The following is a 288,358-nucleotide window of genomic DNA, read 5'->3' as shown; positions in this document are numbered from 1 at the left end:
AGAAGGCTCGACCAAACCTTTCCAGTGAGCCTGCAGGTTGGTAGGAGGTGGACTATACAAAGTCATGTTGGCAAGATGATCGCTCAGTTTAGAGTAGTAGGTCGTCTTTATCTCAGATACTTCAACGTCAGTCATGAGCCCAGCAGCTACTAGATGTTCTGCATACGTGTCTGGGATACTCTTACGGGATCTGTGGGCGCGGGAATCAAACCCCAGAGACATTAAGCCTGAAAAGTGTCACTACAGAACAGGGAAATACCACCCTACTACTGTCAGGTACCAAGGAAAACGAAAATAAATTATCACCTAGTGTATTATACTCATTTGGGTCAAGTTTTATTTCCTGGCACTTCCAGAAAGATAACAATTCTCTTGGATTCATACTTTACAGTCCTTTCTTTAATGAAGTGCCTACAGTTGGCAGCTGCAGGTAAAAGTCCAAAAAAAAAAATCTCTCATTCAGACTGGCTCCGTGCTATTATATATTGGTCTTTAGGCAAACTGACAGTGGGATTTCACGATTAGCTGGGAACCAAGGCACCCGATTCCATAAATGCTCCACATAAAATACCAGAATTCATTGGCCAGTATTTTTCTTTGGGGATCAAGATGGAATCTGACTATATTTAAATGCTTGTAAAGATGAGGCTCCATCGGAACCAGCTGGACCAGGCAAGGACACAACACACGCTGCACAGGCTTCCTCCACATTCTCCTACATAATCTACCCCTCTCTCTGGCACATGGTAGGCAACTTTGCCTTCCGACTACCAGTAACTGTGAATCTGAAATTCAAGGGCTATATGCAAGATTGTTCTCCAAGAGGCATCAAACCGCATATTTGAGACCCAAGACCAGTGGTTATCTTTATTCATGTGCCATTATCAGACACGGGCCTTAGTCGGGGCTGCCAACAGCGTAGCTACACTTACCTTAAGACTTGTCAGTATGGCAAAGGATCTTCATTATACAAAGACTATTGCAGTAGTGAACAAGACTGAGCTGATGTAAAAGAAAGCACGTTTGGGGTTCCCCCATCAGGTGGTGGTACCCTTACCTGATGATTTTGTACATGCTGGGGTTGGTGAAGAACGGCTCATCGAGTTCATTGTGGCCCCACTGCCTGTAGCACAGCAAGTCCACAATCACATCCCGGCGGAACTGGCGCTGGTACTCGACTGCCAGCCGCGTGGCACGGACAACTTCTTCAGGATCGTCCCCGTTTACGTGGATAACTGCACATCCAACGATTTTACCTGCCCAGGGATGCAGAACGTAGTAACAACAGTCACACCCAACCCTTTCCAAAGTAATGGAAACAGACATAATCAGCAGAAACCTACAAGCTGATAGCTTGTGTAGCGTACTTAACAAAAAGAAACCTACAAGAGATGCTTTTTGTGATGACAGCTGGGATAAGGAGTCTTCCCTGAAAGAAAGTGCAACTGGCTCAACCTGTTGTATTTGTCGCAGTTTGAACACAACTTCTTTACCAGCACTAAATTCCCATTAGATTTTCTACACAAAATCCTTAATTGTTCTTAATCTGAATGGAAGTATTCAGGAAATGGAAAAGAACTATTTGACTGCATCTTTCAAACAAGAACAGTTTCATTTCCTTGTTATCCTAAGCTATGAACTACTACTATGAACTCATACAGGTGAGACAAAATCTTTTTGCTTGTTACTGGTCATTCAAACCATTGCTACTCCAGGCACAAAGAAAACTCTCATTAAAAGGAACTCCGCAGAATTCACACACCTTAACACCCTTTCCTGTATGACATTCTGGATGCGAATATCCTCAGCAATGCTCCTCTTGTATTTTCTCTGCCCAAATTCAAGTAAATTAAGATGCTTCAGTCAATCCACCGTTTCTGACCAATATTATATTTCCTCCCTAACAAAATCCGGAATCCCAAATGGGTAAAACAGCCTTCAATGGCCAGGTAAGAAGAAAGAAAAACTAATGATGGAGGAAAAAAAAAAAAACTCTGCACAAAATCAGCCCACAGAAAAAGTCGTAATAATATATGCTGTATACCTTAACAGATTCATTGAAATCTACCTGTTCAGTTTGATGAAGCCACAAGAAAAAACAGATGATGTTAAACCTTATATACATACACTGGGATATTTTCAATTCTAAGAGACTTACACAAAGGAAATAACTACTACGTCTGTGGTTTTGCTGATTGCATTATCTGTTTATCACTAAGAAAGATCAGTCCAAAGCAAAAGGCTTTCTAAGATTAAGCTCAGAAGTGGCATGAGCCTCATCTTTCAATTAAAAGCTCAACAACTTCACTTGACAACAAACAAACCAGGAAAATGACGGAGTAGCTGACTAATATAAGTCTTGCTCAGAAAAAATCATTGGAATGGTTTTCATTATATTTAAAAGATATTGAAAATATATCTATTATACATTCCATCACAATACATTTTTAAAAGCTGTCAACAAAATGGCAGAAATGAAATGAATTACGAAGACTTCACCTAAGTTTTGAAATTATTTTATAACATCCTGTAAAAGCGTGACAGGATTTTCCCTTGATGATTAGTCTTTGCCCTTGAGTAGATGGGGGAGGGCACATTTTTAGCACTTGAATTTTTGCTAGTAGGAGGCAATAATCAATAATAATTTGAATTTATACTCTATTATCAGAAGGGACATAGATTAGTGTAATTCCCTGGGGTTGATAGCACTTGCTATGAAAAGCCCATTGCAACAGCATGCCAAGGGAACACACTGGTGTTAAAAAGCCTTCCTCACACAACAGGCAATTTTCTTTCTGATTCAACTACACATACCAATATCACTACAGTAGAGTGACGATCTTCCCCGCTCTGGAGGAGTGGTATAGCCCAGCTGGTTATTAACGATCAGATGGATGCTCCCCCCAACTCTGAAATGTGGTAGATTAGAGAGGGTCAGCGTTTCAGGCACAATCCCTTGCCCAGAGAAAGCCGCATCACCATGAACCTGCGTTAGGGAAGAAGATGGAAAAGTCTCGTTAGAGAACACCGGAGGAATAGAAAAATCAACAAACAGTAACTCATTACACAAGACCTATCAAACTGAGTAGATAGAACAGACAGTCCTAGTTGGGTCCAGTTCTCAACCCCTTTCAGACTGTCTTCATGATTGGTACATGAAATCTACTTGGAACAGATCCCCAGTTTCTTAACTTGGCCCCCCAGTGTCTAGGTGACTGCAAGTATCCCAGCTCCAGCAAAGCTGCAGCAGCAAGCAGCAAGTCACTCACCACTGAACAAAAGCCAGCCAGGCACCACAGGATTTGCTACTCTCTTTGCTAAATAGTGGTGAGCCATGACTTACACCTACTCCTGCCTTAACGAACAGAGACAGAAGCAGACACTTTAGGAAAAGAAACTGGAAAAAAAAGAGAGTAAGAACCAATTCCAGTAGGCACAAAACGACTTACTTCAATAGCACCATGATAAATCAACAAAATTCTAGATCTTCCTGTATATTTTTTGATATATTTTTTGTTAATAGCTCTTTTCCAAGCCCATTTAATTTAAAAGAAGGCTAGCAGTGGTAGTTTAAATGGAAAAGTGGTCTGTGAGGAAAGACACTCATGGCTCTCAATGCAGGGTATTAAAATCAAGGAAGGTATTTGAATCAGCTCTTTGGAAATCTAAGAAACTGAATTGTTTAAGGCCAATATTGTCATGTATGTCACCTAAAAATCTTCCTTTCTCTCCTCTTTCTTCGTAAAGAGGATCCCAGTTCTTCATATTCTACACTAATTCAGTTTTGTTTGATATTTGTATACACACCATTTCTGTTCACATGCTTGTGTAGGAAGCCTTACAAAGGTCAGTTACAAGTTGTGAGCAAAATACCTGCAGGCAAATAACTTTGTCTCCAGGCTGAGCAGAGCTCTCTGGCGAGTAATCTCCGTCAAGCAGAGACTGCTGCCTTCCTCGGGTCTTGCCCACGGCCACCGGATTGATTGCTTCTAAATGCGAGGGGTTAGGGAGCAGGGTGACATGCACAGGCCTGTGTGAACCGAAGTCAAGATCCACAGAAGACGTCAGGTGGGAGAGCACATCCCCAATGGCCGGTGAATTCTCTGGAAACTCACTCAAACCACGCATCTTACGGAACATGAGCTGCATGGAAAAAAAAAGAACAACACTTGGTTAAATCCCCTTTCCAATCCACGGATGCAATAAAAGAAAAACATTTCCAGAATCGTATGCTTTCCTACTCCTGAAACAGCACGTTTGCTTAAGATACCAGCACAAAAAAGAACTTTAATACAGTTCTTTTGCCAGTCTCTCAGGGAGATCTGGCAGAGGTACTGACAGGAGCAGAAAACCCTCTCACAAAGGTAACTTTGATTACTCCAGCATTCACAACAAGACAAATTTTTGGATTATTTATTCACTGCAAATAAACCAGGCACACAACAACTGCCAATAAATCTCTTACCTCAGGTGGAAGCTGAAGTAAGCCCGTGAGCAGGTTAAGTCTCCCGCGATGGGGCATTCCAAGGATGATGTCTGTCACACCACTGTACGCACACATCTTGAACAGCTCATGGAAGAAACCCATCATACTCTCTGCTCCTTCACCACCGTATCGCTTCACTGTGGCAAACTTCGTGGCTAAGAAGCGATCAAACTCCTGTTAAAAAGAGAAGAACTTCAGTATTATGCTATTCTAAGGAGTACTCTGTTCATAAAATTGAAATATCATTTATTTTTGTACCCGGACAAACCTAAGCATACCCCTTGGAAGTCCCAGCTCATTCTCCACCACCCCAGTCTAAGACCAGAAGCCACGATGCGTACATGTGCTTTTCTCCTTTTAGGTAGAACAAATGGTGGATTGAGGGCCGAAGTGGCTCTAACATGGAAGGAGGTGGATACAGAACTACATGAGAGCAATTTACCAATTTCTTAACAGTCTACCTGGTTTAGGTGAAAATTAAGGAATGGCAATATAAGTAATTTTATGGTAAAGTAATGGTAAAATAAGTAATTTTACCGCAGAAGCTTTTACTATCTGAGATGTCAAGTGCTAGAGAAGCAGCATTTCACTTTGATCACGTTAGACTCAATCTTTAGTACATAAGTAAAAGAAGTCTTGAAAGAAGGAAAATAAAGGAATCTATATGTACTGTATTTTCCTTTCACTCCTCCCACTTCACGATTCCTAGACAGCTCTCTTAAGTGACAAAGTTTTGGAAGCAATGGAAGTGTCTGCAGTGTTTTGCAACTGAAGACTGAAAATAAACGAAGACTGTAACTGAGAAGGGAAGACTGAGTCACAGCCAAAGATCCAAGCCAACTCCTGAACACCTTCTAGTTAAACAACATTGGATTCTAAAGAAGAACATATACAAAACTAATCACACAGAGAAATGTTTTTTCCATCAGTTAAATTCTACACTCTAAGTACATTTCTAGTCATCCTGAAGGTAATATAGGATTCCTCAAGGTCCTGATGCCACTTTTCACCCTCCAGTGTCACTAGCAAATTCTTTTAATTGCCAAAGAGGCAGGAAAAATATGCAGTGTGCCATATACTTCTGTTTAGTCATCGGTATATGTTACTTTTAACACTCCTTCCACTCAGAAAACTGGAAACAGGGACACCTTCACAGATCCTGCTCTTCCACCTTTCCATCCCTCTAGATTACATAGGGAAAGAAGGGGAAAACTGAACTTTTGCACAGTATAGAAATATTTGTCTCTGCACACTTTGCAAGTACATAAATCTTCGTTACAGAATGCATTGGTTGCATGTTCCTCTGCTGAAAGGCAGAAAACTTAGCAGAACTATGGGGCTAAACCCTCAGTCCAACTGTTTTGTTCTCCCAAACTCTTGACAAACATTGTGCTTTAAAGCTAGCAAAACAGATACGGATATGGGTGAGGGTGAAAGGAAAACACAGAGCACAAAACTTCATAGTGCTGTGCCCAACCTTGTGTTCCAACCAGTAACATGTAATATACACTGCCAGATCACTAGTTCGAGAGAGTATCACTTTTTAAGACTGATTACTCACAGGTTTGCAGGGTCATTACTTGTGTCTCCAGATGTCAAGGAATATATATTGTTTGTGAGATATATAATCACGTAACATATATTCTAGTAAGTTCTAAGAGCGTTTGGAGTTTGGATCTGGCTGGAAATGTTTTCCTCCAAATAATTTCCAAATAAATCAATGCAAGTCAAAAGGCATTGCTCTATGTTTCAATAATGGCTGCTAAGTAAATTCAGCAATGACCCCCAGTAAAGATTCCTGCATTTGCGTATTGCACTTTTTTGGGCAAAATCTTGCTCTTCTTCCTCTTGGATACTGTCAAACCTTTTTAGGGTAGTGATTCTTCTTTTCTGAGCAGATAATGTCCAGAGCAGCAGGGAATCGAAAAAAGATTCTGCAACTCTGTTAGCATCAAATAATAGTTAACAAGGTACCTGGGATTCCAACATCAGTTTGCACAAGTGCTTTTTCTCTTCGGTTGTAAACGCTTCTTGTTTTAACTCTTCAAACCTTTTAGCAAACCATTTTCTCTCCTCCGAGGTCGGAAGCTGGCTTGTTTCTATGGAAATATGCCCGCAGTATATATGGTCAAGGTAAGCCAACACATCCTCCAGGGAGGCCTCTTCCTTTCCCATGTTTAGAAGCCCTGGTCAGAAACAAATGTTATTAGTCACTTGTGGGGAGATGGGGGGAAACACTAAGAACTAAGCTGACATCTTGCAATTATATTAAGATTTTGAGAGTACAAATTCATGTCCTGATTTCCTTTCCTTCATTTAAATTAAAAATTAAAGAAAAAATTTATAAAGCACACTTGAGTGTTATTAACAGGAGGGTCTCAGGCTTATTTGCAAGGTGCTCAAAATGTCCTGAATGAGTTCAATGTGGGTGACACCGAGTAACTGTTTTTGTGACTGGTATAGCATTCGTTTGGTTGCTCAGAGAGATCAATTCCAATCCTATGTGCATCAGAAGTAATAAGTGCCTGTTTTGTAGGTGGTGAAAATATAGCATGGAGAGAGACCTTCATTTTGTCAAGGCCACAGTAAGAGTCAAAGATCCGAGAAAAGATAAATCTTGACTTCTACCCAAGTGCCATGACAGCTTCACTACAGTGTCAAAAATATGCTAAATCATAGAACGTTACAGAAATTAATGTACAACCTCAGTAGTTTTAAGTACAATTAAAAATTTTCACGGTTACTGAAGATGCTAGGAGGTAGCCATTCATTACACAATGATTTGTGCAAACGTAAGTAGGTTGAAGTCAACAGCCTTTTGTCCAACAATACATTACTGATTGAACTGCTATTCAGTATTTGGCTGGTCTGCAAAGTACGCAGCCTCTCAATAAACCAACCAGGAGAAAAATTTGCTGTGATAAGTCTGCAGACTTACCTGTAGTAATGAGAGGCCCTTGAAGAACTTCTGTCAACTCGCGGATTTCAGGTACCATGTTCATGACAGCTTGGCCAGCACACAGTGGGTTTATTTTGGCTGCTTTGTGGCCGTGTTCAGAGTACGCAGTTATTAACCGAGCAAGAGCATGGTCAACTAAACACAAAAAGAAAGCAGAATGGTATAGCACATGCTCACATTTAGTCCATTTACAGTACCACCACAGGAGCACTCTGTCCATCGATAACCATCGAGGTTTGAGCTTTCAAGATTTTTTCTAAGCAAGTTTTTAACCATATCACCCCACAAGAGCTCCTATCAAACTGCCATATCTGCTTACTCATCAAATTTTCAAGCAAGTTTACATTTCCCTCGTGGCTGCCCTTATAGTCACGCTCCTGTACACATATGCAAAGCTACTTCAATTTGCTTCAAGTCTCTTTATGGCAATGGGTACATCCAACTCGAGAAAGGTAAGGTACCAGCGTGCAAAGTCTTATTTCCTGAGCTGACTCAATCGTAACACTTGTGCTACCCTGTTCCTTGCTGGGAAGACGGGAAGATAGGGTCTTAATAATAGTTCAGTTCCTGAAACTTAAAAAGTCTGTGTCTGCAGGAACCACTAGCCAACGGCATGTGCCCATGCTGAGCCAGACATACTAGACATTCAAATATGCAAACATACTTTTCAAATATATATTCAATAAAATATATTGCAAGCAGAATCTGCTACAAATAAATTAGTTTATACTGGATTATAATTTTTTATAATGTGTTTCTAGCATGGTCTGTTTTCCCTGATAAAGACACAGTGCTGACAGGATTCAGGCGTGAAGTTTTTCATTTTCCAAAACCATGCAATTTCGGGATGGGAGTATTTCACAAAGTTGTTTCTTTGCTGTCTGTATTTCAGCTGCTGGCACTGGTTCAGCCACTCCGCTCCTGCAGTCGGGGCACTCAAACAGGTTGCTCCCTCAACACTTACGGCAAGAAAGACATTTAGATGCAATTTTAAAACGTGGCATAAAAATATATTAACGCTTTCCTTCCTTAATGAGGAGGCTTAGCGTAGGAGGGACAACGCTCCTACAGCAGCTTTCTGCTCAAAATTATTTTTCTGTGCTATAAAAGTGAGCTAAAAGCATCACAGTCAGTGCTGTAGAAGAGAATTACCTGTAGCTAGCTAGTTTAAGCCCAAAAATATATAAATATAAAAGACTAAAGGCACACGGCACCGGTACTTTTATGAGCTGGAAAATCCCTCCGGGAGCACATTTACTCGACTACAGCGATTTCAGCAGCCCGTGCAGCCCAAGCACAATTTTTTCTGCCCACGGAGTTTGGCGAGGTATCGGCACGCTTCACGTGGCACCGAAGAAAACAACTTTGCGCTAAGGACTCGAGCTGCCCGCAGACAGCTGTCGGCAGGGCAGGTAACTGAACCTCTGCCTCGGGACACGAAAAAACAGCCCAGGGCCTCCTGAAGCTGTCAGAGAGATGTGTCGGCTCGGCAAGGCCGAGAAGAATGAAACGAAATAAAAAAAATTAAAATGAAATAAAATAATAAAATAAAATTAAGTGAAAAATGATCAAATAAAATGAAAAATAACGAAATGAAGTAAAAGATGAAAAAGTGAAAAAAATGAGGTAAAAATGAAATAAAATGAGGTAAAATGGGATAAAAATTAAATAAAGTGAGGTAAAATGGGATAAAATGGGATAAAAATGAAATAAAATGAGGTAAAATGAGATAAAATAAAAATTAAAATAATAAAATGAAACAAAATGGCATAAAAATAGTGAAATTAAATGAAATAATAACATGAAACAAAATAAAAAACGAATAAAATGAAATAAAAAATGATGAAACAAAACGAAATGAAATAAAAAATAATGAAACAAAACGAAACAAACCATGCCAAGCCCGCCCCGGCCCCCCCAGCCGCGGTCCCCCCCCCCCGCACCGCCTGAGCCCCCTGCCCGCCGCCCTCCGCCCAGCCCGGTGCCGCGGGACGGCTGCGGGCTCCCCCCGGGACCTGCTCCGCCGCTCTCCCCGGCACGCCGCGGCTCCGCCGAGCTCTCCCCGGCCGCCTTCCGAGGCCTGTAGCCGTACACGCCGCGCTCCGTGCGGTACCAGCGCCGCAGCCCGGCCCGCCACGGCCATCCCCACACAGCGCTGCCCGCCCGGCCCGCCGCCGCCATGGCCTCCGCCGCCGCCGCCAGCGGGCTGCCCGCAGCCAACCGCCCGCCTCGCCGCCGCCAACGCCCCCGGGCCCGGCGGGGAGGAGCCCGGAGCCGCCCGCCCCGAGCCCTGAGGGAGCCCGGGGGCTGGGGGAGAGGCAGGGAGCGGAGGCTGGCGATCTACAGCCGGCGGAGGGGGGCGGTTTTTCGCCCTGTTTCTGCCCTGTGGGTTGGGGGACAGGCACGCTGTGGTCACCGCTGACTTCAGTGTCCACAAAGAGGGGCTTGGAGTGGAAGGTTTGAGCTGCTCAGCGTGTTGTTGCTTTTCAGGCGTGCTTGCGTCACAGAATCACAGAATCATCTAGGTTGGAAGAGACCTCCAAGATCACCCAGTCCAACCTCTGACCTAACACTTAACAAGTCCTCCACTAAACCATATCACTAAGCTCTACATCTAAACGTTTTTTAAAGACCTCCAGGGATGGTGACTCCACCACTTCCCTGGGCAGCCCATTCCAATGCCTAACAACCCTTCCAGTAAAGAAGTTCTTCCTAATATCCAACCTAAACCTCCACTGGCACAACTTTAGCCCATTCCCCCTCGTCCTTCCAGTCAGTATCCCAGGACCGTTATCGATTTCCAGATGTTAACTACGGCACTTGTAAGACCGTGTAAAGTGAAAAACGAGAAATAAAAGACCAAAATCACCCTTTACATATTTTAGGTACCGCAGGAAGCTTTTCTCCTTTGTGCGTTGTCTGATTCCTGAGGTGATCTCTGTATGTTCAGTGTGATTCCTCAGGTGATCTCCTCTGTGTATATTGTGATTCCTTAGGTCATCTCTGCGTGTTCAGTCTGATTCCTCGCGTGATCTCCTCTGTGTGTTCAGTTTGATTTTTTAGGTGATCTCCTCTGTGTGTTCAGTCTGATTCCTCAGGTGATCTCTGTGTTCAGTCCGATTCCTTAGGCTATCTCTGTGTATTCAGTCTCTTTCTGCCCCCTTAGGTGACTTCAGAAACACATCCCAGTATCCTGGAATTCCCTGTTAAAAGACCAGGACGGCTTCAGTATCAAAGTTTAACCCCATGCATTTGTTACACTGGATTGTGATTAGACTGGTAAAAGACACATTAACCTCACCGCCTCTGGAAAACCTACCAAAAAGTACAAGAGCTGAGGAGAATCGAGGTTTGAACAAAACCTAATAGCTTCGTGTAAGCTTTGTGTGAGTGCAGGCCAGAGGCAGGAGCGGCGCCGGCTTGGCTGTGCCTGTGGAAATAAGATAACCGAGCCTGCTTTGTAGATTGCCTGCGCAACGGGGAAATCAAATCGAAGAGAGCATTTCTTTCTTCAAATCAAACAGTGGCTACGTGCTGTTGGAACAGGTGGAACTGGATTTTGCAACCGAATGGGTCGTGACACCACAGCTGGCCGGGGATCTTACGCTATTTACAGTTCCTGGATGGGGGCCGCTTGTGTTCCTTGCGGGTGGGATGGTTGGTTTGGTGCGGGTTTGTAAAAGCCACTCTGGGAGGGCAAAAAAGGGAGCGAAATTTAAAGCTGCAAAGAAAGCCAAAAGCTACTGCCATAGAAAGACAGATGACACCGCAACAGAACAAAGGATAGTAAGAATATGGCTTTCAGTATTGATTTTTAGTGTACATTAGGATAAAGAAACCATCAAAATAATGCTGCTATATTACATGATTTTGTAGAGAGGCAGAAAATGCTGATGTAGTTAAATAATTTTCTGCACTAGGGAAAACCCACAAATGTTGCAGACAGATGATGAAATACTTTTCCACAGTTCTTAAGCAAATAGCAGGTATCAATGTGGTTTTGCGTCGAAGCAGATAAAGAGCTAGTTGAATATTTCTCAATTAACACCGATATGCATGGGGCTGAACATTAAAAATCTTCCAAAGCTATAAAGGACCAAATTAGGTGGTTCAGCCACACCATCTGGATCCCAGAGGAGGAATAAAATATTTGTTTATGTAAGGATTCACTTACTGCCTTAATCAAGTCTAAGTGTGAGTTTATGGAATATATATCTCATCAAGTCTATCTGTTGAGTTGTGTGTTGTTTGTTTTTTTGTTTGTGATTAAAAATTGAAATTAGAGATGTAAAGTGCTTTGCAGACTTTTGCCAGCATAACCATCTTGTCTGGGACGTGATTACCTGTGGGAAAAGTCTTGCTGTAACTATATCTAGGGTAATAAAAGAGAGGCTCTGTTGACTTTGGCTCATGTCTTAAGTGTCAGGAGATGGTACCCATGCCAACAGAAACACCACTGCTAAGTCCACGTGCTCCGGCTCCTCGACGGGACTGTCCTGGCCTGACTCTGCCAGCAGAGGCAGAGAGGCTGCCTGAGAGAAGGCTTCTGTATGAGGCTGATTCAGTTCTACCTCACGTCTTGGTTACAAAAATTAGAAATATTTCAAAACCAATGTGCTAAATACAGCTGACTACCTAGCAGATTAAACTTGCAACATTTTAAATAGAAAATCATCATCAGATGGGTGCATTTTAAAGCACTGGTAGTTCATGGCACTTTAGTACTTCTATCAACCCAAAAACTTCCCACAGAGTACACCCTGACAAGGTTTGTCAGCCGGAGTTAAGTGGTGAAGAGCGGTTATCTTGGCTCTGAATGCTAAGCTGGACTGGATGTAAGCAAATGTGATTTAACAGGATTGGACATATGTTTGTACACCTTGAAAAAGTATATGCACAAAAATGTATCTCCTTTCCAGGAAACAGTGACTATAAATAATCTCGAAAAATCACAGGAATAAAACAGATGGGTCTGAAAAAGTTATGTGAATATCAGCTCACTTGGCAAAAAAAAAGATAATTTTCTGGATTTGGCTACAAGGCAAATACTGAGCTCACCTACAGATTCTACATTAGGCCAGTACTTGGCATGAGTGCAATTACTCTCTGAACAGTGTGCATGTTTGGTGCCAGTAACTGAAGAAACCTACTGAAAAAGTTGGGAAGAGCTTCAAGAATTAAAAAACTGAATGACACACTTTACATCTGAAACTTAGGTAATGAGATCCACCTGGATTATTTTTTTTTTAGTAAATTAGTAGGAAAACCTGATCAGTATTTAAGCAGCCACAGATGAAACAGATACTTTATAAGGAAAAGCTTTCTGATCTATCAAAGGTAAAACAGCATTTGTTTACAGCGTCTTTACCAAAGAGAGTTCCAATGAAGTTGTAGCTGTGGCTGGTGGGGAATGTGGTGTAAATACAGAAAGTACTACTGTTTCAGACTTTTAGTGATGGTGCATTTTATTCATGCTAGAAAAGGTAGCAATACCATTCTGCAAAATAAAAGAAGCCAACATTTCTTGATGTAAGGCTACTGAACCTGCAATTTAGCCCTAATATAATGCTGAGTCTGCCTTTTTTAAACCATAACAGAAAAGCTGCATTCAGAGGCATCCACTCTACATTATTGGTGTTTTTCCAAAAACACCAGTATCTTTGTAGATATCCTCCCCTTTTAACCCCTCTTTTCTCTGTTTAGCACATCACATGGATCTTCCCCATTCCAGCAAATCAGTTTAAGCAACCCAGTAACCATCTTGGGAGGCAAATGATGTCTTCGTGCCACAAAGACACTTGAACAATCGATGTAAATAAGAAGCATGACTTCACCCCTTCAAATATTCATAAACTTTTCCAGACGGAGATTTTCGGATGTGTCTGCAAAATGAGGCATGAACAGCAGGAGGAGGGCTCTTTCCTGGAAAAAAACCTGTCCAGCCCCGTACCAGCTGGCAGAGTACACAAAAACCAAGTCGGTAAGCAGTCTCATATTCGGGCTGCCTCTTCCCTGTGATTAAAAGTGGGATTAACAGAGGAAAAATCCTGTTTTGGACTGCCTCTTTGCCTCTTCCCTGTGACTAAAGTGGGTTTAACAGCAGAATAATCTCATTTTGCCCCTCGAGGCTTGGCCGTGATGTTGCAGTCAGGTGTGTGTGTGCTCACCCTAAGCCTGGAGGGGCACAAATACCTCACTGTACCTAAGTGACAGCTCACAGGAGCCCGAGTGCTTGGGCCCCTCACTACCAGAAGGACATCGAGGCCCTGGAACGTGCCCAGAGAAGGGCTACGAAGCTGGTGAAGGGCCTGGAGCACAAGTCCTGTGAGGAGCAGCTGAGGGAACTGGGGTTGTTTGGTCTGGAGAAGAGGACGCTCAGGGCAGACCTTATTGCTCTCTGCAGCTACCTGAAAGGAAGCTGTGGGGAGCTGGGGTTCGGCCTCTTCTCACAGGTAACTAGTGATAGGACCAGAGGGAATGGCCTCAAGTTGTGCCAGGGGAGGTTCAGGTTGGAAATGAGGAGACATTTCTTCTCAGAAAGAGCAGTCAGGCACTGGGACGGGTTGCCCAGGGAGGTGGTGGGGTCACCGTCCCTGGGGGTGTTCAAGGAAAGGTTGGACGTGGTGCTTAGGGACAGGGTTTAGTGGGTGACATTGGTGGTAGGGGGTGGTTGGACCAGGTGACCTTGGAGGGCTTTTCCAACCCTAATGATTCTGTGATTCTATGAAAATAAACACCTGAGTGCTTAAGGAACTGGATCTTAACCCCAAAATACCCACTTATTGAGGCCGGACCGTGCCAGACCTTTCACGTGGGGCTAATTTCGGGCCGCCTCACGGCCAGCGCCGTGTGGGACGCGTGCTCTGAGGTAATTTGGGGTTTTCTGCCCCCAAAATTTGCGTCTGGCAGAGGGCAGGCGGACTCATGGCCTCGGGGAACGGCGGAGTTTAACGTCGGCCCGAGCAGCGTGACGCGACGCGAGGCTACAGGGGCGAAAAACGTCACGGCGGTGACGTCACGCGGCACCACACGGCGTCCCCCGCCCCCCCCCCTTCCCTCAGCCACTTCCGCCTCCGCACCCCGCCGGTAACCCGAGCACGGCCGCCCTCCTTCAGGACCCCCACCCGGGGCTGCCCCGCGCGCTGCCTGCCTCCCTGCCTCCACCAACCTCCCTCCGCCGGGCCTTACGGGGCGGCCACAACGGCGAGCACCGAGCCGCCTCCTCACCCTTAATTTCTCGGTTGGGCGGCGGGAGGCGAGCGGCGGGGCTCGGCCCGGGGAGCGACGCTTCGGCTCAGGCAGCGCGGAGGGCGGCCGCGGGCACGGAGAGCGGCGTGAGGGGAGAGGGGGCCTCGAGCGGCGGCGGCGGCGGCGGCCGGGCGATGCCTGCACCGGGCCGAGGTGGCGGGGGCGGGGGCGTGAGGGGAGCACCGGGACGTGAGGGGAGGGAGGGTGATGGGGGCGGGAGGGGGAGGCCGGGGACGGCGGGGGGGAACCGGAGATGGGGGGGGGGAACCGGGGACGGCGGCTGAGGGAGGCGCTGAGGGAGCCTGGGGGGGGCTGAGGGGGGCGGCGGGGCCGTGAGGTGGCACCGGGGGGGCTGAAAGGGGAAGGGGAGGAAGGGGGGGAAGCGAAGGGGTTTGGGGACGGCTGCCCTCGGGGGACGGGGAGAAGGAGGAGCCGGGGGTGTAACACCGCAGCGGTTCTGTTGTCCCACGCGCACCGATTTGCCTTCACTCCCCTTCCCCCCCCCCCCCCCAGGGCAGGGCAGCTCCGCCAACACAACGCTCCTGGGGGAGGCGTGGAAGCGAAAGTAAAAGCGGCCGGCTGGTCAACCCGCCGGCCCCTGCCCTGATTTGCACCGCAGCTCCTCAAAACTTCCATTCCCTAGCGATGGGGTTGCTAACCCTGCTCAGCTCCTTCGTTCTCTGATGCTTTTCGCGGTGTCAGAAGCGGGACTTGTTGCCTGCGTTGTGTAGCCCCCCTACCTAACAGCGTACCTAACGGAGGAATGTCTGTGATCAATTTAAATCCCGCTAGCAGCATGAAAAGCGTGTGAAAAAGCTCAGTGTTCCTCGTTAGTTTAGTAAAGTTGTGTCTTCATCCCGCTATACTTGAGAAAGATTTAAGTTTGTGGTGCTGCGGTCTTTGGCTACGGCTTTTCACCGATTTGAGAGGATCTAGAGCATCAGGCTAAGGTGTTGATGTTGCTCCTTTTATTCTGAATAGCGGCTACGTTAATAGTGCTGAATATCTCTTGTGAATCTTGTGTTTCCTTGAGGATAAGCAATTAGGTGGGCAATGTTTATGGGAAAGCATAAATGGAAAACTTTTGTTATTGTTGAACTTTTATTTATTTAAACTTCTGAGCCTGGAGTATTGTGAGCTGCTTCTGTCACTTTATCAAATACCAAGATTGGCGTGAAAAAAGCTTAAGTAGAAATTCAGCTAAAATAAAAAATACCCGCAACTCTTAAATAAGATTAGAGTGAGTTAATGTAGATCAAATAGTGAAAAAGGAGGCTTAGTAGTTTCTTCTGGGAAGATAGCATCTGTAAGTGATGGAACCAAGAAGCTAGTTCCAAAGAATTTAAATGTCATTACAGGAATGCACTGCTGAAAGCCCAAAAGCATATGGAACCCTTGTCTCCTGTCTGTCCTTTCCGTACTTTCTAATTTTCAGCTGTGAGTGCCGGTTCCTCCTATTTACTGGCTTTTGAAGCTTGTGTCATTATCTTGTCTTTCCAACAGTACGTTCACATAAGTATTAGGTACTAAATAAAAGTTTTAATCGATAAGTTTCTCTCGGAGTTGCCTTACTGTGCCTTTAATCTGGACCAAACTATGCGTGGCCTGACTTCCTGTGGCAATGAGACCTAGGCGAGCCTGCTGCCGTTTCCATTTCTCTCTGCTTCCACTAGTTTTTGAACCTTTTTTCAGCCAAACTGGGAGCTCTGGAGGTATAACCTCTCTACAGATCTTGTTAGAACCAGCGACTGAGAAAAATAATTCAGTCTAAATGAACATTCTTGCTGAGGGAAGGGCTATAGCATGCGCTCTGTGGACGCTTCTGCGCTGTGCGCTGACCAGTGAATCGGTCTGCGTATAGCTTGGAGGCAGCCGTCGCACTGCCTGCCTCCTGCAGTTAATTATCGGTAGGCTTAAATGAGGTGTCAGTACGACCAGAAGGGTTTGCAAGATAAGGAGCTGTACCTAGCAGGTAGTGAGAAGGATTGCAACGTGTGTATTGTGCGTTAGAGGACAGGAATCTATCATAAACCAACTGTTTTTTTTGTCATTGGTGTTCACCTGTGGGGGTGAAAGTGCTTCCTATCGCCTAGTGAAATCACAGCGCTCCGTCCCTTTTCTTTTCAGCCCAGCTTTTTATCTTGCTTTTATATGAGCAAACAGGACACGTGTTTTAAAACAGAATTTTGACTTCCTAAAAGTAATAGGATAAGTTCTGTAATGATTTTGGTGAGTGGACGTGATGTTGAAAACTTTTATGTGTGTCTAGCTGGATATTTGGGATCGTCTCCAAATTTTAATTTAATTACCCTACTACCAACAGATGGGAGACAAAGATAATGGAGCATTGAAGTTACAATGTGCCTTTCCAACATTTCTTTAATCAAACAACCCTTTTGTTCTCGTTTGAAACTTAGCTCGCAATTTATTATCTTGCTTTAAAAAATGTGTTACTCTTCTTGTGTGTTGTTTCGTAGTCTTCCTGGTGAAAAAGTTGAATACAATTATTGAAGAGTCTTCGTGCAATGTAGTAACGGGTGTAATCTTGCTAGTAGTATGTTACAGCAATGTTTAAATGCTGAAAACTTCCTTTTCTTTTTTTGGTGGTGGGAGAAATAGTTTAGCTGTCTTAAACTGTTGGGAACTTCCAGTGTGGATTCGTAGTGAGAAAACAGTAATGAACTCTTGTTGCTTTATGTGAGATCTGTAGAGGATTCACATCTCCCAGGTCAACCCGTGAGGAATAGCTCCCATTTCACTGGCCTACAGAGCTGGAAAATTAGTCCCGACCTTTAATATGAGGGAGTCTTGGGTGCTGCTTGGGTTTTTAAATTTTTTTTTTTGGTGGCGTTTTAAGTATTGATTTCTTAATGACACTGTTTTAAGTCAATCGGTGGTTTTTGTTTTTTTTTTTTTTGAAACCGGAGTTGTTCAGAGACGTTGAGCTGTGTAACCTCTTAGCTGTAGACAAGCATTCGGGAGCCAAATATGCTGGTACTTGTGTAAGCTGTGCTGATTTGATCGGCCCTGCTTCCATAAATCAGCCTCAGAAATGGCTCTCTGCTGCCGCTGCTGCCAATTGCTGTCAGAGAGGCCAAATCCTGAACAGGTTCTCTATTGCTGAGGTGTCGCTGCCTGCGCGTGACTATCATGTGGTTTTGCAACCAATTTTTTCTTCAGAAGACACATACAAACAGCAGAGAAAACGTAACCCACGTTTCCGTGCGGGATAGTCTGTGTATGAACCTGCTGCGTTACTGCGTTGTGTGTGTGGGGGGGGAGGGAACGTAGAAACAGAGACTTCCTTCAGTCCGGTGGCTTAGTGATAGTTATCTTTCAAAGGAGATGAAAATAATATTAGAAACACTCTTAGTTGGGTTGAAATGCAAGTGTCTTGTTATTCATTTTGTTGAGTAGATGCAGGGAATATGTGAATCCACCTTATTTCCTCTCTCCAACCTGACTGAAATGTAGAAAAGTCAAGGTAGGGCGGTAACTGGGCATTGTCCCAGCACTCCTGCCTGTGTAAGCATTTAACATGGAGGCACATGAATATATAAAAACGATGAATAAATATTTGCAGAACTGGGACCCTAGTTCTGTTAGTACACAAGTATTTTACGGCTGGTCTCACGGTGCTTCAGGACCCAAAATTATTCGAGGGTTTAGGATTTATCAACAGATTGAAGCCAGAGAGCATGAAGACGAATAAAATAAAGCCGATGATAGATTTTAGTTTGAAGACGGGAATTTAGCATGAAGTAAATCAGGCTGGCGTGGTTCTGTATTTGGTACTTGGCCTCGTATTCGGTCCTTGCGGGACCGCACCTGGGCACCACGTCCAGCTGCGGGCTCTCTGTGCCGCGAAAGACATTGAGATGCTGCAGTGAGCCACCGGAACCAGCAGGAGACCGGAGCACGTGGGGAGAACTGGGTCCGTAAGAAGAGAAGGGGAGCTCTTGTTACGGTCCGCAGCTACCTGGGGGGACAGCATGGAGAAGATGGAGCCGGGTTCTTAAAGCTGTGCAGGGATAGGATGAGAAGAAGGGGGAATGAGTTGGGGCATAGGAGAGTCAAGGATGATATTGAGAAAAGTTTTTTCAGTGTGGATGTTCAGTACGGGAACAGGGGCCCGGAGGGGCCGCTGGCGTCTCCGTTCTTGGAGATGCTCCAGACTTAACAAGGCACGTCCCTGATCTTGACCCCCTGCGAGCAGGGAGTTGAACTAGGTGACCTCCGGAGTTTCCTTCCAGTCTAAATTATTCTCTGTACTTTCTTGTTCCATGTATGTTGGGTTTTGGATACTTTGCCAAATGCAACTACAGCTTAAAGGGCAAGAAACCCCAAAGATGATAAAGCTTCTTCAGATCATTTAGGGGGAAAAAAAATGAGTAGAGAGACACAAATTTGAGCCTTTGCTAACTCCTGATAACTGTAGCCTTTCTGTTACCATTTCCTTGTGGTTTCTTGGCAGCGAGGCTCAGTCAGCAGAGCACTCTTCCAGCTGCTACTTGTGCTGTGCAGAAGCTTGCAATGAGTGGGGAAATTTTGGGAGGAGCGAGGAAGGAGGGTAATGTGATGATGCCCTCTCACCACGAGAACAGCCAAGCATTGGAGAAGGTTGTCTAGAAAGGTAGTGCGGCCTCCTCGGTGGATTGTAGGGCCGTACTGGACAGAGCCTAGAGCAGTCTTGTCTGACCTCAGAAGTGCCCCTGCTTTGAGCAGGAGGTTGGACCTCTTCAGGTCTCATCCGACCCGTGCTATCCTGTGATCCTAAATAGAGGTTTGGGATGAGAGAATGGTCTTGGGAGGCATGTGGAAATGTCAGTGAGATGCAGGTGCATGCTGCTGAATCAGGTGTTTTTATTTATAAAGTCGGGGTACTTCTCTTTCGTCAGTTTTGGATTTTTTGGGGGGATTTTTTTTTTCTTCTTATGTTCCAAGATCATGTATTTCTCAGGCTGTAGAAACTTCAAATGCTTTTACTTCACAGTTCGTCCTGAAAAAATCTTCACAGTATGTTCAGATAACCATTGTCATAATTTAGATTCAGAAATTATCATTATGCTTTCCATCTTATCTTGAGATAAGCTTTATAATTTGGAAGAGTGTAATAAAATGCTTAGTTTTTACCTTCATTAGGTGCGTTCCATAGTTCCAGAAAACTTAGGTGAAGTCTGTAATTTATTCTGATGTATTTTATTCTCACCTTTGTAAGAATTAAATGGGCATGGGCAGGCTGTGAAAGTTGCTTTACTTTATCAACAGCAAGTTAAAAGTACGTATTTTCTTTGATTCTGCAGGTTTGCCCGGGTAACACAATGCCAGCTGAGCGCAAAAAGTCAGCAAGCATGGATGAGAAAGAATCTTCGTTAAATAATAAAGAAAAAGAATTTGGTGAAAGGCGACCAGTGAGCACCAGGGAGAAGCCAAAAGAAGATGTCAAGGTTGGCGTGAAGAGAGAGACTTTAAAGGTTCCCGAAGACAAAAAGAAAAAACTGGAAGAGGATAAAAGAAAAAAAGAAGACAAGGAGCGGAAGAAGAAAGATGATGATAAAGTGAAGGCAGAAGAAGAGCAAAAGAAGAAAGAAGAGGAAGAAAAAAAGAAACTTGAAGAGGAAGAGAAAAAGAAGCAAGAGGAGGAAGTGAAACGTCAGCAAGAAGAAGCAGCTGCTCAGCTGAAGTAAGCTGTGTTTTTTTTTAATGGCTTAACTGTGCCAAATGCTGTAGTCCTGCTATGAGGTTTGGGGACAGAACTATAAAAGATGAACTGTTTGAGTTAATTACAATAAGTTGTGTGTGGTGTTATAAATTGTATGTGCCTGGGCGAGCATGCTCTGATTTTTACGTAGTTTTGAGTTTTCACCTCCTAACCTTTGTTACTTTGGTCTTTTTTATCGGTTTTTAATAGTGTTCTCCATGCAATGATCGTTTAAAAGCACCTGTGTAATAGAATAAAGAGATGGAGACATGTTAGTGTCATAAAATCCAGAATACAGGTTTTAAGAGTCCACAAACCATAATAGGAGCAAATGTGCTGTGAGTGGTGGCTGTAGTTTTTTTTACTTCATCGTAGTTGATTGATATCTGGATGGCAAACACAGAATGTAACCTAGCACTTCGACATGCAATCTTACCAAGATAATGTTTCTCAGTGTGATACCAAAAGGTATTATAGTGTTGAAGATAGCATCTTTAGGAAAAAAAAACAAGTTTCTGGACGTTCTCTTGTGTAAAATATGTCACTTTTGACGACGGCGGACAGTGTCATAGCCAAATCCTAGTTGGGGCAGATGTATTTCACCTCCTTAAAATTCTCTGTGTAATTTCAATAGTCTGGGAAGAAAACATTCCCCTTAACAATATACAATAAGCTGTTAAAAGTTTTCTGTCCTCTTCTGTAATAGCTTTAACTCAGTCTGGAGTAAATGGACTTTTATGTTTATATTTTGCAAGTCTGGTGGGATTAATGTGTTCTGCGTAGAGCTATTCCATTTTGTAACATGTGGGACTTGTTTCTTGGAGCAGTAAACATAAGCAGTGGTTCATAAAGCTAAAGCATCTGCTTCATAGGATTAACTTGTTAAATACCAAAAGGCAGTCTTAAAAGAAACTGAGTTTAGCACTACTGGAAGATTTTGAACTGGATAACCTGAAAGAAAGGCTCTGTAACAAAAGTTACTCCTTTTTCTTTCTCCTAGAGAAAAAGAGGAAGCACATCAGCTCCATCAGGAGGCTTGGGAGCGCCATCAGGCAAGAAAAGAGCTTCGCAGCAAAAACCAGAATGCACCAGACAATCGCCCCGAGGAAAACTTCTTCAGCAGACTAGACTCCAGTCTGAAGAAGAACACAGCTTTTGTTAAGAAGCTAAAAACCATTACAGAGCAACAAAGGGACTCTTTGTCCCATGATTTTAACAGCCTGAATTTAAGCAAATACATTGCAGAAGCAGTAGCTTCTATTGTGGAAGCCAAACTGAAAATCTCGGATGTGAACTGCGCTGTGCACTTGTGTTCCCTCTTCCACCAGCGCTATGCTGATTTTGCTCCCTCGTTACTTCAGGCTTGGAAAAAACATTTTGAAGCAAGGAAAGAAGAGAAGACTCCCAACATTACTAAGTTGAGAACTGATCTGCGTTTCATTGCAGAGTTGACAATAGTTGGGATTTTCACTGACAAGGAAGGTTTGTCTTTAATCTATGAGCAGCTTAAAAATATTATTAACGCTGATCGAGAGTCCCACACTCATGTTTCTGTGGTTATCAGCTTTTGTCGGCACTGTGGAGATGACATTGCTGGTTTGGTACCGAGGAAAGTAAAAACTGTTGCAGAGAAGTTTAACTTGAGCTTTCCTCCTAGTGAGATAATTAGCCCAGAGAAACAACAGCCCTTCCAGAATTTGTTGAAGGAATACTTTACGTCTTTGACCAAACACCTGAAAAGGGACCACAGGGAGCTACAGAATATTGAAAGACAAAACAGGTGACATTTACATGTTGCTTTTCATTTACGGAGGAAAATATAGTTCATTTATGAAATGCCTAGACTTGTTGTGGTATCTGTCACCAAACAAAAGTCTGTTAGTGGTGTGTAGAAGATAAGTGTATTATGCTGTATATCCTAAAGTCTGAACTTGCTCTGAATGCTTGCACCATCAAGCAAAAAAAACCAGACTCTGTCTTTAAAGATGGTAGATGTTGACCTTGAGCTTTAATTCTCTTAAATCTGTTTTTTTTGGTGATGCTCCCATAGCAGCTTGAGAGTAATGCTTATTTACCAGCTGGTACAGTCTTTTCCAGTTGGCACAGTCTGATTCCTCCCTTTCCACCCACGTGTGTTTAACGGAGCATATGCCACAAAGTCTTTGGCTTGTTTACTCTTTTTTTAGTGTACCAGTGTTGTCAATGGTAATGAGTATGGAGGAAGGATAAGGTTGGATTGACAAGGTGTCTCTTAGGCTCTGTGTGCAAATATTCTATATTAAGATGTTGAGGGCATATAGTCAATTTCATTCAAATCCTCTTAAATGTGTATATGAAATAAATATTAAATTATTTAAACATCAAAATATTTAAATATTGTTACATTAAATTATTAAACATCATTACAATTTAATATTTATATGTTATTTAAATGTTAAATATTAAATAGTGTGAGTATACATACCTTTAAGATCTGAATAATTTCTGTTACAAGCATAAATATTTTTAAAATAATTACCTGCTTTATTTTTTTTAAAGCATCATGAAATGTCATTATTGGAGCCAGCCTAAAGCCAATTGCTGGTCTTTAAACATGGTAGTAGTTACATCCTTCTGGGAGCATTCCAGGTAGAAAGAAACGAAACCTGGGTCTCCACAGGTTTCAGTTAAAATGCTGATCATCAGCACAGAGCCAAACGTCCATTTAGAATATGCTCAAACATTCCCAAATCAAAGCTTTAAACTTCGTCCCTCTGTGCTGACAGGTGTTGTGCTGCAGTCCTGTCCAGTAACAGCCCAGTGTTGTATTTCACAGGATCGTAAACTGATTTTTGAGCTAGCATTATTTCTCCAGGTTCCTTACTAGAAGGATATTATTTACTTAGCCGTTGTTATTTTTAATATAACCAGTATGAATTTTTATACTTTCACAACTATGATTGGTTTGGGTCACGTTGGTTCTGGCTAGGGTTTCAATGAATGAGCGTTGCAAAGGCTTTATGAAAGGAATTTAAGTAGGAAAAAAATGCCAAGAGGTGTTAAGACGATAAAAATGACTGGATGGAGCCCTGGGCAGGCTGGTCTGATCTCTCATTGATCCTGCTTTGAAAAGGAGGCTGGGCTAGTGGCCTCTTCGTGTGCCTTCTACCCTGAATTACCCTACAAACTTAGGTGCAAAGCTTTGCTTTGGTGAAAGAATGCAAAGAAGTATCACTTATCACTGGATGAAAATTATTTCTGTGTCTCTGAAGTTTTAAATGTTGATTTGAGCTGCTTAAAAAAAAGTTGGGGAATAAGTTTTTAAGAAATGAGACACGGAAAAAAGCTGCTGCATTTTATTCCCTTACATTGCGTATAACGTGCTCGGCATTTGCATCCTATGGATTTTTAAGGCATGAGGTCAAAGACAGAAATTTGGCTGGTAAGAATCCTGGGAATGCTATAGAAATCTTCATAAATTGGATTTTTGAAAAATGATTGTTTCTTTTTTTAAAGAGGCAATAATCCTATTGGAAAAAACAGTCCTCTGTGTATTTGAAACCTGATCCACTTTGCCGCTAGCAACAGCTTTTTATCCCGCTGTTAACCCAGAACTGGTGAAGTGAAATGGGAGCGAGCTGTTCCCTCTTGTGCCCAGCAGCCAGCTGTCGGTTTAGGTTATGCTGTGTTGTCAGGTGAGCATCTCCTGAATTCATCATCGGTCAGGAGGGGAACTGCCACCGTGAAATAATTCCAGCTGTGCAACCTCGTTAATTGGGAATGAATATTCTACCTCGTGTCCGATATATCACTTAATTAAATTAAATCATTATTGCACACAAAGGTTTCTGCGAATGGGTAGTTAGGAAAACTGCTTTGAGGTACACTTTAGTATAGAACCTGACAGTTGTCTGGTTTCAGAGCTAACAGCGCAGCAAAATCTGTGCAGGCTGTATTATTGGAAGGAGCCAACTTGATTGCCCAGCTCTAGTGGGAGTTTTCACAAGTGGTTGTTAGGCATGGTAGAAGATTCTTAAAACATGCTTAACCTAGACAAAAGATCTGGTGAACTTGCGTTGTGCTACTTTGCAAAATTCTAAAGAGACGTAGAATAAGATTAATTACCCCTCTGCTGTAATATGTATGCGAAAATGAATTGTGCTTTTTAAAGACTAATTGATATGCTCTAGCTTGAATTTGTTTTGAACATTTGTTTTCTGAGTGGGAAACTAGACTGCAGTTTTACTGCTGTTACAGTGCTTTGCTTTTTTGTTTTTATAATAGCACAGGGTTTCGCTGCTCATGATTATGAGGCTACTGGTATATTTAAAGCATATACCTAATGGATAGCTATCTCCGTGGAAAGGTTATGTATTGGCACTTAACACATTTATTAATCCAAACTGAACTACTGCACTTTAGAAATTGTCTATGCTAATTTTAACTTGTTAATTTTTTTATTCTCTTTTACAGAAACAGGTAATGTATATTTTAGAAGTGTGCCTTTGTAAGAGGGACAGGAGATAGAACTTCTGCTGCTGTTACTGCCTTTTGTTCTCTAGCAAGACATCTATGTCAGGTTACAGTCCCAAATGGGCACAAGGGATTTTCTTGCTCACACTATGAATGTGCTGTGTACCCAAATGACTTTTGTTTACTCTTAACCTGGTACTAAAAACCCCGAGACAGATATCCCTGAATTCGCATTGCTTAGGCTTTTAGACAGTTTTTATACTATAAAATGTTTGGGTCTGTTGGTAAGAATGTTATTGTGTATTTACTGCTTAATAAAAGACTGATGCTAGTGTAGTCATCGGCCTTCTGGGGCAAGCTTTGTGCTAGCAGAGATTGCCTCGTTCTGTATTTTTGGTTCAAACTCTTGAAGGTTCTGAAGATTTCTTGTTTAAAATCTAGGATATTTGGAATTTCTAGCTTCTCTAGGGACACTACTCTGTAAGAGGCTTGTTATTTGTATTTTTTCTTGAAATTGTGTAACTCACTACAGGAGTCACAAGTGTGCTTCTTGATTGTTTTTAGTAAATTACATAAAATGGGCGGTAACTTACTGATACTTATCAAAGTTGCTTTATAGTCCATGAGTTTCCAAGGAACTTGAAGGGGAAACGTTTTAATAACTTTTGTGTTAGGAATTAAATGAGAAAATACAAGAACATACATGTGGAGAAAGGCTGTGCTTCTCTATAAAAGTTGGTAAAATTGACTTCAGATTTTGGTGTTTTCCGACATGATAGATAAACTTAGGTTATTCCCATGTCCTCAGTTCAGCAGTTGAAGTGAATCAGAGCAACCAAATGCAATAGGGAGTGAAAAGGAATCCTTTTAAGTGGAGGCAAAGACTTGCCCTTTGTCAGGTGGATTTTGTGAGGTTTTTAGGATTTTAAGATTGGCAAATGCCTTTTCGGTGTTGTTTGTAAGTCAAATAATAAAGAATGTTTAATAATAGCTGTTTCCTTAATTGAAAACAAACAATTGTTAGTTTCAGAAAGCTGCAGATAGCCTTTGTGACAGTCTTAAAGTACGGTTGTTACACACCGTTTGGAACTTTAGGAGAACTTGTTTTATTTTATGCACTACCCACCTGCCGTAGAAAGAGGCAGACAAAAGTAAATACTTGCGCCTAATGTTCTTTTATTAAAAAAAAAGTCAATAGTTATGAACTATACTGTATATTCTTTAAAAACAAATGTAACCATTTTTTAAGCAGGTATAAGATGTTGAGTAATATGAGTTGAAAAATTGTTGGGCATTAGCTGTAGTTAGATGGGTAAGAGATTAAAATTGTACCATTCTGCAGCTCATCCTGGAGCTGCCTCAGTGTGCACTCATAAGCAGCGCTTACGCTCTTTCAAACACAAGTTGCTTTTGAAAACAGATTTCAATTTGAAAAATGAGAGTTTAAAATTAGTAGGGGCACTTCTTATGAAAGAAATCAAAGAATAAGTGATAAACATCTTAATTTGGACTGATAGCTTTGAAATAACTTGGTTTGTTGGAGAAACTTATGGGCTTGCTTTCACATACAACTGTTTTGAGCTTCCTTGCAATGAACCTCCACTTAATTATTTGAACAGCAAGGAATTGTATTGTTACAGATGTAAAGCAACTTTTTCCAGCTTTTGTGTTAGTCGAATGCTTTACTTTCCAGCGCTATGCACCCTTGTAGTACTCTTACAGCATAATCATATTTAAAAAAACAAGGATATTTTATCAGTATGCAAAGAAAAGGCTACCTGAAGGTAGAACTTCTGTGACTGTACTACGTTCAGTTATATTGAACTCAATAATTCAATATAGTTTGGGGGGAAGAAACAGCGTTGACCAAATTTTTGCTATGGCAGTCTAATCTGGGCTATGCCCAGTTCTCTCAGAAGGAAGGTCAGCTTTGTGTAGTAGAGAAATTGGTAGTGGTTCAGCATAGATTGAGTAGATTTTAAGAAAAAAGATTGTCTTACTGTAACTTTGATCTTTGTAGGCGCATCCTTCACTCCAAAGGAGAACTGAGTGAAGATCGGCACAAGCAGTATGAGGAATTTGCGATGTCATATCAGAAGCTGTTGGCCAATTCTCAGTCTCTAGCCGATATTCTGGATGAAAATATGCCTGACCTTCCCCAAGACAAACCAACACCTGAGGGTAGGCCATCTTCTAAAGCAAGTAAACAAGATGCTGGACCTGGCTTGGATGTGGTGGGAAAGCTAACTAAACCCTCTTACTGATGAGTTCTTCCCCTTCATTTATTTTGATTTAGGTTTTCCCCCTTAAGGATGTAAAGAAAGAAATAATACTGTTTTTTATTAAAGTAGCATGCAGCTGTGACTTGTATATGCTGTGTAGTCACAGTAACTTCTCCAGATTGTTTCAGGTAATACAGGAATAAATGGAAGATCAAAATTGTTCCATTTAATATAAAGCTTTTAAAAATATTTAAATTTCTGTATGTTAATTTTATGATCCAATATTCTAAAATGAATTCGAAGTGTATTTTATGTCATGAGGTTATGAGCAGGAACATAGTGTTATGCCAGGTAAGTCACTAGGTGGCTCTCTGACTTCCTGAGAACAACATTTAATTTACAAAGCTATTCAACACCTTAATGAATTTCAAGTTTTAGGTTAAGAGATGATGTTGATATCATGAGTGTAACTTTTTTCAGAAGTGATCTTGAGCTTTAAAAAGGTGTATTTCTTGAACGCCTTTAACTTTAAAAGCAAGCTTTTTAAACTTTCTGTTCTTCAAATACAGTTGGGTACGGTTCATCATGCTCAGAGCAATTACCTTTTTAATTTGCTTGAAGTCTATTAATTTTCCTTTCTGATACCACATAATGTGTCTATTGTCTTTACTTCATTTAACTTTCACTCCGGTATTGCCTTTTGTTTTTTCTATCAATACCAAATTAAAAAAAAATTAAGATAGCTTATTGATATATTCAGATTGGGTTATTAAAAGCACCTTAAAGTATACATTGCTATATTAAAGAGAAAATAATGGTAGTAATAAACAGGCTAACATGTTTCTAAATGTATTTTTTATCTTTAAAGGTGTCTCCCTTGCTAAGGTGAGAAAATTGCATAAATAACATTATTACGGTTTCACATTTCTGCAGAACATGGACCCGGTATTGACATTTTCACACCAGGAAAGCCTGGAGAATATGACCTGGAAGGGGGTATTTGGGAAGATGAAGATGCTAGAAACTTCTATGAGAACCTCATCGACTTGAAGGCTTTTGTGCCTGCAATCTTGTTTAAAGATAATGAAAAATGTTCCCAGAGCAAGGATTCCAGCAAGGACGAATCAAGAGGTAGAGTACTTAACTACAGAATATGTTTTAACACATCTAACAGATGAGCAAAATTGCTGCAAGTAATGAGTCTGTAATGAAATTTATGGTCATCAGGACATTCCACCAGTTTGGATGAGTTTTTAGGGAAGTGGATATGTGGGATAGGTATTATCCAAGTTGAATTTAAAGGGGGGAAAAAAAGTAAATGCAATTTAAAATTAATGGAATTCTAGGTTTTAAAGCATTGTTGATTAACCAATGTGAGTAAATATTAACTCCGTGTGAAACCTGAACGTTCACCACCTTTGAAAAATGTTAGTGTTCACTTTGTTCTTTCACTAAATTGTTAATGATGGCTGTCTCATTATTAAGTTGGATTAAAAGGACTGGATGGTTCCTCACTTCTGATGAGACCCTAGGTTCACAACCAGGCATTGATAAACTTCATTTATAAGGGGATAAAAGTGATATTTGTGATCACTGGCTCAAAGCTTAATAGAAGATGCACATTTAGATAAGAGCACTGCTTTGGCACTGAGGAATTAAACAAAGACACAGGCTACATAGTTTTCTGATAAATGTACGGTAGGTCAGTGGGTAGGAGTGGAACTTCAGCTTTCTAGCTCACAAACGTCTTTGGAATTTCTGCTTTCTAAAAGTTCCATGTGAGGGTAGAGTTGTTGGAGCAGGTTGCCCAGGAAGATGGGAAATCTGTTTCAAGAGATTTTCAAGACAACTAGAAAAAAAATCCCTGAACAATTGGGTGAACGCTGTAGTCAAACCAACTTTGAGCAGAGGATTGAACTAGAGACCTTTGAGGCCTATTCAAAAGTGAGTTGAGTCTGTGATTTGAAATAGGATGCCTGCTTTGAGTCTATTTTTGTATCACTTTTGTGTTATTTCAGATTTGTCATAGTTTTGTTTGAAAAGATTTTCAAGGTAAATACCATTAAAAAATACTTTTTATGAAGCATAATCTGCAAGTGATGCCTGAAGGAGGCCTGAAAGGATTGCAAAATGTTGTAGAGAGCAGTCGTTTGGAAAAAGATTGGACTAGTTTTATTGTCCAAGAAAAATAATAGCTATTCCTTTCTGAATCTTCTTCTAGAGATTCACAGATTTCCCTCGCCTCCCCCACTCTCCCCTCTAGGAGTAGTGATTGTAAGATGAGTTGGTCTTCTACATAGCACATCCATTTTGAAGTACCTTCTTGCAGTTCTGATTTTTGTATTCACTTTTAAGTTGCTTTTTGTTGAGCTGCGTAAAGCACTTTCTCTCTTACCTTACTTTGTCAATTTTGTTATCAGGTGCGGTATGAAGAACATGCAGTGCAAACTCTAAGTTAGAGTTTGTACCTGTCTCTTTTTGAATAATGTTTGCACTGTATCCTCCAAAAACCCAGTGAATGAATACCGTCTTTCTATCTGACCTTGCCAGCATGCAAGATTGTTTTGCTTGTATTTTCTATCTGATGGTTTGACCTTTTTCCAAAATTTTTGGATTTAGATGGCTACATTTCCAAACATCTTGTTTTGTTTGAATGTGTGTGTGTCATCCTTTGAAGTTTCAGGTATAGTTCAGAACATATCAAAGCAGTAAAACTGCTGGAAGTTCTTATCAGAGCCCACTCTGGATAGATAATTGCAGTTTTTAAGCATGCAGGTAAAGCCAGATGAAGGATGTCAAAGCACTGGTACCTAGCTGTTGAGATGGCATAGGCTCAAGAAGTAGGTAGTCTCGTTAAAAGGAATGGGGTGAAGAAACATAAAAGTACCAACATGAGGCTACCTGTATTCTAATCATGATTACATGTATCTAATCACTTAGTATTTCTATTTTTAAATAGATTCCAAAGATGCCAAAGATAATAAGGATGCACCTGGGAGTGAGGATTTGGAATTGGAGCTGGAGAACTTGGATATTAATGATGATCCCCTGGAATTAGACTGTGGAGATGAGGCGGAAGATCTTACAAAAAAGCTTCTTGATGAACAAGGTAAAAATAATTGGTTTAGGTGTTTTGTTGTTTCCTGCCTTGTTTATGAAGCCTCACAAGTTCAAAGAAATGAGATAAAACAGCTCTAGAGTTGGACTGTTTCAAACTCCTGGAAGAAAAATGGTCAGTGTAATTCTGTATAGTACTTTCTTAGTGTTTTCCTAAGCCATACCCTCTTCTTTGGAATCAATTTCTCTTCTGTTCTGCTCTTCTGAGTAGTCACACAATCAGCTTATTAAACTGGTTAAGATATTAAGTTCGTAATAAGCTGCAGGACCTTCACCTTTAGTGAGTTATGATCTGGTCAAGGATCTCAAAACAGTTAGGAGCCTTGGTTCCAGCTTCCTAAAAGGAGATACACAGATGGTCTCTTGGAATCAGTTCAGTGTTCTTAGAAACAGTTCATTCGCGATTGCTCATAGCTTGCTAGATAGCTCAAAAATACTGAGTCAGTGGACATACAAAGGAATGTGGATATTTCCATCTTGTCATTTTTGAAGGAAGCCTTGACTTGGTAGGAGGATAAAGACTACCCCGAATGTAAAGATAAAGCCAAGTATGTGAGAGTGAGATGCTAGAAGTGAGGGAGGCAAAACAGGAAGTGGGGTCAGAAACAGAAGATGCAGTCTTTTAATAGTTCTAGTTCCCAGGGGGTGCAGTGCTGGTTTGAGTATGCACAGCGGCACTGAAGGGACTGATGATGCTTTTGATTGTAACAAGAAAGCTGACACATTTTGTCATGTTAGAAGTATTAACCATCAATACTAGTTCCTGTTTTTAAGGAAGCAGTTGATTGAGCATTAAGCATACTCTCGCCTGAAAGGTTAATCTAAAACGTGTTAAGAGTGAAACTTATTTTTATCATTAAACAGCCAACCCTTGAAGAAAGTTTTTTACTTTCTTCCTTGTGAAGGTAAAGTCATTTGGCTCACAATGTAGGCTTTTTCTTAGTGGAGAACTGCTGCTTCATGATTGTCTTTGCTCATTAGTTTTCTTTCATGAAACATGGAAAATAGGTCTCCTGGCAAATCCTGTACCTTTGTCAAATTTCTGTCACTGACAGGTGGCTTCAGAGGTTAATGATGGAAAGGAAAATAAACGTGATCACTGAATTCTTTTTCTGCTAGAAAACTGGGCTGAAAAGTTAGCAGCATATATTGTTACTCAAAACACGTAAAGAAGCAGTGTTTTTTTTTTGTGGCATTCTGATGCTCTTAGTAGGTAGCATCAGATATGCAGAATTAAGAGAAATCTGAACTTAGATGTTTCAAGCCCTGATGTTTCCATTTAGTGAATAGGTAGATTTTTTCCATCTCTACCGAGTAACATTTATTTAAGTTTGAAATTAAGGAAAACTAGGTGTCCTTCAGCTACAAAATATAGCTCTAAATTTTCATATTTACTGAATTTTGTGCGTCTGTATTTGAGTAAGTTAGTAATATTTTGCGCAAAGCCAGCAAAGAATGAAACCATTGTATTATGATACTTAAAAACAGAAGTGTTCTTGGCTGAAGTTATGCCTTTCAGTATAAAAACAAATGATACGAGGTATAGCAGGATCTTAAATAAAAGGTCTAAGATGAAGAAAAGTGGCTCTAATTGTGATGATCTGGGAGTGTGGGTTTTATCGCCAAAGGCAATAAGCTAAATTAGAGGGGAAAAAATGAAGGAAAATAGGATAAGTAAGGTAGACAGTCCAGTCAGTTGATACTGTGTGTCTTTTGTTACTTCTGCATTTCCTTCTGGTGGCTAGCTTCTCTTCAGTCTTATCTTCCATGCCCAAATACGAGGGAGATGGGGTGCTTTTCCAAAGCGTGCATTTTCCAAGCAAATTTGTCGTGGTCTAGCATCCTTCACAGCACTTCTATGCTTATTTCTGCACTTCCACAAAGTTGGGGTCTATTGTCAGATAAATTTAAGATATGACATATAAGAGGAAAGTTGATGTTGCTAGAGGAAGAGGATTGTTTACCAGGAATTCAGGTAATTTATTTTGTTTCTCTATTATGTTAACTTTGAGTGAATCTTAATTTTCTTATTTTCAATATGCTCAGGCAAGAGAGAGGGAGCAGATAGCACCGGAGCTGACAGTAGTGACGGAAAACAAGCTGAAAGAAGTGAGTTTTGAGGTTGTTTTTAAAAGAGAAGAGAAAATGGGAAAAAATGAAGATGTGCGAATGGAGACAAAGATGTTAAGTGAGGAATGGCCCGGGTGGAAAACGTCAAGGGTATTGGGAGCAGGGGCACTCTGGTGTTAATACATGGAATCTAGCCTCAGTTTTTGTAAGGTTAGTCAGCAACAGAGAGAACGTGTAGAAAGGTGAGTGCTAATTCTCGACCCTGTTACTTGCTACGCTGTTAAGAGAGCTGGGAAAGCTCCTATCGGAAGAGCAGGAATTAAAATTATGTATATACACACACTCATTAAAATACCTTGTGGAACTGGATGACTTGTGAGACTACATTCTATGCACAATCTTAAAATGTGGTAATGAGAGACCGGAACTCATAGGATCAAAGTGAGAAACAAGAGCAGAACTCATTTTTTGCATTAATTGCATACTTAGAATAGTTGTTTGCCCTAAAGAAGGAAGCCCTGACCTTTTCCTATCGCTGTCAAATTCTTGATTATTATTATTTCAGTCTTAAGTCATACTTAAGGTACTACAAGAGATCCTTTCCACTTAGAATGTAAACAGGTACTGCAATGAGAAAGAAATGCAGAAAAATGATGTGAGAATATTTGTAGATTCTACAGTCGGGGGGAAACTAGTGAAGGAATAGATATATTTGGGAAATGTTGAAATTTTGTGGTATTAGGGCCTTCTGAAAGATTATCTTGAAAAATGACTGGATGGGTGAGGACTTATTTTATTTTAAGAGCACAGAGTCAGTTTGAACAGAAAAGTGAAATGAGGCAACAAACAGCAGTAGTGGGAGAAGGGGAAGATAGGACCATTCAAAGGAGACAGGGAGGTATAGCTGTAAATATCTAGAAGGAAAAATATATATCTTTAAAAATTTACTAGTAAAATTTTTCTGTATCAAGAACTCTGCTGCATTCATCCTAGTGAACTCTGTGTCATGAGAGTCAGAGTTCCATTAAACATTAAAACTTGAGAGACCTCTTGTCTGAGCATCTGGAAAATCTTCATTTTTTTTCTTTTTTTCCCTCCTTTCTTAATGAACCCTTCTCTTGTTCTTGCAACTTCTGATTCTCCGTGGAAGAGAAGAGACAATGGCAGCTGCTTTAATCTCTAGCATCTTTAAGATGGGGTAGCTGAAAATATTCCTTGGAACAATTCTTATTTTTTGTCTACCTAAGCTCAATTCCCATCCATTTCCAAAAACAAGAAAAAACATCTTACAGCGCAGCATCTTAGTTTTCTCTTTGCCTTTCAGTAACTTGAAAAAGGAGCTTCAGTCTCTGCTAGTTTATCTTTACAGCCTACACAGTAAGATAAAGAACTTTATTGGGTATTTTGTAGGGTTTTTTTTTTTCGCATGCGATTTATCCCCCCCACCCATGCTCTGCTTTTTAAAGTCTTACTGTCTCTGTTTTCCTTTGAAGTACCTCCTGGGCACTCCTGTTATTGCTGGAAGTCCTTGAACTGAAAGGAGACAAATTCACGTGTTCCCTTTTTCAGAAAGCAGCGTTCTTTTGCATTGCTTTGGCCAAGGAAGGGTTCTTTCAAGGGTTTGTTCCAACTCATTGTTCTGGCTCATGTTGTGCTAAGGAGCAAACTAGACTCTTCCCTACGACTTCAGTAAAAATCAGGATTTTTTTTTTTGAAGCATACCACTTTTCTGCAATTAGAGGGTAGCTGTAGGGGAATTGGTCTGGTGAGATCAGTTGATGTCAGAAAATCTGAATTTCAGTGGTAGAGTTGTCCTGTGTTCTTTTACTTGAGTAGTGTTCCTGACTCGATCAGTAGATACAGATCACTGTCACTACTTCCTGTTGCAAAATACACTGAGCCATTTGTTTGAGAAACAAGTTGTCGCTTGCCTTGCAACTGCTGCAAGATCAAACCTCCATCTTTGGCACTTTGTGGTTCTGTACTCTGGTTTCTGTATAGGTAGAGGAATAAAGTTGCCCTGCTCTAGCTTTTGCAGTCTCAGATGGCCTTAATGTTTTTTTCTTGCTCAAAAAAAAAAATCTATTTCTCATTCAGGGAAACATGCATAAAAAGTAAAATCCATGACTGCAGTAAGTTTTTGCTGTACTGTTTTCCCTCACATCCAGGCCTTCTTATGGTCTTCATTTTATTGCCTAAAGAAATTACCTAGTTTTCTAGGAATATGTACTTGTTGTTGCTCCCAACAGTATGAATTAGGAGGTAGGGAACACTTGATTTATTATTTATTCATTTATTATGAATTCATCAATAGGAAGATAAGTTTTAAAGGTGATCTTTTGGACAATTGTTGGCATAAACGAGTGTATCAGTCAATGGATTTATATTTTGGTCATTAAAAATTAATTCTTGTGTTTGTCTTTGTCTCATTTTTTGGAATCTGTAGTTAAATATTTAACAATTGACCATTACAAATGTACTGAGCTTGGAGAATGTGTTAGTAAATCACTATATTTTGTAGCTTAAAAATGCGTCCTGCTTGTTTATTTCACTCTGTTAGAACAAGAAGATGAAGAAGCCAGTACTGGATCTCATTTAAAACTTATAGTAGATGCTTTTCTTCAGCAGCTTCCAAACTGTGTCAACAGAGACCTCATAGACAAGGTATAGTCATAGTTTTCATTTTTTTTTCTTCTCTTAAAATCATATAATGATACATCAGATTGATTGGTAATAAAAACTGAAGCCTTGGAGTCTAGCAGTAGCTGAATTCATCTTTAACCTGGTGGAAATATTTTTCTCCCATTTAGTAAGTTGTTGCCTAAATACCATTGGTTTCATCTGCCCATTCTCTTATATTTGCTCTAGAAGAGGTAGACCTGTCTTGTTTTTCTCCTTCCATTAACTCCCTGACAAATTACTCCTCTTCTGTCTGAAGCTGCTTCTTTGTGTTGATCTGAAGAATTGGTCTGTATTCTTGTAAATATACGTGTCTTCCAACTATGTCTGTTCAAGACAGAAATGGAGATTTTTGTTTATCTTTGTTTTTAAAACAGTTGCATGTAACAAGCATGGTTCTGTAAATGAAAAAGCATGCTACACTGCATACTATATATATATATATATGCATATATATATAAAAGACCACCCCGTTATTTAAAGGTGAAGTATTATTTTGACTTTTCTCTTTATAGGCAGCCATGGATTTTTGCATGAATATGAATACAAAAGCCAACAGAAGAAAACTAGTGCGAGCCCTTTTCATAGTTCCTAGGCAAAGGTAAGAACTGGAGGCAAGAAATCTGGATCCACTCTTCAGTTACTTAACATAAATACATTTTTTTTAACTGTTTAAATTAATGAAGGCCATTGCACATTCCAAGTCATTTTTTGGCTATGTTAACTCCTGATGTGCACTTCTGGAGTGATTTTTATGGTAGAGCACCACAGAAATATTTAAGATTAATAAACAATTCACCAAAATATTTTGCCATATCATTACAGAATTTTTTTAGATAGCTTCTCTTGTTTGGTGCTTGTGCATTTATAGTGGATCTTCTCATGAGTTTTGTTTTTTTAACCATGCAAGTTACAGTGAAACTTATCAAAAGGAGGAGGATGTGTTGGAGAACTTGTGCTCTAATTATTGACAGGCTCTTATATAAAAATACACAAAGTAGTTTAGGAAGGAAGATTTCTTGTAATTTGTTAATTCTGGTATAATACGTAACCATTATAGCCGTTTAACTTCTGGAACAGACTTGGTTTGAAGCCAGCCAGCTTAGAGGAATCAAACAAAACAGTTTGTGAATGACCTCTTCCCTCCATGTAGATTTGTCCATGAAGAATTTTGGCATTTTTTTCTTGGATGTATCTTTGTATAAGATAGGCGCTTGCAGGAAGATCCTCACTTACAGAAATCACTGAAAACACTGAGATAAAATCGTTAAATTCATTAGAATAATATTTCTTTACTTTTAACTTCTACCTTAAATAGGTGCAGCTTACGTAAGTGCAATTATGGAGGAGTCACTTTTCTTGCTCCACCTTGTCCTGTTTCTCTACAGAGGTTGTTTTGATGCTGCCTTTAGTTCCAAATGTTTCATCATCGTCTTGGATTTCCTGTTATATTTCACACTACTTTTATTCCATTCCCTTTTAACACTGTGGGGCAAAAACATACTGAGTGTTCGTTCATTGTCTTACCAGTGGTTGCTTTGTTATCCCACAAATTTATTTGGAAAGTAATTATTAAAAATAAAAAATTGTAGGAACTCAATAGATGAGTAAAGGTGGCGTGGTTGGCTCCAAGAGCTGTTACCTTCTTGACAGTTTTGTTCTCTAATAGCTGGGACTGTTATGGAAACAACTGGGTCAGCTGATCTTGCCATTGTTCTTAAATTATAAATATTAATGTTAAGAAATATTAATATTTTACGTGAATTTCTTATCTTTTAATGCCTTTTTCTGCTGTGTGCTCTTGAGACCCTCTGCAGGAATAACATGAATAAGTAGTCCAGCCTCCCATTGTAAGACCAGGCCAGTTGTATACATCTCCCTGCTCTTTTGCCTGTGTTATTGATGCCCATCTCTGGGCTACTAAACAGGAGGAACGGGACGGGATGTTGACTGAGCTTTTTGTTTTGAACCACAAACGGTTGCAGTGAAAATACCAGCTGAACTGCCTCATAGGCGCAGCCAGTTTTAAAGGGCAATTGACCATAATATTTGTTAGCTTTATTAGTGTGCACGATAAAGGAACAGTTCTGCTTCCTATCTTGAAATCAATGTTTGTAATCCTTGTGAAAAAACTCCAGGTTTGTCTTAATAGCATACAGTACAGGTTACTGTAAAATGCTACAAATTAGTTTAGAAAAAATAGGTAATACTGCTTCAAATGTTCGTATTAACAGTCTGTGTAGCTCTTCACTGAGTCATGCTGACATCTCTTTACCTTCTGTCATTGCATAGTAATTTTTAGTAATTCCAGGAGTTTCTGTAACATGCCTCCAGGATAATGTTGGAGAAGCAATGTCAGAAAGCTTGTTGCAGTGAAGTTCTTGATATTTTTTTTTAAAAGGTTCAGAGGAAAAGTGTCCTTGTAGAATATGGATAAAGCAGTATGTTTTCCAAATTTGTTTAGTCTACAAGCATATTAAATAATATAGTGTAAACCTGGCAATTATGTTGGCAGCCATAATAAGATATTTCAATAGCTCAGTAACTTCCGTTTGTTCTCTTGAGAGATTGTAGTTTTAGGAAATATGCAGACATGATAATTGTATCAAGAAATTACAAAACTTTGGCAGGGGAATGTTTGAGGAGTAGTGCAGATACTTCTTTAAAGTTTAATTATTATGTAGTTCTGCTAGGTAGCTTTCTTGCTCCCCATAGGCTTGGGTAGGTTGGGACAAATGCAGGGTTCTTCAAGACAGCAAACTTAATTTGGCAAAAAAAGGAAGGTAATTTTTCCTCAACTATCTGTAGATTAGTGTCAGAATACACCGTCATTACACTGCTTTGTTGAATGCTTATGAATGGATCACACTTCAACTTTCAACTGCAATTTGAACCCCTTAAATCGCCAGAACAGAAAGTCTTTAATAAAGATTTTCTTCAATGCTAGTATAAAATTTTTTTTCAGATTTTTATTGAAGGGTTGATTTTTACTAAATATTAATATTGTAATTTAGGACTATATGGCTTGTACTAAAGTGACAGTACAGTGATTTGACCATACTGTTTGCAGTTTTAGGGGATTTGTGTGTAGTTCTTTGCTATTTATCTGAATTATTTTCCTGGACAGATATACATAATTATATACTACAGTCTTACTGAAATTTTTCTTAGCTCAATACGAAGCTTACAATTTAAAGCCTAAAACCAGCTTTTAAACACTTCTAGGCAATGCTAAACAGTAAGTAAGGGAGGTTTTCTAATGTCTTTATATTTTTTCCATTTAATTCCTATATATGGTGACCTAGGATGTTGAACATCCACTAAGCCAAGATCTCCGTTCATCATATGGAAATTTGTAGCATTGTCACTGGCTGTTCTTAATTCAGAATTTAACTGCTTCATGAGCGTTAAATAGTTCTGAGCATTTTAACTCAAATATGTAAACCTCTTTTATATGTAACTTTTCAGCTTCTTATCTTGAGAATCTTCATTAACAAGACCTCTTTTGTTCAATTGAACTTTGGCTAAACAGTGCTTCAGTGGCCTCTTTCATTTGAGGATAAAACTGAGAGATATGCTTAAGATAAGGAATTTATGCCAAGGCAAAAAAAATCAAAGTGCACCTCTGATAGTGTGAAAATTCCAGTAGCATCACATTCTTCCCACTGAGTAGTGCAGGAGGCAGTTTGTAGCTGTTCAAGACATACAAGTACATGTCATTTAACTGTGTTACAATTGTGGTTACGAGGAACGAGTTCTGCCATGCACTATTGCTTCGTTCTTTAAGCTTTGTAGTAGAATCTCAATTACCGAATGTACAAAATGTTACTTTCACCCTTTTTAGTAAAACTTTGGAGGCATCAGTTTTAAAGAGATTGTAATTACAGGCTTTAATTGAATGAAGTCTTTATGTTGTTCGTAAATTTACATTTGACATTGTACAAAAAAGATGACCTCTTAGATATTTCATAGATTTCATGTGGCCCTGTGGGTCAGAGCTGACTAGATTTCAGTCAAGATAAGCAGTAAAAATGAAAACATCATAAATGTAGCAGTTTCTCCTATGCTAGTTCATAGTCAGTGTGCAACTCGTTCCTGATGCTAAATCTCTCTTCATAATGTGGAAGAACAAGAAGAGAAAGTGATACTGTTCGTGGGCTTTGTGGTCTTGGTGGTGGGTTTTGGTTTGGGTTGTTTTCTTGAAGTTTCTGCGCCTCTTTCTCAAGGAAAAGAAATGCTTTTGCAGAAAACAGGTTACCTAAATACAGATACCAGTAGGTGGTGCCACCGGTATTGCAGTGTCTCTGCTTCTGAACACTGACTTTTTTTTTTGTCTCCTGAAGGAGCAAGTGAACAGATTCAATCTCTGATAGCCGGTTTCACAGTAGTTGACCCAAGGCTTTTCCTTATTATATTTCACCTATTTAAAAATACCCAGTCTCAGTATTCTTCACCATGAAGAAACCTTTTGTGTTCTGTGATGGAACAACAACAATGCACTGAAAGGCTTAATTTTCCCTCAGGTATGTTCAGTTTACAGAGGTGAAGTTATTAGCTCTCAGCAGGCAGGTATTTGCTCAGATGAAAGTAAAACTTTCTTCTACTCTTCTTTTTTTTTTTAAAGAGATGTCACACAGAAATCCTCTCAATTAAAATACACTCCCTCAAATGAGCCAGAGTCCTCTTAGTTTAGCTCGTGCATGTGGATGAAATAACGAGACTTTCACTTCTCTGTGAGTTAATGACTAAATGCTTAAAAGCAGTAGTAATTTGCTGTGGCCAGTCATCCTTGACTGTATGTTCCAACAAGCTCGACAAATGTAAATACTGGTACAGTTATTGATTAACAGGAGCATAAAACTGTTAAATAGGTAACTGGGATACCTGTAATGTTTCACCAGGACTTTTATGCATTGTCAGGAGGCCACTTAGAATATACTGCTTGAAAAATGCAAAGCTAACGCTTCTGTTCCACAACTTAAATATGTAACTATCCCTATTTCTGTTTGTGGATGTTAAACATCTGAGAAATGTGCTCCAGTGGCATTGCTTTGCTTCTCCTTTGTGTATGCTTTGCTTTTGGGTTTTTGTCTTGATGCTCTTCCTGAATCCAGTTCCACTTGGTTACAGGGCAAGATCTATGTATTGCTTGTGCTTTTAGGTTTTCTTGGCACCATTTTTTCCTTTTCCCCAGCAATAAGGAAAACCTTAATACTTATTAAAGTATAAATTCAAGATTGATTTTTTTCTTTACAGACAATTTCTCACTTTAAATATGCAAAGTTAAGATGTTTCTCTCCACTTATATAAAAGAAGGCATGTTCTAGAGTTCATCTCCTCTTTACAGTGTTAACTTATGTTCTGAAAATAAGGTGATGAAAGTACAAGACTTTGGCTTGTCTGTGTGTAAAAAGCAGTATATGCAGAGAGATGTTAAGCAGCTCTTATATTCTGACTATTGTTGGCAGTGCCATGAACTAGGTTTAAGGGCACATATCCCGTTCTTGCAAATAGATTGCTTCTTCCCATCACGGACTAAATACAAACTTAGGAGAACATAAGTTGCATGCCAAAATTCCCTAAGGGGAAACATGTTATGAAGGAATATAATTAAGGAAGGATTAAAGAAAGTAAGTTCTTGAACTCTGAAATATTGCCATCTGTGGGAATCCTAGCTGAGGGTTTTGGAGAAGGGTTGCTACTTCACGTCATCTTCTGAGCTTTCTTCTATGTAATAACTGTACTACAGGAATTTACTAGTTCACTACCTTAAAAGTAGAGGCATTCTTACTTGCCCCTTCACCCCCAAAAGGAATTTTGTAAGAATTTGTCATTTTGCATATTGAAAGGGATCTGAATATTCCTTGTATCTAGAATTTCTTAAGGGCAATAGGTTGAATTCCACAGGTAAGATGGTGTTTGCCATTTCACTTAAGGCAATAATCTTGAAAGTGAATCAACTCTGAGGTCTTCTATTGGGATGTGGTAGTATACCATTTTGTATTATTTTTAAATGATTCTGCAATCTGAAGCGTGAGCCAGTAAAATTGCTTGTATGCAATTCCATCAGGATATGCACATTCATTCTTTTCCACAAGTAAAATGGTAGCACTACTTGTAGACACACTTTTTTCTCTCTAACATAAATCAGCTTTGTCTATTTTATCATCTCACTCTGTGCGTAACCTTTGTTTGCAGGTTGGATTTGCTACCGTTCTATGCAAGGCTGGTTGCCACGTTGCATCCCTGTATGTCAGATGTAGCAGAGGATCTTTGTTCCATGCTGAAAGGGGATTTCAGATTTCATGTATGTTTTGTTGGCTTAGTTTTTTGCTTTCAAATTAATATGTTAATCATCATCTTTTGGGGAAAAATGCTTAATACTATGTAGATGATAATTCTGAAGTTCAGTTGACTCAATTTAGAGTAGTTATCTGTCAGCTGAACAGATTTGATATTGAATGATAGATTTGTATATTTTAAATTTTTTTGACTTATCGAATGTCTGTACATATGTGTTGCTTGTAGTGTCATCCTTAATTTCCTGTATTAAATAGTGATAAAAATGAGCTGTGTAACAATTAAATTGCAAAAATCAGAAACTGTGTTCCAACTGAAAGTGTTAGCTTACTATAAATTAGTAACTTTGAGAATGAGAACTGACTAATTCTAACAAGCCCCCATTATGAGGTTACTATTGTAATATAGCGCTTAATTCTAAAGCTTTCATTTTTACAGTTTTTATCAAACATAGCTTTCATTCCTCACAGACGTATTCTTCATTGTTGTTCCTTTCACTGTGTTCTGAGTTTTGTAATAGAATTAGTTATGTTGCACAGTGATGAGTTTTTCACTATTTTCTGAGTTTTATGGCACAGATTTCAACATTTTCCTAATATTTTCATTAAAATAGCTATGAATTATTCACCGAATTCTTAAAGACTTGAAGCTAACTCTTTTTGTTCTTAGCAAAAGTTACTTTTGTTGTGGAGAGGTATAATTTTGTGTCTTGCTCAGTATGGTTATTTTTAGAACTAGGGATAAATTTGTGCTTTTCATTAAGTTTTTGGATATCTAATTAAAAGCAAAACAACCAACCAAATGAAAAATAGCAACAAAGAAGTCTGTTCTTTGTTAAAACAGACTTGGAAAAGCTGTCAGTGTTCAGTATCTCCTTAGAGGTTTATACAAGTGGTCTTATTTGTATGGTGACTACTTGCTGAATCAAAAAGTAATAGAATCTAGAATACTTAACCACTACTTCACCATGCGCAGAGGAGATGGCATTGTTGTCTGCCTATAAATACTAGAATGTTAAAGAACTGTGGGGGTGTTGCAGGGTAAGAAATTTGAAACTTGCCATAAAAACATGTTGTAGAGGTAGAGAGACTTTTAGGAAACCTGAGAGCCTAAGGATAGGTGAAGACAGAGCATAAGAAACTGAACAAATATAAAACACTTCTAAATTCCCATGCTTATTAAGGATGCTTGCTTTATAACAAGTTGGTATTTTTGACAGCCTAAAATCAAATGCTTGTGTTTGTTTCTTTTAGGTAAGAAAAAAGGATCAGATCAACATTGAAACAAAGAATAAAACTGTGAGATTTATTGGTGAGCTTACCAAGTTTAAGATGTTCTCCAAAAATGATACTCTCCACTGTTTAAAGGTTGGTGTTGATAGTTGCATACTACTGTATATGCTGATAACGTATCCCTATCATATTTCACTTTGGATATCTACTGATGATGGTCTGCATTAATTCATTGCACAGGATGCTTTAAACCTTGATGTCTGTTGTTACTGTGTATGAGGACACTTTTATAGCCAGTCTAGAAATTGGAACGTTCTCATTTTCTGATGGCAGGGACGCTTCAAAATATACTTCCACCATTGAATGTAACCAAATTGCTAATAAATTTCTTCAGAAACTAATGATAAACATTGCCTCTTTCACATCTGCTCTGTTATGAAGCTGGAAGTGAGCTTTTCTTTTCACTAAGTTGATTTAAACTAATGTTTTTACAGACAAAACAGTAAGGGAGAGGCAGAAAACGTTTTGGTGAATAGCAAGGAGAGGGTGCCAGTGTAGCAACTACTTCTGTTCATTGAGAAACAAAATCAACCTTTGGAAAACATTAATCTCCCGGCGATGTCATCTCAAATTGTACGCTAATAAATATTGCGAGTTACTTTTTAATGTCAAGTCCCAAATTAAAAAAATAAAAAGGCTTTTTATAGAAGGTAGTTGAAGACTTGTATTAAGATCACTTCCTGTGGAAATAGCTTCTATTCATAGTCCATTAGGCGTTCAAGCTGAATTCTTAAAAGTTATGCTCACTCATAATTTTTTTTCTATCATCTATAAAATACTGTAAAATGCAAATCTCCATTAATTTTTAGTTGTTGCTTAACTTAAACAGTGAAACAAAATTAGGCATGCTTTGATGTTATTGTGTGTCTGTGCAACATTATTTGGTGACTTTCCAGTGTGGTGGCACAAATTTCAGAGCAGATATAGCAGTTGGAAGGGATAAGGAAGAGATTATAATGCTTGTTTTAATATTGTAGTCTTTTTTTGTGCTAGGCTTAAGAAACATCCTATTTTTCAGATAAATGGAGTCTAAAATTTGGCTCTTGACTGTTCTTATTATACTTTTTTTAATGAGGTGATTTTTTTAGTTTTGTTGACATATGAACTGTGAAAGTAATATGCATTTTTCTTTTAAAAAAAGAAAAGAATGGAACACCACCATAGTCTGAAGTCTGGTAGTTAAGTTACTGTTTTCTGCAGTTGAAAAACATGTTAAACATTTGTGGTTTTATATAAATGTATTCCAGATGCTCCTGTCAGACTTCTCTCATCACCACATTGAGATGGCATGTACTCTGTTGGAAACCTGTGGCAGATTCCTCTTTAGGTCACCAGAATCTCACTTGAGAACCAGCGTTCTTTTGGTAAGAGAAAAACCTGTTGTCTTATGGGCGGAAGGGTTGTCATGTACTGAATTAAACCAATTCTTTTTTCCTGGCTTTGTGCTGTGGTCTGACCTTAACAGTGATTGCAACTAACCTTCGTTGTGAGTTGCAGTGTTTGGGTACAAGTAAGTGAAAACTTTAATTCAGTTTTATCCTGACTGCTTGAGGAGGATAACTTCCTGAACTCTTTTAATAAAAACAGGGCTGAGTATGAGAGGAAAATAAATCAGTCTTTCTGAAATCTTGTATCCTTGTGGAATAGGATTGAGATGGACTGGTGTAACATATCTTCTAGTCTGCTTTGGTGGTATCAGCCCTTGTAAGTCCTGTGGGCTTGTATCTTTTGTTATTTATAGCCTGTTCAGTGTTGCCTCAGCTCAGATTGCACCTCCTGTGAGAACAGATTTCTGAGCGTGTTCTGGAGAACTCCAGTTGATCTGTAAATCTGTTCATGACTTACAAGAAAATGTGAATAAAGGATTACATTCCCAAAGGAAAAAGCTATTGTGCTTGAACTACAAATAACGTGTTTGATAATATTTGAGGGAATAGTATTAACAAATAGAACAGGAGAAGATACTTCAACTGGAGATGAAGACAGTTGTGGAAACAGCTGGTTTCTGTGCCTTGAGTAACAATTGGGGGCTCTAAATTTGAAGAAAAAGTTTCTGAAGACTCTAGAGGGAAGGGATTTTAGAAATAGAGTTTGATGGTAGTTAAAGCAAAAACAGAAGTGTTATCTCTGTCTAGATAAGTCCTAGCAAAGATTTAAAAAGAATAGGAATTAGCTGTGGGTATCTCAGTGTATGAATTTGAGCCCTGAATAATATGTTTCCTGGCTTGACAGATGATCTTAAAATGTTGTGTCCAAGGTAAGATACTGAGTCAAATGTGATTGAAGAAGTGCTTCAGAGGTAGGTATTAGTAATGGGAAATTGCATTCAATTAGAAGCAGCTTAAGCAGATGCAGGCCAACTACTAAACCACTTTTTTATTAGAAGTCTGACTAGATGCTTTAATGTTCCCTTCTGACCTTCAAATCTGTGCTTTGTGACAATATAGACATGTATCTTCAGTAGGGAAAGTAGTTGCTGGGTATGGAGTGGCAGCGGACATTGCTTGCGCTCCTGGAAGGGAGCCAGCAGTGTGCCTTTGTGTCTGAGAAGACCAGGGGTATCCTGCGGTGCTTTAGGAAGAGTGTTGCCAGCAGGTTCATGGTGTGGTGATCCTGCCCCTGAGCCCTGGTGAGGCCACACCTGGGGAGCATTGTGCCCAGTTCTGGGTTTCTTACTACAAGAGAGACCTGGAGCTCCTGGAGAGAGTCCTGCAGAGGGCTACGAGGATGATCAAGCTTCTCTCTTATGACGAGAGGTTGAGGGAGCTGGGCCTGTTTTACTGGAGAAGAGAAGACTGAGAGGGGATCTTATCAGTGTGTATAAATATCTTTAAGGCAGGGTGTCAAGATGACAGGGCAAGACTCCTTTCAGTGTGGTGCCCAGTGACAGGACGAGAGGCAACGGGCACAGACAAACACAGGAAGTTCTATCTAAATATCAAGAAAATTCTTTACGGTGAGTGACAGAGCACTGGCACAGGCTGCCCAGAGAGGCTGCAGAGTCTCCTTCTCTGGAGAGATTCAAAACCCACCTGGACATGATGCTGGGCAACGTGCTTCAGGTGACCCTGCTTGAGCAGGGGGTTGGCATAGATGATCTCCAGAGGTCCCTTTCAACCTCAGCCACACTGTGATTCCGTGAAGGAAATGAATGGTTTAAGCGTTCATAATCTCATTGTAGAGGTACAGCTCTTAAAAGCTGTGAAATATCACTGTCTGTCTTCCGTACACATCTCCATCCTTATCAAAGCACAGGCGTACACGTGGTAGGTCTTTTTCTTGAATCTGCAGCCTCCCTTCCTGTTCTGTGGAGTTAATAGGGCAGCAATTGTTGCGTACTTGGGTATATTGCAATACAATTTATTTTCCATAAGAGTGCTGTTTCTTTCTGAGCCTCTTTGAATGTCATACCGTTTATTGCTGTGGTGCTGTCATAAGAGGAAAGAGATGGACAAATTAACTGCAAGTCTTTGCTGTAGAGTGCTTTGTACTTGAAAGGAGGCTTGAATGCTTCAATTTTCTAAAGATTTGCCAGCTGCTGTGTTTTATTGTTAAATATATTTCTTTCCATAACCAAGTATTTATTCCATGGAAACGCTGTTCTGTTATCTTCAAAAGATGCCTCAGTTTTTGCTGGCATTTTTGTAGTTAATAAAAATTTTAGAAGTTAGAAAGAATTAATATCTTTACCACCGCTTCTTCACCTAATTGACTTTTTAAAAAATTTATGCACCATAAAAATTTGATTTGTCTTCATAACGAAGTCATGTGTAGTGTACATCCAGGGGTATACGAACACAGCCAACAGTCAGCAATTACTGTTTTAATAATGGAAGTATAAAGCCTCATAAGGTTTCCAGTAAATTTCCGTCTCTAATGCATGAGGAACCAGGAAAAGATAGGATGGGAAATATGTTTGGAATCCCTACTACTTAAGGTGTGAAAGGTGCTATAGAAACGACAGAAACTTTGACTTAAATACTGTTTTACAGATTGGATCGTAGGCTTATGGTACTGGTAAGAGCTGAACAGTTTCAGTGACTTGTTACAATCAGAAAGGTTAACTGTCAGTCGTGCTGAAATACTTCTCTGAATTGGGCTTTTTGTGCTTGTTTTGTTTTACCTGGTGACTTCTTTTGTTTTTTGAGTTGCGCAGAAAAAAATAATTACTTTTCACTATGTAAAATCTTAATCTTATTTTTATTTGAGGGCAGGAACAAGACTATTAACATGATTTTGGCCAGATTTTCTTTTGGGAATGATTCTGCAATATGTAGGGATGTTTTGTGGCTGGCCCTGAAAATAAAAACTTTTATTGTTTTACCTTGAGCATTTTTACGCTGCTTGTGATCTGTCCCTTTTTATTAAAAGAAAAAGAGAAAAAAAATCTTCAAAAGTAGTACTTCAGTTCTATAGCTAAAATTTCATTTTATCCTAATGAAGTGAAAACCCAAAATTAATTAGCAAATACCTACAGTCTTAAGTGTTCAAGCTTTTTTCTTCTGAAGTGAGTCAAGGTTTTTGTTGCTGTAGAGAGAGTATTGTTACTGCCACGTGTGTCTATCTGACTCGATGCCATAAATGAAAATGCACACACACAGTTCATTAAAATGGTGGTGACTTCTAATAGAGACTAGGAGTAATGCCATTCACTTAAGAGTTTGAATTGGGATTGCTCAAAAAAATAATAAATTACAGTGATTTTTAAGATTTGGGGTAGTGTGTATATATAGTGTCTCCTGTGGATAGACATTTTGATTAAAACTTTTTATTTACAATGTAACATACAACTCTTTATAACACAAAATACACAAATGATGTATTTCTTTTTTTTTAAATCTTCCTTTCAAGCCCATTTGCTGTCTTCTCTCATGCTTTACTTAGCCCCACTTCAGCGTTCAGCTTGTAGTACAACATAGGTTTGCTGTTTTATAACATTTGCCGTGTTTTCTCCTGATGCGTCTAGAAAAGGCCAAAAAGATTTGCAAAATGATACTAGCGTGATGCAATAAGGTTTTGGAACTTTCTGCTGTAACTGTTTTTTCCCTAGTAAGTGTAAACAGCACGTAAAACAATTTGCCTGCTCGATAGTAGATGCACAGCACTTTAGCAAAACATGGGTAAATTTGCTACTACTTGACAGGAATTTCCCATTTGGAAAGGAACACTCAGAGAATCAAAGGAGAGGCCATTTGTGTCATGGGAAAGGTTAAAAATGAAGTGCATTAGGGTTTGTGTCACATGGAGACCTCCCAGGCAACAGATGCAGGCAATCTAGGAAAATTACTTTATTTGTTGTGTTACTGTGTTACCCGAAGTTATTCTTCCTCATTGAGCTACTGGCTGAAACTCAAGGCTAAGGAGCTGTTTGAGTACCTTTGCATTTCAGTTTAAGTGAGTCACTACCTTGTAAAAGAAGTTTGAATTTATTCAAGCTCAGTAGAAAGTTCACCAACATGACAAATCGTGCTGCTTCATCAAAGATGGTTTAAATTCTTGACGTTGTTTTTATATCAATTCATACAATCCAATAAAGCAATTGTATGCAGTAATAAATAGTATTTGCACCTTAGTTTGGCTTATGTTTGCTGTGAATTACTGTATAAGCAACCTCTACTGAATAATAAAGTCCAAGTCCGTGCAGCTTTTTTTCCTGTTGAACCACGTTGGAGTGGTTTAGAATATATCAGCTGATGTACATAAAAAATCTGTGCATGCACATGTATATGAAAGTGTTTTGTAATGAAATTAAGCTCACATCTTTAGCTGTAAAAATCAGCAGCTTTGAATACCACTTGTTCTTGTACAGAATTCTTAGATCCAGGAAACCTTTAAAAACCCACCAAATAGATCTTGAAGTATGTATGCAAAATGAAATACAGAGAAAAGATGGTACTCAGTGAGGAAAATGAGGGCAATCTTGACAATTAAACACAGTAATTAGTGTTGACATATGTAGTAAGCTTTAACTTTTATGATTGTTTTTTTCTGAAACGTTCCTTTATGGTAGGTATTGTTTTCTGTGCAATCTATACTGCTTTGGTAAACAGTAACAATGAAGCATGTAATAAGAAAAATGCCATTGCCTAAACCATTGAAGATTTCTGTGAAACCATCAATATAATAATATAGAATATAAGAATATAATTCTGGAGTTGCACATTGCTGTATAAAGTAGTTTGGCACTTTATTGTTGATGCACTGTGTCAAGAAATCAGTATTTCAGCAACTTTACATTAGATGTGGTTAATGAGATAAGGCACCCTGTTCAAAATATCTTATTGAACTAAACAGCAGCATTTAGATTTCAAGTCAGACATTAAGTAACTTTCCAGAAACTTTTTTTTGTGGTTATCCTTTATAAAAATAGAGCTTGTAAAGAAAAATGACCGTGGAAATAGCAGCACATAACCATATATATGCTTTTTCCTTTCTTCAGCCAATGTTTTAACTTTTTTTGCAACCTTTTATGTTTCCTTTGTCCCAGACTTAAATATAAAAAGTTTTATCTTGAAAATGACAATATCTCTAGCTGATCGTTTGCGTTTATTTCCAGGAACAAATGATGAGAAAGAAACAAGCAATGCATCTTGATGCCCGCTATGTTACAATGGTGGAAAATGCCTACTACTACTGTAATCCCCCTCCAGCTGAAAAAACTGTGAAGAAAAAACGTCCTCCCTTGCAGGAATATATTCGTAAGCTTCTCTACAAGGATCTCTCAAAGGTCACCACAGAAAAGGTAAATCCTTTTGAAGTCCTGTTACAAGTGTTGCTGGAAGTGATGTAGTGTTAAGTTTTGAAGGGTTTGGGGACAGTTAGATTTTTTTAATTGTAAGGAAGAAGGATCAGTTTTGTATCCCCAGTTGTTAAGATTTTATTTCTTGTAATGCGTAGGTGATCCAGTCATGGAGCTGCATTCTCCAAAGCATTAAGTGCTGAACAAACAGAATGAAATAAGAATCTTTGTGCTAAGTATCTCACATTCAGAGTGAGAGATAGAAGCCTACAGTTAAATACAGACAGTAAGAACAATAAAATCATGGAACAGGTTGGAGCAGTTTGATTAGTAGCTAGACAACAGCATTTTTGGGTTACTTTTATAAAGCTTTCCATAGCTGCTACAGATGCAGAGGGTGTTTGAAGAAAAGAACAAGGCTGTTTTTCAGGTGCTTACAAGGATTTCATCCCAACTGTGGAAGAGGTGATGACTGTGAATATCTTCATATTTTGCCTGCTAAAATGTTAAACTCGTCTTAAAATTTCATTTAGGTCCTGAGACAGATGCGCAAGCTGCCTTGGCAGGATGCTGAAGTAAAAGATTATGTTATATGCTGCATGATCAACATCTGGAATGTGAAATATAATAGTATTCACTGTGTAGCCAACCTCCTAGCGGGGTTGGTCCTTTACCAGGAGGATGTTGGAATTCATGTTGTGGATGGAGTACTAGAGGATATTCGACTAGGAATGGAGGTAAAAAAATAAACCAATAAAATAATCCTGTTTAAAGAAAAGAATCCTTAGATTCTGGATTTTTTCTGACTTTTCTACCCATCTTTCAGTTGTTTCCTTTATGCGTAGGTTCATTTAAAAAAAAAATTTGCAAATATTCCTAGGACAGGGTTTTTTCCTCCTTTGTAATAATTGGACTCAATTTATTCTTGCACAGTGTAGTCAGATTCATGCAACTTCATGTCACCGGAGATTAGTCCATATTTTGATAGAGGCTATAATTATAGTTCTCTGGGTAGTGAAAAATCATCATGGATTTTGGATAGAGCATGTTAAATGTATTTGAACACTTACAGTAGCTACTTGACTGGCTCTCATAACTGCCTTCGCTACTTTTTAATTTTGTGTAATGCATGTGGTTATATATAACCGTCTATTGTAATTAATTCTGTCAAGCATTTATACTGCTTTTCTGTTTTTTAAAAGGGGAAAAAAAGTTTCACAAAGATTGTATTATGTCTACGTGGTAAAATGACTTTTTTTTTTCCTGTAAAGGTTAACCAGCCAAAGTTTAACCAGCGGCGGATCAGCAGTGCCAAGTTTTTGGGGGAGCTTTACAATTATCGAATGGTGGAATCGGCTGTAATATTTCGAACTCTGTATTCATTCACATCATTTGGTGTGAACCCTGATGGTAGTCCTAGTCCACTGGATCCCCCAGAGCATCTTTTCAGAATCAGACTAGTCTGTACGATCCTTGATACCTGCGGGCAGTATTTCGACAGAGGATCCAGCAAACGAAAACTTGATTGCTTCCTTGTATACTTCCAGGTAGTAATACACTTTTGTCATACTTCTGCAGATTTCTTTAACAAGCTAATGTATGGCAGTCTGTTTATATATTTCTGATTGTTCTCCGCTACAATTTTTTAGAATCTTCTCTGTCTAGTAACTGTTTTTATGTGAAAGTGAAGTGTATGTGGACGTGTAGATGTTACTGTTGCTCCAACAAGTTGCAGAACACTGGGGTAGCAGTTGATTTGCTGGAGGTTTAGGTCTGCCAATAAGGGTGTCTCAGCAAGTGGAGAAATGGGCTTATGGAAACCCTGTGAAATGCAGTGAAAGTAAGTATCAAGTGTTGCAGCTGGGGTGAAATGGCTCCATGAACAACATAGTCTGGTACTGCCTACCTAGAAAGCAGCTCTGCAGATAGAGAGCCAGAACTCCTGGACTATGTGAACAGGAGAGCAAGAGTCAGTTCTGCACCGCTGTGGTGATGAAGGCCAGCGGCATACTACCTTGCATTGGCGAGAGTGTAGCCAGCAGATTGAAGAAAGTGATTTTTTCTTCTTTCCTTTCTACTTGGCTCTTAAGGGCCACATCTGGAGAGTTTTTTCCAGGTCAGGGTTTCCTGGTAGATGAGAGCCTTGGAACTGAGCTGAGTCTAGTGGAGAGGGTCACTAAAATGATCAGGAGACTTGTAGTTCACACATTGTGGGGTTGCTCAGCTTGTGGAACACAATGTTAGATGGGGGTGGTTAGAGTGCCATCTTCAGCTGTCTGACAGAGTTTGTGAAGAAGGAAGAGTAAAGTTCTTCTCAGGCATGCTTAGTGAGAGGATGAGCGGTAATGGCCACAAGATGCAGCAAGTTCTGACCGGATGGATTTAAGGAGAAAAGATTCCACAGTGGGAGTTTCACACACTAGGATGGGTTCCCATGAGATGATGTGGAAATTCCATTCGTGGAGATCATGCTAAAAGTTTCTGGACCAGATTTCTTTCTACTTTCTTCTTTAAAACAGTGTTCAGTGGTGTCAAAATATCTTGACTGTATGAAATAGAGTAGTGATGTGAAATTTCTTGCATTTCCTACCGTATAAATGTGGCTGGGCATTACAAACTTAGTTTATAAATGCCAGTGTGCATACAACTGACTTGAATATTTTTCTTTCTAGCGGTATGTTTGGTGGAAAAAAAGTCTGGATGTCTGGACAAAAGACCACCCGTTTCCTATAGACATTGACTATATGATCAGTGATACACTGGAACTCCTGAGACCAAAGATAAAGCTCTGCAATTCTCTGGAAGAAGCTATCAGACAGGTTCAAGACTTGGAAAGAGAATTCTTAATAAAATTAGGTAAGAGAATGAGCAAGGGGAATTAAATCTTTTTTGACGGTTCCTATATTACTTAAAATTACTGTTTGCATGACAATGATGGGTAACTATAGTTATTTTCATGAGATGATCTTTTTATTCTTGTGATGAAAGTGTTTTTTTGTAGCTTGATTACATTTTTCTGATCTCCATAGGGCTCATAGAATCTTCGTAACTCTTAAGTGCTGGGGTGTTTTTTAAAAAAATAAGAATAAAAAACACAACAAAGAAGTTGATAGAAATATATTATTTGTTGGTGTGTGTATGTAGTAGTATGGTGCAGACAAAATAGTGCAAATGATAAAGAAGAAAGCTATGCGTTTTACTTGAAAAATTTGGGAATCATGCTTTACTACAAAAAACAAGGAGCATCTGCACGTTCAATTACTGTTGGTTGGTGAGCACTGATGGAAACCAGCTAAGTCATTCTGGTAGATTGGTGGCTTGCAACTCTTATGTTCCTTCCCCAGTTCTGAACTTGACTACAGCTGCTGTTGTCAAAGTAAGCATTAGTATAAGACTATGGTAAAAGAGAGAACATGTTTCTCTCCAAAATACTGTCATGTATTTTGATCCTTACACTTTCTTTGGAATAATTTTGAATGGGCTTTACATTTCAATAGAGATCAAAGGATAATTTAGTTTTCATGAATTAGAACTTTGGATTATTAAGCTTACTTTTTCCTTACAATATCTAGCTTGTAGTTCCTGCTCAAGCAACAGTGATGATTTATTTATAAATAATGAAAGATTTATTTATAAATCTTGCTTCAGGTATCTATGTTACAATCAGTTAATTTCAGGACAAAATGATAGACATGCAAGCACAGCTCACAAAAAAACGTTGACAAAAAAAAAAGCTTAGTGTTTATCTAAAAGCACCATCACACTTAAGTAGGGCTATATACAAAAAGTTTTAATAGTTTTTGGAAACTACTATGCTCATTTCTCATTATGTAGAGTTTTTTAATCTTCAGTTTTTATTTGAAGATCAGCTTCTTCATGACAAGCTTTTATATGTAAATTTTACATTTTTAGGTGTTAATTATAGCCTTGTAAGCATTTCATCTAGGTAGACAAGTTCAATTTTCAGAATAATCCTTTAATCCAGTGGGATGAGGATGTGTAATTGCCAGGTAAAACATTGCAACTTATGTTTTAAGAGGAATTTATATTTTTAATATGTTGTTCATTTAATTGATGTGCCTTAGAATTATGTAGGTAGTCACTGAAATGCAGGGAAGAATTTCCTTATGGTATAATTAAATTACTAGCTTTTATGCTCTCAAAATGGTAACTAAGAAGTAATTCATAACTCATTGTATAAATTGTAATGTTCTTTGCAAGATACTGAGCACTTCCTCCATACGATTGGTAAGAACTTTTGTTCTCTGAAAAAGTGCTGCTGCTATAGCACTTTAATTCAGTGTAGCTAAAAATTGGGAAGGGGGGGGAGTGTTGCTCACTGAGTATGAGGGAGTTCCCTCTGCTTAAGTCGGTTGCTCTTCCAAAATTGCTTGCTATTAAACCTCTGTTATAGGGTGGGGGTATTTCCAAGTCCTACTTATTAGGACTATTAGAAGTTGGTCTCAGGGAGATTGTCATCTGCCTCTTCTGATCTGTGAAGGCTGTGATGATAGATGTGAACATATCTGAAGGGAATTATGGTTTTCTTTATACTTTAAGAACTCTAGTAAAACTGCAGTTCGTGATCAACTTGTACCCACAGTCCAATGGCCCACGGACAACAGTACCGAGAATGTATCGTGCCGAAGACCGTGATGTGCTTTGCTTTTGTCTGTTTGAAGTGTAATTCTAGGCAGGAGTAGTTTGTTGCATGCAGACCTTGAACTGGGGACTGTTGGTTCCTGTGCCACTCTGGTGGCTTTGTGTGGGTGAGAAAATACTGAGAGTGATTTTGAAGAAAGTCTTGCATAATTCTGGAGCAGAACAGATTTTGAAGAGCACAGTGTGTATAAACCAGAAAAAAAAAATTGAAACCTCTGGAATATGAAGAAGGAAGTGTACCTGAGTTCACACAGCACTGAAATCCTCACTAGCTACCCTATAGCCATAAATGCTATTCACTTCACAGTTTTGTCTAATTTAAGCGTGGCTGTAAGGATTCACTTCTTCCTAAAGCTGGCCTTTGTGAGCTTAGCTGTCAAACTTTGAGGTTCTGTAAAGAAACCCGGCTGTGTGTATATGCATATTGCACATGCATGAAAGCATCTGGAGGTAGAGAAAAAAAAGTCTGGTATGCACCAAACTGTTTGTCTATTCAGAATCTAGACTTCTGGCTAAGAATCGCACGTTGCAACACTTGTTCTCTGCAATATGCAGGATGCAAATAAGGGATGCCATGAGCACAGAACTGATGTGTTCATTTGCTGGCCAAAAAACTTTAATAGTCAACCCTAGTATAATTTCAAAATACGAATGGTAAATCGTATAGTAACAGTATTGATGCCTTAGCACAAAAAAAAAAAGTGTTGTGGAAGGCTGACATCAGCGTCACTTTCTGCTACATCAAGCCGTGATCCTCTGGAGGATTAAATGACTTGGTAGATTAATGAAAATAATTAATAGAATGTATGAACAGAATAGGGTATGATAGAACTTTGTTCTGTTTTTCAGTGGATGGCTTGATTTTTGCAATAGCTGTTTTCTAAGAAGTCTCTTTTTCATGAATATCAGAACCATGCTCAATTCTCAAATATTTTCTCTGAAAAAAATTCTAATAAAAATCTGTATCCAAAACTAAATTGTACACCAAAGCTCTGAAAGAAACTGAAATTTACTCTTCCTTACTGTAGGAATGGTACAGGTAAGGAATATTACATTGAAAGACATCTGTTCAACAACTGTTGAAAGAAAGTTTCTGGGGAATTACACTTGATTCCTTGCACGCAGAATAAGCTCAAATGGCTTGAGGAATAGAGGTGGCAGGTAGGTCAGTACAGAAAAGCACAAGATGAATTAAAACTCAGTGAGAGAACTGTCAGTCCTGTCTGAAAGTAGGATGAGCACATCAGCCAATAGTTTTGGAAGAGGCTCTGATTTTCTAAAGACTTTGTGGAGGTACTTATGTCCTTGTAGGTTCAAGTGCAGCCTCAGAACATTAGAAAAGAAAGAGTCAGAAAGATTGATTATGGGCTGAGCAAATGTTTCTTTCAAAACTCTTAATTTACCTGTAACAAATAGAAGTACCATCACCTATTATTTCTCTGTCAACAAAAATACAGTGGAAAAATTTGAGTACTTAAAGCGTGCTAAAGAAAATTTAATCGGATGCTTTTTGACTAATCTTCAAGAACTTGAAGATTCTCTTGAAGTAGCACGATATACTGGAACTAATGCTGCAGAGGTTTGTCTTCTGGGCTCTGCCACTTCAGTTGAGCATCCATGACTTAGGGCTCATATTTCAGTAAAGTTGTATGTTTAGTGTGAAGTTATTTGGCAGCTGTTTGCACTGTGCAATTTCTTGACTGATGTTTTGTGGAAGATTTTAAACGTTTTCCATAATGTTTTCCTCCTTTTCTTGAGGGGAAGTTGTTACCCTTGCTACTGATTATTTATGAACAAGGTAACCATAGATAGAAAATTCTTCTATTGAAAAACAAAATATTATGAGCCATTGGAAGTTTTAGTATTCAGCAGCAATGGACTTCTGAAGTGATCCTACACATATAATTTCTAATATTCTAACTCTTTTCTTTGTTCTAATTCTTTCTCCAATCTACAGGGCTTGTGAATGACAAAGATTCCAAAGATTCCATTACAGAAGGAGAGAATCTGGAAGAGGATGAAGAAGAAGAAGAAGGTGGAGCAGAGACAGAGGAACAATCCGGAAATGAAAGCGAAGTTAATGAGCCAGAAGAAGAGGTGAATTTAATCATTTACCTTGCCTTGCATAAAAAGAATGAGTAATCAATATTTTGATGCTTTCTGAAGCCCTCGTATGTCACAATTAGCCGGTGAAATGTGGGTATGCACAACCAAGGCAGTACACTGAGGGGTATATTTCTGTCCCAGTGGTATATATATGGAAAACTGAATACGATGGTGTCTGAGGCTTAGTCCAGAGAAACTATGATATAAACTTGAACCTACATCTTTACTCAGGGTTTATGCTGCTTTTCAACCAAAAGATGCTGTTAGTTCTTGTGGCACATAAACACATGCAGATCATTGCCTTTACCTGTTATAGAGACAAACATTGACTAGATGTCAAAGCAGTCATGTAGGAAAAATAACAGGTGTTCAGAGTATACCTACATAATGTGAACAAATAAGATTTATGGAGCATAATAAGCTTCCTTGTTTACTGTGCGGGTAATCTTTTGAATCAGAAGTGGTGTAGCCAATAGAAAAAAAAAAAAAGCAGATGTAAATAAAAATTATAACTTGTCACTATGATACAGCAAAGTTGACATGATAATGTTGGTATTATGATAAAAAGAATTCATCAAGGAAATAGGAAACACTTTTTCTCCTTATGCTTGGGTTGGTTGGTTTACTAGGGATCTAGTTCCTAGTTTCAGCTCATGACTCGGCATTAAAGTTTCTGAAGTTTGGCTGGTTTTGTGCCTTTACCCACAAATTAGTAAGATGATTAGAATCGTAAATGGTTGAGGGCCTGAAAATGGACTTCTGGAGGTCTTGTCCAACCACCCAGCTCAAAGCAAGGTTACCTGTTATCTACAACTGGTTGACCAGGGCAATGTCCAGTTTGAATAACTCCAAGGATAGAGATTCCACAGCCTCTCCAGGCGATCTGTTCTAGTGTTTAAAAATCATTGTAGTAATAAAATCAATATCTTAAAAAACCCTTATGTTTAAATGAAAATTTTCAACATGTTTTTCTGTATATTCGTGAAAATGGTAAATAAAGCTGGCTGAGTTCAGACTGTAGACTTGATGTGAAACGCTAAAACAAACAAAAACCACCAAAAACATTTACTAAACCTAATCTAAACAGGTTCACATGGGGTTGGGGTGTGAAAGATGCAGAAAATGTGTGAGAGGAGTCAAGTGCAAGTGGCCTTTTTGCTTTTTCTCCAAATGAAATGGAGTGTTGGGGTGCTTTTAACATCGGAAACAGACATCAGCATGTTGTCACTGAAGATGTATAATTCAGTTGTGTAAAGCCTTGTATTCCTCAGAATACCACTGGTGAACAAGCGTAACTTTTTATCTTTAAAACAGTTAAGTTTATTTCATTCACAAACTATAAATGTTGAACGTTTCAGGAGGGTTCTGACAATGAGGAAGAAGAAGGTGAAGAAGAAGAAGAAGAAAACACTGATTATCTTACAGACTCCAATAAGGAAAATGAAACTGATGAGGAGAATACAGTATGTATTGTTACTCTAAATAAGTAAATTGATTTATGCTGCTTTGGTTTTCTTTACTGAATGTTTTTTTTAGTCAGTGCTGCTCGTAATGTATTGGGAAGACACAGCAAAAACACCTTCTGCTATTATTTCAAATACATTTTAGAGCTTATATTTTCAGACTTTCACTATTGCCTTCTGAAACTGTTCATGCCACCAACTTTACTACACGTTTTCACAGGACTGCATTTTCACAGGTAGCTAGACTGGAAAAAGTTGCGTAAGTGATAGTTTTGCAATGCCAGCAATGGTAGCAAACTGGTACAAGGTAAACTGGACTCTGTACTATATCTCAAAACCAAAAAGGAGACAAACCAAAAAATGCAGAATAGCTAAAATATGGATTTTGGAATGGCAAATTGTAATTAAGCCTTGTTTTTAATTTTAATTTTTAATTAATTGCAGTTACATAGTAAAGAAAGTAATGATTGTAATAGAACAATGTGTTGGGGTACTGACTTTAAAAAGCAGCATATAAAAGCTTTTTTTTTAAACCCTGCTGTTAAACTGTTAAATCACTGTTCAGAGAATAGATTTCAGCGTTGCTTATAGCAGAGGAACAAGCAGCATTGTTGCCAAAAGCCAAAATGAGAGAGGTTGGGAGCTAGAACTTATGTCGCATGGTCTCCAGTTCCAGCACTATTTAGATGGTGCGTTTGCTTGGTGCTGATCTGCTACCTTAATTATAAGGCACTGGAGTTTGTGCTTACAAATTGTGCTCATGGCATCCTGCTGCCGGCTGAATTCCAGTTCCTTTACAGTTGTAGGTATCAATGAGTAAAAGCATTTCTCTACCAGTTTAGCATTATGTTTTGGTTCACTTTAAAATTGAAACGAAAATACTTTGTTCACCGCTTAAAAATTTGGAAAAATAATAACTCTCTCTGTGTACCAAGAGGTACGTTAAAGTACTGTTTTGTTGTCACGTTGTGCTTTCCAAATACTGAAGGATGTTATTTGTCTTGAAAACACCATCTAACTTTATGGGCTTCAAGGAAAAGTTAGACTGGGTGTAGTAGGGATAGAGATTTTTCTTTGTGATGCTGTCATACCTAGACTGTCGTACCTAGAATATGTACATACATGCTAGTACGTTCAGAAAGTTATGAGTGACCAGCCTTCATAATGCAGTAAATATCAGAAATATTTCTTCAAGAAAATAATCCAGACAAAAAACATTTTTCTTTACCAATTTTTTTGAAACTTTTGATTATGTATGTCATGGAAGCAATGAAGATTTCTTTTTACTTCTAGACTGAATATTCGTATTTCTGAAATTGATGTAATGGAGGGTTTTTTCTTTCATTGTAATAGGAAGTAATGATTAAAGGAGGAGGACTTAAACATGTCCCTTGTGCAGAAGATGAGGACTTCATTCAGGCATTGGATAAAATGATGCTAGAAAATCTTCAGGTATAAATCTTTTTCTTAAAGTAATGTAATTAGCTGTGCAGCTACCTTTATTTATTTATTTTATAAGTAAATGATTAATGCATAGCTAACCATACTAAAAAATGTTTTTTTTCTCATGGCCTTTCTTCTGCAATTGGCATGCTTAGATAAGTAGCGTTCAGACATTAATAGCTTGGCCAGTGAGAATATACGACATGCTGACATCTTTTATTGGTTAAATAATAATTGCATCGGATATTAGGCAACACTTCTGACTTCATTGTAGACTACCCAAGCTTAGCTTATAACATGTCTGAAGTGTAGCTGCACTTAAATTTACATTACCTCTAAGTGCTATGTATGGTTTTCAATTGCATCTGGTAAATACTTGAGTACTGCAAGCCCTGAATGAGGACTTTATTAATCATATGCAATAAAAAACATCCTGAATGTATGATTTCCATTCTCAAGTATCACTAATCACTTCTCTAGATTTCTTTCCTTAAAAGGTTAGGTTATCCAGAATTCCTTTAAAACATGAAGTGTTCTGTCACTGTAACTTTCTTCTTCATAAGGAAGGAAAACAAGGAAAAATGTAATAAAGCTTAGTGAATATTTATATATATATATTACTCTGCTTTCTTGGAAGGTTAAGCTTTTTCTCAGTCATTAAAATGTGGATGTTATTAGACTTCCTGACATTCTTAGCATGTATTATTTTTACAATTTACATCCTTTTAACAGCAACGGAGTGGCGAATCAGTTAAAGTACATCAGTTGGATGTGGCTATTCCCCTGCATCTCAAAAGTCAGCTGAAGAAGGGTCCCCCGCTTGGAAGTGGAGAAGGGGAGTCAGAGTCTGGAGACACAATGCCATTTGTCATGTTAACACGAAAAGGCAACAAACAGCAGGTAAGAGTTTATGTAAGGTATAGGTTTTCCATTTAAAAAAAAAAAAATGAGCAGCAGGGAATACTCTTTCACTTTTTTAAAAGTCACTCTCTATATGACTTTGGAAGTCAAAGATTTTTTTTTTACTTCTTCATTTTTCTCAGAATAGGATGCACACCTCTTAATTTTGAAGTATAGAAAATATCAAATGCAATTCCTTGGAATTCTTGCTGGTTAACAGAAATCAAGTATAACAATTCTTTGGTTAAATTGTACCATTATTAATTTTTTGTTCCCTGAGTAAACCTATAGGGACAATGGTATGTTTTCTTTTTTAAATACTGTTGTAGATAAAACACATGTGGTTGACAAACAGGCACTGAAAGTTCAAAGAAGCAGGAAAGAAAAGGTGAAAGAATATTGTGAAGTCTCAGATTCTGCAGATTTTGCTGAAAACACATTCAGCTTTAAATCAAAATATGTTTGCTAAATTCAATTTCCTAAGTAACTGCTAGTTGGCTGAATTTGTTCAACTTGGAAAACAGTCATTGTCTGAAGGCTTTTTAAGAGGATTCTTCCTGAATGAGCTGAGTGAATGTCTCCAAAAGTTAAATGGAAATCCTGTTAACTTAAAACAAAAGCAAAACAAACAAGCAACAAAAACCACTCCTTGCTTCATGCAGCAAAGCTATACATTTGTCTTGGCTCTTTTCTCCAGTATATGCTGGAATGTTCCTGGATCAGTAAATGCATAATACACAAATACCTAACACTTAACCACATAAAGGACATATAAACCATGACAAGAAATTTACAGATGACTTTTTTTAGTTGTGTAAACTGATGATAAAAATGAATGACTCTAGTGAACTTGTGGAAAGCAAAAAGAATCCATTATTTCAGTCCATTCATCTGTAGCTTTTTTATTTAGATCTGTCATTGCTTTATTTTTGACTTATCTTACCTGAATTTTTGCAGTAGCGCAGAATAGTAGAGGTATATAAGCTGAAACAATCTCTTTTTCCCTCTCAAATGAAAGACACTTTAAAAATCTGCAGAAAGCGAGAAGGTCTGTTATCACAAAACACTGGAGTAATGTAATTTTAAATCTGTTTTTAAGCTTCATTATTCTATTAAGAAAACGCTGTGCTAAGTACATGCTTTCAGAGTGTAAGTAATGATACCTGTTTGAGTAGGCATGTACTGTGTGTATTTAGCAGTGATGATTAACTGGTTTTCTTACTACATTTGTTTGGTTATTCTGTTGTCCTGGAACTTGAACGTTGTGTATAGAGTTCTACAAAAGTTGTAAGTGAGGAATTCTAACTGCTGTCATTGAGTAGGAAAGGGATTTAGAGAACATTGTTCAAAAAATGTTTGGCTTTTTCAGGATAACTTACTGGGAATATCCAAAGTGACCAGGAATTTTAGGATCTGCATATTCTCAGCAAGGGGAAAATATTGCTGGCATTCTATGGCTTGAAAAAGAAAGCACAACTTGTTCAGGAGATTTCCCTCCTCCTTCCCCCTAGTATTTGCTTTTGGGAGTAGGCTCTTCCTGCCAAGACTCCTCTAAGTGTTTCTAGAAATTATTTTTTTTAAAAAAAAGTCACTCTATACACTACTTCATTTTTTTGAGTCAATGAAAGGCTTCTTTGTCCATAATTTTGCATTCAGAAAAAAATACGTCTTAGTAGTCATTTTTATAGAAAAATAAGCAGGAAAGAAGAGGTGGAGTTTAAAAGAAAATAATAGTTTCTTAAAGTATTTTAAAATCTGTGAGCAGAATTTGTACTGAACTTTGAAGTGTTGGATGTATAATTTACTGGTAACTTAGCTGTAAACTTTTCAGCATTTTAAAAACAGACAAAAGGATTATTCAGACAACATGGAAGGCTGTAAGTAATTTCTTATCCTTACAGTCAATCAAATGGTGAGCATCACCACCTCACTGTAATGTCAACTAATCACTTCCTGTCTTATCAGTTGGCTCGATCTGTGCTCTTTGTCAAAGGCACTGCAGAAACTGGAAATCACAGCTGTAAAGGAAGTACTTGCTGATGAAAACGGAATGCACTGAGCTTCCTTCTGGAGGTTAATATTTGATAGTTGATGTCCAGTTGTTAAATGCTCAGTTCACATGCCAGTGGTCTGCCTGATTTTAGTGGGACGTTGGCTACCAGGTGTTTGAAACAACACAACTGATTGCTGTTTACCAGCAGCATATAACCTGAATTAATAGCCATTGCAGGCTGATAACAGCAAGGACATCATAATTTATTCTCCTCTGTCAGACTGCGATCAACAGCAGCAGGTGGTAGGAAGAATATCAGGTAGACCAGGGTCTTATTTTTACCTGTCACCTACAGTATCCTTGCATGACAAAACTGACAAAAGTAGCAGCAGTAGAACTCAACGTGGATGTTAGAAATCAGACTCTGGCATCACGAGTTACCCACAAAAAGTGAAAGAACAAAGGGAAGTAAAGAAATGCATCATAAGTGATGAGATCCAAGGTATAATACCATTGGATGCTTTTTGAAATCATCCAAGATTTATGCCAGGTAGATGTGAACACAGAGGAGATTTAGACTGTCAAAAAGAGAGTCACCTAACAGCAAGAAATGTGGTTAGTACCTAAGGTAAGATTTCCTTTCATTTGAAAGATTTTTAGCAAGATAGCATAAAAAGGTAATATCCATAGAATGGTCATCTGGCCTTGAATGTTCTCTTTTCTCAGTGAAGTTTTTATCAAATCTGTAATCTAATCTGGTCTTCTGAGAGATCATTTTTAGTTCATTCTTCAGTTTGCCATCTCAGAAGTTGAATTCTTTATATTCTGTCCCCCATTTCACAGATCTTACAAGAGGTTGTCACTACACCTCTGTGCAGATTGGAAATGTTTCATTAGCTCAGTAGTCACATCCTTTAGTGATTGTCGTCAGTGACTTGATGATTTCAGCTGACAAGCATCAGGTTGCCTTGAGATAGTGACTCAGTGATATTTTGTTAATTACCAGCCTGTTGTTTTTTTGGATCCGTTTCTTTCATCTGCCCCCATTATATATTTCACTTTTCTTTTTCCTACTGTGAGCATCCTGTCTGGATACATTTACCACCCACTTAGACACGGTAAATCCATAGAATAGACAAAAAGCAAAGGATGCATTAAGATGGCTGAAGAGCTTCATGGTGGAGCTAGGAAATGATTATTACCATGAGATGCTGCTAGTGGACTGGTTAGTTGCTTCTGTAGGTTGTGTAAACCTCATTTGAGAATACCTGGGAACTTGCATAGTCTGCTCAGTAACTACAGCTTTTCTCTTGGAATTTCAGGAACTTTCATTTTCATTTCCTACATAAACCTTAATAACAAGCTTGTATTGGCATTCAATATGACTGATACTTTGCTTAATAAAAAAAAATCTTTTGCCTCATCTAAGTAAACACTTCTGTTGATAGGGTTTTATTTTACCCATTTTTTTCAGTTCTTCGTAAGAGTCTATCTTAACTGCTTGAAACAGTTTATTTTCAAATGTAACATCTGAGCACTTGATATCTTCTCACACTCCTCATTAATGTGCTGCCAGTGGGGCTCTGCTCCGTAATAGGTACTTGGAGCTTTTTCAGTAATTACTGCGTGAAATACTACGTACATGCAGTGAAGACTGTTTACTACATAGCATCTCAACAGAGGTCTTGTTAATGTACCATTTTGTCTGCAGTTTTGACAGCGTAGCAGAAGAGAACGCTGAAATTTGCCTGTTTCTATTTCTGTGGAAATAGATGATGAGAACAAGCAGCGGGATTCAGAGTAGTTCGTGGAATATGGAGTGTGATTATCTTTAAACGCATTATCCTACTTATAGCTTGGCAATATTTATTTCTAATGGAGATGCAGTTGAAAGGGGAAGTGAAGTTTTTCTGAACGTTTTCATAAACTTTAGCGTTAAAGGGTTTCTGAAAGCTATTGTTTCAGTTTGAAGTCAGATTAAAAATTACTTTTTGGGATTACTCTAAAATATTTTCCTGTGGCAATATGAGCGTGAATTTTGAGTCTGAGGACAAAGAAAATATATCCATCCCTATGTGTTTTCCTAGCACTAAGGAGCTAGAATCATCCATAGAAAAGAGGAGTACTCGCCAAGGAATGCTGGAGGATACCTGAAATCCTCAGAACTTCTCTCCTCTGTTATCACAAGGGGTAGTAGTAGAACTTCTGCTTAGGGGTTTCATCTCTTTTTTGGAAGAAAGAGAACTTCGTAGGGAGATGCAGCTTTCTTGAGCCAGCTGTGGTGGTTTTATCTCAAGACCAGTGTAATCCACTGCGGGGATGTCTATGTAACAAGGCTTGTATCAAAATAAGAAATAAAGCATATAGCTGTGTGTTGCTGGTGAGAATTTTTTTCCAATTACTGGTGTAATTGTCTATTGCCTTAGCAATGCATCAGCCTTTTTTGTGTGTTGTGTATGTCTTCAGAGCATCCAACTACCTTGTATTTTTCTCATGTGTCATTAAGCAAAGTAGAGCTTAAAAAAAAAAAGGGGGAAAAATATTTTTCAGTAGAAACTTCTACAGAAGGTAACTGATCATAATATAGAAATAACCATTACCCTTCTGTCCTTTTTTTGTTCTCTGATGGGCACTTAAACGTGTTTTCACTTGCAGTTTAAGATTTTAAATGTACCGATGTCTTCCCAACTTGCTGCAAACCACTGGAACCAACAGCAGGCTGAACAGGAGGAGAGAATGCGGATGAAAAAGCTCACTTTGGATATCAATGAGCGGCAAGAACAAGAGGACTACCAGGGTAAGAAAATAACTGAGTACTTCATTTTCATCCTCAGAGGAACTTTCATGGATCTGCAGAAATATCTGTGATAATTAGCAGTAGAAGTTCTGAATATTATTTTTGTAATACTTCATGGAAAACCTGTACTTCAGCTCTTCATTATATGCACGCTTTACTCTGTGCTCAAAGATGTTTTCACAGCTCTCCCATGAAAGGGAGCTTTTAAGTGGGTCTCAATAAATCTAAGCATTTCTGTTTAGTTTGGGAAAGGGGATGAACTGGGATCACAGTTTCCTTGAAAATAAGCCTATTTTTTTGTATGTGGAAAAAAAACCCACAAAATTAATCTGATGTTTGTGGCATTGTCTCCATTAATGGAAGAGAATTGAGTTGGATACAAGAGGTATTCACTCTGTGCAATTTAAACTCTGGTTTTTAGGTATAAATACACAAGGGTATTTGGGGTCTTCACATTAAGACCTGCAAATACTAACTGGTAACCTTTGCCTGAGAAATAAGACTGTTACTCAGGTGTTCCAGGAGCCCTAAAAATAGAAAATGTAAGAATACATTAATGAAATGAAAGTTTCATACAAATTATAGCTTTAAAAAGCAAATTAGATCATGTATAAACCAAGCATTTTGGAACATGGACAAATTGAAATAATTAATACAACAAATCATATGTAGTCCCTAAACTAGTGCACATGTTTTTCTTTTTTTTTTTTCCAGACTATTTTCCTTGTCTTACTGAACTAGTAAACAAAGCCAAAACAAATAAAACTGCAGGTATTCAGTTCTCATGTTAGTTTTTCCATTTAACATCTCCAAAGTTCCTGCTCTATTTTTTTTGCTGTGAAGATGTTGCAGTCTGGTGGTAATCACAGTATAAGTAGTTAATTATCAGGAAATCTCATTTAAGCTATTTAGTGAAAGGTCATTATTCATTAAGAAATGGGAAATTTAAATTAAAGCAGCAGAACTAATTATATATTAAAAAAAAAAAACACACCATGGAAACTAACACTTCATTCAGGATTTTGATAATACAAGAACTAAGCTTGTAATCCTGAAAAGGAGTGTTTTTCCAAAGTAAGTGCCTACAGAGTTGTGAAAAGGTTGTACGATATATTCTTAGCACTAAATGTTTTACTCTGCTTAAAAATTATTTTCCAAGACGCTTCCCTCTTGTAATGTCAATTGATGAAAAAAAAAGAGAAACAGTAGACTTCAGAATTAGACACTGAAGTGCTTTTTTCAGACTTTTTATGGGGTTTCCCTCATTAATGACTCTTCTGATATTTTTCTGATGGTCAGAGCATTTGGTTTATTAGGGCCTGTCATGTGAATTTGTGGGTATCTTTAAAAATCAGCCTGTTTAATGTAGGATTTTATTGCGAGCAGTTGTGATTCATATCTAAAAGATGATCACATTCATTTCGTCACAGTGAAATGAATCAGACGACTGATAATATTAAATAACTATTAATAGGCAATTTTTTACATTCTCAGATTTTTCTTTCTAGGTGCTGTCTGTAAAACATTAATTCATTGGAAATATCAACAATCTAGAAATAGGTCTAGAAATAGGTTTTGTTGTAACTAATACCAGTTTTAAAATTGATTCATTTTTACCTTGATTTTCTTTTGTAGACCTGGGTAACATGCAAAGTAAAACCAAACTAAAAAGGACACTTTAATTACACTGGCCAAATAACATTCCTGTTTGGCATTATTTTTAATTACATATAAAATAAATATAAATAACATGCAGCCCGTGGTTCCTTTTGAGGGTTCCTGTTGAGGAGTCAGCTTGCTTGTAACAAGTTGGTACACATACGAACACACTGACATTTAAAACCAACTCTTTCTTTGTTTCAAGCTTTGAAGTTACCAAGGGTGGGGGAAAGTCATAATTCCTGGAAGAGTGCCTCAAGGTTGTCCGAACTTTTTCATGTACATTTGTTGTTTTTTTTTCCATCTACACAGGTTAGGTAATAAATGAAAACTTATCTGCAAAGCACTTCAAAGTATTACTAAGTAATTATTTAATATTAGTTAATGTTTATTAGTATTACACACACTTTAATGCGAAGAAGCATTAGGAACTGGGTGATGCTAACTCAGGCTAGTATTTTTGTGTACTTTTTTTTCTTCACTAAAACCAAAGATGGGTGACGTGCTCAGCCTAGCTAATATGTTGTGTTCCCTTGCCTTTTCTCCCTCCTGTTATCTTCTCAATTACTCAGTTTCTCATGTTACTGACTTGCCACAAGCTCCACTATTTTCTTTTACCTACTGTGTGGAAAACAGAAGAGACAGGTACGCACGTGCTGGACGGTTCGGTGCTTGCTTCTAGCGCCTGTCTGGCAGTGTGCCATCATCTCCTGTTTTCTTCCTGGTCTTGACATTGCCTTGTTAGAGATCTGTCCTGATAAACAGAATTGTTTCTGAAGGATGTAACTTCCTGAAGTTTACAACTACAAACTATTCAATGGTTTTCTTGGCCTTTTCTGGGTGTTGATAGGGGACATGCAGCGTACAAATACGCGCTTTATTAACTGTTGACACCAATATTGTATATTAAATCATTCATAGGTTTGCAGTTTCCCAAAAATCGAATGGATAACTTACAAAGTGCGTGCAAAGCTTTCAGTAAGTGGTGATAGAAATCTCACCAGTCTCCAGTTCTGACTTGTGCAAGTCTTCCCGAGAGTGGTGGAAGTTTTGTTTCTAACAGGTGGTGGGCATGTGTCTCCAATACCAGCCTGGAGATTAGCAGAGATTACAGAACCAGACAGAGCAGACTTTCAAAGACAAGCTGTTTAGCAGCTCGTTCCACCTTTCCCCTTCAGCTATTCCATCTGTTTGCTGAGCGGGGTAGATTCTTGCACAGGTGGACTGTCAGAACTACTTGCCATCCGATGTGCTGATGGACAGACAGAGGATATGTGGAGGTTCTTGTGATGTATTTGTAATTACATCAGATACTTCATAACCATTAACTTAATCTAGTAAAGACCTATTTTTTTATCACAACAAAAATGAAGTGAAGCTTTACCAGCTGTCAACACATCATGCTTCTACTTAAACTGAACAAAAGCTGGGTGTCCAGGGCTAAACTGGTAACTGCAGGCTGCTCTCAGCATCCATCTATTTCTTCCCTCTGATCACGTAGAGCAAAATTCCATCCCAAAGACAGCTGGTGTAATGTAGGTCAGCTGAGTCACCCTCTTCAGGTCTGTCTCCTCTGTAAAAGGATCCTATTAGGACTAGTTTAGACAAATACCTGACTTATGGATGCTAATTTCGGACAAGTTTCTCACTGTGTCTCTGCTTGGCAGCAGGATTGTCCAGTTGTTACCATTTCAGGGCAGTTTTATGTTAAGGCTTCCCACAGTGCTGTGAACCTTTGTTCCTCGTCATTGATTCAGTCGGTGGTGGCTGCATTTGGAAGGAAAAGGTCACGGCTCCCTTCTTAAGCACCTGTGATGAAAATCATGGCTGGCAGTTCCTTCTGTAAGAACATCTGGAAACGCAAGTTCACGTTATGGGGTAGTGTGGATTTGTCAAAGCTGTCTGTGCAATTTCAGTAATTTAAAAAATGAGCTGCTCTGGAATAACATGAGAAATATTAACCCTAAAGCAAAAAAAAAGTGTAAATAATGTCTTTTTTTTTTTTTACTTCGTGGCTGTGAAATGTGATTGTGTAAATTCGTCTTTAAAAAGATACATAACAAATGATAACAAATGTATTTAACTTTCTTTCTGTTTGAAATTACAGAAATGTTGCAGTCTCTGGCACAGCGTCCCGCTCCAGCAAATACAAATCGCGAGCGGCGTCCTCGTTACCAGCATCCGAAGGGAGCACCTAATGCAGATCTAATCTTTAAAACTGGTGGGAGGTAGGACAATCTTCCTCTAAATGTGGTATTTCTGGTTCTAGGCAAGTAATTACCTTCATAATTGAGGCAGATAATGATCTGCATAATGCGAGTAGATTTGTTGGTTTCCTTTCTAAAGCATTCTCTTAAAATACCGAGCAGTGTTTTGTGCTTCTAAAGTGGTGTCTGTGAATATATCCTTGACAGAGGTTGGGAAGCCAGAGGATTATTTTATTCAGCAGTCACTATACAGCTTTAATATATCCCTGTGCCTTCTCTCACTCAGATTAAGCTTGAGAAAAAAACTATCAAACTAATGTTGCAGCACAGATTTGAATAGGCAGAAGTTCAGGTGAAAAGCAGTGTTTTCGTGTTTCTCTTGGTAAAAGTTAATTTTGGAGGTAGGTAGATGAGAGCAACAGTGGGAAGGGACAAGTTTACTAAGTGGTCTATCTTTGTAAACTAGAAATAGGTTAATGTATTATGTTACAGTAATATTGCCAACCTCCTTCTGGTACATTTCTGTAAGCATTTTTATAGCTCTCTGGTTTCTTGTTCCAACAAGCCCTTATACAGAAACTGCTTGTATAAAAAAAATCCTCTTTTTTGAAAAAGGACTGCATTTTAACTTTTTTGAAGTACTAAATGTAATTCAATAGAATGATTGTTCTCCATTTAGCTTTTCATTTCACTGTGGCCTAATACTGTCATAGAAATAAAAACTATTGTTACACTGAATTGCCGTAGCACCTGCAAGTGTTTTTCAAGTAACTATGCAGTCTTCTCTTGCAGGTCTTCCAGTTACCTGTCACAAATACCTTGTAGCCTGTGTGACGACGAGCACACTGAAGTTGTTCTTTAAATATAGGGACCAGATCATCAAATATGATACTTCTAGTTTTTTTAATCTATCTATCTAAAATTTACCAGGACAGTAGTTCTTTTCAAAGGCTTCTGTTTTCAAATGTTTTAGGGAAAACATAATTTAGGATTTCACTGTAAACTAGGTCAGGCATTGTCCGGGGAACAGTTTAAGCAGTGTTTCCGTGTTCAAATGTCTGTGCCATGTGCTTGCAATTCTGATATAGTTTTGTCTTATGTAACTTACTCTTTGTTCCCTTTAATCTATAAGCTCCTTAAAGCAGGGACCAGGAAGTTAGTTTTAGTGAGCATATTTTATTTGCTTCATAGTGCAGTGCTCAGGCTTGCAGTCATGCATCGGTTGAGCCATCCTAGCCTGTAGTAAGGAAACAATACTTTTTTTTTTTAACCTGCAGTGAAGGATGCTTAAGCAGAGTTTTTATTTATGGAAGACTGGGTCTAGCCATGGCTTACCACCACTAGTACAGGCTGTGTGTCATTTACACATTTAAGAGCTTCAGATTTATGGGATATATTCAGAATTGTCTTCTGACTTTGACAGGTGAATTGCAGTATTCCTGTGTAGAGTACCCTCACTTTCTAGTCAAGGCTACCCCACCAGCTCCTGTGAGGACACTAGAGTATCTTGCTGTTTGTTCAGAGCAAAATTTTCACACTGAGCTTTTCATTTTAGCATCTGTTTGAAGAAATCTTCACTCTTTTGTATGCTAGAACCAATCTGTGTAACAGTCTGTAATATTGGTGATAGGTGGACGGTTGGACTGGATGATCTTTGAGGTCTTTTCCAACCTTAGTAACTATGAACTACAGACTTGTTTACGTGATGAGTGAGCTAGTTCTGGTTGTTTCTTTGTGTATGAAGACAGATCAGTTGTTTTCTTGCAACAGTAACTCTAAACTTACCGAAAATAATCGTGTCTGTTCCCTTCTTTAAGATATGCAACTTTTTATTCAAAATTTCCTCAGGTCGGGGGTAATAGGAGCAAGCAAATCTCCTTGTTGATTCCATTGTAAACAACGATCTGACAGGTGTTTTACCTTTACTTTTGTATTGCTGAACGTGCCCTAAGCACCAGTATTTTTATTTCACATATCAATTAGAAAGTTGGGTCCAAATCTGCCTATGGTACTAGATGATTAAAAAACGAACAAAGGTATCGCTGGGTTCTCTCGTATGTTTTTGGCCATAAACAACTGGATCTGGCTTTGCAGTTAGCCCTACTTTTATAGAATCATAGTAGCAGGAGTTCAGGCTAAGTGACCTCCAGGGGGCCCTTTGAACCTCAAATTTTCTGTGATTCTATTTTGGTCTAGCAGGGTCCTAAATAAATAATTTAAAAGATTATAGATGAGTAACTCACACCAACCTTCCACCCACACGTTTGGCAACTCTCACCTGCGATAACACCACAGTAAATGGAAGAATGAATTAGTGGCAGTAGCTGTAATGCATGAATCACTTAAAGAGAGAAATCTTTTATAGTCATTACTCTTATTTATTAATGTTCTGTTTCTGTGGTGAATTAAATGCAGTGAGACTTCCAGCTGTTGTCAGATTTCGTATTATTAGTTAGTGTGTGCAAAATGCTGCATCAAAAATTAGTTTCTTGCTCTTTATTTGTAATCACCTGCTTGTATAACTTCAAGTTAAGACCTGCTAATCGTACAAGGAGAGGATTTTGGGGGGGGACTTGAACTTTTAAGGCTGACTGGCCTTGAAGGTAATTTACTCTAACACCTTTAAAAGCAGAGTTCCTTGACTTGCTTAAGCAGAACGCAATGGGCAACAATTTAACAACTCTCATTCTTGCCTCCAGTTCTTCAGCCTTACAAGAAGACTTTGGTTATCAAACTGTTAAACTGGGACTTCAGGAAACTCAAAATCTACAAAAGTAATTTTTTATGATGATGTTATCAGGAAAATACTCTTACAGTTTTGGAGAACAGCCCCTCGCTTCACTAGAAAGCGTCTTTCTTATCTTTTAAAGAGGATTGAGATCCATTAAATGACTTGCTCATAAAATGGAATATAAATAATTACATTTTATGAAATCTGTTTGAAAGCATACGTTACCAAGAAAGGAAAAAAGAATTACACTGAGAACTTCGAGTGTACGGAAGTAAGCTTTACCAAGGAGGTTTTTAACTTTAATAAGACTAGTTAAGTCTAGTTTTAATAAGACTAGTAACTTCAAAACTCTGCTGTTTTGAAAGGGTAATAAAGAAAAAAGACTTGTTGCTGTGAAAAGGCCCACTGAGATGCGTGCGTAAGCTGACAAACTAAATCATGGTTAAGTTAGTTGATAATTTCAGCTCGGCTATTTGCGTCTGACTCTTATTTCTCTTTAACCCATTTAATGAAGAAATATGAAGCATGAAGTTAATAGCAGGATGCTAGGATTTTATTAGCTAAATATTCTCATAAGAGTATTTTATTAATGCTGAAAAATCAGAGTATGGATAATAAGGAAAAATGTGAATAGAACTTTATGGTTTCGTGTTTCAGCTGCTGCACAAGAATACTTCGTGCATCACCCACCATGTAGCTGAGGTATTGACCAGTGTTGCATTTTGAAGCTTTCAATTCACGTACTGAAACACCAGAATCATGGGCAGCCAAAATCCGATTGCTCATATTCTGTTAGCCTCACTCTAGCTGTCATTTTTTTTGACTAGACAAACCCTTGGTGTTGGTGTGTCACTGTCTTGAGAATTGACACACGTATCCCGTGGTTCATCACGCTGTTTAGTTGTCTTTTTCAATGGTCTCTTGTATTTGTGTCCAAAACATGGGAAGATCATCACTGTAGCAGTAGTATTTTACTCTAGGTTCAGATTTTTTTTTTGCTGTAAAATTGTTCCCATCTTCACATTCAAGGTATCATAAAAAAATAAAATATTCAGTGCTCTATTTAATTACGTGCTAGGTCAGTTCACCCAGTTCTTTGCCATTTTTTCCACCAGCAGTTTAATCTTATCCCTTTCTCAGTTGTCATTTTTAATCCTGTATTACATCCTTTTCCCTACTACATACACTCACCAGTGTAACCTTCCATGAAAGCCATCCAGAGAAATGCAGACCTCCTTTTTTTAGCTGTCTTAAGGGAGGACGGCCCAGGGTAGGTTGGAGGTTGAGTCCTAATTCCTGGAGCTTCTTTTGTCAAACTGCACTGGGACGTGAGGGATAAACACCTCAGGGCCTGGCTTTTCTCTGTCTTGGCAATACGGTGCTTGCTGGGCTCTGCAAATAAGGGTTTGGTGTGTAGGCTAGGCTCGATGTGAAGAGACTCGATGAAAATCATAGCTTAGAAGGAAAGGAAGGCAAAATTTTATTTACAAGTATACACGCTTATTAAAGACTTTTGATTAAAAAAAAAATGACATACTGCTTATAAAGAAATAAACCCTCAGAACTACAGTTTTTGGACTTCTGGAACCTACCAATCCTCAAAACACCTCAGTTTGTGTATCGTGACTTTGATTTGATTTTATATGGGAGTATTTTATTGTTTGAAGAGATGGAAATACGAAGTAACTCGAACAACTTAAAATTCTCTTCCTTCAGTGAATCTGGGTTTTGCAGATTATTTGAATCGATAACATTCAGAGTATGGGAGCTGATAATTCAGATTTACGAAGAAATGGCTGGGGCACCTTAGGATCTTAGTAGTCCAGAAACACACACTCTGAAATAGGATGGGTCCAGAGAGCATATTCTTGCACAGGTGAATTGATAGCAGCTATCTAAAATCCAGTGCTCCATTTTTCAATACACCATGGCTAGGTTAACGTTCTACGTTGTGGCAGTTCAGTTTTGCTGTTGAGAGCTCTTACTCCTTCCAGCGATCGTAATGTGCTTGGACTCTGTCAAATATACATTTGTTGAAATTTCTCTCTGTTCCACGTTAACCTACGATACCTGTAATCTGTTACTGCATTAATTGTCCTGGAATCAAGTCCCCTCAGTCTTGCATGATCCCCTGTGGAAGACAGGTGATGTCTTGTTCAAGTCCCTAGATCTCTGAGGCAGGAATGAAGTGGGCTGTGGTGCAACAGGTACTTACGTTTCCCAGGTTTTAAGTTAGGGCTGTCTCCAGTATTCTCTCTCCTATACGCAGCCACAGAAATCCATGTGTGCTGCTTATTCTCAAGGGCCAGTTTTGTGGGGCAGAGAGCTGAAAGCAAACGTCGGTCATCTTAAGGCATCTCTGCTGCCATGCAGGGGGGCAGCTTGGAGCAGGAGTGTGAACTTCAGGTGCTCCTTTCCTCCTTAAACAAGCGTCCTCCCCGCTAAAGCTTGTGCATCCGAACACAAAAAAAAAAAAGCATGTTCAACACAATAAGGCACCCAAAGAAAAGAACTGTTCCTGGAAAAAAAACATTGTTTAAAATGGAAAAGTAATTTTCAGGTGTTCGTTGGGTTTATTTGATGTTGTTTGGTTTGGTTAATGTGATGGAGAAGGGACCAGGCAGCACCAAAGTTGAAAGTGGGCATGGAAAGCAAAGCAGCAAGGGAGTTTTGAGAGGTGTTTGGAGGTTAAGGAAGGTGACTGAAGTCTGTGAAGAAATACGTGACTCCAGAAATACACAGAGCAGTGTGGGTTGCTGGGGGACATAAAGGGATTAGGGAGTAGCGTGCAGCTTAATCTCAAGGACCTCACACCTTAAAAAGTAGTAAGATTTTTTTTGCATGTCATCTTGTGATGTCAGTGTGCAGAAGGAGCTTGTTTTCAAAGTCATGCGTGTATTATCTCAGGCACATTTCAATTTAAGTCATGTCACTGTCATGCTGATGCAAATACTCCCTTAAATTACACACATAATGGATTCTTTGTTATTTCCTCACCTGTACAAATGGTGTAATGTTTCCGAGCATTTTCACAAGTTCCCATTTTCTACTCCAGGCGTGGTTAGGTAAAATGCATCTGGTTTTCTGTCCTATGGAGGATGTAGCCAGTGTTAATACTTACGTGATGCAGTTGAGAAGATGGCTGTAGGGTTGTTATACCAACTGATAACTGTGTTGGTAGCAGGGAAGGGAGGTGGGGAAGTATGTGCAAAATCAAATTTTTGAACCTGCAGTTCAAGCTGTTTTTAATTACAATAATGTACAGACTCGGACCTTGCCAAATATAGGTCTGGATCAAGGTTTTTGAACAGAAGAAGGGGTCATTTTTCTGCTTATTGTCAAAATTACTTGGCAAATGCATAGTTTTTCTGTCTTTAAAAGTCTATCCTGATGATTTTTGTTAGTTTTTTTTTAACTGGACTTTTAACTGTTTTGTGCTGTTTACTGGTTTGAAGGGAAGTGTCCTGTGAAATACCTGTTTGTAGAAATACTGCTAAGACTTACCAGCACCATCGTGCCCTAATCCTTTGACACACGGCTTGCTCTGCCTTATCTACCACCAGCATGCCATGGCAGCTGCTGTTTGGGATGAAAGTAACTTCTGCTAGGTTAGATGCACGCAGATAGTTGTAACGCTTTTCCCTCCCTCCGCATCAACAGAAAATAACTGTGTTTTTTAGGGGAGGTGGGGAGGTAAAAGCATGATCCTGCAATGCACTGACACTTGAAATTTTTTCGCAGTTGGGGCATTCATCAAGTTAAATCTCCTTAAAACTGAAGTTCCTTGCTTTGCAGCCACATAGCCGATGTTGCTGATGATTTGAGTGTATCAAAAAGAGTTGGAATATTCTGTTATTTAATGCTAAAACACGGTTAAAACAAACAAAAAAAACAAAAGCACATTAAGTTCTAGAGGTGCATCAGCTCAGTACCTCCTGACAAAAACATGGTGTATTTAAACAAAACACAGGAACGCTGAATAACTGAGATACTGAAAAATAAAGCACCGCAGTATATAAGAATACTGAATTACTGTGGAAGCTTCTGTTCCAAGAAATGCAGAAAGTCCTATGGCTAGTTTAACGTGCTTGCGACATTTTTCTCGCAAGATTTCCAATAAAAGCTGGTTTTAGATTAACTTACTGTTTAGCAAATGCTTGAGGTTTATGCGTTAACGTAAAGAATATGACCCGTTTCATTTACGTGGTAAAAGACCTGGGTGTGGAGCCCGGGAACTTCCTTGGGATTGTAAATATTGTCGAATTTTTACTTTGTTTTGCACTACTAAATTTTATAGCCTAGAAATCAACAAAAAACACGAGCGCAGCTGTCAGCTCCGGTATCCGGGGTTAGGGAAACAAGATAAGTGCTACTTCTAGACTTCCTGGTCATGGATCACGTTCCTGCAAATTCGTGTGATTTTTTTTCAATGCATTTTTACATTCTTAAGAGAGAAAAACGTGGCTTTTCTGGGTAGGGACCTGTCTTTCAGCACCAAGGGACGACCAAAGGCTTCAATACAGCCGTTCTCTCTAAAAATGTTGTAAACAACTACCTGGCTCTGGGAAGTCCTCTCTAATGCTTCTGCAGTACTCCTAAAAGTAAAGAAATTGTGCACAAAAATGAAAACTGCCTAAAATAACATGCACGTAAATTCACACGTCGTCTCTGCACTTCAGTGACCTAGCACCTTGCCTGGCAGGATAAGGCAGCTCTCTCTGAACAATTTTAGATTGATCTGCTGCAATTTTTTATGTAGGGGACTTGTTTTTCTTGATACAGAGGTCTGCTGTCTGTTGTCCAGCACGGTCTCACTTTAAAATGTGCACGGCTGATAGAAGCGTGTAACCTCCACGTGCTGAGGCTAAAGGCAGATCAAAATCACCATCAACAGATTTCGGGTGGTTGCTGACCTGGCGAGGATTGGATATTTCTTACTGAACTGTTTTTCTTTCCCTTTCTTTTTGTAGGAGACGTTGATCCAGCAGCAAGTGTCATTTCATTAGGTCCTGTATCTCTGATGTTGTGGATAGTGGAGTCCTCCAGCAATTAAATGAGAGCAGTGGACACATCTCAGCATGTCAGCCTAGAGCGTTCAGAATCGAAACCTGGGACAGGCTGGGGCCGTGGGGCAGAAACAGCAGCCTCCTCTCTTCCCCCCCAAAACCCGCACAGAACAAGTGGAAGCTTCCAGTCATGGCCTGCCAAAAAAAAAAAAAAAAAAACCAAACCAAAAAGCTTTTTGTAACGGGAACCATGTGAGGGTTAATCTTCTCATACGAGCGGAAGCAAAGGAATGAGATGGTTAACTTGACCGGGGAGCAGCTCGGAGAAAACAAAAGATCAGCCTGAAATTCAGATGGATTCCACTGGAGTGGAAAAGGTCTTGGTGGCGCCCAGTACGTGGGAAAGCAAAGCTGCACGCTTGGCGCAGGCTGCGTTATCTCTGGATCGAGCACTTTGCGTCGGAAGGGTGTTCGTCGGGGGCTGCAAATCTACAGTAGGAAAAAGTAGAGCAAACGGTGAAATGGAAAAGAAAACCCTGACACGTGGGAGAACGTCTCAACCCTCAGATACTCCTCCCGACCTGCTGGTTAAGGAGTAGCCTTCTGCTGCCAGACAAGCGAGAAAGAAGGGGTTGGGGAGCGGGAAGGGGCGAAAAAACACTTAAGAGCCAAGGAGGTAAAATGTCTGTTAAGGTTTTAAATAGGATGTGAAGTGGATTAACACAGGGTGTTGACTCATACTGCTTGGAACAGCCTGACACCAGCCTAAGGACAGGGATATAGTTGAGCCCATTGTATGTATCATTGAAAACCAAAATGTGCCAGTCAGCATAACAGGGGGATGTCAAGGAGCGGATCCAAATATTTTGTTGATCTTCATGGGTTGATAAGCCTCTGTGTCTATTGAAACAAACAAACAAAAAAGTTTAAAAAAAAAATTTAAATACATCTGGAAACAAGTAGAATTTTTATTTTTTTCTAAGTAGAAATGAGGTTTCTTGGTCTGTTTCTGACAATCTGTTATTTATTAGCATAGATTTTTGTTTGCTTTCAGGTAGAGGTAGTTAATTCAGTTAAGGAGCTCATCTGTATGTTACTAATTCTTTTTTTTTCTAGCTCTTTTAAAATTCTTTTTACCACTGTTTTTGGTTTCTGCATGTAGGAAGAGAGACTTGTAAAATTGTAACATTTCATACAGAAATGCCGCCCGATCTTCACCAGCTTCAGAAATCTGACCTTTGCCAATGCTGCAATAAAGTGTTGTAATTTAGAATTGGTGTCCGACTCGTTACGTTGCCTTTGTTCTTCTAAAATAATGTTTTGAGGAATTCCTGGTATATCTTGGCGCTGTACCTTGGGCCATACTTCATATGAGAAACTCAACAGTTGGCACCGTACCGAAACAAGAGGACTCCTGCCTCGAAAAACATTCTTGAAACAGACTTGTCTGCTTGGTAAGGAAACAGACTTCTTGCTTGGTAAGAGCTGCAGGACTTTCTTGCTGTTTAGCAAGGAGCTGTGAAACTGAGGTCTTCTGTAACATAACTTATGTTGTCATACGCAGACGGCGGCTTCGAAAGAGATGGCTCCACCGCCGCCTCACCTACAGCAGCCGGTTGTTGCCCTCTTGGGGTCGTGAAGCTCCATGGTGAACCAGACCAGAAGATGACCTGTGTTGGATCAAGGTGGTTTTGGCTGATTGTGAGGAAGGTGAGTTCCCTCTTGGCTTCTTGCATCGGTTCTCAGTCCGTGGGCTGGCCCCTGACAGGGTGAAACGCTGGTGGGCCGTACGTGGACTGACACAAGAGGGAAGCAGAACTTTTGGTGATAAATTGATTTAAAGTGTTGGTGAAATTGTGCACTGATAGCGTTTGTTCCCATCACCTGATGGGCCTGAAATAAAGACAGCACCTTCGGCTTTGCCAAGTTATGTCGGTAGCTCAGTGAGTTTTAAAACGTGTAAGCTTTCCGATGATGCTTCTGAGAGAAGAATTCAAGGTTTTGAAAATATACCTACTTAAATAGTCTTTAATCATAGAATTGAGCATTGAAAGTGGGGAAAAAACTAATTGTCAGAGCAATTTTAGGTCTCCTCCTTTGCCTGCATGTGCTGTAACAGCATTTTGGGACGGGGAAGCCCTGGAATGATCAGTGCACGATTTCCCTGAGGACCTGGCTGGGCAGGATAACAGGATGCTGTTAGGCAGCTTCCAGTTTGCGGAGCATCACCTGAAGTTTTCAGAGCATCCCACACAGACACGTTTCTCTAGGTTTCTGCCAGGTTTAGATCTGATTTGCTGTGCAGGCACGTATTCTGGATGTGTGCAGTCACCCCCCAAAAATCCTTTCAAAACTGTCTCCAGCTGCTGTGGTCTCTCCCCTTGGAGAAGGTAACTTCCACGTTGTGGCTGTGGGTTGCGAAGTGCCCCAGAGCGAGGAGTACCTTGCGGGGAGACCGAGTCTTGGTTTCAATTTTGGTGTAAAAAGAGCATGTGGAACTCTTTTCATATCAGTTTTTTGCACTTATATTTGTGCATTTGCTAACCATATTTATAACAGCAATATGGCCATAGAAAGATTACCCCAGTGGATAATTTCCACTCCTCAGATGCAGAATGCCTACCGCTTCCTAACAGTAAACTAAGCTTCTAACTCAGGCTCAAACTGAAACTGACTTCCCTTTCTTCCTTTACTGCTTGCTTCCAAAGTCATTTAATTAATCCAGATCGGATAACTGCATGAAAATAAAACATTAATTCATGTGTTAACTTCATTGTGTGTGTATCACTCTAATGTCTTGGATTCTTTGGACTGATGGCAATATTTTTGAAAATTACTTGCTGAAAATATTGTGAGGTCAGCTGGAGGTTTCCATGACTTCAGGCTGAAATGAAGAAGTAAAACAAAAGCATCTCAATGAAACCTTTTGTAGACGAGTTTCAGAATAAAGTCTGTAGTTCTGGGGGAAAAAAAAAATCTCCCATTGAAATCACTGCAAGTGAAACAATCAGGGTTGAACTTGTTCTCATAGGATGCGAGGATGTTATTTGCTGTTTGCTTTCCACTTTCCTGACCCTCCACCGCTGATCCACCAGGCTGACTTCCTGCTTCTTGCGAAAGTTTGGCTCCCAGGTTCACGTGCGGGCGGTTGCTGCAGGGATTGTGAGGCTGCCTTTAATTCTATGCCATTAGAAGGGTTTGTCTTCCTTTGTCTTCCTTTCCAGGTTATCTAATCACCACAGTCAGGTGTGCCGTTTGTTTTTGGTACAGGATCAGGGGAGTAACCTGTACCAGTAACCTGGTCTGGTTGTGCCCCAAACCAAGTCCAGAAAAGCAGGTTTGTATCCGTGCTGGAGCTGTGTAACTCCCAGCATGAGGCAAGGCACCGACTGCTTTTTGCTGAGGGTTATGGCATAAAGCAGAAACGGTATGGGGAATGGACAAAGCAAGTGGCTTCAACTGTTAAGTAATAGGGATCGAAGATGCTCCTCTGCTCCTCAGAGGTCTGCTCGGAGGGGCCTGCAGACTGCAATTAAACAGAATAATTTCTGAGCACCTTAATAGTGAATTTCTGAGTATCTTAATAGTGTTTTCAGTAATCACGGGTTACAGCAGCCGATGTTTGGCTTACTCTGTTCTAGACACCACTCTACTGAAACAAGTACAGCTCACAGCAGTGGCTCTGTATCTCTACAGACAACTGAACCTCAAAAAAGCGCTTCAGAACTGAGCGTTTTGATCGGTGCTCTTATGTAACTGGTGCCTTGCCCGGATTGCAGGCTGGTTATTTCTAACGGACAAGGTCACATCTAATACAATCGCTCCTCTTTTCCTGCAGCACAGTGACCTCAAGGGGCTCTGCGATGTCACCGAGGACTCGATGACAAATTCGTGCCCTGGTGTCGCGTGACCAGGGAGAAGACGTTCCTCTGGGAGTGCTCCTCCAGGGACGCTGGCTGCGGGCGTCCCCGTGAAGAGGATTTCTAAGAAAGCATTCCTTAACCTGCTCGGAGGTAGCTGAACGCAGAGCACTTTCCCATCCGGGAAAGCACATGTAGATGAGCGAGAAATTGTTTCGCGTCCTTGATTGCGTAAGGGATTTCTCCGCTATCTTATCTGTCTCTGGAAAGAATTTGGACTCGTTTAGGTCCGGGCATTTGAAGCTGAGGCTTCACCGTGGTCAGGCTCGTTGAGCTGGCGTGCTGACAAGCAGAAAATGTGCTGCATGATTTATGGCACGCTGGCTCAAAGCCGGCTTGAGCCGTGGTGCTGTGTTACTCCTGGCTCCCGAGTGGAGCCAAAATCTGCAAGTGCAAGGTTTGCTCGGGAGCGTAAACACAAGCAGCACCTTGAGCCTCAGCTGATGGTTTCTGCCCTCTTTTTCTACCTCGCAATGAAGTAATGGGATAAAAATGGTATAAATCCTTCTTGATGCATTGCTGAGTTTTCAGACTTGCTACAATTTTATTAACTGTGCAGTCCTTCCAAGTAAGAAGTCAGTTTTGTTTGTCATGTAAAGGGAATTACTGCATGCAGACGCATCCGTGCACGTACACCGATGCGCACAAGGTGATTCTATCTATAGGAAGGCTTAGAAAACTAGTCCTGCCTTGCAAAGACAGCCTGGTTTGCTGGGGTTTTCAGGTTTTTTCATTGCGCTTGGCCCCTTCCTTGAAGCAGCAACCCTGAACTTGGCAGCAGCTCACTGGGAGTCACGAGGAGCGGCTGCTTTAGGTTCTGGCAGCTTGCTGGCGCAGCGTTCAGGTGGGAGCGCATCTGCCTCGAGGAAACATGGTGCCGCTGACAAAGCGCTGACCTGCCTGCTTGTTTCGGAGGACAGACCTCGCGGGCTGGCGGCGTGGTGTTTCCCAGCCCTGCCCAGCATCAGCATGGGTACAGAATGGTGGCAGCCAAGGGCAAGCAATTAATGGTCTGCGCTCGTTTGGACTCGGAGATCGCTGGAAGCAGCAGCACTGCCCGGGCACGGTCCTTACCTGCAGTCATTGTACTCCTCTATCCAAAGGTATAAATAAGTGAAAAAGCTGGCAAAGGGTCTTGCTGATCCCTCACTGTTGCCCACCAGAGGTGACACTGCGGTCTCAAGACTCCACCTCCCAGCCGGGTAAGTGAAAATTTCCAAAACAAACACACTGCCACCACCGCCGCAAGCCTGCTTTCGCCCTCGGGAAAGACTCTCTCATTTTGCCTTTTCTTTTGAGCTCCAGAAGGTGTTTTTTCTCCAGTGACGTTTTTCCTCCGCTCGCCTGCCGTTCTCCCCGCTGAAGACGTTGGGCCGAGGTGGCGCTTCGCTGCCGCGCCTCGGACCCCAGCTATAAATAGGGCTTCCTAACCGCAGCTAAGTGGTTCCAGGCGGGCTGCGAATAGGAAACTATTTGGGCAAGAATCAAACAAGTGCGTCAATGTCAAAACATTTACTTGTATTGTTTGAATTATAAACTCCGCTTTTAAGTTGTTATTGTTGGGGTGTGATCGGGACAGTAAAACACGCGGCGCTCGTGGTCGTCGTTGGAAGAACAAACGCTGGTCTGTTAAAAGACTCCTTCCTTCCTTCCTTCCCTCCTTTCTCCCTTCCTTCCCTCCATTTACTGGCTCTGAGCACTCAGGCAAGTAAAAACCAACAAAAAGGCTGTAGAACTTAAAAAGGAGGAGACTTAGGCTTTGCAAACTTTATTTGTTCTTTTGACATTTGCCTGTCAAAGCGCATGGGATTAAAGGGGAGCGACTTTTTCTTCTGGAAGTAATGGTTGGCAGCCCGGGAGATTGAGAACTTTGTTGTGCTTTTCCCTTAACTTTTTGCAGTGTTTTTGGTAGCACCTCAGGGCTGCCGTGGTAAAGTCTCCCCTTGGTGCACTCCTGTTCACGCATTTCACAGCAGCAATGCTCACGATGCGGGAGCGGGGACGTTCGATGGGATGCGCTGGGCACACAGCGCCCAGTGCCTGGGCTTGAACGCACCAGAAAAATCACGTTGTAAATAAAAATGAAACCTAATCAGGCGCACTAAATCCATTTAGGAAAGCAGGAAATGTTCCCTAGTAATGAAGTCTGTCTGGGTCGTGAAGCTTTAAGGCCCTGTTGATTCTCTACCCCTGCGCTGGTTTGTACGTTGGAAACAGAGCCACGGTGACAGCCGCTTCCTAATAGAGGCTTAAATATGAAAAATAATCGCCCTGCTGCTGCCTACCAGCTTGTACAAATGCTGCTTTCCTTCGGGTGTCATTCCAGCCCCTGGGCGTCGGTGCAAGGGGGTTGTAGCTTCGTTAGTCAGAGCCTGAACACCTCATCACACACCTGAGGCCATCTCGAGGGGGCGCTGGGCACTTGGAGAGCTCTGAACAGGGATTTGGGGTTAGCGCGTGAGTCCGGGAAGGGGAAGGTGAGCCCATCCCTGCTCCCGTTTTCTTGCCGTAACACCGCCCCTGCCTTCAGTTCCCAGCTGGGAAACGCAGCCCTGGCCCTTGGGCTGGTGGGGATGGATGAGCACGGAGGAGGAGATAAAATCACACGGTCCTCTGGTGCTCGTAGGAACAGAAGCAGAGAGCGCTTCTGCCAAAGTTATGGGAAAAATAAATACGGCGTGGGCGTTTGGTGAGTGTGACCTCCCGCACGCTCTCAGGGCAGTGACTGGAAGGCACAGGTGGTGGTGACGGGGCACTGCACTGGTCACTGTCAGGAATTAGCGCACTGTGCGGCCGTAGCAGCTGGGGGCTCTGAGGCCGATGCATCTTCACTGACTGCCGTAACCTCCAAAAAGCAGGGAAAGGGGGAGAGAGCAGTCTGGGCTCCCCAGGCACCGCAGGACGTGGGGCTGGCAGTGGAAGGTCACCGTGCCCCTGTCCGCGATGCAAGGCATGGATTTAGTTACTCTTAATTTCAAACCTTTGACATACGCACCAGGTTTTTTCCAAGTTATCTGGGAAAGGAACTGTAGGGTGTCAGTTTGTTTTTAATGACAGATAAAAAGAAACACTTGGGTCACTGGAGTGCTCCCCGTGCTCTTGAGCTGCCCCTCCTGCATGCGTCCAGGTGCCATCCAGCCCCAGTGCAGTGCCGCATCCTGCCCATAAGCTCTCCCAATGAGCTGGCGCTTCCTGGGGCTCTGTGAAACATCCCTTAAAGCTCAGTGGAAGGCACAAAGCCTCCCCCACAACAGGGAAGGCGAAGCTGTGCAGCTCCTTCACGCCTGCCACCCCTTTCCCTTGTGCTCCCCACACCCGTTCAGTTGAGTCCTGAAGTTACCAAAGCCTCCTCTGACTTTTTGTCTTTATGTCGCTGGTTGCAAGCAGCAGGAGGTAGGTGGGACCCACTGGGAAACCTGTAGGCTGCGAGGTAAGGGCTGGCCCTACGGACAAAACCCCTTTCCTTCCATCTCCCTTAAGGTCCTGGTCGCAGCCGAGTATCCAGCGGAGATGTCGTGGCTGCAGCAGCAGCTCTTCAAGCAAGGCCTTGCCTCATGTAGGAGGGGTGCCGGGCAAGAGAAAAGCCCTGGTCTGGGGGGAAAAAGTAAAATAAAAAAACAAAACCTGCCCAAGAGAAGGGCGTTCCCGGGGAAAGGGTTTGGCTCCATCCCGTCTAAGGACCCTCCTTACCTCAGGGGAAAGATATTTATGGCTTGGGAGGCGACTCCTAAGGAAATGCTCTGCCCTACGTGAGGGAAGGAATGCTTTGGAAGCGAGACCCCGGGCAGGTGAAGGCGTGTGGAGAAGCCGTGTGTTAAATGGGACCGGCCTCTGGTGAGGGCCAAGGCCAAAGGTGTTGGTTTTGGCTCGGCCCCTTCCCTGTTAGAAACAAGACAGGATGAGCTCTGGATTGCACATCCCCAGCTACAAGAAGTTAGTAAATCCCATAGTAAACTCCCTATTAGCCATTCAGAAAGGCACTTCCCTCCTCCAGGACGGATGCGCGGTACTGGGTGACAAAGAACGACGTTCCACTGCCCGTCAGCCATCGCCTCTTTGGTTTTATCCCAGTTTAATAGAAGACCGATCAGCTTTGTGCAGGACAGTTACTTCTAACAGAGAAAAATAAAGTCACAGCAACACAGGCACACGGAACGAGAGCCACGAACCAGAGCGAGGTTTATGTACAGACTGGTAGCAGCTGGACGCTTAACGTCGAGTAGTACACGGCTTTACTTACAACTTTAGGCACAGCGAAGAACTCACCAACAGGACAGTTGCCATTACGAAGGGCTACAATAAATACCTCGCCCGAGTCCTCCCTGGGCAGGAATTGGGTTAATTTAAGAAGCTCAAAGTCTCCCTTCCCAGCAGCTGAGAACAGTGCCCTACACGAAGGGTGAAAGACCAGGATCCAGCTAATTCAGCGTACTGCAACTTTATACTTTGGATATTACAGTTCTTTATTATTATTATTTATTAGGGTTACATTAGAGAGTCAGCAAACGGGGCTGAATTTCAGCGAAACAATTTGTGTCGGGTGTCCCCCTCCTTGCTTAGCGCGGACGCTCAGCTGGCAACAACTCAGGTGAAGAGCTGGCACGAAGCGAGTCGCTGCGAAGATGGCTCTGCGCACATCGCATTTCTAACGTAAGATTTTTCTTTACCAGGCTTTAAAAGCACAGAGGCCATGAAACATTTAGGTTTCCTCAGCAAGTTAAGTTAATAAATCATGATGCATTGGCACCACGTCACCCACGCGCGGGGCTCCACGGCAGGTGCTGCGATCTATTTATGTGCTTCGTTTTCTTTCTGATTTAGAGCTACAGACTCAAAATAAGGCTGTGATTGATGTACTTTGGGCATACAAGCAGCCTGTTTTGTTCCAGGAGCGCTTCTCACACTCGATTATGCAGGCTTAAGGGCTCTGCCAGACCGAGGAACGGCCGCATTTTTAATTACTGGTTGCTTGTGTGTAGTGTGCCTGTCGCAGGGAGGAACATGATCGCTTACCCAGGAAAAAGGCTGAAAAAGAATAACTCCGTAACAGAACAAGCCGGATACCATAACACAATTAAAAATTTAAAGCAGCAAGCAGATAATTTAAAAACAAAAACGAACAAACAAAAAATACCCTTTAACTTATGAGGCAGGTTAACAGCTATGAAAAGATTTTTCCTTCACGACGGCTTCATTTACAAGTACAGCTCAGCAAGTTTGAAATACTTTATCACAAGGAATACAAACTTGTTTATCACAGTTATGTCAGAGCTCCTCTCTGAAGGGTGGGGCAGTTTCTATTATTGCCGCTCCCCTCCTCCCCGCCAAGGTTTATTACTCAGCTCCTTAGGGAAACGAGGGGGTAGCTCGAGGCTTTAGAAAGTGCAGAGAATAAAGATTTTTCTCTTTAGAAAAAAAAAAAGTCTGAGAACTCTCAAATGTGCAGGGGTAACAATGAGGAATTTGGAGGGGCTGGGTTTTGGCATTTTGTTCTAAGATGGCTGTTCTTGATGGCGGCAGGTGTACAGAAAGGGAGGGAGCTTTACAGCAGAAGAGCAGCTTTGCCATACACCAAAAATAAAAAAAATCAGACCAAGACACACGTTTGGGGATTGTCATTAAAAGCGTGTCTGTTGAATAAAGGCCAGTACACCACCAGGGAGCCTTCGGGAAGGACGTGCCCGTACATACTGCTCTCCCCTGCAACTCCACTTCGCCTGCGAGACTTTTGGCTGTAGCTCCTGTTCGGTATTGGCAGGGCGGGATCAAAGGCAGCTCTGAGCAGAGGATGACGAGCTCTGTCGAAGCAGGAGACCAAAGGAGCTTTTAGAAGTAACAGAACTTGGACCTGGTCAGTGCAGCGCAGCGATTGTTCGAGGAGTAACGGCTTCTTCAGGGGAACACTACGGTAAGAGGCAAGGCTTTCGAGTAAGGTTCTCCCCTTTGGTACAAAGCGGACTCGTTCCTATGGCTTCTGTGCTCCACCCCCCCGCCCCCGGTACAGACCAGCTGGGTTTCAGATCGTCAGGAGACTCTTTGGCTGTCAGCGCAGAGACCGGCGTGCCGCGCACACCCTCGAGGCCCCTCCGGTGCCTCTCACTGGACGTGGAGCTTCCTAGGCCACGGCCACGGAGCGGGCGGCTCCGTAAGGGGCAGAACGACGCAGCCACAACGCCAGGCTCGGGTCGCTCTACTGAGGAGAAGGTCGGAACCAAAACCGCCCCCTGTGCAGGCTGACGTCGAGCGGGCACGGAGCAAGGAAGCAGCAGCCTTCACCACGGGGGAGGGAATAAAGCAAAGCCGGATAACACAGACAACGAAACGACACAGAAGTGCGTCACCCGGGCCAGAAACTTCAGGCCCGACCCATCTCGAGCTCCCCTGGACAGACAGACACGTGTGCAAAACAGAGCTCTCGGTTTTGGCTTCAGAAAAAGAGCGAAAGGAAGCTCCTCCGTTCAACGTGCTCCGTACAACAGCACTGCGCCGGGCACTTCCCTAACGCGGTGCCCCCTGCTGCAGGCCAGCACTACTTAAATACAGTTCTCAGTCACAGGGAGTAACAGACGAGCATCTCTGCAGGACGGCGGGCTGAAACCCCCCCCCCGTACTCGGCGTTACGTGCTGCCAGTCTTTGAGCTAAACGCCAGCAGTCATTCCAGTCCCAGTACCTCCTGAGCTTGCCCGAAGCTGAGAACTTCCCTTCCTTCTTCCAATCCGTCCGATCCCAATCCTGTTGGGATCGCTCTAGCGCAAAGCCAAGCTCGGATTCCCCTCCGATGCCACACCACTCCCCCCCCCGTTACGCAGTCTCTTTCAGCAGTCCCAGTTTGCGGAGTGCCTCCCTCCTGGCTTCTTCTGTTGAGCCACGTCCAGAGAACTTGACCGTGATCCCTTGCGAGCGAAATCCCGAGGGTCTGGGCAGCGAACCCGACCTCCTCCTCATATCCAGGCTGAGGTTAGGTTGCTTGTAATCGTTGAAGCCCTTTGCTGCATTCTGCTGAGCGACCTTGTTAGCAGCGAGAGCTCCCTCTGGTTTGATTGTTACAGTTTTGCCCGTAGGAAGGAAAGGGCTGGGCTCGCTTTTTAAGACCTCGTGGATGTTTTGATGCCCATTGGGAACGGCGTCTGCCTGCCTGGGCTGCGCATCCAGACGCTGAGCACTCGGGGCATGATCCACTTGGTCCTGAGCTGGCTTTCCCTTAACGAGACCGAGTTTCGTCAGGGCCTCATAGCGTGCTTGCTCGGAGGAGAGATCCCTTAAGGAAGAGCTCCTGTTGCGCGACAAGAAGTCGTTTTTGTGCAGCTTCTCCTCCAGCTCGGCTGCCAGAAAGGCTCCGCCGTTGATGTTGGCCAGCACCTGAGCTCTCCGCTCCTGTACGTTAACGGCCGCTTTGGAGATGGTCTCGTTGAATTCCTTGCCGCTGACGTTCGTTATGTTGATGTTGCTGGGAAATCGGTGCAGTTTGGGGGCGGGTGCAGGAGGGTGCTTTGGAAAATAATCACCGTTGGCTACAGGGGTCTTCTTCCTGTCCAAGCTCCCTTCCTTGAGGGCGCCGGGGAAGCGCGCCCTGCTCTCCATTTGCTGCTCGGACATCTTCTGGGCCATGATGAGCGGGGTGGGGATGGAGCGAAGCAATTTTGGATGCTGCACGGCAGGAGGGGGCGGAGGAGGAAGAGGAGGAGTCTCACAGGGCAGTGGCTGCAATTCCGAGGGATGCGAGGGAAGGTCGGCAGGTGCAGCTGGCTTAGGGCTCTCCGCTCGCCAGGTAGCATCCAACACTAAGAAGAAAAACCAACAATAACCTCATTAGGTCTTTGCACAGAGCAGAATACAAGGCTTTCTCTCACCTAGGATTAGCAAGCATCAGTATTACCCTCCCCAAAACTTCCTAGCCCAAACTCAGCCCACTTTTGCCCATAACTAACAACAAGCAATGACATCTTGAGGGCGTGCTCTAGTTCAAAGCACCACATTTACCAGACATTCACTAGCAGTCCCCTTTCTGCCATTCATTCACGAACTGTACGTTGGCTTTACCATGTTTAAAGGCTTCTCTAAGTTTTGCACATTCTTGTTTTTGATTACAACAGACAGGAGAGGACACGTCACATCACAACGTGTGTACTAGTGATAAATCTGTTCTCCAGAAGCAAGGAGAGCAAACTATGGGGTGAAGAAATAATTGTGTACACTGTGTTGTCCCAAACTTTTGTTAGAAGCATGTGCCTCGGTCCCTCAAAGTGATACTATAACCAACTTGCTATCTTAAAACTCTCGGAGAGCCTCAAGAGGTCTCAGAGAACCAGAACGTGAACACACTGCTGTGCACCAGTCTGCCTTGCCGTGATGACTCTGTTACACTCAGTTCTGGTACAATTTAATTACAGTAAGGAACTGAAACAGCAGTCCAACAACTTAATCATGAGAAAAAAAAACCCTTTAGAAACAGCAACTTCAGCAACCCCTCAATTACACATCAAGTTACAATCATGATCCTCACGGCTCCTGATGTGTAACAGATTGATCTTGGGGTAGCAAGGCAGGCACAGAATTTCTTTAGCTGTCATGGCTGAGTCAAAAGGAAAACCGCGCTTTCAAGAAATACTACTACCTGGTTCTGCATCTTTGCTAGGAGGGCCTTCGTGGTCGCTGCTCTCGGGCGTTGACTGCACTAAGTCAATGATATCCTCGGTCTCCGAATGGCTGGACGCGTTCTCTTCCGTTGACCTGGAAGACTGACAGTGGATGCCACTGTCGTGTAGGACGGCTTCCTCCAAGTCGTCTTCTAAGGCATCTATGGTTTCCTCGAAGAACATGAGAACATCCTGCTCTTCGTGGGTTAAGTACTTCATACTCTCATCATCCTACGGGGGGGAAAAAAGCCACAAAAATCAATGCCCTACAGATTACTACGGAGAAGTACACTGACATCAAACACAGGACCCTCTTTTTAAAGAGGGAAAGAAGCACGATGTAACCGGCGGCAGTCACATCAGAAGCATCTCCTTGCTGTTTCGTACCTGCCCAAAGAGGCATTCGTTTACTACAAAACAATAAAAGCCAGGAGTTTACAGTGCATTAGTTTTGACTGAGACACAGCAACTGCTATTTCATCCTTAGAAGTACTTAACTTTAATTCAGCAAGGTCCATTTGAATTGGAGTAAATTGCTAAAAAGACCATAAAAAAAAAGATTAAAAAGCCAACAACAAAAGGCACCCCACGGCCCCGTGCCTGTACAAGTGCTGAGATAGCTTCTTCAAGCAGCACAGGAGGGACGGGGTATTCAAGACAGGCCAACAGGTGGCTTGGCTCCCTTTCTGCTCTAGACCACAGGGGGACTTCATTGTCAGAAAGGCAGAGCTGGAACTGAAATACAGCTCCCTGTATTTCCGCAAACCCCCTGAGCCTGAATTCCATCACAGGTTAAAGGAATAATAAGGGGGAAAAAGGTTTCTGAAAATGTTACCTCTGAGTTACGGAAAGAAAAGATTGAGAACACACACACAGATGTGTTCCCTAGCAGGAAAACGCCTTGGGCTATTTTCTCCGGCAGGAAACGCTCCTGTAGAGCACAGGAGTGATAAATAATCGCTGGGATCATCTAGTCTTCATTTTCTGTGAGTCACTGCTCTTGATTAACTCGATTAGCACAACATCACTGTGAGAGCCTAGGCAGCAACGTGCAAACTCTTTTCCCTCCACCTCCACCCTGGGAAACACTCACTTTTCCAGAAGCTGGGAGATGACAAAGAACGATTAGGAAAGGCACTACATTAAGACAATGGATCCAAGAAGGACGTTTCCCAAGAGAGCTATGTAAGTTCTGGAATGTAATTAAGCATTGTCGAGAAGTGAGGTTTTCTCTTTTCTGGATTCAATTTCTCCCCTACCGTGGACCTCCGCAGAACAGCAATGCCTACGGATTGCTATTCTGAAGTACTGCCTCGTACCAAGTGGCAATTAGCGCCTAAGCACTTCGAAACACTGCAGACAAGAAAAATCAGCGCTTTAGGGCTCTTAGTTGCCTTCCCCTTTGTGGTCAGGGGAACGTTTCATTCATTTATCTACAGGTAAAATACAGAAGAGAATCACGCAGCCTCTCAGCTCTCCCGCTCCCCAGGACAGGCTTGCTGATTTGGGGCTGCAGTTATGTGGATGCTGCAGACTTCAGCCACAGCCGGCAGTTCCCTGTTAAAACAGAAGATGGAAATCTCCCAGGGAAATACAAAGTCAGTTCAACAGCTCACGGTGCAGCTTCATTTCTAGAGATCACATTCCTTGTCTTCAGGGTGAAGGCGGTTTGGTGGCCGGGAGACGAATACGGAGGTGGGGATACTTTTGTTTTAAATCTTGCCACCCAAAATACGCTGTCAGAATATGTAACTTAGTCCAGCTTCCAGCAAGGCTGCTCCAAAAGCCTGGAGTTGGATGCCATTTGCACTTGCCTGTTTAAAGCACTGACTTCAAAGGCTGACGCACTGCACGGCTCGCACCCACCGCACGGCAGAGCTCAGCTTTCAAAGTCTGAGAAAAGTTTTACAGCTGCACTTGAAAAGCGAGAGACAGACAAGCCTCCTTTTTTTCCCATTAATGGATGTTGCAATCTCCTTCCTTCCCCACCCAAATACTCATTCGGCTGCTATGTCTAGTAAGGGAGAGAATGACAGGAAAAGAGCTGTTGTGAGGTAGGTCCTCGCTCCGGCTGAACAGGACTCCAAGCAGCTTTTGTTGTGGGCGAGCTCACGGCAAGGACCAGACTTCCGCAGGCAGAGAAAAGGCTTTTTGTTTAAGGGCTTCGTGGTGGCAGCAGACCCAGCGAGCAGCCCTGCAGTAACTGCACCGCGCTCTTCGTTGAAAAGAGCTGCTCCCACGTGAGCTTTGCTCATTTGGCTGAGCAGAATGGTACGTGAATTGAAGCAGAGGCTTCCAGAAGCCCAGAAGACTTCCAGAAGCTCTGTGCTACGGGACTGAACGCTTCTCCATGCCTGGTTGGATTTGTGCGGTCAGAGCTCTGCCAAGGTTACCACCCCTCTCTGCTCCTGCTGAAGTGAGCAGCTTCCTTTTTTCCACGGAGGATCTGAGAGGAGTAAACACCCCTTCATAAATACACCTGGGGTGAACGGCACAGCAGGGTCTGAGAGGAGAACCTCAGCTCAGTTAGCTCTTCGGTCTCCTTCCTCGCTTCCTTTCCAGATGAGCAACGTCACACGTCAAAGACGTGCTCCAGGGGACCCTGCCGGGCAGGGGTTGGACTAGGTGACCTCCCGAGGTCCCTTCCCACCTCTCCATTCTGTGATTCTGTGTGAAAGCAAAAAAAAAAAAAAAAAAAAAAAAAGAGGACAGCAGCTCCAGAGAGCGGGCAGCATTACAGCAGGTCACTGTGCTGGGATGCAAAGCGCCCAGCCTGGCTAGGAGCTCCCTCGGGAAGGCAAGTTTTGGTTTGTGAGGCAGGGCAGCAATCCCACAAACCTGGGTGGAGATAAACCTGCGAATACTCAGGTTGGTCCAACCGAAGGGGCTCAGCTATAAAGCAGCGTTATTCACCCGCTGCTCTGAGAAGAGCGGTGTGTTGTAAAGCTCCCACTCGTACCGCTTGTAGCGGAGCTCCCAGAAAGATGTGAGGAATCTTGCTGTGGTTAAGCGGTGCCAGTTACAGCTAAGGTTACCAAGCCTATTTCAAATACTTGAAATATGTGGAAAATGAACTAATCAGAGCAGTTCCTATTCCTACTGGGATGGTGTTCCAGCATCACTTCTCTTTGAAGAATCTGGGTTTTTAGCAGTCTAAGTGGAATCTCTTCAGTTACTCAAGCTACTCCCTTCTTTCCACCAACTCTCCTCGACACACAAACACGCCTCCCAAACCAAGCCTCGCACACGCACAACACTGCCCACCTTAAAAGCCACTGACAAAAGACAGCCTCTGTTTGACACCTGGAAATTGTGCCTGAGCTGGGATTAAAAGGGCTGCTTGACCAGAAGAATTTTAGGATGCAAACAGCTGCAATAACTAAGTATGCTCAGCTGGCATTAATATTTTAGAGTCCTGTGCAGCCAAATTTTTCCTCTTCATGCCAAACAAGAAAGGCTGTGAAGGAGAATGGCTTTTTTCTCTCGTTTCATAAAAAAGATCACTTTCATACCTGCCCATTAAAGCCACTGAATATCAAGGGGCCACAGAAAGCTTCACAACACCGAATCAGCTGCTCCTACCAAGTGCACGCAGTACAACTTGCTGTCTCTGCCGCGCTGAGTTTTGCTTAGTAAGAGGCAGTTCAGCCCCGATGCTCCGTTGGGGGAGGAAGAGTCAGGAGATCCTGAAGCAGCCTGATGGTCACAATTAATCTGAAGTCCATCCATCACTGAGCCCAGGAGCCTATCACTGGCACAGCTTTAACAGAAAACAGAGGGGAAAATCCCAAGACATCTGCAATGGTTAAATTATTAATTATTCTGGGAACTGCTAGGGAACCGAGCAGCATTACCCATGTCGAAGAACTACATTTAAACCAGAAAAATACCACAAAGGTGGATTCAAGTGACTTATCTGTCACTTCACAGTGCCACAGAATGAATGGGCACAGCTCCATGGGAGGGGGAGAAGTGACTGGGTGCTTCTTAGACAACGTGAAGGGAGAGGGGAGCAAACTATTGTCACGTGTAGGAAGAGACTCGTGTAGCACCACTTGAGCCCCAGCCTGCTAATAACACGGCAGACAGGTCTCCCAGTAAAAAGAAATGGGGGAAATAAGACAGCGCTGCGTGTAGGAACAGCGTCAGAACAGGTACAAAAGCTTCAGTGCAAAAGAAAGAGGAAATTACTTCTGGTGTATTTATAGAAAGGGGAAGCAGGAGTTGTGCAGCTCCACTGTTTAGGCTGGAAGCGAGTGAGTTACCGATAAGAACAAGAACTGCCATTCAGGATCAGACCAAAAAGTCCATTTAGCTCGGCAGCCTGCCCAGAGCCACCCCTGTTGATGCCCAGGACAGGGGAACAAGGTGAGGAAAATAGCACTGGGGTGCGCTGGATGGAGTGATCTTTTTCCTCCCTACATTCTCCCAGTTTTCAGCAATACGCAGCTCGAGGAGTTCCCCGTTGCACCCACACCTACGTGCTTAACAGACCATAATAAGCCTTTCTAGCCCAAATTCATCTTATTGTTTAAGCTCGTTTAAACGAGCGACATTCACAGCATTCTGGGGCAGTGAGTTCCATGCTTTAATTGGGTGCTGTGTCAAAAAAGCACTTCCTTTACAAGCCGCCAGCTGCTTATTTTGATCGTACCATTCCATTTGGTGAAGGACTGTAATCCCGAACGTTGTTTTCTGCAGCTTGTTAACGTAATTGTACCCGTGCGCCGCGATGGTTAGCGAGGCGCGTAGTCAGCAGGTTGTAGGTGGGGAAACAAACCATCCAGAAGTGTTACAGAAATAAACCAGATGAAATAAAATCGTGAACTAGCGCTAGGTTAAAGGTTGGACTAGATGATCTGAGAGGTCTTTTCCAAGCTGACTGATTCTGTGATTACTAAGTTAGACCTAACCCACTTTCAGAAAAGCAATGACATATCTACTTCAACTTTGAAGATCAATCTCTGGTTATCAAACATAGGTTGATCAGCTTATAATTTCCTCTTACCTTTAATTTGTTTTAGAAAACCATTGAGAAAGTTTGGAGGAACTTTCAGGCTAAAGCCACTTACTGTTTTTACAGCAACCAAATCATTTCACACCGATCTAATTTCTCCTGAGAGGGCTACTGACTTGGCCAAGGGATATAAGCACGAGATGTGATACACACCGATTCGAAGCGCCAGGAAAGTACAGCAATAGATGAATAAGGAATCCTAGATGAACAAGGAAACCTAGATCAAATTAGTGGAAGGTGCCTCTGTAACTGGGGTCGGGGAGAGAATTATGTTTGAGAAGCAGCATGATGTCTTGTTTCGTTATGCAGTTCAGGATACAAGTCCTGAGCAAGCTCCTCTAAACCTCTGGTATCTGATAGTTCACTACCAGAACACCATTAGCTCGGTATCCGTTGATACGAGATGTAGCTGCAAGAACCAGGCAGGACAGAAGAAGACCTTTGTGAGCCATACAAATGTGCTAGGAGGCCCCAGGATGAATTTTGACTGTGGAAAAAAAAAAAGCCACAATTACAGAGTGATGAACAAGCGGTGATATATAACAGAAGGACCTGCGGGTCAGTCTGAGAGCTGTAAAGAGGAAGTGGGGAAAAAAAAAAAAAAAAGAGTGCTGCTCAGGTATGTAAGTGTCATCCTGGGCTATAACAACCAGGGTGATGAAATAACTGCACATCCTCACTCGGAACACGGAGTTCAGATCCACTCGCTGAACTTTCAAAAGGATGCAGCCAAGCTGGACTGGGTCCAGAACAAAGCCAGGAGTGACGAAAGTTTCGCTGCACAGGAAGCTTGGAAGAATGGAGCGTGCTAGGTTTTAAAACACTGAAGAGTGGGAGGCAGGCAGACACAGCCCTGTACGTATGCCAACATGTAAGAAGTTGGCCACATTACATCACTACAACAAATCTTTTCTCTATCCACTGAACGCAAGACGTGGAAATTAGTTCTCACATATCAGAAACTTTAATTCAAGTAAACGTTGAATGAGAAAGTAATAGAGTACAAGAAAAACTGCTCTGGAAGTCCAGGAATGCCAATCAGTGAGGGTTAAAGAGCAGATCTACCCACCTGCCAGAGTAATCATCAGCTAGGTTCTGCTTTAGTCTGGAGAAGAGGAGGCTCAGGGCAGACCTTGTTGCTCTCTGCAACTACCTGAAAGGAAGCTGTGGGGAGTTGGGGGTCGGCCTCTTCTCACAGGTAACTAGTGACAGGACCAGAGGGAACGGCCTCAAGTTGTGCCAGGGGAGGTTCAAGTTGGAAATGAGGAGACATTTCTTCTCAGAAAGAGCAGTCAGGCACTGGGACGGGTTGCCCAGGGAGGTGGTGGAGTCGCCATCCCTGGGGGTGTTCAAGGAGAGGTTGGACGTGGTGCTTAGGGACACGGTTTAGTGGGTGACATTGGTGGTAGGGGGTGGTTGGACCAGGTGATCTTGGAGGATCTTTTCCAACCCTAATGATTCTGTGTTTTGAAGCAGAAAGATGCAGTTTATAGATCATGAAAGTAACAGGCACTGTGTGTGCTCCAGGAGAGGCATTCTCCCCAGCACATTTTACAGCAAGGCCACTCTTTACCCTCCTTCTACACCCACAGTCTGAAGCAAGCAGTTCTCAAGCTCCTCTTCCTCTCCGGCTGCTCACCCTACTGGTAAGAACAATGAGTCTTTTTTTTCCCCTCCCCAAGGCCTACTGCTTCCAAGTCACGCTAATATCAACCTAAAGCAGATGAAGCTTAGCACAGCTCTCCATGCCCCACAAGGAAGAGCTGCCACCCACCCAAATGCAGCCAGGGGGGTTGGGGAAACACAGTCTACCTTTTACCGGGATCTCCCAAAGGCACACTGGAATCCCAGGATCTCTTCAGAGAGGCTGGGGCACTTCTAAAACCAAATCTGCCGAGTCTGTTCCATTTGACTGATCTGTACTGATGCAAAAAGGGTAAGGTCACAGCAAATATCTTTTAGGCTCTAAGAGACGTAACTACAAACTGGCCAGGTCAGCCCCAAGTTAAGTGACTGCAGCGTGTAGAACCAGATGCTGAAGCAGCTCCTGTCGCTCACAAGATACTTGCTCTTCTTATCCACACGACCAGTGTGCAGAGCATCACCTGCGCTATACGAGGCATCTGCGGTGACAAACGATCTTCGATGATTGGGTATTAAATCTTTGTGGAGCCACAGAGGAAGCTTGTTCAAAGAAATAACAAAGAGTAAGGTATATTTAAGAATCATGACCACCCGCCAATTTAAGCCGCTTGATGAGCAACCAGAAGAAAGAGTCACTTGATGGAGTTCTGGAGGTCACCACTGCCCCAAAAGAGCAGCGATTAACTATGGCATTCACCAGGGATCCGTCTGAAACAAAGGGGAAAATTAAAAAAAAAAGCAGAGCAAGGTCCATTGAGAGTAACCGGGAACCCACTAGCCCTCAAGCCTAGCACTCAGTAAGACACGTTGGGATACAACAGGTACTGAAGTCACATCAACACATCCAAGACACCCGTACAGTTTGTTACCAGTGCAGTTCCAGGTCAGCAGAGGCCACCTAAGGAACACCCAACACCTCCTGGTATGATCTTAGCAGGTGATACCATTGTCCTAGCACGTAATTCACACCTAGAAACTAAAGCACTTGCTCATGGCTGAGAACAGACACAGCACAACTGCAGGAATGAAGCAGTGAAAGAGGGTTGTCTTTAAGAAGTCAGCCTGCACTCATCTGATCTAAGAGAAGGGAAATTATTTAAAAAAAAAAGCTAAGACCTAGTATTATCTCCAGAGTAAACAGTTGCAGCACTTTAAGGACGTATTTCATTGCAAGTTAATTCTTACACCACCTATTCAAGAATGGCTTTTGGGATTTAAAATTGCCGAGCAGAACAGAATGTGCTTGTTCACCCTCCCTCTTGGGTAGGGTAACTGATCCCCCGCATCGAGGAGGTACACCTGTCAAATCCCTTTGCTAAGGATATGTTTTTACACCACCCTCATTACAAAGAGGCCAGAATATACCTGCAGATTCAGGTCCTCATAGCTTTTATGGCTATAAGATGCAGAGAAGCTGGTGGTAGGAAACAGGTTTAGGTGATGGTGGGACATGGAAATATCAAGGCAAACATTCCACCCATCTAAATGTAACCTCTTGTACTTGTCTTCAACTGTTGTGATAAATCCGACAGCATAAATCCAGACCTGAACATCTGATTTATACAGAAAGTCCTACTGCAATCAAGACAGAACAGACACCAACACCTTGTTCTCCCACTCAAAAACGTGTCTTTAAGGACTGCAATTGTCAAAGATTAACTCAGTGCACCACTGTGTAGATAAGAGGGTGAGAAATGTGTCGAAATTAAACTCATCAGCCAACAGCTGACTTCAGAGTCACGCTGACTTTGTTTTAAGCACATTTTGGCACCTGGAAATTCGTGTCCATCTCCTAGCTGTCCCTAAAGCGGTAACTGGTTCCACGAGAAGCAACGCCAGCGCAGACACACAGGGTGCAACGACAGCCAACAGTCGGCCAAACCAGCTCAAAGCTGTCAGCATGGGCTAAAGCCGGCCCAGGTGGCTGTCTGCATTATCACATCCCCAGGTTTGTTTGAATTCCACAGAGGCAACACAAAGGTTATGTTTAGTGACTAATGTGGTTCGACACTGGGAAGCTTAAGAGCCTCTTTTTCGTAATCAAGTACGAAGAAACCTGTACAACCCTGTCGTAAAAACAAGGCTACGCTTTTTTTGCGAGGCCATTAGAAGAATTCAAAGTCAACCCTGAACTTCTGTGTTGTGTCCCCAGTTGAACAGATCCAGGAAAGAGATAAATGAAGAGTCAAGTAAGTCTGCTGCTGCTTCTGTTCCAGAGCTAAGAATGTCCGGTGTGCCTGGAAGTCTGACCCTCCCTTCCTCTCTTGAGATTGGTCCACTAAGAAATTATTTATCTTCAAAGTTCACTATCCTCTCCTTCCCATTAGGCCCCCAGAAGTTCCGCACCTTCTGAACCTTTAGAGCAAAGCTACAGGAAGAAGAAGGTAACGTTGGAGCATTTTCCCAGCAACTAGTTTTTCCGCATGTGAATCCCCTGATCCACTTAGTGGAGCGTAAAAATCTTGCTTTTAATACACAGTTACACAAGAATACAGAGGAAGTATTCTGATGAATACTACTCTTTATCCTGAGGATTTCTAAAGCCTGTTTCAGCGATGAAAATGCACAAGGTACAAGACAGTAGAATACTGTTTTCTTACATCAGATCATAAAAGAGAAAAAAAGATAAAGATCTGAGGAGCACTGAAGAGCACCAGAATTAAACTATCAATCTATACTTCACTTTCTTCATGCACAAGCTCATACCAAGTAAAGGACTAGAGGCTTTAGGAACTTCTTCAGCTGATGCACGAGTCTGATGGGAATTGCCTCAGCCCGCAGTCAGATTGTACTCCATCTATAAATGACTCCAGTACGGACTGAAGGGATTCTAATTCCAGCTGATGCATCATCATATGGGTTATCACATGGTAAGATCTAGTTAGATTAAGGTAATCTATGTCATTTCCTGACACAGCACACTCAGGATAAGGCTGTACAAACACACCGATTTATATATAGCCTCGTTATTCAATACTGATTTTCTCAAACGACCAGTCTTGTGCCTGCTGCCACAGCCAAGAACAAAACCCATGGAAACATGACTGGCTACTAGTTGACACACTGGGAAAAAATGCAGTCAAACTATTGCATAAAATTAACTTGTAATTCGTTATTAAAGCACAACTCCTACTGTAATTCTCTAAGATCCAATCAGTTTCCATAGAATAAGCAACATACTCTTAATATCCCAGCCCAAATGGCATACGTGGCTCTTGCCTCACCTCCCTTGCCCTGATGCTTCCCATTTTTTTTCTAGAGCAGATCAGAAACAGTTAAAGGACTAAATGTAGCACTATTTGTTTTGCCTTTTTCCTAGCGATACAAGCTGAAGGACAAAGCAGAATATTAACTAACCTGTGGTATTTTTGTTAGAAACAACCAAGAACGAACACCTTTAGAGTTACCTCCAGTTGCCAACAAGCTCATGAAAGCGCACAAAACAGAGCATTTCTGAGTTATACAGAAAAACGCAGGTACCGACTTGCCAACTTGGTCTTTCACAACAAGCTAGTTCCCTAAAAGGAAGCTGGCAGGGAGGGCAGAAGGGAAGATATGGAAAGCTTAATCTCATGTTTAATGCAAGACCGAAATTTCGGTTCCCGTTTAGGGAAAGCATGTTTAGCAGAGTGCTCTCTCCTCAATTAAAAGCGGATGCTTTCCAAACGGCTGCGATAATGAAGAAAACGCACAGGGAACCATACCTGCTTTCGAGGCTTCGCATGGCACGGTACAAACCATCCTGCTGAGTTCACTGCCTGAATCATCCTGCTAATTAGAAAAATGCAGAACTGCATCCTACTCCCTCAATTACTCACGCACTATTTAAATGGCCGCACACTCATATTCGCTAATGCGAAGAGAGCTTTGTTTGTGGTGAGCTCTTTGTTACTCACCTAATTATACGAAGGAATAAGCCGAGAGCTTCGTTCAGTAGTGTCAACAAACACCTTGAGCAAAAAACAGCATACTGAACCCAGCACCATCCCCAGGCTCCTTTACCCTTGCTTTAAGTCATTCCCGGAGCTACACATCGAACCACGCACCACATGCGGGCAGTGGAACCAAGTTATCCAGTGCAATGCACATCCTAAATGCTGTGCCCGGTTCCCTGGAAGGGATGGCCGGGCAAAGGCACTCTGCAGGCTCTCTGAGACAATCAGACCAGAATAGCGAGCTGTTGTACCAGACCAGAACACTTCTAGCCTTCCAGCTCGTTAACAACCAAGACCACAACCAGCCATTTAGTGCTGGAACTCGCAAAGATCAATGCTTAAAAAAAAAAAAATAAAGTCTTGTGATGTGAACAAAGCTACTCGTGCGATTTGTATCGCTAAGCAGAAGGCTCATTAAGCACTTACCATAGCAAGATTTTTGCACCTCGCTTGGTTGCCACGGTTCTCCACGCTGCCACCCCTCTCCATGCTCCCAATCACGTGATTTGGAGAGATTTCGGATGTCGCTTCAGGAAAATCTGAGAGGAGATTTCTAGGCATCACACCCTCCTGGACTTAGTGATCCCAGTGCAGCGCAGGATGCCATCAGCACGTTACGTAGGGTTGCTAGCTGTGTTCATTTCTGAAAACAGAGAACAGTGTGTTGCATTTAAACCTGTTCTTCAAATAAAAGGAGGAGAATAAGTAGTAAGAAGATCCTACACGAGCTAAAATAAGGCTCATCTTTAATGCTCTGGAACACAACTACCACCTATGGTCATGTTTTTTTAAAAAAAGGATAAACCAGTAATAAAATCGCAGAGGCTGAGACCAACAGACCCAGTTCAAACACCATCTTTTATAAGCTTTTAAACAATAATTTATCAGACAGTGTTTGTTTATAAGAGAAACAGAATCCAGTTCATTTCCTAACGCAGTTGAAGTTAACTCACTTGTTACTCAAGCTGCTTTATGCTGACTACTTCTATTTAAAGATCTATGAAGAGAACATAGCGCCATTTTTACACCATCACATTGCAAAGCAAAATTGCATTTTAAAGCTTACAGGGCTTTTACTTCACTCAGCCATGAAGAAACAGTGCTTGCACATTTGGAAGGTGCTTACTGGAACAGACACACACCAGCACCCACTGGAGCAAAAAGTCCACTGCTCTTTAAACCATTCTAGAATCCTATTCCGTAATACCTCTCTGTTATATCATAGGATCCCAGGACGGTTTGGGCTGGAAGGGACCTCAAAGCCCCCCCAGTGCCACCCCCTGCCATGGGCAGGGACACCTCCCCCCAGCCCAGGCTGCCCAAAGCCCCATCCAGCCTGGCCTTGGGCACTGCCAGGGATGGGGCAGCCACAAACCTTACCCTCTTTTAGTTTAAAACCATTCCCCCTTGTCCTATCATAATCTGCCTGGGCAAAAAAAAAAAAAATGGAGAGCGACTTTTTATAAGACCCCTTAAAGTATTAAAAAGCTGCAATGAGGTTTCCTCACAGCCTTCTCTTCTCCAGGCTGAACACCCCCAGCTCCCTCAGCCTGGCTCCAGCCTCTGAGCGTCCTCGTGGCCTCCTCTGGACCTGTTAACATCCTTCTTGTGCTGGGCCCCAGAGCTGAACGCAGGCTCCAGGTGGGGCCTCACAAGGCAGAGCAGAGGGGCACAATCCCCTCCCTGCCCTGCTGCCCACTCCCCTGTTGATGCAGCCCAGGACCCAGTTGCCCTTCTGGGCTGCAAACACACAGTGCTGGCTCGTGTCGAGCTTTTTGCCCACCAGAACCCCCAGGTCCTTCTCTGCAGGGCTGCTCTCAAGGAGTTCTTCACTCATTCATGTCTGGGATTGCCCCAACCCAAGCGCAGCGCCTCATGCTCGGGCTTGTTGAACCTCACTAGGTTCACGTGGGCCCACTTTTCTAGCTTTGCCTCCCAAAACACTCCAGCAGAACTTCTTCCTTCATTTTTGAAAGTACCACAAAGACAGAAGTCATCCTTTTGCACTGATAGCACAAGCAAGGGGCAGGAAGGAAAGACAAACCAAGGTCATCTTTCTCCAGTACATTAAAAGCAACCTTCACAAAAGAAACTGCATCGTGCAGAGGATCAAGGCACCTTGCTCTTCACCAGCCCATCCTTCCAGCCACCCAGCAGGTGGCTAGGAATTAGCAGCGATGCATCCCTCAAAACAGCTGGTGCCGAGGTACCACGTTACACGCTGCCGCTTGGGAACCAGACACCGTTTCAGTTGCGTGATATCGGGGTACCGAGATGGTCCTGCTTCCCGAGTGCTTCTCCCTTTGTTGTGGTTCGCGAGGTGACACGAGAAGCAAAGCCCAGTCCGCATTTCCAATTCAATTGGATTGCTTCTCCTGCCTCCCTACCCCTGCCAGCCCCGAGCTGAGAAACCAGAGCCTGGCGGTACGCCGATTAGCATCTCGTGGCGGTGAGATAACATCTGCCAATACCGAGCAACAATTCCATCCCGCTGATCGTTTCCTCTCGGGAGAGAGCTATGACATTACCAGACGTACGGCCGAGCGCTCCCTCCTCTGTTCCGCAGCACCGACGAGTGTCCCGTGGGAAGGCGCCCACACCATGTCCCTAGGCTGCAGCCCCGCGAGTCTTGGAAGCACGGGCAGGGTAAGCAGAGCCCTGCACTGCCACAACTCGAGTGGGTGGTAACTGGCAGCCCTGATGTTCAAAAAAAAGGGTGAGATTTAACCTTGGTTTCACCTACACATTCTTCCTTTCCTCTTTATTAATACCGTTAACACATCACAGTGCATCCTCAAGGTCGTGGTCCGCTGGTGATACCGCAGAAGCAGAAGCACGCTCTCGGTCCTGGGTTTTGGAATCACACGAGGCAGGTGCACACGGGAGCCCTGCAGCAGCTGCTGCACCTCCGGCTGCCACGTGCCAAGAAGTTACGCTGCAGAAAGCTAAAACCTGAAAAGAACAGCCTGAGACTAAAACATGTCCTGCAACAGAGGCTCCACCTCCAACACAAACCCCGCAGCCTACAGAGGAAAAATAGACAATTTTTAGAAGGCGCTTCACCCCTCTGAACCTGACAGCATCTCCTACTAACATGAGGTGGGCATTGCGCCTCCTCAGCGCAAACTTTTATCTCGGTGTCCCTGTATAAGCTGGACATGCCACATCTGGTCCATCCCTCGGTGAGGCATTACAGACGACTCCTAAATTTCTAGAGTTACACTCAGAACTCTTTGTAAGCTTTTTACAGACTCGGCTACCAGGCGAGGTCAGAGCTCACTGCCTCAGGCTACTGTAGATAGCATAACTGAGACTGAAATTTAAAGACTAATGTAATGAAAATATTCATCCAAGTTACTGAGAAACCAACTAGGCAGCCAAAACTTTGTGGAAAGGAAGTATTTAGGAGCACTGTTCTGCTTCCTCCAACAGCAAGACCTTAGCAAAAACGGGTCCAAGCTTTGCAGCAGGCTGTGTCCAGCACAACAGAAGTAGCCAGAGTCAGTAGAGAAATAAATGTCAAAGCCACAAGCTGTAAATACTCCTGTTATTCATCCTGGAGTTCAGGCTCTGAGGTTTCACAAAGCTCCTGAACAATGAATAAAGGCAGCAAGTGCAGCTGGTTAAGAGAGCCTCCCCCACAAGATCAAGCAGCAAGCATTACAGGGTTGGCTCTGCCGCTGTGTCGCAAGTCTTCGGAGGTTTCACTCCTTTCAGAAAGTCTCTTGCACTGCTCCCGAGCTGCGAGCCTGCAGAACGGGGGTGATGGAGAAAAAACAAGAGCCAAAACCACGAAGCAAAAGGAAAAAACGCTTCCTTCTTCAGTCGTTCACATCTTCTTTAACACATCAGAGGTCATTAAGATCATAAGCTGCTCACAAACATTATTCCTTCTCCCCTTTATGGCTGTGTGCTTTAAGGGAGAAGCTACTCCTACGTGTTTGTACAATGCCTAGTGCAGCTACAGCCGCGTACTGCTGCACACACACACACGTGTTTTACAGGCAAATTCCCTTCCTAACCTCAGCTGACGCAGGAGACTCTGCACCCTTTTTATGCCCCCTCTTCGGTGAAAAACTATGGATTCAAGATGGATAGAGCCAAGAGTCTAATGAACTTCGAGGAGACCCCATAGCTTGTTTCAGTAGGATTGCCAAGGTAACCAGCAAGGGTTCAAAAAAATAAATAAATAATACAGTAGCCATCGTCAGAGCAAGTGAGAACAGCAGGGCGACAGGCAGCTGTTCCTCCTGACCTTCAGGAACACAGCAAAAGGAAAGTAGCTCACAAGAGGATTTGTTTCGTACTCTATCCAACATACTAGTTTCTTATTGCTTTGGTTTTGAGGTTTACCCCTGTACTGCTATGGATTAAAAATCAAATCATCAGACTGTGATACAAGAGTACAGAAACGTGACAGGAGCAGTACTGCTTGGGGAGAAAACCCCAAATATTAAAACAAAAGGCGTCTTAGGGCAGCTGAGATTCTGTCAGTGGAAACGATCAGTTACACTAGCACTAGCTTTCACAAGAAATTTAAAAGAACACACTTCACATATCACACATGTTTTGCAGAGGGTAGAAAGAAAAAAAAAAAGCAATATATTGAAATTAACATTGAGTTTTACCTCCAAAGATTTAATTTTGCTTTGACAGAGCTACATTGTTCAGAGAGACTGCATGAAGCTGCCAAAGATGAAGTGCCGTCTGTCCTTTTTTAATATATATACATATATATATATTTTTTTTAAGTTTTACTGATTGAGATTACTTCTGACTGAAGTTCTGTTCTAGTATTTAGAAGGAACTGTTTCTGTAGTAGGGGATTGAAAAATATGTTTGTTAATAATCCTGTTTGAAGACTAGCTTCATAAGCTAAAGATGAATTCCACAAAAATGGAAGACACCAAAAGGCCAAAAGTCAACAGCCGTAGCAGCCAGGAGCTGAAAGCCAGCAAGCAGACAGCAGCATCCTATTTCCTGCACCACACATTCACGGTAAGGAGAGCCAACAATTTTAGGAAGTTATCACGTGTTTCTAGAAGGGCACAGCATCAGTCTTTTCCTCCCTTCACCATACGTGCAATTTCTAGAACACGCTTCGTGAGAACAGTTTCTAAAGCCAGATTCCTAAGCCTAGACTCAGCACCACACACGCTTTGCCTGGGTTTGAGCAGTTATTTCACAGGGCAGCAAGCGAAACACAACTGGCCAGTGAACTTCAAGGTTTGTTTCATCCCCCCGCTGTACACAGATGTATGAACACACACGCTTACAATGTGTACAATGTGCAATGTCATCTCCTACTAAGTGGCACTGCTTGAGCTGAAAGCCATAGATCTAAAAAAACATCTGAAAGTACTCTGAGGTCATTCAGAGAGCCACTGCGGGATAGGTTTTATAAAAAATGGTGGTACAGGGGCAGACCAGAGACCCTGTATCACAATTAGCCTCTGACGACAGCCACCAGATGCTGAGGGAAGAGCATATAAAACAAGGCAAACAGTAGGAACTCAGCCAGTCTCCTGCACATTGTGGTCAGGACCTTCCAAAACCAGAGCAGGTATCTAACAACCTGATTAGGTTTTCCCTCTATTGAGTGCTCCTGCTACATACCTTTGAGCCAGCTGTACAAGATCAGAGCTAAACAAAACAGACTGGCCCACGACACGTCTTCATTGTGCCGCTGTTGTTACAGACTGCTCAGAATTGGCTGATCTGCTATGGTGGATATATTTCCTCCTTATGAACAGAGTCCTCCTTCGCTACCTGAAATACAGAGCAAATTCTGGAGTTCTAGAGGTTATTTATTTCTTACTTCTGTGATATTCAGTACATTTTAACCTTTCTGAGTGGAGGAAGACTAAGCGACAGTACTGCCAACAAAGGACAAACATCCCAGGCCAGTTGGCTCGCTAGGAGCACGCAGGATGGCCTGAGGCATCGCTTAGCCCTTTGTGCTGGCACAGAAAAGCCCTAGGATCAGGCAGTAGATGTAAAAGCCCTTCTCACAGAAGGAGCCAGCAAAACTGAAGTAACAACCAACAAGGCTAGCGTTCAGGAGCCAAGGTCAACTGAAACTGGCCAACACAGCTAAACGCAGATTTCTTCTCCGGCTCAGAAGCACAGATGCTTACGATGCACGCTCCTCAACTGCGCACACAAAATCCTGGCTGTCCAAACCCGAGTTACAGCAGCTTCACATCCAGCAACGTTTCCTGCCCTTGTTTAGAGAGGGTATGTCATCATAGCACAGCTGGCCAAACAGAAAAGCTGATCCTTAAACAGGGCAGTACGGCTCTCTAAACAAGAGGCAGAGAAAAAGTGCTTTGAAAGACACTTACTTGGATCTCAGTCCTGATGACGATTTTCAGAGCAGGTGGAGAATAAATTTGAATGTCCTTCACAAACTGGGAACTCGGGGTGCTCTCATGGTAGCGCAGCAGCCTGAGACACGTGCAACTCCCCCCCCATAAATAATTTCAGTGCTAACAGGCACGTGACACTCCCAGAACTGAAGGGACTTCAAGGCAAGTAACCCAAATATTTCCTTTTAAGCTTCCTGCATTTCTACAGCACGCTCTAACAAACTTTCAAACTTTCCTTCTTAGCTTTGAGAGCTACAAAATCCGTTAGTTGTAGAACTGAAAACAAAGATTCCCTCAGTCCTCTGAACCTGGAAGCTGGAGCCTCAAGAAACACACTGAACATCATTCATACAACTTGCACTAGAATTTGCGAGAGCTGCCAGCAGTGAAATAATTAACCCTGTGTACGTAGGTTTTGAAAGAACTAGATGGGCAAGGCACCAATTCAGAGAACTGAAATCCAGCTATTTCATCACGGACTTAAGTGGTTCACCAAAGCAGATCTCAAACTGAGTGTAGCAGCCCACTTAAAACGATCACAGACCAACATTTTCATCAGCTCCTAAGTGATAATTCAATTATTACACTGTTTCTGAGCACAACAGGATTTGGAAAATTTAATGCATGAGGTCACACCTTTGGCCATGTTAATCCAACCCTCAAGTTAGCAGAAGGAGAGGGTTCAATAGTGTCCTTCATTCTTACCTGGTCCTTCTCGATATTCAAGAACAGCCTTTCTAGTGGGTAGGTTTTGTGTTTGTTTGGTTTTTGAAATAATATCCTTCAGAAATTTTCTTACCTGCTGAAGACAACTAAGCCAAAGTGAGACAAGAAACCTTTTGAAAAAGCCTAGATCATCCCCATCTCATCATTCTCTCTCCACTGTCTGGGACGTGCCACTTCTTTTAAGACAGAGAGCTGAACACCACTACGAGATCTGACAATGCTATGCATATTTGTTCAGCCTGAAGACAGAATTTATCTGGGAGGAGACTGTAAAGCAGATTCCTCTCCATCTTTGCCTCATCCCTTGCTAGTAAACTTTGTTCCCAGCACATGACATCAACAGCAGCTCCAGCTGAATCCTGTTGCCTAAAGGTAAGGCAGCCACTGGCACAGGTTTGGATATAACACTGCGGGTTAAGTTACCGGAGGAAGATCCCTGAGGTGCTCTCAGTCCCTCCACCCCAACTAAAAATAAAACTCTGGTCAGTGACAGGTAGTTACTTTTCTTTAGATTAACGTCTTACAGGAGGATAAGGCTCTCACTGGCAGCCTATGGTTGAGATTTGATGATCACTATCTGCTTAGTGGGAGATCTGTATACAATACCCATGGCTATGTAGGGCAATATTATCTGGGGCTTTAAACACATCGAGGTGATGGCTGAAGTCTCCTCTGACTTCAAATGTTCTCATGCAAATTTCTGCAAAGAAAGCATCCGATTCTTTTAAAGTTACTTGCTTTTTTAGTCTCCCCTCTTAAAATCAGGGTGGTGCTATCCATGACAGCCAACTCTTTGGAAACATTAAATCTACATAAACAATTTTGGGCACAGACTCCTCTATAATTAGTCAACTTCTCTCTTGTTACATAATGGAGCCCTAACCCCAGCGATGTTACACCTGTAACGACTGCTACAGTCATAGCAAGGGTGAACCAAATCCTGTTTTACAGAGCACTTAGGAGGACAAGATAATTTTCAGCCCCAGTGCTTCTGTGTCACGTCGCATGCTGGGATTTCAGGTTCCTTTCCTGTATCTGCCTGTGACTGCTGCGATGGCATCGGGAAGAGGGCAGAAGACATCTGAAGCACAAAGCAGAGACATTTACTTTAAAATGGAGCTAATTTAGTGCACATTTCATTCCTCTGTGAGTACATAAAGGTCTGCCTGCCCGAGGCAAATTGAGCTGAAAAGTGCAGAGGCAAACCAGAGCAGTAAATTCTTACCCTGTACGTCCATTGGCACAGGAATAATCAATACATACCTAACTGAGAGGGAGATCTTTAAGCAGCTAGCGACACTGGAAATTAAAATTCCTTGCTTTTATTTTTTAATTAAGGAAGGGGAGGGAAGTGGTAACAGTATTTGACACAGCCTGTCTGGCTGGCTTTGAAAGCCACATTCGTATCATCATTTATTTTCACGCTCCAGTATTTTAGAAGGTCAGCCAGCTTGTGACTTGTCAACTGCTAAGGAGTGAAGTCGCTGCAGTTACTACATCCAACCAGCAAGCCCCTCCACCGATGCTCTGGGTTAATATTTCTCTCAGAGGCATGCATATAAACAAGGAAAAGCAACTATGACTGACAGGAGAAGAGTTTTACTGTTCACAAAGTAAAGAGATGTAACATAGCATCTCCCTTGTTCCTTTTCTGTTTCAGACACTACTAGCACTTCATGATAAAACTTTGTTTTATTTATTCACTGTTGTAAGTAGTCTAAGCAAACCCTCGGTGAGAAAAACACCTCTGAAAAAAATCTATTCCACTTCTGAGAAATAATTCGTATCTCCATTTCTCTGAGATATGAGTGATCAATGTTTTTCTTTAGTGCTTAAACACCAGCTTTTCCCTGATACAGAGATATTCATTGCAAAGGAAGCAAAAAAACCACAATCATTGTTCTGTATTATGGTAGCTGTACAATAAAGTACATCTGCAATGCTGCATTAGTCAAAGGACCCACGGAAGAGTCTTAAAATAACACCTTTTTGTTAGCCTAAACCAGAAATTGCAAAAGCTTTTAAGACATGCTTTAGGGTTTGGAAAGAAGGTCTTCCTTCTGTTCCCTTCAGAAAAGGAAGGGCACAAGAAAACAATTGTTACATTTATAGTACTTCATTATTTAGAGTTTAAAATCCCTGCAATTAAGAAAAAAGTAGACAGCCTCCCTCCAAATTTCTTGCCTATTTCATCTGCATACTTCTTACAGCAGGCATCATCTCCTGCTACACCCACGTACAGGACCAAGCACAACACAGCTCCGTTTTCAGCTGCCATCCTAAACCCAAAACTACCCAGGAAACATGTCCTTAAGAGCCTCGATTACTGAAAATCCAGAATCCAGAGTGTTTTAAGGGCTGTGGTTTCTTGCACACACCGAACCTCGCCTGAACTACCTGAGATCACAATCTGACGAAGCAGCAGCCATCTCACACTTACCATCGCCAGATGGAACAGGCACCTGACAGAAGGCAGGCAAAATATTTGGAGCTAGGATCTGCTACTGTTTAAGCCAACAGTTTTTTTTCCCCCCCAAGCATAAAATTAAATTGTGGAGAGTCAGGAAGCAACGAAGAAGAAAAAAAGCAGCTCTTTACCATCACGCTTAGTCAGTAACGCCACACATCCAAAGCCAAATAATACAGTGGTATGAGACCTTTTATAAACTCTTCCCCCATCCTTTTTTTTTTTTTTTCCCCAGAAGTTACCTGTTATTACATGCAGGAGCAAGTTATTTTTAACCAGAAGGGGATGGAGAAGAAAAATCCAAAGAAGAAAGAAAAATAACCCTTAACACAGCTCAGCTAAGCCTCACATCAGGTAGCAAAGAGGCTTGCGAGAAGTTTTTCCTTCTCTCCTTCGGGCACAAAACTGCATGGAGCCCAGAAACACCTCTCCTGGGCTCTGAAGTCTCTTTCCTTAGCTGCTAACGTTATACATGCTGCAAATACGAGAGCAGAGCCGCGTTTGGCAGCTTTCAGAGCATCACACAAACCTGCCTGGAGGAACTTTAGGGGCCAAAACCCCAAGGGAGCAGCCGCCGTCCCAAGTGCTGCTTTTGGAACCGCAACAGCTGACGTGAGAAGGGAAATATCGCATTAGTGAGTAACAAGACCCACGCCGGATCGCTCCCACCGAGGGCTGAGGGCTGACAGGAATGAGGGGAGCCCCAGGGCTTCTCCCCGAGGGGGTCGCTGAGGAAAAGGGAGCGGGGACAGGCGAAGCTGAACCGGGCTCGCCACCCTCAGGGGAGAACCCCCACGGGAAGCCCACTGCAGGCGCTTCCCGAGCCCCATAGCTCCACACAGCGCTGGAAATCCGCCTCGGTAGCCGGTAAAAAGCCCGTAGAAAGCCGGTCCCAACGAGCAGAGCCGGGAAGGGGAGATTCCCTCAGGGGGAGCCCCGCGCTCACCTGCTGCGGGCAGAAGTCCGCGCCTCTCCTGGCTAGGGCAGCGAGGGGACAAAGCGGGGTGCGGGAAGGACACCAGACGAAGGGCAGCCGGTTCCTGGAGTAACCTCAAACCTAAAGCGAGCTCTGCTGAGGAGCCGACCCCGCTCTCTTGCGCACTGCGCCCGGCCAACACCCACGGCGGGCGGTTAAAGCGCCGGGCGGGCAGGGGCGGCTCGTCCCGGGTGGGGAGCGGCGCTCCGGCACGGCTCCGCCTCGCCCGGGCGGGACGGCTGTGGCGGTAGAAACGCAGCCGCCTTTGTCCTGAGCCCGCTGGGCTGGGCATAGAGCCGATACTCCTCCCTCCCACACGGCCAAGTGCGGCAGGCCGCCGTGTAATGGGGTCTGGGAGCGAAAAGGGCGGAGAGGGAGGTGGGGGGGGGGGAGCGCTGTGGGGCCGCCATGAGCGCCCGCTGATGAGGGCAGGGGGGGCTTACTTCTCCTGAAAATCCTGAGGTAAATTCCTGCCCAGACCGAGCGTCCGGGACTGGGAAAGATATCTTATGTTCTCTGGAGGGTTCTGGGGGTCTCCAGCTACTTTTCACTCAGCACCCGCGCTTGTGGGGGGAATGGGGAAGGAGCTCAGTTCGCAGTGGCTTCGTGTCTGTGGGGCTGTCTCTCCACTGAATTACTGAGGAACGTTAAGGGTAAAAGAGGTGAAAACAGTCAAAAGTTACTGGCCTGACCCCGTACCTCCTCATCTGGCTGCATACTCCTTTCCCGAGCCTCTGTCCTGAATGAGGGAAGGGTTTTGTGTGCCATGTTACACGGTGCCACCCATAACAGCTCAATAACACATACTGTCTATCTGTACTCTTATTACTAATATATCATCACGCTGGCAGGAATTTATTTATAGAAGGTAGTCATTGTGCAATGCCACGACAGCCATCAGATTAACAATTCGATTCACATTCCACACCATTGTAAAAAATTCAAGCCACTATCAGGAAGGGACTTTGAACAGCTCTTGCAGAAATCATTATTTCTTGCTCATGCTGTGGTGGCAGAATGATTTCTAGAGCAGAAAGTCCTTTGAAGTATGTAAGAAGGAGATGTTTCAAAAAGAGGTGACCCTAACCAAAATAAGTGGTGTGACAGAACTGGAAAGGGGGAGCTGTGTGATTTAGGGCAGTGCGGGTTGGGAAATAGTGACACCATGGCCAGTCTGCAGCTCTATATTGAGTGTCCTCCAGGGCCACAGGAGCTGTGTCTGGGAGAACAGCAGGTGGTTGGGATCCCAAAAAGACATTTACCTTACGTAATTTTGGTTATTTTAAAGATGGCACCTCTAATCTAAACCGTCTGTTCTTTCTACAGTCAAGAGAGATGGGTTGTCTCCACTGGCCTAAGACAGGTTGGACAAACCACATTGTGAGGAAACATCTCCAGTGGACGGAGTAATGGCAAAGCTTGACCAAAGTCCTACCTGTCCTTTTTGACCAGAGGACTACTTTATAGCTTGCTAATGTTAGGTTAGATGAATCCCAGCTCTATCTTTGGTTGATTCTGCCAATGACTTGGTATAGGATCATAGGCTATGACTATCCCCTGCAACAGTTGTTACACAACAGGACAGGGGAGGAAAGTGCTTCATTTTATAAAGGAGCAATGTGGGAGTGGTGTCTACTCCATATAGCATGTAGACCCTGGTTAAGAAAAACATCTTTGTTTGGGAAACACATTTAATTGGACAATATACTTAAATGCAAGCATGTACTTTACTGATTTCCTGTGTGGGAACATCAATGAACAGATGCAAAGTGCTTTACTATTCATCAGTGTGGGATGTTAGATAACGTCAATGTTTCTATTATTCTGACAGCATTATGTGTAAGTATATGCTAACTCTCCCTGCCTGAGCTAAAGCTCTCTTTGCTGAGTAGGAGATCACCTTGAGGAAGATTGTCTAGTCCCAGAGCTTTGTCAGTTCCAGAATGTTATTTTCTTCATTTCTTGATTTACCCTCAGCACCTTTTGATAGCAGGTCTAGCCTCACATTAAAAATGTGCTCTGTCTACATTTTTCTACCCCAGGAGTGTCCGAAAGACCTTTTTTTGTCCTTTTGATCATCATTTGTATGTTTTTTCTTCTTTCCTCGTTCTTCAGCGTTATTGACTACTAATCCTGGCATTAACTTTATTCTGGAGAGCAGCTGTGTGTTGACACATTCTGTCCTGAAGGTGGGGAAATTTATTGTGCACAGTTCCAAGTACACAGCCTATTACTGTGTATTATGGAGAACTTCCCTCCTCTGCAGTACAGAAACTTGTTATACCAGTTTAAAAATATGTCAAGTATGCATCTCCTTCCTCAGACATTAATCATTAATTAACATGTGATACTGACATTTCTGGTTGCTACTTAATAAAGCAAGGCGGTATTTTATGTGCATTTCTAAATTATATCTTAGTCCAGCATCAACAGCACAGCATACCCAACTGCCAGTGTCAGGACAGTCCTATGTATGAGAAGCCCATTTGACAGCCCGTCTGGAAATGTTGCCAGAACCAGAGCCACTGGATCAAGCCAATGTTTGCAAAACTCCTCTTGGCAATTGGACTTCTTTTCCTTGTGTTACAGATCAAAATTCAAGTTTTTTTTTTTTCTCACACAGAATGTGCTTTGTTATGTTTATTACTGTAAATAGCTGAGACTGGACACTGAACTAAGGAACTGTGGTCAAAGAGGATCTTATTCACCTGTTTTGGTTTTCCTTCACAAATAGTTTTACTCTTGGGTCTTTGTTTTCTCTACAAATGACCTGGAGCAGGACTGAGGAGTCAGAAAGAAAAGGTAAAAAGATGGAAAACTATTTGTTATTTATTTGAATTTAAGTAGACTTAGAAAGCTCCGCAGTTAAAATTCAGGGCCACATTATGCTAGGCATGGCATATAAAGTCAAAAACATCCCTGCTTTAGAAAGCTGGTAATTTACATTTTGACTGCGAGGCGACAAAAAGAAAAAATAGGGAATAAATATGTACTGGGATATGAGATAACTATGAAAGAAAATGGGTTTAGCCAAATTAAAGTTTGAGTTACTTTTATGGTCATTGTATTTGAGTTTCTGTTTGTGGTAACTGCGGTATTGTGATTTGTTATTTGTACAGATTGGCAATTAGAAACCTCAGGACAAGATAGTGGCTTATCATACAGAGTGACAATACAAATACCATCTAGTTAGCATTCATTGTTACTCATGTTTGCAATCACTGATCCCACGGGAGATATGTTTCACAACTCTTTTATACAACTTTTCCTAAAGATTGTCCATGTCCTTGTTTTCGGCAAGGCACTCCTGGCTAGTGCCAGGACTCGGTGCCCCAGCGCACTTTCCTTTTCAGTGCCTAGCTGCCAGGATGGAATCCAAACGGCAAGATAAACTTGCAGTGGTAAATTTGGGGATTTGTCTGTGAATCAGCAGCAGACTGACATCCCAGCCCAGATGTCACTGCTGCCTCAGTTGTGCCACTTCAGTGGCTTTTGTGCACTTTTTTGGTCAGGTCTGGGTAGTGATCCAGATTACATTTTTTATTTTTTATTTGGGAGTACGGAATCTTTTTATTATTTATTTATTTATTAATTAGATAATTTTGCATTTGGTTTAGAGCATCATTGGACAAAATCCCTTCGGGTTGGGGGAGACAAATAGCAACCTCTGAAGCCAGATCCTCTGCCATGGGGACAGGAATGTGGAAATCCAGAAATGGTGATCCAGGCTGCAAAAGGACTAAAAAGCATGAACTTTCTCAAAAGATGGGAGGTCTGAAATCCCATCCTTCTCTGGGCTGCAGAGGGCAACTCCCTTTCCTTCCCCAGGCGATCGGGGTATGCGTGTGGAAAGTGAGAGATGAGTTTGAATGGTCTGAAGGTTAAGGGACAAAACTGAGCCTCCTAGCCTGACGCTTCCTAGACAAGCATCTGAGATACCATCACTAGCTGTAAAAATGGCCAAGATAGGACCTGTGAGAGCAGAGGCAGTCAGCATTTATTAGGCGTTCTCTAGGAATGCCTTCAGCAGTTAGTCCTATTTGGGATTAAGCCAGAAGAGTCCCTGATTTTTGAGGGATGCTCTAGCTTAACTGGAAAGTAGCCCTGAAGGTGCAGTGGCCAGTGCAACTTCTGTATCTGCACAGAAGCAGAACTGGAGGCATCGAGAGCTTTGGTTCTCTCCAGCCAAGCTTTGCTGTCTTCTTTTCGTCTCCAGGATCCCCAGATTCACCCCTGCCTCCTTCTCTCTTCAGTACCTTATCCCTTTCCTGCGTGGCTGAGGCTGTATCTCTGTCCAGAGGCCATTCCTTCTGCCTCCTCCATGTCACCCCCACTGCTTCTTGACCCGCTGTTTTTCTCCAGAGCTCCCCGTGCTGCCTTCCGGCTCCATCAAGCCGTTCCCTTCTTGTCCCTCTTCCATGCTGCTGGCTCCAAATACACTGAGCCTGATCTGATAGGCACGCTAGTAAGTCGTCTAGCAAGTTGGACTTAATTTCTTTCCTTAGCTTCCTTTTGATGTTGGTGCATCTCACTGGCGAGACAAGATTTGCAGGTATGAGGGGAAGTCTGCAGAGGAAGGAGTTACCCAGGGAGCTGTGCCATCCTTGGGGGTTTTTTGTAGTTCAGTGGGAGGGGAGAGAAAGGGGAGCTGGGGGGTGTTTTGGTACCTCGTTCGGTACCTTGGTTGCACTTAAATTTTAATTTAGGCACCTAAATCCTTTATTGGTCTAGCTGTTAATCCTTCCCTTCAGCAGATCCTGCTCTTTGAGCAAATTCTTCCCTTTCCTATAGGCTTCTATAGCATTAATGCTGTAGAACAACCTAACAGCTGTTCTTTGATTTCTGCTATGAAAAATCTGTTTTCTGACGTTTTCTGATAGTTTGTTCTCCCATACCTCCCAATGAGCATAGACAACTAGATATTTTCCAGAGTCAGCAGATCTGAAATGGATGCGACTTACTGTGGGGAACGGAAGAATACGCCACGGACCTGAGCTTAATATTAATCATATTATTTCCAAAGGGGAGGAATGCAAATAAAATTAAAGACATAGAATGATTTATTCTAAAAGAGCATAAAATACATACACTCAGAAAAACAAAACAAAACAAAACAAAAACTACATTTATTTATTTATTTATTTATTTAGATTTCTGTTTTGATTCCTGTTCAGACTGCAAGTTAATTCTCCTAATGGCCCTCCATTGGCCCATAACACGAGTCTGGACGAGCTTAATTCCAGTTCCCAAGGACAGAGCGTCCTGTGGCACGGTGAGCTGTGTTTTGCACTTGAGCTGTATTTTCTGTTTCAGCAGAACTGAATGATTTGTGGAGAAGGGCAGCATGGAGGGATGCCTTGTGTTTGAGAGAAGGGCTTGTCATTGTTATCTGTGATGTTCTCTAACTGTTCTGGAAAGGGATTCTGCCTGTTTGTTTTGTTTGTTTGTTTGTTTGTTTTTTGTTTGTTTGTTTTTTGTTTTTTGGTTTTTTTTTTTGTAGGGCTGTGGGCTCTGCCCAGAGCTAACTTTAAAGTCAGTGGAGCAAATCCTGGTAATTTCATTAGGAACTGAATCGGGCCTTTACTGGATCAAGAAAAGGGTTTAGATCTCTGTAGCAGAATGTAAGTGGACTTTAGACATTTAAATTTCTTCTGCAATCCAAACAATCTCTACTTATCAGCCAACTAGCCCTGCATCTGCCTTATCTCTGTAGGTGCCTGTTTGATCTGAAAGTTCGCTGGTTGCACATTCTGTCTGAGGTGAACAGAAAATGTCAGCACAAACTTCACCTTGTTCAACATCATGGCTTGCAGATTTTTTCTCCTCCGCGTAACTCAGGCTCAAAGTGCCCAAAATGTGTTGAGGGGTACGTGGTATTATTTACTTCTGAACGGGGTTTCAACACACTGTACCTCCACAGAAATCAGGCTGGTGGATAACCTTCGTGGGTCAGAAAGTGAGAGCACAGATAAAAGCTTGTAATCAAGATGTTACAGTAAGACGAAAGGAAGAAAGAAGGATGGAAATCCTCATCCCTAGACCTTCAAGGACAAATCGTATATTTTACATCACCGTCAACAGATAAAAAAAATTCCCCATCGTGGCAGTCCTCTAATACCTTGGGACAAGGCTATTAGAGGATAATCCTAGCCTAAAACACAACCCTATGCTGAAGCATTGGTTCTCCTAATGCTGCAGGATACAATTACAGAACAAGGCCTGGAAACCACAGCCTTTGTTCTGCCTTATTGCTTAATTGTTTAATGAAGTATTCACTTCATCTAAGTGAGTGCTTTGTAATTTTGAAGTTGCATGCAGCTGGCAGTGGCAATAAGCAAAGAACTGGCTTTTTTACAGAATAATTTGTTCTCTTGGTAAAAGAAGGAACCTTTAAAGATACCTGGCTCTGATAGTAAATAATCTGAGAGAGCTCCACATAAAAGGGAAATCTCACCCTTAAAAGTGAGGAAAGAAAGGACATTTGTTACTGCTTTTTTTTTCTTTTTTTTTTTTTTTCCTACCCTCTTCCCCTTGTTGCTGTGCAAGGACAGATGGAAGCGGTGGTTTTACCATTAGGAACTGATCCTGCACTAGCAGCTCAGTTCCTAAGGACAGGACACTGCTGTGACTTGAACTTCTAACACTGGAATGGGAGAGACATTCCTGACCAAAAAAAAAAAAAAAGGTAGGCACATCAAGACGAGTGCAATATTTGGGCCTGCATCAGTCACCATACATAAACACAAAATAACATTTTCAAAAGCGTATTTTAAACTCTTTTATGTGTTTTCAGAGAAAAGCAGTAGCACAGTTCTACTCTTGAAGGTATCCCTGTGCTCAGATTATGGTGTCAGACCCCAACTCCCAAGGTCAGCAAAGACTTCGTTTCCCTAGTGGCTACTGCTAGGCACCTCCCAACACTTCAGGTGTTTTAGCTCACTCTTTTGAAGTATTTATTTCTCTTTATTTCTCTTTACGAACTGCAGAAGGAACTTAGACCCTTAGCTCTGGGGTTGGATTCCATTTTTGGCCAGACACCAGATACCAGGAGATTTGCGATAGACAACTGAGAGAATGTGACTGGGAACAGGAGAAAAACATTTGAATTCTGAAGCTTTCTTGAATTCCAGCAATGCAGGGTCTCTTGCAAATGCTCGATACTGAAGTAACATCACCAGTCTTTAATATAGAGTTTTTCTTTAATAGCTATAAAAGTGTTTTGTGAATAAGATTAGTACAAAGAACAGGTGAGGTCACCTGTGCACCAATCCCTTCCTCTCCTGCCAGCCCTGCCTCCTGGGAGGTCATGTCTGTGAATATTTTGCTAGTTCTCAAAAGGAAGAACGCTTCTTCACTGAAATCACATTTCCAGAGGAAAATAGCAATGGAAGGGGTAAATTACAGGTTGTTCTCTTGTTGCTTTCCACACAGACTCTGCTGTACGTGCCATTGTGAAATCCACAGATGACAGGAAGGAAGCCACCGTGCAGTGTCCCTGGGAGCATCAACAAGCGGTGTGCACATGGTAGATACACGTGGATATAGCTTGTGCACTGCTCTTGGCCCAAAAGGGGTGACAAATGCACGACTTCTAGTGACTGGTTCGATTTAAAGAGAAGTACAGTGCAAACTTTTTGTTTGTCTGGACGCTTTGTAACTTGTTTTCATGAACCTTCTATTCCCAACATCATTTAACAAACTATTACACGCCTTTTAATAAATTATAGTCATTAACCTTGCTGAGGGCAGGATTTTAATTCAGGCAGTAAAGAATCTGTCCTCCAGGCAGGAATGTTCAAGATCACAAGAGTGTCAGAGCTAAAATCAATTCAAGGACCAGCAGGACCCAAACTGGCTTACAGCCATCTTTTGTACCTTTACAGTGCTGACCGGTTCCTGCCTGTGCCAGCGTACGGAGCCTCCCCGTTCTGCTTTATCTGTGCTCGCTCCAAGCTGCCTCTGTAGTCTGTTCTTGCAGCTGGAAGAGGTAAGGCATAGGAAGCCCCTGTTTACGTTGCTTTGCCTTTAAGGACATACCTGCCAGCTCTTCTGCAGGGAGTTTCCTGCAGAAGGAGCTGCACGGAGGCAAAGCACTGACTCACGCCTGCGAGAGACACCTCCTGGAAGGGCTGGCATGGAATAGCCACAGGCCCTTCGTGAATCAGTCCTGAGCAGTCTCATTAGCACCTGATTTCTTAATCGTATCCCTTATATACTTCTGCTAGCAGCTATTTTTGTATCCTCTGTGCAGCTACCACGTTAACGGGGACTCTCTGTCCACATGAAAGAATATATTTTTAATCTATATGGGAATGTTTGCGTACACTTTTGTACAAACCCTTAAAGAAGAAAGTTTTTTAAGAAAAAAAAGTCTGCTAAAACCAGATGTTCAGTATCCTTTTCCAAAAAAAAAAAACCCTAAATTTTACCTTCTTTGAAGAAAAGATTTTGAAAAGGTTGCAAAAATATTTAACACCTTTTTGGTTTAAAATACTATCTAGCCAGGTGTGGTTATTATAGCTGCTTATCACTCTTACATAACATTTGTGGGTTTTTGTTTCAAAGTTTCAATTGCTTGCTTTTAGTGTTATTACTGGCTGTGGCTCAATTTCTGTGGTTACAGCTTGCCATAATCTGAAATGGTTTCTTCCCGGCTTACGCTGCCACGCTGAGTCAGAGAAGGATCAGAAGTGGCAGGGAGGAAAACGAAAGAGGGCACAGATCAATTCTGCCTCAGCTGGGTAGAAGCACAATTGTACGACGGGGCTGAAGGTTGTCCAGTGGAAAAGGCATTGAATCACGACTGGCAGAGATGACTCTGCTCTGAGTGGAGTCTTGGCAGCAAAAAAGTGACGAAGCAGCATCTCAATTACATCTTCCACTTGGTCTGCTGCTGAGAACTATCCAGAAGCTGCCTGGCACAAAGCTAACGTAACCTCTACCCGGTTGCCTCTGGCTGCTGGAAGTTTAGGCTGGGTTGGGACCCCACTTGTCGCCCTGTGCTCTTATCAGTGTGCTTGTTGACCTAGCTGTGCTCACTGCATTCCACAGCTGATCATTCAATATTGTTTATTTGAATTCCTCTGCAGGTTCAGCATGGCCTGACACTCACTGTTTTGTGCTTGAAGCAGTTACAGGCTTCCCTCACTGTGGTGCCTTTGAACAATGTAATTGTTCTCTATCCTTTTCCTATGGTGTGGGAATCGAGGGAGGACTGGTTAATTCATGCTGATAACCAGTGTTCCCTGAAATTCCAAGTATTATTAATGGTATCGGTATGGTTGGTCATGCTTTCTTGCTTTTCATGAAGCCAGAAGTAAAAGTAAAGCTCAGATAAAGAGACACTTGGCATTCCTACTCTCTAATATTTACTACAGTCGAATGATTGCCATTGCAGATTCTTGCAAAGCATTCACCAGCCCTGAGGAGTGGAACAACTCGGCAGGATATCTGCATTACAACCGGAATATTATTCCTGCTGGGAGAGGACCTGAGGGAGTATTTTTCCTTTTCAACAGCTCCTGCTGTGCCTCGGCGTGCACAGTCCATCTGGACTAACACCTTCAGCAGTTCTCCTCTCTGCCTGGCAGCCTGGCCCAGCGGTGTGACAAGCCTCTTAGTTCACCACGGAGCCGTGAGTAACACAGCTGATTGGTTTTTATCATCCACTGTTCCCAGCATGTCACAGACCAGTCCGTAACTTCCTTTACAGGTGGGGAAGTTGAGTCACGGAGAGATGATGTCCTGTAGGTCGCCTGTTAAGCAGGGTGGAAGAGGTGAGGAGGAGAAGCTGGCTGGCTGAGCTCTGGCTGGGAGACCCATGCTCTGATTGCTACCTCTTACTGAAATCTGAGGTATGGTGCTCACACTCTGCTTGCCTCATCTGCCTGGCTTGCAGGTCCAGTCTGCTGGGAGGTCTTTGCAAGTCTCTTGTTCTCTCCAGAACCTCCTAACAATCTACAGAACCTCGTTTGGATCTAAAATAAAACTGTCCAGAAAGCCAGAACAGTCAGGCCTTCGGAAACTGTGCTCTGCCGAATGGTCCAGGTCCCCAAACACATCTGTATCTCTCACAGGTGTTTTCGTTAGAGCAGAACAAGGTGTCCTCTTGCTTCCAAAAATCTGAGAATTTGGTATCAAGAAGCTCATCGTGACTATGAGATCGCAATTGGCCCTCCAGCATAATCGATGTGGGTTCAAAGACAGGGGCTGCAGTGAAAGTGGAACAGAAGAGAATTTAGAGCCGTGCCTGGCATGACTTTGGGAGCGCTTTCTCACACGTGTTACAACTCAGAGAGCTGCGTGATTGAACCAAGGGCTCCTTCCCCTTGGGCAGTCAAGTAGAAACGACATTGGCAGCACTGGTAACAGAATAACCAGGAACTGCTTCAAGATCTGAGCTGTTATTGCCCTCTGCTGACCGTTCGCTATATAGTGCCAGCACTTTATTTTCTGCTAAGGTGCAAAGATTTCCGAGAACCTGTAGTAAACTGAAGGAGCCTCTCTGGGACAGAGAATTATTATTACTATTATTTAATTGTTTCATATTTGGCTTCTCACTGTTGTAACTGGGTACATATCACTCAGTCCTCATCACAGGTGAGTCCAATCTGAGCAGTTGTGCCATGGCCCTGGCTGCTCACAGCAACAACCAATTTTCCCCTGCAGAGCTTGCAGTCTACAGAGACAAGAAAGGAAAAAGACAGGAAAAAAAGAATGATCAGCCCCATTATGTATAGTTGCTGAGGTACTGAAAGATCTAGCTGAGCTCATGAAAAGGGGCAGCTCTGTTACCCTGCTTGGAAGCTGTTGTCAGATGAATTCAAATAAACTACAAGTTCTGACTGCAAGGAGAATGGATCACACACTGTTGGCATCTTTTTTTTTTTTCTTTTTCTTTTATTTTTTTCCTTTTTCCTTCTTTTTTTTTTTTTTATTTTTTCCCTCTTCACAAGGTTAGATATTTCCTTAGCTCAACCAAAGTCGCGATTCAGTCAAGTACCAGTTAGAGGTAAGCAGGCCAAGAAGCAATAAATAGGAGGTTGGACCAGACAGTCACATTTCTTGGGCATTAGCTTGCTGAAGGTCACATTGGAGTTTTGTGAGAAAGCCAGGAAGTGAATCTTTTTTGTTGTTGTTGTTCTTGCCCAGGGCTGTAAAAACATTTTTTCCTCTTCTTTATGTTTCAGAATCATCTAACAAATGGCTTGTAAAAATGTATTTAAATGTTATAGTGATGAACAGGGCAGAAAGATCTTTGACTTTTAAAAAAGATTTCTTTAGCCTGTGAATTGCTACTGAGCTGTTCACCAGGACTTTTGCTGTGGTAAATTTACTCTTTGGATTTTGCTTCTTTGGTAGTTATGAGTGGGTAACTGAATAAATTGGTGTTGTATTTCAGCCATCAAGCGCCTCAGACAGGTTTCAGGCTGTCCATTGAAATATTACTGGATTGCCTACTCTGAATAAATGCTGACATGAAAAACCACTAAAAGCACACGGCTTTCCACAGACAGCACACAAAGAGGACTGTTATCTTCCACAACTTCCATTTTACCACACTAAATACATTGTTTATTTGTTTGTTTGTTTTTACAGTCTGTGTTAGAGGATAAGTCTACTCTTGCTGCCAGACAAATGCTATTCCTTAACTCACACTGGAGGGGCTTCTAATTTTAGCAATTAAGACCACAGTTCCCAAGCCCAAGTATGGAGAGAAAACATTAAAATTTCAATTTCTGAACTGTAGTGGTGTTACTATAGAGTATAGCAATAATAATAGTGATGATAATAACAATAATAGTTACAATAATTAATAGTAGCATCAGGCCAATGAACAAGGGGCTGATTGTCCTTGCTTGAATATTCTTGCTGGTCCCATTGAAAAAGGGGTAAACTAGGTTAGTTTCCAGTCCTCTGCATTGGTGGTCTGGATAAGTGGTATTATATGGAAATAGCACAGAAAAGACACTGTAGAAAAGCTTACAGGCAGCACTGAATGGGAAATGTAGCAGGGACCACCTGTTTAAATGGAAGGATGACTGTGGGAAAAGAATTGGGCTAGGGAAAACATAATAGGAAGGAAAACCTCTGGGAATGGGAAGTGGAGACAGGAAGAGAAAGGTACTGTGGAGGCACACTGCAGGGTAAGTGAGAGAGAGTATTCACCAGGAAGTGAAGGTGATAAATCCATCTAGTCATTAACAAAGTCTAATGTAGTAATGCCATTATGTTTTGCTGTGTACACCCTCCACACTAGGAAAAATCCACAATGAAGCTTGGAAAACTTTGCTGGTGCTAGACAGGAGAGAATAGGCAGGTAGTATGTGGTGAGTACCTTACTGTGCAGATATATCCCAACGCACTGAGCCTGTGCTGTGAATACAGCCCATGCCTTGGCCCATTGCTTGAGTTGGAAAAAAATGTTTTTTTACCAACCATATCTTTCCAGCTGAGTAAACTCTGTGGTGTAGAAATCCAGAGTCGTTTCCCTGCCCCCCAGCATTTCTCCTGCATGGATTTCTTTCAGAGAGCCAAATTCTCTCGTTACTCTGCTCTTTCATTTGTTACACCTTTCATTTTTTACAATTTTCCATTAAAACCACTCCCCCACTCCAGTATTTATGGCACTGCCACCAATTCTTAAACTGTGATACATGGTATTTTGTAAAGCTTTCCAGATTTGTGTACTTATATAAGAGTCTTGGCATTCATTAAAAAAGTTACCCAGCTAAAGAGGGAGAGAAAAAAAAAGGACAAAATGTTTTGAGTTTCCACTAAGGACTCAAAAACAAAAAGCAAGAAAAAGTACACTCATTTAAAAATATTTTTAATCTCATCTAGTGAGGTCTTGAGAAGAAAGGGAGACTAACCCATAAATATGGGCCATGACTGTGTTTATACTGTATCCTAATGCTCAGAATAGTCTTTTGTTATGGGCTTGACTCCCTTAAACAACAGATGATAAACTTTTAATGTCATGAAATGTATGTTTCATTAAACAGGTATAAGAATCAAAATAGTAATATTTAGACCGAAGGCCACATAAGGAGAATGATTTCATGTATTCATTTGCTTTCTCCTTTCCCCCATGTTCTTTATATCTCTTACCAATTCTTCATTGTTTCTTTACAGAAGTATCATTCAGTGTCCATAACAAGAGTGATTTTGGGCCAGGAAGTGGAGAACACCGGAGCAGGTATATAGCACATTATCCTTGATGGGGGAGAGTTGACAAAGAAAACACTCATCTTTCCAAAAATGATTTCATCTGCTGTAATTGTTTATAGGAGGACAGGTCTGGAACAAAACCTGACTGCCACTCTGGAAGACCTAACGCCTCCTCTGTAATCAGCAGCTGAGGCAGCCTGAATGTCTTCTATTGCAGTTAATTTGTCCTTAAAAACTCCTTCAGAAAGCAGACTGTGGCTGGAGCTTCCGTTCTCTTAAACATGACCCATTACATCAGACCTCACTGACATATGGCTCTAATAAGCCAAGCTGCAGATAATCTGGGGTGTTGCCATCCATACCTGTCCTGCCTTTTCCAGGGGTGACTTTCCTTCAACAGAACTGGTGGAAGAGATCAATACCTATACCTGTGTTAAGTACAACACGTTAACTTGCACTGCTGTGGAAGTTAGTTTAAAACGTTTGGTTGCGATTTGACCTAGGCTACAGGAATGTTTCTTATTTTCAGTTAACTCCAGGGCATTAAAAGTTTCAGTCTAGACAGCCTGAAAACTCTGTCCTACCTAAGGGGGAAAAGGTAGGCTCCCTTTTACTAAATAGCTATAACAAAACTATGTTAAAATATCCAGGTGTCTGTGTTGCTGGCCTGCACAAGTCATGAATCATGATTCCAAAACCTATGAAGCTGGCTTAAACTTTAGTAGTAGATATTTGCTATTTCATCATCTGGTTTTGTTTTCCATTTTTCCTCTATCACAACCATAATCAATAAAAAAACACAGTAGTCCTGTGATGCTCCCATTTTCGTGACTTCAGAATCCAAATATTTAGTAGTGGTATTCACATTTTAAAAGTCATAGAGTGAAAATCATTACAGTTGGTTCAGGGATGATTTTCCCTTTTCTAAATACACTGTGGTATTAGGGGTACAGATCTACTGTTTTTCTTTTCATAAAAGCTATAGGATTGAAAAAAAAAAAAAAAGAAAAAAGCCTAACACTGACAGTAAACAGCCAGGAAATAGTAGGTCAGTGGAAAGTGAGAAAGGTATAGCTCTAATGCCTTTGGTACCCTTTTTAAGTCTCCTTCAAAAATGTGTAAAACAGGATGGGGACGCATTACTCAGTGGCTAAATTCAGAATTAGTATGATCGAGGTGCAATGCCATTCAAATCAAGAAAAATGAATCCTACTCATTGCAGTATGAGTTTTGTCCTATGGCTTGAGGTCTTCATGGAAATCTAGCCATTTGTCTACTCTCCTTATAACTTAGAGGAGGCAGCCAGCATTTCCATGAAATTATTTTAATGTAGAATTATTAAAACATTTTGCAGCTACAGAGATAGATGGGTTTTACATAAAATCTCTGCTCTTTGTAGCAACCCGATGTGATATTGAGCAAGATAATGGTCAGAAAGAACACTGCCAGGCTCCTAATGAGAAACTGTTGACAGTAAAATTACCCCAACATTCATCAAAAAGCCAATAAATGTCAAGCGTGGGGCCTTTGATGCAGTAGCTCATAATTCCTGTTCAGAAGCCTTTGCAGGCTTTTCAGGGCACGTGACCATGCCGCGTTTCTGCTGATTTTACTGAAACCTTTGTTGCTGAAGAAGTACAAGGAGCAGCTGTTCACGTTCTGGATGCCATTGTTCCAGTGCCACTGGCTTACTGTGAGACCTCAAACAGAGCGCGTCTGGCGTCAGTTTTCCCCATCTGGAGTACAGGAATCGCCATATAGGAATTACCCAAAGGCAATTCTGCACAGGACACGGTGTTGCCATCCAAATGCTCAGAAATCATGAGCTGGACCACAAAAACTATGATCCCGACTTTTGCCAATGCGTCAGTCATCCAGGTTTTTGTGCCTTTGTAGTACACGTTCTCAAGCTCTCTCCTCCACAGGAACAGAAGGTTTCTTCAAACCAACACCAAACCAATTCTCAGTCAGCCAAATTCTGGGCCGGGCTGCCTTGAGAAAACCACATGAAGCTCATGCAAAATTCCCAGATGAGACCGTCTCCCATTCTGTTCTTTGGCTCTGTTGAACGTGAAAGTTGTAAACACCTTGCCCAACTCCTGAGTCCTCTGCCCAACTGCCTCTTCAGCACATATCCCCGAAATGATGCCATGAGGGACAATATTGACTAGTCCATGAATTAGGAACAACCTTGTGCTGTGTTTATTCTACCGATCTCTGCACCCTGGCTTGTCCGCCTTGTTCATGAGAGGATCGCATCCTCCAGATTTTGCCTATGGATCTTTTCTAAAATTTCCACGTAAAGACTGAAAGGACTTTTTATAAGGCCTCTGCTTCACTGACACTTTGAGGTCAGTGTCTGGATGGTTCATTACGTTCATCCAGGCAATTCCTCGCTTGCATTTTCTCTACATTTCCGTACTAGCTGCTCCCAGAAAACCTGTACCTTTCTGTCATTTGCAGGGATGAGCTGCATCCCAGAGGCTCTGCGCAGATGGAGTCATACTTAGTTTACAGAGAAGCCTGAGTGCATGCCACATGCTATTAGGGTCACTTGAAACTAGGCTAATTACCTGGCAGACCGCTGCAGAGCAGACTCTTTAATAAAAATGAGAGGGTGACAAGGGCTAGACTCCTTGCTATTTCAGGACAGACTGTCCCTAAGGCAGCAGATAGCCACAGCGGTAAGGCTCCCAATCTATCATTTGGTTTGTTGTTTCTTGGCTATGGAACTTAATTAACAATTCTGGAACCGTTCGGTTTCCCAGGAATGGCCTGTAAATCTGTTAAATTAAATAGTAAAGGCAGATGTGGGGAAAAAAAATTACAAGTCAGAAATGAAAAATGATGTTGCTCTGTCAATCCACAGGGGCCAGTGCAGGAATGTTCCAAAGCCTTCTGAAGCTCTTCTCTGTCTAGCAGTTCAAGCAAGAGGGAAATATTCCTACCATTTTGGGAACTGATGATCACTAATTACCTAATTACGTTATTGCACAAAATAGTAGAAACGAATACTGTGGAAGCTGAGTTAAAATGCACTAATAAATATTTTTCCCTTAAAGATCAGGAAGGTACAACACAACCATTTGTTGTATCTCACGATATACCAGTGACTTAGACTGGAAAAGACCACGACCCTAGAAAAGGAGTATTCTTAAGGACCTGACCTCAGCCATCTACAGCTCTGTGCTTCCTCAGCTCCCAAGGATTTGGCTCGTGGAGGAGCGTGAGGCATTGTTTGGTATTTTACATGGAAAGCCAATGATAAGGTAACACTGCTACCCTCTGCGTATCCTCTAAATAACCAGTACACCATTTCTGATAGCTAATTTCTCTCCCATCACCATTTTGTCTTGTTAAAGCATGCCTGTTCTTAACTTTACATAGCACTGCTCACTTGGAATAACGCTAAGGATACCTACATGCCTTTGTAACACTAGTCTCATGAGGCCATTCAAATCCAACAAATCGATGCGCAGGAATAACAAGACCAGATTCAATTCCATTTCAGTAAAAAATATTTCAAATAAAGTAATTATTCTTTAAAAATGCAGTATTTTTCCTCAAAACTTATAACTGTCAATTAACGGTAACGAAAACCCTGCCTTTTGTAGATGGCAATCGATTGCAGGAGAATTTCTAAATATCTGAGAGAATGTGCTCATCTAAACTGTCATTCATGTTTTAAGATGGCCAGTGAAACCGTTTTATTACTGCATTTAGTTGAAGAGAGCACTGCTCTGCAAAAATCAGATAATGTACTTATTCCTAAAAGCCTGGAACAAAAGAGCCAGTAGAGATTTGCTGAGTAGTTGCAAGATAGCCATTAAATATAAATATTTTTAAAAACAATTTACTCTTTCCTAATGCTTTTAGAGCAGCATGGGGGAACACAGTCTAAGTGCAACTTCTTACTGTATTGAAAAGGACATGATGAAGGTTACTGGGCTCCAGATTTAACCCTTTTATCTCTTAACTGTTGTGGTTTATCGCAACAGGCAGCTAAGCACCACACCAGGGTGCTGAAACCAGGGCAACCGCTCATAACATTTTCTTACCAATATAAACTGTAAGTCTATATAAAACATATCAACTTTCTTAGTGATTACAATGGAATTTTATATTTTTAAAACAGCTATTCCCAACGATCTGCATTTTTCATATTCCCATAGAAGCAAACTATTTGTAATGGTGAATTGAATTATAAGTTTCTCAAATTAAAAATAGCAGCAGAATTGGGAATTGCTTTCTTTTCATCCTGACTATCCGTTGTGGACAGAAGAGAGAAGTGCTTTGTGGGGGTGTATACACAGAAGCGATGAGTATTTATATCACTAGTTTGAATTAAAATGTGTAAGTCAGTTAGAAAAGAGGTATCTTTGGTAACCAAACTAGCCAGGTATGGTTTCCTAGTAATAAGGGCTAACAGAATTTGCCTCTTACTTTGGAAGCAAAGTGTCCTTCAACCCACAGATCCCAGCAGCAGGGTATGAGTATAGCCTGCTGCTGCTCTGCGGGAGGCAGACTGGCTGAACTATGAGACCTCTTCAGCAAGGAGACACTACCGAAAAGAGCCTTTGCAAGAAGATCCTCACGCTCAGGTCATTTTGAAGCAGACTGGCTACAGCTACATTGTACAGCACTTGACCTGGGTTTCCTCTAGCTCCATATGGCAACTTTGCGGCCCAAACCCCAAATTGCTGACTTTCCATTGTGGCAGTGTTTCAGTTCAAAGCGCCTGGAGAAACAGGCAGGCCTGCCAGGAGGACGTTTTTTAGCCTGATGCTGGGGATGCTCAGGAGTGGTGGGCAAGGCTTACAGGGTTAGCATCAGGGTATTGGGAAGGGCAGAGGCAGCCAAAGCTGCTGTGGACTCATCCGTGCTGGCTAGGAGGAATGATCAGCCCCTGGAAAGACCCATCCCAGAACTTTACTGGGTATGTCACTCGCTCCAGAGAACTGAGAAACGAACTGACACGTGTACAGACAGGGAACCCAGCACATAGGAGTAAACACACCGTAACAACCTCCCTGTTGATTCATACTCCCACATCACTAACACACCCTCGGCAAATTTGCAGGTGATCCTGAACTGGGGAAACAGCTGACATATTGAGTGGCTCGTCTTCAATCCAGAGTGACGATGAGAAGAATTGCACCCAGGGAAGAGTGACACCAAGCACCAAAGCCAGCTAGGGACTGACAGGCAGAGCAGCAGTCTGCTGAAACCCAGCTTACCGTGGATGCCCAGCTGAGTATGAGCCAGCAGTGCACTCTCATCTCAAATGAGACAAAATGCACGGTGAGCAATACCGACTGGCTCAAAGTGGCCAGCAGATGGAAGGAATATTTTATTCCCCTCTCCTCAGCACCGGTGAGGCCGTATTTGGAATACAGTACTCTTTTGGCACAGCCAGTGCAAAAGGGATGTTGAGAAACTGGAACTCGTCCACCAGAGAGTTGATTATCTAGAGAATGTGACCTACAAGGAGAGCTGAGGAAGCTGGACGTGTTTAAAACGTCAGGCACAGAGGAGCCCAGTGTGATCTAAGTGCAGCCTGTGACTGCTTGAAGAGGCATACAAAGATGATGAAGTTTTCTTAGTAATGTCAGATAATGCAACAGGGCAATGGCTGAAAAAGTGCTGCTCTGAGGCTCAGACCAGAGCCTCAGAGTTAAGATTTTATTATTTTTTTTTCACCAGAAACGTTGCACAGACTACGTAGAAGAGCAGCTGAATCCCTGTTGTTGGAAGATTTCAACACCTTAAATCCAAGGCTGACCTCTTCCGGTGTTGGTAAAGACCAGCTCCGAGCACAAAGTCAGCCTTACGTGCCCAAGCTTCTGTGATAAACTGAAGACACATAGCCTAAAAATTATGACTGGGTCAGAACACTGCCAGGTGAGTCTCTGCTGAAGCCTGCAGGCAGTAGTTTTTGCAGTGTGCCCTTTGTGGAAACCAAACACCCCAAGCCAGGCTTAGCCTCCCTGGAGCCAACAGCAAAATCCTCTAGGTCTGGAAGAGGCAAGCGCTAATTTGAACTGATGGTGAAACAACTGGATTTGCTGAGGGAGACAGACTAATAACACACACAGTTCATAAGCAGGTGTATGCATAACGACGAATGGGCTAGTCTTACAGGCTTTTGTCTGTAACACATCGAACTGCATTGGAATATAAGTACTCCACCACCTCTGGAATGTGTCCAAACCCTTTAATTCTCTATTAATAACAACCAGAACTAGGGAGACAGGTACTAAACGGGGTGATCCGAGTTCTCTCCTAGTTCATGTGATTCCATACATAATCGGGGACATATCGAACTGATTTTTGTAGCACAGCATTCCTTCTGAAACCACAGAAAAGATTCATTGCTGAAAAAAATATATATTTGGTTTGATTTTTCTTAAAATTTATTATATACACTTAGAAATAATTTATTGTGGCTTTGGCATAGGTATGATAAGAAATATAACTTTCAGAAAGAACAGAAATATAGTTCCCAAAGGCAACTGTGTGAAGAATCACGAAGCACAGCTACGCTTAGCTTAGAAACAGTACTCATTTCTTCTCATCCTGAGAATGTGACCAGACAGGCTTACGTTTCTGAATAAAGGCTTCAATGCCTTCCTGCCCATCCCTCAAAGTCAAATTGTCTACCATGACCTGAGAGGTTATTTTGTAAGCAGTATCAAGGTCCTGTGCCATCTGTCTGTAGAAGGTGGCTTTCCCCAGTGCCAGGACGGATTTGCTGCTTTTGCATATCTTGCGAGAGATTCTCATGGTCTCTTCTTCTAGCTTGTCTTCTGGTACCACCTTGCTGACAAGCCCGTGCATTAAGGCTTCGTGGGCAGAAAGAGGTTCACCCGTGAAAAGCATCTCTAATGCCACCTGAACAAGAAAAGATACCACGTTAAGTCAATTCCACTGCTGTATTGCTTTTGTTTGTCTGGGGAATTTCAGTCTCCTCCTTCAAGTACGAGTTACTCTTTTGGCATATTTGAGATTTAAATCTGGCTCCTTAAACTGCCAAGGAAATATTAAGAGGTTTATACAAGAAAAGGAGTGGGTCTAGAGCTGGCCTTTTTTCAGACCTGCCCACTGACTGCAGCTGTCCTAGCTTAACGCTTCTGTTGTTTCTTTGGCTTTTTTTTTTCCCCAAAAGCCCAGAATGTCTAGTGATTGCAGTAGGAATCAAGAGAGATGTGGATGGTCCACAAAGTACAATAATTGAACTCCGTATTTTAAGCAGAGCTTGGAATAATAAATAAACAAACACCTAGTAAGTCAATGTGGAGTTTCTGAAGATACCTTAGTTTAAGTTTGGTCTGGGTGTTTTTTAAGTGTGTCCTTCTTACAGCTCCATCTACTTCAGTCTCCTGTTGCACTCAGCATCTTGTGCTTGAGGTTTCAAATTAAAATATCTCCCAAGTGCTCACTGACCATTCAGTGTTATTTATCTATGAGATTTTTTTTCCATGACTCTTCATGCAATTGACTGATACCCAGAATCATAAGAGCTGATTATCCTTTTGGTATCTTTGCTTTGGTAGCTACAAACAATGGCAACATTTCATTTGATAAATGGTAAAATCAGCGATCCTGAGCACTGTAGGGAACACACCTGCTACTTTGAAGAGTGGCACAGAGAAAACTATGTTCCACAAATTTTAAAATGGTAATTGTAAAAGTCATAAATACTGATTTAGAAACAGTTTTAACTGCACACTGTAGTACAGTTAAAAAACAACAAGAAAACACACAAGTTGTATTTGAACTTGATAGTCATACAAGATAGGAAATTTAAATTTGAAGATTTTATCCAGCAATTGGACTTGTCCTTACATCGCAGCAGAACCCTGCTGGGCTTGGAGAACCTGTCCACACGAATCTAACGGGACCACGACTTAACATCTATTTTCTCAGTTCTGGAGGCTTTACAAGTCATACTACTGCTTATGCAGTGAGAAATGTATAGTAACAATCAGTAGGATACAAACCAGGAAGAAGGTACGGGAGGGTTTTAGACGCTATTTAAAGCATCTTGATCTAAACGCAGGCAGATCGTGCTGGTAGTGAAATGTCACTGCCTGGCCAGAATTGATACCTCGGTGGAATTGAGATCCTGAACTTGCAGGGGTTTCTCATTGGGGGAGGACATCACTGTCTAAAGCACAGAGCTGTCTGCCGGAAAGCAGAGGGCTCACTGAGCTGGTGTGCTGCTGATATGAGTTCCTGCTGATTGGAATCAGATCAGTAGGAAGCTGCTTTCCCTAAACAGAGGTCGTCCCGTTATTACTTTTCCCCCAGTCCAAAGTGTTATGAAGACGTCTTTGGCAATGAAATATTTTGCACGTTGTACTGCAGGAAGATGAAGTTAAGGCAATGGCACTAAAACTCCTAGCAAGGGGAACCTACTAACTGCAAAATTAAAAAGAGTGCCTGCAAAGGAAGCCTACCTTTCTTGGAAGAGATCTGCCCAAGGCCACAGCTGGTGTGGAGCAAAACAATCCAATGTTTACTCCAGGAGTAGCAAATTGAGATTTCTCACTCGCCACCGCAATGTCACAGCTTGCCACTAGCTGACAGCCTGCTGCTGTAGCCAAGCCATTCACTTGGGCAATCACCGGTACTGGAAGTTTCTGGATTAAAGTCATAACCTGCATGCACAGGAGAAAGTGGTCGGTTAGTCCCTGAAGTTACGTCGTGGCTGTTCTAAAGCTTGCACGTGCTTCACAGGCCTGGTATCACGGTGTGCACTTTCCAGTTGCATAGACTGGAGTTTAAGTCCTCTCTGCAGAACCTGCTTTAGTGCTTTAATGCACAAAACCACTGCTGTTCCAGTCGCTGCTCAGCTCTATGTAGCCAATTACGTAGGTTTATGTAGCCAATTTTTCCTATTTGTGTTAGACTTAGGATGGGTAAACACTCCTGTGCTTTCACTCTTGTAGCTTTCAGAGGTGGGACATCCAGCTTTAGACAGGTGAAGTTAAGAAAGACATATTTGTCTAGCTCTTCTAACTCAGGTTCTCCTTAAATACAGTAGGGATCATCAAACTAACCTAATTTTAATACTTCCAGATAGAAAATGCTATTTAACTAATTCCTGTTATTATCTAGATTTTAAAAATTATCACATTAGCACAGCGTAGCAAGATAACAAATTTTAATTTTCTATTTCAATTTCTCCAGTAGATGAAGCCTAGCAAATGTTATGTCACTTAGGAGAAGTTACCTAAATTCAGTTTTGAATTTCAGTCTTTGTCTCACGTTTTCTTTGTTTAAAAACACATTTTCAGTGCATTTTGAGAAGCAGACAACAAAAGAGTAACAGTATGTGCATGTGTGCAGAGAAACAAGTAAAATACTCTTTCTAGTCATAAAAATTCAAAGTCAAATGGTTCCCTGAAAAAAATAAAAGCCCAGTACCTATGGTTTTGTACCTGAAAAGCCTCTGAGGAAGTGATGTTTCTAGCCGTCTCACACTCCTGCGTGGAGAGTTCTCAGTTCTCAGATAAAGCTAGCAACACTATATAATGCAGTATTATGGGCATGGAGAAACAGAGGCACAGCAGCTGAAATGATGTGCATATGGCTACCAGTCACAGACAAATGTCAAAGCCAAAGCTCCTGAAAACCAGCCCAGTGCTCTGGATCCCCCCTAGTGCAGGATGTAAACATGTTATTTAGGGTAGGATCCATTCTGCTTAACTTAGGATCCCAAATAAAGACTAAATTTCTTTCTCTATTTCTGTTTGCTTATAAAATGCCATTAATGTTTACGAGCAAGCCCATAGGGGGATACGAGTGAGCTGTGTTTTATAAGAAACTTAAATCCCTTTGAGATACTCAGGTAGAGGTTGTGAAGTACTATTATCACTATCATCATAAAACAGATTACATCAAAATGACATTTCACCTCTTACATTTCTTTCTGAACTTGCTTTGCCAGTTTCACGGAATTATTTACGTTGGCAGTAACCTTTTGAGATCATCGAGTCCATCCCTCCCTGCTCAGGTAGAGCAGGCTGTCCAGGGCAGTACCCAGATGGATTTGGAATAGCTCCATGTCTCCAGATTTCATGGTCTCAGGAATATTTATCTGAAACAGGTATTTGTAATAATGCTCCCTTACTAAACTTACTATACAGTAGGGCACCATTGTCAGAAAGAAAGCTAGGCATGTTTTTAGCTCTATACTTGGATATTCTGTCATATTTATTTTGCTTTTTCTCTTTATAAAAACAATGATTAGCTTGCTATACTTACCATAAATCCTGAATATGCAGCTCCAGAACTAGAGATACATACAGGACAATTTAAATTCTGGTCCTTGAAGTGAGAAATTTATCAACTCTTGATTTCATGCTACATGCATGAAATAAGTTTTTTTTCTTTCTTTCTTTCTTTCTTTTTCTTTTTCGTCTGATCCTTCCTATTCTGTGACTGAAAAGCTGTATGGTTCAGTTTTCCACTGACAATATACTGGTATTCTGCCCCACAACTGCAAAATCAATATTAAACTATTGGTTCCTAAACTATTGGACCTTGACTCCTTTCTGATGAAGGGACTAACTTGTCATTGAGTCATATTTGTGCTTAGCTCTTTGTAGACAGCATACCAAGATGAAATACAGACAAAGCTGCAAGGATGATTGCTATGTCTTATACCAAAGGGCCTTCAGTAGTAACCTTCACTCCATGGCTTTTACAGCATTAAATATTAGTAATGTTCGCTTGACAACGTGTTTAGAGATCATTATTTCTTCTGGAGGAACTAGAACAAAAGGTTTCTCTTTTTTTTTTGTGGTCACACTAAGCAGGATTAGGGGGTCAAATTCTAATGCCATTAAAATCAAAGGGGTTTTTGCCATTCCCTCCAAAGGCTCCAGGAGCCACTTTAACATCCCAACCTTCAGGTCTGTGCTTCTGCAATAAGAATGAGATCTTGTATGGTCTGCTGACTGGGCAACCAGAGTCAGAGATGTATTCAGATCTTACTTTCACATTGTCTACTTGATGTTTAAGCTGGTCTTCAGTTATTAGCTAGATGCTGGGAAAGATCCTTTGACCACATGTGGTATGAAGTTGGTTATCCCTGGATTTCTAGGAAAGATATTGCCCAAATATTCAGCTGCAAGGAGAACTCGATAAAATAAGGAACACGCCATGACTTCAGCCAGTAGGAAACATGCACGCTGGCATTCTAGGATTTTTATTTGCACGTAGAGAAACCCAGGGAAAACATCAGTTCACCAGGATCAGGTGTTAACTTAAACCAGTATCACTGCTTGCTCTTAAAACCAAGCAAAAGGGGGTGGCGCTTAAGAAGAACTGCTTACCTCTGCACATATTGCAAATACTTGGGAGTGATGCTTCACATCATCTTCACTTGACAGTTCCTTTAAATCATGGCCAGAACAAAATACAGGGCCTTCAGCTGCAAAGAATTTCATGAAAAGTCAGTCTGAGCTAATCAAGAAACCAAGTGGTGTATTAATACCCCATTTAAAGGTATAAAGGTGTCAGTGATCAAAAAGAAGTAGATTGGAGAGAGAGTCTTATGCTCAGTTCCTAAATATTGCCTTCTGAGCTTTGTAATACCTTTAAATTGCTGCAATAAATGATTTAACCACACTAATGCCAATAAATATTTTAAAGGCTGTTTTACTTCCACTCCGAGTTAACTCAGTTAAAAATAAGGCTCTTTACACCTCTCAGCCCAGTCTCTTTTAAGATATAGTACTGAACTGCTCTTTGGTACAGCGTAAACTAGTTGGCTGCAGTGACAATGGACTGCTCTGTTCTCAGACTAACAATATGGTTATTCCCTATTTATTGTACACTAATGATTAACTTTTACAAAATAAGCAACAAGAATTTCGTGTCGTGGTATTTAAGGCAACAATGGAAAAAAATGTTCTGCTAGAGAAGAACCAGAAGGGCTGGTATGGCCTCTGTTCCTCCGCTGCTAACACTCATCTAAGGAATCCCGAAAAGCTTCTCCAGGGTTTGGGTAGAATAAGAGCAAGATTCTGTAGGTCTAAATTCTGGATTTGCTTTCCTCAAGTTGCAGCTAAGATCAAAACATGCTCTATTGATACACTATCTCTACAACAGTTTTCCTTCCTCGTGAGACATCTGCCATAAAAATAAACCAATCTGAAGCTTTTTAATCCTTCACATCTCCTCAGATATTTGCATGGGTGTGATATTTCCATCTACAGCTATGAAGCTACCATCTTAGCTATGCATTTGCTTCTTATGAATCATCTTATTGTTAACAGTCTGTCTAGCAATAACCACACACCAGCAATCAGCTCACTGGATCAACAATACATTATCTGGAAATTTAATCACATCTGCATTTGCGCCTCATTGAAGGGGAATCCACTGTAAAGTCTGTGTTAAAGATTCAAAGCATCCCCTGACTAGTCTTTTTCTTGAGATTTCTTGTTTTGCATTTCATTCAGCAACGGAATTGGAAATCAGCAGGAACATGCAGTTTATTTTTAAACTGAAAAACAAACAGGCAAGAAAAATAACCAAACTGTACTCACAAACTCCCAGAGCACTGTATTCTCAAAAAGTAACCTGAAGCATCTTACAAAATTTGTAACTGCTATTTGAAATATTGAATATATATATTTGTCGCCCCTGTCAAGTTAACTTATTTCCACTCTCATGTGCATGCACACTTATACATGAGCAACGTTCTCCTCTCAGTACAGGAAATCTCAGCATTCAAAATTATTAAACCTATTTCTCCAAGATGTTTGGAAGGAGAACAGGGGAAGATTATCTTAAAATGACAGAGGAAAGAAAATGGCTTAAGAACATCTCAACTTTTATTATTTTTAAGAACTCTACAGGTTAATATCTAAGTGGAAGAAAGTCTCTGAGAGATAAAGTTTTATATTTGCAGGTTACAGGTGACTGCAGTATCAATATTATAGTCTCTTCTTCATTGGAGAGTTTTAGAAACGGTTTTGACAAACCAGTGGCAAAAATAACAAAGTCTGATCCTGGCTTAGAGCAGGGGAACAGAGCACTAGGAACCCTTTGAACCCCGTTTACTACAATCTGTACCTGCCACTGAAGGCAACAAAAGTCATACACGCTCAGCCTGTTTCTGCACAAAAACCATTACCTAGGAGTGTTTGTTCTTTAGTGTAATGACTATCAGGACCTGGATTTATTGTTTGAGCTACTGTTCATATGTAGTTTTAAAAACAATTATTTCACTTACTGCTTACTTTTACAAAAGGAAAACGAAAGCTTATCAGCTCTGTAAACACACCAGGCAACCTGACTGAAATATTAACATTTCGAACACTGTTTCAACAACCTTAGATGTGTTAATTATCAACAGAAATATAACAGAACCTAGTCAATTATTAAGGCTGGTTTCAGGAATGAGGAATTAAGTATATGAAAGCGGAAAGCAGGATGAATATAAAAGGGCAGCGAGGTCTGAGTGGGGAAGGCTCATGTGTGATACTGTTTACGTTCCTGGCAGGCTGTAAGAAAACGGTATGCAAGCTCCTTCCTGCCCCGTTTTCTATAATTCAGTGATATTCTGAGCTTTAAGCTCCACGTTATCCTGTTTCTTCTTATTCTCTCAGCCACTCCTTCTCTTCTGTGCCGTACCTGAAATGACGATAACGCGGAGCTCTTTGCTTTTGATGTCGTGCAGCAGGTCCTCCTTCAGCGCCTGCAGCATGGAGAGGGACAGGGCGTTCCTCTTCTTGGGGTTGTTCAAGACAATGTTTCTGCAAAAAGCCGTTAAATACAGAGGGTTACCGCAAGGCAGAAACAAACACAGAACAACGAGCAAACACTCAAAACGAGTGACGAACCCCGCATGGCCGAAGCGTGCACACGGGAACTCCGCGAGACTCCGCGCTGCGACCACAGCCTTCCCGCCGAGGCCCCGCTCTCAGAGCCCCCCCAGTTTCCACCCACCCGCTCTCCCGTTTCTTCCCGTTTTCTCCCGATTCCGTCTCCCCCCAGCTCACCGGACCCCCTCGGCCTGCCGCCTCAGGGTGAGCTGCTCCGGCGGGGCCGCGCTGCTGCTGCTGCAGGCTGCGGCCACAGGCCCGGCCAGGCGCCGCCTCAGCCTCCACAGCCTGCCGGCCGCCGCCATCGCTGCCCGGCTCGCTACTGACCCCTAGCCCGGCTCCTGCCCGGCCTGGGGCTCAGCCCCGGAGGCCTCAGGGCGGGCTGGCAGCTCGGGGAAGCCGGCCCTGGTCGCTTGTCCCGCGGGGAAGCGGCTTGACCCGGCTCGGTGCGAGCCCCCCCCCTCCACCCCGCGGGGCTGGGCTTGGCCGGGCTGGTTGGTGAATAACGAGTGAAACGTCTGACTGGAATGTGTCCCCCCTGGAGCCTCAGAAAAGGGGAGATGTGCCCTGCTTTGGGGTTTCACCGAGCAGGGAGGCTGAGGGCTGCTCAGGAAGGGATGAGCCGTGTTCCCTCCTGAGGCGTGAGGGGACAGAGTAAAACCCTGTGCACCTTCCCCCGCCGCCCTCAGCTATTCAGTTCTCCAGCCGAAAAAACACATTTCCCCAATGTGTTGACTCCCAGATGAATAAAAAGGGGAAAACAAGAAAGAAAAGTGGGAAATTAAGGGAAATTAAATGCAGTGTGTGTGAAAGGGAGCAAATAAATGCCATGGTTCCACCAAGGACCAGACTAATGTGCGTTACAATATACAGCTCATCAGTTCGTCACTGCATCTTTCATGTAAAGATTTGGAAGACATACGTTGTACTGTGCTCTTCTGTGCTGCAGATGTTAATCACTCCCTCTTTGAAACTGAGGACTGCAAGACAAGTGAAATATCTTCTCCAAGATTAGCCCGCACATTACTAACACAATCTGGAGTACGGTCCACCTCCTCACTTCGAATAACCCACTAGATATATTCTTCTGAATGAAGTGACAGATATGGGACTGAGAAGGGACTGAGATTATCGATGTGTGATAAAACCACTGGGGCTTCCTTGGACACTCTTGTCTTGGAAGACCTGGGTGGGAAGGTGGCATTCATTAATGGGTATGTTGGGGGTGTTGGAGGGCCAGGGGTACTAGAAAATATTGGCATTTTCACTACATTTTCTACATTTGCATTTATGGCCATGGGATGAAGATTAGGACTATGCCGAGAAAACTTGTGACACTTAACTTGGGATATATCATTAACACAAAAGACAATTGTGTTGTACGGAAAGAATGAGATTGCTTTGAGGCCTAAAGTAATTGGCATGGGATGAAATTCAGTGCTACAGGGTTTGGGGTCATATACTTGGGAACTAGTATCATCTTTCATTCAGTGGTTGTGGAGAAGCACTTAGGTGTCCTAATTGGTTCCACAGTCATTCTGCAATCTGTATGGTGCATCCAAGAAACAAAAAGGGAAATAAGATTTTAAGATGATTCAAAGCATTTTAGGGACATATAGGTAAAGGTATATTCACAGCTTGTCTTGATTATTGCATATGCTTCTGCTCATCCATGTTCAAGAAGCCAAACACAAGGAGGTGCAGAGAGAATAGAGTCAAATGGAGACTCTCTGTTATGAGGTATGAAAACAGTGGGTTTTTTTAAGTCCAGCAAAACAGCTGAAAGAACACAGGGCTGCTCTCTCCACAGGGTGGGCATTTTGCAATCTGAGAAGGCAAGAAGCTATGCAAGATGGAGAACTATGCTGGCACTATAAGAAGTGGCTGTAAACTGAACATGAACATATTTGAGCTGGAAATTAAGGAGCAGAGTTACAGCTTTGATATATATATATATAGATACACATTGATATATATATATATATATATTTTTTTTTTCCCTAAGGTGGAGCTCAGCAGGCTTCTGAAAAAGGTTTTAGGATGCACTTTCTTAGGTTACCAGAGAGATGGATTTGGGGAGGTGGACCCCTTTCTGTCTGTCTTTCTGCTGAACCCCAAAGCTCTCCTTTGCCAGTTCTTAGTGCTATGCATAGTAAATCTTTCTAGTCTGAGAAATGTGCAACTCCCTGCAGACCCTGATTACCTAAAATAGTTGTTCCAAAAAATGTTGCTTTGCAATATAACCTCTCACATTTCTTTCATGTTGCTGTTCTCTGTTTACTCGCAGGAGTGATGACCTCTCTTTCTTCACACCTGGCTCAGGCAGTCCTCCTGGGAAAGAAGCAGCTGTGTGGATGAGGCAGCTAGCAAACGATCTCATCTGCCATGGGATGCTGACAAGCTTGAGGACTGAGCAGCGCTGTTCAAGGAGATGCAGGGTGCCCCAGTTGTGATTCCCTTGTCGTCCTTCCTTATCACATCTTCTCATCACGTATCCTTTCCTAAAAGCTAGTGGAAGGTATTAGTAATTCAGATGTTTTGTGCACAAGTGAATCTTCATTGTTTGTGCTCCATTTTCTGTCAGAGCCATAGGTACTCTAAAATAAAATAGATATATGTCCAGCAGATGTTCTCTGTAAATGTAAATCTGTGTTCCTGCTTCCTTATCTCCCCATTGATGGGCTTGGTGGCTCTACTGTAATAGAAATAGTGGTATGTACATTTTATAAATTTTGAAGGACACTGATAGATCTGAGAGCTAGGTCTGGACTTGACTTTCCCCATTTGCCTATTAGCATTTTCATATGGTTTGTGCTTCATGATCATTCACCGAAAAGTTCTTCCAAATTTTACTTTAATATGTGAGGAATCTGTGGCAAAAAATGCCCATTTAGAACACCAGATCATTCTAAATTGATCACAGCAGTTCTCAGAGTCCTTGCTTGGCATGGCAAAGGCCAACACACAGAGAACATGACATGTTCCAGCTCTGGGAGGAGTTCACATTGCCCTGCAACACTGGCCAGCAACCTCTTTCAATCCCTATGTCTTCAAAGCTGGTATTGTGAGTTGCAGTCTTTGTTTTTTTCTTTTCTTCCAGTTCCCTCTCTTACTACATCTTGTTGTTCTCTCTATTTCCAATTAAATATATTTTTCGGTCTTCTCAAAATAGCTTGTTTTTAATATAGCATTTCCAGCTCCCTGGAAATTCTGTTCTTTTTCACTTTGATTGACAGCCTCATGTTTCCTTTCACACCCTCCTCCATCACAGATTTTTTTTTGGCTGCAGCTTCTCCAATGTATTAAACAGACCTGCTGCTGCCTTCTCGGAGAAAGTGTTGAAAAAACTTTTCCAATTTCAGACAGCTTTCCTTTTTATAGCATTTGCTAGCAGCATTGCGGTTTTGGCTGAGTTCACACTTCCAACTGTAGACAATTAGGAGCCAGGATTGCAAGTACCAGACAGGGCTTTTCTAACCTTTATCTTTATTGATCTTTCATGTAAAATAAAAAGGGAGATGATAAGGGACGTAAAGCAACTTTATTTTTAGATCATTACAGAAACTTTTCAGGGTTTCACAGGGTGCTAGGAAAAGACGTTTCAAAATTCAAGTGTGTTTGGTTGTCATAATGCACTCTTGGCTCCCCATCCTAATGTTGTTAGGTAAAATGCACAGACAACAAAGACAGCATACAGAATCCCCTTTTTATGCGGCTCAATCATTTATTTATATTTTTATTTCCTTGGCTTTCAGTGATCCCAGATGTGACACCTACCTTTTAGGACTACTTGCTTCACCCCAATGGCCTGTGGTGGCCAGTATAAATAGCAGCTCATCCCAGGGTAAAGGCAGACTTTGTTGAGATGAGGCTGAAATGTAAAACTGCTAAAAGGAAGCTGTATGTGCATGCGAGCAAGTATGCATACACATATATGAACAGGAGTAAATACATACATAAAGACACGTCTACCTATTAACTGGGGTGCTGTGATGAAAGAATGGGATTAGTCTATGGAACATAAGGCAGGCATGTTCCCTGCTGAATTTCATGCAAATTATTTATCTTGAAACGTACAAACCTGCCATTCCCAGGGGATCCTGTGACCTGATTTTCAACACTTCTGAGGGCATTCAAATCCTACTGGGAGCCAGTTCAGCACCTTTAAATCTCAAGGATTGCTTAAATTCTGGTCAGGTGTGTAGCAGCTCCACAAGAACGGGGAGAGGAAGGCCCTGTTCGTAAACCCAGGCCAAGGAAAATAATTTATTTTCCTGCTTTGTGCATTCTGAGATAGATTAGTGCATAATGGTTTCTCTGATGTGGAACCCTCCGGGACTACCTAAAGAAAAGATGAAAAAAGATTTTGCATATTTGTTCCTTTTAGCCAAAGGTCTCCCAGCTGAGACTTCCATGATGGTGCTGTCCATGAAACATGTTTTACTGTATTCTTAGACAATTGTCTACATTGGTATTAAGACAGAAACAGTACAGAAACTTCAGGACAGTACTCACTTGGACTGGGATTTTCTAAAGGCATGATGCCTTTCCTCTGCCCATTGCTGGAATTCATATGGTATTGCTACATAACCTTACTTGGATCCTAGACTTTTTTTTTTTTCCTTTGAAAATGCATTATTCTAAATTATGTTAGTCACAGAGAAACATATATTCATATGTTCATATAACATATATCATATATTCATCCTCTAGCTGAGGACTAGCTTCTTTCTAATGATTCAAAATCAGTTACAGAATTATGTATAGCATACTATCATAAAAGCTTTGTCTGTACTCTAAGAGAAAGTGATTTTTTTTGGTCATTGATTATTCTGCTAAAAGAAAGGGCTTGAATCCAGTTTTAACTCTGTAACTACTATTGATATTTTGTAATAAACTGAACCAGGGCGACTAGCTCAACACCTGTCACTCCAGCCAGGCTCAGATTAGGTATTTATAACGTTGCCTCCTGTAATTCTATTTTGCATTCTTTCAGCAGACGAGGCAGTGTCCTGTTAGTCTCAGGCATTAAACATAAAGCTCCCGGTGTCATTACTGCTGCGAAGCTCCGAGCCTTTTCCCTGTCACTGTGTGGCAGCACTGCTCCACATAATGCATGCTGCCTCTTTCCCTTCAGCTTGGAGATCAGGTGAATGATCAAAGCCCTTTTGTTACTAGACGTCTCCCTGTTCATCTTTATTTGCTGGTTTTCTCTTATCCTCCCCATACTCGTTTTTCATCCTTCATTGTCCTCAGAGGTTTTAAAGTGATTCATATTTCCCCGGCTTTCACATTGGATTTTTCTTAGGTGCCTTCCAATTATGAGATTCTTAAGGTGTGAACAAGGATCATCATTATGAAATAACACTGGATGCTATAAGAGACGATATAAAGAAGGCATTCATTCCTGCCCTGTGAGTATGTATCTTGAGGTCCCCGATTTAGATACTTAACCTTGCAAGGCTGCCTACACAATCGATAGAGATGCGCACTCCTCCGGAGGGCTGGTCAGAGCATCTCCATGAGATGCCTGCTCCAAACGCCTCTCAAGGCTGCCTGCTTCTCTCTATCGATTGCGGAGGGAACCAAGGGAACGCAGTCAGATGCCTCTGGCAGATGGTGCCAACGCTCCCCTCGCCCCCACAACAGGGTACAAATCCTGATCTCATCCAGGTACCTCGCGGAAGAATGGAGCAGGAGAATCCTCTGAGCCCGGCTGTCCTCTAACCTCGTGTCTCAGGGCTCGCTTCCAGATGTCAGTGACTCTGCCGTGGTTACTGCTAGAAACATCGCCGTGAAAGAAGATGTAAATCGTAGCTGCTTGTAGGTGCCCAGAGCAAAAGTTTGCCTAAAACCTCCTTGGGAATAGCCACTTATGCTTGCTGGGCTTTTTTCCAAGTTCTGCAAAGAGCAATTCTCACCACAAAATTACACCCTCTACCCACCTTGCCCTCCCCTCTGATAGTAGCTTCTTTCCTTTGCAAAATACGCTCAATTTTCTGGGCTCTTCCGGTTCACCTGTTTCCTGTCCTTTGGCCAGTTTTCAGCTCAGCGTATTCTTTCATTCCTTTTCTTGTCACCCGATAACAACCACCAGAGATATTGTATTAGAACTGGGGAAGATATTCATTTGTTTTCAGTGAAGTAGGATTTTTATCCAATGCGAATACCAGAATCTTCCCAATGAGTGTGATTTTTATAGGGAAATGGGAGAAGCAGCAGAATCCTAATAGATAGCAGCTCCTACGGGCAGTACCAGCAAAGTCAAAAGTTTCATGGGGATAACACCAGTAAAATTCATCTTGCCTAGAAGATTTAGTGCAGTCACAGAATTAATTTGGTGAGAAGGTGAAGCCTGGCATGTCAACACTAGGTGGGGGCTGGAGGAGGAAGGGGTCCTCAATTGAAGCATTTCTTGCCAGGGGCTTGATCCAGAGCAGTGATCACTAATGGGTCGTCGGCGACTTAACTATCTTCGTGTTGAACATCTTTGTGCCGTGTCTGATGTGTCAGCCAGGAGGCAGGACAAGGAATCACCAGAGAAGCCGCTGACTGCTTGTGCTTTTTCTTCCCTTGGGTGTGAGGAACAATGGGCTGGAATTTGGGCTCAGACCACAAATCAGCACAAGGTCCCGATGGGGACTGCAATACGTGGTCTTTTGGGCACAGGTGACACAACCCCAGCAGCAGCAAAGCGTAAAACCCTTCCTCCTGCTGAAACCCATAATCTGTAACCCATTGATCTTATCAATGTTTGATCTTATCAATGTTTACAAATACCTGAAGTGTGGGAGACGGAGGGATTTGGCCAACCTCTTTTCAGTGGTTTGTGGGGACAGGACAAGGGGCAATGGCCACAAAATGGAGCCCAGGCAGTTCCGCCCCAACACGCGAAAGAACGTCTTCACAGTGAGGGTGACGGAGCCCTGGGACAGGCTGCCCAGGGAGGTTGTGGAGTCTCCTTCTCTGGAGACATTCAAGGCCCGTCTGGACGCCTACCTGGGCAGCCTGCTCTAGGGAACCTGCTTTGGCAGGGGGGTTGGACCCGATGATCTCTGGAGGTCCCTTCCAACCCCTACAATTCTGTGATTCTGTAAAAAAAAAACCACCCTCTCCGCTGTGGGAGGACGGGGATGGGGGCCACCAGCCTACAGTGCTGAGACACAGCTCCAGCTGGAGCCAGAGCTGTATGAATCTGGCATCTGAGAACCGACAAGCTCCAGTCGGAGTAACATGGCCCAATCTGCTGGCTCTAGTACCGTCAGGGTCAGGAACTGCTGCACTATTTTATCTTTTCAAGGCCACACGTGTTAAATTCACAGTGCGCTGGCACTAAGGAAGGGGTGACGGCTCGATACAAAACAGCTGTCTGATATTGTGGAGAAACATCCTGTAACTCTCTGTGTCAAGGTGCTCGTGTTCCTGTTTCCAGGCAGAGGAAATATTAATACATAATGAGGGAAGAAAATTATTCTGTATTTAGAGTATACTAACCCAAAAATTAAAAGGGACTTTTTTATTTAATAATAAAAGCTTATTTCAGTTTTATTTTTGAAGGAAAAAGAAGGTTCAGGGAATTATGCTATCTGCCAGTCGCCCAGATCTGTCGAGGAGGTGGAAAGAAAAACTTAAAAGTTTCAGGAAAATTTTTGCTGAGTGGAACAGAAGGCAGAAATTAACACTTGCTCCGAGGAAAAGGCAGCAGCATGAGTTTGGTGGCCGTCTACCCCATGTGATGGACCAGCCAATTCACCAGCATGCACGTGCCAATTGATCAGCATAGCTCAGAGCTAGACACAGCCCTACCTCTCATGTGTCAAATACAAATACTTTAAAAGAGGGCATTTTATCCAAGAGGAGACTCGTGTTGTTGGGACAGTGAGGTACTGAGTTCCAGTTTGTAGAAAACAATCTTCACCTGTTCTGTTGTCAAAGAAATAGCTTGTGAGGCTATGTCCCTAACGCTTTGAGTCACCTACCCTCTTACTGCCCCCAAACCCTCCAGGTCTCCCCATCGCCTGCCCATTAATTGAGCAAGATGTGCCGTGATGTGAAGGGTGCAGGCTGGTGGCGGGTCAAACCCAGCAGATGATTGCTGAGTGAACTCTGCAGCTTTTCTCTTATTAGGGGTGATAATTTGGGTCTGTATCTGGCCATCAGTGCTCTTAAGACAGGTGGATACTGAAGATCACTGAGAACCCTAAGCTGCTGTCAAACGTAGCTGGAGACAAATTGTATGATCAGATTTCCAAATGAAACCAGGCTAAAGTAACCTCCACAGTAATGCCAGTCTCCTACGTTTAAAATTATTCTTCTGTTTTCGTGAAGAATGAAAACTCCTGCACTACAGTAACACTGCAGTAAACTAGTGATGTTCATTACGAGGTAACTGTTTTACTGAGAGCTGAGCTTATTAGTACTGGAAGATTCTTAATATGGCAACGGACTTATCAATTATCAATGACCGTTGTAATGAACTAATCACATTAGTGATTTTTTAGAGTTCCATTTATTTTAAACAGCCAACTGGCTAATTTATCTTTGCTTTCATTTTCACTTTTTCATTCTGCTTGTGTGAGAAACTTCTGTTTGGGTTTTGCAAGGTAGCAGGAAAGAATGTGTGCACACTGATTTTCCTCTTTATTCTCATCAGAGGCAAGGAAATCAAATGTTTTCCTGATTTACAGCCTACTTAATCCCACTGACATTAATTTACTTAAATCTGGGTACATCACTTTTCCAATGAGATCTGTACAATGTGCAAAATCGGAGGGTTTGGTTAAGTGCCTTTAAAAAACTGTAGTTTAATATATCACTTATTTTAAAACATGGCTACCCACATCTCTCCTTCATCAATATTGACGCGCTTAGTTCTGGAGGTAGACAAAAAAAAGTCATTTCTACCTAGTATATTATTTAAATTCCACTTTCTTTATTTTTTCTTGTTTCAGTAGTACCTTGGTGCATGGCTTTCGTGCTAAGATTCTTGACACATTCAGTCCTAGGAACCTGGGCACCTCAAGAGCTTTCATGGAGGCGAACAGCATATATTTGGACATCTGAGGTAAAACAAATATGTTTATATGAATTAATTGTGGCTGTGAAGTTTTTCAGGTTCTTCGTGCTTTTCATGAAAATACAAATTTGGCTGTTGACAGTGGCATGAAGTTTCATTTGAATTGCTGAAGACGTAGCAGAGTCTGACTTGCAAGCCAGCTTAATCTCAGTCCTGTTTGAAGTTGATGGCTGGATTCTTACTGACTTCATTGGCACAGCAACTCTCAAGCACTGAGACTGGTGGCAACTCACGACAGTCCCTGAAGACTTCACGTTCAGCTTTTGGATGGACAGCTCTAATAAATCTGTGCAGGTTCAGGGCCACAACAGTACAAAATGGAATTCAGACAGCATCTTTGCTCCCCAGTGCTCCCAAAATTGCAGAGCGGTGTAAATACATAATTGCACATCTTTTTGATACTAAAAGACCAAGTACTTTCATTCAGTGCACATTAACATTACTCAGTAGTCTAGGTCTGGATCAATCTATATAAGTGAAATTACAGGGACCTTAGGAAGGTAAATCATGTTTATTAAATGAATGCATAAGGCTGAGAAAGGAATAGGCTCCCCCATACAAGACACTGTACTCCCTGTTCTAAAAAAGCTCTGAGCTGGAGAAAAGCAGCTTGATTTACATACACGAAGTGAAGGTAGCAATGTGATAATAGTAGACATGTAGGCTATGTAAGTATGTTGGTGATGTGAGACTAGTTGTGAGAATATAAATGGAAAGAAGGGAGGATTGTTGGAGTAACACTATCAGGAGGGGAGCAACAGCCAGTGAGCATGGGTGAAAACTGAGCCAAAACTAGAATGGTTCTGGGGGTGGCTGTCACTCCTGCCTCTGCAGCTGCTCTGAACGGTTGCTTTTTTCACTTCTCAGACTTGGTTCCCCCAGAAATGGGGTCTGCTGTCATTTTAGATGTAAGCCAGAATATGTATCATTTTTTTTTTCTTTCCGAAGTTTCTTTTTAAGTTGACTAAATGCATTTCCAGTAACATATTGAAAATATTCCCCCATATCTTTAAATTTAGGAAACCAAGTTAGGTATTTACAAGCTAAATTAGAGCAAACCTAATGCTAGTTAAATCAAATGTGGCTGCTCACAACCTCATGGATAATGTGACAGAAAAAAAAGAGATGTTTTGATGCCGTTTTGATGTCCCCTTGTTTCTTCACTACATCAGCTCTATGCCACCTCAGGATTTATCCTACACTGTGGGAGTTCTCATGTAACACATTGAGCTGTCTGTTTGTTTCTTCCATCTGCTCATATCTGCTAGAGTAGGGATTAGAATTCATCTTGAGGAATCCCCATTTTCTTTTTATAGCTCCACACCATGGTAAGGGGTTCAAGTATGAGAAATGTTGCAGGCTGTGAACCACATCCTGCTCAGCTTTACACCTACAGCTTCTTCTCATTCCCAACAGACGGACGTGCATCCAAGAGGACAGTTTGGTCCTGTTCAGGTTATTAGATCTGCCCAGCTTGATATTGCTCAGAAATAGTTCTGTAGATTTTGGATGCCTGTTATTATGATTAGGAGTCTCAGTAGGAAGACACAGGCTTTTGACAAAATAATAATTCTCCTCTTCATATCCTCAGGCCTACAGTTCCCCTTTCAGTTATGTCCGAACTTGACAGCTGGAACAAAAGAGCTCATCTATTTTATTTGTATGGAGAAGTAATTTGTAGCTGCATTTTGCCCAAGATGCAGAATAAACCAAAGGTAGTGGATTTTTTTTTCCTTGTTTCTTTGATCAAAAAAATTTCTGCCCCACAAAAGGAAATAAAACAATGTCTGATCCTGCAAAGAAAACTGTAAGGAATAAGATATTATTTTAATATATTTAAAAAAAAGATCCAATTGCTTAGAAACTTTAGGTATAGCTGATCCAGCTGGGGGTAGGAGAATGCCATAGATGAGCCCATCTCAGTGTCCCTTCCAGCTATGTTTTCTATGATAATATGATTGGGAAGAGGATAATTATCAGCAATATCCAGTGTGAACACAGGAGCAGATTTGGAGTGCTGCCTGATTACAAGGTATTTGTCTAACACTCATCGTCATTGTATGAGAATGCCTTAATTAGCACTGAAAACATTTAGTTACATAGACTATCTCTGGTAAAAATAGATTGTGCTGCTGATGTTTTTTACAGTGCATTAAATGCTAAGTATTTAAACCCACACAGGCACACTGTGTCATCACCTGAGAACATTAGAATCTATAAATCCCTGATTTTCATTTGCAACTGAAATACTAAGAATCATTAAGATGAATTGTTAATTTAAGGTATCAACCACACAGCAGATTTCAATACAAGGTAAACATCTTCTTCTCAGTAAGGACAAATGATCACAAAGTGCGTTTTATCTACTCAAAAACAGGTAATCAGCTTATAACCATGAAGAGGACAAATGATCCTGATCTATTTCTACAAAGGCAGATCCTGTTCTGGCTTCTGAGCAGCTGAGTAGGAGGTATGTATATAAAGATACAAAAAAAACAGGAGACAAGATACCGGACGTACAGAACAGATTCCTGTTTGGCTCTTACACTGATTTATATTCAGTTCTCAGTGCAGTTGAGATTATGTTTTCCAAACCCTTTGCTTCTCTTTAGTTCATCAAAGTTATTCAAATCTGGATTTGAAACCTGTGTTTCTTCAAACTTGACTGGGAGCAGATTCATTTCCCTAATGTGAAGGTTAGGCTCAGCCCGCAGATTAAGACACCTAAATTTAGGTGTCTGCACGTAGGTGTTTATGTGCGAGGTAGCTGTTGCGGCTCCCGTTGCAGTCAGTGGAGGTACCTGCAGTTGGCTAGCTTAACAGCACTCAGGATTCATTGAGCATCTAGATGCCTGTGTGAAGGTACGTGTTATCAGGTGTCTCAAGGTGCAAACCGAACTTGAGCTCAGGTATTTATAAAATAGACCTCTAAACCTGAGCAGGTATTTATCAAGGGGCTTCCCAGTATAATCAATGAAAAAAATGGTCAGTAGAGCTTTGGGTGTGATTAATCTGATCAAATATAAATGTCTATTTTACAACGAGGTGAATCATGACCTGAACTCCTTTGACGAACTCTCCAGCTACTCTAATGGGAGCTTAGACACCTGGCTTGCATATAGGCACATACATTGCAGACTAAACTTACATTTGTGTGATCAGTCTGGTCCACGTGGCTATGAAATGATCAGATCATCTCGTCTGCCTTCCTGCATGAAACGGGCTGTAGAACTGAGTTAAGTAGTCTCACAAAAATGTGGTTGCGACCCCACTTACCTATGGCTCACCCAGAGACTCTGCACGTACCAGGCATTTCCAAGCTCCTCTACAAACTCTATACAGGGAGAAAAAAGATTCCTGTCTGCACAGCAAGGGGGGTTCCACAACAATACCTTCTTCCCATGGGAAGGAGCTGGGGGGTGACTGATGCAGGGCACAACATAATTAAGCCTCTGCACTTCAGTGCAAATGTTCTAGAACTAAATTATCAAAAAAAAAAAAAAAGAAAAAAAAGAAAAAAAAAAGATGCAGCCTGCGTGAGAGATTTTCATGATTGTACGGAAAACACAGGATGTATTTTAAGTGTCAAATTGGGCGTCATTCAATTAACTGATACAATGGGTACATTGGCCCTGTCAGAGGATATTTCTAAGCACTTTTTAACAACTAATTTCAGTGGAGAGACAGTACAATGAACTAACTCAATTTTCTGTGTTTTCCCAAATGCTGGTTTCACCCTTTATCTTAAGTGGGAGCAGCACTTTGTATTTCCCATCGCCTCCCCTGCTTCTAATTAAAATTCAACTATGGGTCAAATCTTTGGCTGGAAAGAGTGTATGCAGACCAGGCTCTGCCTTGTATTATAAAGTTACAAAAACAGGATGTATTTTATTTGACTGGAGTGAACTTAGTGGTCAGGGGTCATTTTCATTTAAGATATATTTTTTTCTCATGGTTTTCAAATGCATTCTGTCTCTTAAAAGACAGTGAAAACAAGATGCATTTTTCTCAGCATTTTTTCTTAAGGATCTCAAGGCACTTTTTTGGCAGTAGTTTGCTAAATCTTGCAGTATCCCTACACAGTGCACATATCACCGCTTGTCTGATCTTTTTCTCAGGTTTCAGTCTTATTTCCCTCCAGTGTGAGGGAAGAACCTAAGTGCTTCCCAACCTGTAATTACTAAGAAGATACAAACATCGTATGTTATAATGTACTAGTTATTTTTTTATGTTACTTTTTTTTTGTTTTGTTCTTCGTATCTCTCCCCAAACTGAGAATTGGTAATGGGTTCTTCCTTTATTTGAGTGGCATGCCATACTTTTCCCTTGTTTTTAGCAACTCCCCAGTGAGTCTCCGGTTTGCCCTGTTCCATTCATTCCCTCTGAAGTTTTGAAAACGCGCTTCAGGAAGATTTCATAATACGAGCTTAAGGAAAATAATATAATCTTGCTTTAAAACACTTCCTTCCTCTGTTTTGCTGATGAATTACAACAATTCACAATACCATCTGGCTAGCAACTGGTACGGGACTTATTTCATTGTTTTAAATGTATGTGTTTCTTTTGGTTGTAGAGCACATAATACGAGGATTCCCTAACTGCTCTTCTGTGATCAGAGAGGTCCATGCTGTAAAGTTAGATCAAGATGTTCCCAAACTATTGGAAGTGGGCTACAAATAGCTTTGGAAAATGATCTGTAGTGCCATAGTGAATTGGAATGTGAGTCCTGTGGTGGAGTATGAAATCGAGGTCTGAATTTTGCAGCTTGAGGCATTTTCTAAAATCAGAGAAAAATGTGCAGAGAAATATAACCTTATCCCATGTAAGTGGACAATATAGAAACTTCTTAAGCTCATAGATCAAATTCAAAATAAGAAAGGAAACTGTTTGTCAAATCCAGCTTTGTTGTAACTCAGCATAATGGAAATATAGCTGGTCTAGAAGCTTTTATGAACTTTCTGTGATCCCAGTTTTGAGGAGTCTCACAGAACAGGGTGGGAAGTTGGGTGGTGCTGGGTAAGATAGCTTCCATTCCAAAATCCAAGTGACAAACTAAGCATGGTACAGTTCTGAATTTAATCACGCATTGTCCAGGGGTGTTGTTGGTGATATGATGGGGAAGTGCAGCACCTGAACTTCTCATCAGATCATTTGAAGCACTTAATGCACAAGGTGAGTAAGACTACAGGATTTTCTAGCTCTCCCTTCAAGCATATTTGATGCATATGTGAATATCAGACATTTAATACGTAATTTGAGACCTGATGCAGTGTGGATCCTAGGGTGGTGCAATTCCAGTGAAATTACCTCTCCTTACCCTACACCAAAAATTCATTTAATTCATTTGTGTGCTGTTGTCACAGGAAAATGAAGAAACAGTCAAAACAGTCTCTAGCGATTATGAATTTCCCTACAGCCATTACTGTAACGTGAATGTTGTCCTCTAAATGCACAAACTATTTAGCAAGAGAAATTCACTGTCTGTCCCATGAACAGATACTAATCTATAGTGTCAGTGCTGCTACTAATACTAAGTGTCAGTGCTGCTCCAGCCAAAACCTTGCAGACCAATGTCATGTTTGGTGTTGATTTTTTGATGCAGATCTTTTGATCGCCAGCTTTTTCTTATAAGCCATGGCTTATAATAAGAGACAAAGGCTAGCTTCGCATTAATGACATGGCAGGTAAAGTTCTTATAATTTATTTTTAGTCCCCCAAACCATCCTAGTCTTCAGATTTAGATTCTTTAAAGCAACTGTTGTTCAACACATGATCTTTTCTTCCATGTTGCTTCCTTTATACACGCTCATATAATTTCTGTATGAACTAGAGCATATCATAAAGCTGTGTCACATTCTTTTAATTTTTATACCGAAGGGTTTCCAATGGAACCTAACATAATTAGATTACGTGTAATCTCTTCCCATTTTGATCCTATTCTCAAGAGTGTTTGCAAAGAAGCTTACTTGAGTCTTAAATGCACAACTTTAAATCGTGCTGATGGTGATAAGGGAAGCACACTCTTATGAAAATATACTGATGTGTAGGACAAAACCTCATGACTTTATGAAATGAAGTAGGTATCTCCATTGGCAGTGTCTGTTTAGAGAAGCTTTAAAATCCCTGACACATGTTTTTTTAAGCTTCTGCACAAAACCTGTAACAAGTTGATTCAGAGTCTTTCCCTATCCGGTTCTCCCCTGAATCACCACTAACCCTTATTAATATCTGCTTGTAACAGGGGTCCCAAAGAGATGGCATAGTTTCTATTAAGGTGTCAGCCTTCAAGATAAACTGCAGTTTAGAAGTATTTTCAAAGAGCTATCACCTTCCTGGTAGTATATTGAAAGAGATTATGCGTTGCCAGAGACAGCAAGCCTTGTCAGGTCAGGGCAAAACAACATTTTAAGCTGATTGGCTCATGTATCTCAAGGTATGTGTGTCCTTGCACAAATTCACTTTCCCCTCATCCCAGTATTTAAGAAAATCCACTTTTAATGATGTTGATTGATCTGAAGTATGGTCATATTGAACCCCACGTATTATTTTCAGGTTAGGGAAGGAGAAAAAATTCCAAATGGGATAGGAAATTATTGGATTATAAGAAATCTTTGAGGAAAAAAGCATTATCTTTGGTGTTTGGTGCTTCATCTTTCCTAAAACTCTACTTTGCATGATAATTTTGTGACGGGATAAAGCTTGTTTACGCTTCATGGGTATTTGCCAAACATTTGGGAAGATTTGAGCTGCTTTACAGCCTGAAGCTGCCTTTGTTTGCCAGAGCTGAGGGGTGCCTTTAGTAACGACAGTCTCCCTCTCTAAAGGGTCCTGCGGCTTCCTTACAGGATGAAATTGGGCAACCGGTTCCTAGCAAGACCCGGTGTAAACACCAGCCCCAGCAGGATCTGTAAGTGCATTTCCTTCACCAGCCAGGAATCTGAGTTACCCAACAGTCCCCAAATTTGGGCAGTCTTACTGCCAACCATGTGATGGCCCTACCACTGGAAATGAGCTCAGTTGCTTACGGGTGGGAAACATCCTGCAAGAGCTCAGCCAGACAGTAGTCAGCCTGTTTTGTTCTACTGTTGCCATATGGGCTTGGTCTGGGAAAAGATAAATGGATAAGACTTCCATTTTCCCTGGCAAGCTCTTTCTCCAGTTAGAGCTTTATAGGTAAGCCTCATGCTGCTTTAACCTGAACAGGAGACCGAGTGAATGCCGAGTGGCTCAAGGCAACGGTGGAAGAATGTGCTTCAAAGCCTAACCTGCATCCCTCATTTCGTGCTGTGCTATATAAATTCCATATTACATGGAGCCTGGGAAAAGACTGCAAATACCCTGCTGCTGGAAAAAAAAAAAAAAAAAAAAAAGAAAAAAAAATCATCTTTTATAAAGAGCTTTACCTGAACAAACTGAATATATTTCTTTTTCGTCAGTCATTTACACTTCTGGTGTTTCAGCATGTCTGGTAGTTTCAGCAGCAAATGGAAAAGGTCATAAAGATTTAACTTTTGCAGTACCTTAGACAAGTAATTACACCTTCTTCAGGATCCACTATTACAGCTCAGAGCATCTTCACATTGCATTACATGCTCCTGTTTTCATTTGCTTGTAACTTGATGAAAATGTGTCTCTTTGAAATTTTTGAATTTGTTGGTATCTAATAAGTTATGCTATTTCTGTTAACTTTGGGTTACTTCTGACATTCTGGCGGTTATAGATGAACGATAATAAGTTTTACTCTAATAGTGACTGTGCTTTGAAAACTGTCTGTATAAAAGTGTCATGAAATTCCAAGTTCCTTACTGCAACTCTACATCAGACCTCCAGGGTTTACAAAAGCATAAACTTCTATTCATTGCCTTCCAACTGCTGTCCTTAGTGTGGAAAACCACACTAAGGCACACACAAATTTAAGCTAATGTTTTGTTCTGTTGTGCATCATTGCCAATAAATCTTCTGTCTTGTTATCTATTCCTTTTCCTTCTCTGTTCTGACTGTATTCTACCTTTCCTTGTTTTGAAAGGTAAATGATTTGATTATTGATTTTCTCCTCTTTCATCAGATCTCTTCTCCTTCTGCTGTGGGAGCAGGCTCAGATCTGGCTGGCAAGAATATAAAATGCTGATTTGGGAAAACACCCCGATTGCATGTTCAAAGACATCCTATGCTCCATTCTTCATACAACCACACACATCTTCCTCAGCCAGGTTTTCTAATTTTTGTATTTTCTATGTGCAGCCATCTTGCATTATCTATCTGTCTAGTCAATCCATAAAGGAATCTCAGGGGAGTTCTACTACATGGTATATCAAGGTCAGTGACATTTTTGTAATATTATTGGTATTGTGACATTTTTCAGTTCATTGAAAAACTATTTGGTATTAAGGAGACATTTTAAAATGAAGCGTATCAATGTATTACACTTTGTTCTATGTGTACTTTTCATAGTCAACAAAAGAATACTGAAAGCTAAATCAACGTTTAAAAGGAGAAAGAAATGAGACAATTATTGAAGTAACAGAAGGAATAAGACAGAAGGAGGCTAATGGAAAAAGCCAATAAAATGCTACAGGAGACAGAAAATTGGGGGGAAATAAAGGAAGGAGATGAAGAAAATCTGTCCTGACAGACAGAGGGGACAGAAATAGCCCCTTGCATCAGGCAGCGACAGAAAGCACTGTGTACTTTCCAACCTCATTCACATGGCAGGAGCCACCAGCAGCAGGAAGAGAGACCCGAATCAATGAAATCCTCAAAATCAGAGCTGGGCAACAATAGGACTGGGTGAGGGCAAGTGAACAATCAGACCCAAAAGGAATGGAAAACAGTAGTTTAGGCAGCCAGAAGAATTACAACAACGGGCTAACCTCCCTGCTTAAAATCAGACTTCCGCCCCTGTTTTTAATACATCTCTTTCTCAGGATTTTTAGTCCAAGATGGTGGGCTGATGCTGCCGCGCACGTACAGACAAACCTCTGCCTCGCTCATCACTTCTGCAGAGCGGGCTGGTGCTAAGCTCCTGTAAACCTCTATGACAAGATCAAGCAAGTGATGGACCGAAAGTAACACCTGCAGCACAGACACCACAACTTTCATTTGGGGGAAAATAAACAAAAGCGAAAGCAGCAGGTGGCAGAACAGCTGAGTACATTTAATCTTATAAAATATTGATGCACTTTACTGCCTGATACTGGGAAGAATAGCCATCTGGCACCTATTGTTCATAGGCCTATAAACACTTCGTATCAAATCAGATATTTTGAGTGATATCCTTTGTAATGATGAAAGTAGGTTTTAAAAATGACAAGCCTCAAAGGTTGAACAGGGAACTGTTTGAATTTGAGAGTAATAGACAGGTTTGTGTTTGTTTGGATACCTGCAGGAGCTTCTGAGCCACTCACTCGCTGGGGTATGTGGCTGTGCATAAATGGTTTATATTTTGACTGACACAGAAAAAATATCAACTCATGCCTTAAAAATGATCTGTAGGCAGAAGTGGAAATGCCATATGCCATGGAAAATATGTTGAATTCCTGCACCACAGAAGCTAAGCCAAACCTGTATAGCACAAACACAAATTGAAAAGGAACAGTCCCAAAACAGGTTTTAAAATTATTTTTAGGACCAATCTACTAACTGCTGTCTCTTGAGTCTGCAGAATACCTAATTTTGTAAAGTAAAAGCCATTCTCTTCAGGGCAGCAGTTGTATCCTTATATGAATGTGTAACTTTAGCCCAAAGGTGTTCAGGGACAGGCCATCATAGCAAAGTACTATGCTCCAAAACTTTCATGGACTTTTAGACCACAGTTGCCAATTCAAAGTCTATGCCTTTATTTTCAAAGCCATCAGCATTCTGAACACTTGGTCTGTCGGGGATTAAAGCTCCATCAATGATTTGTCGAGGCAGTTGACAGCAAAAGATGTAGCGCTATCTGCAGTCTGATCACTACCCAGACACACTGCAAGAACTTAAATAGTTTTTCACCTGAAGTGCACCAATATGCACACTGCCTGCAGAGCCGAGCATGTTCTGACGACTTGTGAAGCCCAGGAAGGAATTTTGATGGGTCATCAAATTCATTCCCTTGTCCCAAGGCAAGATTCGAATCTCGCAAGGCTGATTTAGCCAGGAATCCATTGATACGGTAAAGGCAGACTGCAAACGTAACTAACAGAGAGACAAATTTATTTCAATGAGATGTTGCAGTTGGTTCCTATCGTCCTGCACATATGCTTTGTGTTACGCTTAATTTTTGTAAATGGTGTTTTATTGAAGAGAATGGGTTTCATAAGCTTCATAGCTAAAAAAACAAAGGGCACGGTACATTGAGAAATAATTGCTGATGAAAATCTCGTATTTTTTACATTATGAATTCTTGTATTCCTTTGAAGTTCAGTAGGAAGGATTCCAATGTTACACGGAACACGATACTTTAAAATAGAATGCTACTATTCATTTTTTTTTTTTGTCTATGGCTTTGTGATATTACTGCCAAATAATGTCAGTGGCCATGCAGAGTACTTGGCATCTTACGCACTATATCCTAAGTGCGGTCTTGACAAGACGAATCATTAATTTGTGTGGGGTAATTTGTGAGTATCTTTACTTCTGTGACTCCAGTCACAAATGTAGGTGGCTAGTACAGCATCTGAACTTAAACACAGACCAGGTCATCTTTTCAGGTAAGTAACTGGATGTTCCCTGACACGAACAGATATATCAGCTCAGAATATAATTCAGTGGAGACGTCTAGACTGTATCATAGATGGGAGCCTGAGCCCAACAGAAACCCAAATGTGCCTTACGTCCCTTCCACTGAAGTTCACACTTAGCAAGCAAATTGCAGCTTTCGCATTTAGAGTGCAGATGGACTCAACCCAGGCAGGTTTTCTACCGTGTAAGCCACGCTGCTCATCCTACCTACATGATATGGAAGACAAATGCAGTAGGGAATTGCATGAAGCCCACACAGTATGGGGCTGGTTGGCAGGCTTCATAAAGGACTACTTTTGAGGACAGTGTAGACATAACAGGTGTCAAGGACTGGTAAAAAACCATGGTGAACTTCGCCTGTTTCCTGTGGCACAGCCCTGCAAAGCCAGCAGAGACACAGGCAATGCCTCTTGCATGTCCATGAAATAAATGCCCCATAGACTTTTAAGCATTATAAATAATAATGATTGCATATACCTTTCCAGACTGAGAACTGTAATAAAAATGGAGTGTTTCTGGAAATGCTATCGCAGGATTTGTACGTAGGAGTAGTGATAAAACAAGTATGATATCACTGTCAGCCACTTGGAAAGCTGTGATTTTAGAACAGTTCCACAGCCTAGTTATAGTATTACAACAGGAAACAATGAGCATATGGGAAACAAAAACGATGATATATAGTTTAAGAATGTATGAAATACAGATGAGATGGTTTTGATGAAGCAGAGAGCTCCCTGTGGAAGACATTTATCTCAACTAATTAGCCATTTTGGGAGGAAACAAATCCCTAGCTTGAAGAAAGCTAAGTATGTTTTTATATTCTAACAGCTCCTAAAGTTTTAAAAAAGACAATTAAGACTTTAAATTGAAAGGACTCATATCCAACCACAGTACCCCTCTTGGGATTTATGGATGCTGACAGGCTAGTTTAATTGCTATTACTTTCTGAAATGTATTGCAAAGCAATAAATGATTCATATTTTCTACTATTACACTTCCTCAGCACAAGAAGAGAGGAAACATTTAGACAAAAGTGATCCAACCTGCTACTGTCTTACTACTGTCTTACTACTCTTAGACATTTTCTTCTACATAACATGAATGTCAAATGCAACCATGCTCGTACACAGCTCTGTACATTTGCTAGATTCTCAGAGACTGTGAGATGCGTTGGCATGGGTATTTGCCATTTCAGGGGATCCTACTTTCATTGTTCAGGCTATTTTTCCTCCAGAATGAGACAGAACTCTGAGGACAGAAAGTCTATTAAAAATGTTAATATCTGTGGAAAAGATTTACTGATCTCAGGCTAGCCAGTCAATAATTTTTCAGCTCATCTAATCTACCTTGGAATAATGGAGCACTGCTTTCTCCAACTTGTCATGAAATATTCTTGTATTACATATTTTAGTAAAAATTAATGTCAGAAGGTGCCAGCCCCACAACTCATAGTGCAAGTTGTCTGGAACTGCTTATTTTAGAGTTTATCTTCAGTAGATTATGCTAAATTCCTTGGTTAGTATTTGAATAGAAAGCATTTAAATATAATTATTACATGAACACTGGTTTGTTTAAAACACTCAAAATATTTACTGAAAGTTGCTTTTGTTTGTACCATTACTGGATGTCTTTTAGTACTACATTTTAATTACTGTTTATTTAATCTCTATTTCTAATGTGAAATCATATTTTATTGCTACTTCAAATTCCCTCTTCACCGCAATGCTTTCTTTTGACTCCAAACTAGCCTCTTTCCGGTAACCACTTCACTGTGGCATTTGAGACGTCTCATAGCGTAAAGCAGCTGTCACATTTCCCTGCTTCTTCCCGTCGGGTTTTGTTTGTAACTCAGTTCAGTGCCCCATGCAAAGCACGGCATGCATACGCATATGGTGCCTGCACGCAGTGAGTGGGAGGACTCCGGCATGGGAAGCTGCTCAAGGAAGGGGTAGGTTGGGAGTTTTCTTCTCAGAAAGAGCAGTCAGGCACTGGGACGGGTTGCCCAGGGAGGTGGTGGAGTCACCGTCCCTGGGGGTGTTCAAGGAAAGGTTGGACGTGGTGCTTGGGGACATGGTTTAGTGGGTGACGTTGGTGGTAGGGGGTGGTTGGACCAGGTGACCTTGGAGGGCTTTTCCAACCCTAATGATTCTGTGATTCTGTCACCAAAGCCCTCCCTCTTTTGATCCAAGGTGGAATGGGCAGTCAGGTTATCCATTTTTATGTACTTTTATGTACAGGATTGCGGAGTTCACCCATAAAGCTGCATTTACTATCAGTAGCCCATGGTGGTGGCTTATCAGAGAGAACCAAAAAAGGGATGGAGTTTTAAAAATGAGGGTCTTGGTAGCTCGGGCAGCACAGCCTAATGGGTAAACTGGAAGAGGGACAGTCCTGCTTCGTGTTTTCCGCCTTTATTTCTGAGACTCCTCCTCACGCCCAGTGCCACACCAAGGCAGCAGAGTTAGCCAGGCGGGTGCTGGCTTCGCCCTGAAGCCAAACTCCCGATTCCCACCGCCTTTCCCACCCTGAAACCCACACAGAGCCCGGCCGAGGGCCGCCCCCCCTCGCTGCCCGGCCTCCCCGACCCCCCTGCCTCCAGGGGGGCCTCGCTACGAGCCCAAAATGGCTGCGGAGGGAGCGGGGAGCGCGGCCGGGGCCGGGCGGCTCCGCGCCTCGTTGCGAGCACAAAATGGCGGCGGCGGCTCCGGCTCTGCCCTGAGGGGACGTCGCCGGCCGGGGAGGGGAGGGGCGGGGGCGGGCAGGGTTTCCATAGCGGCGGCCGCCGGTGTCACACCGGGGCGCTTCCTGGTCGGAGGCCGCCGAGCTCCGGGGCAGAGGAGCGGGGAAGGGAGGAGGCAAGGACGGAGGCCCCCGGGAGGAGAAGGAGGTGGAGGAAGGCGGCGAGCAAAGGTAGGGGCGAGCCGGCCATTGCGCGCCCCCCCCTCCCCCCTATTTCCCGAAGTGGACTCGGCGGGGTCGCTGGGCGGACGCTTCCATTCGGGGGGCGGCGGGGTGGGGGGGGGGAAACTGCGGACCTCGCCGTTGAGGCGAGCGGGGTGGGACAGAAGTTCCTCGAGAGCTCGGGGGTGGGGGAGGCGGGCACTACCATCCTCCCCCCGGGGGGGGGGACCGCTCTGCGCGCACCCCCCCCCCCCTCCCCCCGGCGGGGTCGGGAGTTGGAAGAGGCGGGAGCTGGCTCCCGTAGGGTACTGAGGTGCTTCGGGCTGTTCCATTCCCAAAGCGGGGGTGTCTGTGTGAGGGAAGGACCCTACTATTCTTGCTGGGGGGGGGCAGCGTGTGGGGAGCTGTGCGGGGGGTGGCTGAGGGAATCCCACCTGGAGATGTCCCGGGGTTTTTTTGTGAGCTTTAAGTGAGGCTCCGGGGCTGTGGAGGGAGAGGAGACCCCCTAAAGTGACCCCCCAGCTTGGTGAGGGGCACGCAGCCCTGTGAGGGGCTGTGGTGGTCGCCTCAGCTGCTGCTGTGGGGTCGGGGGGTGCTGTGAGGGCAGCCTGAGGGGTGTGGGGGCAGCCTGAGGGGTGTGAGGGCACCACGATGGGGTCGGGCAGCCCTCTGGGGCTGTCAGCACACGGGCACTGACTCCCTGAGGGCCTCCGTCCTGTCAGGGTGACAGGGCCTGGGTGCGCTGCGAGGCCGTGCCGCCACCCAAGGCGGGAGCAGGGAGGTTTGGGGTGGGCGAAGTTTGGGTTTAATGGGACTTCTTGGCACCGCTGCTCGTTGTACCTGCTGCCTCGGCTGCTTTTCGTAATGCCTCAGGTATGTGGGGAAGAGCACCAGCCTCAGAGCCGCGGTCCGGTGCAGGAGGGTCCGCAGCCCTGTGAGCGGCTTCCCAACGGGCTTCAGGCTCCTTGACCCTCGGTCTGCGCCGGGGCTATCAGCGAAAGAGGAAATTATCAGATGTTGGGTGTCTGTGGGCGATGTGGGTGGTTGCCTGCAGGAAACCACCGCAGTCGTTGAATGGCAATGGAGCGAGAGTCAGGTGGTGACTTACAACGCTGCTGCCAAACTCCTGTACCAGCCCCGTGCCTGTACACACCGAGGGTAACTTTCTCCGTGCAGCTTTCTGCTTGGCGCAGGGGGCTGTGCAGACAGCTGTCTGTTGGTACGAAGCTCATTTTTAGCTTTCACTGAGTCAAAGTGGAAGAAAAACACGAGTCTGCCTTGCTCACACAGTGAGCGTATTTTGTGGGGGCTCAGCTCAACGAGAACGCTTCCATTAACTAATTTCGCTGTGCGGTTACTCAGTTTGATGCCGAGCCTGCAACCTAGGGCTGCTGTGTGACAGTCGAAACTCAAACTCTCGCAGGCATGTGTGTGTTAGGCACCGCGGCCAATCAGCAGTGCCTGAAACTAAAAGCAATTTGCTTGGACGCTTTGTAGTGTAAATAATTCCTGCAGTGAACAAAGAGGAGGGTGTGCCCTTGTGCTTGTTTCGTTTGTGTTTCGATGTGCTTCCTCATTTGTGGCCAGTCAATGATTTGGTGAAGGTTCTGAAAGAGTAGCAGCCTGACTTTGCTGTGAATGTTGCATTCTCAGTGCAATGGGCATTTTACTCAGCTAGGATGTTCAGAAGCTAGGTGCGATAATCAGATTTTTTTTATTGTGTTATTTTGCTAATAGCTGTGCTCTTGAATGGCTTAGTCTTGCTTCTTTGTAGCTTCTCTTGTTACTGATTGTAACTTTGAAATTAATTCGGCTTGGATGCAGTGGAAAGTAAGTATTTAGCAGAACTGCCTTTTAACCAGCTGTTCATTTATTTGCCCTCTGAGTATAAGCACGGAAACCAATCATTTTGGACTTAATGTTTTGCCAGCCAGCCAGCTATAAAGCTTTAAAACATGTGCTTCTGAAATCTCTGGATCTGTTTTCTTTGAGGGGCACTAACGTTTTGGTTTAAAGAAGAAAGTAAACGACAGTAAAATACTGCTTTGTGCAGGCAGGCTCCATTTAGGCTGTTTTGTCTCTTGTGCGTGCACGTGTGCTGTAAAACCAGTGCGGTTGCGTGCTGTTCCTTTGGTTTCTGGGTCTTGGGAACTGGGGATATAAATTTTTAGTGTTAACTCCTGTGGTATCCAAGTTAAATAGATGCTACAGTAATGTACACACGGACTAGACTAGAATCTTTCACTGACGAATTAAAGGGAATCTCTTTCTCTGGATAGAGTCACTATGCATGGACTTATGCTGTAACTTCCTTCTACTCTGGTTTATACTCGTCATACTGAGACGGAATACTGGGTAAAAAGGAGACCTGACATTAGTTGTGGAAACAGATAATTGAATGTGTTATTAGTATGCTCAAATTTGAAGTTGTAGAGAACTTCTCCCAATTCCCATATCCCATTCCTCTCTTAGTTAAAATGCCAGTAGTTTTGCAATTATTGAAGCTGAGTATCACCGAGGGCTAGTAAATGTGTTGGTAGTAGGGGAAATACTGGGTTGGACACAAGGGTTGCTCTTCAGGAACAGAGAAGGTTCAAAGGTTTGTGCGTGGGTTTTTTATAGGCTTGTTAATGGCAAGAGGATGTCAGCTACTGTCTTGAATAAAAATACGATTTTTCAAGATGGTATCTGTAAGCAGGACGTGCAATGGGAACATTCTTTCTTTCCCCTGTTGCATAATATTTGGTAGTGTTTGTGTACAGGAGAGAACACCAGGAGCATTCAAAGCAATCAGGTTGTTGGTTAAGAAAGCAAAGTGACAGCGGTTTAGTTTCCTAACACGCATCCTTAGGAAAAACATCAATACTGTATTGCAATAGAAGGTACAGACTTTCTGGTACTTGGCAGTGTTGACTTTTCCTGACTTTCCAGTACTGCTTGCTGTGCTCCAAGTTACAGATAAAATACGAAGCTTTCCTTTTTGGGGAAGTGGGCGCTTTCCAAATAGTCTAAGAAAAAAGCCTTCAGGAAAGTGCTCGAGTTAGGAACAAGGGAAGCATGAAGCACATAAGCAGTGGTATTTCAGAGAATAAAAAATAAATGTAACTGGAAACTTTTATTGGCTAGCGAACAGGTATTAGCAATGGCTAAACAAAATATTTAGATGCAGAAAGCAAGATTGTAAGAACACTTTATGCATGGAAGTCTAAAATCAAGTCACCACGGTATACTGAAACATTCAGTTCTCGTAGTTATGGCACAGTTTTAGGTAGCATATAGCTGCTATATTCTTCACCACTTGTTTCCTTAGTTTTACGTGACTAGGTTTTATGATATGATGGATAATTACGCTATTATTATCATGAAGCGATTTTCAGAACTGGTGCTTTGTTTTTTTTCCTTATGAGTAGCCTTTTCCTGTACATACAAACAATAAACCGTCACCTAATGCGATGTAAGTATGACCTGGCCTCAGAGACAAAATAAGGTGAGGCTGTACCGTAGGAAAATCGGGTTGAATTGGAGAGACCAGTCTTCCAGTTGACTCTGCGTAAGATTGAAGAACAATTTGGGCACAGAAGTAGTGTGGAGCTCCAACCAAAAGCGCTTTGGACCTGGGTGTTGTGCTGTCTGTAAGGCTCGTTTGATGTTCTTAACATAATAACTGTAATTAGTCTGGTAAATGGTTAAATGTCCTGGGAGTTATGTTTGCTAATTTTGACATCAGCAGTCAAAAGAAAACTGACAAGACTGCAGCTCTAATGGTACGGTTTAACCAGACACTTGATTTTCGATTAGGCTGCGTGTACTTAAACGTTTAATTTAGCAGCCGCTCAGGGAGAATTGACGGGACCTGCAATTCAAACTGTTGCTCTTCAGTGATTGCACCATCTAATGGCTTTGTGTTCCTCTTTTTTATAATGTTTGCATACATGTTTCTGCAGCACGATACCGTTTTCTTCCCCCTATTAAGCCTCTTCCCTCCATTACTTTTAAAATGTTGGTTGTAAGTTTCAGTGAGTTCTGAAACCGACGGCTTCCTTTTGGCCGTCAGAACATTTTTTTTTTTTTTTAAAACTGGTTTTAGCAATTGCTATATCATCTTCTTGTGATGTCAGCCCAGGCCTATGAGAAGTCATCAGCTTCTTGGCACGTGCTGTAAATCTGTCTTGTTGTTGTTATTATTTTTAAGCCTTAGGAGATCAGGAGTGTTGAGACTTGAAATCTGAGTCAGCACGAGATACGATCTGGCTGGCCGAACACAGGTGGTCAGGTTCAGCAAGTTCTCGGTTTGAAAAGAGGAAATATATCAGACTATGCCTGAACTCTGTGCAGGTATTAGAGGAAAACTTTATGGTTTCATAGATATGTTTGTCTTTTTTTCCCCGGATCTCAACTGTGAGGTGAAGTTATTTCAGTGTAACCGTTCTATCGGGTTGCTTTTAGCAGCAGGATGGAGATTATGCAATATTCTTTTAAAAAATGTACTTGCTGTGCTGTCGTTGTTGAAGATTAAGTCCTGCATGTTTCGCTCCACGGGAAGCCAGGCCTATTGTTAGTGAATCCATAGCTGCCCTACTTAGGTGCCTTTTTCTCCTTTCAATTAGACGGAATGATCCCATGGTTTACAGTTACTAGAAATTGTAACTTTTTCAGGTTTTGTTTCTGAGGAAGTGCAGGATGCTAGTGCCAACCCAGGTTTATTTAGTAAATTTCTTTGTAGCTCTTGTGTTTCAAAGAGTCTCTCTTCTATTGCATCTTCTCGTTGGCTGATGTTGTTGAAGGAAAATACTACTTGATGGTGTTTTTAGTTACTATATCTGTATCATAGTCTTTTAATTTCTTGAGAATGTTTGTTATCTGTTGGGAATGGTTAGTGCTTCTGAACTAATCCGTGCAAACAAGTTTGTAATATTAACGTTAGAAGAAAGTACACATTTTGAGTTGATAAACTTCAAAATATAGCCGTAAGCAGTAAAGTTCCTCACTCATAACAAATACGTTTTTGTGTTCTTTATTTTTTTTACAAGGAAGATTGAAAAGATAATAGGAGTTTATGTATAACATTTACTTATTTAAAGCTGAAAAATTATTTCTTCCTTTATTTTCCTACTATCATCAGGACATGTATACCTCTGAGAAACCTTCTCCAACAAGATACCTTGCTTCAAGACCTGCCCTGGATTATATGCAAAGAAGTTTCCAGTCATGAGTGAGTAGATTCCTTTATTAAAAACAAACATTTTGCTTGTAGTTGAGAAGAAATTTTCTTCTGTAATGAGCTTTGGAAGGTGGTCCTTCTTTCAAAATATTCTACTGAGTTCTGCCTCTTCAGTCCTTCAGTAATAGACGCCAAGATTGGCAGATACTGTTCTTAACCTGCAAAGTTTTGGTCAATGTGTGCTCTGTAAGGCTTCTGTGTTGGTAGCCTGGTGTCGTTTTCAAGAAGGTGAGTTCTGAAACAAGCTGACCTTTGTTTTTTCTTCAGCGTAAACAAAATACACAAATGTGAGGGGAAAATGTCTTGGGCTTGCTCAAAAACTCCAAAATAAGTGAGTGTCCAGTAAATTCAAATAGCTGGTAAAAATCCAAAATAAAATGAATGGGCTTCATTTTATGGGGAAAATAAATATATTACTCAAATGGCAGTATAGAGGTCTGGTCCCAAAAGAATGTTGGCATGTGTTAGGAAGATAGAAGCCACAGAAAGCTGTGACTGGGGATCTGTTTCGGTAGAAAAAACGATGAAAGCAGAAGTTCTGTTTCAGACCGTAGCTGATGGTTAAGATAATCACTTTTTAGCAAACTGTTTTGAGTGAATGTCTTTCAGAAGTTTTTGTAGATGTGAGACTACTTAATATAAATCTTGGCAGCAACGTTACCTAGCCTTGCATCACACAGGAGTAACGATATAACTTCCTAAGCACAGGAACTGTGTTTATAATACAGCTTAGTTTCGATACAACTACACCAAATCTGTTAAAGAATAAGCATCTAATTCATAGGATAATTATATCCTATGTTAGTAAAATAAGTCTGTTTGATTTTTCTGGCAGGAAGTGACTAAAAGAAAATTGTTGGTTGAATTTCTTGTCAAGAACAAGCTTTGTTTTTCTTAGTATGAAATCTGGAAAAAAAAATGATGGAAGAAATGTTTGCTAATTGCAGCAAAGAAAGAATGCACCAAAAAATGACTGAAAGAAGCGCTGAATTTCAGGGTCTGTGCTTAGTGCAGATAGAACTGTTTTAGTACTTAAATAGAATTATATCTGTTTTCCTTCGTATTGCTGTTCACGCTTGTTTATTTCCTGATGTTTAAAGTATTTGAAGTTTGGCACAAATGACGCCTTTACGAGCAGTAATTCACGTACCTGAATATCCTGACTTGTCAGACGCTGCTGTATTAATCATCATTCATTTTTAGAGCATCTTGTGCTGTCATCGCCTAATGGATAGTCTTAAATATATTTGTCTTTTTAGCTTTTGAATTATAGTTGCGGTGTTGTGTGACTCACCACGGTGTTGCTGTGATGTTGGTTTGAGTATAACAAATGCTGTCATTACTCGAGCAAAACACCACTGATTTTGATAAGATCTTGACACGATTTTACACTGGAAGGTTTGCTCTCTATTAGGAAGGATACCTGTATTTAAACGGAAGGTAACGCTTTGGCAGCGCTTTTTGTGGTAGTTAATAGTAATGTTAAGCAAAACGCGGTCTCCTGTTTGCGGGAAGAGTGCCGCGTTCCTGCGTTAGATGAGATGCTGAAGTCTGCGCCGAGTGATGGGCTTCAAGGACACTACTTGAAAATGCCGCTTTTTTAAAACATTTGAATTAGAAGAGATTCAATATTTACTTTCGGCTGTTCTTGGACTTCTTAGCTTACTGTTTATTTCAGAGAAACTTGAACTATAAGCTCAGTATGTGTAGCTTTGTGCTTCTTTCCACTAAATACATTATTGCGCAAGATATTTATCATCTTAAGAACATACATTTATCTGCATGCTTCTGGATGTGAAAGCTTATACACAAAATACGTGGTAGCTAGAATAGTTAGAAGTGTTGAAATGATGAGTCTTTAGCACTCCAGTATGCCAAACGTGTGCGTCATCTAGTGAAATTCAAAATGAAAACCTTTCTAAAAGGAAAATCTAAAATGCAGGGACGTCAAACTTAAGAAGTTTAATGTTGTGTTGGTCAGAAAATTCGGACTGCTGTTATGTACAGACTACATTATAGAATACTACTTGTTATTTTCTTGTGGTAGAATCCCAGACTGGTTTGGTTCGGAAGGGACCTCAAAGCCCCCCCAGTGCCACCCGTGCTATGGGCAGGGACACCTCCCCCCAGCCCAGGCTGCCCAAAGCCCCATCCAGCCTGGCCTTGGGCACTGCCAGGGATGGGGCAGCCACATACCTTACCCTCTTAGTTTCAAGCCATTTCCCCTTCTCCTACCACTGCACCCCCTGACAGAGAGTCCCTCCCCAGCTTTCCCGCAGCTCCCTTTAGGTATGGGAAGGCCGCTGGGAGGTCTTCCCGGAGCCTTCTCTTCTCCAGGCTGAACACCCCCAGCTCCCTCAGCCTGGCTCCACAGCAGAGGGGCTCCAGCCTCTGATCATCCTCGCGGCCTCCTCTGGACTCGCTCTGATACATCCCTGTCCTTGTGCTGGGCCCCAGAGCTGAACGCAGGCTCCAGGTGGGGTCTGACGAGAGCAGAGCAGAGGGGGACAATCCCCTCCCTGCTCTGCTGCCCACGCTGTGTTGGTGCAGCCCAGCACACGGTTGGCTTTCTGGGCTGCAAGTGCACATTGCCGGCTTGTGTTGAGTTTCTTGTTAACCCCCAGGTCCTTTTCCTCGGGGCTGTTCTCCATCCATATCCTGCCCAGCCTGGATTTGTGCTTGGGATTGCCCTGGCCGAAGTGCAGGGCCTTGCACTTGGCCTTGTTGAACCTCTCAGGCCTGCCCAGGTCCCTCTGGATGTCATCCCTTCCCTCCAGTGTGTTGACCACACCACACAGCTCGGTGGTGTTGGCAGACTTGCCAAGGATGCATTCAATCCCACTGTCCATGCCACCAACAGAGATGTTAAACAGCGCCGGTCCCAATACTGACCCCTGAGGCAGGAACACCACTCGTCACTGATCTCCACTTGGACAGGGAGCCACTGACCGCAGCTCTTTGAGTGTGACCGTGCAGCCAGTTCCTTACCCCCCAAGTGGTCCATCCATCAAATCCGTGTCTCTCCAATTTAGAGACAAGGATATCGTGAGGGACAGTGTCAAATGCTTTGCACAAGTCCAGGTAGCTGATGTCGGTTGCTCTTTCCCTGCCTCCCAGTGCTGTAACCCCATTGTAGAAGGGCACCAGATTTGTCAGGCACCATCTGCCCTTAGTGAAGCCCTGCTGGCTGTCCCCAGTAACCTCATTTTCCCTGTGCCTGAGCATCGTTTCCAGGAGGATCTGCTCCATGATCCTGCTGGGCACAGAGGTGAGACTGGCTGGCATGTAGTTCCCTGCGTCTTCCTTTTTCCCTTTTTAAAAATGGGGGTTCTGTTTCCCTTCTTCCAGTCAGTGGGAACTTCACCGGGCGGCCACAACTTCTCAAACACGATGGAGAGTGGTGTAGCAAATATATCCGCCAGTTCCCTCTGGACCCACCGATGTATCTCATCAGGGTCCATGGACTCGTGCACCTTCAGGTTCCTTAGCTGGTCTCAAACCTGATCTTCTCCCACACTGGGCAGTTCTTCATTCTTCCAGTCCCTGCCTTTCCCCTTCTGGGGCTTGGGCTGTGTGGCTGGAGCTCTTGCTGGTAAGACTGAGGCAAAAAAAAGCCACTGAGTACTTCAGCCTTCACCATGTCCTGGGTAACCAGGTCTCCCGTTTCCTTCACTTGATGCAATGTATATTTCCACTGCTGCTTGGGAAGGACTGGTCTAGAATCTCGGTCCTAAAATGAATCCTAAAAATCACTTCTGTATTATCTGCCCTAAATTTATTCACAGGCAGTTCATACCCATTTGATTTTCTGCCAATCTTAATCATTAGCTAGAAGAGCTGCTTCTACCTTGCATCAAATTTGTTGTTCTAGCAGAGTGTTAAAAAAGCACAATATTTTATTGAAGCAGCTCCTAGAAGCAGTCTGTGATATCTTGGTGCTTAAGAAATACAACTTCAGCTTATTTCTAAGCAAATGGCTGGTTAAAATTTTGCAGAAAGTGAGGGGGGGAACACTTGCTGTTGTATAACTTCTAACAGTTACCAGGTGCCTGGGTAAGTGCCTTGGATCCTGATTTGTTGTATCTGCAGGACGGGAGAAGAGTACGGGTAGAATTGCCAAGTCCAGCATCCACGGCAGCTGGTTTTTGCTCGTGGGCAATACAAAGAAACTGAAAAGGTGCTAAGACAGGCGGGCTCTCTTAAAGCTTTTATTTCTGTGGAAGGCTTTTATAAACGTCTGCTTTCATAAATAAGGCGAAGATTAATCCATATTTCAAATTACACTGTAGCGTTGTGACCTCGTTATCCTATGAGGCACAGATGCTTAAAGGGGTGGGTATGCAGCGTACCCAGGCTAGATCTTGATTTATTTTATGCTTAAAGATAGCTTGTCAGAGAAACCCTGGCTGTATCTAACCTGTCAGAAGTGTCACACCACTGGCAGAGCTGGTTTAATCTCTTACGTTTTCTCCAGTTGTTGACATTTAGCTGCCAGAAAATGTGTAGTGTCATGATAAAAAATCTTAGGCTTATAAACAGTGCTCTTTATGTTTGGGAGTTTTCCTGTGCTTTCTCCTTTGAAGAAAGGTCAGCGCGATGAACTTGCTTGAGCTGCCTGCAATGAATTTGGTTTGCAAACAATTAAACTAAATGTTAGTATATACTGTTGCAACAAGCTGCTGACATCTTCATTTTTTTCCCTTAAATGTACAGCATGCAGTGCCAACTTTTTTTTTTTTTAATTCTGCTGTCATAATAAATTCTACAGAATAATTCCTTCCTGACTTTCTTTCTTCTAGTTTTTGTTTCCCACACCCTAAAAACTTAGACTGTGTGCAGTTGGGAAGTGAACCTGCTATTCTTCATGCTTCAGTATAATCTGTTTAGGTTTTCTTTGTGACCGACTGAGCACAGGGGCGCGTTTGGTGTGTTTGGAGAGACGCTGTGCAGTGTAACCTTATATTTTGGAATTGGTCAGTGTGGTCTGGTAATGAGGTGGGAAACCTTTTGCTCTACCAGTTAAAATCAAGACCATGACGGTGTGATTAAAGACTGCCTCTCTTTGATGGTTCCTTATTTTCTTGACCTCTCATTACAGCTGGCTTTCTAGTGTGTGTTTATGGAGAAACCTTAGCTTTTGTGATTTCTGAAAAACAAAAACACACCAAAAGCCACATTTCCCTCCCTTTCTGAGTTCCTGTAGCATGCGTAAAGAAATATATTTGGCTGTCAGCTTCTGTGTTCGTGAGTAATAAATCTGGGAATTAAAACAGGTGACCTGTTCAGGTCAACCTTAAAGATGTAATGCTTTAGCAAGTATGCATTATAATATCTCTTTGCAACTGAGAAAAGAGTCTTTTGGATTTATGCAAAAACTCCTAGACTAAGAAAAGTCTGTCTGGTTGAGGCTGCCTCAGTTTCCCCCTCACCCCTTTCAATCTGTTCTCCTTTTATGCCAGAATGAATTGATAATGAACTGAGGAGCAAGTCAAACAGTTGATAAAATAAATGCTGAGAAATGGGCAATGACCGGTATCTCAAAGGGTAAGGTTGTTGCACATTTTGGGTAGTCTGGAAAAGTTGTTGCGAATAATGTTGATTCATGCAGCTTACAAGGCTTTTTAGTCATCAGTTGTTTTCAATAAGCCGAGATTGAAAGAAGGGAGAAGACTTTGTGATTCACAGACAAAATTGCCTGCTGGAGGAGGAAAATGCAAAAGTAAGCTAAACTATGTTTCTAATGAATAGCTAAGGGATGTTGAATTATTTTCTTATATTGCAAGCTAAGGTTTTGTTTTATTTTTTTGAACCAAGTACTCTGAACACCCATTTTAAAAATATAAGCTTGAAGATGCAGTGTGAAGTGTTTTCTGTATCAATTGTTCTGATTTACTGAGGAATTAAATTCTAATCTCTAGAAATACTGTCATTTGAGAAATAGCGAAGAAGCTATTGCCTCCTGGGTCATCTTTACTGAAATTTGAAGTAGTAGTTCTTTATGAAAAACCTTTTCGAGGTCTGAATGATAAAGGGCCGTAACGCAGGTTTCAAAAAGCTTAATTTGAAAACTTGGGACACTTTAAAAAATACTTTAAGAGTTAAACAGTTGAATCGCAGGGCTTTTTTATTGGTACCTGGAAAAGAATGAAATTCACAAAATACTTTTGTGAACCAGGAATCTCTTGCATGTTGCTGACTCCTAAAAATAACCTCACTGATAACATTGCTATTTTTCTTATATTTGCTCTGCGTTTTCTTGAAGCTATCAGGGTAACTTGGCAGTTTATATAACTGTAACGACATGTGTGAGTTCTTGGATCGGAAGAAGCAGTAGTTTAATAACTTGTCTTTTGTGTAGTCGGAGGATGATGCATGAAAAATACATGTGTATGAAGGTGTCTAGCTCTTGAATCTAGCAGTCAGGAGAAATGCTTACCATTCTTGATCTTGCTTCACTGATACTCTTCTGTTTTATCTATCTATATATTTTCCACTTTTATTTTCTTCAATTACTGGTAGCTAATGCTGTGTGTATGCTGGCTGTACTCCTTATTGTGCAGCTAGTCCTCAGGGAGGCCGTTGTCAAGCGTGCAGGAGATGAGTTTTCTGACTTGAAATTGATTTAGAGGTAACGGTTAACGAGTTACAGAAACTTCCGCGAACTTGCAGGAAAACTTCTGATGAAGTTGGATTTCATTTGAAAGGTCTGGCTTGGAGAGAGAGCCAGGACTGAACTGAGGGGCTTCAAGATTTCATGACCCCCTTGCAATGTTGCCATAGCCAGTAGAGATGGTGCCGTTTCCCTGTCTCAATTCCTGCATTCTTCCTTGTTGTGCAAGCATTCATGAGGTTGATTTGAATTGGGTGGGCTCCCTAACCTGTTTATTACATGGTTGCGGCAGTACAAACCATTCATGCAGCTAAGTGAGCAAAGCACAGGGGTGAGAGTAAGAGGTCAGTGGGTGAGACGGTTCTCTCCAGTGTAACGCTGTTTTTACCGTGCTCGTTGTGTGCGTGGAACTGTCGTAACGTGGAGCAATACTCCAGTTCCACCGTGGAGTCATCTCAGGCTTCCTCAACGCTGAGTGAGGAGAGGCATCTCCAGAGGGCTAATCAGATCCTAGATGACCCAATTTCTCACCAATGCTGTAATTAAACCTCTCCTCTAAATACAGAGGGCTTGTTAGTCAGAATAAAATATAAACCACAGTACTTTACATGCACAGAACCGATGCATCACACCAAGGAAATGTAGGCATGTTAGTAAAAACTTGCTTGTTTTCTTAATATTAACATTTTATGATGTTGGATTTCTTGTTGCATTGTTATGTCAATTTATGTAACTTTTGAGACCCTGTTACTTTTTTTGGCTGATAGATTTAAATAACTGTACAATCAGAACACAAACGGGGAAAAAAAGCTGTTTTTGAAATCTGCTTGCCTTTAAACTGACTTTTTAGATTAACTTTTTCGTAATCCTTCCTTTTATTTTTGATCACTTCAGGGTATTTAGGACTGCTAAGTTGTGGCTTTCCTTGCACTTAGTCTTTATTTTTAGATTGGAATAGGAAGACAAACATTTTTGAGTTTGTGGGGTTCTTTTGTTCTGTCTCTTTTTTAACTGAATGAAATAAATCATCAATCTCCATAGACTGGAGTGAAGTCACTTTCTTTTCTTAAGCCTTGCAGGAGGTTGCAGCTACCAAAACCAACAACAACAGCAACAAAAGATTTATATTCAGAAGCTGTGCTTCCAGGTGGTATATTGAAGTTCAGTAATCTGGCTTTTTATAAGACCTCGTCAACAAATAGTTATTGCTTAGTGTTTACTGTTTTATTTAAATTAATGTATTGTAAAGCTAATTGTTGTAAAATCCTTTGCATAGATCTCCAATATATTTTGAAAGTCTTAAAGTTTAAAAGCAGTTATTTATTTATATATGTCTGTCATAAAGACAACTTTCAATATTCCTTCAGTTGGGCTCTCTCTTTCTCCCTGCGGGTTTAAGTTGATGGTCGATGGGGTTTGTTTAAATTAGTAAGTGCAATATAACACCTACGTTTAAACTAACACAATTTCTGTTTGTAAACCAAGATGTTGGCAGGAGCAGGAAGCTATTGTTAGCTTTAAACTGATAGGAGAGCTGTGGCAGAAAAGTTACCATTGTGAATACTTTTGAAGATAGCCCACTTATTGTACACCCGCTTACTGGTCCCTTTTTGGATACTTTCACTTCACATATATTCTTTGTCGTGTTTGCAAGGAAAACTAAGGTTGGGTTATTTAGAAATTATTTACTTAAAAAAAGTAACTATTTTTGTGTGCGCACCCCCATAATGGCAAAGATGACTTATGCATGATGACAAATTATAATATGTATGTATATAAACATTTAACAACATTCATTACATTTTATATAATATACTTCTGTATTATTTTCTATTTATAAATCACATTACACAGACAATTCCCTTTATTTATATCTATATATAAAGGAAGAGTGTCTTTTTTTCTAAATTTGTCTCTTGCAGTTTTCATTGATGGCCAGTAAGGACTACTGAATTGAGACTTATGACAAATTGGTGTACACAGAAGTACATGCCTTTGGCAAGATAATACTCTTCTGTTACTTTTTTTTCCCTTTTTAAAATCTGAATCTTAAGTCTTTGGACCTATGTCTGTACTCCTTTATATAGAGCACTGCACAATGATGCCCTTATTGTGGATCTTTGGTATTCCTGCAGCAGAAGGAGCGAGTAGCAACGAACACTGTAACCTTGTTCTCTGGAGTGAGTATCAAGTATCTGCCACTATGTAAGCAATTCATATTTCTCGGATCCTATTCATTCCTGCGATAAGTTGAGTGTGGTGGTCAAGTCCATTCCAGAGGGAAGGATGCAGAAACTCGCAGCTGAAATACGGCCGAAAACCGAGAGCTGGAGCTGTCTGGGCAGGCACCCACCCCTCGCACAAGGCACCGTGTAGACACAGAACAACGTTGTCCTGGTTGCTGCAGGGAGGACTTTGCAGAGGCTCCCGTATTAAGCACCACACTGTTGTAATTTCCCATTGAATTAGACGACTTGCAAAAGAACAGCTTAGTCAGATGAAGGGTTTGAAACAGGCTGAAAAGGAATTCTTCCAGCAGCAGTGCTGAGAGGTATTTAAAAGACTTTCCTTGCCTGTTGTGAGTCACGGCGTTTTCCCTTTCCATACAATCGGTGGAATAATATGCACTGCCGTGTTGGAAAAATGAAGCTGTTGCTGCTCAGTAGTGTAACTTTATCACAGCTGAGAAAAATGTGAGCTGTTGCCTCATTTTGTGCCATTTCTCCTATATTCAAGGAAAAAAAACATCCTTGATTTATAGGCCGTGCGGTTATTTTAAGATAAATCGACAATATTTCAAGAAAAACTACTCTGACATTCTTTATGCGCTTTCTGATAGGAAACAACTTTGATTTGTGGCATGGATTGAAAATACTTGGGGTTATCATAGGTGAGGTAATAGAAGTAATCCCAGCAGGGTTACTGGCTCCCCGAGTAGCTCTGTATTTGTTTAAATTCGAGATTTTTTCTTTACTTAAACTGTCCGATCTGTTGTCTCTTCAACGGTTAAAGGATATTTGCAAGTGTTTGTGTAAACAAAGCAGCTGCGCTTAGGTGATGCCCTATCAAGCAGCTGCTTATAAGGTTCGTTTAATCTCTGGTTGCAAAAGAACCCTACTACAATTAAGAGATTTTCATTCTTAAAATTATGTGGGAGTCTGACAAGATAGCAGTGGATTTTTTTTCAAGGCTCTTGGTATACCTGTGCCTATCCTGCTCAAGATTTCTAAAGTAATCACCCTCCCCCTGGCCCTATTTTATGTTGCATAACATAATCAATTCTTGTCTGCGGTAGAAAGCATACCAGCGTGCTATAAAATCTGCAGTGCTTTTGGCCAACGCAGTCATTAATCTAATAGAACATTAATATAAAAGGGCACTTTGTTTTGATAAAGCACTTCGCTTTGCCATGTGAGAGTATTCTTGAATGCAGTCTTTCTCTTTTACCATTGAAAAGCTCTTTGAAAATCTGGCTAATTCCGTGGCAGAGTGCTGAAAGGCTCACTCAGAGCTCTTTCTCGGAACGGGAGTTAACTTCCCAGAATTTTTAGAGATGTAGGGGAGTAACCAGTAATCTTACCAGGATGTGTTTTGCTGCATTCAGTATGAAGCTTTTTCCTTCTCTTTACTTTGTAGCATAATTTTTTTTTTACAGCCTTTTATGAGGACTACTGTTTTGTGGCGCTCCTTATTTCTGAATTGTGCAAACACTCTAGTAACACAGCCCTCCTTCCCTGCCCTCACCTAAACTTACTTTTTGGAAGTGATGCTTGCCAGCTGCAGCACTCTGTTCTTATCAGGGATGCTGTGCTATGGCTGCTATAGCCATACTTTGTAGCCAGGCTTCTCCACAGACCCTGATTGCCTTGCATTCGTAGGAGAGGTTATATTTTATATTTCTCTATATCTGGTTGTAAAAACTAGATAAACTTTTAGCGTCTCTCTTTTTTTTTTTTATTTTTTAAACGTAGTTACCATAAAAGTTTTTGAAAGAAGTAGGGCTTGGTCTTGGGGGATGAGAGAGGAAAAAATAGGTTTATAGTTAGCCTTTAAAAGATGAGGTGCAAGCTGAGAAGTGTCACTTCTGCTTTTTATTTCTCCCCGTGCGTCCTCCCCCTGCCATACTCCTTTCTATGCCAGGAACAGTGACAAGAACGGCCACAGATTTCCCTTTAGCTATGTGGTAGGAAAATATTTCTTAGAGCAAAGGCTAATGAGTCACTTCTAGTGATGTTTCAAGATTTATTTATTCCCCGTACATTAAAATAAACAAAAAGAAATAATATTTATGTGAAACTTGCTGTGAGACTTTTTTTTTTTTTAAAATTGCATCAGTCGTAAAGTGTAGCATCCATTTTGGAGAACTAACTCCTAATTTATGTTCTTGTACAATACTTGAAACTCAGTGATCCTGCTACATGATATGCCAAGGCATACCTAACGGAGCAGCTTAAAGGCTAGTCTACAGTAAAGGGAGGATGATGGCACTACTTTTCCTGTACCTCTAGCGCTGGTACAGACGTACAGTGCCTGACTAACACTGGGCAGAGTGTTGCAGTTCTGTCCCTCGTTCAGACCGTGGACAATGCTCGACTGAAACTTGTTGGTATCAGTTTAAATTCTCTACGGAGAGAGCACGGAGAATAGTGTATGTACTACAGTCTGCTAAAACTGGGACTGAAGCTCTACAGCCCGTACAGTTCCTCTACTTTTGCTCTTGTAATAGGTAGGTAAGATGCTCATCAGCTGGAGAGTGTGCTTGTCTTAAAATAAAGCTGGACTAAGAAGCCTGTCTCACACTGCTGCTTCCTGCCTCTGCCTAGCACCGGTGTAGTTTGTCTGCTAGCAGTGTGGCTGAGAAGCTCAGGTGTTTCCACCAAGTTTTCCCATTGGTGGGGGAGTAGAGGAACTCTTTGGTAATAGCTGTCATGTATGTAAATTGCAGGAAATAGGACGGGATTCAAAGCAAGTGTAACATGCTACTCAGAGTGCTCTACAAAGTTAATTCCACTCCTAAGAGCAGGAGCAAAGCAGGGAGATCCCTAGAGATAGCCACAGCTGGCCACTGTCATACATATCAGCCATAACTCTAGGATTAGCTTTAAGTAGTCATGGTTAACATACTTGTCATTTTCAACTCTAATTACTAAGCCTGGCTTTTTAAATACATCAGTTAAGTATATTTTAAAGACGTGTTTTCTGAGTGAATGTACGAGGAGAGCAGGAGGCAGATTAACACACGGCTACAGTAAACAAATAGATCCAGACACACTTCCTTACGGAGGGTGGATCGCTTCTGATACGTGTGACCTTCAGGATAATTTCCTTCAGTTACTTTTGAAGTACTGAAGTCTTTCAGTTTCTGTTTACACCAGTATTTTCATCAGTAGTACAGCTGTATTTGTGTGAATAGATATTTTGTTATTGCTAGACTAGCCCATTGCACAGCCTTCAAAAACTCGTAAAAAGTTTGAGTTTATTACAGAGAGCAAGTCCTACCGTAGAATATTTGCTACACAAAGCAACTATGCAGGCTTCATAAAAATACTGTGTATCTTTGCAGTGGACTTATAAGGTCTGATATTTTTCCTGGTGGCCATAGACAGCTGCGTTTTTTTTATTTCTTAGATTAAATACCAACATGGAAATGTTGGTAAGGATTTAATCCTGCTAACAAAGTGATGCACAGAGCTTGTTGGATTTCTTTGCTTCAGTGAGATGGGATTATTCATCTCATTCATATCTTTTTCAACAGGAGACTGGAAAGGGGTTTAAATTAAAAGCAAAGTTTTTCTTTTTTTGTGTCTCTTGAATTAAACATACACTCAATTTCCTTAATTTTTACCAGGTTAAATTATTACGTGTGTCAATACTGAAGTCAGTATGATAGTAATAGTTTTGATTGTTACTATTGTAAAATGAAAAAATATCTCTCTTAATGATTAATGTGGCCTCTTTCCATATGCTGAGGTTTGGGTGAATAATTTCAATAACATTATTTAGCTTGAAGATAAATGTCAGTTGATACTACAGCTATGACCCAAATCCAGGAAATGCAAACTTGAGGAAGTGCTGTATCTTCTGTTTGGAAAAATCCTTTTAAAACGTTTCTGTTGTTGTAATTACAATTTTACATATGTATGATTTCTATTTAAGAGCTCTCGCATGGATTTTGTCCACAAAATAAATATGTAGCTAAAAACGTATAAAGATTAGGACTAGAGTATTAGGGAGACTGAGAAATTCCGTGGACTGTGTACATTTGCTGAGATGAGAGCTTGTACTGACTTTTTTTTTCTCCTCCTCCATTTTAAAAAATATTCCATCACATAATTGAAATGAGCTCCTTAGATAGAATTTTTGCTGGGGGAGAAGCACCACTTGCTTTGTTGGCGCTTTCTTTATTTACTCAATGACCGTACCTTACAAAGTGGCCTTTCGTCTTTTGAAGGACGACATGGGCACGAGGAAGAGGAGAAAGAAATATGACAAATGTTTTGAAGGTTCATAATAAGAATCTGTGGTTCTGTGGTTGCACTTCATCATAACGTCTGTGTTACTTGCTTAACACAGTCCTAATCATGTAGTTGCAACACTTCATTTTGGATCTGAGGAGTTCTGCGCTGTAATGTACGCTACCCTTTTTAACAAGTTAAAAATGTAACAGGTTAAATACCCAAGAGCTTTTGGATTAAACTCTTGCTGAACTGTGTAGCTTAGTTCAATAAAGATGTTGCAAGTACTTAAACACACGTGTATGTCTAGATGTGACAGTAGGGTTTTTATGGGAAATACATGATCATAGACTAAGCAGTGTCCTTATTTTGCTGGTAGGGGTGATAGGTGTAAAACACATCTATCAGGAGGAAAAAATAGACTATACCTGCTTTCATATTTTTTGGAACGGTCCATTGAGAGATACTTGAACACAAAGGTCTGATGCTGTTCTCCATTAGTGTCTGGTGTCCGTTTGCCAGGGTGATGCTTAAAGTGATCTGTGCAGGCAGTGCCCTTCCCTCCATTGTGGCTCTGGGAAAGTTGCTGTCTGTCCTGATACTGTCTAAATCCACTTGCAGAAAGTGTTGTAGCAAGAGCTACGGGGTAAAAAGAACACAAATTGAGTAACAGGGAGAACAGTAAGGGTATTGTGCAGTTGCAGGATTTTGCAATGTGTTTCTTCCCTTAAAACTTCAAGCTGCGCAATAAGGGCTGCCTAACTTAGCTTACACTTCTTCCTCCTCCTTAACTTTCATTATTTTTTCTTATTTTTTGGGGGGTTTGATATAGGTATATATACTTATATTTGCCTGGAATAGGTGGAATTAATTTCTTGGACCCTTTAATAAAGTTCTGAATGTAATGAACAGTTTGCTTGTATATTTAAGTCAAAAGAAAAAGACATAAAAGATGTGAACAAATGCCTCTTCGTTAATCAGAATGCACTTACAGCTTACTGTTACAATTATTTATTACTTCTCCAGCCTCTATCTAGACCAAGCTTCTTTCTGCTCCCAAGATGACTTCTTGTAAAAGAGGATCATACGTCTACATCAGTTTGTTTAAAAACTGTAGCCATGCTTTCATGCTTTGAAAATGGGGGCAGAATTGCCAAAAAAGGGAAAAAAAAATGTAAGTGAATGCAAATTCCATTGAATTAAGCAGTTAAGGACTGCAGAATCATACCAAATGAGGTAGAATTGTTGATCTGCTAGGCAGGAACATTGATCTGCTCGAGGGTAGGAAGGCTTTGCAGAGGGATCTGGATAGGCTGGATCGACGGGCTGGGTCCAACCACAGGACATTCAACAAGGCCAAATGCTGGGTGCTGCACTTGGGGCACAGCACCCCCAGGCAGCGGTGCAGGCTGGGGCAAGAGAGGCTGGAAAGCTGCCCGGCAGGAAAGGACCTGGGGGCGCTGGTCAACAGGACCAGGAAGTGATCGTCCCCTTGTGCACACCTCAAATGTTGTGTTCAGGTTTGGGCCCCTTGCTACAAGCAGCATGTGGAGTTGCTTGAGCATTGCTCAAGCAGAGAAGAGCAACAAAGCTGGTGGAGGGACAAGAAAAGAGTTATGGGGAGCGAGTGGGGGAATTGGGGCTGTTTGGTCCGGAGAAGAGGAGGCTGAGGGGAGACCTCATCGCTCCCTACAGCTACCTGAAAGGAGATTGCAGCAAGGAGGTGTTGGTCTCTTTTCTCAGGTGACAAGTGATAAGACACAAGGAAATGGCCTAAAGTTGTGCCAGGGGAGTTTTAGATTGGATGCCAGGAAGAATTTCTTCATGGAGAGAGTAGTCGAGTACTGGAATGGCCTGCCTAGGGAAGCAGTGAAGTCGAAATCCCTTGGGGGTGTGGGATCCCACGTGTGGATGTGGCAGTAAGGGAGGTGGTTTAGCGGTGGGACTCAGTAGGTCAGGTTGACAGTTGGATGGTGATGTAGAAGGTCTTTTCCAGCCTAGGTGATTCTGTCTTTCAGAAGACCGTGAGCATATTTTATATATTTTTATGCAAAACGCATAGCCAAGAGCTGTCATCTTTGAAAAATGAACGCCTTGAATAACAAGCAGGGTTTCTGTCACTCTTGCAAACAGTTTCCCAGGAAGGGCTACCGGAATGCCAGAAATGATTTCTTGAGAACATTCGGTTTTCTTTGCTTCCCTTTCCATGGTTCCCTTTATTACTGCCCAAGAATACTCTTTAGAAAATAATGAAGATTCAGAGATTTGTTGGGGGTGGGGGTTAGTTATTGATGTGGAACTCCAGAATTCTCCTCTTCCAACTGGACCGGACTATTGAATACCTAACAAATGAAAACTGTAGGCTTCAGTTTATGGATTGGAAAATTAATTCAAAATATCAGTGAGAAAGGATGGATAGCCTGCTTTACAGCTGCTTTCGGAGTAATTTGTATCATGATGTATTGCCTGTCTTAGAGCTCAATGCTTATTTATTTTGAGATATTCATTTGAAGACCAATTGTGACGGGGAAAGTCAGAGAGGAGTATTGTAAAACCAGAATGTTTCTATTGATATTTGAAGTGTTGCTGGGACTTAGCTCCTGGGTAGGTTGTACCTGATTTTATCACTTTTCTCAGGAAACTATGTACTGGGAAATTGCCATGCAAATATTTTTAGAACACGTTTTTCCTTTTTTTTCTAGTATTTAAAGAATCTTTTTCCAACTACCTTACTTATATTTCCTTAATCCTTTTAAGCTACTCTAATGTTGAGAAACTTTTTCCCTGCTTAAAATTTTTTTTGTTGCTCCCTGTAAGAAATCTGCTTCATTTTCCAAGCTGTTTTGTCAAGATAGGAGGGAAGATGAAGCAGTTCTGCCCTGTGTGGCTTCTGAAACTGCAGCTTCGAAAGCAAACATTCAAATTGGTCATTAAGAACAGCTGCCTTCGCTGTTGCTGGTACTTGGCTTTTTATAGCCCTTGTTATGAATAGGCCTACTGACTCTGAAGTGTTTAAGCTTTTTTTTTGTTTGTTTACAGATGTAGAAAGAGGGGTTCGAAAGGCAAATGGACCTTGACTCTTGTAAATCCCCATCTACTGTCTATAACATCAGGCTTTGTTTTTTTTGCAGAACTAAAGAGATATCGGATGAAATCTTAAATGTATACAATAATCTGATTTCTAGATGACGATGGCAAGACTTAAAGCTTGGTTCTGTATTTGGTGAAACAGGCAGCGACAGGACTGGATCTCAGGCTGATACCTTGCCGTGGCTGCTTCCCCCGAATTTCTCTCTGCCCATTGCATTATGAACTGTCTGTTTCTTTGGGTTTGTCAGCCCTTAGGTATCCTAACCATGTTTAGAGGCTAGCAGATACGGAAAAAGACACGGATAATTCTGGTGTACTCCATGGGGAACATAAGGTAGGATTACAAAGACAGAACTTCATAGCTTTCTGTGGAGATGTGGCATGTAAATTGAATTCTAGCCAGGTCAGACTGATGTGAAATGGAAAAAGAATGTTCAAGATAACTTTGTATCTCGAATAAAAATGCGTACAGGCCTACTGTTCATATGAATGAATTCCCTCAAGCCATTTTAGTGGTGGGTGTTGGTGTTGCTTTTTTTCAGTAGCTTGTACATCTTCCTTTTTGCAAATGAGGGCACAACAAATGGGTGCGTTTTGGGGTAGTGTGGCTGCAGTGCTGTGTGGGATTACCCTGAGGGTTCACGATGTGTGTGTGTTTTTCTTTTTTGTTTATTCATGACATTCTGTCTAGGCTTTATAACAGCTCCAGATTATAAAAAGAGTGAAGGGGGGAAAAAGTTAAGTTTTGTTTAAACTTAAATTCTGATCCCCCCCCCCCCCCCCCCCCCCCCCCCCCCCCCCCCCCCCCCCCCCAAGAGCGTTGTTTGACAAATATCCACTGAGCCATAATTTTGCAGCATCCTTTGTGCTGTAAACATGTTAGCTCCTGGCAGTATGCTTTATGAAAAAACTCCTTTCAAGGACCAGCTAACTATAGTTACGTTAATAGAAGCATTTCTTATTTTGAGTGATGGCAGCCAACTCATCAGGATGCAGATCATTCTTTTCTTTATAGTTAGGAGAGGTGAAGGGGTACACGTGGTGATCCATAGAATCCAGTCCTGGTTAACTGCTCCTTCTCATACCAGTGTATTTTGTCAGGGTTATAACGTGTGTGATTCCTTTATTTCCTAGAGTTTTGAAGGAAGAAAGGCAGAATGCAAGAACACTAACAAGCCTATATTCCTCAGCTAACTAGCTGATGAAAATGCAGGTGATTAGCGGAAATTCACATGATGTGCACTGAGTATGTAACTTTTCTTCCTCAAACAGAGTCTGCTTAAATTCTAACACTAAGATTACGACACTTGGTTTCGTTTTGGTTTATCTTGTGTATCTGTCTCTTCTTGCAAACAGGATGTTTAGTAAACTTGATTACAGTTTCCTAAGTTCATTTTAAAGCTTTTTTTTTTCTTATTATAAATTACATTTTTTCAAATAGGACAAGAAGGAAACTACCGTGTTTCCTACTCCTTTCAGATTATTTCATGTTGAGGGAGGCAGGTGTATATGGAAATGATTTCTAGTCCTGAAGTGCTTGTGAACCTCCCTTCAGGAGAGAGAACGTGGGATAAAAGCCTTTCTCATGACTGTTCTGCAGACTTTTGTAGGTACTAGTTTTGTATTTCTGTAATAGTCCAACAAACCTGAAAATCATCTAAGAAACCTTCTCCGATTAATCACCTGGGAGAAGAAACGGTTTTGACGAAAATGGAGCAACTTCTGTTTTCCTGACAGGGAACAGCTCTAATCCTTCTCTGGGTGTTAAATGCAGCACTTCAGTAGCTCTGATTTCTCTTTTTACTATTGATGTGTAGCTCACTTCCTGAATTGTGAAACTAATGGTGACATGAAAGCAAGCAGAAAACATACCTTCTATTCCCTTCTCTCTTGCTACATTCCCTCTTCTCTGCTGTTGCTCTTTGTCAGCCCACCGTTCTCTTGCCTATCCAACGCTTCAGAACCTTGCTGTAGATTAATCTAGTTCAGTTATAAATCACCTTCAGGATCTGTAAGGTATGCTCATGTGTTAGTTGGTTAAACATTTATTCAGGTATTATCCGAGGATTTTATTGTAAAGTGTTCCCCTTCGTTTTTTCTTTTTTGTCTTTAATATAGGTCTATCAAAGACCCCCCCAAAAATCATAGTGCTGAAAGATAGTTATATGCTTACGCAAACCATAAGTTTGGTCAGCTTCTCAGAGTACATTTACAATGTAACTTAGCTGTAAGCAGTGATATTCCATTTAGTTTATATCTTTAACTTGAAGACAAGTAGGTCGATAACCCAACTAAATTAAGAACGAACACATCATGGAAATGTAACAGTGGGAAAGTTCTTACAGCAGAAATGTAGAGGTCCGTATTATTAACAAGTAAACTTTATCAGGCAACCCTGTATATTACATCTTTTAAATATATGTTTTGAATTTATACTTGTTTTCTGGAAACATCTATTTATATTCTTTTTTCCTTCCCTCTCTACGTATAAAGTAATTCGTCTGAAACCTGGAATTCAAGTTTATGTATAGGAGTTAGAAATTATTCTTTACATGAAGAGCTAGGCATTTCATTTCAGATAGCTTGAAGAGCCCTCTCTTGGGAAGAGATAAATTCTAGTTGCACAGTAATAGTCTCCAAGCTTCCTATTGAGTGGACATATTTGCAGGGTGGGAAAAGAAATTGGATGGCTTGTCAGAGATAATGATTTTAGTTGTCTTTGTTTTGCCAAGCCAAATATGATAGTACTTGGGAATGTTATTACTTCTGGCAGGGGTGGATTAACGGGCAGAATGTAGATGAGCCTACCAGAAGAGTAACAGTTTGTTGTGCCTGCGCTGTACGTGTTTCAACAGACCAACGTGCGTGTGGGTAAATATGCCAGCAAATCTTAAATCTGACATGCGTGTGATCAGCAGCTGGAAATGGAAAGAGATGACCTCTCCTCCCAACTCGTAACACTTAAGCAATGGGAACAGAAGGTCTAAAGGCCAGAGAATGCATCTTGTGCCTTGGTTGTGGCCTGTGTTTGTTCTGATGTTATGGTTTTCAGAAAATGCAGTTGGCCTTCTAAATTGCTCTCTTTGTGCAGATGAGGCCTTACGATGCGGCATAGGAATTCAGTTTCCAAAAGCATTCACAGAGGCTCTTCAGGGCTGACAGTTATTTAATGCACCCGTATAAAACACGATTTCTCATGATTCTTTTCTTTCTTAGCCCTGTAAAATCCTTGGCAGAAAGGATTTCTGAAGTGCCTTTGTACGTTTTCCAAACGGCATTAAAAATGTTGTGGGGCACATACTGCAATTTGTCTGGTTAAAATTACCTGCCAAAAGTAATGATAGTACCTGAGCTGCAACTGTTCTCTGGGCCTCTGGTGGTGAGAGAGAAAACTCCTGAAATGCTCCCTGGATTTCCAGCGTGTTTCCTGGTGTGCAAGGATTCCAGTCACGTAGGAGGGTGTCAGAGGTGTGTGTTCAGGGGGAGGAAGGGGAGCCAAGTGACTCTTTTTAGCAGGTGCTTGCTTATGCCTGCTGGAGTTTAGCAGGCTAGATTCAATTTTAGTTCTGTTAGTAAGTCTGACACTGTCTCTACCCTGCACCAGTAGCTCTCTTAACACATTATGTGAAATTTCATGAATCGATTCAGACTTAAAAAGAGGATGCAGACCCACTTCTTCAATGGGCATGCCTGGGGGAGGACGTTGCTGCAACTGGCATTCGTTTCAAGAAGTGTTTTTCTTTACTTCCTGGTGTGAACGTTTCCTTTGAACTTTATTGAGAGAAATCAGTATGCATTCTCTCCAGTAAGTAATTTTTAAAATGTTCTGCAGAAATACATTTAGGACTGCTTGCAGTTTTTTTTATTTCCTTATGCTGAAGTCACTTTAAATCCATCACCCCAGCCTGGAGAGTCGTCAGGCAGAAATCTTGCTCTGAAGGTAGCTGAGTTCTTCCTGCATCAGTTTTGCCTGAGCATTCAGAAGACAGCCATGTAATACTACGTAGTAATGAAACCTGTTGGAATTTTGGAGGGGCATCTAGTCTCTTTTGATCCTGCTAAGGAGCAATGATTCAAGTGCTACAGATTGTAAAGGATCTGGTGTCGCCAGCAAGACGGAGAACAGATGCTGCTAAGAAAGGTAAGAGCAGCACTGGGTTGTATTCAGTGTTCCGAGTAATTTACTATAAATCTGAAATATGTTGGAGCTTGGTTATAGTCAAATGTTTACTTAATTTTCTGTGGCATGTACAGCTCCCGTAATCTAGCTTTGAACTATTTTAAGCCTAATTATTATCGCTTTGCAACTGCAGCTTTCCCAAAGAGAATCCCGATGACGTTTATTATGCTGAAGATGGAGTTTGTCAGCGTTTGTAACTGCTACTGTTGTTCTGAAGATCTTTTCCTTATTTTTCTGGGCTAAAGAAATGTTTTTCTTCTCTGGGTAGCTTAGGCTGTGAAAATAGCTACTATATTCTATATAATCCCATCAGAATAGTTTTTAGAAGCTTAAGTATTCTAAATGAGAATAAGAGCAAAAATAGGCTTCTTCAGTGCTTATGGAAATGAGAGAGACTGAACATACACAGCTGCACTGCTGTTTAGGTTTCAAAATTAGATTATTTCTAGACTTCAGCTAACTTCAAAATCTGAAATGGCTCTTGCAAGTGTGCAAAACATTACTTGAAATAATTATTGTTTGAAATTAATTGATGTTAAATGCTTTTTTCTTTGTTCTCTTCAGTGTGTTGGATGTTTGTTTCTATTTTTTTTCCTCCTTGAAACGAGTTCCATCCTTTGTGCTATCTGGCATACTTATCTAATTAGGGACTAATTAAACACTTTTTTTCCCCTCCTACTGTTCATTGTTACTTTTACATCTTAATTATTTGCAATTGCTGAATATATGGTTTGTAGAGGAACAAAATAATTCATAAAGCTGTCTTAAAAATTGCACTCCTTTATTACTAGAATTAATTTTCTGGGAGCACTTTATTTCCTGCTGAATAGGTCATGAATAATATACAGCCTATAGCGTCTGCGTGTGCCTGTTACTGTGTCATTGTTCTCTTCTGCCATTACATGTAATCTGTGGCTAAAGGCAAGTATCTTTAATTCAGAGCACTTATCTAATCATATCAGGCTGCTGTAATTCTAAGGAATTAGTTAACAAAACACCACCATAAGAAAACAATTTGAGTGGAGGTAGAATTGGGACCCACTTCTATCATCTCTATTCTGGGGGGGGGGGGGGGGGAAAGGCGTGCATTTCATCAAACCAAACTTCTTAATTAATTCCTTAGATTTTGTAATGACTGGCTGAACATCCCACCCAGCAGTTGTATAATATCATCACAGTGAATTACTTGGTGTCAGTTCTCTGTTCATCTTCAGGTTTGGGTTTGTTTCCTTATGCTCCACTTGTTAGAGAGAAGAACGAAGGGGACGGTACTTCGTGTCTGTTCGGAGTGTAGCTAGCTAGTCAGGCTTGGATTTCAGAGAAGAAGTATATGTACTTAAAAAGGTAACACCAAAAATATAAAAATTTGTTTATTGGAACTGATTCAACTTAATTGGAAGTGCAAGCCTTGAAAAACATCAGGAGATGCTCAGAATCTGAGTTGCAAAGCTTTGATTCCTCCCCCATGCCCCCCACTAGCCACCCCCATTTGTTTCAGACCCTTTTTGGCCGTTGTTTGGGCAGTGTTCTCGGGGTGCTAGCAGCTGAGCTAATTACACGTTAGCTCTTGGAGAACTTGGTAGCATTTTTTTATGAGTAATGTTAAGATCTTAACATTAAAAAAAAAAAACAACTAAAACATTCTGAAGGAAACGATGCAAAATGCTGGCAGACTTCTGTAATAAATACAGCAATCTGAGTAGGCATTAGTTTCTTCGTCTTTTTTCCTCGCAGCATGCAACATTAGGCATCTGGTGTATGTGAGGGACTGTATTCTACAGAAATGACTCATTCTCAGCATTGTTTTCAGTAAATGGAAAAATGTATTTGTAAAGGAAGAGTTGCTAGGAAGCCCAGTGTGAATGTGAGGTGAATTCACTGAGACAGGAGGGATGATGTGTGAAGGGTTTACAAATGTGCTTTCAAATTAGTGTTGGTAAACCTTCGATGTTTTTAATTGCATTCTACAGGTGTGCCCTCTACTTCCTCTTAAAAAAGGGTGTTTATCATTAAAATACGTTTTTGGGTAGAGTCTCAAGTTCATCGGTCTCGTGTGAATAAAATTTACTGTAAAATCTGTCCTTTGTCATGAAAATCAGGAACCTGGGAAACTGACACTGCAAATATCTGGGCTGATACTTGCAGGGAGCACTGGGCGTGTGGAGCGGAGAAAGAGTGTCTCCCTCAGTAGGTCCTCAGCTGACGTTGGGGAGAATTTTCAAAGTAGCATAATGTATTAATTGCATATTTCTTGTGTTGCATCTAGTTTAAAACCCTGTCTTTGAAATTGAATGTCCTAACTTTATAATTATTTTCCTAAATAGGTTGCAAGGTTATGGGGAGGAAGGATTCCCCCAGCCTTCAACTTCCCCAAAGCTCATTTTCAGCTGAGACCTAGAAACACTGTTATTAGCCAAGAACATGTCTTCTTTGCATTTGTGGTTTAACAACAGAAGCTTATTATAAGTCCTGCGGTAGCTGCTGTGGAGAGGAGAATTCAATCCCTGCCGAAGAGAGTCTCGCAGAATGTTGTTTAAAAGGAACCCATTCTTAACGTTTCACGGGCTGAGATGCGAATTTAATCGGGTAGTTGAGCAGCCTGCCAAAGCTGCTGAGTCTAATTGTTTGTTATAGGCCAGAGTTTGTTTTCATTGTGGCTGTGACTCATGCCTCTAGTTAAATTAGATTTCACTTTCTATATCATAAGAGGGTGATTAAATGGCTTACAAATACAAGGCTAACTTCTGCAAATAGAGTACTCGTCTCCCAGTTGCAAGTCCTTTAGTTATGATTCTGTCTTTACTCTTTGCCTGTTGAAAAGGCTCACATCCCCATATTTTTCCCTGTGAGGTTCTTGCTTAGTGATAGATGTAATGAGCTAACCAGTAAGTTTTGGTTTATAATGTCTAACATCTGTTTTCATATTTTTTTTTGTAATGCACTGATTAGAACTTGAATCCCAAGAGTTGTATTTATTTTTTAAAGTTAAAAACCAAAACCATTTAATTGTGTTAAGCAGTCTCCCAATTTCCCTGAAAGCTGTGTGTGTATGCTTTTTTTTGGGTGGTGGTGGTTGCTTTGTGTGTGTGTGTGTGTGTGTGTTTTGTTTGCTTGTTTTTCATTGGAAAATCCAGACCCTTATTGTATTTAGATAACATCAAATTAGTTTAAAAAAAAAAAGTCTCTAGTCCATTTATTGGAGCAAGAGTAACATTTTAGCTTTTTACCACTTTCTGTAACTTTGAAGGTGAATATAAAGCTGTAAATAAATAAAGAGGTTGTCACTATTTTACTTCATAAGACTTAAATATATATATATATATATATATATATAACCTTGAAACCTTGGCTTTGGATAAAGTCCAAAATCATGTCAGGATGAAATTCTCTTGATAAGTGTTCTCGTTCAAGGCCATATATTTCACAAGATCTGAAACCTGTCTGTATTAAAACAAATAGTTCTAATGTTATTTCTCCTGGAGAAATCAATGTAGGGTATAAATCTATGGTCTATTTTCCTTTTTTTTTCCTATCACTGAAATCCTGGTAGAAATCAAAATTGTTTAAAATAAAAAATATTCTTGGTTTACCTCTTTCCCCCCCCTTCTTTTTACAGATGGCTACAGCAGAGCATAACTGGCAGCATCACCTTGATGTTAGAATAGAAAAGAGACGTTGCATTGAAATACGTTCAGCAGCTAAGACAACAAGATCAAAATCACCAAATTACAAAGGCGTGCAAATTTCAGTGTAAAAGATAACTAACGGAAAACTTAAGTTTGAGGTTGTTTTTATAGATCGCAAGAGGGAGCATATGCTTGGCCACTGCATTTTGTGGGCTATAAGCCAACAATAACGCTCCTTCAGGAATCCCCTATGTTTCTTTGGGGTACATACCGTATCTCAGCCATTTAGGTTGCAGGCAAAGCTAATAAATATCTTCAGTTTCAAAAATAATTTTTCATTCTGGAAATATCCCAGTAGTAGCTCACACTTGTGAAGATACTGCCTGAATTTGCTTGCAGATGGTTCACTGGGAGAACCTTATCTTCCAGACTTTGCAAGAAATCTGTGGTCCTTCTTCTGGTGTATTTCTTTTGAAATGCAATAGGTTGATTATTTTATTTTCTCCGTCTTGCATCTAAAGGTCCTGCAGCAAATTGCTAGCGTTTGCTTTCAAGTCACCTTCCACAGGAATGCACGTGAGCTGATTGAATGCAGCGTGCAGCCTAAAGCCTAAACAGCTCTAGAGGAATTTTGGGGGCAAATATTTGATCATCGTTGTCCAGCATTTCATTTCTGCTCAGCTTGGTGTGGTTTTTTTCTTCTCATGCTTTTTTTGGTGTTTATCATAGCTCAACGTGGACCTTCTGTAACTATTCCTCCAATCGAGTTGATAATCATGGAATCATAGAATAAGCTGAGTTGGAAGGGACCCACAAGGATCATGGAGTCCAATTCCTGGCTCCACACAGGACCACCCAAAAATCAGGCCATGTGTCAGAGAGCGGTGTCCAAACACTCCTTGATCTCTAGCAGGCTCAGGGCCATGCCAGCTGCCCTGGGGAGCCTGTCCCAGTGCCCGACCACCCCTGGGTGCAGAACCTTTCCCTAACCCCCAGCCTGACCCTCCCCTGTCCCAGCTCCATGCCGTTCCCTCGGGTCCTGTCGCTGTCCCCAGAGAGCAGAGCTCAGCGCCTGCCCCTCCGCTCCCCTCGTGAGGGAGCTGCAGGCCGCCATGAGGCCTCCCCTCGGCCTGCTCTGCTCGGGGCTGAACAAACCCAGGGCCCTCAGCCGCTCCTCATACGTCCTCCCCTCTAGACCCTGCACCATCTTTGTAGCCGTCCTTTGGACACCCTCTAATAGTTTTATGTCCTTTTTATACTGTGGCGCCCAAAACCACACACAGAGCTCGAGGTGAGGCCATAGTAGAGCAGAGTGGACAATCCCTCCCCTCACCCAGCTAGCAGTGCTGTGCTTGAAAAGGTGATGTGAAAAGTCAGTCACTTACTGTGGTCTCCTCTGTCCTTTAATCTAGTTTGACCTCTTGCTCGAAGGCAGTCTGACTCCTAAAAAGCAGTTCCTCCTTACAGCCAGTGGTAGCGCAGTTCATGTGAATTAAAGCTGTGCAGTTAGGTATCTTATTGTTGAAAGAACAGTTATTACTCAGGTTGGGGATTTTAACCGAGAAACGCTGTATAGAAGTAAAGGTTTTCTTCTTCACCTGTACACCTATTTTTTAAATCAGTTTTTTTCTTTTTAGAGCTGGAATGGACAGGGGAGAAAGTACTGATCTTTATTTATTTTCTAGAATAAAAATGATCTTGGCAATTGTTCAATGGCAGTTAATTTTTTTTGTCATTAAAGAAGAAATTATGGTCACATCAGTCAGGATCATTGATTGTATTATGTGGCTCATCAATATGTACGTATACAGCTTTAATTCATTACCTGCCATGGCTAAGGGTGTATTAGGGTGATAAAATTGAGCTGTATTTCAACAGGCTCTACTGACATTGTTTTTTTGTTAAAGTTAGGCCTTTTGGCAGTGGTTTTACAGGTAACTAGCTCTAGGATAAGAGCTGTAGCATAAGTGGCTCTTCTTAAAGATGCAGTCCTGCCTTGCTTCAGCTGCTTGTTTTGTCCCCTCATCCCAATTCAAATCACTCTTACAGCTTCACAAGCACTTGTATAGTCACATGGTGATTTTAAAGCGGGACACTGATTCAAACTAAACTCTAATTTTATTTCTTGAGGAGGTAGTTTCAATCTTGATCTGCTTTTACCAAACTGCAATGCATGCCAGCGCCAAGGAGGAGACAGCACTGGCATGTGAATAAATCACAGAATCATTAAGGTTGGAAAAGCCCTCCAAGATCACCTGGTCCAACCACCCCCTACCACCAATGTCACCACTAAACCATGTCCCCAAGCACCACGTCCAACCTTTCCTTGAACACCCCCAGGGACGGTGACTCCACCACCTCCCTGGGCAACCCGTCCCAGTGCCTGACTGCTCTTTCTGAGAAGAAATGTCTCCTCATTTCCAACCTGAACCTCCCCTGGCACAACTTGAGGCCATTCCCTCTGGTCCTATCACTAGTTACCTGTGAGAAGAGGCTGACCCCCAGCTCCCCACAGCTTCCTTTCAGGCAGTTGCAGAGAGCAATAAGGTCTGCCCTGAGCCTCCTCTTCTCCAGACCAAACACCCCCAGTTCCCTCAGCTGCTCCTCACAGGACTTGTGCTCCAGGCCCTTCACCAGCTTCATAGCCCTTCTCTGGACACGCTCCAGGGCCTCGATGTCCTTCTGGTAGTGAGGGGCCCAAAGCTGAACACAGCACTTGAACGTGGGGCCGGGCTTCCTCCTGGTACTGCCGGCTTGCGGAGCCAGCACAAAGAGCTGCTGAAGTTTGCTGGGTGAGTGCAAGAGTCCGAGTTGTTCTGCCTCAGGGTGATGCATACACAAGTAGTAATACAGTTGGATTGTTGAACAACTTGAAAATATTTTTCCTCATTTGTGTAGTGCCAGATGCAGTGATTAAGAAAGGTCGCGGTGCTGCTTAGCCATATGTAGCTGTTAATGGCTGACTTTGCTGTCTGCTGATTTGGGCTCTGATTGGTAGGTAGGTAGCACCGTTTAACAAAGTACTTAGATATTGTGTCTTGGGAATTGATCTACGACTTAGCAAAATCACTTCAGATAGCTTGAGTTTGATTTAGCTGTAGAGGAACTACAGAAAAATGAGGTGCTTTTGTTCCTTTGTGCAGTAATGTTAGTTAACTGAAATGAGCTGGCTTACAAGAAGGAAAGTGCAGTAAAGGAAACAGCTCCTCAGTTTTGTGCTGTGATCTGTTATTCCAATTTGTAGTGGTTTTTTTTTTGGGGGGGTGGGAGGGTGGGAGGATGGGACGAGGGAGCAGGTCCCTAAATCCATGAATGGTCAACTGACAAACTACAAATGCTGAAAAGTACAACCTCTCGTTTTGTAGCAATATAGGAAATATAAGAGCTTAACATAATACTCCTGTTGAGTAAAGAACAGTAAAGCAACGCAATGAGAAAAACACAACAGGTTCACGATGTTGTTTCTGCCAGATGGGACAGAAGTTCAGTTTGGTATAAATCAGCACAGCTGTGTTGGCATCAAGAAGCTGATCTGCCTTGCTCCAGTGCTTTTTTTTTTTCCTTTTTAAAAAAGAAGAAAAAGTATCGTTTCTTTTGAGCGTGCCTGTAGCTGGCTGAGAGTTCACAATTGTAACCCTGTAGATAAAATAGGACGTTAAAAAAAGAAGGGAGTTTTAAAAAAAGAAAGCTCTGTTATTAATTGTAGTTTAGTGCTTCTGACAAGATGTTTGACATTGTCATTAGAAAGCTTTAGAACCAGAACAAATAATTGTTCATGGCTTCAGCTGCTCGCTAAAGCTGCTGTTTGCGCAGCCTGCATGGCTGTGTCCCCTTTTCTTCCTTTGCTCCCCCGAAGATGTGCGAAGGCTGTTTGAGGATGGTGAAGTCACGCAAGTTTTGATGCCCATGAAGTAAAATAGTCTTACCGTAGCTGTAAGGCCACGGGGGTGGGTGGGGATAAAACCAACCAACCAAAACCAACAAAAAACCCCACCAAAACACAACATCAACAAAACCTCTGCTATTTCCCTGACAGGCAGTGCTGTAATCTTTCTTGTTTGATTCCAGCCTTCTTTTGGCGTGCGCTGCGCTTCTCTGGTTGCACTGACCGCTTCATCTTGGAGCAACTTTCAGCAGTGATAAAAACTGAATATGGGTTGTCTGCCTGTAACTATAGTCAGTTTGATTTTTGGTTCACTTGCTGTAATTACTGATTGCTGTGATATTTTTTTCCCCAATCTGTTGTTCTGCAGTGTATCTTGGGTAGTCAAATATAAAGCAACGGTGAGCTGCAAGCCCTGGACTGTCTTGATTTATATTGCAAATCTAAATGAGCTTATTTTCTTCAGCTAAAGTCAATCTCAAATGTGAGTATAGTTTTGGTTAAGGCTTTTACTGACACAAAATAGTAAAAAGTAGAAGCAAGCAACCTGTAAGCTTTAAGGCTGCACGATTATATATTGTTGTAAGTTGCTGTTTATCCTCTTCTGGGAATAGGCTGTCTTGTGGTTTTAAATCATGCAGGCAGTGGGATGCCTCTGTGGCCTTCAGAGCTTTTTACAGTTGATACCCATTGGTTTGGTCCTAGCTGCTGTGCCTGAGTTGCAGGGAAGGGAAACAAAGCCTCCTACTAAATCCCTTGGAAATATTCTGGTACTGAGGACCAGTTTTCATCTTTTCCAGCTGAAGTATGCCGATGTGTGCTGCTAAGTCCATCTGGGCTTGGGTGGCATAAAGCACGGGGCAGCTGCTGACCTGGAGCAGCAGTGCTTGAGGAAACTCTCCTGCCTGATTTTACCCTAGCAGAGGAAACGCGGCAGCTGGGAGTGAGACCAGCTGAAAACAAGGTGGCTTTCTTGGGTTTCTCGAAAGAAGAGGACAGCTGTGTGTGGGGAGGTAGTGGTGTATCCAAGTGTTTGCTTAACATTGCGGAAGGTTAATGGGTTACATAGTTTTGAGCCTGAGCTGGTGGGATGAATGTTTTTGGTTTTCTGTTTTAGTGATACTGCAAGCGAGACTGCAGCTCTGTTTGCCTGAGGCGTTTGTCCAGTAAGTTCGGAGCAGAGACAAGGGCTCAGCCTGGACCTGAACATGGGGGAAGGCTTTTTGTGTACCTTTCCTTCTGTAGCAGCTCTTCTGTATTTACTGTGATGTGAATTTCACAACTAAGTGCATACAACCTATTTGTGGAGACTTTTGAGAAAGGGCTGTGAAACCTGGGTCTGATATTTATTCTGTATGGAGGATCTAGAAAAACAAACCTCATTCCTGCTTGTATTTTCAGGGGAACAGATTTTTCTGACCTTGATTTTAGTAAGATTGTGGCAATCGTGCATATGTTATTTTAAAATGTGTACAGCTTTTTTCTTCTTCTGGGCTCTTAAAGTATAATGTCAACTTTATTTGACGCTGAAAAGCATATTTTTTTCATAAACTTGTGCTCTGAAGATGTGCACCCTTAAAGCAATGAGGAATGACCTATTTTTTTTGCCTTAAATTGTTCCGTTTCCAATATTTTATCCTCATACTTATGAAACTTGGAATCTAATGGTAAATATAGATGTTAGCTTTCATGTTCATTGATTGTAAAACTTGCACAGAACTTATTTAATACATTTAGAGCTTAAGAAGGTGACAGTTCTGTTTGTTAAATTGCAATGGATAGGGATAAGCAACAGCGCGGAGATGGATGCTAACCAGTTTGCCTGTTTAATAACTTTAAATGTGGTGAATATTTCAAAGTGACAGGGTCTCAGCTGGACATTTTCTGTAACAGATAATGATGGCAGTCTGGTAGCTCAGATAATGTTTTGGTGTATATCCACAGTTCACAGATTTCCTGGACATTTTATCTGGCTTCTCTGAGGTATTTTTGTGTCCTCTTGAGCTTCTGGATCTTTAGGTATAGCTTATAAGCAAAACATCCAGACTTCTCAACTCAGATAACATATCCAGCTTTTTTAAAGCTGTATCTAACAACAAATAAAAATATTTGTTTCCAAGTGGAATAGCTTCCCTCGTTTTGTCCCTCTCATTGCATGTACAAGCAGCTTCTCCTAACAGGAATTATCTGCCAGCATTAGTATTAAACTATCCATAAAAATGTTAATGTGAGCTGAATTTCCAGATCAAACAGAAAACTTAATTAATGTCAGTTAATTAAATTCTTGGTGGAAATGAGGAAATAAGTACACAGATGCCCAAGACTGCTGCTCTCTGCTAATAAAGCAGCTAATAAAACAGTTTCTAGCAGTACCTGGAGGAAGGAAGTCCTTGGTGGGACCAGTTCCTCGAGGAACAAATGCCACCCCCTCCTGCGTCAAGTCCCAGGTGATGCAAGTTTCTCTTTGCTGCTGTTATCTCCTGTAGCATTATTGTATGGCAACAAACTCAAACAAACAGAAGAGAGCCATGTAAGTACAATCACATACTTGATTGCACGCAGTCCTTTCCAGAAGAGCGACGCCCGTATCAGATGGCACAGTTGTTAGTCACGGTCACTTAACTCCTCACCGCAGGCCGCAGAGATGAGCGCAATATAAATCTTGCAGCCTGTCAGCTACGAGGGCTCCCTGCACGCACGTGGGCTTCATTTTAAAACGAGCACGGGCTCGCTAACTGCAGCCCTTGTGAACAGACTCTGTCCATATGGAGAAGCTCATTGATATTCAGCTTGTAGAGTCCTCCTATATTCCTGTTTGCCAAATATTACTGCAGTATCTCCGCTGGATTGCAGGTGTTTTCTGCTGCCACTTGGAAGTGGCTCAAGTGTATGCTTTTTGATGAATTTGCAGCTTAAGCAGTAAATTTACAAGAGTTACTTCAGACTTGTATAGGATTAAATTTTGCCTTCACAGTATTTTGTCGGCTTTGGGGGTTGTGCAGCTTTTAAAGGAGGTATGATCATGATGCAGGAAGCTGAAACCAGTTGTCCCTGGGGAGATAAAGTTGTGTGCAGTAGTGGGTGTTTCTCCTTCCCTTCCCACTGTGTTTTTTTAACCATAACCCTTTCTCATTCTTCATAGGGCATCGTTTTGCTTTCAGAAGCTACATTATTGAAATGTAGATGCTCCATCCCTACTGCACATCAGCAGAGGATCTCCACTCTGTGACAGTAGTCTAATGCATGTTTTAATGAAATATAAATGGGATGGTAGAAAAATATCTATTTCTTTGTTTTGATTCTTCATTGTAAAATAGATTTCTATTTAAGAATATCAAAATCAAATGGTTTTTCCTCAGCATTCTTATCTTAGAGATATCTGTGATATCTGAGATACCTGTGATATCATTATCTCCTTGCACTAACGCAGCCACCAGTTACAGCTGAACATGAGGTGCTTAAAATGGCATCTTTCTCTCTGTAATTTCTTCGGAAGCAAGTGATAGAGGCCCGTAACCTATAGATTAATCAGGATGCACAAAATTTGTTGCATTTATTGACTGGCAAATATTTTTATTCCCTGGAAATTCAAGGGAGGAATGTGTTCCCCTTATTGTTCTTATATTTATTTTTAAAAATAAAAGTCTTATCCAATGTACCAGGCAAAATTAATGTGTAAGCACTAGGAGGGGGGGACCTGAGCATATGAATAGGCAAATTTCACTCTGTCTGCTATGTGTTAGATGTTCCCCAAAATATTTTGACTAAAAGGCATTCTTTTCCATGCCATTTTTATGTGCCCTTTTGTCAGTGGTATTTTCCAGAGGTTAAGGCTAAGTTTCAGGCTTGTTTTTTTAAGAAATATATCATTTAAAATTTTAAGTTTAATAATTTTGATTCATGGATTCATGGATTTGGGTTGCAAAAAGCAGTATCCTGAAGGAAATATTTATAGTACAGTTCGCAGGTCTCAAGTGGAATGTTGAGGAGTAGCCTCAATCCAAGACCTTATTTTTTTGATAGAAAGGAATTACTGTTTGTACTAACGAAAGGACTTTGGTAACATGAAGATGCTGTGATCTTTCATAGATAAATATTTTCTATTTCATTTGAAGCCATCGCTGTTTGGGTTGGCAAAACAATTCATCATTTAGAAAGAGCTTTTCAAATGCTGGGCATTTTTTGGGGATGCTTCCAGGGCTCCCCGGTGTGTGATGCGCTGTTGGTTTCAGGTGTTGTACTCCTCTGTGTGAGAGGGAAAATGGCAGCGCTGTTGCTCTGCATCCTAATTTTTCTCCTTCCAAAAAGAAAAACCCAAAAATCAGGAAAAAAAAAACCACACAGAAAACCACCAACTCTTCCCTTTTTGTCACGACAGCTGTACATTGAAAAGACTTCAACGTGTTTTGAAAAACTTCCTCATCTCTGCTGCAGCTGCATCAAGTCCTGGAGCTGCCGTGTCTCATCTCAGTGAAAGGAAAATGTAACGTTCGCAGACAGTTGTGTGGAGCCTTTTCTACAAATCAAAGGAATGTGGATCATTAAAGCTGTTTCTGTCACTGCTGTGCTATGAATTAGTACCGTGGTTAGGTTTTAGAACAGGTGGAATGAATGTTAGTTTGGAGCTGGCCACATCTATGCACAAAACTTGCAGAAGCTCCCCAGATTGACGTTTGCATTGCTATTTAGCTTATGGGCATGGCAATGACCTTCTAAACCGTGCCGTGATAATTGCCTGTTTTACATTATGTATTAAGCTTCAGAGAAGAATATTCATGGTGATGGAAAGTATTAAAAATCATTGTCTGGGAACTAATAAGAATGTAAAGCCCTTCTATAAATAGTCCAGATAGGCTCTAAAGGGAAAAACGAGCAAATACGCTTAGGCAAATCAAAGGGAGAGGGGCAGTGCTGGGATCGGGCTGCGTGTTTAACACAACAGTGGCCTGCAGACTGTGTCCTTGTTAGCAAGTGGCACGGCCCAGTGCTGATGGACCTAGAAAAGAAAAGGGACGGTGGCCTGACACCCCACTGTGTTTCACTTGTTTTTCCTGGCCAGCTCAAACCCTGTCCTTGCTCCTTGGGCACAGCATGAGGTGGAGTTAGGAGTGCATCTTGCAGGTTAGTTTAGTTTGGAAGAAGCCCAGTTTGCACGCTCCCTTGCTGCTTCCCAGCCCAAACTGAAGAACAGTAAATAAAGACAGAGATGATCTGGAGGTTTGCTCCAAAAGCACCCTTCTGGCCTAAACTAAAATTCAGTTATAGAACTGTGGGAGACGGAGGGATTTGGCCAACCTCTTTTCAGTGGTTTGTGGGGACAGGACAAGGGGCAATGGCCACAAAATGGAGCCCAGGCAGTTCCGCCCCAACATGCGAAAGAACTTCTTCACGGTGAGGGTGACGGAGCCCTGGGACAGGCTGCCCAGGGTGGTTGTGGAGTCTCCTTCTCTGGAGACATTCAAGGCCCGTCTGGACGCCTACCTGGGCAGCCTGCTCTGGGGAACCTGCTTTGGCAGGGGGGTTGGACCCGATGATCTCTGGAGGTCCCTTCCAACCCCTACAATTCTGTGATTCTGTGAATTGCATGGAACATAAGTTGCCTTCTACCCCAGATTTATGATCTTGACACTGGGTAGACTATTGTAGCAAGTGTTTTAGGAATACGCAGAAGCTCTAACAGGGCTGATGTCTCACAGGCAGAAAGGGGATCTAGAAATCGTGCATTCAAATATTAAAGACTGATGTGTATGACTCATGGTTGCATATTCTCTGACTCTCAAGTGCTAAATTCATGGGAAAATGTCCAGCTGGGTTTGTGTGGCAAGGTTTTGAGAGTGGCAGTCTGCAAGGGTGGCCTCTGTGAGAAGAGACCAGGGGCTGGCCTGTGTCAGATGTGGCCAACTTCAGCCAGCCCCAAACTTGTCCCATGCTTGATGTAGCTGAGTCCATCAGCAACACTGTTGGTGCCTCTGTGGTAAAGTATTTAGGAAAAGGGTAAAAAAAAAAAAAAAAAGCTGTGTGGCAGCTGAGAGAGGAGTGAGAACAATGTGTCCACAAGGTTGTGTCTCACAAAGGTGAGTGCAGCAGGAGGGCAGGAGGTGCTCCAGGCACGCAGCAGCAGTTCCCCTGCAGCCTGTGGAGAGGCCCCTGGCGGAGCAGGCTGTCCCCCTGCACCCATGGGTCCCACACGGAGCAGATCTCCACGCTGCAGCCCGTGGAGGAGCCCCCGGTGGAGCAGGTGGATGTGGCCTGGAGGAGGCTGCGGCCCATGGAGAGCCCCCGCAGGAGCAGGCCCCGGGCCGGAGCTGCAGCCTGTGGAGAGGAGCCCACGCAGGAGCAGGGGTCTGGGGGGAGCTGCCGCCCGTGGGGGACCCGTCCTGGAGCAGTTTGCTCCTGGGGGATGGACCCTGTGGTACAGAGCCGTGTAGGATCAGTTCCTGAAGAGCTGCTGCCTGTTGGAAGGACTCACGCTGGAGCAGGGGAAGGGTGGGAGGAGGAAGGAGCAGCAGAGAGGAACTGTTACGGCCTGACCACAACCTCCCTTCTCCATCCCCATGGCTCTGCTTGGGGTGCTGGGGAAGGAGGAGGTGGCAGAAGAGTGAAGGCCAAGGGAGTGCAGTTGAGTCTGGAAGACAGGCAAGCTGGTGCAAGCTGTTTTAGTTTTTTCTCTGTTTCTTACCGTCTGAGACTATTCTTAATTGGCAATAAATTAAATCAGTCTTCCACAAGTTCATTCTGTTTCACCTGTGACTGCAGCTGGTGTTACCTCCCATTATCCCAACCCAGGAGCTTCCTCATCTCCTTTTCTCCCCTGTCCTGCTGAGTGGGAGCGAGAGAGCAACGTGGTGGCTGTCTGGCAACGAGCGAGGTTAACCCACAGGGGATGTGGACAAACTCAAAGACTGCAAATGTGTTCCTGTGAGGTCTCTCTGGCCCAAGTTCCATTAAACTGCCCGGGATGCTGGTGTGAACTCCTCTGCCAGTTCTGTTTTTTCTTGTGGATCACTCTGCATGCACGTGATCCTGTTCACCACCACAACGCAGCGCAGTAACTTCCAGCAGAGCCGAAGAAAAAGAGCGATGACACGTTCAACAAGCGCTGTAAATACAGGACAGGATGCCTGAATGATGCCCTCCTAAATTTTCCTTTGTGCTCCCTTAATGCTCTACTCCATATAATCTTTTCACATTTAAATAAATGAATAGGCTTTTCCAGCAAACTTCTTAACGTTTCAGCTACAGAATGGTAGTTGGGAATAGTATTTATTGGCATGCCAGCTGATACTTGAACGATTTTAGCTGGTAAGTGGTAGAATATTGAAGTCATTAGCGACATGAAGAAAATCCAACTGCAATGCAATTGCATCCTAGCCATGGGAAGGACACGATGTGGGAAGGTTTCAGAAGAGATAGTTGAATAGGGATTAATGGAGATACACTTGCAATGTGTAGTGTTGTGTTTTTTGTGGGGGGCAGCACTCACAGATGGACACGGGAACCAATATTTATTTGACATATCTTAAACAATCCTCCTGCTGTAGGGTTGTTATTTAATAGCTATTTGATTTGGGTGTTGTATTTCTGACTAAACTGCCATTCTTGGCAGTTTCTGATCCCCTCTTAATTTCGTACGACTTTGCTGCAGTGTTTTGCATGAGCTTCCCCTCCTTAACCTCTTTTTGCCTGCCTTTTATCTGTCACACAGCTTTCATCACTTGAGTTTATAGATTTCTTATTAGAAGGAAAACATTTGTTTCCAATTAAAATTTTAAAAAAGGCAAATAGAATAATTTATTTTAATATGAATATGTTACAGAGTTGCTACTATGATTTTAAATAATTTCTATTCTCTTGTATTAATATGAGTGATCTTTTCCACAATTGAAACAACTGCAGAGGAGTGTTTCCAGAGCATTATGAGACATTCATAATTCTTCATTATGACACAAATCTGAGAACTGCTTCAGTTAAAGTTTGTTTTAAATCCTGGATGCCCGTGGGAAAGGCTCCCTCTGTTTGGGATTCTTTTTACATGGCTGGTACATCTAGGGTTGAACTTCAAATACTGATAGCTAAATGATGTGTATCAGTGAACTGCGTGGTGTTCAAGTAGTAATGGCATGCCAGTTTCACTGAGAAATATTTCCTTCTAAAGTCTAAGAATATTAAATTTGCCCTGAAGTGACTGCAGTCTCAGTTGTGAGGGCTTCAGCTCTGCTTTTCTGTGCTGTTGTGGGACTTGTGTCATTCAGAAAGCTGTTCCCACATCGACCCATTGGCACCAGCTTCTGGAACAACCTCACATGTCCTATGTCTTTTTTACTAAACCTGTGCAGTTACTTTGCCTCTATAGTCACAGAAAGGAAATTTCAATGAGTTTCCCTTTAGGCTTTTGATTTCTTTCTTCTATTTCAGCACTCTTTTCAGCAGGGGGCTATAAGACACTGCTGATCTAATGTACAGATATGAAGGAGGAAAACGAATGTAAGGTAATAGGAAAATTGGTACTCAAATGGGATGGAATTCCTTGTGTAACAAGGTAGCAGAAACTCGGAACAACTCTGTAATTTGTTCATTTATTTAATGTAATTTTGGGGTTGCTTACCTGTAGTTTTGTGCATTAAAATACCTGCAATGCACAGCATAGTTTTAAAATCCCTTTCTGTTAGCTTAATTCCCTTATCCCTTAGTGACGATGACCCCTGCATACCTCAGCTTGACAGCTCAGCGCGTTCTGTACCTCATCCTCTTGAACTGCCCTTCCCTAAATCATGCGTCACGCTTCCTCCCCCACCCCTTCCGCATCCTCCTGTCGTCGCGTTCACGTTTGTGCTTCTCATTAGGCACAACTTTGACATTGTCACTCTTCCGCTTTTCCAGCCTCAAGAGGTGTTACGTTGCCGGAGAGCAGCTGTACGGGTCATCATCGCCTGGCTGCTCTGGGTCGGCGCGCAGGTTGTGGTGTCTGAGCTGAGCCGCAGCAGTTAGCCTGTGCTTCCCCCTGCCCTGAAATTCCGCCTGCTCTGGCTGTGTCTTACAGCTTTCACTTGCATCTGCAGCTTCGGAATAGATTTGGACTGCTCAGAACAGTAGTAGCGTTTTATTAAGCTCCCACCACAGACTTCTGACTTACTAAAACCTGATTAAGTAGGTGACAAATCCACACGCTCATCTTGCATGTCCTAAAAGATAGGTTTACCTACCTGAAAAAAACATTGCTCAGTTTGTGTTTGAGTCTGTGATCCGGTGAGCCACCACCTGGGCTCAGGAGCACCCGAAGAACACCAGCTGGTTGTGGTGCTGCTTTAGTAGGAGAGAACTTCCCCAGGACGAGCATCTGATTCATTTCTCAGAAAAACCTGCCTACAGTGCGTGAGCTGGCTTGGATGTTACCCTGGGATTAACCAACCTTTTGTACCTTTTGGTACAAAGTGTTCTTGGATGCTTTTATTATTTCTGTATTTTTATAGTACGTATCAAAATAATGGGAACTGTTGGTCCTTGTGTCAATTTTTAGGTTTGTGCTCTTTCAAAACAGCTCCTGTTGGCAAATAGAGTGTGTGTGGTGTATCTGCAGTGGGCAGGGTTTTCTGCTACGCCGGGGAAGAAACGGAGACACAGAAGGAGAAACTGAACTAAATTTTGAAACTCTAAATAAAGTTGGTGCTTGTCAATAGCACACACCAAAAGTTGTCATGTTTCGTGTGGTTTCTATTAAAATAAATTTAAGTTAAAATTTTTTTCTCTCTCTTCCCAGCCTGAGGTTAGGCTGCGTTCTTTGTAAATTCTTCTGGGAACTTGCTATAATAGCAAAAAGTTTGCCATTAGATTTAACAATTTCTTCTCTTTTAGAATATTTTTTGAAACATTGGGTAATTTTCCCCCATTCTGACTTCTTTACGTGATGGCAAATGACAACTGTACTTCTGCTGAAGAGGGAACAGTTGATGAAAAGCTACTGGATTTGCATCAGGTTTGAGGCCACTGGAGTGACAACTCTTAATCCTTCCAAAATTCTGTAATGAAAACAACATTTGTTACATTCAGCCTCCTTGTTTCCTACCCTATATGTAGATCTTTTGGGAATACTTTTACAGTGTTAATGCCTTGGCTTTTTGTATCACAGTGCCCTGTTTTAAGGGGGTACATCACCTGTCTTTAGAGTAACAAATGTTGGATTTTAACGTGTACTGAAGAAGTGCCTTTAGTGGTAAAGAAAGAGGGAACCAAAATCTGGAAGGAATATATTTTTTAACCACGCACCCACAAGTTGGTTTAGATTTAACTTTGCTAGTGAAAATTGCACACTTGAACTTTCGTGTGAAGTCGGTGAGTTTTAGGACGAGTGTTAAGGCTGAGGGAGGTGGCCCTGTGTGACTTCTGCGGCTAAGTCTGTGCATCAAAATGGGAACTTTAAAGGCAGTTTAGGCACACAGTGTGGTCCGACCAATTTGTTTTCTTATCTGCAGCTTCTGGCTGTAGTTAGACCTCAGCTATCTTCTTGGATATAGTTGCACTGACGTCCAGGTCACCACTCAGCCCTCTTGTGATCTCTCCAGGCTGCATAAACGAGAGGTTGAACCCTCCCTAAAGTGCTGGATAATCCTAACTGCTTGTACACGTACGCATGGTGTAGACAGTGGATGGATCTCTGCTTAGACCTCAGCCACTGAATACAGACACTGCTCCCCTTATCTGTAACAGAGACAATTGCTGGTGTCTGCCCTTCTTGGGGAGGATTTTGCCTGGTAAGAATTTACCGTGGATTTTGGTTCTGTGATGGATATGAAATGTGCTGAGGTTGAGAACAATCTGGTTGGAATGAAGTAGGTTACTGAGCAGGGCTGAAAGCTGCAGAAGGCTTTGTTTATATCTTGTCACAGAACTGATCCTTGCAAATTGCAGCAGGTATTGCCCAGGTGTTTGTTGGTGTCAGTGCTGGGATTGCACCAAGCAGGCTTTCTGCTCTGTACTGAGTTCAAAAATCCTTTTAACTTTCTTCTGAGTTACAAGAGGCTATGACAAATGGTCACATTTTTGTGCTTGTTTTTTTAACAGAGCATACTGGTAAGAAGTGGATCTTCATTAGTAGGTTTACTGCATCATTGACTTGAGCATTAACAGATAAATCGATTCTGTGCTTAATGTGTGCAAGGCCCAGACTAGAATTAATCTCATGTGGTTATGAGTTATAACACAAACTTCTTAAGGTCTTTGCAGCGTGTTTGTAGCTCTTCATCTTGGATTAGTCCTGAAATAAAAATGCTGACTTTGAGAGAAGTAGCACTGAAAAGTTGTTGGAAAGTTTACAAGTGACATTAAGGTACATCACTGTTAGTTATCTTCCTAGAAACTAGTAGGAAGGTATGAGCATATACCTGTTAGTGTTCTGGTTACTGAAGTCATTGTTTCTGTGCTGCAGCAGAATACATTAATAATTGACTTCTAAAGTGAACACAGGATGTTTGTAAACTGTTTTCAGAGCATCTGAAGAACGAACCAAGTGGTACATCTCTCGGGGATCCGTGGTACTTGCTTGAAGGAGTGGGAGTGAGGATTATAATCTCTGGAGAATTCTGTTCAGATTAACCTGTGTTGTTCTTTAAAATCAAATATTCAAACAGGAGCCTTTTCACTTCTGTTTGGTTTTCCTCTACTACTGCAGTGTTGTGCTTGCCTCTCGGTGACACGGGACCTCAGCATCGTCTGTGTTTAACTGACATGTCCCCTCTCCCCATGCCGAGGGGGGAAAAAAACCCAACGCTGCTTTGCCAGGCTGTGCTAAGGTACAGGGATAGAGTCAAGATAAAAACTAATCAGTTGTTACCTCTAGCAAAAAAAGCCTCAAAACTGAATTGAAACAAAAGTGATGGATGGGATGCATCCAGAAGGTTTATTTTACTGGCACTACATTTTGTGGATAAACAGCTACAAAGTTTGAGAGATTAATCTCTTTCCCTTAGTGCTGATTTAACTAAACTGAAGTGGTTTAATAAATATTTTAGCTGATGCAAACTAAGTGGATCCAAACAAACTTGTACTAGTGTTGTCAAATATCGACGTAATCTGATTTAAATCTGGTAGGTGTGCAGCTCGGGCTTTATTGCAACTGCTCCGCTGTGTTTCCCCGGAGCTGGAGGCTGGGACAGGGAGTACAAGGCAGCCTTCGAGCCTTCGTTCTGGTCTCGAATGGGAAATTCCACGACTGTTTAGTTTGTTTTGTTTACCAGTCCTGAAGAAGTGAAACTAAAAACAACAGAAACTGGCTGCCCATCGCTGACTTCCTTTTCTCATGGTGGGGATGAAGAAACTTGCTGGTGTTTTTTTCCCCAGTTACTGCTGTTGCTGAACAAACTAGTTTACCCTTCAACTGACTGCCTCTTATTCCTCTGGTCCTTCCTTTACCATCTTATAAACATAAAAACCCACAACCAAACACATTACTTAAAGTAATTTCAAATGTTCAGAAGGCATTCTAGTCTTTTCCTTTCTCTACCAAGTTGCAATTTAATTTTTAATAAAGCAAATGAGAGATATTTTAAGTAGCTGATCACTCTGATTTTTCCAAGTCTCCTTTGGGCTGTGTAGACATGACTGATGTAAGCAAGCAGGTATCAAGCGGGGGGTTGGAGCCGATGATCTCTTGAGGTCCCTTCCAACCCCTACAATTCTGTGATTCTGTGAAATTTGACTTGATGTCCTTCCGTAGTCTTATTCAAACTTATCTTTGAGTCATTAAGAGTAGGTTTAATGTCGTAGAAGCTTCTTTGTGCCGTTGGACTTCTTGTAGGATTTCCTTAGAGGATGCTGTTTGTAGCTGTAGAGTATTACCATGGTTGAAGTGTTTATCTGCTCAAAGATGAACTGTATGCAGGAGGCTGAAGTTCAAGGGTGGCCAGAGGCTGAAGGCTTGGTATCACCTCCTTTTGGAGAAAGGCTGATGACTGGGTACCCTCTGATCTTCACTCCACTAGAAGGGAGAAAAAGACTTTATGTGTACACTTGGGTAAGTAGAAGCTGGGACGCAATTCTACCAGTAATATTGTAACTTCTCAGCTTTCTTGAATCTATTCAAAGATTCTCTATGTAGACAAACAAAACTTTACATTTTAGATGACAAGATGATACAAATATAGATCACTGCCTCCTACAAAAGCTAAGAAGCACGGCTTCCCTGCAAACAAAGAGCTGCTTCTGAAAATTTCTTCCACTCCACGCCTGAGCATGGCTTTGGTGATGCTTTAAGCTGGGAATTGACATCACATCATTAAGGATGAATTTTAAAATAGCATTTTTGTTTGCTCCATTAATTTTGACTAATGTTGAGATAAAAATGATTAATCAAGAGACAACATAATTAGTGCAGTATGGCATCTGACTACTTATATTTAAGTCTGCTAATGTGGTAAGCATAACTCTTTGTGGGAAATGTTCTGGCTTGTGTCAGAATCTAAAATATTACGACCATTTTTCTCTTTAAATTGATACTGCAAATCTTAGCGCTGTTAAAATGTTCACGGTCTACTACTGATTGAAATGTACAGTACAGGAAATTCAAAATTATGTTGGAATTTGTCAGAAAATTTCAGTTAATTTTTTAAAAATGTTATTTTGATTTATGTTACTGGGAAAAAATGACTTTTACATGTCACCCTGATGTATGGCATTGGGAAAATGAAGAGGAAACTGTGGGGAACTGTTCCATTTGATCTTGCTGAAAGATCATTTAGCTTTTGTATTTACTAACCTGTAGGGGTTGAAGGAACTGTGAACAGCATCGGTGTGCAGAAGGGGGATTTTAGTTTGCAAAACCTCTGGGGATTGGAGACTTATATCTACACTAATAACAGACTTCTATCTTAAGGTGCGAGGGATCCCAAAATTGACATTTTCAGATGAATTTGCTTACCAAGTCATAACTGGTACCCGAAAAAGTGCTTGTGTGGAAAGGATGACTTGACTTACATTGGGCAGTAGGTAAAATTCCTGAAATATTCCTGATTTCCTGTCCAACGATACTGCTCCTGTGGTCGTGTGTCTCATCTTACCATCTAATACAGCAGCTGATTTGCAGAATATTATATTTAGCCGTTAATTATGAAGACTTGGACTGGTGCTGGGAAAGGTCATGAATTTGAAGGGGAGTGTGGGCGTAATGTGCACGGGTTGCGGATGAAACAGCTGACATGTTCTAGCACTGTCGGCTGGAGCCACAGGAGGAGTTCCAGGAAATTTAATCTTTGGAAGTCTGTAAAATGCCTTCTATGTAATAGTGAACCTCCTGTTTTTCCACGAAGATGGGATCTTTCTAGTTGCTTTTTCAGTGGTTGCATCTCCTTAAAGAATAATGTATAAGTGATTGACCTCTTCTTAATGGTCGTAGTGCTGTCTTTTCATAGCAGCAAGGGAAGAGAAAAATAGTAATAAACTCCTGAAAAGGCCAGGCACCAGCTACACCCTTGGGAAGTGGAACAAAAGCTGACTCAAGCAGAGCCATTAGACGTTAGCTAGTTGTTGCACAAGTCAGACCAGTCTTCACATACTGGCAAGCCCCAAATTATACCCAGCCCAAGCCTTTAAAATGATGTCTATTAAAAGCTGCCATAAAATATTTGGGATTGTATTGGCAAGAGTCCTGGGCAGGAGTGTGGCTGGTGTTGGTTTTGTTCCCACCCCTCTTCCAAGAGGGGAGGATCATTCAAAACTGGCCGTACTCTTCTCCGCGGAGCTTGTCAGAAATTAGCGATCATGCTTTCTTCTGGCTTTGCACCTGATTGTTAACCTCGCATAAATTAATCATCCTGTGGCTTGTGACTGCATGCACAGCACTTGGTGAAGTGGAATTGCAGCAGAACCCTGCCAGCTCCTGTTCCTCCACTTTGTAACCCTCGCGATAACGTCCGTACGATGGACTATCGAGATGCTAACACGAGCCTTCCAACTTCAAACATCCAGCTGGGTTAGTTGTGGGCATGGCTGGTGACGATGACTTAATTTTAAGGTGTGTTCATTTATGTGAAACACGTAAAAATAATCGTGAATAAGCTGGCTGAGATGTGGCTGAGATTATATTCTTATTTAATTTTCTTGCCAGTTTATTTTAAATTTTGTTCTGTCAGTGCTCTTATTAACTAGTAAGTATTAGTAAGGCTGTATTATTATTAAAAAAATATGGTCCTAGACATATTGCAATAGTTGATTAAAGTTAGTAGAATTCCTGTAAGTCCTTTAGTCATTTGCTGCTTGAAGACTGCAGATAGTAGAGTGGGTGTTTCAGTTCCTTGCATTATGTACCAAACTCCAAAATTCTAATTTCATTTTTTGACACGGGCATCCTCTGTGGAATATTACTTAGCAGGCCTGCCTTGGTTTCCTTGCTCTTGCTTTGAGTCCTTTGGGGATTGCTTTCAAATTGCTTTGAGGTAGCTTTCAGTGGCAGTTAACTCTGCTGATTTCCATAGTGGCCATTTTCCGTCGGTGACTGTGCTGCATCTTGTAGGGGATCCTACAGACCTGCAAGTATTCTGCTGTAAGGAAACGTGACTTTTTATTAAGGTGAGAGTTCAATAATGTTTCTTCAGGCAAGTTCGATCTTTACTTTCATATCTTCTACCTGTTACTCCTCATGCAGTGTAACTACAGCAACTGGTTGGACTCTGAAGAAATGCTGACCTTTAAGGGGGGAAGGGGAGAATGCTCTTTGTCATTGGATTTTCTACGTGTACAAAGCATTGCTGTGTATATTGATTTGCAAACAGTTTTACTTCATCTTTAGATTTTTTCCCCCTCTGAATAGAAGAAAAACTTTTTAGACAAAATGTTCCCTTTTTTTTTCTCTGGAAGTCTTTCAAACATCCACAAAAATATACATACTCAACTTGAAAACCAATTAAAAATTTAAGAAAAATATCAGAATATACAGCTCTGAACCTATAGCTTCCCAAGGGTCCTGTGTGGTAGAAGAGTCCCAGTGCTGTTAAAAAAAAACCAACAAAACAAACAAAAAACCATAAAATTGTTTTAAGGTATTTGTTGAGTTAGCCTGGATTGAGCACTTCTGTTCATTGCGTGTAAGTTCGTTTCACCTTCCTCACAAATGTACGCCCAGATAAGGAACCATTAGTTGGTTTTACAACACCAGTTTGTTACTTGTGAGAAAAATGGAAGACAATTCTTACATAGCAAGAAGATTACCGCTGTGTAGGGATGTCAACAGCAAGAAAATGTCACATTAGAGGGAAACGTGCTTAGAGGTAGGGCAGTGGCTCGGCCTACGCTCACACTGTATCGGCAGCCTAAATTATTGATGCTCGGGTTTGGGTAGGGTCTGTAAGGGGTAAATGGTGATGAAGGACAAAGGAGCTGTTGCTCATTTCCAGGCTTAGTGCTCTGCGAGGCAATGTGAGGAAGAAGATTGAAACAATTGAAGGAACTTTTTTTTTTTTCCAGTCCCTTGGGAAAAAAAAAGGAATGGTTTTATGCAGTTGATCAGATCTTCTGTTCCTGGCATTTTAACGCTTTTCAGGGTGCAAAGAAGTCAGAGTGCCAGGGTGGCTGAGGTGGGAAGGGACCTCTGGGTCCGTCTGGTCCCACCCCTGCTCCAGCAGGGCCACCCCAAGCAGGGTGCCCAGCACCACGTCCAGGTGGGTCCACGATCTCGAAGGAGGAGACCCCACAGCCTCTCTGGGCAGCCTGTGCCACTGCTCCGTCACCCCCACAGCACAGAAGTGCTGCCTGGTGGTCAGATGGATCCTCTTGTGTTCCTGTTTGTGCCCACTGCCTCTTGTCCTCGCACTGGGCACCACTGAAGAGAGCCTGGCTCCATCTTCTTTGCACCCTCCCTTCAGGTATCTCAGGGGATAAGATCCCCCTGAGCCTTCTCTAGGCGAAACAACCCCAGAGATTGTCTTTCTGCTGGCTTCATGAAGAGCTGGAAGCCCACACAAGCCTTTCGAGCCAGGTTTGGCAGTGTATGCTCCTGACTTGCTTAGGTTAAGGAATGAAATTGGTCGTTCTAGGCAGGTTCCTGGCTGCAACCACTGCATAGCAGCTGACGTTTTTGCTTGAGAGAGAGAGCCACTGTGTAAGACTAAAAACTACGTAGGAGAGCGGCTTGATGTGTGTGAATATTTGACACGGAGATTTGTTTGTCAGATGTTGGGGATGTTGACTGTACACCAGCTGTCAGAAAGCAGAGCGATTCTGACAATGTTAAATCTTGAATTTCATCGAGGAAAACATTCTTAGCTGCTCCTAACATCCTCGATATTTCAGATCCCCAAGTTATCTTTAACAATAAACTAGTTCTAAAGAAACAAAAAGTCAGATTCCATCCGCTCAGCAGGGAATGCCAAACAGTTACAGAAATCTAAACTATGTTTTTACAAGGTTTCATTTCGTGGTTTCTTAAGAAATAAGCCAAGAACGGGATACTTTAAGTCCCATTTCTAGCAAGTTATTTAAATAAGATGCTTTTCACGTGGCTCTTGGTAAATACCAGGGAGAATTCTTCCCCAGGAGCATAACAGTGATGTGTTACAGGAGCAGCGGCCTGTGAGGCTGTTTGTTCAAATCCCCTTGTTTATTATTAGCTGGAATGCCAGGCTGTAGGCTGCAGTGGATAACACTAGTATGTCGCCTGCATGACACTTCTTGCTAACAAACGGCAGCTTTGTTTGAGTAGCTGCGGTTTATGTAGCTGCAGAGGGGCCATGTCTTGAAAAAAAGAGAGAGGGAATGCCGAGTAGCTCGGTTACATGCGATGGTCGCTCCAAGAGGAGGAGGAGAACTTTCCCCAGTTACTTTCTGATGCAGTGATTCCAAATATGATCTAGAAACAAACAGATTTGCTTCATGAAGACTAAAACTGACTTGTACAAGGACTGGGCAGAAAATCACGATCTACAAACTGGTAAAATGTCCTTTTATTTTATATACTGGTCTTTAATTGTTTAACTTTTTGAAGATACCGTGTACTATTTTACTTCTCTTTAACATCTGATTAGTGATAACTTTGCATTTTTAATACCTGCGATGCTTAAGGTATGTGATTATGTTTAATGGTGGAAGAAGTGTAGCTCAGTTAACTAACGGTGGTATTTTTTCCTGGGAAGTAGTTGCAGTGTAAAAGGGATTGCTTTTCTAACTTCAACCATTTAACTCTGTTTTCACTGCCTAAAATAACATTCAAAAAAATAAAGTATAATAAACGTTTAATCTTTTTTGTGTGTGTGGTGCAGGTCTAATATCTGTGCGTGGGTATTTACCAAGTTTTTCTTTCCTTTTAAACATCTACCCACAACAAAATACTATTAAGCGTATGTCATGGCTTTTGTTTCATTGTTTGTGCGAATGGACTGGACTCGAAGGAAAATAAACAGCATTGGTATTAAAGGGGCTTTCTGACATGACGAGAGACTTAAAAAATGTTTTGTTTATTGCTCTGATATGCGCCTTGAATGCGCCGATGCACAGCAGCTGTTGGTAGTGCCTGCGGACAGCAATTTGTGCCAGGGCAGCGCTTCGTGCAGGGGAATGCGTGATGTGCAAACAAGCAAGAATTTGAGGGAAGCAATGGAAAACAAATGAATGTGCCCCAAGTCTTTGGGGGTTCAGATCACTGTGCAGTCGAGGAGGCAGTGATGGTGGGTCAAGGAGCAAAGCAGGGAGAAAGCTCCTTTTCAGGATTACAGAGGATGGTAACGGTATGCTAACCTCTGCGCAGGAGGAGGCATTGCTGAGGTTTGTGGCACAGCTGTAAGCAGCAACTTACTGTGTTGGTGCTAAGACATAAGCGCTGTGACGTACCTTGTACCTACACGTTCCTGTGAGACGTGTGAAGAACGCTCTGAGCGGTGGCGCTTTGTACCACCCTGACGGAGAAGCAGGTGCTCGGTGGTTTTTACCTTTCCCAGGTGAGGTGCTGCATCAAAATGGGCGTTTTTGGGTCGTTTCAGGGTAAAGTCTAACCAGTGAGTTTGAGTCAGCCCGAAGGTCATTCACACCGTGTCGCTGGACTGTTTTTGCATGGGCTGGAAGCTCAGTGGCTTGCGGATGGACACTTCACTTTCAAACACGCTGGGCCTTACTGGTTTCCAGTTTTGTAGCTGAGCAGGACTGGAAGCCGTGCAGGATTAGGCAAACAGACCAAAATACAGGTTCTTAGTCAAACTTCAACAAGAGAAGCTTTCTTCTCCGGGGCAAGAGCGGAATGTTACTGTCTCCTGGTGATTCCTCACTCGGCTGCAACAGCCTGAAGGAGCTGAGCTGGGTGAGAGCTGGGTGCAAGTGTGGGCTGTTGGGGTTCAGCCCCTGATCAGGAGGAGCCGGGCTGCTGTTGGGCTGTCACAGGCTGTTCCTTGGCTGCTGGAAACACGAGGGAAAGCGCTGCTCGTTCTCACTCCTGTAGTCTGGAAACCCGAGTTACTGCTGGGGCTGCAAGAAGGGTCCTCAATGTCCAGGTTTGTAATTTAAATGAATACAAAAATACATTATTACAGATTTTTAACCCCCCTCATCCCCCCCCAAACCAAGCAAACAAACTCACAAACAACAAAACAAAAGCACCACCAGCAAAAACAAGCAAACAAAAAAACCACAGAAACCTACATTTTGGGTGGGTAATAGGGGACCTTGGATCTAAGCTTCTCTTGCCTGCAGATGTATACATGTAACAGCTAACATTTCTCCCTGTGAAATGGGAGGGGGAAGATGGGATGGAGAGAGTAAGGCAGGATTTTTTCTTTTTGAGTTGGTTAGTTACTGTCAGAAGTGCAGTTTTGTATTAGTACCTGGTTTCTTGTACCATTTTCTGTCCTTGAAAAAAGTTGATTAATAGTCAGAATTTAATTTTTACATCCATTTGTAGGGTACGTTACTGTTTTCCTTTACATAGTGTTTATTTTTACTTGGATCTGTTGTTTTGCTATTTAGTTGCTATGGCGCTTGGTCCATTACAATTAGTCTTGCATTCATTAGGGAGCAGAATATTATGTTTTTTTTTCCCTTGCATTTTGTCTCTTATTATTACTTTCTCTTCCCTTAAATTTTACTGTGCTTGTCTTTTTTCCTTAGGGTTGGAAGAATATGGAATATAGGAAAAGTCTTTTCCTAGGGATACTTAAAATTGCAGTTGCTTAATGGGAATGGGGAGTTTCTAGTAATTTTTAAGTTTGTGTAGGAAGCCTGTTTGTTATCAACTTAGGAATTTATTTTAATTTAGTGCAATATTTTTCAATTCTGATACCAATAGACCGAACTGGACAAGAGTTCTGAAGTTTTGAAGAAGCTCCAACTTTCAAAATGTGGGGTTTTACTTTAAATGGGGTTGTGATGCGTGCCACCTAGTAGTGGCTACCAGGATTACGTCCGTAATTCACCTGTACATTTGTTGCTTCTAAGTAATGCTGGCATCTCCAGATCACTGATCTCCTTTCACAGAAGATAAACCCTGAAGACTAACTGAGATTGTGTCCTTGTGGTAGAACGAGCTTAATTTTTTTTTTGCCTTTGCCACTTAATGCTTCTTACATAGCATCCCCTTGCTCTGTTCCTGAAGGCACTGTCCTTTGGATATCTGGTGAGGTAGGGAGACACTTGTTGGAGTGATGCAGGCACAAAGCTTGTAGGCAATGCTTTCTTCTTGGCTTATAGGGCTGATGGCAGTCTACAGACGTCTAATTTATCAGTCCTGACGCTATCAGTTTAAAGTTCATGAGTTGCAAAATGAGCCCAAATCTCATTGCAGCCTTAAGTAATCTTTTGAAAGTTTAAATCCAGCTGTTTGCCAGTCATCTCAGCAGTGCTGAAAAGTAAAATAATTTGATTTCCAAGGTAAAAGAAAAGCAGTAATCTGGCTGTTATGTCAGCCCTTTTTAACATCGTCACGGACTGGGATTTTCTGTTCAAATTTTTCTGTAATGATGCTTCAAATCCTTTGCAGGTTGCCTTTCAAAATTTACAAATTTGTAATATTTCTAAATATAGGAAACAGTTGACAGAAATTGTTGAAGAGAAAATACTCTATAATGGGAAACGCTGTGTGTACCAGGCCAGCTGTTCAGAGTTTTTGGTCCTGGCCTTCCTTTTTATGATTTACCTCCTTCAAAAGCAAGGTGCGTGACATTGCTGCTGGCCAGGTGCTCTTCTTGTACCCTGTAGTGCCAACCAGTCGTGTTAGGGGCTTGCATGCGCTGTCTGTTGTGCCATCATGGGCTGTTTTAATCACCATCGATTCTACTTTTTATTTTGTAGGTTGCTGATGATATATTTCCCCAGGTTTTAGTCAAAATCGGTTCTCCGTACTACTCAGTTGACGACATGTTGATGTCAGCCTCATATGAGATTGTATTGTTTGCTGTATAACGTGCTGTTGATCAGCGATAATGCTAATTTTAGTTAGGAAAATTAATCATACTTGTTTCACATCTTTCAGTGAGATAAGACTGTAAGACTGATAACCAACTGATATTCTAAAGTCTTATTTTTAATTTTGTGTAACGTAGTGATGTATTTTTCTGCCTAGGAAGGTGGTTTTATGATTCGTTCCCCTATTTAGCTTTTACTTTTTCAGGAATCATTGTGTAAGTTCCAACTTGAAGATATTTAAATAATTCTTCTTATAAGAAACATATTTTATGCTCATCTCCTGCAATATAACCTCGTGTCCCCGTCTCAAGCTGTTTTTGAGTTTTCAGCATGGCTGGATTAATGTAACATTAAACTATCTTGGTGCAGCTAGAAGGTTAAGATGATTTTGGCAGAAAGCGAAGAGGATTACTGGAAAGGCAACGAATATGATAATTTCCCCACCAAATGTAATTGAATAGTCACGAGGCATCGAACATGTCAGACTTAATGTGTTACTAATGCAGGACAGGAAGGTAAGCCAGGGATGTGTTTTCAACATAAATCAGGACCCAGTTTCTGTTGCAGATACAGGTCTGCATTATTTTAATCGTATCTTTAAACTTTGTTTCAACTTGTGCCATTTAATCCATCTGTGTTGTTGAAGAGCTGTGCGTGCCCTTTTGAGGGTATTTTTAAATACAAGCAGTAATCTATTTCTGAATTCAATTAATAAAAAATATAGTACCTCCTACTTATTCGGCTACGCTTTATCAAATCAGATCCCATCTCTCTTTTACTGGGAAGGTGGTGTTGGGGTTTTTTTCCCCATTTCTCACACCTCAGTAGCAGTCACACCTCAAACAAGCGGGCTTCCCCCAGATATGCCCATTGGAGAAGGAAAGCTTAGGGTTGCTCCCTATTTGAATTTTCTCATGGAGTAATGGCTTTCCTAGCAAGCATAAATTTACTTTTAAAAACTTATAACTGGTTTTCTATAAAGAAGATCTGTTTGTGTCTTGCAAAAGAAGATGCAGTTTAGTTTTGATTATGGTTCTTGTAGTTTCTCAGTTGCAAAGGACTGCTTGGCTTCGTCAGCGTCGGCTTGGGAGCTTTCAGAGGACGTTGTCAGTTCAGTAGGTGTAGTACATCAGCTAATAAAGGATTAAAAAATGGAGTGGTATCATCGCGGCAGGAACATGTAGCTCTCAAATGTGCTTGGAGAGTTCAGCCTGGGCCCTTGTGTGGTGACAGTGCTGGGAGGAGATTCTAGAAGGGCGTCGGGGCTGGCCTGTTGGGTTGGGTTCTGCTCACTGTTCAGGCAGGTGGCTGGGGTAACGGGCCCACAGGTACTAAAAAGCTGTCAGACAAAGCCATATATGAAGCCAAACTGTTTTGTGTCTTGCAGTCCTCTTTAGGAATGGCTAAAGGTGGATCCAGCACCTAGAGGAGCCAGAGGGCAGCGCGCTGCTTGGGCGGCACCAAAGGCTGGCAACATGAAATGAGCCAACTCGCCGATCACCTTACAGGGAGGAAATTATTTATCGGTGTCGTGGCACAGGGGTGCATAGCTTCAAAATAGAGCAGATGAGAGCTTAATAGTAAAAATAGAGCTTAATAGAGCTTAAATTTTAAATAACTGCTTAAATTCATGAGTGCTGGTTCTGGTGTACGTTGGGGAAAATACAGCAAAGCCTGATTTCCTCACTGATAAATGAGAATAGAACGAGGAGAAAAAATTGTAAAGCTTTTGCTTATAATCTCCAAAAATTAAAAAAAGCAGTCAGACTTTTCGTTAGACAAATTTGGGACAAGCATCATCGTTCCCTGTACAGCGTGTCTGTGATGGGGCATGCTGGGTTCTGTCTGCATTCCCCTTAAGAAACTTTGAGGGAAAACACGTAGAGAACAAGCACAATCTGTCATACCGCATAGAAAGCCACTTTGGCACAACTTCTCTAAATATCTGAGAAATATGTAGGTAGGCTTTACTAAAGAAATACTGGCTTTGAGCAAATAAAACTGTTAATAATGTCACATGCTAAGAAGAAACCCATAATATCTGATCTGTTCTCATATTTCGTGGTCCAGATGGTTGATAAGTACATCTGCTGAAGAATTAATGCCCAACAGATATGATGTTGCCATGAACTAAACAGTGAATTAAAAAATATGTCTGGACTTACTTCTATAACAGTGTTTGAAAATTATTTCAAGGCTTTTAAAAATTTTGCTTTATCCGTAACTCATTGCTTTTTAATCATAGAAAAATTGAAATAGGGATAGAATGGAATTAGAATTGAAACAAATCAGCTCTTGAATCTTTCAGTCTTATGATGGACATCAAATGAATGAGGCAAGTCAAATGTTGCCCCTCAAAACGTGGAATGTTGCAGTGCACTGTGTTCTTGAATATTCAAGAAGCATCTTAATGACTTTCCCTCTCACAGTGCCCATGTACATTCCTATCCATGATCTAGAGAAGGCTTCTGCTAAGGGAATGGTGCTGAGCAACCTCAATAAAACCAGATTTATCAAAACTGTAACTCTACCTTTGTAGTAACCTCTGCTGCACTTGCAGCGTAGTGATGCCCAGTGCTTACCTGTGCATCTGTTTTTTCTTGCTCATCAGTCTTTCTGTTGTCCTAGTCTTATGCTTCTTTCAGCTCAGGGTTGCACAAGTAGCAGGGCTGATGCCATAGCGATCTCCTTCCTTGTTTTCTGAGAAATGAGTTTTAGGCAGTTTCTCAGACGAAGTCATTCTGAATCAAAGTGCTGGAGGAGATGGGGTAGGGAGGCAGAGAAGTGCCGGGCTTTCAGTGATGCTGCAGCTGCCTGGGAGAAGTGTTTGTTCTTGCCTTCATTGCAGTTGGAAGCGGAGATTTTATGATAATACATATGTTTCTACATAAACGTTTTTCCGTAGCATCTTATTTCAAAATGTGCTGGCTTAGAAAGTGAATTATTTTCTCCATACCTGTGTTTGTATGGTTAGACTTGATGATCTTGATGGGCTTTTCCAACTTAAATGATTCTATGATTTCTATGATTTCTTGAGCATATATCAGTATTCTAATCCTTCTGTACAAATCCTGAAAATAGTTCAAAATTAGTTTGAAAATAGTAGTGTACATTTTAGTTTTCTTCGACTATGTAAACATTTCTGGAATTGACAACTGGTAGCTTTTACTACTTTCTTCAGTCTTTCAGTGAGTGGGTTGTGTGATACTATTTTTTTAACTTTATTTAATAGGTATTTTATTAGAAAGCGGGGAACATTCTAAATTCAGTAGTTAGAGCACTGTCCAATAATTGTATTTTACTCTGAACAGTATTCAAGAGGTGTACCGTGGTCATATTTTGCTTTGATATAATTGTTTTGGCATTTCTTCATCTAAGTAATCTCTCTGAAGTTAAGATGTATTTTCTAAGCATCTAAGTGCAGTTCTCTGTTCACAAGGGAGAGAATCTGAACGGCATTATCTTAATCCTTCGCAGGTGCAGATGCCGAGCAGGATGCTGCTGTCAAACTTGCCCAAGAACGAGCAGAGATAGTTGCCAAGTATGACAGAGTAAGTGAACTTGATAATGATTTAAAGACATCTTATAATTCATCTTTGTAATATTTTTATTAAAAAAATGAATCATGGCTTCCTGCTAGCTTTTGTTTACAATACTCTGTGTAGTACTGATCTGAGGGTTTCACGATGCACTGGCTTCTGGGTGAACTAAATTCTCCCTCCGCAGGGGATGTTCTGGATAATGACTCAATCAACTCATTTTTCAGGTGCACGGCAAGTTGCTTTGGGGCTATTTTAAGTAATGTAATGTTTTTAGAAGTAATGAAAATAGGGTGTTTGAGGATGCTAAGTATATCTGTAAGATCAGAGGAACTCTTACTGTACTTTTTACTGAATTTTATTACGGTGGTAGAAACACCTAAATCATTACAGGGAACTTAAAAGATAAGTAAACTGCATTTATTGTCAGATTGCTGCAAGGGGTTAAAGAAATACCAGGCATTACCTTTTCCTTAAACTACTTGTCAAGTAAAAGCCTAGCACGGCACATACCTAGAATGCCTATACTGTATTCACATATTCTTCTAACACTTGAGGGCTTTATAATTGCCATTGGAGTAGTGAGCAGTAGACTTGTTTGTAGAGTTGGAAACATTTCAGGTATCAGACATTGGGGTATCTTGCACAGGGTGTAGTCGAATGAATAGCTTTGTATTTTAATAAGGGAAAAATGTGTGTATGACTGAGTGGTGGCCTCTCTTCACACCCAGTAACATGTATATTACCAATCTTTGCTTGGGATCACTAGTGGAAATTTATCCTGTGTTCAGCAGTGACCAGAAGAGGTTTCCTGTGATGATGATAATGTTCACAGTGGCCGAGGGAGGCGTGCTACTCTGCTATTTTTGGTTTGTCAGTTTAGGCCTAGTGTTCTCCTCCTACTCCCCTCTACTACCATAGTGTCCCAGAGATTATGCTTTGAGTGGCTCAAGCCTGTCTTTGTGTCTGAGCTTTTTGTGTCTTAGCTTATTGTGCCATCAAACTTAATTTGGCCCTTCTTTTTTTTTCCTTCTCCATTAGGGACGAGACGGTGCGCAGATTGAGCCATGGGAAGACGCTGACTATCGTCTTTACAAAGTCACAGATAGATTCGGGTTTCTACAGTAAGTAAGCTATAGTGAAAACAAAATGAGGTTAAGAGTTCGTTGCCATTACTATGCATGTTTTTTTCTTGTATTGCCTATTTGGGGAAAGTATTTATTGTGCCTTATAATAGATCTTTTGGGAACTGTTTGCTGTGTAAATCTTCGATAATCTTTCGCTGTGCTTTTCAATTCAATTTCTAGCTTTTTTTGTGTGTTGTGTAATGTGATCCTGTGTAGGGACTGAAATATTTTGAATATTTTATTTGGGAATAAAAATTGGTGGTCTACCAAAAGATTTTTCCAGATGAATTAAATTGCAGTTGAATTTTATTTTTAAATAATTTTGTTATATATAAACAAGCTTCAAGCTTCAAGAAATTTTTAAGTTTTATTATAATGTTGATCTTTACAAAAAATAATACATAATAGCTGTATATGAACAGCTGTGTATCCTCATCCTTCAAAAATGAATCTCATTTAACTTGATATATTTAGAAACCCTACTGAAGTCTCTGTCAATTTGGGACCTAATGTTGCATTAAGTGAAGTTAGAAAATGCCAGAATCCAGATGGAATTTCCCTATAGGTACTTATTTGTAACTCAAAATCTCTTTTTGGTAAATAAAGGTGATAGCATTAGGTTGTGTTAGAATTTTTGTTTGGCAGAAGGAAATATTCAGCTTGCAGAACCTGAATGCAAACTGACTTGCCACTTCTGGTAATATCCAGTCAAAACTCTTTGCCATTCTTGGTATTTGACATTTGTTTGAATATATGAAGTGCAGTGAAGGTTCTCCAGGAAAAACAGTGATGAGTGGAAAACTTAATTGCTAAGTATGCACTTACTTGGTGTGCGTGTGGTTTGTTTTTTCAGGGTTTTTTCTTCAGTTTTGTAATGTCATTGCTTTCATAAGTTGTCAATTAAAACAGTCACCTCTGCTGTAGATAGTCTCGACTTCATCGGGGTGAGTTGATTTGTTGTGTGACTTCCAGTGACAGTTCTGCTTTACACAGAGAGGTTTTTGTGTTGGTAAACTACAGCGGCACCAATGCATGTCAGGTATTGTAGGTGTCATTGTAGGTAATCTTAGTGGAGAAAGGATGTCAGAATTATTTCTTGTGCAAAAGTAATAGAAGCCACTGCTGCCTTCACCACCGACCTCAATGGGAACAGAGTCAAACAGCCTCAGATTTGCGAGTGGATTCTTGATTTAGGTATCCGTGCGAACTCCTGAACTTCCCCTGTTACTTGCATTGCTATTGTTGTACAATACCATTTGTTAGTGTGTGTTTACATATATATCGTTTTATAAATATATATGTGCATATATATATAAATATATATATAAATGGAGTGTGGAAGAATGTTAATGTCTGCTGCGGTTGCTCCCGCAGTTGGTTGCTCTTGCGTTTCAGGAGTCTTGGACTTCGTGTCATAGTATATCTGAGACGCAGTGACGGGAGTGCTTGGCAAAGTAACGTGCCAATTTCCAGGCTGCTGTAGCTGTACCTTTGAGCTACAGTATGCGCTTTTTCCTCGTATTGCAGTCATTTTGGTGATGTGGCAGAGTAGATGTAGCCTAGTCATTAGACTGTAGTTGCTTTCTGGTAAAGTCATTAGTCACTAATGTGAAGCCTGTGCAGAATTAATTCATTCTCTATATATCCACCTGCAAGGGATGAAATTGGAAAGATTTATAATACATGAGCACTGTACAAATTAACACTGTATGTAGATATTCTGCATCTTCACTAATTCCGTGATATTCATTGCTCATATGCTGATCTATGTCTCTTTATAAGGTAGGTTTCACCTGGGAGCGCTCTCAAGGCTGCGTTATGATTCTTGAAAGGAAATTCATTGCAAATGACACTCACTTTCCTGAGAAATAAAATATCTCCTGGTAGGAGAAATACTATTTGGATAGGCATACTAAATGTCTTTTCAGGGAAATTTACATTGCGCTGTAGACTATGACCTGGGTTCTCTTATACTGCAATACTCAGCCTGTGCAATTTACCACATCTGAAAGAAACTCCCTGTTTCTAGGAGAATTTGAAACTAAGCAGCATGAATGCAGCATGTACCAAAAGCCTCAAACAGGTGGCTTCATGCTTATCATTGAATCCCAGTCACTGAAACCTTGCAGGTGCTAGATCAGCGCTGCAAGGAGCAATCAGTGACAAAGTTAAAAATCTTCTGCTGATCGCTTGCTGCGTGTTGCTGACAGTTCCTTACTGAGCTTTCAAGACTTCTAATCCCTCCTAACCTAGCTATCATGTGCTTACAGGGTGAGTTAACGAAAATCTAATATACGTTGAAAAATGAAAATCTGTGGACAGTATCAACCTGTTTATAATCTAGTTAAGATGAAATCTGTGCTGATAATCTTGTTTACCTTGATGTTTTAAAATACTAAGTACCTGAAAGATGTCTCTTGCATCAGAAGGTTGCTGAATATGGGGAACCTACCAGAAAATTAGGGCTTGCTTGCTCAAGTGCAGCAGGCGCTGATTATCATGAGTTGGTTGTAAGGTCCTCTTTCTCCTTGGTATGATCCGTTTGCAGCTTTCCATGTCTCTCTGAATGTGCATCCAAAGTTCAGCTCATTGCTGATAGGGCAGAAAAGATAAGGTGTTTTTGGAATGAAGCGCTCAAGCTGCCTGTGTAACGTGCCACGTTAAAGCCAGAGACGGTGGTGGGAGAAAATGAAGATGAGGGACTTTTAAAGAGCAGTTTTGGTCTGGATCTAGGATTCCTCTTTTGTCCTGGCGTCCTTATTTATGTGTCAAACTCTGAATTAGTAAGCTTAGAGAACCTGAAGAGAGTTGCACTTTCCTTGTCTTCCTGTGGTACTGGTAGAATTGGGTAAAACTGTTGAGATTTTCTTTTGACAACCTACTGAGTAGCAGAGAAAAGGTGCCTTTTTATCTAACAGTTTAGAAATTCTCAGTGATTGGAAACGAATATGAAATATCAAACCTTAAGGGTAACCTTCATTTAAGACCCACAGTTGAAATTTCTGGTGGGCAACTTTGGTCAGTTCTAATGGTTGTTGTGGTGTTTATCGTTTATAATATTTAGGACCATCCTTACCTATCCCTTGTAAGTTTTTAATAACTGATGCCTTAGGAACATAATTTAAAATGTTTGCTGTAGCGCTATTTTTTATTTTGTACTTCTGCAAATGACTTCAGATAGTAATAGGAAATCGATATGGCCAGGGTATTAAAACAAGTATTAAAACAAAAAGAGAACAAAACTGAGTTAGTGCCCAGTGAATTTAGGGAAGAAGAAACAAAGTTCAATGGAACATACAAAAGCATCATTATAAATGTGGATCGTTTGAAATGAATAAGGGGAAATTTTAGAGGGAAGCTGGATATGAGGAAAGAGGTTTCCAGCAAACATGCTAAGCTGTGAAATGACTCCATGGGGAGCTGAAGGCATCTGTCTCTGAAGACGCCAAAGACGAGATTGTACAAGATTGTGCTTTGTTTTAAAGCACTGATAAGAAGTATTGTTGGTGGGACTGACTAAATTACATTGGGAATGTTTTCAGTAGTTAATAAATTATATATGACAGTCATGTATGAACCAGAAAGAGTTAAAATCTCATTATTGGATAAAATGTAGGAAACTTTGCCTTCCTGATTGATTACTGTTGCTGCAAGACTGCAAGGAAGTGGTAATGGTCGTAGTTTATTTAAGCCATATACCGTGGTGGGGGAAATGGTCTCATCTTGGGTAATTTTTTTACTTATATATTTAATTTATTGCCGAATAACTTTTTTTTTTTTTTATTACTGATTTGGCTATTGTCAAATGCTTCCCTGTCCCCCAGTGCTGTAACCCCATTGTAGAAGGGCACCAGATTTGTCAGGCACCATCTGCCCTTAGAGAAGCCCTGCTGGCTGTCCCCAGTCATCTCTGAGCATTGGTGAGCTAGCATTGGTTCATCTTGATACCTTTTAATTCCATATTAATTACAATAGCATTGGTCATCTTAATTGGTAAAGACCGGTTTTGATCGAGTACTTATGGCATTCCTCAATGTCATTTGGTGTATTTGGATTAGTGCTTACTAACAATTTATTCTTCAAGTCCATGATGTTTGTCTCCAGAAGGCCTTGCTAGCGACATCATCTTAGTCTTGAACACAGGAGTCTTGAGATAACAGACCAGTACATTTCTTCCAGGTGCTCTACAGTTACCTGTAATCCTAAAAGTACCTTAAAGAAAAAAAAAAAGCGACAACATCCCTACCCCAAAAAATTGGCCATGATCCCCATTCCGTAAATTCATCTATAAAAATCCCCGTGGACTCCTGTTTTCACGTTACAGAGCCAGAATGCTGAACAGTAGGGCTGTTGTGAAAAATGCCAATCATTTTTTAAAGGAACATTTTTTCCTCCAGGAAGTCTAGCACCAGCATTTCTATATACAGTCTGCTAGTGTTTTGGTAGGATTGAGAATTCTCTTCTAGAAAACTTGTGCTTGAATCAAGTCTGACTGATATTTGTTTTGTTTTGTAGCTGATGTACAAGTCTAGCCTACCATCCCAGGGAAGCACCTCAGTGCTCCGATAAACCTTAGTCTTTAATATACGGCTTTTTCAAGCAAGTAGTTTAGGAATGAGAGAAATGTCTTGGATGTCTTCACAGGCAGTCATAACAAAGAACTGTTCCAGCTGTTTTTAGAAATGGAAAAGATCGAACGTGTGTGGTAGAAAAAGGTTGGTTTTTTTCATTTTAATTTTGTCATGGATATGTTGTTTTTTTGGGTCAACCATGTGTCAAGATGCTTCTTTTTTGTTCCTCCATATTTAATAAAAATCAAAATTTTATGTGTTCTGGGTATGAAATCAATGGACCAGAGCTTTGCAATTAAAAACAAAAACCAAAACAAAAAACCAAAACCCCAGAAACATAACCAAAGCCCCAGAAAACCAAGCTGTAAATGCCCTGCACCTAAAAAAAAGTAATTCCTTTCTCTGTTATCTTGAAGCCTTGTTAAATTTTAAAGAGTTCTTAAACTTTTCACTGTGGTCTGGTCATCACAGAATCTTTACTGTATGCATACTTCTTCTATTTGCATTTTTTTTCTAGCAGCAGTCCCTGACAAGGGAATAGCTTCAGTAAAGAACTGAAAAGAATTTCTGCGTGTCTTGAAGCTCATAGCAGACATTCCAGGAATGCTTTGGGATCCAGGATTTCACCCTTGCCCCTTGAATTCTTCAGTTGATTTGTTACTGCTTTGGGATGGTTAAAAAAACAGGGAGGACTAATATGTGCTCCTGGGGCAGTGGCAAGTCTTCCTCTGCTTCTCCTAGGAACATTTAAGTATAAATATATATATAAATATCTTTGCTAATACTATATATCCATATTATTAAAGGGCACGGCTTGCATAATATGGAGATAAGTATCTCCATTTGTATATATCTAAGTGACAATTATTTGAATTATTTTTATATTTAAAAAAATATTAAAGGTTCCAAGCAACCAAAGAATTCAACAAATTCAAATGACTGTCAATATTTTGAAAAGAAATAAGAATTTAAGCTTTAACTGAAGATCATGGAAGCACATATTTAAAGATACATTTTTGTGAGTATATCCTTTTATTTATTTTTTATTTTTTATTTATTTTTTAACAGAACTCTTCAGCTGTCTACAAGGATGAAGAAACTTTATTTCTTCTTTTTTTTTCTCACCCCCTTGTATAATGTTAATCTCAGTGGTCATGTGAGAATTAACTGACGGGGGTTTGCAAAACAGCCTCAACTTTGTGCGTGCTCCCAAAATAGGGTAGAAGCTGAAAGCAGCATTTTGCAACTCCAAAGGTCACCAGCAGCTTCATGCAGTAGCTGGTGCTGTTTCCGTCTCTGTATATCACCCATTTTCTTTTGTAAGAAAGCTCTTTAAGACTACGGTTATGTTTTTCTTAGTAAGAAAAAAAAATTGTCATTGGTTTTTGGAGTTAGCGCAGATACTCCTCAAGGCTGTGTTTAGTTTTTAACCTAAGTTGGAAAGCACAGATTACGACTGACTAGCAAGCTGACTAGCATATTGTGGAAAACATAACTGTTTAGGTCTTAAGGCACAAAATGGAAATAGCAGGAAAAAATATATACTTTAGTCCCTGTAGCTTTTCAAAAACTTTTCTTTTCATCGTTCATTGGTGGTTGGCATCAACTGAGTTGTCCTGTTTAATACTAAGCTGTGAAAAGTTTAAGCTTCCATGACACAATTAAAAAAAAATAAACAATTATTTTAAAGACTTTTTCTTCAATTCACACAATATGAATTATTTTCAGGTATTAACTGGCTACTAGCAAATTATCTTGTATTAATAATTATCTTAGACCACAAAACCTGTTAATATTGGTTATTGCTATAACTTATTTCACTTAAACAGGTTTTTCCTCTTCCTACCTCTTCAGTAAATAGAAGCTGGGGCTGTATGCGTGGTCTGGCTGGTACTGCAGTGAGGATTAATATCCAGGGACCAGCATCGTGTTGCTGGATAGATTTGAGGCTTATTCTGCATAGTATTTTTCTTTTCCTAGTAAAAGGAAAAAAGTTAAATAAAGTAATAATGGTAGAAAATGAACTTTTTTTTTTTTTTTAATGTTCATAAAGCGATCTTAATAGTTCGAGTGAGATTCTTGTGCTACTCTTGGAGTAGCTCCACACTGGCTTTCATGGAATTGTACCAATTTACAGCAGCTGGGAATCTGATTCATGACTCTTTATCATGACTCTATTAAAGCGGTGAACGTAATTTTAAAATAGTTTGCTAACGCTAGAGATTACTGGGATGCCAGGTGCACGTTTCAAATAACAGAATTCATTATTCTGTCTTTTCCTAAGGTAACGTAGCCTACCTGCTCTTCTCCATCAAACTTTACTCTTTAAATGCATTGCATTAAAAAAAAAACGAGGTAGTGGAGCAAAGAAATGGAGAGCTCAATCAAGTATTGAGATACTCCATTAAATGTTTCCAAATATTTTTTTTTTTTTAGTTTCTTACTTTTGCCCATAACTTTTTAAACGGGAGCAATGTGATGAGCAACAAGTTAACATCTCGAAGTTTCTTCCTATTTCTCGGTAGTTTATACAGAGCTTTGCTGGGAAACAGTACTTCATCACTAAAATATTCTCCGTGCATTCCTTAGTACTTTTTACAACATGCTGGTTAGAACTACATGTCCAAGAACAATAAATCTTAGTTATGCAGCTAACCCAGCTGACCTGGGTGGGTACACAGGTGAAGTCTCTTCAGATAAGAGATGCAAGGACTGGCCACTGAGGGTTCTCTGCAGCAAAAGAAGTTACTGAGAGGCCAAAATGCTCTGGGTAATGGAAATTCGAGAGAGAAGTGTGGTGGCTGTAATTTGATAATAATGAGACAAGTATTCAAGAAATAGGGATTTTTAGGTAATTTTAATTTCAAATTTTTAGGGTGTATATCAAACCTTAAGGAAAGAACGCTGAGGTTATTAGGCAGGCTGAGCTGCTAATGTTCCTAGTGCCGTGCAGCCAGTGTCCTTAGTTCTCTAGGCACAGTACTGCCAAACTCATTAAGTGATGCAACGATGTGCTAAAGGAGCAATGAAATGTTCCTTCTTAACGGTTCAATTATAAATGTAACTGTCATTACATTTCATATGCTGTGGCCATTCATTAGGGGCTTGCCGTTGTCCCGTCCCTTCTTGTCTCCCAGGCTTTGGGAGATGGGGTCAGACCCACTTCTCGGGGTAGCAGCATCACTTTCCCCGCTGCTGAGGAGGAGATGAAAGTTCAGCCTACCTCAGCTGCCAAAGATAAGTTTCTATTCAAAAAATAAAATGCAAATAGTCAGATCTCAATATTAGAGAAGAGTTATGTTTCTCTTAATTCCTTTTTTTCTAATAAATAGATGAATATACCTTGTTTTGTCTGTAGATTTTTTTCATGTGTGTTGTGAAGATTTACTATGAAAACTTTTATTATAATCTTGCATTGATGGATTCTGCTCTATATATGTGCTGCATTTCCCTGGACTGATTTTGCTCTGAAATATTCATTGCTAATCAAGATATTGAGGAACTGCTGTTAAAAAAAATAATTAAATTTCAGCTCTAAATAATCTTCTTTCCTTTTTGCCCCGATGTACACTGAGGATTGTTTTTATTTAAGGAGAGAAGTGGAAGTTGTATTGGGTTAGTAACTGAGATTCAGAATGCTTTCTTAGATTGATCTTCCTGGCATTAGACAAAATCGATATTTTTTTTCTTGCATGCTTTCACAGGAAACAACTACTAAAAGAAAATTTTAATTGTGCTTTGTATGATGAAGCCTAGTTAGAAAACATAGAATCACAGAATCACAGAATCATCCAGGTTGGAAGAGACCTCCAAGATCGCCGAGTCCAACCGATCACCGAGTCTGACCTAACACTAACAAGTCCTCCACTAAACCATATCACTAAGCTCTACATCTAAACGTCTTTTAAAGACCTCCAGGGATGGTGACTCAACCACTTCCCTGGGCAGCCCATTCCAATGCCTAAATGATAGCGATAGACATGTACTAAACATTAATGAAGAGACTTTACAAATTTTGGGACCAGATCCTATTTATTAGTTGTGGATAAATTGAAATGAATCTCTGCTTGATATTCAACCGTGAAGTGATGGGGCCTGGGAAACGGTGAACTTGCAGAGACCTGGGTAAAAATAGGCAATCCTATTTCAACAGAACCAACAGCCAAACAGTATATTGAGCTTGCTGTATGTTTTACATAGTTGTTATCAATTCTCACTCCTTCATGGACTTGGAAGCGGACATTTGTGTCCATTCATGGTTGCATTGTGATCTTTTTCTTTCCACTGATGCATTTGAACATATTTCTAAAAGTTGCAACTCCAGGACCGGTATTTGTTAGCCCCAAAAGGACAGTAGTAGGATTTCGGGTACAGCTTTCTCAGTCATATTTTTGGTGTCTGTTTAATTTTGGCTTCCACTGGAAAATAAACAACTTTCCCTATGTGTTGTGCTTTCATGGCTGCAATAGCGTTTATATATTTTTGTATCTAGACGTTACCAACAGGTCCTTGTGCAGGACTTGTTTGGACTGCTTATTTCAGCTCCTTTACAAAAGCATTTCAAATGTTCTTCTCTTTAATTCAGTTTTGTTCATCTTAGTGAAAGGTGTTTTTTTTTTGTGTATTTGTGTCATTTTAAAGAAGTTTAAAAATAGTTTTTTCTTCCTCTTCTGTTATTGTGATGGCAATCTAATGTATGGTTAGTTCTGCTATTCTGCAGGTAGGTTCTTCCCATGGCAGGAAGGGATGCTTTGTTGTTATTTTCTATCATTCAGAGCAGTGTGGATTATTTTCCAAAACTGTATCACAGATGAACCCCTTTCTTTAGTTTATTCTTAGGACTGGAGTTGAAATTTGAGTTTTAAATCCCTTCCTTCAGTGTGTTAGTACAGGCTGTCACCTCCACGATTCTCAGCAGATACAGAAAGGAGTGAAGTGACTGCAGCCCTGCAGATCTAATTGCAAACACAAGTAAGCTGCAGGAGAAGTCTGCCAACTAAGGACAAACAGTGTGCTTCTGTTCACATCTTCCATTTCTTGATTTGAGTAAAAGATCACCCACGGTGTACTGGGAATTCATGAACCACTTCTTTTTATGAGAAGAGCTAGTAGGTGATTCTGTGATTCTGTGATAGGTAGCACACCCGAAAATGCCAGTGAGTATGATAATATAGGATATAATTTATACAAAATATATAAAGTAGTGTGCTTTGGTTTGAAGTTACTGCTCAAGCAGTATGTAAAGATTTAACACAATCATTATTACCATGTACATTTCCTGCTATATTTAGCATTTATAGAAGACTAAAGGATGTAGGGAGTGGCCTGGATATGTTTCATTGACAGTGATTATTAAGAGTGCTGAATGAGGTCTGGGTGATGGATGTTTTTTTTCTTGAAGTGCAGTGATGCTGCTGATCTTGACCCAAGTGAAAGACCTACCAAAACAGAATTTTAGACTGCAGAATATTGTTTTATAGAAGAAGCAAGTGCAGGTACATAAAGCATTGAATTTCAGCAGCAAACAATTTATGCTGCTGGAACACTACTGTCTTATTTCATTGATGTCAGAATACACTTTGCATAGCACATTAGTTTTAGTACAGATGAAGCTGCCAACATGCAAGTCCTGGATTATTATTAATACATAATGTAAGAGATCTACATAGTAACTACCCTTCAAGCAATACTTAAAAGCAGTCTACATATATAAGCAAAAAAACCTTTTTTTGTATGTTTATATATTGAGTATAAATCAAATGCAAGGCAAAGAGATTTATTCTTTTTCATTTGTCTTTAGCCACTTTAGGGCTGTAAGGTGGCTTTACCTTTTTATACTTTTTTTCTTTTTAAAAGACACTTGGAATTTGATTCTGAGAAGACTTTTAACCCCAGTGTTTGCATATGTTCAATTAAAATGACATCAAATAACTAAAAATGCTGCTCTGCTCAATTATGTGGATTATAGATTTTCTCAAAGGTCTTCTGATTCCAAGTTTATGTATAGAACGTACCTGTCACTAATGATGGAGTTTTAATGGAATTTGATGTTAGTTTATCTCTTTTAGTTTATCTCTGGGAGTGTGCAGTGCTGCAGACTTCTGGACAGGGGCTACATATTCATGGCATTGTGCTGGGCTTGTTGGCAGCGACATCAACAGAATCCACAAATAATAATTGTAACTAAAATCTAGTCACGAAATCACATCTGATCCAATCTTTTGCCAGCACTAAATTCTTTCTTGCAGCATATTTCCTGATAATTATATTGTGGGATATCACGTTGGCTTATCCTGTATGTTAATTAATTGCCTTGGCTTGCTTATTAATTCTAACAAAACTTCGGAAAGCTGTTTTCTAATCTGCTGCAGTCACCACCCCCATACTGTGCAAAGGTTAGCTGGTGAAATTTAGGGTGGATGGTAACAGTAGCGGGGCTCCAATTATTTTGATAGACACACAATCAGAATTGTGTTATATAAAGAAAATAGGTAATGGGAAGAAGAAAGAAGTGATCCATGGAGTTCTATCTGTAGAAAATCCATCATTTAGTTTAAAACCCAACTTGCTTTCTTTTTAATATTCTCAGAAATCTTTTCCATATATTATTGGTTTTGAAAGTGACACTGTTGCCTTTAATTTCCATTCAAAGGCTGGAAGATCAAATCAATTAATCAAAATCAGAATTTTTCTGAAAATTAACTTGTTTGGACTAAAAGATGTGAATTGAACGTTGTCTGGATTGTGCTTTAGATTTGTGCATTAAAGAGTAGAACAATTTAATCCTATGTCTAAAGAAAGGCATGCAATTGAAATACTGTTTTGGTTTTACTTGTAAGGATTAATTAGTTTTTTTTCAGCTGATTTCATAAGACAGTTTTCTTTATAGTCCATATTGTGGCAGTAGTTTAATGCAGACAGGAAAATAATCATTCTAAGTAGCATTGTTATGTGTCTGGTGGTTTACGCAGTCTTATTTATCTTCCCTACAGTAAGATGACTGTGAAACACTTGGCACCTAACCTTTGAACGGAGATCAGCAGCTATGTGATATGACATGAGGCAGGAAGAGCTACCTGGAACTGATATGTAGATATACAAAATAAGGCTGCATTCTGTTGCAATGCACAGCTTCATGTATTCATAATATCATTTATTGTTTATAGGCATCCCTGCCCATGGCAGGGGGGTTGGAACTAGATGATCTTTGAGGTCCCTTCCAACCCAGGCCATTCTATGATTATTTCGTTTGATGGTTTTGTGTGCCCTGTGTCATAAGCTGAAGGGGAGGCAGACCTAAACGAGCATCTAGTCAGTGTGTTTGCTGTTGTAGAATTGGTTTCCCAGCATGAAGACACTAATTTTTGTCCAGTGATGCTATGCTATAGACTCATACAACTCACTCCTGATGAATTATTACACAGCCTAATAATTGTTCGTGCTTGGGAAGATTTACTTCTTCCTAATACATTTAAGTTCTGAAATGTTGTTGCAACATGTAGCTCAACAATTTGAGTTATATATTGTACAGCGTTTCCATTTGTACTCAGACTTTTCTTGTTCAAATGTCAACTGAATTCTTCCTTTGTTCTCACTTTACATAAACTTACTTGATGACTTGGTTTTCAGTTCTATACTTTACTATTTTTTTTTGGTAGATATTTCACTCACATATTCCTTGATCAAAGAAATTTCAAAAAGATACAAAACCCAAGGCTGGATTTTTTTCAGGAGTTCCATCCAATTCATTCTTCTGGCTGGTAGCAAATGTGTTTTTCTCTTGGTTTTAAACACTTAATGTTGCATCACAACTGAAAAAGTGAACCCACTGCATTTACTTCTTTGTGATGGAGTAATGAGACCTTGAAGATAAGTGTTCTGCAAGAAACATTTCCCACGTTGTATTTAATATGTGATGCCAAATATGGTTTCATAATACCTTTCAGTTAAAATGTGCATGCCAGGTGATGCTTTTGCACTTAGTAATATGTTGAGGATAGCTCGAGAAAATACTCAGGAAATGCTGTGAGAAGCTATTTTATGGAGGGGCTCCAGCACAGCTTTTATTTTGCTTTTTTGTGTCCTTTCAGTACCTACAGGGGTCTTATAAAAAGGATGGAGAGGGACTTTTTACTCAGGTAGATAATGATAGGACAAGGGGGAATGGTCTTAAACTAAAAGAAGATAGATTTAAATTAGATATTAGGAAGAAATTCTTCCCTCAGAGGGCGGTGAGGCCCTGGCGCAGGCTGCCCAGAGGAGCTGTGGCTGCCCCATCCCTGGCAGTGCCCAAGGCCAGGCTGGATGGGGCTGGGGGCAGCCTGGGCTGGGGGGAGGTGTCCCTGCCCATGGCAGGGGGTGGCACTGGGGGGGCTTTGAGGTCCCTTCCAACCCAAACCGTTCTGGGATTTTTATGAGGATCTGCATCTTTTAATATACATGTGATAGTGAATTAAGCAATATAGGAATATGGAAATTAATTGACAAAATTTATTTTTTATTTCTTTTAAATCTGAGAATGACTTGCACACATGAATATTTTGCAACACTTTCAGGTTGAAGGACCGCAAGGTTCTTCAGAGGGCACGGACTAATTCTGGGCTAAGCAAGGCTACAGCAGGTAGGGAGAGGGGTTAAGAAGGAGGTGGGCTTTGAACTAGGAGGTAGGAGAAATGAAAATGCAGCTGATAAGGAAATTTGAACGTAACTGCAAACAATTTTAGGAGAAGAGTAAATCTGGTGAGTGAACTAATATGAGGAAGTCTTTGCTTTTGTTTCTGCTGAACAAATATATCAGTGCTATTTAAAGAAGGCCAATATAAACGGCAGCAGTAGGTGGGTGATTGTGAGCCTGTGAAGTCTGAGACTGTTTTCAGTGTATTTCAGCTACTCATGGAGGCTAATTACAACATACAGCTTTCTGACGTGTCAGATCTGTAAGCAATTTAGATTAATATTTCTTTTTAAGAGCTACCTTGAAACAATGTGTGAAAACCTGTATTAGTCATTGTGGCGGAGATGTAAAATCCATCCATCATTTGTAAGCTGATTTAAACAAAACAAAAAACAAGCATTCTCAATCAAATCCTTACTTGCCCACATGAAATCCTGGTTATTTGAACTCCAGGCTGCTTTTTCTTCACATGAAATTCGCCCAGGAAAGCAGTGGGAGTCCGGGCTGCAGGCCGGGAAGAGGACTTCCAGCAGTGAGTCCCCAGTGTATGGGCCTCCATCCCGGTGAGACCCCGCAATCTGTTCCCTATCCGTGAGGTGTCTTTGAAGGGCCTTCTGGTAGGAAACCGTCACACCTCCTTGTGGGGTGTCCTCCCTGTTGGAGGCAGGATTTAATCTCAGCATTTTGTGGCTCCCAAGCCTGTAGACAGCATCTTCGGCAGTGACAGCTGGCACGGCCACCCAAGCCCGTGAGACGTGTTGGCTTGTCAGGGAGCTGCTCCCACCTTACTTTGTGCCTGGGGTGAAGGCACAGACCAGCCGTAACGATTCTCGGTTCCTGGCCGATTACGCTGCGTTTACCCGGCTTGGATCTTCCTTTACTCTGCTCCGTGCAGTGCTAAGGCTGTTTCTGCCAAATGACACCTTATTTACATGAGTTCAGTGAAAATCTGCCCCGTGACTCCTCTTTTGGATTTCAGGTACTGTATGGTGCCGAGCTAATTACGTTAATCAGCGCTGCTTTTCTTCTTCCCTGTATCCCCTGCATGAATATTACTGGAGCTATTAAAGGGAAGCAGTCCTCTCCGGCCAGGCTAATGGTAGTACTGTTCACCACTCACCTTAGTACTTGGTGAAGAGCACAGATAGAAAAATGCAAGTTTAAAAAGGCTGTGGAAGGAGGGAGAAGATTCAATGTTAAATAATTGAAGGTATAAAAAATGAAACGGAGGGGGAAGATTGGAACGCTTCCAGTCTACTAAAATTAGGTTAATAGGTGTTACTTTTTTGTCCGAAGAGACACAAAAAAATCTTTTTTTTTAGAGGAAAAAATGATGCTTCTGCACAGAAAATAAATACAGTAAAAGGAATTGCATTTATTTAAAACTTCTTTAGCAGATTGAGAGAGTTTGTTTGCTCATTATGCCTTTCTTTAAGTCCTTACATGACAGATTTGAATATTACGTGGGTGTCATCGGTGCAGCCTCGTTAATTGAGCATGAGATCTCCAGGAACTCCCTCCCGTGTTCCAGGCCCGTGAGTTACGGAGCAGCCCCGGGCAAGGTGCTGCTCCGCTCCCTGCTGTCGTCCTCCTGCTCAGCTGGAGGCAGCATCTCGGGGAGTGAAAATCAGGGCTGGCGTAACGTGCTCCTGTGGCATTTTGATGCCTAAAGCGTATGGGTGCCTGGTATTAGTGCACAAGCAATGATAAATTTGCTGTTGGATGAATTTGGTGAGGCAGTAGGGTATCTGCTTGCCGGGACAAAGTACATCCAGCTATGCCTTCTGTTTGTCCCTCAGCAGTTATTTAAAAGCTAGCAGAGAGCATTTTCATAATAAATTATGTCGGTTGTCCTTTCCTTTGTGAGAAAATGAGATTGGGCTAATTTTTCATGTGATTACTTTCCATGCCAGATTAGAAAATGGGCAGCTGAGCTGTCCAGTGGTCCCAGCTCAGCAGAGCAGGAGCTGGGTCCTGTGCGGGTCTGCGGGGACCCGGAGCCATCAGCTCGGTGCCCGACATGCTGGTGACAGCACCGGGGAAGAAAAATTGTCTCTTGTGCGGGCAGCCAGCTGCTTGTGAGACCTTGCAGGGCCACGAAGAATGCAGTGACTGTGCTCCTCCTGCTGCCTCAGTGAGCCTGACTCTTCTGGTGGTGGTAGAATATCGTAGCTCAATTGGAAGGGACCTTCGAAGATCGCTTAGTCCACCTGCTAGCACATGCAGCCACAGGGATCACTCAAATTTGGTATGGGAAGAGGAGAAGGGGTCACTAAAGAACTGAAAATTCAGAGTGAAGCTTGAAAGGCATAGAGATCTTTGTAATTAAAACCAAAAAACTAAAGCAGACCAGCAAATATATTCTTTCTTCCCATTTGCTTATGATTATTAATGTGTTTTCAACTTCTGTTCAAATTTCTAGGTGATATTTGACACACACAGAACCTACTTTCAGTTTGTTAGTTTAATTATGTGGGGATGTACACAATGATACACATCACATCTTCAGGTGGTACTGGATGTAGGCTTTTTCTAGCACGTTAAACACTGAGATTTTCATCAGATTATATTGGGTTTTGGTGTTACTCTTCAAGAAAACTCTCAGATACTTGAGAAGTGCTTCAGAACGAACTAATTGTGCTTTATGCTGGTCAAAAGATAAGCTCTGCTGGTTTTAAAATTAGTTCCTAAGGTGTGTACTAGAAAAGTAGACTTGTAGGGACTCCAAAATGTGTTTTTTGTAGGCTCCAAAAATGTGTTGATTGGAGCAAGATTTTTCATTAGGTGAAGAATTCAGATGTAGTTCATTATTCGAATATAACTTCTGAATTTGAAACTGCATCTCTTAAGTCTTTAAATGAAATAAAATATAAATATAACTTAAGTGTTTTGCGTCGGACTATTCTTATATCGGCTTCATTAACATAGGAGGGAAGGCAGATTTCAATTTCCATCTCCACTTCTGCAGTTTTTCCCATAAAGGATTTTTTCTCACCATTGCAGAGATTTAACACTGGCCTAAACTGGTGGGTTTTAGTGTCCTCACCATAGACAGCTCTGATGATGTGAGTAGTTATTCTTTCAAAATATTAAGACTTAGTAAGTACTCTTCCTTTTTTTTCATCTTGTTCTTATTGTGAAGGATTTCTTTTGTCCCTTTTAAGGTGGGTTTTGTTGGTTATGTTATTTATCTGATCTGTAGAGCAGAAAAGGGGAGCCTTGCAGCTTAGATGAGCTGCTATGTTTTCAGGAGCTGCAGACGATGCATACAAAGGAAGGAAGTCTCATTTGGCATCAAAGTGGTTTAGTTACTTTTGATACGAAAAACATAAGTTCCTTTGATAAGAAAAACGTAAGTTAAAGCCCTCAGAACGAAACTAAAATAATATAAAGCCAGAAAATATCTGATAAAAGGCTGCTTTTCAAGTTTTTACTTCATAACCTGTCTTTTTAGTTAGGCTAAGAAGTGAAAGAAATGTATTTTAAAATATTAATTAGATACCTACTAATAAAACTTTTTTGTCACCTTCTCCCTGATCATTAAAGTGAAATTTTAAAACTTTTTTTAAAAAAAGGTTAACTCTCCTAAGTCAAGCAAAGTCTCTGTGGCTTTCACGGTGCAGTAGAAAAGAAGGAAAACCTTTTTCAGGGATATTTTAATTGTGTGATCAAGTAAGTGAAGCTGTTTATGGCATGGAGTGGAGTTCAAATTCTCACGTTTGGGAATAGTTGGCTTTCTAAAAAATAAAGCTGTACACAAAATATACAATGGTTTGAAAAACTTTCATTAAAACAACCTTTAATTTAAAATTGCTGTGTATGTTTAAAGAAAATTCTGGTTTCAGGTCAGTAGTACAGCCCAGGGTGCTTTAACAGATAAATTATTATTGCTTTGGTAAAGTCATTGTCTCTTGAAGCCTTGCAGTCTGTTCTGATTTAGAAGTTTCAATATTAATTTTATTTTTTACTTCAAATGTGAATCTCACTGTGTTTAAAAACTAAATTCCAAGGGTTCCTGTGTACCATGTCATACCTGTCTGAAGTTGAGTCTTCTTGTTTACTCGTTCGTTACTACATATTGCTACTATAGAAGATTACTTGCAATGACCTAGACAAAATGATATTTTTTTTTTGTAGATTAATATGAATTTTGTCTTTGTTTTCAGTCCAGAAGAGCTTCCTGTCCACGATGCAGCAATAGAAAAGGTAAGTTCAGCATCTTCCAGTGTTTTAACCAGGAAGTGAAATCTTACAGATTTATGATTTATTTATTTTTTTAAATATAAATTGTGGTGAAATTAGGAGATGAAACATTTTAGTGATTTGCATTCGCAGAGAAACACGATGGAAGTCCCAGGACTGTGGCCCTCGAGGCCATGTTAACTAGCTCCCAGATCCCTTGGGGGCCCACACAAGAATGTCATTACTAGTTGCAGTGAGACGTAGGTTTTCCTCACCCATCATGTGATCGAGCTATTTACGTTATTTATTTATGTAAATAGAGCTATTTGACAAATCGCACCCGGCCCTGCCCTGACGGGGACCCAGCTGGCAGGCGCTTGTCCAGGGTGAGGAAGCGTCATGGCGGTGCCACGAGCTGCCGTCAGCTGCACCGGCCGGGTGGTTTGGCCAAGTGAGGTGGCACCTCTGGTGCTGAGGCATTCGCTGCCTTCCCCTGGCACGTGCAGCGTGCTTTTCTAGTATGGAAACAGTGACGGGTGACCTGGATGTCACTCGCTGCAGTGTGATTGCTCCCTTGTAACGCTGAGTTGACAAGCCAGGTGTGTTGTAAGTGCAGGCCCCAGTCCAAAAAGCCTCCTACTGTTGGAGGATGCTGGAGGACAAGTCTGGGAGCTGACCTTTTGATTTTATTGAGCTTTTATTAAAATCATTGGGAACTGAGTATCTGGGCCTAGATGCGTTCCTTTCAATACTGTGGGCATTTTCTGTCAGTCCCCTTCTGACCTCTAGGACTTGATCAGATCCGTACTGATCTGTATCATCAGAAAATTCATTGTGAAACACTGAAAGCTGTAAGTTTAGTTATCTCTCTTGGCTGCACAAACCATTAGAGTGTATGGAAGAGGGGTGGAGTGACTTGTCTTAAGGAAGCTCAGCTCTGAGGACTTGGAGCAACATTTCCATATGTGAATTACTTTGAGTTTCTGTGGAGAAGCCAGCAAGGGATCAGTACAGGGCTAGCAAGAAGTGTTTCTCAGAAGTGAACTTCTGAGTCCCTTTTGTTTTGCATCAGTTCAAGTGTATTTCTGCATACGCAGCCTGAAATAGTTGCATTTTCCTGCCATGTTCCATTACATTTAATAACACAGTAAGACTATATATAATTTCATTTCCATCAGGACACAGCAGGGTGGTGAGCCTATGAGCATAAACATTAGACAGCTTGCAATTATTGTGGTACATGTGTTTTGAAGCTCTGTTTCACTGTGACTATGTAGTTAGCCTTAAATTATTGGGTGAAAACAGTGTCTCAGTTCTTTGTCCCATATTTTATTCATGCTGTCTCAGACAAAATGTCAGCATAGAAACTGTATTTATTGAATCAGTGTTAAATTGCAAACCTAGTTTCTTTTTATAATTGTGCAGTAATGCTCCTGTGTTAGACTCCTGCTTGTACTCCTGATGATATCCTGACCTCTGCTGGTTTGAGGCTTATCTGTCTTGTATCGGTGGTTGAGGCTTTGCTGTTTTCAAATACCATTCACAGGACAATGAATGTGTCATGTAGATGGAAGCTAACGCTAGAAGCTTTCTGTGCAATATCTTTTAAAGTCAGAGTTATTTATGCTTCCTTTTTGCCTTAACTCTGAACTAAAAAAAAAAAAAACACCAAAAAAAACAAAACCAAACAAACAAAACAACAACAACAAAGTTCCTAATTTATGCTTTGATTTAATCTGCAGCGTAGCTAAAGGGTTGTGCATATCCGTGTGACTTTTGAATCTCCATTCTTCATATACACCCTAATGTCAAGCTGAAGCTGGGGTTGCACACACGTTTGTACTCATGTTTTTGCCTGTAATACTTTTAGAATAGGCGTTACTGCTGTGAACGCGGAGTACCTTTGATGCTTTGTTTGCCTCGCTGGGCATTTGATGACTTAAACGTGTCAAGCCATTGTCCTGCCTTATGAACTAATCTTCATGTGAATCACACAGCACATCTGAGCTAAAGCTAGGGGAGGAAAGATGAACCAGAAGAGAAGCGGACAGGGAACTGACCTCAGGAAATCTGGAGTCTGTGTCAGACTGTTTATGAAGTGCTATGAAATGCTTTGTAAGGCATTTTCAGTGGTGTGGGTTTTTTGTCTTTGATTTACGTGATTGTAAATCAGAGAGCAGGTCCAGTGGGTTCTGGTTGTGTCTGGGGCTCCTGCTGCTGCCTTGCTGTAAGGCTCAGCTCTAGCACGCTTGCTATCGAAGAAGGAAGAGCGCTGCACAAAAGATGGATGCTTGCCAGCAGAACTTCACGCTTCGTGTTCTCATTAGTGTATTATTTACTGACACGAGAGTGAGAAACCTTTTTTTTTTTCAGTTAGGGATTCTGTTATTCCCTTTGGCAAGAATGCTTTAAAGTGGATAACGTACTCAGAAGACAGATAAATGGATTTTTTTTTTTTTTGGTGACAACTACATGGAACTTGCCTAAAAGAGCAGCAGCAGCAGCCCTCTGTTCTGCAATGAGCTGCTTCAGATCTATCCATGTTTTTGGTGTCGCACCTGCTAGACATGAAAGCGAACATAATTCAGACTTTAAAAAAAATAGCTAAAAGTTCTCAACTACCGAACACAGAAAAAATAATTTTGAGTATGGCAGCATTGCTTGAGAACTGGGATAAATTGACACAGAAGACATAAAAGCTTGAACAAACATACAATTGAAGTGAGTTTCTGGCTCAAAAGACCGAAAATCTTGAAAGTAGATCAAACATGCAAACAAAAAGACTGTAGGAGCAGGTAGATTTTTATTTTTCTTACCAATTATCTAAACAACCTGTTGAGGGCAGAGACCTTTTCTAACTTGACAGCAGTGTTATTCGAGCAGTAGAAACTATGCCTAGAGACCATCTACTTCTGATATGCTAAAAATTCTGATTTCTCACAGAGGTTCTGAGTGTGGAAGAGAATCAGAAGCAATAACGTGAAACCTGTCAAATCTGGGAAGCAGTAGTTTTTGTACAGTTTTCTTCTAACTCTTCAGAAAGGGCTTTAAATGCTATTTAAAAGAATAAAAAGTGTTTGAGCCGTCACTAAATACAGCATGGAGCCTGAACAAGAATGTGAGCAGTTGATTGCAACATGAAGAGCTAGATAAGTAAGGTTGAGATGGTAGAAGCAGTTATTTCCACATAACTTACACTTCTGTTGGACAGGTGGAAATAAAAATAACTTTTCAAACAACAGTGACAAACCAAAACCAAAACCCCTTTATTTCCAAGATGTTTTATGGACTGAATCAGGGTTGGGATGGATCTAAGCAGTCACTGAGTTGCAATTTGTTAGTTGAAGGCTTTGGGCTCCTGGGTTAAACATTCCTTTCCCATTTTATTGTGTTGATAGACAAGAAAGAATACCTAAAATCTGATGGGGAGTAAAACCTAGAAGTACATTTAGAATTCAGTTGAGACAATAAGTAATAGTTTTCATTTATATTATCCCCCACGCTTCAGATATAAAGTATTAATAGGTTTCCAGTGTCCTGCAGAAATTACTCTGAATATTCTTACATCGATTTATCACTAACCATATGAATCAGAACATCCTTCCTGTCTTACCAAGACTTGAATTTGAAGTTGGAAGTGAAGAAGCTATTCTTTACCAAAACCCGCAATATTCAGGTTTGACGAGAAAGCAGTAACCACAGACAAGTTTTCTCCTTCAGCTTTGTCAGTGTTCCTGGAAAATCCTCAGCTCCAAAGCATCATGCAGCAGTTGAAATAGTTTCATAAAAACCAACCCTGCTCCCCCTACAGACATCAGAGTTAATAGTTAGCTTTCTAGTGTAATTAGGGAGATGCAGCCTTCTTTACAGCACGTAAAACTGTGCTGTAAAAATGCCACCTCTTCTTATCATCCAGGCCAACGAAGTATGGATTTTTGACTGTGAAAAGTCAAAGTGCCAGGAAACTCTAGGAACTAAAATAGCTAATTGCTTGTTGGGATCCCAAATTCAAACAGTTGGTGGCAAGTGCAGCAATCTTGAAGATAACAGGGTTGTCGTGTGCTTTTAAAGCCATATGCAGTGCAGCATTGAGGAACTCACATTTATTGTGTTACATGACTTAATAAAACTTTATTTTAAGATGATAGTGTTTTGCTGTGTTCTGAATTTTTCTTTCATCCCTTGTTACGTAAACATTATTATCAGCAACCTATAATTTAAGCAAGCAGTTCTTACCTGCAGAAGAAATCACTGATTTAAGATATAGGGTCATTTAGGTAAAAACATACCATGTGACAGGTGAGAATTACAGCAAGGCTTCCTGGCTTTTCATGTACAGAAATAGAACTTATTCCCATTTCTGCTACTGCACTGCCACTCATGCATGTACTTTATTTAAAGCTTAGAGTGATTACTGAGGTCAACATATATTGGCGTGTTTTATCATCTGAAATGTGCTAATTAGTTTCTGGTAACGTGGTTGGTACATTTCTAACTTTGTGCTTCTTAAGAAGAGATGGTTTGTGTGACTGTTGGAAAACAGCTAATTGTGTCGTGGGCAAGTCTGATTAAAGAAGGCTCTGGTTTCAGAGCCAGCTAACTTAAAACACTTGCGGCAGAAATTCCAGCCTGAAACATTACTGAGTATAACAGCAAGTTTTTTTTTGTTGGTGGTGGTGGTATTTTTTTTTTTGTATTTGTCAAAAAGGTGTAAAGAATAAAATTTGATAAATCTTGCACTTAAATCATCCCCCAAAACAGCCAGCCAAAGACCAGCAGAAACCTCTGTTGTCAGACTAGAAGTTGATGATATTGTAATAAATTTTTTCTCAGTATTTTTAGAAATGCATTAAATAATTTTAAATGTATTCATCTGAATATTTTTTTGCTAATTTCGTTTCAGCAAAAGCACCTTGAAATTGAAAGAACTACAAAATGGCTTAAGATGCTGAAAAGCTGGGAGAAATACAAGAATAGTGAAAAGGTAAAGTTACACCTGCTTTTTCATTAGCTATCGCTTCCAAATGAATGTGTAACCTTAAATTAGGATGTCTTATTTTCTGATTAGAAAAATACACATGGAAAGATTTTTTGTTTTCCTTCCAAAATGCATTCATACATTAAAACAAACAAGAAACCCTGGTGGCCAAATGCAAGGAATTTTGAAGGACAACATTGTGTCTGCTCATCATTCCCAGTAATAGTGTGTTGCACTGCACTGTGCTTGAGCTGTGGGTTCAGGACTAGGACCACCCAGCGTACTGCATTCACAGGACTGCAGAATAATTTGTGGAGCAGATGAAGCCTTGTCTTGTTTTGCAGTTAGTTGGTGTGCATCAGAAGTTGTATTTGATTACACTTTGAGAATGGGAAGGAGGGGAAAAAAAAAATCTATGTAAGCTTGAAAAGAGGGAATACATTTAAATGGGAATAGCTGAACTCTGCAGGAATCATAAACCCCCCTTTCAATGGTTATGAATTTTAACTTGGGGGTGTTTTTTTAAAATTAATATGTATGCTGGATATTGTAGTAATTAATATTTAAAGTTATACCACCAGTACCTCGAAAGAATCTTACTAAGATCTGAGAGGTTTTTTATTATTAATCTTATTTTCTTCTATGGTTTCATTTTTATTTATTTTTTGCAACCTAGGTTTACTGAACAGCCTAGGATGGCTTCTGTTTAGTGAAAACTGCCTTGAATAACTCTCCAAGGAAACTGATTACTCATAATGTGGGGCATTTAGTTTGGTGTTTACATTTTCGTGCTTGCCAGCAGAGATATCTTAGGATAGCCCGAGATATCCTTTGCTAAAAGGAGAGTTTAATGGAGTAAGTTTTAAAGTAAAAAGTATAGGAAGCCATTCTGTGCCTCATCATCCTTTACAGGAGGAAAAAGTCTGTTTTTTCTGTAAATCATATGCAACAGAGCATTCATAATATTTAAGAGAAGTGATTTTTTTTTTGATGGTATGAATGGGATCTGCTTTTCAATAGAACACTTTCTATCTTGATGGGCTTTGATTTTGAGATCAGTATGGAAGAACTGTTCAGGGATAAATGCCTCAGTATGCTGGCAGCTCCTTACCTATACCCAGCTGTGCTACAGCATTTCTGGATTAAAAGACAACAGCAATAACAACAACAGAACATGAAAGGAGTAAAATTGCTTTCTATGTGAAGTTATAGGTGAATTTGTAAGTAAATGAATTACCCATTCATGCTCTTAAAACTGCTTTTGGGGTTTTTAGTTCCAGAATTACTTTTAACCTACTGGATTACAAATAATGGTCAGGGAGTAAAGACAGAAGTTGGGTTATGTTGGGTATGCCATTAAGTGCCAAGTGCTTTCAGTCACTTCGAAAAGTAAGTGGAGAGTATCACGTGAATAGTTTATTTGCTGTAAATGTACTCGACGTCATCTTAAATCTGCTCAATAGTGAAAGCATGGAAGAATTTTGGCTGGGGAAGATCTTTCTGGAGAGGCTGTGCTCCCAGCACTGTGCTCTGAGGAGGTTTTCAGAACAAATCCTGCTCTGGCTGTCTGGTGGTTAATGCACGGGACGTGCGGTTCCCAGAATCGAGTTCCCTCTTCTCCTCAGTAGGGCTTAAAACTTACATTTCCTACTGGAACTCTGACACTTCTGGTGGTGCTGTGGTTTGCAGAGCACTGCTCCTGCTGCTCTTTTGCTGACAGCTGTGGCACATCCCAGCCACTGCCTGGATGAGTGGCCTGCAGACTTAGCTTGCTCCTTTAGTGAAAGAGAAGGGTAGTAAATGGTTCTGTGCAACGTGGAAGAGCTTTGAAGGGGGAGATGGAGACAAGAATACTTGTTGGCTTGATAAGCAGAGAAATTAGATACTAAAACTGAGGAAAGTTCTTCCTCTACTTCATAACATTCCCCACTGATGATGTATGCATGCTGCCTTTGTTTCTGAGACTGCTTTTCTTAAAAATACCAAAAGCAGTTATTGATGTTTTTCAGGATGTTATTAAAAAGCTAGAGGATTCATCTTTTTTTTTTTTTTTTTTTTTTTTTTTTATTATGAAACGCCTGAAAAAGTAATATTTTTCCCCCCAAGTTTTTCGTATAATGCTACTTCCTATTCCTGGAAGAAAAACCTAGAGGTCATAACACTTCTGTTTTTTTTTTTTTTTCTTTATTGGGGTGATTGACTGATCTGAAGATCTCTTATGTTCACAAATCAAAGCGATGGTCAAAAAACCCTGTATATCAGCTACTTAGTTTGTAGAGAGTATGTCAGATATGACCTTTCAGGTAACACAATAGCTATGCGTTGTCTAAGCAGCAGCAGCCTTCGTTTTCAGCTGCTCGTGACGTCCGTCCATTGTACGCTGGTTTAACAGAATAATCCTCTGTTCACCGAGCATGCAGAAGGTATAGTAGGTCAGCTGAGCAGAAGAGGCTTCAGTTCGTGTAGCAAATTATAGACTGAACTATAAATAGTGGCAGGAATAATTCAATATGTTCCTAAAGGGGATGAACCTTGCTGGAGGCTAGGAAAAAAATTGTCTGATTGCTGAGTTCTGATGGAGCATGTGAGACTTCAAAAAAGGGTATTTTTGTTATTCTTTCTTGCATCTTATGTGGTAAGTGAACCAGAATACAGAAAATAAGGAATCATCTCCCTCCTCTTCCTCAGTATGAAGTGGAAAATGGGACATTATTTGTTGCTGCTCTTTATGGAAGGCCAGGTGATGTTCTGAGGATTGAACAAAATTAGCAAGTGATGACAGTTTTCGTCCGAAAATGGACTGGAAGAACGCACCAGCTTCCCAGCCCCACTTTTTGAAGAGTGGAAACAGGTTGCAAGGACAATTCCTGACTCTTGTTTTCTGCCGTCACTTGAAGGATAAGGTGGTTAACGCTAGAGGAACAAGTTACTAAAGAAAATGAACAGCCTGTGTCTTAAAGGATTCACTTCACTTTGTGCTCCTGTGGTCTCTGCGCGGTCAGCCTGCTCCTGAAATCAGCGTTGTTTTGAAACAGCACTGAAGGGAGCTTTGCTGCAACAACAAAATCAACAGAAATAATGTTGTAGGGTTAGAGATTATAACTGTAGTGCTGGCTTCGTTTTGGAAAATGTCATACTTGAGAGAGGCAAAAGGAGAGAAAGTGATGGTGTCATGGGTGGAGTAGGTATTACAAAGTACGGGACTTCAGAGAGCCCTTCTGTAATGACCCTTCACAACATACAGCTAAAATAGCTTTGGCTTGAGGAAATCTGTTTGTACTGTACATATACCATAAATGAATCCGTATATTTGATTATATTATGCCAAACTGTCGAATTCCTAATTGCAAAATGCAGTTTTCTCTTCTCTTGCAGAGATGCCCAGGGGCTGCTTCCTTAATTTTTTCCTTCGTAACTTTGCAAGGAGAATTATGAGACAATGTTCACACACTGATGTGTGTGTGCACGAGATGCTTCAGTTTACATCTTCCCCTAATATTTATTGCAGAAGAATATTAAATACGCAGAGGTGGGGGCTCTGGGGGCTTCATCCTGCTTTCCCATTAGGACTTCTGTGCTTAGGGGAAGAGCAGCAACGTGTGACCACGAGGAACTGAAGAAGACTGAATGAGGAAAATGCCAGTCTCTCCCCTATTTGAATAATGATTTATAGGTAATGAAAGCCAACATAATGGAAATGAACCCGAGTACAACTCCGTGTAGGCTCCTTCATTCCTGCGTGATTATTTAGGCATCTTTTCAGTGCAGTCACCTTGATTCTTACTGACACCAGTCTCTGAAAGGTGGCACTGTCCTCGTGTCTTTGTTCTGACAAATACCAATCACACACAGCTTGCTGCTCCCCGACAGTCACTTCTCATGCACAGAGTGTCACAGAGCAGCAAAGTTTGTGTCTCAGTGTCATGTTTCTCTAGCTTATGCTTTTATTTCCTATTTGTATTCTGCTGCTTAATAGTCCAGGGCACGATCAGCTACCTCAGATATTGAATCTTTCCTGTCTTAGTATGATCATAACTTTCAGGAAAGATTAAATAAAACCGTTATATTCCCATCTGAGTATTGCCACCAAAGTATTTCTGTCTTTCACTGTCTACCTTCATCTAGCTGTGACTGAAGTTGCCTAAATTGAGAGGGAAAGGAAAAAGAGAAACAATCAGGGTAGCTGGCAATTTCCAGCTGTTCTGGCATTCACACAGAATATAATAATCAAGTCTCCACTTAGTTTGGAGTCTGAACACCAAGCCGTAATGAAGAACCCTCTTCGCACTCCTCAGATTATTTTTTTTGAATGAGATTTAGCAACTCTTGTCTTTGCACTTCTTCTTCCTTTTATGCAGTCCATAGAAGCTGAAGAACCGCTAAAGGCAGCAGCCTTTATAAATACACTTTCTTTTCATTATAAATATATAGTTTCTTGTGGGACTTCGGATTTTAATTCTCGTGCTTCTCATCGCTGATTCTCTTTGAGGTGGCAGAGTCCCTCTGCGTCACATGCAGCTCTTCCTGACATAACTGCGAGCTTGCTTTTTGAAAGCTGGCATTGTAACTGGCAGCAGCTAGAGTGCTAGTTTCTGTTCTTAGACCTGTGCTGTGTGATAGTGGCCTCGTTTCTTGGCCAGGAACCAGGTGGATGGATGAACTTGGAAGATTGGGGCAGGGGAAGAAAGGGCAGGTTGTAAGTTTCCCTTTTTTTTATTTATTTCTTTTCATAGAGGCCACTTTGAATGTTGGGTGTTTTAGACTTCAGTATTTGAGAAGGTGGATGAGATTTATTTGGGTTATTCCACATCTAATGGACTTTTTTTTCTCCTTTGTAAGCTTTTCATAATTCATTCTATATAGGCTCATTTCACCGTGGGAAGATGCAATATGCAGGAGGTCAAATTTCTTTTGGCATGAGAAACTGCTTTTGAATTCGCAGGTGATAGGTTCCCTCCACGTGTGTGTGTATCCTGTCCCCTACAAAATCAGCACCATTAGTAATAATTGCAAGAGTTTATAACAACTCTCTTTTGCTGAACGTGGCACAGAATCTGAACCTATATTTTTATGTTGTGTTTATATAATAGTATCTCCTGAGGATGTCTTTTTTCCCCGTAAGGTCCTATGCTGATGGAAACATCCCAGATTGCATAACACCGTTCTGCGGATGACACCATTTTCGTACCACAGTTATCTGAATTATAAGCTCATATGCTTGAACCTTCCTTTGAGCTACTATCTTAAGAAAGCCTTAATTTTAATGAATTCATTGAAGATTGACTGGTTACTTTTTCTTCTGTGGGGATTAAGGAAAGTAACTTGCTGAATTTTCTACTTATTTTAATGGTTACTTTAGGGAGAGCAGAAGAATTGATTAGGGGTCTGCAAGAATACAAATCCAACCCAGCAGTTTTCAACGTAAGTTAAACTTGTATGTGGAAATAAGAGACAGCAGAGGGCAGTAGTATGGTACGTATGGTAAAGAAGCTCAATTGGCTAATAATCAGGTTGCTCATTTATATGTTCTTTAACTGTTTGGTGACTGAATGGTTACCAGAAATAAATTTTGCTCTGAAGCATGTGTTCTCCCCAGCCCTGAGATGCAGCGCATGGTCGTTTGCCACGCCATGGAAACAAGCGTTAACAATTTTCTACGTTATTGTTTGTGTAATGGAGCCTATGCCGTGAAAGAGCCTTTTCTCGAGTTACATTTCTCTGGTCCATCTGGCAGACAGTGAAAGTTCCTGATCCGGCGTGCTGTTGAGCCTGCAGCCAGGGTCTTGTAGCGTCTTGGGCTGACTGAGAGCTTGCTGCTTTGCCTAAATAAAAGAACAGATTGAACAGCAGAGTCGACTGGATACAGATCTGAAATGGTTTGTAAAAAGCTCTGATTGTTATCTGGGTTTATTCTACCAGGTGGTGCGCTAGTTCTGACCCCAGCAACTGAAAATGCTTCCTCCCTCGCTTTCTCATTGTTCACAGACCTGTACTGGGATGTTGAACTTCCTGGTGCCTGTGTGCTTTCCACTCCTTTTAAAGTTACTTTTTCTATCTAATTTTTCAAACTTTTCTTTTAAAAGCACTTCCACAGTTCTCTATCTCAGCTTTTACTTGCTACTTCAAGAACTCTTTGAGCGTTTGATCATTCCAGTCTGAGAAGTCCAGGAGATGGAAAAACCATAAAGTCATCTGAAAAACTGACCGTTCTCCTTCAGCTTTGTCTCCTGAAAAAAAAAAAATCCACATTTTGGGTGGTTTGAATTTGTTTTAACTCTATTTCAGTAAGAAACTAGTGTCACCACGGCTTCTGTTTGGCCTCTAATGCCCACCTAGCCTTCTCCAAAAATATTCATTTAGAACAAGAGTCATCCGGAGAATTTCGTCTTTTCATCCTATTCTGTGCACCAGCAGCCTCTCAGTTGCTGGAGGCATTTGGTAATGAGTTACACGATGATAATGGACTGGGGAAAATGCTTGTTATCAAGATACACTATTGTTGTACTGTGGGTCTGAGGAACGCAGCTAAATGTCGTCGGGGACTTGTAACGCTTCTGTTTCCTTTCAAGTTAGCAGATAAGGTTGGCAAATTTGGCTCGTTCTGGTTTCCAGCAGACAGGCTAATCTCTTTGCAGAATGACACCACTGCAATTGGTGTTGCTGAGCTTTCAAAAGACTGAATTATCCTCTCACAGGCAGTTATCCTTGTGTCTGGGTTGACAAACGCTGAAATTCCCAATGAAGTCTGGATATACATCTCCAGAAGCGTGCTTTGTCGCGCTGGGGCTTATTCTTTTTCCTTGCAGGAAACTGCTACTTAAACAATTTTAATAGCAATAAAGCGTCAAAGCTTCCTCAAAAAGCTCATCCCTCGCAACATTTTCCGTGTGGATGGCCTCCAGGATTGCTGTAGCATCTTTTACAATAAAAAAAGGGATGGAGAAAACAGTCGTAACCCTTCTAGGTTGTGTTTCCCTTAGAGAACCATCAAAAGACTTGTGTAAGAGGGAGGCATTCTAAAATCCAGACACGGATCCTTTTTGGCCTTAAAGGCACCTTCAAAGATCCGATACATCTCAAACAACGTGAGGGTTATACGCATAGTGCAGTGGGTGGGTCATTAATCTTCCCAAGCTGGAGACTTGAAATATGAGAGAGAAAAAAAAAGACCTGTTCTTTGAGGTGGGTCTTTTAAAGTATTTCTTAGGCTACAAACTTAACTTTTAGAACCGTTTTAAGGACACGATAGCTGTGTCGTTTGAAATTTAAGTTCTAACTTGTAGGTTAAGTAAAAGAATGGTTAATTTGGGGAGGGGTTGTGTGTATTTTGTCCTTTTAAAGAATCTGGTTGTCACTGTGCCGTTACAAAAATAATGGCAAAAGCAGAGAGCAGAGCTTCAGAAAGGTTCTTTTCCTTTGTTAGAGTTGTCTGGTTTTCCTTTTCTCAGCCACCTTTCGATAAAGATGCTAACCTTTTATTTTTTTCAGAGTTCCTAATGCCCGATTGGTCCGAGGCTTTGCTTGCCTCGAGTCTCTCCTGGCTGCACGAAGCCAAGACTTAAGAGAGCTAGCCAGTCTTTCTCTGTTTAGAGGATCTTCATGCTCCTCAATGCTGCAGCAAAAAGAACTGTAATTGGAGGAGATGCAGGGAAGACAGTTGTCAGTGCTGCTGATTTTTCAGATAAGCCCAGTGAGAACCAAACCAGTGAATCAGAGTAGAGGAGCAGTGACATGTCAGAGGCAGGACTGACACGAGATAGTTTATATAACTACTCCGCTTTGCACAGGTACCGAGTCGTCCCCTTCTGACCCTCAGGAAGGGGAAATTTTAATTTTACATTTCACAGCCGAGAGCTTCGTTCTGCGCGGTGTTGTTAGGTCATTCTGTAGTCTTTTCTGTAGCCTTAAAAACTACAGCTGGTATATCTTTTTTTTTTTTTTTTTTGGTGCTAATATGTTTTAATATGCATTCAGAAAAAAACTTATTAGCTTAGAAATATGGTCTGAACTCGTTAGCTTGCACTTCCCGTATTTCCAGCAAGCTCATGTTGGTGGCACGCATGAATACATTTCAGCACACTGTTGTGGTTTTATAAGAATTTCAAAATCAGTAATGTGTTTTTTTTTTTTTTACTGTTAATTTTTGAAGCTTTGTGATACTGCTGATTGCCTTTCACCGTTCCCATTTATAGATGATAATTACAGTGAGTTATTTGTGGCTTGTCCTGAAACCCTTGTGTTGCTAAGAAAAAGAAAAGTGTAAATTACCAAATTTGCAGTTGTCTTTCCAATATTTTTAGAATAAGCTCAGCACAGCAGAGGTGATACAGTTTTGGTAGACCCGCCTACGTGCTGTCCTGACTTGTAAGCATCACCTGTGTGGAATGATGCTTTGGCATCCATTTTGTTCCCTGTTCCTCTGCTGATTCCATCAACGGAGGTCCCAGATGGTGTCACTACACACTTCAAGCCTCTAAAAAAAATTGTTTCAGTCTCATTCCCAGCAGGTTGTCCCTTTGCCAGGAGAACTGACATTAATTTGCTTTTTTCTCTTTAGCATGTTTTGAGTCACTGTTCCTTTTGTTTGGAACTTTGTAGATTGTGCTGCATTTATGTTTTCTTTTTCTTTTTACAGTTCCACAGGAGAATTTATAAAGGAATCCCGTTGCAGTTCAGAGGGCAAGTTTGGTCTTTACTACTTGATGTCCCTAAAATGAAAAAAGAAATGAAAGACTTCTACAATGTGAGTTAAAAGAATTTCTACTTAATATACAAGTTAATTAAAGAATATCTGGTACTATACCTACAGGTTTTATTAAACTTTTGTTATTATGTATTGTTTAAAAAAAATCACATTTTTTTTTAGCTAGGAAAAAGGCCATGGATTGGAAAGCACTTTACCAGCTTATTTTTTGGTTCTGTACTGCATGTAATTTATTTGATTTTCTTTCCATTTCCTTTCCCGTCCTCAAATCCTTGCAAAAGCCTTCCTAAAAGCAAAGCAAAACAAAATAAGACGAAATCTTGCTCCCAATAAGAAGGTACAAACCTCTGAAACTACAGCTCTCCTTTGAGGAATTTCTATCAAGCAAGCAGCACCTTTGCTGAATATCAATCAGGAAGAGGAGTTGTGGTATCCTGAAGGGGGTGTGGGTTGATGCCTTCTTCATCTTGTCAGAGCCAGGAGGGCCTCTGACAAAGCAAGCTGTCTACCTTTCTGCCACCTCGTCTCTAAGTGGAGCACGGATAGCCATTAAAAAGCACCGTCCGTTTAGTTCAGTGTATTCTCAGAGCTGTGACTGATGACGGGACGTTAACCCTAGCAAATGCTGCAGGCATAAATTGACCGCCTAACCTATTCCTAATTAAAATGTGAAGAAAAAGCTATATGTTAACCCTCAGCCCCCACCCTCACACTGAGTTGCAGTTAAAATCACCTTTGAATTGTTCTGGTAATGTTCCTCTAAACTTTTCTCCATTATATCTACTTTTTCTGTGTGTGTGTGTGTGTATACAACTGATTGCCATCTGAGCTAAGCTTCAGGCCCAAAACTGTAGAGTGAGGTTGGTGTGTAGGGTAGTAAGGCAGAAGGGGAACTGAATCTGAAACGTTCTGTCTTTTCCTCTCAGTCTGTCTCTGTGCTAAGGGATTATAGGAAGGCAGATTAGCTAAACAGCAAGGTAATTTAGTATCGTAGACCATTTGTTTCTTAAAAGTCAGCAAACATTTAAATTCCAGTGGGGAAAAAAATTCAATGTCCAGAATTTCAAGGAAATGCATCACTGGGTTTGCTTCTTGGAAATTTTTTGTAGCGCTCTTTAGGAGCTGAGGCTTTGGGTCTGAGCATACAAGGGATCTTGTAAGGTCATGAAAGAAGATTGATGTTGGCACCGATGTTATCTAAATTTTGGTCTCTGTGATTTTCCTTTCGAATTATTTCTTACTCCTTAGTCTGATGGGCTGCTCTTTCTGACTGTTATATTTTGTTCAACTTCATAAGCAAGACTAGAGGCAAAAAGGGATAAAAGGGATAAAATGGAGTTCACGCTGAGTAATGTAGTTGTGGGAAAGAATAGCGAATATAACTAGAAGCATTTAAAAATATGTTAATTCATCTTCAGAGGTTATTAATGCCATTTAGTGCTAAGTGCAAAACAAAAATGACTTTGTAGACTTTCTTCCATCATTATCCTAGCTTGTTTATTTGTGATAAGCTCATTTAACTGCTGTCTGTTTTTCCCATTTCCTTAAGTGGTATTAACACTCCTCGTTACAGTTCTCACATACAAATTTCACACCTTAAAGTTAGAAGGAAGATGCACGCTTTTGCAGTAGGTCAGACAGCTTTTTAGAGTTCTCACTGCAGGGTAGTTACCAATTCTTAATCTTTTGCCCTTTCTGTTTCTCAAACTCTGGGTGCCCACACTAGAGCCTCCCATCACAGCAAGGACCCAGGGTGCTTCTTTTCCTGCAATTCCAACAAATCGTAGGCTCTGGGTTTTTATACCATCTTAAAACTGTAAATTTTCTCTTCTCTACTTCTTTTCTGTCTGGGGGACAAATCATTCTGGATGTTAGTGCTTTAAATGATACTGAAAGGTGCATGAAATTGAGACTGTGATTTGTGTTATGTTTGTTAATGGCTGCTACCAATTGATTCCTTGATTTACAACTAATTCCTCGTTTGCCTAAAGCTGCTGATTGTATCCAGCAGACTGAATGGCTGTTATTGTTGTATGCTTGTCCCTTTATTTTTCTTATTTTTGTCTTTAAATTTCATTTGTTTTCTTGCAACTAGAAGCTGTGGAGTTCTGCCTTATGAATGATAATCCATGATATTCTGTAAAAATGCCTTTTCTGACATAATGTTTTGAACGTACCATGTTGAATCGAGTTAGAAATGTCTCACAAACTTGACTTTTGGGTACAGAAGTGAGAATGAATGAATGTAAAAGAAAATTATCATAGGTGTAAAAAAAAAATAAGATGACAGTCCAACCTGTGCAGGCTTCCTGAAGTATTCAGTTACAAAACTGGATTTAATTGAAAAACATTAAAGCAAGTGCTGGAGTAGAGCTGTTCTACCACTAAGTTAGAACATAAGGACAGAGGGAATGACTAGAGAAGTGTTCTACTTCTATGCTGTGTGAACGTGATAGACTCTACAGAATTCATATATGTATATGCGTGTTTTGGATATTGTTGTCTTCAGAGTTGCCATTCTATATTAAACATTTTAAATCATGAGATGACGAATACTTCAGTAAAGCTGTACGGTCAGGTAGGTTTCTGCTATTATAAAGCCTGCAATTTTAATCTTCTGTTCTGTACCATTTTCCTAGGAATTGAAGTGTCAAGCACGAGGGTCTTCACCAGACATTAGGCAAATTGATCTTGATGTAAATCGAACATACAGGGATCATATCATGTTTCGAGACAGATATGGTGTTAAGTAAGTAAATTAAATGTTTTGTTTTGTCTTACGGTTGGTTTCTGATCTGCCTCAAACCTCTTTGATCTGTCCGAGAATGTTGAATGTAAGCTCCAAACTTTCAAAGCAGAGTTGTCTGTGCAATGATGTAACTAATCACCATTATTACTGCAAAACCAGATGGTCACTTCCAACCAACCAGTGTTTTGGTATTATGAAACAGTCAGTATTATTCCAAAGAAAGCCATTTCTAAACTGATTGTTACATATTAAAAGAAAAACAAAACAAAAAACTGTCAGAAAGCATGGAAATACCAATCTAATAAATTCAGATTTATTACACAAGCATTTTATTAAACTGTGTATTTCAAAAACAAAATAACTTTTTACATCTGATATCTTTTCTCAGAGTCTTTATCCTTCCTTTGTATTTTATATTCCTTCTCTCCCACTTTCTAACTCAGAACCAAATAGAGCAATATTTTAGATGCGAGCATTTAATTATTTACAAATGTAAGCCTTAATGCTTTTGAATGTCTTCAAAATGTTGTTATTCCTACTGTCATTGGATGAGGAATATTATGCAGCTGTCATCACTAAAAATGCTTAATAGTGAAATAAGTAGCAATACAAACATCAGCATTGTTGCTAGCTTGCCACATCAGCACCCTGCTGAGATGAAGAGGGTATTTCTTTCCCTTCTGCGACTGTGTTAGTTCACTTTAATCTCTTTTTCTTTCCAAGGCACATTCTACGGTAGTCTGCTATTTTCAAAAAAGCAATACTCAAAGAGTTATGGGCTTTAATGTGATAATAAAAGAAACATTTTCTTATATTATTCTTCCAGGTATTTTGCAGACAAATTCTAAGCAAGCATGGGAAATTTCTGCGATGGCTGCAGCACAGGATGGAGTACAAAGCAGAAATTCCTAAGCTGAGAGCACTGTTCTGTGCAGACCCTGTAGTTTTGATATGTTTCTGCAGTGCTATCTATGCTAGAGCTGACATGCCTTGCCTCTCAGTAGCACTGACACAATGACAAGCAAAAATGGCTGTCTTGCTTCTGGGCCTTAGTTAGTTTTTATGGACACATTTTAAGTTCAAGCAGAAGCTCACTACCCCATCAGTTTGGGGTTAACAGAGGCAGAGCCAGCTCCAGTCCCTATGGCTGTGTTGTAAGCGTGTCCTCAGAGTCCACAGAAAAGCCTTTGGCTGCATGAGGCAATTTCACACTTGGAATAGATCTTGGAATTACTGTACGTGTATTATGCATTTCTAGTGATGGCGATGAAAATTCAGAAGCCTTGCTATATAGCAATGAAATAAAGTCTCCCAGGCAAATCAATAGCTTGTCTGACTTCTCGGTAGACTGTACATTTTGAAGGGTCATTCTTTTGCAGGTCTTTAGGGGTATCATCTAGTGTAAATATTTCTGAAATTACCATTATTTTATGTATCTTACTGTGAATGAGATTGTGCTCTTATATTTGATTTCACATGGTCCAAACTCCCTTAACTGATGACAGAAGATTTGTGTACTGTTTGGGACCTAACTATTAGTTTTCATGTTATCCTTGTAAAATAATTCTCAAGTTTAATATCTAGGACTTTAGGTTATACTTTCCTTTGGTTCCTGAAAACTGGGTAAGCTCCAGTTTCTGCAAGAGGGTGAACAAAAATGCCTTAATCTAGATATTTTGGTAAAATTCTTCAAGTGTGCATCCTCTTTCCCAATGGAAAATACTCAGCTTTTTGCTTAAGCTTCTCTTTTACAACCAGCTAGCTTCTGTTTCTAAGCATTTGATCAGTGACAGGCAGAGGGAATTTCACTGGGCACAGAAGACAGCGTGCAAAACTCAGCAGTTAAATTTTATCAGTCGTAGTTGAAAGTAGGCATTCCCGTTTCCAAGTTCCCTTCACAACAAATCACAGAAAGTAGGTGTGAGTTTAAAAAAGGGGAAAAAAAGAATTCTTCACCATTACTCTGATGTCTCAATTTGAGACGAATGCAGTTCATCTATTTTTGTCCTACTACTCTAACAATTTAGTACAAGATGACTTTATCTGTTTATACAGAAAGCAAGAGACCTATACAAAGCTGTTTACATACTTCAAAGTCAGAATTACAGAGATCAGTACGCTCTGGAGGACTGAGCCATAGGCTGGAGAGTCAGAGTAGGAATTGTTTTTCTTCAGTTTGACAGAACGCAGTCACAAAAGCAGCTTTTAATTTGGGTGCCAAGATTAAGACACCTTTGTGCATTTCAATTGTTGTACATAACTGTTTGCAATCAGTAACAGCTGTTAGCGTTCTGCAAACAGAAATCAGCTGTGGGGTGTTTAAAGTTTGTCATTCAGGATAAATCCATTTGAATCCCATCTTATGTCTCACTTTTCCCTATTTGTAAAAATAATGGTCTGATGCCATTGTCTCCTCCAAGTATTGTAGGTATATTTTTGAAATCTTTCAACGTGCAAAAATCAGGAAAGTGCCAAATATAATGTTTGGTTTACCATCAGAAGCACACAGCACTTCAAGGTTGGTTTTTGTCCTGCTCTTTAGTGCTAGATGAGTTAAATTGGAGAAACGGGTTTCCAAAACATAGTTCACTGATTTTATGTGTTTCTGTTTTTACAAAAACCAATATTATTGCATTTTCCTTTTCTACTTATTTCTCCAGGCAACAATCTTTATTCCACGTTTTAGCTGCGTATTCCATATATAATACGGTAAGTTGTGTACTTTCACACTTGGTTTCTCTGAACATGCTGTAAGATAATTTGCAATTCTGTATCCTCTTTCTCCCTCAAAAAAAACCACATTTCAGAGACCTTTGGAAGTACAGAAAAATACGTGATTTGTCTGTTGACATGTTTTGAGCTACTGAAGTTAAAATGAAACAAAACATCTTGATTATGAGTATCTTACTGGGCAGACTGAACAGTGCACACACTTTGACTGCAATTAAGTATTGTGTCTAATAAGAAAAATGAATTTGTGCTGGGGTTTTATACTACTGATATTTTCCCCCATTGTATTATATGCCTCCAATTAAGATCATGTGAATAATGGGAGGGAAAACACGGTGCAGAAAGGTTGGAGTAAGCAGGCATAGTTCATAGCCTGGAGGGTTCTAACAAATGGAAAATTTAAAGGTTGCATCTTCTTTACTTAAGCCCTCTTTTAGGTATGCTCCAATGCATGTGTCAAAGTACATTCTGGTACTAAATTTGGTCTTGGCTGTAATCCTGAATGTGGATTACTTGAAGTGGAGTTTCTAGACTATATCGTAAGGGTTAGAAACTTACGTATTTTGTAATGTCTTTTGGCTGCATGCTAAAAAGAGAAGAAAGAGAAATGCAATCATGTCCACATTTAACCGTGTTTTATGCACTACCTCCTGCCTTCACTGTGCCCATTTTGATCATTTTTGTACATCTTTCATTTTACATCCATCACCAACTCTTTACAATTCAACGTGAAAATACATAAACTTAAGAGTAAGGAAGTGAAGTTAAGCACTAATTAAATACCACTTAATTTCATTTTTCAAAGTTCTAGGAAATGTGGCTTTTCTTTCTTGTTTCAGTTTGTTTCCTCACAGTTCCTTAGCCCATAAATGAATTTTCATTGCTAGAATTTGTTGTCTTTCACTTACTGAGTTACCTTAAGCTTTTCATTGCAAGCGTCAAACACTGAGAAATAAAACTCTGGAAGGAGGAACTTCCTTTATATATCTTTGGTGGAACATTGGATTAATATCTTCAAATTGCATGAAAAATATTGCTTAAAATCAACTGTTACAATATAGGTGATGGGAATAGTGCAGTGAGCTTTTAATTTGCTTTTATGTTGCATTTTTTTAATGTATCACAGTTCTTATGCTTTGGTTTTATCTCTAGAGCAAAGTTCTTTTTAAGAAGATTTAAATTTGAAAACCCTTATTCAACTATTAATTCATTCTTCTTACAAATATTTTATCAGTGGGGCTATCTGAGCAGTGGGAAGATAGTGACAATTGGTTCCTGCCATAAGAGTCAAAATTAATAGCAGAAGGGATGCTCAAATTTATCTTTGGAACAAGATTTCTTTTTCTTCACATTTAATAGCATGTTGCTGCTATGCTTGAGCAGGTTTATAGTTATAGGTCACCCCAGAAAACTCCTGTGTTATCAAATGGTGCCCTGACTGTAAACAAACCAAAACAACTTCCTCTGTTCCAGAGGCAAATTGCAACTAAATGGAAACTACATCCATTCTGAGAGTAAGATGACCTAATTACTTGAAATTATTAATATTAAAGCTGATTCTGTGCATCAGTAAAGAGTCCTAATGACCAATCCAAACTTAGAGTTTACTTTTCAGATTGATGGTTGTATGTCATCCCTTCTATCTATCAATATTTTAAATATTTAAAAGTTAAAGGTTTGTGCTGGCATCATGATTAGAGAATGTATACCATCAGGGCAGGCAGTTTCTTTGCTACCCTAGCTGAAGGAAAACTTAACAGCTCATAGGTGGGGGGGCTTTTGCTTTCAGGATTTTAATATTTCTCATTTTCTAATTTTCAGGAAGTTGGATACTGTCAGGGAATGAGCCAGATCACAGCTTTACTCCTTATGTACATGAATGAAGAAGATGCCTTCTGGGCCTTGGTGAAACTGCTCTCGGGTCCGAAGCATGCTATGCATGGTACGGAGTGTCACATCACTTAGTATATATTAGGTTTCAACCAACCCTATTTAAACTGTAAATTATTTGAAAATGGAACTATGCAGTCCTAGGTATATGTTCAAAACAAGACATAACTGGCGCTTCATCCTGGGGTGCCACTGGATGTTACAGAAGTTCACTCATGCTTTTAAGTAATTGCTTTTGTATGGGGTATCTTTCAAAGAGTTCTTGATGAAAATCAGATGTTGCCTTTCTTAATCTCTTAAGGAAATGTAGCTAGTTGAAAGCTGGTTACGTAGATGTCTATATAGCAGTGTAATACTAGCAGAAACCCAATGCAGAATGTGTTAAATAGCATTGTGGCTATGCTATCACTTGGCATGACAGGAATCTGTAAATTGATATATATATATATAAATAAACACTATCATAGAATCATAGAATGGCTCGGATTGGAAGGGACCTTAAAGATCACCTGGTTCCAACCCCCCTGCCCTAGGCAGGGATGCCACCCACTAGATCAGGTTGGCCAAAGCCCCATCCAACCTGGCCTTGAACACCTCCAGAGATGGGGCAGCCACAGCTTCTCTGGGCAACCTCTGCCAGTGCCTCACCACCCTTACAGTGAAGAATTTCTTCCTAATGTCTAATGTAAATCTGTCCTCTTTTAGTTTAAGACCACCAGTGAAGACCGAGGCAAAGTAGTTTTTAAGTACCTCAGCCTTCTCCACGTCTGTTCTTACCAGTTCTCCATCTTCATCTGTCAGAGGCACCACCCTAGCCTTCCTTTTGCAGCCAGTGTACCTGTAGAACCCCTTCTTGTTATTCTTTGCATCCCTCGCCAAGTTCAGTTCTGTCAGTGCATTGGCTTTCCTGATCCCATCCCTGCACATCCAGACAGCGTTTCTGTACTCTTCTCAGGGCACCCAGCCCTGTTTCCACCGTCTGTGCATTTCCTCCTTTTGCCTCAGTTTGACCAGCAGGTCCTTGTTCAGCCATGCCAGTTTCCTACCTTCCTGGTTTAATTTATTACATATGGAAATAGAGAGCTCTTGTGCTCCAAGGAAAATATCCTTAAAGAGTTGCCGGCTCTGATCAGATCCTCTGCCCCTAAGGGCCGTGTCCCATGGGATCTCATCCACTAATTCTTTGAACAGCTGGAAGTTCACTTTTGTAAAATTCAGGGTATGACTTTGCTCTTAGCCAGGCCCATATCCCTCGAGATCACAAACTCAACCGGGGCGTGAGCGCTGCAATTTAGGCTTCCTCCAGTCTTAACCTCTTTAATGAGCTCTTCTGCACTGGTCAGCAGCAGGTCCAGTAACACCTCTCCTCTGGTTGGTTTGTCTAATACCTGGATGAGGAATTTGTCCTCAGTGCACTCCAGGAGTCACCCGGATTGCCTACTGCCTGCCGTGTGGCTTTCCCTGCAAACATCTGGGTGGTTGAAATCCCCCGGGAGGACGAGAGCCTGTGAGCGCGATGCTTCCTGGAGCTGGAGCAAGAAGGCCTCATCCACAGGCTCCCCTTGATCAGGCAGCCTGGAATAGACCCCAACCACAAGGTGTCCTTTGGTCCTCCTTCATTTTTACCCACAGGCTCTCGTCCCGGTCTTAGCTGTTTCTCGGAGGGAACTCTTCACAATCTATCCATTTCTTTACAAAGAGGACGATGCCCCCACCCTTCCTTTCCTGCCCATCTCTCCTGTGAAGCTTGCAGCCCTCCACTGCAATGTTCCAGCGGTGTGATTCATCCCACCACGGTGCCGTGGTAGCAATTAGATCACAGTTTTCTAATTGCACCGTGGCTTCCAACTCCTCCTGCTTGTTTCCTGCTGTGAGCATTAATCTCGAGTTTCTTGGTTTTCTCTTTGCCTCACGCAGCATTTCCTGCTCTCACCGTCTTGTTACTTTTGTGTTATTGGTTGTTGTCTCTTTCCATGTGAAATTTAGTATGACCTGTGCATATTGCCTGCCCAAAGGGACAGAACAACTCTAGGAATTCCAGCATCTGTCATTAATGACACAGGGATTCAGAAAGCTGTATCTCTTGGGAGCCTGAAAAAAAAAAAGAATATCTAGAATTTGGGATTTTTAACGTTCCCAGCAGGTTCTGGTTCCTTTTCCCTGCTTCAGACTTTCGCATGCCATCCTATTTTGTTCAGAGTTCCTGGCATCCAGCACTGTCTTCCATACAGGAATTTAACTTGTGTTTAGTATGGCCTTATTGTCTCCGGGCACTTTCAAGAAGTCTTAATAAACTGTTGAACCTACAGTACTCTGTCAAGCTTTCTGCTTCCAAGGTGTTTGAAAATAGGTTTATTAGTGGTTTTTTTTTTTTTTTCCTTTTCTAAGTTCTTTTTGGAGGGAAGCTTACTTGTTTTTATGCTGCTGGTGTTTGATCATTTCTGTTTTTCTGAGTTGAACGTAACTTCAACTTTTCAAAAGATTTTCTTTGAATGGTCTTTTATCCTGCGGTGTAGCTGTGTTTTACATTTCTCAAGTTTTCTGAGTAGTATTATGATTTTGATCTGAGCCTTTCTTTTACCTTTTCTGAAAACAAGTTGAAGAGGATCTTAGTGCTTTACTTTTCTAGTATATTATCCATAAAGCTACTCAAGATTTTATATATGCCCTTAGTTTCATTTGTGTTAGCAAGCTGTCCTTACTTTATGCTGTAAATTCGTGATATTTGCCTTGGTAGAATACTCCTTGTCTGTCTTTATGACCTTTTCTTCTGTGCAGGCATTTCTAGTAGCTGCCTATATTCTTTGCTTTTCTATCATGAATGTGCAGAGCATATTCCTGGTTTCTGCCTTTGTGCTTTTAGAAGTTTTAGGGTTTCCTGTTTTCTTAAAAAATAATTATAATTTTGGTTTCTGCAAATCCACATGAAGTAGACAAGTGTAGGATTGAAGCAAACTGAAATCATCTACCATTATTAATCTAATAATAGTCACTAAGCAAAGGTGTTGATGTTTCACTGTAGTCACTTAGGCAGGAGTATGTGTGTATCCATACATGGACATAATAATATTGCTATGAATATCTGTTCAGATCCAGTGGTCTATAGAAGAGTAATGTTCTCAGAGCTCTGACTTTCTTTTTTGTCTTATATTGCTGTCATTTTTATAGTACATAAACCTGTTACATGCTCAAATTCTTCTTTTAGGTTTTTTTATTCCTGGATTTCCAAAACTGTTGAGGTTTCAAGAACATCATGACAAAATACTGAAAAAATTTTTGTCCAAACTTAAGCAGCATTTGGTACGTACTTATAGCACAATAAATGGAATACTATTTTACAGCTTGCTACCTTATTTTTAATCTCCATTTAAAAAGTTCTTATAAGAGGAGTTAATGGTCCTTTTAAAATTTGGGCATAGTAGTATTTTCTCAAAGGTAAACGTTGCACAGCATCTCTTCTAGTGCTCTTATAGAAGAAATAACACTATTTTTTGTTAATTTTGGCTGTATTTATTCTAAACAAAGAATAACGGCCATATTTTATTTTTCTAGTGGGAAGAAAATGCCCTCCTATTAGTCATAAAGAATTTTCTTTTACAGTCTCGTTAGGTCTGCAAGAATCCTTCTCGATATCTTAAACAGTAGTGTAAGAGCTGCTCAGCCACAGCAACATCTTCAAAGAGATCACTTTGAAGAGAGCTGTTTACAAACATTGCCTTCCCAGGACTATATTATTTTCTGTTTTGATATTTTTATCTGCCTAAGGAAAAAAAAATTGAGAGCAACCTAGCACCTTGGCAATGATGAATAGCATCTAATGTGTGCCTCATGTCTTGTAAACTAGAATTTAATGTCTTTTTTAACAACATGCTGTAAGACTAGCTCATGACATGGAATTAGGCAGATCTGATTTAAAAAAATATGTTAAGAGGTCAAGCCAAAATTAGTCATAGAAGACAATCTTGTACTTTTTGTAAAAGCAAAAATCCTTTAGCAAATCCTTGCAAAAATTTTAAAACAACAACAAAAAAGAGCAGTTCTGTAACTGACTTGGCTCTGAAATGAAAGTTGTAATTTTAATTTTTAAAGCACATGATGATGATTCTTGTCAAGAAATGCTGTAGTACTCTGATCTTTGAGGTTTTTGTATTTCAGAAACACAATATATAGCAATCTCAAGATTGGTTGATAATGTAATGTGAATGCTGAAAGGCCTGTATACTAACTGAAAATGCAAAAATAATTTGATGTGATTGAGGTGATATAGATTATGGCTGGCATAGTATCCAGTTTTGTGTATTGCTTATATATCCCTTATTACTGCATTTAATAATACAGAAGAACTTTTGTTTGTGAATATTTTTAAAAATTTTGTGTTTTTTACAGGACTCCCAGGAGATGTCCACAAGCTTTTACACAACAAAATGGTTTTTCCAATGTTTCCTTGATCGTGTGAGTATACTTTCCATTTTCTACAACTTCTATTTCTAATTCTGGGTTGGGACAGACTGTTTTCACACTGTTGCTTGATTCTTTCATTGCAGACTCCCTTTACATTAAGCCTCAGGTTATGGGATATCTACATACTTGAAGGAGAGCGGGTTCTCACCGCTATGTCGTACACAATTATGAAGCTACACAGAAGTAAGAAATCTCTCACATATTAGAATGCTAAACATACATTTATCTGGTTTTGTTCTTATTTTGTGTAGCCTTTGTGTTGAAATCTTAGTTTCCTGTTTGCTTTATGCTATTTATTACAAGTGTCTTTCTCTCCTCATGAACAAAAAGAGCAAAATCTTTCCTTTATTGATGTGTGTGATTGCCAATGAAAAATTGTACCATCTTGGCAGTGGGCTTCTAGATGGTGTTACAGTTGCCTAAAAATCATAATTATGTTAAATGATTAGACAAGTACTGTTGCACATAGGACTTTAAAAACTTATATATTTTTCTGTATTTGTATTTGAATGCAAATAACTCAGAAATAAAATATGTATTACAGAAAGAAAGTTAATTAAGCATCAACATAGGTTGAGCTGTGGTGCTGATTAAAAAATGGGGGAAAAAAAATCTAGTTCCATGGCTTAGAAATGGCTTGCTAGCCACTACAGGATTTCATTTAATAAAATAGTGCTAAAACAATCCAGAAAAGGTGATGTCTTGTGCCCCTAAATACCTGAAACTCTATCAGCAAACAATTCAGCAATGAAGAATCATCAGTGTATATCTCATTTTTATGCTGTTGTTTGTCCAAGAATGTCATTAAAATTCAGCTTTTCTGTAGTTTAGATGGCCTTTTCTTCCATCTCGTGCCCACAGGGAAAATAAGATAGGACTTTTGAACAGAATTGTCCAAAGCATTTATGCCTGCATGGTTTCCCACAGTGGTTTAGCACATTAAGCTCCAATTTTGAAGATCCGTGTTACCTTCTAAATGTTCTTGGGCATTTCTCAGGATGATGCCTTGTAGCTCCAGTTTGACACCATCTTCCTGTGGGACTTTGGCTTTTTTATCTTACAGAGAGTCATGTAAATTCGGAGGTTAACATGGAGCTCTTTGCAGAATTGGAGTTTTGTTTGCTAGTTTATCCTCCTTAAACTGTAGTAATGCTGGGTCATTGTCTCGCTGCAGCGTGTTCATTAGGTTGTTCATAAACAGCTTTGAAAGATGTTATGTTTCTTAATTGTACTTAGAACAGCTAAACATTTGGAGGCAAATTGTTAGGCTTAGCATTTTGATTTATTGTCTTTATTTGCAAATAGACATCTGCTTGACTTTTTTTTTTGCATTCGCTATTCTTCTTATGGGACAACCTGAGGAAAACTTCCGAGTGGAGGTTTGCTTTCTTAGCAAGTACGTAGCAACTTCCTCCATGATCAAAACACCAAGAGTTGTTTTATGGCAACAGAGAAGAGATGAGAGGACTGGCAGAGAAGTTGACAGAAGATGGATTCTGATTTATTTTCCAGTCTTTACTTGTATTGTTATCTACCATTAAAAACATTGAATGTATAGCTGTGCAATCCAAGTTCCATCGTGTAATACGTGTCAAGAGAATTTTTATTACAGTGGCAAAAGCATTTTTGATGGTTTGTGTATAGAAGTTGAGTATTCTGGAACTTTTGATGGCATACGTAGGCTTAAAGTAACAGTATGCGTATGGGGTTACAGCCTTGCAAGCAAAATATGTTTGCGTGGGAAACATGGCCTTACAGCTATGTAAAAAGGGGAAAAAATCTGATAACTGTAAAGTGACTTTCAAAATATAACCTGAATTAATTGAAGCAGCAAAAAATGCCTGAAGCATTGGTACTAAAGTGTGAACTGCCACAATCATTTCATTCGAAGTTTAATTCAGTTGTGAATCAGAATACCTTAAATGTCAATTTTTAAACTGTTTTACTGCTTTCAAAGCTTTTAAACAGAGAGATGATGTATATTGTAAAGGTCTATGCCAGTGTTGTGTAAGTCAGGGATGCAGGCTGAAAAATAAAGACCTGAAACTATTGGATATAACATAAGGGGATGAAGGCAGGTGACTTGCATTTAATTGTGTGAAGATGCCCCTTTTTGGGAAACATTGTTCCTAGTAGAGAATGGTAAGTAGAAATCACTTACATAAAGTTGCAAGTGAATTTCTGATGCATTCTATAGACTTTTAATGTAGAATTCTATTTCCTGCTTAACTAATAAGCCTTTTTCATTCTACTTTGACAACAAGAACATCTGATATTGTACGTACATTTCTGAAGTTTAATGCTCATAATCACAAGATATTTTTATTCATAATACTACTTTCTTCTTGTAGAGCATCTGATGAAATTACAAATGGAAGAGCTTGTAGAATTTCTGCAGGAGACTCTAGCTAAGGATTTCTTCTATGAAGATGACTTTGTAATAGAGCAGCTCCAAAATTCTATATCAGAATTGAAACGAGCGAAGCTGGATTTACCCGTAGCTGGTAAGATACTTGTACACATACAGTTTTAGATACTTGGAGCTTTTCACACGGTGCCCTTTTTTAAAATGTTAAATCATGCTGTTAAAGACTATGGAAATGGTGGTCTCCTCATCACTGCATAGTTATTTCTTCCAAAATATTTTACTGTTTAAAATCAACACTCTTCATTTTATGAGTTTGCTTTTTTTGCTAATGGCAAAGCACTTTAAAACACACCAGGTTCTGATAATTTTATTAATTTGGTTTTATAAAATGGAAATATCCGTAAGATAGAAGATTAAATATCAGGGTTTCCAACTGTTTGAAGCAACACTGTTGTCTGAGAATACAAATTGTTTTGTAGCTTGAATAGTAGCTATGGAACAAATGTCAGGCCAAATAGTTTCTTCTATTGGTCCAATCCATTTTTTTAAAATTTATTTGCAGGTGATAAACCCTCTTGGTGTTTAAATGAATTATTTTCTTCATTTCTTCTCAGCCTTTGTGTTCATGCATTTCAGTTGCAGAGCAGAGACTTGTTTCTCAGGACACTACATAAGAAGTGTCTATAGGGTCTCTTCTTCCTGTTCAGAGATTCTTTTCTATTACTGCCCTGACAATATTTAAATTAAATTTTCTTGTGATTATTCTTAGTTCTTTTTTTATCCTCGCTAATTTGTAAAATAGTATGTGAGAAAGAAACATGCCTTAAAATTTTAAAAAATGTGGCAAAAACGGCCTTAACATAACTTTATTAAGTTGTTATGGTTAGCTTACAGAAGTTCAGAAATGTCAGAATAAAGGTTGCCTACGTAGCCTTGTTGTGATAATGTAATCTTGAAACTCTTCCGTTACATAACTTCATTTTTCTCTTCCTGTAGACCTTATTTATTGTGTGCAGTATTGGGCTGTTTCAGGGCTCCTCATCACAAATAGGTACCTGTTCTAGTTCTTCAGCAGCCTTGTCTCTCAGGCATGCAGTCAGACACTTCGTGTGTCTGTTTCCCATCATCTTGGCTTCTTGTCCCAGTTTCTCTTGTTCCCGTTGTCATGATTTCCCTCATTCTGACATTTCTCACAGCACGCTGTATCCCACCCACCATAGGTCTAAGTCTTGTTCTCACTTATCTCATCTGCTCAGTTTTCTTGTTCCTTCTAATCCACATACTCCATATTCAGTTAGTCGGCAGCTCTTCTCCGTGTTACTGCTTGTACTGCTTCTTCCCCTTTCTAATCACAGCCTTCCCATCCTGCCTTCTCCGCATCCTTTTTCCCCAAGCTGGGTTGCAGCATTTTCTTATTCTTCAGAGCAAGTTGCTCTTTTCAGTGCCACTCTTCAGTTGTCTGCTTTGTCAGACATCTTGTCTCAGACAATGCTTGATCACGGTGACTGGATGTGGGTAAATATGTTAATGGACAACTTTGTCTTTTAGCATCAATTCCTCTCCATCATGCTAGAAGAAGATAGGATCATCAGAGTGCTCTGTTACATTTTAAATACTGCATTATCCGTGATTGTGTGTGAAGATTTGTTGCCCTCTTTCAGAAACTCAATGTACTTGTAGTTGGGTAGGTTTTTCATGGATGTGGTAAAGCAAATTTTACCAGTGAGGAGTTTATTTTCCTCTTGAACAGTGGAAAAAGTGTGGTACTGGAAGAATTATAAAAGATTTTGTAGTTTGCTATGTGTGAATGAATTAATGCTTTTTTTTTTTTTTTTCTTTTTCCACCCTGGAAAATCACATACATTCAACTCGTGTTGAGAGTTTCTGTGGAAAATACAGAATTTACTGTAAATTTTCTTGAAAGAAAAGGATGAAGGCAGTTCCAAACTGACTCATGTCTTAAGGCTTTTCTTGTGAGAGAATGCAAAAAGCCTTCAAGTGAAATTTTGTTTGAGAGTACTCCTGGATCTTGAAACAATTAAAGGAAGCAGTACCTGACATTAAGAGCCACAAAGTGGTTATCTTGCAATGCAGTAACAGAAAGTGTGAGACACAGGGAGTTGTCTTGTGGAAACAAAAAGCAGAATTTAGTGAATGCATCTTCTTGACATGGAGTGCAAGTTGTGTGGTTTCATATTTTGTATGTCTAAGAGTGACTCTTGATGTGACTAGCTGGCAAGACAGTAATTGTTTTAATCCGTATCAGTTCTTTCTTTTAGAAAGCTAAAGCAATGTCAGTGTCAAAACATGCCTTCTTTTCCAACATGAGTGAGGAAGGTTGAGTATTAAAATAAAAACAAGAAAAACAAAGCCAAAGAAAAGTATATTTTGGTGCTGGATGAGGAAGTGAGGCTTTTTCTTTTTCATTTCAAAGTAGCCTGGGAAAGCCTCTCTGTGTGGTATATTTTTGCCAGGGGTAAGTGGGAACATTACTTAACCTTTCACAAAATAAATATGGAATGCCTTTATCCTAATCCTTGGAAATCTAGCTGATTTGTCTGCCGTTATCTGTAGTTGAGTGAGGCTGTCTCATTTGTTCTTCATATGAGTTTTACAAGCCTTTGATTTTTTTTTTTTTACTGTTCATTTTGGTTTTACTAATCACTGTCTTCAGGCAGTAATATTTTTCTGCAGGTTCTCAGCATTCTCTAGACATTCAGCTTCAGCTTTGCTTACGTGTACATCTAATTACTCTCTCTTCTACCTTGAGTGTCTTTACTATTTTTCTTTTAGTTTCACATAAAACTTATAAAACCATTATACATCATGAAGTAATACACACAAAAAAAATCAAACTGTTCATTTAAGTATCCCCTGTAGCTTGAGAAAATAATGTTTATTTTAGTTTTCTCAGCTGAAATCAGAACACTACTTCCTATCTTGTACTTTTTTGCACTGAGCAATAATTACACCTTTAATAATTAAGAACTAAAGTAAAAATTAATGTTAGAAAAAAAAATCTTCATCTTACAGTTGCATTAGTATCAGTCATCCAGGAATAGCAGTGAGCTAATTGAGCTCTGTGGAATTTTCCATCTGGCATCCTTTGTTAGGCTGTATAGATTTTCCTGCCCTAGTAGGGTAAACTGTGGTAGGATATTAAGAGGTAATAATTTTTGTTACTTTAAAGTGGAAGTCTGCTTATGTCTAACGTAGCTTTCTCTGGCTTGCTTCTTCCGTGGAGCGAAAGGACTTTGTTCAACGCTTTCTCACCGATAAAGCCAACAAAATGCTCAGCCAGAACATTTGACGTTCCAGGGGCACAGCTGAATTGATGATGCTAATTTTGGATGTCAGCTAAATGGCTTTGCCAGTACTAAGACTATTTTGCATAAACCAGACCACAGATTTTTCTGCCTTTCTGTAGTAATTTCTAGTTTCGGTGCTGTCCAGAATAGAATAGCCTGTACCGAGCGACTGCAGCCTTCAGAGGATGGCTCATAACTTAAATGCTGTTCTCAAAACCCAAGGTAGGCATCCATGTTTCAGTGACTATATGGAAACTGCAGGGTGTATGGATAAACGTGCTGCTTGTTGTCGAGTCCTCAGAGGGCCAAGAAGTGACAGCTATACAGTAGAAACAGTCCTGTAAGGTACTTCTCCTCTGACATATCCTCAAGCAGATTTAGCAGAAAAAACAAATAAATTTCCTAGGTTGGCTGGAACATTATGAACGGTGGCACCACAGCAGGCTCTTGAGCAGCACAGTCATTTAAACCTGTATGACTCCTGTTTACATCTTCTCAAGTAGGCAGATCTGACCTAGAGTGGCCAATCTCTTCCTTAATTCCTTAATTCAAGGACAGTGAAAAGAATTTCATTGGTAGATGCCATTGTTTCTCTCTTTTCTTTTTTTTTTGTTGGTTCAGATACTTTCCTTGTCCAAGTTCTTGAAATGCCTGCCCACGTTTTGATTTAAGATGTCCTGAAGGACAGAGAGATCCTGGGATTTTTATTTTTTATTTTTTAACTGAAAGCTTAATAGACCTTACAGCAATGGAGAAGGCCTTAACATTGAGGTGCAAGACCTGATTTAAATAAATATTGCCAAATTTCAAATCTGCCATTGTCCTTTTGATCTTCTGAACTATCTTAGTGCATGGTAACACCTCCTTTAAGCTCTGACTCAGTTCTTCTAGTTCTCCCAGTCCTGTATTTAGGGATAACTAGCAACATTTGAATTTTTGTTTGTCATAATTTTTTAAATGTATACCTGCTATTTTTCTTTAGAGGTATATTTTAGTAAATTTTTATGAATATCTTTTATTCAAATCTTTATCTATTTTAAATACTAATAGATACTGAAATAATGTCTGATTTCTGCTCTTAATACATCTTTTGTTGGCCAGAATAATGCAAATATAAGTCAGCTTGACTTTGTTTCTGATGGTGTATCTCTTTTGGTTGTGTTTTGTTTCAGAGGAACTTTGGATTTTTCACTTGTACTTGAAGAATACACAAGTAGCTATTTCATACCATGTGCTTTGTATTTTAATCAACTAATTTTTCTGCCTCGTTTCTTGTGTGTTATAACTTTTACAAGATTATGAAGGAAATTGGCATATGAAATTATACTAATATATATTATTTTCAGCAGTTTTAGACATTGGCTTTGCATCATTTCAAAATCTTTACTGTTTAAAACTTGCATGCTTTTGTTGAATAAGATCCAGATAGTTACCTTGATTCTGGAAGAAATGTGGAATTAGGGATATGAAATGAAGTGGTTAATTTTATATATATATATATATTTTTTACAAAGACCACTTAGAGACTTATAGCTAGGTACCTGTAGCTTCAGACCGATGAGCAAGTCTTTTATATTTTTCTATTGTTTCACTAAATGCAGATGTTTATAAAGTAAGGTTTTGTTATTGTCAGTATTACAAAAGTAACACAGCAGCAGAAAGACAAGGAGTGTATTTTGTTCTACCATCATCAAGTTGTCAAGCAAGGCTTCATTTCAGTATCTCCTCCCTGGCGTATAAAGGAGGAGGAAGAGAGAGTGACTTTCAGGCAGCAGCTTGAGCTTCTAGTGCAGGCACTTAAATTTTTTTAAAATTCTCTTGGACTTGTAAACGGAACAAGTAAGATGGGAAGTCACTGATGGAAAATAAACACAAAATATCAAGATGTCATTTTAAGAGTTGTTTTTATGACCATTACCATCCTTGAAAACTGTGTTAGAACAGTCAGAGTGCATGTATTCTGGTCCTGAAATTAAGGACTAGACTGTTATTCACCAGAGAGAGCACTTAAAGCACTTTACTCCAATTATATGTCTGCTATTCAATGCATGAGGCTGTTAGTGCCTCCTGGAGCAATTATCTGTAAAAGTCTTGTAGTTGAGATCGACTTCCACTGGGTGGTGACCAAGACTTGCTAGAGCAGGAGTAAGTGAGTAGACTAAAACTTTCCTTAATATCACTTGAATTTTTTATCTTTTGGTCAACAGTCAGATCTGCTGATATTTGCTTTGCTCCTTGTCGTGCCAGGTAATATGTTTATCAGCAGAAAACGAGCACCTAATTGTTCTTTTTTTCATTTAAATTCTCTCACTCTACTTCCATTTCTCTCCTTTCTCCCCCGTTTTTACCCTATTTTCTTTGTTGTTTGCTTATTTTATACAATATTGCATCCAATCAACTAAATCGCTACCTTTCTTTTAAATGAAAAACATAAAATCTCGTAGTGCCAGTTCTGTATATTCTAACATAAGCTATTACATATGTCCTTTGGGAAAGCCTGTACCTTAACTCTGTCTAGGATGCTGTTTTGTTGAAGGAAGATGGGGAGAGAAGATGCAGTTGGGCATTTTCTGATTGCCCAGTTAGCTTCGGAAGACAAAGGCACATTTGACGATTGTTGAGGTTGCTGCCAAAAAAATAACAAGCTGAACTGAACATCTTTGTCTTATATCCTAGTTGGAAGTGCTTTTAAACCTTGTGTGTAAACATCGTAGATTGTGCAGAAGATTACTTGTCCCAGAAATACTTTCTGTAGGATTCAGAAGTTCCTCCCTTCTTATTTCTTCAGACAGGAAGGTATGCCCAGAAAGTGAAGTAGCTCAGACTTAGGGCCAACAGCACGAACAGGTTCAATTCAGTGTCCTTGAAAACATACAAATAAAATTTCTGCATGCTCAGATCTGAGAAATTCGACCAATGAGTTGAGCTAATGTAGTAAAGATGATGGCTAAGAGCTGCATGAGAGGCTTTAGGCAGAGCTGGAGTGGAAAATGGGTAGATAAAAGATACGCAGCTTGTCAGAAGAATCAGTGCTTTTGCATGCTTCTCTGGCAAGCTATTTATGTACCTCTTACTAGTAGAGATGTTTGTTGTGATTTAGTTTCTTCTGTTTGCTTTTGAATTGTGGTTTCTTTTCCTTTGCTTCTTGCTTTTATTCTTTTTTGCTTTCTTTCTTGCCGGCATGCAACATCACGGTTTTCTTCATATTCTTGCTAATAGCGGGCTGCTTGAAGCATTCACAGGCATAGTCTGCATGCTATTTTGTGCACTTGAGAAGCGTCCCCTTGTATTAACGTGCATGCTGATGGATTTTTGTTATTCTCTACCTCTTTAGTTTTGTGGACTTCTTTGAACTTTAGGAGTTTTCATTTGTTTTTAAAGAATGAAGTACTTTGGTAGCTCCACAGGAAGTGACAGCTCTGTGTATGTGTCTGTGTATGTATCTGTATATTGAAATTGGAATTAAATACGTTTTTTTGCAGTTTAAAACAAATTGGTTTTCCTCTAGGAGGTGACCAGTTTGGGGGGATGTCTTTGTGCTCAGCACTGTGGATCCTTGTTACAACTCCTTCCCTCCCAATGTTTGTTATGGCAGGAGGTGATGAGAGATGAAGAATTTTTTGGAACAGAACGTAGGCGTGTGCTTTGTAGCTTTGATGAATAAATGAATATCTCTAGCAATGTGGCATTTCCTAAAGTTTGATGCAAATGTGGTTGATTAAGCAAGCTGTGTCAGTTGTTTCAGACCAAGGTCAAGTTAAAACAAATTCAGTGGAAGCCTTGTGGCTAAGATTTAGAGACGTATTTCTTCTTTTCCTCACTGACCCTCCTTCCACACATACACATTGTTCCATATTTTTGCTTTCTGTGAAAGCACTAAGCTCCAATATTACCAGCCTGTAAAAATCTAGAGGCCTGGTATGATGCTGTTAGAATGCAAAGGTTTGCTTCCACATGAACTATGGTTGGCTTGGAGCTCTCTGCTTATTGCTCAGTACATGAATTAATTCCAAGTTGGAACAGTTTCACAGCAGGCATGGCAAGACTTCTCTGATACTCATTTTACACCTGTAATTCATGTTATAGCAATACATCGTCTAAATAGCATGGACCACATGAGTTGTAGTGTTCTTTTACCCTCAAATGTGGAGGAAAGATGACAGAAAGCAATCTTCAAAGCAGCCTAGATAGAATTCAATAAGAATGTCTGTACTGTTCTCACTTGGGTTTTATTAGAGCTTAAGGGTAATTAAGAAACCTTAAGTGTGTGAAATTAAAGAAACAAAAAACTCCAACAAACCCCACTTTTATTGTACGACCAAGTATATTTCAAAGGATCTCATATTGCTCTGTGTGCATTTTGTAAAGAGTTAAGGCTGGAGGAAAGGAAATCCATTCATGGGTTTAACGTCTTTATAACAAAGAAGGAAGCATCGCAGGTACTAGAGGAACTGGTCTTGTCTTCTTTTTTTTTTCCCATATAGCTTGAAAACTTGTATTACAAGCATGGAATTAAAATATTTTTTTTCTAAAACATTTATGACACACAAGGACAGAAATGCTTTACAGATGTTGAGGAGACATTTTCTTAGAGCATCCCATAACTACCACGATAACCTGGAGGTTATACGTGATTCATGATTAGCAGCATATAAAAGCTATATTCTGTTTAATTCAGATGATAAATATTTGGTATTTACTTTGAGTATTGTTTTTTAATTCAGACTTCTTGCTATTTTAACATTAAGGATTAGTAAGTTTGAAAGCACTGTAACATACAGTTTCAGTATTGGCAGTATTTGTTAGGGATAAAATTCACATTTATATAAACAACAAGTCTACAAATCCGTGCTCCAGATTTTAGCCTAGTCTGTGAATCATGGGGCCCCACCGAGACTGAGAACAAACCACGATGCTTTTAATTCCAAGACCCATCCGTTGGTGGTAAGGCCCTACCCCACCACATAACCTGCTGCATCGTCCTGCATATCTTCTTCATCGCTGAGTAGAGAATGCTGCGTGTACAATCCTGTAGGATGGTTTAACTTGTGGAAGCACACACTTGGGGGCAGGTAGTTGGGAACGGGACTTAGCGTAACTTAGTTTGCCAAGGCATAGTAAGGTGGACAATGAGTACTTTCAGTGTAAGAAGGTTTAAATATCTAAATAATTGTATGATCGTAACTGATGACTAGGGGAAAATGAGTGGAAGGTCTTTTCTACAGAAAACTTGAGTTGGTTGGATTTATTATATATGTAAACTGAGGTTTCTGAAGTTGTTCATTTCTAAAGGAAAGGGTACGTTTCCATATGACCTCTGGCCTCATGTGAAGACTGAATATCAAGAAAAGGGTAGTTTAATTGTTTGGCAAAACCAGGCTGTGTATGTGTTTTTTTAAAGTACTTTTTATTTAGTTATCTTGTCATGACACACAGCACTGTTGTATTTCTCTCTGCTGTCTTCTTGCTATGTCCTAGCTGGCACAAACTGTAAGTTTTCATTTAGTTTATATAGCAACTGATCCGCGATGGTAGTTTGTTACGCTGTTGTCATAAATAACACTGACCTTGGCTGCTGGCTTTCCTCTGTGTACCTCTAGCATGAACCAGTCATCAAAGATTGAACTTGTACTATTGACTGTAAAAATGAACATGGCTTTCTTCTCATTGCAGCACTCACACCAGGGATTGAGATGTTTATATGTATTCACCGTGTGAGCCCACATAGATACTTACAGGGAATTTTAATTACAAGAAGGTGGTGCGAAAAGACTTTGGCTAAGAACATGAAGGACGTAGAGTGCTAAGGAGAGACTGTTGTGGAAAATATGATATAAATTTTTCTGTAAATAAAATCCAGCAATGAAACACTTCTTTATACTTTCTGTAGTGGCACTGTGGGCTGTTCTCAATCTCCATTTAATTGATGTTTACCCCTGGCTGTTGTGATGTGTTGAACTCAGAATGGGAGAACTTGCCAGTTGTATCCTAGTTCTGTAACTTGAACGCTCATTTGAAATCACGATATAGACAATTTTAGTATTAACTACTTAAGTTGTTCTATAGCTGATAGAAAGCTGAACTGAAAAAATGATGATTCTGTGTAGCGTCTTCTCATTACGGTGTCACTTTCTAATACAGAGAATGACATCCCCTAAACAGGGGCTGAGGAAGAACAAGGACATGGCTGCAGATGTTAATGGGAAACAGCACTCAAAAAAGAAGTGAGAGAAAGTTCAGAGATGTCTGCTAGAGAGGTTGAACATGTGAGGGCAGAGTAGATAGCATAGCTTGCCAGAGGTGAACAGTAAAAGATGACTGAATGGAAGATGGTGGATTGGAAGAGGGATATCAGAAAGGATCTTTAAAGTGGAGAAAGTAGTTTATTTAATGTGATGAGGACAGTGCAAGGAGGGACACGTACAGCGTAGGTAAGGTAGCCAAAATATCATCTAGGAAAATGATTATTTTTTTCTCTCCATCAGCGATGTCAATGAGGAAAAGCTTGGCAAGATCGTATCAGCTGTAGAAAGGAAGACTAGAGTAACTGGTCGAGATGAGAGCCTAAACAAATTCTTTGTTAATATACAGAAAAACCTTTGAGGTCTTTGACAACATGGTTATCCAGAGAGAGGCTTGGATGATTGAGTTAGTTATTTTTGCTTGCATGACCAACAGATCAGAGACGATATCTATACACATGTGAATTTGTTATTACTGTTCTTTCTTTAGGTAAAGAAGATGAATTTCCAAAGAAGCCATTGGGGCAAATTCCATCAGGACCTCAGCCTGCTATGCCTAATTCCACTCCAATGCTTAATGGACAGAACAGCACTGGTACACAAACAACGAGAAGGACAGAGAGGAGACCATCCTCTGGAGAAGAACTGGAAAATTCACCAAATAACCGAAAAAGAATTAATTCACTGGAGAAACAACCTTCCTTAAAACAGCAGAAGTCTCGACCGATAGACACACAGAGTATACAGTCCAAAACTGAGGTAGATGCTAGAAGAAAGCCTCAACCCATGGGGCAAGACAACTCAAGGCAATACGATAATGCAGCTGCTAACCAAAATTCTAATGCTATTTCAAATACAAGAAGGGAATTTGTACCTAAGTGGAATAAACCATCCGATATCAAAATAATTGAAAAGACCATGAAACTTACTGCAGAGGTGAAAGGAAGGCCGATAAATCATTCAGTTTCAGGCTCACCACCAGGTTCTGCAGAAACACAGCCTTTGAATGTAAAGCAAAAGATGAGGGTTTTGGATGCTGATGAAGGTAAGCGTGGGTCTAATGCATCACAGTACGACAATGTTCCGGAAGCTGATATTGAGAATGAGAATGTTGTTGAAGAGATGCTTGAGAGAGCTCATCCACAGAGTCCAAGGCATGTAGCATATTCGAATAGTCCAAGAAAACAAGCTGATAAAATACCTGCTCCATTAAAAATATCCAACAATTACACCTTCACTTCCCAACCCAGATCTCCAAAATACTCCTTGCCATCTGATGGACCACCTCATGGACTGAATGTAAAACAGCCACTGCCATCTTATAACAATCCACCTACTTATCATGGAAATTCTCCAAAGCATGTTTCCAGTATAGGCAATACAAGTTCCATACCTCTGCACTACCACGGGAATCGAACCAGCCCTTCTGGTAGGCCATATGGTTCTTTTATTTCCGCAGATTACTCTCCAGATAAATTACAAGTGAACTCTTATCCTGCCAATCGCCAAAATCCTCTCTCCCCAGCCCCTGCTCGGATAGAAGTAGCCCCTGTCGATGCCTATACCAGCAACCTGAGGTCCCCCCCAGGTGTCAAATTCATAATCCCTCCTGTGGACTATTTACCAGAAGATAGAAAGTGGCCAGATGCTGCGTATATTTATAGACACGAACCGTACAGGCAGCCCTGGAGCCAAGACATTAACACGGGTCACTTGGATAGCTTCCAGAAATACCAGCATTTTCAGGCAACACCTTTTCAAGACCACGGTCTTCCCGCTGTTTCTGTGGATGGTCCAATAAGATACAGGACTTCACCACACTTTGAAGAGCATGGTTCACCACAATACCAATATTCAGGTCCATCAGCTCAAGCCCAACACTACCGAAATCGAAACGATGGATTGTCTATGCATGAGTCTGTGCTTCTCTGAGAATCTGTCTGTACTTACTAAAGTGGCAAGAACCAAACTCAGTTATGCGTTACTGTGTTAGCAGTAGTCCACCTCATTTCCTCTATGAAATGTGGACAGTTCACATGACTCGGTCAAAAACAACACTATTTCAAAGATGTTTCAGGCTTTCACTGAAGGCTAGTTGAGTTCTTAGACTTGCATCGAAGCTCGCGAAAGTGATCTGATGCACATAGTCGTAGCAATAGCAATAAGATCATATACACAGTATAGCTAATACTGTCATTTTCCCTCAAATTTAAATAACTCGTGTTATGATCTTTCTGCCTAAAACCTAACACATTTACAGGTTTTATTTTGACTGACATTGATAATGCACTGTATAGATGTGTGGGTGCATGTGTGCGAGTGTGCACTTACATACACAAATGCATATGAAAAAGAGCTAAAGAGTTTAAATGTAAATGCATTTAACTTTGGGCAAAGCTTGTGAAGTACTTTTATTTCATATTAATTTTTCTTTATAATTTATTTGAGAAGCCATTCATTTTGAATGGGATTTTCTGTCATTGTTATACAGCTGCCTCAGTATCCCAGTATCTGTTCTGGGCAGGGGAGATACTTTGGGATTATTAATTTAAATTTATGTGAGAGTTAATTTCCTCTCCTTTGACTACTGTTTGTCATTTTCCTCAGCAGGAAGGAGCAGGCAGGCAAAAGCAGAAAGCCAAAAATGTCTTTATAATCTGGCTAAGAAATGGTGCTGAAAATTCAGGGCAGTCTCTAGTTTCTTAGGTGAATGAAAGCGGAGAGTTTTTACCTTTGCACCCAAACCTACCATCAGAATGTCTGAAATCTGCAAAATGCTGGGGCATGGTGAGAGCAAGGCCAGATCCAGAAATGGTGCTTCACCCTTCACTTTTTGCCACGCCGTGCTGTCAAGCTAAACAAATTGGTTGCAAGGCCAAATCTCACAGGTATCAGAACTACCAGCTCCTTGTTGCTTTTGAGAAGTACATGCAGGAGGCTGAGACTTGGTCGTGACTTGATACTCCCTGAGCCATGCGCATATGCATTATCCCTTCTTTTAAGCTTTGTCATGTCAATTCCATTTTGGTTTTGCCCTATTTTTCCCCAAAGAGCCGGTAGGTCCGTGCCTGTGATAGGGCATGTGCTGCTGTGCTTTCAGGCTGCTGAGAGACTGTTGTTTTTTTTTTTTTTTTTACACTAAAACCATCCTGACTGTTAATAGGAAGCTTAGACTCCCGGTAACGTATTTTTAATTAGCGTTTGCAGCCTTTTTTTTTTTTTTTTTTTAACTTTGTGTTTGCTTTTCTTTTCGTTGACTGTGAACTGGGGGTGACAAAAACGCAGGTTGAAGTGGCACGCGGAGGATGCAGCCTTGTGAGCTGCCGGGGACCACGCAGGCAGTGCGGGATGCACTGACCTCTCCTTGAAACCAAGGGGACCGGAGGCGGGTAAGGATCTCGCCAGAAGAGGTCCTTGGAGTGCTTAACAGAGAGATTTTCTAATCCTTAAGTACATAGCATCGGTAGCAACGTCGGTTCTGGATGGATTCGAAGGTTGTCCTGTTCTCTTTTGTAACATTTGTTAACTGAAAACATAGAAATGGATTTTATTTTATTTTCCTTTAAAGAATGAGCTTTAGTGCCTATTATTGCTGCAGGTTGGCTCTGTAAGTTTTAAGGTACAGAAGTAAAACAATTTTTACAGATGGAAGTAACATTTACTTAGTATATTTCAAAAACTTTTTTTTTTTTGTGTATATGATGTGTCTGATGTAATTTTTAATGAACTGGGCAATTTTATATTTTAAGAGTCGCAAACTGCAGCGAAGTAACAGTAGCAAAGCACTACACTGAAACTCTAAAATTGTGAAGATAAATATGACTTGGGCTTACCTTAGTTCTGATTGCTTACAGCAGCTTAGAAATGTATGTATATAATATCGTGGCTAAGTGTAATAATCGCAGTGTTTAACGATGGTTCTGTAATTCGTAACAAGGCTGTACAATTCATTTGTGCAAGCAACACGAAGCTCTAAAATATGTATCAGCATTAGTAAATAGTGTAGATTTTTATATATAAAAAATATATACACATTATTTTCTTATGTCATCTGCAACAGTTTTATAACTGTGTATCCTATTTTGATGTGACTGTATTTTTAACGTTAAAATAATAATAATTAAGCTTCTGTTGTTTTGTCTTTATTTTTTCGTTGTCTAATTAGCTCAAAACTGCACAAATGGTTGTTCATAATTGTGTCTATATATATCTGCATGTCCTATTTGATTTGTTTATATATATTTATTTTGGGACTAAGCAATAGGGATACAATCTGTACAGTGCCTTTGCATTATTACAGAAGTAGCAAGATTATTGACTATAGTTGACCACACTGCTAAGCATGAGCCTATCCTTTGTGAAAGCTAGGTGTATAAATTGTGATGATGATTTTCTGGTTTTATTCTAATAATCTCACCCAGTACCGATTCAAAAGAAGAGGATTGGTACTGTATAGTTCCTTAAAAAGAGCCTCGTGCCCCAAGTCTGCAGAGCACAGCATGCTTTGGTTTTCATCGAACCGGACAAACCCAACTCAAGGCAGTGCCCGACTGAAATCTGCCCGTCATGCCTGTAAGAAGCACCCTCGCTGCGGGGTGCAGCGAGACACAGCCGTGCCGGTGTCTTGCTGGAGGAGGGAATCAACCCGGCATAATGGATTAGACGCCCTCCAAAGAGCTCTTCTGTCACTGCTTGCTTTGATCTGAAAACAGTCAAGCAGGAAGTATCAACATAAAATACTTTTTTTTTTTTTTCCCATGGTTTCTTCCTAATAATTTTATAGAATTTGCCTGCTTTGAGCTGTACAAATTGCAGATTTCTTGTGGAAGGTAGCCGTCATGGCTCTCCTTACGGTCAGCGAGACAGTTTCAGGGACGGTTTGTAGAGTTCTATCCACTAACACAAAGAACACAGAAGACTAGATGAGGATAGATGTCTAACCTCTGCATGGCAAAAAATAAGTGAGATTAATCAGAATATAAGAGCAAAAGGAAATCACATCAGTTGTATGCTGTGAACTTCTGTGTTTGCTTTTCCTTTGACACTAGATTAAATCTGAAGACTTCACTGCTGGAGCGTACAGGGGACTGAAATCCTTCAAATTGTTGGGGCCCTGGGAAAAAGACAGGAAGGACTGCAGCTATCACCGATACTCCTAGCCTTTTCCATGAATGGGATTTGATTATGTGATCAAACCGCTTCTCTCTAATCAAAGCACGCATGCTACAAGCGAGGACAGAAGTCTTCCTGCTCCTGCTGGGACCCGCGGGAAGATTCTTGTCTGACGTCAGCTTCGGCGATGAATTTGGATCTAAGCATCACCATCGCTCAGGCATCCGAGGAAGAGAATATGACTTCGGGAAAATGATCTTAATCTTTCCCTCTCCCCAGATCCAGCTGTGGCCTGTCTGTACCGCTTCAGGGAAGGTGACACAGAGGAAAGAGAAAACTCCTTTAGCCAGAAGTCTATTAAGGAGAGTATTCCCTCCTAATCCCCGCTGATGATTACCAAAAGCCTCAAAGCATGATATTCTTTGCAATTGTTTGAGAATGATCAGATCAATGCAGGCAATTCTTTTCTTTTTTCTTTTTTATTCCCCCCAGGGCCATAAAGGAAGGTCTTTCACACATGTAAATGTTGCTTGCCTCCATAACACCTGCCAGCAGGATTAATCCCTAACCGGAAAGTAATTCCTCACTACAACTAGAAGTTGCAATACGAATACTAAGGGATTTCAGAAATCTCGGAGGTTGCAGACAAGGACTATCTTACAGCTAGTCAGATACACCTTTGTAATAAACCACTCACTAGCTCCAAAATTAGATGCAAAGAGTAAACAACATGGAAATGTTGAAAGACAGCGCAGCCTTCCAGTGTGGAGAAGCAAATCCAAAGATTCCCCGAGGTGCGTACGCATTTTCCAAGGAGATTTCTCTCAAGAATCCTATCCTGAATTTCACATCATGCTCGATATGACTTTGAAATGGAGTTGCAAATTACAGACTTTTTTTTTTTTTAATCTCCCCCTTGGGTGGCATTACATTGCGTGCACAAAGAGGAATACCAGTTAAAATATGCCATCAGACGCCCACCGTTTCATCTCCAGCAGAGTACATTCTGCTGTCGGTACTTCAGTGAGAGGAAAATATAATCTTTTTCTTTTTTTGTAGCCCTCCAAATACTGCATTTTTTGCAGAGCTCTGTAAATGAGGCATAGTTATAGCTCAACAGTTACTTAACCAAGTACTGTTAGGCTGCTCTTTAGATGACGTGAAGTTAGTGCATAGTTTGCTGCTCATTTTTTTTTTCCTTTTGGGGATTTTGAGGCAATCCAGATGCTTTCAATGGCAGAGTTGCAATGAGGAGGAGTAGGCCAGCAGGTGCAACCCGGGGTTATAATTGTGGTCAGTAGATTTAGCCTTTAAATGGCTGCCAGATGTGGTGTAAGGGAAGACAGCATCGTTTTCTGGTCCTTTGTGCCAAGAGGACTTCTTTCGGCATCCCTCTGCTGAGCAATGTGAGTCTCCCAGCGAACGCCGCCTGCCTTGGTGCTCACAGAGGTAACATGCTAGCAGAAAATCAATGGCAATTTTAGAAGATCTGGGAAAGATGCGTTCACAATAATCTGAAAATGAACCTAACTTCTTCTGGCTTTTCTTTTCTGGGGGACGGGGAGGGAGTATGTTTGTTTTACTGAGGATTTTATTGTCAGCCTTGTCAAGGTGAGCTGTGCTCGATTCTTCTGTCTCTTTCCTTGCTCTGATAATGTGCCAGCTCTTGTTTTCCCGAGGTTTTGTGATGCCTTTTTGCTGCTGTTCATCGGGAACATGATAAAGCAGTTAATAACAGAGGTTGCTGTTTGCCTCTTCAGCTTTGCCTCTCTCTAGACAATGTGCAAATTAAAACAAATCAGTTATCTTCTCAATATTATAGTTGGTCAGAAATTCTCTAGGATTTTTCTTTCTTTTTTTTTTTTTTCTGACAGAAAGCAATGTAATTTAGCAATTGGCGAAGGACACAGTAGTGTAGAGGCACTTGTACGGTCTCGGCCATCCAAAGCCATCGGTTGCTTCTGCTCAGTATCAAGCAACAAAGGCAATATTACACGCAGGACCGATCAAGCGTTTTTGCACAATGCTGGAGCGTGCCACAAAAACGTGCCAGCTCAGACTGGCAGCAGGTCAGATGTAGCTACAACATGCTTGGTTTGGTTAGGTAAATGCCTCCTTGTTTCCTGATAATGCATCGCTTTTGTCAGATTTTTCTCCTTGAAATGAGTCGGAGAGCTGAAGCTGGTGCTGTGAACCAGGGCGTCCGTGCTCCCATCCTCACTTAGGAAGACTGCAAGTAAAACTTCCTCGTTCCAACCATCCAAACTTGGAGCATTTTCCAGTTCAACAGTATCTTCTGGAATCATCTGCAGGATTGTCCATTAGGAAAAAAACAGATCTCTGCTATTTTTCGTAACAGAGAAAGGAGCTCTGTTAGATGATACAGTCCAATCTATACCTTCATTTCAAGGCTGCCCGCTCCAAGACATTTCCCCCAAAGATAACTCTGACAGCATGCGCTGTGCATCCCTGGGAGTGACACCAAATCAGTCAGCGATCTGCAGTACCGCCACCAGGTAGGTCGTGGGGCATTTCTAGGCAGGTTGGCACCCAGCTATATGAAAACTGGGGTTTTGAGATATGGGTAAATGGAAAGCTTTGCTGCCTGAAGAATCTACTTGTGTCCAGCAGTAACGTGTGGTTTCTTTTTATTTAAAATCACAAAGCTTTAAAGCAAAAGGGCTGGATTTTCAGAAGCATTCTTAGCTGCCTTCGTTTTTGGGAATGGTGTTGGATTTCTGTGTAAAGCCCCTTGCTAATAGCCCCTGGGCTTTCTTCCTCTGAAAGTTGAGCAATGTCCAGGCTGAAATGTGTCATGGAGAACCCGTACTCTCAGGGGAGAAGGAGCTGGTCTGCTCTGCAAGTCAACAGTTCCCAAGTTACTGGACACGTGCTCAGTAAAAGTAACCTAGAACGAACTGGGTATCTTTTTGAAAAATAAATTTTTTGAAAAATAAAAAATAAAAGGCTATAAAAGAGACCTGTTGCCCTCAGTCTTCCTTAGAGGCAACGCACCGGTCAACTTCCAAAGAAAGTAGCCGTGTTAGATGATCTTTATTGGATGTGAATTAATACTCCTGCTATCAGACAGCCTTTGTTCATTCAAACTTTTTGTCCGTAACTCCTGACACCCTTCACAGCTCTGTCCTCAGGTTTTACCGTGTCAGATTGTTTCCCTTGCAGTTATTTCAGTTCCAGTAGAGCTGTCCACCTGTGTGCTACTCCTGCGAATGAATTTTCTTTCCAATTCTTATGTCACCTCGTCATGGGCTCCCTGCCCTGTATCAACTCATTGTGTTCTCCAGTCCGTCTCAAAGTCTATTCTCAAGTTGCAGTGCTTCAAAGAAAACACTAAAAAAAAGTAATAACGAATTTGAGATTATAAAATGGAAAATCATTGCATATGAGTATAAAAACCAATCATAAATGCTTTTTGAAGGCCTATCTGGTAGCTGTGCTGTGCTTTGCACTAAGCAGCACCCATGTCACAAAAAGCAGCATCTCCTTGATCTGAGGGACTGGGACGTGAAGCAGCTCGCTGAGCTTTTCCCTAGGCAATACATAGTGTATTTTTTTGTATTTTTTTTTTTTAAACCTGGAAGTTTTTGCCCCTCATTGGAGAGCTTTGTGCTGGCCAACACATAGGAACAAGCCAACCTTTATTGGTTGGCTGGGCTCAGTGCTCTTTGTAAATATTTAATCGTACACAGCGACTGAAGGAAGAAAGAGCAGTCTCTCAACCACAGAATTAGCGAATCACAGCTACCCAAAGTCCTTCGTAGCTGCTTCAATCCGCCCACTGTTCAAAGCTGCGCCTCAACCTTTTTGATGCCGTAAATCGTAATTTTGCTATGTAACGTGTAAAAAACGTAGCATTAACCTTAGGTGTTCTCTTTCCAGCAGTTACGCAGCCAGTTGGCAGCACACGGCCTGCCTCCGGCAGTTGTTTCTCTGACGTGCTTGGTTTCTGCTGAGCTGGCCCAGGCTCACAGCGGGTGAAGCACACCCCTTGCATCCTGGGAGTGTTCACAGCTCCTCCTGGGTGATGTCTGTGGGGTTTTCTTTTTGGTTTTGGGGCGATGCTCAAGGAAGCGTTGAGTTTTCACGACTGCCTCCTCTCCCACTTCTCTGTGCTGTGTCCAAGTTATACCAAACACCGATGAAGAGGGGAAGAGCGTAAATTCTCTTCGGCTTAGGCATCTGCAGAGTCAGCCCACTGGAAGTTGTGCAGTCTGTCTGCTCCCTGCAGAGAAAAGTCCCGATGGCATAACTTTCAGCAGGGAAGAAAATAGTTTTGCTCTTTAAATGCCATTATGAAGGAAAAAAAAGCAGCACAATTTCAGTGAACGGTGTCACTCTAGGCATGCATTTATCATTGTAAACGTTATGTCTGAAATGCTTTGAAATGCTTTCAGAACTCCTGATTTTGGGCATATAAGCAGATCACTTTTGTTGTAACCCCCCTGTTACGCTCCGTAGAGTTGATCAGGTGATATTTTTCCCTCTTTGTTTAAGTGGTTCCTTACCGAGGCCTTCAAGTTCTGAAATAACATTTCATGCCACCTTGATAATTACTTGATTATTAACTCTAAAGGCAGACTCCCTTGCCTGCCTCCCCCTTTAGAAGTGAATCATGTTCTGATATTTAGAATGACCCTATGCAGAGACCTCAAATTTCCTTTCCAGCTGGACTAATGGGGCTTGTAGGAGGGAAGCCAAGCTTCCCCGACTTCTAATTATCATCATCAGATTGGATTAATAAAAGAAAATTGCCTAACTACCAATCCAAAGATGGAGAGTTAGGTGTGCTTTTGAAAACGCTTTCGTGTCAGCCACTGACAAAGTAGCTGAACTTTTTTTTTTTTTTAATTTCCTTTGCTAGCTAGTCCTCTGAGTCCCTTATGGAGAAGGATTTGTCCTTGTGTGCACCGTTTGCTGGAGGGGGGTTCAGCAAATCTTAGTTGATAAGTTGGCCGCCCCAGTGGACGTCTCCAGAGGTAAACTTCAGACTGTGCTTCCATCTACGAGCCTCAGCCGTGAGCTGGGGAGGTCACTGGGTGGCTATAAGTAATTTTTTAAGGGTTTTATATTCAGAGTAAGGAAGGTGAACTGCCTGAACTCCTGTCTTGCAATTCTTTTCTCTCGCTCTGTAAGCAATGCGGTAGCAGTCAATTGTCATGGGGTTGGAATTGTTTCCAGCCATAAAGCAAACACTCAACGCTTATGCAGCGCTGAAGGAGCACTCTCCATGACAGTACTCCTCTGAGGAAGTTGGGTCTAATTATTTTAAATGACTGAAGCAGGTCAAAGAGCTCGTGTCCAACTTTTCAAGTGACTTAGCACCTGCTGTTCTTCATAGAATTTGAGGAGCCAAGGTCCAAATTACTTACGAAGGCAAGGAAGAAATCCTATCTTTATATCCTTGGCATTTAACAGATGCTCAGTTTTGCCATTAGCCCGCAGATGAGTCACTTCACAAAACCTTCCCAGCCTGCATCTTCTGCCCGATGCTTATTTTCTGGTATTGTTTAGACCAAAACCCCGCTATCTTTTTATTTGTAGCTCTGTGTGTTAATGGTGGTGACTCTTAGGGAGAAGTTCCCTCTTTGCTTTTTTTGCTTTTGCTGGGAAAAAATAATAAATGCTTCCCAGATTAACAGGACTCTTAAAAGTTGTCTCTCATGTTTTGCAACGTTTAATTCCAAAGGTATCTTTGTAGTTGCACAGAATTTCTCAAATAATTTTTATCTGATCATTTTGTGATAAGTCTAGTCTGACCTTTTGGACTTGTTTTTGGCTTGAAGCATTGTTTTTTTCGGTCTCTGGCTGCTTTGTTCCTCTACCAGCTAGGAACTGAATTAGTTTTCAGGAAGCTGTTGGTGCTTTGAGGTGGAAATACCTGAACCTCTCACCGCGGTGAGCTTGCATAACAAAACGCGAATGCCTTTCTGAATTCAGAAGCTTTACTGGAATGTCAGCCAGAATGCTTAATTATTTTAATTAGAATTCAAAGTGACTAGGAGAATTCTTAAACATTTATGCACTCTCTGCCCTTGCCCGTTATGTCTCTTCCTGTGCAGGTCTTTTCCACCAGGACTTACGTCAACCCTGTGCTTTCTCTGGCTTGTTGCAAGCTCTGAGCAGCCTCCTCTCTTCTTCAGAGAGTCGTCACCATGGGATGTCTGCTCCCTGCCCCCCTCAGAGGCTTTCTTACTCTTTCTGCACCCCTGTCTAGTCATTCCTTGCTGAGCTTTTACCCCCAGCCCCTTTTGCTGCCTGCCCTGCTCACTCCCTTCTTAAACAGACAAACAGAAGCCATCAGTCGCAGACGTATGGTCAAGATTGGTATCATTTTGGATGGCTCTTCTTGTTTGATGTCTTCAACCTTTGCTCCTTGTTAGCTTGTGCTTGGCTGGGGCTGGGGGGAACCTTTCTGGCCTGGAGAAAAAAAGTCTTCTTCAGCAGATCTTCAGTCCTCCAGGGCTACGTAATGATTGCACGAGCCTACTGAGCTCAGCAGAACAGGAATAGTTATCGCTAAGAGTCGAGCCAAAGCTGTACAATGTATGAGAGAATTTTTCATAAGCAAGGTGAAAAAATCCACCAGCGTTTGCATGCTTGGTGCTTGAGACTAAAAACTTTGGAGAAGTCTTCATATCTGTTGTTAATGCATTTCACGCAGGGTTGGCACTGTACAAACAACTCTTCTCGTGTCTGGTTTTCTTTTAAGTTATATTTCATTAATCTTTAATGGCATTCAGGTTTGCTGTTTTTGGAAGGGGGATTTATTAATTTATTTTGTATACACAGATCTGGGATGATGCTTTTATGTCTGTTCAGAAGCACTGACTTAAGTGTTGGTTCTCTGAGTTTCTGTGCCTGATACCAAATATTTTTGTCTCTTCAAGCTAGATGAACCTGTTGCTCTGTGACTCAATTATTAATTCACCCTGAAAAACACTTTTAGGAGTTTTCCTTTGTAAAGATGTTGTCTAAAAAGCATCTATTTGAAATGAGATTGCTATTGTAACCGCTCCAAGAGGCTCAAAAACCTCATAGCCTTGACATCTAAAGTCTTCCAGAAGAAGCTAAGTGGGCTCTGTCTGAAGTGACAGCACAATGCAAAGATGCAGCAGAAGGGAAATGAATTGTATTAATTCTAGCAAACTTCAGGAAACTTATTATATCTCTGAAAGTTCTTTACAGCTTTGGTTCAGAGGTCTCAGATATAAAGGAGCATTGAAATCAAGGACGAAGATGCCAACAAAGACTTGTGGAAGATGGAGGACCCAGACCTATGAAAGTGACACTTCTTCATTCAGGCTTCCTTCAGAGAAATAGCAATAATAACAATAAAAAAAAAGCACTCAGCAACATCTCTGATCACAAAGGCTGAACGAGTTTCTGGCCCCTGAGACTGAAAGGCTTTCTTCATTGATAGTTAAACATAGTCATGGGCAGCTGTCACACACGGTATGGTCTGAGGCTGTGGCAGACAGCTGAGGCCATAGCTCACCACTGCACAGGCAGAGTCCAGCTGTGTGTACCTGTTATATATGTAAACATAGAAATGATTGGCCTGCTTTGGATGTCAGGTTTTTTTTTTTCTCAACAGTATTTAATATGTCTATTATGAATAATGACAACTTTCAAGAATAGATCTATTATTCGACTGTAAAAACGGGGAAAAAATCAAGAGAATTTATACATCTTCCAGTTGTCTGCTTTTAATTGACTCATCTTAAAAGTTACAGCTAATGCTTTTAGATATTGTCTAAGCAAATATATTTCCAGAGTAGAGAACGGATTTACAAATGCACCGACTTCCAAAGAGCCGCTCCTGGCGTGCAGGTAAGTATAGGTACCCTATTTCTTTTTTAAAACAGAAGAACAGGAAAGTGGTGTCTTTTAACTGTGAGATTTAACAATGAGTTTATTGTTCCTAGTTTTAGGGTTTGCAAAGTTGAGGATGTATGAGCTTTTCGTGCTGGCGTGTGAATGTTTTAGAAGACAATAAACTGTTAATATGCATAGAGTGCCCATGTAGAGCTCCTCGGGAGCAGCTCTGTGCAGATTCTCACCTGGGCATGCTCCGAGGATGCTTCCCGTTGTTCCCAGTCTTCCTTGTGTTTGGCCCTGTCGAAAGCACCGGCCATTTGCTGTCCTATTTCTATAATTAATGACTGTTAGACTGGCGAGTCTGGGCAACGTATCACAGGTCTTCAGTATTTTATTTTATTTTTTTATCTCTAACCCAAATCCTTTGGATCAAAAATGGTGTTCATATCTCAGAATAATAGAATGGTGTGAGCTGGAAGGGACCTTAACGATCACCTAGTCCACCCCTCTGCCATGGGCAGGGACATCTTTCACCAGACCAGGTTGCCCAAAGCCCCATCCAATCTGATTTTGAACACTTCCAGGGGTGGGGCATCCAGTTTCTCTGAGCGACCTGTTGCAGTGTCTTACTCTCATCATGAAGAATTTCTTCTTCCTTATATCCCATCTAAATTTACCTTCTTTCGGTTTAAAACATCTGCCCCTTCTCCTGCCCCCCCCCCTTATTTTTTTTTTAGGCACCCAGGAAACGAAACTCTTGTTTTCCAAGGAAAGATCAAACCAAACTGAACTGCGACCCCTCCGACAGAAGGATTTCCTTGCATTTGGTTATGTTCAAATTGATTTCATTGTACTGTGATCCTTTAAAAAGAAACCCTTTATTTTGTAAAAGCAAATTCTTATTATTTGCTACCACCCAATCTATGTCACCTACAGAGATCTTTTATGAAAATCCGCAACATTGATAAGGCATTAAATAATATTGATCTAAGAGTTAGTCCCTGGGGGAATTTGCTAGAAAAAAGCCTCACTGATTCATATCTCCCACTGGTGCTCTTAAATAGCGCTGCCTTTTTATATCACTGCTTGCAATGTTAACATTAACATCTAACAATAAAGCTATATCTGACACCTGGGATTTTATTTTTTCAAGTTACTTTTTTTTTTTTTTTTAATCCTTAATTCTTGGAGTTTTTACAAAGTTTTGATCGAATTCGATTGTCTACATGTTAAATTCCATCGTCTATATTTTAACCCTGGTTGGCACTCTTTGTGCTTCCTACTTTACTTTTTATCATTTCTCTGTATTGAAGTGTTTGTTCCTTTTAACTAGTTGGCTTTTTGTACAGCATAACTTCTTACATACCCGCTGGTTTTTTGTTTGTTTGTTTGTTTTGTTTTGTTTTCCTGTGGTGGAAGATGTTGAAAAATTTACCATTTTTATCAACACCTCTGACTCCAAATGTAATGTTCCCAGTAAGGTATGCCAACAACTCCCTCGTGCTTTGAAAAAAATCTGTCCTTTAAAAATTCCCAACCCACGTGTCAACAGCATGCCTAGCCACACAGAGTGAACAGCACTAAATCACACAGCCCCTAGAACTGAGGTCAATTCTAATTTCTTGCTAAAAGATTTACCCCTGGGAATTTAATCCAATTGAGCTGTCCCTTGACTTCACATCATGAAGCTTTTTTGCTTCTCTCTCTCTCTCTCTCTTTTTTTTTTTTTTTCCCTAGAAGCTCTGAATTTTGTTAGGTGGCCACAGGATGCTAGTCTTGTACTTGTAACGTGTAGTATTCCAGCGCCTCGGAGTCTGAGTCCGG

At 41.1% G+C, this 288,358-nt stretch overlaps 5 protein-coding genes and 2 long non-coding RNA genes across 25 annotated transcripts in view; 4 read left to right on the top strand and 3 right to left on the bottom strand.

Moving 5' to 3' along the window:
- DHTKD1 (dehydrogenase E1 and transketolase domain containing 1) overlaps window positions 1–9,669 on the bottom strand; it is a 17,881-nt gene extending 8,212 nt beyond the window's left edge. The window contains exons 1-8 of the mRNA XM_067005246.1: window positions 9,461–9,669; window positions 7,425–7,580; window positions 6,461–6,672; window positions 4,466–4,660; window positions 3,874–4,143; window positions 2,815–2,986; window positions 1,058–1,256; window positions 1–190 (exon numbers count right to left, since the gene is read on the bottom strand). The exon at window positions 1–190 is cut by the window's left edge and continues 123 nt beyond it. Coding sequence (XP_066861347.1) covers window positions 1–190; window positions 1,058–1,256; window positions 2,815–2,986; window positions 3,874–4,143; window positions 4,466–4,660; window positions 6,461–6,672; window positions 7,425–7,580; window positions 9,461–9,626 — 1,560 coding nt within the window. The 5' untranslated portion in view covers window positions 9,627–9,669. The remainder of the gene's footprint in view (window positions 191–1,057; window positions 1,257–2,814; window positions 2,987–3,873; window positions 4,144–4,465; window positions 4,661–6,460; window positions 6,673–7,424; window positions 7,581–9,460) is intronic.
- Window positions 9,670–14,563: 4,894 nt separating this feature from the next.
- Window positions 14,564–77,509, top strand: UPF2 (UPF2 regulator of nonsense mediated mRNA decay). Of its 4 annotated transcripts, none has more exons than XM_048062606.2 (23): window positions 14,564–14,846; window positions 19,997–20,376; window positions 21,395–22,174; window positions 26,867–27,027; window positions 28,002–28,199; window positions 30,028–30,177; window positions 32,232–32,294; window positions 34,816–34,919; window positions 35,450–35,535; window positions 41,133–41,241; window positions 42,488–42,601; window positions 43,774–43,890; window positions 49,083–49,268; window positions 49,799–50,002; window positions 50,537–50,812; window positions 51,938–52,121; window positions 55,885–56,024; window positions 57,392–57,496; window positions 58,850–58,948; window positions 59,672–59,839; window positions 64,488–64,629; window positions 68,396–68,516; window positions 76,197–77,509. In XM_048062606.2, exons 2-23 carry the CDS (start codon window positions 20,015–20,017, stop codon window positions 76,204–76,206), a joined length of 3,879 nt encoding a protein of 1,292 aa, XP_047918563.1. In that variant the 5' UTR covers window positions 14,564–14,846; window positions 19,997–20,014; the 3' UTR covers window positions 76,207–77,509. The 4 variants fall into 4 exon arrangements, with proteins under 4 accessions (XP_047918563.1, XP_047918564.1, XP_047918567.1 ...); XM_048062607.2 differs by having other exon boundaries at window positions 14,564–14,849; XM_048062609.2 differs by lacking the exon at window positions 32,232–32,294 and having other exon boundaries at window positions 14,566–14,846.
- Window positions 77,510–84,300: 6,791 nt separating this feature from the next.
- On the bottom strand, window positions 84,301–99,992 carry PROSER2 (proline and serine rich 2). The gene is given in 4 exon segments (XM_013197065.3): window positions 84,301–87,934; window positions 88,768–89,020; window positions 99,812–99,958; window positions 99,960–99,992. Coding segments are annotated over 4 exon segments (1,413 nt in total). The 3' UTR covers window positions 84,301–86,954.
- Window positions 99,993–120,802: 20,810 nt separating this feature from the next.
- On the bottom strand, window positions 120,803–137,383 carry ECHDC3 (enoyl-CoA hydratase domain containing 3). The gene is made up of 5 exons (XM_013197057.3): window positions 137,111–137,383; window positions 136,743–136,864; window positions 134,435–134,532; window positions 131,552–131,752; window positions 120,803–129,983 (listed from the first exon to the last, which is right to left on the bottom strand). The coding sequence occupies exons 1-5, from the start codon at window positions 137,236–137,238 to the stop codon at window positions 129,654–129,656; spliced, it is 879 nt and encodes a 292-aa protein (XP_013052511.3). The 5' UTR covers window positions 137,239–137,383; the 3' UTR covers window positions 120,803–129,653.
- A 5-nt stretch (window positions 137,384–137,388) lies between these two features.
- Window positions 137,389–152,290, top strand: LOC136786427 (uncharacterized). Its single transcript, XR_010825051.1, has 5 exons — window positions 137,389–139,451; window positions 145,885–145,997; window positions 147,601–147,724; window positions 148,387–148,479; window positions 150,583–152,290. It is a non-coding gene; the product is annotated as an uncharacterized lncRNA (long non-coding RNA).
- A 35-nt stretch (window positions 152,291–152,325) lies between these two features.
- Window positions 152,326–157,250, top strand: LOC136786428 (uncharacterized). The gene is made up of 2 exons (XR_010825053.1): window positions 152,326–154,325; window positions 154,461–157,250. It is a non-coding gene; the product is annotated as an uncharacterized lncRNA (long non-coding RNA).
- Window positions 157,251–158,601: 1,351 nt separating this feature from the next.
- Window positions 158,602–277,712, top strand: USP6NL (USP6 N-terminal like). 16 transcript variants are annotated; one of them, XM_048062615.2, is made up of 16 exons: window positions 158,602–158,676; window positions 164,752–164,841; window positions 173,548–173,640; window positions 217,538–217,611; window positions 218,641–218,723; window positions 236,138–236,177; window positions 241,057–241,137; window positions 249,767–249,874; window positions 252,475–252,584; window positions 255,245–255,293; window positions 257,136–257,256; window positions 260,410–260,504; window positions 261,591–261,656; window positions 261,749–261,848; window positions 264,017–264,169; window positions 274,074–277,712. In XM_048062615.2, the coding sequence occupies exons 2-16, from the start codon at window positions 164,838–164,840 to the stop codon at window positions 275,513–275,515; spliced, it is 2,619 nt and encodes an 872-aa protein (XP_047918572.2). In that variant the 5' UTR covers window positions 158,602–158,676; window positions 164,752–164,837; the 3' UTR covers window positions 275,516–277,712. The 16 variants fall into 16 exon arrangements, with proteins under 16 accessions (XP_047918572.2, XP_047918575.2, XP_066860731.1 ...); XM_067004630.1 differs by lacking the exon at window positions 158,602–158,676 and adding an exon at window positions 159,482–159,638; XM_067004706.1 differs by lacking the exon at window positions 158,602–158,676 and adding an exon at window positions 160,024–160,155.
- The last annotated feature ends 10,646 nt before the right edge of the window (window positions 277,713–288,358 follow it).

This window comes from Anser cygnoides, chromosome 1 (genome assembly GCF_040182565.1).
Source record: "Anser cygnoides isolate HZ-2024a breed goose chromosome 1, Taihu_goose_T2T_genome, whole genome shotgun sequence".
NCBI lineage: Eukaryota > Metazoa > Chordata > Aves > Anseriformes > Anatidae > Anser > Anser cygnoides.
This window is presented reverse-complemented; position numbering and strand designations above follow the sequence as displayed.

What these genes read in the sequence shown, in the direction of transcription:
- UPF2 (XM_048062606.2), top strand. Translation starts at nt 20,015, where the DNA reads ATGCCAGCTGAGCGCAAAAAGTCAGCAAGCATGGATGAGAAAGAATCT. An exon ending in AGACAAACCAACACCTGAGG is followed by an intron (nt 27,028 to 28,001) that starts GTAGGCCATCTT and finishes ACATTTCTGCAG; the next exon opens with AACATGGACCCGGTATTGAC. An exon ending in TTAATGAGCCAGAAGAAGAG is followed by an intron (nt 56,025 to 57,391) that starts GTGAATTTAATC and finishes TGAACGTTTCAG; the next exon opens with GAGGGTTCTGACAATGAGGA.
- ECHDC3 (XM_013197057.3), bottom strand. Translation starts at nt 137,238, where the DNA reads ATGGCGGCGGCCGGCAGGCTGTGGAGGCTGAGGCGGCGCCTGGCCGGG. An exon ending in CGGCAGGCCGAGGGGGTCCG is followed by an intron (nt 136,865 to 137,110) that starts GTGAGCTGGGGG and finishes GGCTTTTTGCAG; the next exon opens with AAACATTGTCTTGAACAACC. An exon ending in CCGCGTTATCGTCATTTCAG is followed by an intron (nt 134,533 to 136,742) that starts GTACGGCACAGA and finishes AATTCTTTGCAG; the next exon opens with CTGAAGGCCCTGTATTTTGT.
- USP6NL (XM_048062620.2), top strand. Translation starts at nt 210,548, where the DNA reads ATGAAGACTAAAACTGACTTGTACAAGGACTGGGCAGAAAATCACGAT. An exon ending in TAGTTGCCAAGTATGACAGA is followed by an intron (nt 217,612 to 218,640) that starts GTAAGTGAACTT and finishes CTTCTCCATTAG; the next exon opens with GGACGAGACGGTGCGCAGAT. An exon ending in AATGTTTGTTATGGCAGGAG is followed by an intron (nt 270,940 to 274,073) that starts GTGATGAGAGAT and finishes TTCTTTCTTTAG; the next exon opens with GTAAAGAAGATGAATTTCCA.